The sequence below is a fragment of the Corvus moneduloides genome, chromosome 6, assembly GCF_009650955.1.
Source record: "Corvus moneduloides isolate bCorMon1 chromosome 6, bCorMon1.pri, whole genome shotgun sequence".
Taxonomy (NCBI): Eukaryota; Metazoa; Chordata; class Aves; order Passeriformes; family Corvidae; genus Corvus; species Corvus moneduloides.
The window spans coordinates 9,678,023-9,966,380 of NC_045481.1; the positions used below are offsets into that span (position 1 = coordinate 9,678,023).

At 41.1% G+C, this 288,358-nt stretch overlaps 8 protein-coding genes across 31 annotated transcripts; 4 read left to right on the forward strand and 4 right to left on the reverse strand.

Moving 5' to 3' along the window:
* Positions 1–9,330: 9,330 nt before the first annotated feature.
* On the forward strand, positions 9,331–78,260 carry PPP1R13B (protein phosphatase 1 regulatory subunit 13B). 10 transcript variants are annotated; one of them, XM_032113224.1, is made up of 18 exons: positions 9,331–9,483; positions 34,544–34,691; positions 41,224–41,343; positions 42,833–42,900; positions 59,921–60,022; positions 61,067–61,241; positions 61,615–61,811; positions 63,538–63,702; positions 64,511–64,691; positions 66,357–66,512; positions 69,248–69,417; positions 70,279–70,780; positions 71,295–72,061; positions 73,625–73,762; positions 73,842–73,975; positions 74,696–74,862; positions 75,631–75,830; positions 76,718–78,260. In XM_032113224.1, exons 1-18 carry the CDS (start codon positions 9,475–9,477, stop codon positions 76,757–76,759), a joined length of 3,441 nt encoding a protein of 1,146 aa, XP_031969115.1. In that variant the 5' UTR covers positions 9,331–9,474; the 3' UTR covers positions 76,760–78,260. The 10 variants fall into 10 exon arrangements, with proteins under 10 accessions (XP_031969115.1, XP_031969116.1, XP_031969113.1 ...); XM_032113225.1 differs by having other exon boundaries at positions 9,476–9,496; XM_032113222.1 differs by lacking the exon at positions 9,331–9,483 and adding an exon at positions 22,792–22,979.
* ZFYVE21 (zinc finger FYVE-type containing 21) lies at positions 77,918–92,273 on the reverse strand. Of its 2 annotated transcripts, XM_032113248.1 has the most exons (8): positions 92,092–92,273; positions 86,373–86,423; positions 84,887–85,055; positions 83,085–83,160; positions 82,633–82,724; positions 81,777–81,830; positions 80,158–80,300; positions 77,918–79,338 (listed from the first exon to the last, which is right to left on the reverse strand). In XM_032113248.1, the coding sequence occupies exons 1-8, from the start codon at positions 92,212–92,214 to the stop codon at positions 79,303–79,305; spliced, it is 744 nt and encodes a 247-aa protein (XP_031969139.1). In that variant the 5' UTR covers positions 92,215–92,273; the 3' UTR covers positions 77,918–79,302. The 2 variants fall into 2 exon arrangements, with proteins under 2 accessions (XP_031969139.1, XP_031969140.1); XM_032113249.1 differs by lacking the exon at positions 81,777–81,830 and having other exon boundaries at positions 92,092–92,260.
* Positions 92,274–92,467: 194 nt separating this feature from the next.
* Positions 92,468–103,994, forward strand: XRCC3 (X-ray repair cross complementing 3). 4 transcript variants are annotated; one of them, XM_032113244.1, is made up of 8 exons: positions 92,468–92,975; positions 93,807–93,904; positions 94,252–94,389; positions 95,302–95,514; positions 100,055–100,209; positions 101,059–101,271; positions 102,280–102,365; positions 103,424–103,994. In XM_032113244.1, exons 2-8 carry the CDS (start codon positions 93,850–93,852, stop codon positions 103,725–103,727), a joined length of 1,164 nt encoding a protein of 387 aa, XP_031969135.1. In that variant the 5' UTR covers positions 92,468–92,975; positions 93,807–93,849; the 3' UTR covers positions 103,728–103,994. The 4 variants fall into 4 exon arrangements, with proteins under 4 accessions (XP_031969135.1, XP_031969136.1, XP_031969134.1 ...); XM_032113245.1 differs by having other exon boundaries at positions 93,817–93,904; XM_032113243.1 differs by having other exon boundaries at positions 92,469–92,975; positions 93,792–93,904.
* Positions 103,995–105,273: 1,279 nt separating this feature from the next.
* On the reverse strand, positions 105,274–153,126 carry KLC1 (kinesin light chain 1). Of its 8 annotated transcripts, none has more exons than XM_032113234.1 (16): positions 152,804–153,126; positions 135,756–136,017; positions 132,352–132,582; positions 130,257–130,335; positions 128,187–128,412; positions 127,563–127,650; positions 126,794–126,895; positions 125,997–126,170; positions 125,756–125,855; positions 124,835–124,884; positions 124,678–124,745; positions 123,209–123,317; positions 121,023–121,160; positions 115,707–115,837; positions 111,114–111,180; positions 105,274–109,783 (listed from the first exon to the last, which is right to left on the reverse strand). In XM_032113234.1, the coding sequence occupies exons 2-16, from the start codon at positions 136,014–136,016 to the stop codon at positions 109,718–109,720; spliced, it is 1,890 nt and encodes a 629-aa protein (XP_031969125.1). In that variant the 5' UTR covers position 136,017; positions 152,804–153,126; the 3' UTR covers positions 105,274–109,717. The 8 variants fall into 8 exon arrangements, with proteins under 8 accessions (XP_031969125.1, XP_031969126.1, XP_031969123.1 ...); XM_032113235.1 differs by having other exon boundaries at positions 121,050–121,184; XM_032113232.1 differs by having other exon boundaries at positions 121,023–121,184; positions 152,804–153,125.
* A 15,430-nt stretch (positions 153,127–168,556) lies between these two features.
* On the reverse strand, positions 168,557–175,817 carry LOC116446034 (cytochrome c oxidase assembly factor 8). The gene is made up of 5 exons (XM_032113250.1): positions 175,668–175,817; positions 174,517–174,714; positions 173,406–173,469; positions 171,359–171,449; positions 168,557–168,808 (listed from the first exon to the last, which is right to left on the reverse strand). Exons 1-5 carry the CDS (start codon positions 175,785–175,787, stop codon positions 168,703–168,705), a joined length of 579 nt encoding a protein of 192 aa, XP_031969141.1. The 5' UTR covers positions 175,788–175,817; the 3' UTR covers positions 168,557–168,702.
* Positions 175,818–175,901: 84 nt separating this feature from the next.
* BAG5 (BAG cochaperone 5) lies at positions 175,902–180,458 on the forward strand. 2 transcript variants are annotated; one of them, XM_032113242.1, is made up of 2 exons: positions 175,902–175,988; positions 176,576–180,458. In XM_032113242.1, the coding sequence occupies exon 2, from the start codon at positions 176,605–176,607 to the stop codon at positions 177,955–177,957; it is 1,353 nt and encodes a 450-aa protein (XP_031969133.1). In that variant the 5' UTR covers positions 175,902–175,988; positions 176,576–176,604; the 3' UTR covers positions 177,958–180,458. The 2 variants fall into 2 exon arrangements, with proteins under 2 accessions (XP_031969133.1, XP_031969132.1); XM_032113241.1 differs by lacking the exon at positions 175,902–175,988 and adding an exon at positions 176,109–176,188.
* Positions 180,459–246,988: 66,530 nt separating this feature from the next.
* Positions 246,989–270,586, reverse strand: TRMT61A (tRNA methyltransferase 61A). Of its 2 annotated transcripts, none has more exons than XM_032113561.1 (4): positions 270,428–270,586; positions 267,371–267,735; positions 257,248–257,514; positions 246,989–248,399 (listed from the first exon to the last, which is right to left on the reverse strand). In XM_032113561.1, the coding sequence occupies exons 2-4, from the start codon at positions 267,699–267,701 to the stop codon at positions 248,071–248,073; spliced, it is 927 nt and encodes a 308-aa protein (XP_031969452.1). In that variant the 5' UTR covers positions 267,702–267,735; positions 270,428–270,586; the 3' UTR covers positions 246,989–248,070. The 2 variants fall into 2 exon arrangements, with proteins under 2 accessions (XP_031969452.1, XP_031969451.1); XM_032113560.1 differs by having other exon boundaries at positions 270,369–270,586.
* A 4,251-nt stretch (positions 270,587–274,837) lies between these two features.
* Positions 274,838–284,385, forward strand: CKB (creatine kinase B). Of its 2 annotated transcripts, none has more exons than XM_032113558.1 (8): positions 274,838–274,938; positions 275,789–276,001; positions 277,117–277,271; positions 278,172–278,304; positions 279,195–279,366; positions 280,828–280,951; positions 281,671–281,860; positions 282,436–284,385. In XM_032113558.1, the coding sequence occupies exons 2-8, from the start codon at positions 275,809–275,811 to the stop codon at positions 282,612–282,614; spliced, it is 1,146 nt and encodes a 381-aa protein (XP_031969449.1). In that variant the 5' UTR covers positions 274,838–274,938; positions 275,789–275,808; the 3' UTR covers positions 282,615–284,385. The 2 variants fall into 2 exon arrangements, with proteins under 2 accessions (XP_031969449.1, XP_031969450.1); XM_032113559.1 differs by lacking the exon at positions 275,789–276,001 and adding an exon at positions 276,449–276,636 and having other exon boundaries at positions 274,850–274,938; positions 282,436–282,802.
* Positions 284,386–288,358: the final 3,973 nt, after the last annotated feature.

Below are 288,358 nucleotides of genomic sequence, written 5' to 3' on the forward strand. Positions count from 1 at the left end.
TTAGCAGCTAATATTTTTAAGAACATAAAGCCACATGGCTGATTTGGTAATCTATTAAAAACTCATAAATAAGACTGGCTTGTGTAGTCTACTCCACTGCTGCAGGCAAAGTACTTGGAAACAATTACTCTTTCCTAACTCAAAATGAAGTGACCACCACAAGAATGGATGATTTGGACGTTTTAATTAAATTCTGCTAAGGGTGTTATGATGTGTTTAGTTGTGGTTTAACAGTATGAGTACTCTGGCAGCTACACCAGCTTGTAGAGTTTGCACTCTGACCACAGTGCCTTGCTCCTCACAGTTGTGCTGCTACAACTATTTGTGAATCAGATCAGGTGATTTTTCATAATTTTATGGGTTTTTCCCCCTCTAAAATAATAAAACAAGCACTCGTTGGGGGTTTTTTTTCCATTTGAATTTGGATCCATCTGATTCTGTTTACAGCAAAGCTGCTTTATAACTAGATTGTAGCACAACAGTTTGGGGGAGGGAGGGGGGTTTGCAGGAAAAGGACAGAAGAATCAGAATTTCTATCTTTGCATTCACTCAGCCAAGTTCCCCAAGTCGTTGTGTCCCTTGTAATAAGGCAATACTAGTTTCCTCCTCATCCGCAGCCACGCACATGATCAAAGCACTGTCTCCCCTGCAAGAACTGTCATCAGTGTCAACAGTCGGAGCAATAAAAAGAATGCAGAACTCCACCCTGTATACAAATCAGGAATGACAGCTTGTGCTCCTGCAAAGGCAGAGCCTTGCTTCCTTCCTCTGGGACAGCACATCGCTTTCTTGAGTTTGTACTATCGTTTAATTAATTGGGACAAATGAACAAACAAATAGGGAACAGGGAGAACCACTGGATAATGACATCCTAATGCTCAATACTAGCAGGAAGAATACTTTTACTTATAAAGGATAAATTTAGTAGTGGTTCATCAAATTATATTGTTGGTTGTCATCAAATGAAAACATGCTTAATTATTATGACCTTCTAAAGGATCCTAAAGAAACGGTTTTTAAGTGATATGACCTTTAACTTTTATATCCATATCATGACAGTACCTTCAGTGATCTGCTGGGAGAGACAACAGAGATTTCTTCAGAGCTAATGAAGTGTGTTTGCTAGGAAATAATGGGGATTATGTGGGTGGTAGAACTAAGAGCAGTATACTGAATGAATCCCATCTGTGGTGACTGCTGCCTACACAGATTTTTTCTGCAGTATTAGTTGTAGTCTTCATTTCTTGTTTTAACCTGTTGTGTTTAGCATGCTTTTGATAATATTAAGAATTGCTGCAATTAAGGGGGAATTCTTTAGGTATGAAGTAGAAATTGTGAGGTATTTCATATGGAATGCTATGTAAACAAGCAAAATGGCAACAACTGAACTGAAAAGAAGCAGAGTAGTAGGGGAGGAAAAAGGAGGGATTAATAAAGTGGACTAGAATGTGAACAGCCATTTGATAGAGGACCAAGAATACAGGGAGGGATACCTTTTTGGGGGGAGGTCTAACCAAAAGCACTTCCACTTTTATAATTAACTCTATTGTTTATTTTGTTTATATATATATGTTTCAAGCTATGCTTTTTTCAGCACTGTTACTGACTCTTCACTCTTGATGCTTCAGGTATACCCTTTAATTTAGGGCAGTTGTGCAAAGAAATAGCCTTGTTTAAATTCTCTTATACCGGACATTACAATTCTCTCCTTATACTCTGGATGTTGTATTCCACATATCATGTACAGCTTGAAAAGAAAATTCTTTTGGTCTCAGTTAGTATCTCTAGACACTTCCTTAAAATAATTAGCTAAAATTTAAATTGCATTTCTTTCAGTAAGCTAAGGATTTGAGTCATACTGATTTTAACAAAGGACCTGACTCTTGGTTTAAGTAAACACTGAGACATAACACTGTTCAGCATACTTTGATTTAGGTAATTCCTTTGGAATTAGAAAAGGCATCTTACAAAAAATATTTTTACTTTGCTTTCAAATTATGTATTCTTATTAATGCGAACTGTCACACCTCTTTTTAAATTAAGGCTAGTAAGTTAAACATGTACTCAGGCCTTTCTAGAAGGAAGAAAGACAGAAGGCAAGAAAAAAAAAGTTTCCCATAAGAATTGGAAGAAATAGAAAAAAGATTCCAGTACCTTGTGCTGTAGCTTGTCCATTTACAAAATAGAAATACTGGTTTTGAATTTGAGACATAAGCAGTAGTCAAACCTTTAAAGTAGCATCTAATCATCCCTCAGCAAGTAGGTTATTATTGGGTGTACTCCTCCGTGATGAACACACTCCTTTCCAGCCTTTTAAATATTCTCAGGTTCAGCTGCATATTATGGTATCTTCTTTGAATAAGTCAACCTAAAATAGATTCTAAACACATACCAGTGATACATTTTCTACTGTCGCTATTTCTAGAGCTTTTCACTGAATCATTTTCAGTAAGGTTCCATCAATGCCCTACACAATTCATCTGCCTCTACTGTTGGCATTCTTCTGTTTATGTAGCTAAGAATTATAGTAAATCTTGTTGTAGGATCACAGTAGTAAAAACAAAAATTATTAAGAAATGTATTTCTGGAAGATTACAAAGCAGGGCACTTGGAGACAGAATCAACTTGTCTCATTAATGTTCCCTGAACTAGAACATTGTTGCTTTATGTGGAAAAGGAATATTTACAGAAACAGAAGGGATGAACCTTAAGCATCAATAAGGTACAAACCCATTATTTTCATAATATGCAAAAAACATCATTGCAAATATTAGAGTACATCTCTCGGTCAGATCACCCGAGTGCAGATGCTCTTCTATTAAAATGCACTACTAAAATAGTGTTTGTGACTTAAAAACTCGGATTCACAATAAATTGTATACACCTGTATAGAAGAAGACAGCCATGCTCTGACAATTTTTGGTAATCAAAAAGCCCCAAAAGTGACAATTTAAGGTGGTTTTTATATATACACATATCTATATCTGTATCTCTGATTATATAAGTATATACATAAGAGAGTGCAGAAATGTTTTCCATAGGAGATGTATGTTAAATCAGAACCTGTTTCAAATCAGCAATGGTGTTTTATTTAAACAGAATCAATACTCTGTACTGTATTTTTGGAGGAGACTTACCTTGTGTATTCTAATCTGTAAAATCTGTGATGAGTACATACACCAAAAAAAAGGTAAATAATGTTATTTCCAGTAGTCTAGTCTTATTAATGTAGTTGTTTAAATACTAAGTATAAACAGATTAGGGTTTTTTTAAATACACATTTAATTTGGTTTATATTTTTTTCTCCTGCTCTACATGAGCATTCTTCTGCTCAGAGGCATGTTTTCCTGTCTAAGCCTCCTTTGCACATCACTTTGTCAGTAATTGCTAGAAAATACCTTTCAGTATATCCCAGATTTCAGAACTGAGCAGAAGACTTTCCCAATCTCCCCTTCCAAGCTGCAATCCTTCACCCATTACCAGGTACAACAGCAGGAAGCATGAACTTCATTACATGATACCCCTTCATGTTTGTTCTTACTAGATCTATTTATCTCAAGAAAGGTAATTAAGAAAAGGACAAATTCTTGTAGGAGATGTACATTTCAGATCAGGAATTACTCCATTTGAATACTGCAGTAATACAAATCTAATATGAAAACAAACCTGCATCTGATACAGCAGTAAACATAAGAAAGGAGACTGGTTTCAATTATATTAAATAAATAGTTGGCCATCTAAAACAAGGGAATTATGTGGTTAATAAAAAAGTTGAAGACTAACCACCCACCTTTTTTGCAACATGAGGGAAAAACTAATCATATATCACAGACTTCTGCATGAGGCTTTTACTGAAAGTATTTGAGATCACTTCATACAGAAATTGTTAAAAACACTTAAGTACTTAACTCACTAAATCATGGGTGAGATACATGAGAACAATTTTAGTCTTACAGTAACAAATTAAATAGCTGGACTCAAAACATGACCCATCCATCTTCCCCTCATATTAACCAAGTGGTACACTAAAAACACAGTAGCACATAAATAAAAGAGGAGTAACGAGTGAAGGATTGACTGTCCCCTTCCTAATTAATGTTTCAACTAATAACCCATCATCTGGCCCATCTCAGATACTTGCACTCATCATAGGCATACAGAAAATTTTAAAAAGGATTTTTATAAAGAGAGCCCAAATGGCTATAAGGACTAAGTACAAGCAGAGAGAACTTCTCCCAGGATATTCAAGGTTTTGTTTTCTCCACCTTTTTGCATATAGTTAATGGCTTCATTGTTACAGGGGAGCAGATCAAGACTTTCCATCTCTTAAGGTGATGGCATGTCATCTGTCTTACAGGATTGTATCTTCTGTAGCTACAATATAAAACAATACCTTTTAGTGTAATAATTTTACAAGAGTGGATAGCAACACAGTCCCAATGAGACCACAGCATTTTCCACTAAGTACGTGCTTTTGCATCATGTGTATTGGATTAAGTGTACAATTTCTGTTATTGTTTAAAGAAATTACCTCTAATCCACCAAATGCAGGGCTGGAACACATGACATACCAGGCACCCAAATCCCAGGAAGTGCACACAGCTATGCTACACACACATAATGCTTCACTCCTGCTTTAATTGTTACACTTCTCAGAATGATGCACCGAATGCTGGGCTATGGAAACTTCAGATCATGACTCGCCTAGTCCAGCATACATTACTTTAGAATATTACAAGGCATCTTTCTCCTGTTCACGTGTCTTAAATACTGTATACCAAACAGACATCAAAGTGTTTCCTTTAGGTTATTATTTGTAGTTTATTTATCTCTGAACAGGTTTGGTGGGGTTTGAAATGCATTGACTGTATGTGAATTCAAGCATGGCAGCGTATGACTATTGTTCAGTACAAATACTTTATTGCTTAGGAAGTCAGCTTGATTCTGGAATGAAAGGCTACTTAAGGCCACAGTAACAAATTAATATACCTTTCCTTTAAATATACACTCTTACTTTACACTGTATTTCACTAAAGATTTTAGGCTTCTGGTGTGAAACTCCCCTTCAAACTAGGTCTTTTTGTTTGTATCACCTGTCACATAGCACTGCACTGTAGCCACATTAACTTCCTGGCAAGTTAGAAGTCCTTCTGTCATTCAGCTTCTTAAATTGCTCACCTACTCAGAGCCAGTTCCTCCTGCATTGCAGCAAATGCAAAATACAATTTTTGAAAGGAGAGTTGTATTCTGTAATAAAGTAACCCACTCATTCATTTAACAGAGACATCATCTTCTTTTAATACACACATACAACCCCAGTGCTCCTACCCATACTCTTAGAAATTTTATTCTGCCAGTTGTAAGGGAACCCATCTGAACTGTAGCCATCCAAAAGTCTGCTCCCTAATCAGAGCTAGCCATCCAGGTTCCATCTTAAATCAATACAGAGATAGGCACCTTCAAAGACCAAGAGATTTAGATAGTGGGATGAATATCTCGACGTGAATGAATTACCTGCAGAACTGCCTCTCTCCCCTCCCCGTCCCTATTTATCTGTAGAAGCAGCCTCAATAACTGATTGAAATGACACACCTAACTCCTACATTAGTAAAGTTGGATAAGATGGATCCCACCCTAAATGTTTGACCTCTGACACTGTTGCTGGCTATAAATAGCAGTATCTGTTACTTAAAATAATACCACATGAAAAGAAAAAGTGTTAGATTAATTCAAAATTATTTTCTTGTGACACCTCCAAAGCATGAAACCATTTTCCTATGCTCTAGAAAATCAACAAGTGAATGCAAAACTGGAGAACACTTGAATATCAGAAGGTAGGAAAGCTGATTTTCTTCCTTTCATCTATGCATAGAAAAGAAGTAGGAGAGATACAGACATACTAGTTTTTAAAATTTTAAAAACACCTACATTTGAAAATCTCACTAGAAGATACTTAGAAAACACAAGTAGGATTTGGAATTTCAGCAGGAGTGCTCCTGAAAATTTCATTACTCTCCCATCTGTATCTTTGGGAATCTCTGCTTGTCCTAAGAATAATAATGATCAAATAAGAGGCCTGGCAATTTATTAACAGCAGTTAAAACCCCCTTTTCCAATAAACCTAGGTTAAATACACACCATGTTTTGGTCATTTTTCTCTATGTACACATAAAGTCCAAGTGTTTTAACAAAACACTAAATGACATGTATTTCAGTTTATGTATTTCAGTCAAATTTCAGTTTCTTGGTAAATAAGACTTCTTCACGTCTCAAAAACTCACCATACCATGACCAATAAGCACTAATTCGTTTTTTTGTATATATATTGTTAGTTGAATAAATGTCTATTAAGCTGTAGTGGTTTCATTTTGTAAAGTTAAATAGAATTGCTGGGGTTTTTTAAGAACCAAGAGGAGAATAAAAGACATTTGTATAACATATTTTAATACTTACACCAACAAATAAGCACAAACCCTTTCCTTTAGAAAGAGGTCAACAAAATTAGAACACCTTTCACAAAGGAAGTGGATTTGGAAGCACATAGTTTGGGTTTAGTACCTCAGGCTTTATCTGCTTCCATAACCAAATTCTCTTCCCTTATCTTCTTAGGCATTCCCCAAATCCTGGCTGCTTTCATGCAACCTCGGTTATCCAAGAAAGGCAACTAAAATGTAGATATCACTGGTCCCTTGGGCCAAGCACCATAATTTTGACAAAATTGGACCAGGCATTTGGTATGGAAATGCATGGGCAATGGGGAAAAAAAAATCTCCATTATGGTAAGTGACCATTTTTCTGCCCACAGTAGAGAGATTTCTGGTTTTAAGCTGGAATAAAAAAATGTTATAAAGGCTGCTTTGTCTCTTGACTGCTAAGAGAGTGGTTCCCAAAAAGATTTTTCTGTGGGAGAAGTGTTAAATAATTTCGCATGCTGCAGGTAGAATTTTAAGTCTTATACTTGGTAAATATTGGTGAATATTTTTTTTTTCCTCATTTCTATAGGAAAATGGAGATGGGAAGAGATGAGCCAAGTGGTGTTTTCAAAGGAAGCAGAAATAGGAGTAGGAGCAGACTTGCATATAAAGTACATACTCTACCTTTTGAAGACATTTCCTCCTGGCCTTCAGTATCCAGTCTGTCTGGTTGCTGCACTGGCTGAACCTTCATCTGCCAAAAGCAACACAGTGTCGACAAACTTTTATACTACAGGCCATTGTTCCAACAGAGGAGTTGCGTGGAGGAGTGTCTGCATCCCCAGCAATTGTCTACATCATATTCTCCCACATTTCATTTTGTAGGCATTCCTGCTGTTGCAGTGGAAAAGTAATAGTGGGATAATATTTACAGTATTTTGGTTTTTATTATTATTCACTGAATACAGGGGAAAGTTAGCTATTAAGTATACCTGGAAAAAAAAAAAAAAGAAAAAACCAGACCATCGTTCAATAATTGCTGGCAATGAAAATTAACCTGCTTAATGAGAAAGAGTAATTTTTATAGAACAAGTGTAACAAAAGGTGCACAATGCCCTTGTTAAAATTAGAATTTTAGAATTTCTATTTTGTTAAAGTTAGAATTACTGTAAGTAGTAAGAGGACAAGTAAGTTTCTACTCACTGTCACTATTTTTGTTGATTAAAGTTCAATGTGAATTTGATGAAGATAAATTACTCCCCCCTATTTTTTAAGGTAGATGACTATGAGCATTTTAGAGCCCATTTTCTTCAGGTCAGTCTAATTTCAGGGTTAATATTCTTCTGAGTAGATCTGGGAGTTCTCTATGGGGTTTGAAGTACCATAGTCTAACCTATTTCCAAAGCTCCATGTGTGAGCTGGAATCACAGTCTACAAGAACCTGAGGATGATACTATTGTGATTTACAAGTACTAATTTGAGTGCTACTTGCTGGCAAATAATGCTAAACTGACAAAGTACTATCTTGTGATGCTAATACATTTTCCTTGTACGACCACTTCAGTAAAAGAGGCAGAGGCTTTGACCTGTCACAAAGCTTACACCAGAGCCTGCAAATGCACTGAGAAGGATACACAGTGAAATCTCAAGCATGTATATATTAAGATAATTTACACAATTATCTGTTACAGAATCTTGCATGAATAGGTTATGCTTACCATACAGGCTCATACATTGAGATTATTATGCTATTATCACTTACCCTGAAAGACTTACACAAACATTATCTAAGCTCCTCAAAAACGTGCCAAGTTAACATTTTTTTCCACTCCTAGCTGAGATCTGTCACGGTGTTCAGCAAATAAAGTAACAAAGACTGGAAACCAGCCATTTTCAGAAACAGTTGGAGCACTGGGTAGGTCCATGTATGCTGTAGATTAGGATTTAAGACTCACAGCAATATGAAATTTGTCTACATTGCATGTGTTGCAGTACTAACATATGGTGATGTTTTGACTTCTAGATGAGCTTGGCTTCTTCCAAGCTGTTAACTTTCATCTTGCTGTTGTAACTCTACAGAATGAGAGACCAGAAAATGAAGGAAACTGAACCTTACTTTCAAACACGAGACCAGATCTCATGAGTCTGACATCAGGACAAAAATACCTTCCCCTCCTGCTGCTAAACAGAGTTGCGTACATCAGACAGATTTCACAAGGAAGGAACGGTGGAAGGAAGGTGACGCTAAACATGACGCTATCCAAGGTGTATTTCGTTACACCAGGACAAGCCGTTGGGACGCGACCTCAGCTCACAGGCACGGGAGACCACCGAGCTCCGTGCTTACCGCCCAGCTGCCCCCGCACGCCCACCGGGTCGCGGGCAGCTACAGCAGCGGGGCCGGGCCGGGCGGAGCCTCCCCGCATTCCCCGCATTCCGGGGGTTGACAGCGCCCGAGGCCGCTGCCCCTTCCTCCACCGCCCGGGCCCGGCGGCAATCGGCCCCGGGCAGCCCGCCCAGAGGAGGCGGCGCCCGCCGGAGACCCGGCCCGGGGGCAGAGCGCCGGGAGGAGGAGGAGGAGGAGGCCGCGATAGGGAAGAACTGGCGGGGCGAGCCTCACGCTCAGCACGGCGCTGGGGGAACGAGAGGGTCCCAGCGGGGACGGGAGGCGGGTGCGGGTCCCGTCCCGGCCCGGCCCGGCGGTCACGTGCGGCCCCGGAGCGCCTCCCCGCGCGGCCCCGCCCCGGCAAGGAGGCGGTGGCGGGGGTTAACCCGTGGCGGGGCGGCGCGGGCGGAGCGGAGCAGAGCAGGAAGCGCCCGAGGAGGGAGGCGGGAGAGGCGGCCGTGCTCCGGAGGAGGAGGAAGGGGGTTGGGAGCCCGGCCGCCGTCGCCGCCTTCGCCTCTTCCTTCCGCCCGCTGCGCGGAGCGAGGCGCGCGGGAGGCACCTGTCACAGCCGCCAGGGCGAGCGCGGCGTCCTCCGCGGTGAGAGGCGGCGGCGGCGGCGGCGGCAGGAGAGGCCCGGCACGGCTCGGCGGGCCCGGCGCGGGGAAGGCTGCGGAGATGATGCCGGTGAGTGAGAACGGTGGGAGTTCGCGTCGTCGGTCCCTGGCCTGGCGCCGCGCTGCCGGGCGCTGGGACGCCTCGCCTTTTCCTGCGGGGCTGCCGGCGGCGGATGGAGTGCGCGCCGTCATCCCTGGTGGAGACCCGGCCAGCCGGGGCAGAAAGCTGTGGAGCTGCGGAGACGCCGGCGAGCTCCGCGCCCGGGGGGTGGGGCAGCGGGTCACCGCCGTCCCTGGCTGGGGGGGAGCACGACCTGCCCCCGCCCCTCCACCCGCGGGGGCTGCACCGGCCGTGACAGGTTGGGGGCCGCGTCCCCCCCGGGTCGCTGCCGGCAGCCGAGGCCCGCCGTGAGGCGTGGGGGGTGCGCTGTGTTTGGGTGAGTGGGTGTGCGGGGGGTGTGTCTGTTTGTTTGGGGGTTTTCCACCCAAACCCCGATCGCTTGCCGCCCGGGTGCGGGGAAGGGCTGAACCGTCCCGGGGCAGGCAGCTCTGGCCCTCCTGCCGGGGTCAAACGAGCGCAGGCGGCAGCTCCGTGTCAGCCTGGCTCCCTCCTCGGTTCCTGTCACCGCTTTTGTGAAGCCGTCGCTTATTTATCAAAGACAAACCCTTTCATTTTCCCTCAAACAACCTTGATTGTCTTCTGTGACAGAATCCCTGTCCGTTTCCTGCCCCCCGCTTCCCTCCCCTGTCGCTGTGAGCTGATGCAGTGGTCAGAAGAGAGTTGTTCCTGATGACTGTTCGTTTTATGACAAGATCCTTTGGGACGGAGTAATAAACAATCACATTCCTTTTGTTGATTTCTTTCAAACTCTGTTTGATCTCAAATGTGGCTTTATGAGATAGTCCCTTATATGGAGTATCTCCCATGTTTTCTCTAATTCCAGTAGAAATTAGCTTTTTATTTCCAGTTCCTCTGCAGTGTTTGCAGCCAAAGCACTGCAGCAGAATGTTTCTCTGTGAGAACATTAAAGACATCTTTTACAAAATTTTATTGCTCCAAATTTGTTTAATGACTGAGAGGAGAATATAAATACCTTAAACTGTGTGTAAAATTTCAGATTGAAGAGTACAGGTAATGTTTTAAAGCCAGGTATTATGACAAGCTTTTTAACATCATGTGTGCTTTAACTTCCAGCTGCTGGGTGCTAAAATATTCTTATTGATACTGATGAGAATTGCAGTGCACTGGGTACATTAGAAACCAGCAACAAAGTTCATGGAGTTACCGACTTATGCCATGAACATATGAATGTTACCTTGTAGAAACAGGAACAAGGTGACAGCTTCATCTTCGATCTCAACCTGGGTTATGCTTTACATTCATAAAATTCCTGTTGAAAACCCAGCATGCCAATGACATGCTAAGTCACAACAAATGTATTTGCTTGCGATGTGTGGATTTCAGGTTAACGTCATAACTTGGGTAGTGCAGTGATTGACTTCTTAAAAAGTTTCTTTTTACCTACTTGAGTGTTTCTGCAGTGTCTTGTGTTACCTTCTTGTTCAAATGTGGTAGTTGTTTGTATTTATTGGCAGGTGGTTGAAGATTCAGACGTTTTTCTATGTTTTTGAAACACACTTCAAAGCATTTTTAAATGACAGATGCATTTTAATAAAAACAAATTACCTTGCTACAGGGGTAGTAATGTTGCAGATTAGAGCTTACTGAGTCCAAGTCCTGAAATAATAAATATTTTATTTTTCTAAGGACATTTTAGATGCTGTTATGGACAGTATGTCAGTCAAGAATATGTATATTTAAATAAATATGTATATTTAAATGGACTCATGACAGGGGCTTTAGTCTTTTAGTTTTTCACCCCAGCTGGACTACAAGGATGAAAATACCCAACACCATTTCCTGGACTCATCAATGTATAATATCAAAATAATGTGAACATACAGCTGTAGAACTGGACGAAGTGTTTTAGGTTTTTTACTCAATATTTTGTATTCTGAGAAGGGAAAAGTTAGTGATCTAACATTTTACTGTAGAGAATTCCTTGACTTCCTATTCATGGAAGCCTTTTTTTCCCCTAAACGTGTTGGGCTTTTGTTTGTGGGTATTTTAGGCTTTGAGTTTTTTAATATAATTAGCAAAAGCATAAAATAGCAAGAGGAGAGATTTTAATACTGCTAGACTTACCTACTTGTTAAACAGTTCATCACCATAGTTTTGCGTCAACAAATCAAAACTAAATGTCAACAAACTTTTGTAGTTTCTTAAAATTGACATTTATTAGACTTGAAGTAATTGATCTGGGCCATTTTTAGATTGGTAATTTTTTTGGCATTTTGTACAACCATTTTAAAGAGTGAAGTAGTATCTGAAGTCCCTGTTTTTCTCCTTTTGTGTGTTGTGGTTTTTTTTTTCCTCCCCTCACATGGGGAACAGTGTTCCTTCTCAGAGGTTTTTATCAATTACAGTTTCTTTTGTGAGTGGCATACCACTGTGTTCTTCGGCATCCTTTTCTTACAAGGATTTTATTCATTATCCTTTTTCGTATTGTTTGCTCTGTTCTGAAAAATACAGAATAACTATATTCTTGGTCCTGAACCCACGTGGTCTTGCAGAAGAATTAATGATTTAAACTACAGTTTTCTCACCTGGTTTTTTTTTTTTCCTTTGTTTTGCTGACAAGAGATGTCAATCGTAAACCCTTTCATCGCCTTCAGGACATAAGGGCTATGTGTACGATGAGCTTACGATGCTACGCTGAATATCACCTCTGCTAAGTATTCCTATAAATATGCCTTGAATATAGGGATATTTTTTCACTGAAAAATAAAGCTTAGTGTTTGTTGCATTCTTGAAATAAAGTGTGCAAACCTGGAACTATGTGGTATCCTTTCAAAGAGGAAATATTTTGGGTTAAAACAACCACAGTTGTATTTATTTGCAAAAATATTGTGGATATAGCTCCTTTTTCAGCCACATAATTTATAACCTGTTTGGAGGAGCCTAGTTATGTATATTTTTGTCTATTTGCCCCAGTAGAGATGCTTTTTTGCATTATACTTTAGAGTTTGTGTTTGAAAGAGTATTGGAAACTTCCGTAAATAATGCAATTAATGCTTTTTCTGCTAGGATGGTAATTCTGGAACTACATCTTCTGTCAAGTATTAGCATTTTCCTTGGGCACACAAGGGTGCACACAAGAAAAAAGTAACTTAAAAGGAGCACTGTTTTCCCACTTACAAAGAAATACAATGCAATAAGGAACTGATATGTTGGAGCAGTGTGTAACGCTTCCCTTTTTTTGCCTTAATTTTGGGTATAATTCTTTCACAGCGTGTGAGCTAACACCACATGAAAGGCATAGAACTGTGTAGAGCCTGTACACCGTCAGTAAAGTGGTAAGACAGGTGATGGTGGGTACTGTGTAAGAAATTGTGATGGATCAAATCTTTTAGGAGGAATAGTTGGTATTGCATGTTCTCCTAGCAGAGCTTTTCTGGTTTTGCCTTTAACTTAGAATATCAGGGAGGTTGCAGTTGTCATTCCTCCATCTAGGAGAAGCCTTACAGGACTTTGTGTGAGGCTTAGAGATGCTGGACACATCTGTGTGTGTAGGATCAGGTAGTTGGGATGGTTGTTTTCATAGAAGGGTGGAGTGAAAAGTTCAGAGAGTGTTTAGTGGGTTGTTGTTTTTTTTTTTTCTAGTTAATTTTGTGGGACACTGCAAGTCTTCTCTGAAGATGCCCATGACAGATGCATAATTTATGTTTGATTAGAGGATTTATATGTAAGCTCCGGACCTATGAAGATTAATAATATGACTGGTAAAATACAAAGCAGAGATGGATATTTGCAGGAGTTATTTTTCAATTAAGCTGGTGAATTAAGAAAAAGTGGGGGGTTTGGTGGGCTTTTTGTTGTTTGGTTGGGTAGTTGGGGTTTTTCTGTTTGTTTTAAAATGAGTATACACTTGTCCTGTGTTCAGTCTAAAACATTTCCCAAAAAGTCCAGAGTAGGCATTGTTTATTATATTGCTTATAATTTAAAACCAAAATATTCTTAAATCAGTGTCCCCTGTTCTCTTTCCCTCAGAAGGTTGCTATTCATATAATTATACACTGTAAAGGAAGATGTGTCACTATAATACACTTAAATCAACATTATGAATTTTCATTAAATTAATATGAGCAATTTCCAGTGACATGGAGATAAAATATATTGTGATTAATTCAGGACTGTATAGTTCTCAGCAATACTGATATCCTTGTTTGCTGAATAAATCTGACCTGACTGTAGAGAATAATTTGCAAGTTTACCAGCCATTATTAATGGAGTTATTTATTGCAACAAAGCTTAAAGGCCATTTCATGTTTTTTTGGATCATGTCACTGTTTTTTTAGGTTGACAGAATATGGCCTATTCTGTGGTAAAAATAAGTTCATCAGCTTCACCATGTCAACAAAAAGTACTATTCACGTGCTAGTCTGGTAATAGAATATTTAAATATATTTATTATATATATGTGAGTATGTTGAAATGAATGAGTGTTTTGAGGGAAAGGATACTCCCTCATATGTTAACATAGATCAGTTTGTTGTCCATTGTAGACTCCAGAGAAAATAAGTATTTGTTTGACAACAGAATTCCGTTCCACCAGACTGACTTATCTAACAAAGCCAAGTTTGATATGAAATACATTATTTAAAAAACCTTGCTTATTCACATACTTACATTTAGATGCATACAGCTGTGGAACAGCCCCCATTTTGCCAAGAGTTGCCCATAGATAGAATAAAGGCAGTGCTTTTTTGTAAAGAATTTGAAGTCTAATGCTTGGTATTAAAAACAGAGCTCATGTTTATTATCTTTTTAAATGTCCAGAGGGGGTTAGATAATTTTTTTTTTCTTTATGAACTATAGGCATCTTTAAAAATAAAAAAAATCATTGCTGAGTGTCATGGTGTGATGCCAAGACACTGAGACTAGAGGTTTGAAGAGGGAAACAAATTATTGCCTGATTAGGGGAGTGGGGGGAAGACATCTTGCTCCTTTTCCCTCATGACTCACTGTTGGAATTTACAAGTCTTATGTGTTTGTCTAAATTAAAAGCTTAGTATTACCATATATTAATTACTAGCACAAGATAGCTCAAAATACTTCACCTCTTAAATGAATGTGCTAGCCTGGGATATAGGAGGTTCATTCCTGGGTTTGTATCAGACCCCAGCAGAAGGAGATTTTAAAATTCTTTTCTTAAAGTGAAAAATGATAATCGGTGATCCCAAATATCTTTGAAATCTTTCTGCATTTATGAACAGTTTTTCTATCAGTCTTGAATCCCGTGTCTCATTTGTTCTTAAATTGTGGTAAGATTTTTAAGTAAACAAATACTCGAAGATACGAATTTTAACACTTCAGGCTGGTACATTTTTCTGGGAGTTGGGAAATCTGCCATTATAATCTATTAGACTTGAAAACATGTAATAATCTTAAATGTGTTAGGTAATTTATCAGTGGAGTGTGCTCAATGTTCTGAGGTTCTGGAAGCAATTTTTTTATGACAGACAATAATAGAATTCTATTGTGCAATAATAGACGCCATCCTTCAGAAGCAGATTTGTGTGTCAAAGGCAACAATAGTACCTGGAGGACAAAGCCTAAATTCTACAGTAACTCAAAGGACCAGCAAAAATATGAACTGCTTAGTGAAGGAACAAAAAATGTTTTGAACTTCAAATTTCAGTCACTCTACCTGGGGTTTAGGTCACCCTGTTATTTTTTTTTTAGATCATGCTTAGAAGCAAGTACATGTGCTGTATTGGAGAGCAGGTTTAGCATTGTGGTGCAGTAGGATGTCGGAGCAGCTGAATTCCTTTCAGGGCTGAGGTTTCACAATGATGAGCTGGGTTAACCATTTCCTGCAGCTCTGGAAGAGGCTGCTTCCTCTTCCTTGCTGCTCATTCCCATTGGCTGTGAATGGGCTGCACTGTTTGTCTGAGTAAGCTGATCCAGCTCACTAAAATCAAATGTAAAAATAGCTGTATCCAAAGAACACTGAAGAGATTTATGTACACATGTATATATGTGAGTATATACATGTACATGTGTGTGCATATTGCATTATGACTGTTGTCTTGTCCGTGTTGGTACAGGAGGGAGCAGACTGTTGGGCTAAGATTGATAACAGAGAAGGGGATGGGCAAGTGGAATCTCTCTCTTCAAGTATTTTTATTTATTCAGTTTATTGTGGAGCTCTACCCCAGGCAGTGTATTTTGAACAGGTGAGTAGAACAGCGAGGTGAAACTAAAGGTCTCTGCAGTGCGGTAATGTTGTTACTTCAGAGATAAGTTATGGTTTCACCAATTTCCACTCTTTATTGCATACCCTGTAACACTTTACATTTTCTCTGAAATGGGAAAAAGTAAGGGATATTGTTTTTTTGGTAAAATATGTGGTCTTTGAGGAAATCTTGAGAAACAAATATAAAATTGGGACACAAAAAAAATGGAAAACCAGTAAAACTTAACTGGTAGTTGCTAGTCTGCCATCATTTCCCACTCCTCACTTTGCAGTATTGCATTCCTTCTAATTTCTGCCCATTATTTCCTTATTCTCTAGATTCATAGTGTATTCTAGCCTAGTTCTTTGGTAGTGGAAGTACAATTAAGATTTTTGTTTTAGTTTCCATTCTGCTTAGCAGCAGAATTCTATTTATGCGTGAAGAGTCTGTAGCTATAAAATACTTTATTTAAGGAATTCCAACTCCAGCAGGAAGCAATCTCATCTAAACTTGCATATGTTGCAAACACTGTATTTAACCCATGTATCCTGATACCTAAGTTTGACGAAAGGACTTCTGCATTCGCAAGGTTAAACTTTTGTTTATAAATTGAGAATGGGGGAGGAAACTGAGGCTTCACTTTTGTGTAGGTGAAATGGATGTAACTGCAGGGGTTGCTGAAGTCCTGCATCCCTGCTGCCCCCTCTCTTGGCTCTCTCTGGTATTTGTCTGTTTCTGTGCTGAGCTGTTTGCAAACTCAGCAGGAAGTTGTTTGCCCTTACTTTTTTTTTATTCCTTTGTTTCTTTCCCCCGCCCCCCCGGGATACTTCTCTGCCAGCTGAGCACACTGAAACTGGCTCGGTGCAGGGTCAGATAAGCACTGGAACCAGCACAAGAAAGGGCAGAAGTGTGTAGATTGCAGGAAGGATGTAATCAGTTTTATCAGTTTGGGTTTGGATTTTGTAGCCTGAAACGACTCCATGGTGGTGAATGAATATGGGGAGATGGATTCATACCAAAAGCATCTAGATCTATGTCCAAAATGGCAAAGAAGCATAACTTCTCTGCTCTCTGAAGTCAGAGCAAGTAAACAGTGAGTTTCCAAGGTCTCTGCTAGGCTGATCTAGCAGAATCTTTCCAGTCCCAAATCCCATGCTCATAAGCAAGGGGCATTGACTAGCATCTGGATTAATTCTGTGTTCTAATCTCTTGGGAGCCAGTTGGACTCTGGGAGACCAGAAAGCCTTGTTTTCCTTAAATCAAGAATGTGTCTGTCCAGACCTACTAAGGTGAACAGCTGAGAATTGGTGAGAGTTCCCGTATTAGATGAAAAAAGCAGACAGAGCTGCATAAATGTGTGGAGAAAAGCCTTGCCTGCGTAGCTCTCTGGTATTGAAAGGGAAAGAAACAGAGTGGCTTGAGAATAGCAAGGTTTACCACAGCCATTAAGTACAGGCTTATCTGCATCAATTTTTTTTTTAGTTTCTCCATGAAGCTGCGTAAAGTCTTAGTTTATAGTAACATGTACAGTTGAAGTTGAGAAGACATACTTTGAATGCATTTTTGCATGAGAAAATACTTTTCTAATCCTGTTTCCTAATGCAATTTGTCTAATTTATGTTTCAAGACAGTGCTGCACCTGATGGTATTCTTACTGCTGCTCTGCAGGTGATACTTTCAACATACTAATGGTACTTTCAACATAATTCAACTTTTTTTTTTCTTACCTCCTCCTCCTCCCCCAATGCTTACTACTTTATAAACAAACAGACTTCAGAAAGACTGAACTATCTCACTGTCTTCTAAAATCTTAACCAGGGTGTTGGTCAAAATCTGTCCTGAATTTATTCTACTTAGCCAGAGGGGTTTCAAATTACTTAAATCCAGAATGTTGTCGTATTATGTTTTTAATAAATGTTACTGATAGCTCAATCACTTGCTTTGAAAAGATAAAATGTAAGGAGAGGATATTTTCACATTGTTATGGTATAATTGATGTCTGTAAAATGGTCATCAGGCTGTTAGTGTTTTGTAGAGAAAATAATGTGATAGAGCATAAACCGTGTGATGGCATGGACAGCATAGGAAACTAGTATGCCTAAAAAGTTTAAACAGTTCAACCAGTGGTTATTGGACTGAAACTGTTACCCATTGACAGCTTAACTAACTTGTTTGGGCATCTGAGAAAGCATCTGTGAAGCCACTGCTTACAAATCATAGAAGATAATTTTTATACTACATGGGTATGTTATATATCTCAACTTATTCAAATATATACATTGAAGTAGACAAACCGGGTTCTTAGTGTTAAAGTTGCTATTCAGATCCCTCCACAGAGAAGTGGTTAGGTTTTACTGCTGTGTATTTAAAATGCAAGTTCTTGGAATTGAAATTTTGAATGATTCTGCAGGCTAGTGAATGGGTTAATTACTGTCCAGGCACCAAACAGTTGGACTGTAGGTACACTTCGGGAGATGACAGTTCGTGAAACAGTGTCTTGTGAAAATAAACTATGAAACTCATCTCTGTGTACAGCTTTATCTCTGCATGCAGCTCTGAATGTCTCAGCATGCCTAATGCTTAATTTCCTAATATACTGTTTTATTGTCCCAAGTCATCTAAGTTTCAGTCAATTTTAGCTGCAAGTCTGAATCACATACTTCTGATTATGGAATAAAGATCTGTAATGGTTGACTTCCTTTACACTTCTAGATCATGTCATGATCAACGCAATTATTTTAAAATCATATCACATGGATTAGAGTCTATCCTAGCCCATGTCACCTGGAAATCTTTTCAGTCCTTTTTCTGAATAGCTTTTTTGGTGTGCTAATAGTACAGTGGAGCTGTCATTTTATTGTTATTTATTAACACTTCAGCAAGGGCTTGTTGGATATGGGAAGATGCTATACATGTCCAAGCTTTACATGCAAACAAATAAATTTCAAGTCTTGTTTGCAGTGCTCTCCCCCTGCCAAAATCCTGACTGCAGTACTTTATTTTTACCTTCCCCCCCCCCCCCCCCCCCCCAGATGGTGGAAAGCACTAGTATTTGTTTTTGTTAAACAGATAGGAGGTGAAGTGGTGAAGGAGGTTTAAATCAATATAAATTGTGAATTATAAACTGTTCTGTTTACCCCAGTGTGATTTTGAAATCCAATTCAATACTTACATTGGAATAATTTAATTTATATATCAACTATTTTAGTTTTGCTCATTTTTCGCTAACATAAAGTACTTTTGAATTGGATTCACTTTCATGTGTACCAACCATTAGAATATTTTGATAGAGGAATTTTTGTGTTTATGGTTCAAAATTATAACCTGAAAAAGCAGTTTAAGGGACATAAAAGACATACTAAATCAGAGGATTTACTGTACAGTGTTTCTAATATGGTATTTTTGTGTTTCTGGGCATTTATGACATTCAACCTGAATGATCTTTGGGATTTGAGTCTTCAAGGCATTACTGGATTACCCCCATTTGCTGCTGCTCCCTTCCCCCAGTCATCTGAAGCTACCAAATACTGCTCAGTTCCCTTTCTGAAGAACTGAGAAGCTTTGACACAAAATTACAAGTAAGCTTCATCTGGAGCGTGCGTGTAGTTGCCCTTATCTTTTCCATGCAGGAAAAGGCTTTTGGTCAGCTTTTTCTTATTATCTCTCCAATAATTTAGAAATTTTTTGAGCACTGGGGTTTCAACAGCCTCTTTTCTTCCAGTGCTCAGGGATGAGTGTTCTGATGTGTCTGAATTTGTCTTCCTCCCCCCTACCTGAGGTGGGGACCAAAGTCTTTCAGTGATCCTTCTTGTTAAGTAATGCAGTTTTCTTGTGAGACAAGTTGTGTTCAAATATGTGAAAGAAAGAAAAAATATGAATATTGTCATGTAGATATGTATGTTTTTATATATAAGTGTCTGTAGTCATACTGGAATAAACAGTTTGATTTCCTGGGGGCTTAGGGGTACCACTGTATTTCTTAACATCTTTTGGAGAGCAGATTGTAAAATCCCTTCCGTATACTCCAGCCTCATATGGGAAAAAGGAAACATGCTCCCCAAAAATGGCTCTCTCTGTAGGTTATTGAGTGTGCAGTTCTTAGTGTAGTGGAACATCATGTTTTTTACCTCAGTGAAACAGGTTTAAGAAATGCATAAACTTAGTTGTCCATTTACTGAAGTGGAAGTGATCCGTAAACCTAGATACCTGTCTCATTAAGTGTTATTAATTTATAATGATCTGTGAAAATATTGATTTTGTTGTTACTGTTGATGGGGTTTTGTTTTTATGGGTGCTTTGTTTGTTTTACTTTTCCCAGTATAGTCCATGGATTTTTGATTGATGCTACTGCAGAAACAGAACGATAATATATAGAAAAAATCCAAGGTGTTTTGGATGCAAGTTATAAGACGTTAATTTTCATCTGGACGTAATATTAAGGTGTCTGTTTAGATTCATTTTCCACAAATATGGAAGAACTTATCTTAGAGAGCGTCTGTGCAATCGTGTATTTGTAGTTAAGCGTGTCTAAATAAATTGTACATTTGCACATTAGGCATTTACAAAATGGCTTATATAGCAAGAGGAGAGAAGTGACAATAGTGAGAGAGTAAAATAGGGTGGCAAAGTGAAACAAAAGTTATTAAGACAAATTAGCTGTAATTTAAAGTTATTGCTACCCTGCATGCAGTATGGTGTTATATTCCTTCTGAACTCTTGCTTTTCTTCTTACTCTTTCATTACTTCTCTAAGTATTCTTAGCTGCTCACATCTATCAGTTTTCATCTCTAGCTTTATATTCAGTAGTTTTCCATTTTGTGTAGACATTTGATGTAAAGTTGTATACATTTTAGGGAATTATACTTTTGATTTTTCCTTTATATCCTTTTTTTCCTACGTCATTCCATGTAGTTTTCAGAGATCAGGAGTGTCTTCATATTAAAGTACTTTAGTGGGATCACAGGCTGCAATAACTTTCCTACTGAGTGTTTTGCATAATCTGCAGGTGTTTAGATTTGCTACATATGAGCTTTTTCACACAGGGCAAGACTCCTTGGATCTTACATGGGATTTGTTTGCATTTAATATAGGAGAACAACTTACGTCAGTATGTCAGTGAAATACTGCATGTACCTCACCTCCTTCATCTAAAACATTCAAAACTTCTTGAAATTTTAGTGAGGAAAATCCCCTTCTTGCTTTAATTTAGGATTGTGAGGCTGATATGTTAAGTAGCCAGAGACTGTGGTATTCTTATCTCTCTACATATATTCTAGATTTGTATTTACCTGACAGTAACAGTTCTAAAGCAGCCAAATATCTGCACTGGATCAGGTACTTAGTGTGGAGATGATCCTTTCATAGGGCATAAGGGGCTACCCTGTGTTTGTATTGGTTTTATTATTTATCTGATTTACAAATTACACACAGATGTTTTCAGTTATTTCAGGAGGCATGACAGGATGAAAGGGAAGTTCAGTGACACATGTTTATTTTAGTTCCTATTCTTCTTTTGAAAGATCCCAATTATCCAATAGGGATGACAGGCTTTAGTGTTTGACCCTCCCATATACTTCTGGTCTGCATGTCTGTATTGTCTTCCTAAGTAAGGATTTTATAAGTTTGGGGGTCAGTTTAAAAGAATTCGGACCATAACCATAGTTGAAAGAGTGGCGCAGTAAGTGTTAAAACAGGCCCAGCTTTTCCTCTCAAATATTTATTCGTGTGATAGTTTGTTTTTCTGGCAGATCAAGATACAATCTGGTTTTGGAGAACAACCAGATTAGACTTTTTCCATCCTTCCTAAAGCAAAACAACCCTTCCCTTTTAAGAAATAACCTTGAGTTTCTCATTTATTTAAAATGTTCTCAGTTGCTAACAGGTTAATTTTTTTGAGTTGCAGCGTTTTAAAAATTTGACACTGTTCTACCAATGTTATTCTCAATAAATCTCTCAACATGGTACAAGTCTGCAGAGGAGGAAGGAAGAATACTGCATGGGATCAGAATGTTTTTGTTGGTGACAAAATGCCTTATGGGAGGACAGTACTAATTCTGAATGTTGAAGCATTTTAAATACAGGATCTTGTTTGCTTTGTCTGCTCTGCTGCTGCTGGTAGGGGAGGGTAAAGTAAAAATGCTGTGGCTCACAAGCGAAGTTTAGAGCTCCATACTTTCCTCTTCTTGGGTAGCACTGTAAGGTGCTACACAAAATGTGGCTCATAGCTCTGAGAGAGATGGGTTATCTGGTTCTGCTGATCCTTCATAGCGTGGGTTGGTTGGTTTGGTTTTGGTTTGGTTTTGTTTTTACCTTTGGGTCTCCTCTCTCCATTTGCTCTAGGAAGGGAACGGATCAGGCTGGAGAATTATGCTTTGCTCCTGCAATTGTAGAGTAAGGACTAAATGCACTGTTGGTGCCATCGCTCTGCCTGTTCCCCACTCCTGATCCTGTATAGTGTTGACAGGAATGATGATAAACATTTGCTGTCCCTTGACATGACGAGACAGAAACATAGTTTACAGTTTATATTCTCTGCTGCTTGAATTATGTCCAACAAGAAGACAGACTTTGCCAAGAATGGAGTAGTGCTTGAACTATAATACTTTTAGGCGTAAATATATGGCGGAGTTGTTGTTTTTAAGCTGGTTGTTCGATTTAAAACATTTCTTTGATTTAAGAAAATGTGCAATGGAAATGTCTTTTGACAGCTCTTAGGATCATTTGCTCTTAGGACTTCTGCTCCTGTCATGGCCCTCTTCAACAGGAAAGTCATTTCTGTGTCTTTTGAGACAGAGCCTTACATGTAAATTTATTTAAGATAAATACTTACTGTTCATCATTATTATAATAGCAACAAAGACTACTATTGCACAATGAGAGGATAGCAGAACTCCCCTACTGCAACCTTGCCTAATTAGGTGAAACTTGATCTAGCCTATCTTGTTCCTGTCACAACTGTGGCCTGTCTTGTTTCTTTAGAACATCTTATCACTGCTCGTCATTACTGCCTGAATTCATGTGCCAGTAGACCAAAAATACTCCATTTAAGTAGTTTTTCACTGTAGTTGTTGCACAGAAACTGTTATTAGGTTTTAGCTTTACACAATATTTTTATATTCACTGCTATTTACAACTATCCACATGAAGAATATTTTAAGGATGGTTCTTCAGAATATTGTAAAAACATCAAAAGGGAAATCCTGGCTACCGAAAAAGACTGGACTTAAATCTAAACAGTGGACCAAGGACAGAATTATAAAAAAGAAGGTGGGATAACATTGGGTTTTGTTTATTTGCTGTAATATTAAGCATTTTTGGATTTATTTTTGTAAAAGCGAATAGTGAATCTTTATAATGGATTTGTGTGTGTGTGTGTATGTGAGATTTTTACTTGAAGGTCAGGGATTATTGCCTTATATGGTTTTCTTCTGTATATAAAATGTCTGAAATTTTAAATTTCACCTTGCATAGCTTGGTTTATTATTATTATTAGTAGTAGTAGTTTTGATTCAACCAAAGTGGACTTCTGAGTGTAAAACAATAGCTTTTAATTTTTAGATCTGCGACCTTAAAACTAAAGAAGTGTTTTGGAAAGAATTATTCCACTCTGATGAAAGGAAAATTCTGCTGGCTTGCCTGTTGAATCCCCAAGGATGTATTCATTTTTCACTTAAAATTTTTTACCAAGCCAGATAACGTCTTTACATCTAAGATTGAATGGCTAGTACTCCCTGAAAGCAATGCACTAAACAATCAGGATTTTGTTAATACTTCCTGCTTAGTGGGAGAAAGCTGTGGTAGTACTTTCTGCATTCACTCTATTGAAAATGAAGAAAGAATGGTGCTGGTTCCATTTGCAACACTACATATGGTTGTGTGTCTATAGATTTTGTAGAAATTGTTCCTTGTTTGTAAAATGAAAAAATGATGTTCGCTGCTGCAAATCATGTTTATTATTTGACAAAAAGCATGATCTTTAGTAAAAATGCCATGTTGGTTGGTTTTGTTCTGGTTGTGATTTACTCTTCTTTGTTTGATGGGGTGTTTTTTTCATATTTTGTTAAAAAGTTTGTAAAAGAAAAGATACAAATGCCTGTCTTTGTATCCTATGCTTTTTCAATGAGATGATTTTTTCTATGCAGTAGGTAGGTCAGGCTTTTCTGGAATTCAGTGGATTTTGGATGACTTTGCTGTAGTTGTTGACAAGGTCGAACACAAGACTGTAGAAACATCAGCACCTCCCTGTCCTTAACCTTAGCCAAAATATTTTTAATAATTTGAGAACATTCAGTTCCGTGATACAAATTTGATGGGACACTTTTGTTGCATGTGGATTTTGACGATTGTTTTCTTTCAGGAAAATTGACTCGTACCCTCATACTGAACTGTGCTCGTCAGCTTTGCCTGGTGTTGTCAGACTGAGCTTTCTTTCCAAGTAAATTGCAGTGTTGCTAATGCCAATATACAAAAAAGCTTGAATAGGACTTTGTTCCACATCCCCACCTAATAAAAGTAAAATACTAAATTTTTTGTCTGCTTATCTGTCATCTGGTTCTTGAGTCTTGATGGAGGGTGTCCTTTTTTGTAGAGTGTGGGGGTTCAGGTGTGTATGGATTTTTTTGGTGTCGGTTTGTGAGTGATTCTTTGGTTTAGGTGGGGGATTTTTTTTAAACCTTTCATTTTAGTGAATCCAACTTTTTTTTTTTCCTGACTGGAAAGCTGAGATTATTATGTAATAAAAGGACCTCTGAAGCTGAGTCATCTTGAATTCATTTAGTTTTGATTATAATTTATTGCCAGTTCACCCGCGTGTACTGTGAATTTTACAGCACTACAGTTGTGTTGTTCTTCAGCCACATCTTCCTTAATGATTTAGAGAGTAAAATATTTAAGAGTATTTTTTAACAGTTATTCATATCTCATCAGCTGATGAAATGGAATGGGCAGTTTATAATTTAGGACTGTTTTCTCAAGCTTGTCATGCATTTCAGGTGTGGCATACTGGTTACCCTGTCAGATATGAAAGATTTAGACCTCTGAACATTAGAACTAAGTTATGTGTGCGATTCTGTACAATGAGGCGCAGTTGTAGTGCCACAGTGATTCCTCTGTCCTTTTCTCTAGTGGCTGTGGGGCCACACCTGTACTGGGGGTCCCCACTTAACTCCGAACCATTCGGTTTGGAGGACCCTGACCTGAAGATGTGAAGAATAGTAGAACTGTGAGCATCATGTTCATATTTTATTAAACAGAGCTGTTGGAGTTTATGGACAAATGGAAAGATCACTGCACCACTGCAGCTTTGTTTTGATCTGGAATCTTGATGTCCTCTGACCTTCTGACTTTTCCTGTGTATTAGTAGTGTTTTGTGCATTTGCAAATGCATCAACTGCTGGAGTTTTCTGAGCATTTGATAGGAGTTCATTATTTAAGGAATTCTCATATTTATAGGCCTAAACAACTACTAAAATCCTTCATTATAGCTAGGCTATTTGCTAGTTTCTTAAATAGATCAGATTTTTTTAAAAGCTTTTTAATTAATCAGCACAAAATTTTGCCAGCTGATTTTTATTGGTTTGTTTCAAGGTGCTTTAGATAAATCTCATTGAAATTAGGCAGGCAGTACTAGATGAGGTTTGTCATTCTAAGATTCACAAGAAAAAATAAATTCCAGAAGATAAAAAAATGTCCTTAGTGAAGACAGCAAGTATCAAAAAAAACTTTGGAACTTCTTCAGAGCTGCTTGATTTGACTATCAGTCTTCTGCTCTTGGTTGATAGATGGTAATATCCATTTGCAATAACCCTATAACAAATCATATAATGCTAATTTCAAGGTGAGAACTTATGTACTGAGTTGTCATGAACATTGCTGGTTAGAGCAGAGAGTCTTTCAAGAAGTCTCCAGCTTTCACCCTTTAATAATAGTTGTGTATATCATGAAAGACAGCATATGGCCCACTGATTTTTAAACAGTGAAACCAAGCAAGATTTAAGAGCCTTGTTTTGGGAAGAATAAAAGTCTCTTCATTTTTAATCTATGTTGCCTGATGGAGAAATGTGCTCAGCAAGAACTTATCAGTGTACCTAGAATTATCCGTGTATTCCAGAGTCTCTTACGTGGTAACTGGTGTCTTGACAGTCCTTTGGTAGAATTATTTGCGTCAAGGAGCAACAACAAGATCTCTTGCTGGTTCTCCAGATGTAGCAATTTAGGAATCAAGCCAACAGATAATATGATGCAGGGATGTTGAACTCATTCTGTAGCAAGTGCCAAATTATATTTTCCGCTAGAGAACATCACAAGAGGCATGTTTTATAGATTTCTCTAACTTCAGGCGGTGTTGCTTTAGCTGATGAGGATAAATATTGCACTTGGACAGATATTCTTCTAAAATAATAGTTTTATATGTAATGCAATCTCTTTGTTGTTTTGGTTTGTCCCTTTTAAGCTATACTCATTTTTCCCTTCTGTAGCCACAAGTTAACTGCCCACCTTTTAAATTTTATCTAAATCTCAGCTCCTGTTTGATTTTAGCAGAACTGTCCAAATCTAAAAGAAGGCGTTTCAGTGTTTTAATGAATAACAAACGGCTTCCCTAAAGATAATGTCTGGAGATCTGGCAGTGGTTCACTCCCATGGATTGACTGTGACTTCTAATATAGTGAAATGTAGTCTAAAATCTGATATAGGATTATAGTGTCTAAATGATCATGTCACTCTTTTGTCCTAGGCAGATGCTAGAAACTCAGCATTTGTTAGATAAGTTGTTTTTTTAGCTCTGTTGATATCTTGGTTCTCATGGCCTGTAGTCTGTGGGTTGTTTTTGTTGTTTACACAAGTGAACTCTTAGTTGCTATTGTTTTCATTAGGTATTGTTTTCCTAGAGCTCTGGAAGTCTTTCAGTTAACTGCTGTGTACTTTTCATTTAATAGTTTGTGGATCTGTCTTGCTGAAGATAGTTGCTGTTTCCTCCCTTTAGCAAAAATATTAGCTTATTTCCCTGTGCTAGAGAAAGCCTGCCACTGCAGGAGTAAGGGGCTTCAGATTCCAGATATACAATGATGCTGTAGCAGTTTCTCTGTCAAAGAAAAGAAAGTGTCATAAGTATCCCCTCAGCAAATAAATATCAGGTAGTTGTAGGTTTTTGAAATAGCCTGAATCCTGTTGAACACCTGTGGTCACATATGACAGCTCGTGAAGGGAGCAAAGGCAACAATCCTGGAAGTCCTGAGAGGAAATCTCTGTGGTTCTGTCAATTCTTTAAGCCTTTGCAACTTGTATGCCTTAAACAAGATTTTACTACATTTTTATAATATTTCCTTTTAAATTTATACTTCTGCATTTCTGTAAGAGGAGTTAAACTCCTCTATAAGAAGAGTTAAAGAATTAAAATGATTTCTGTGCTTTAGCAAGAGAAGTAATTTTATGCACAATTATTGTCTGACAAGTTCCTGGTTGTGGTTTCTGTGGGTAAGTTGTCTGGTGCAGAGCATGGTGAAGGTGGAACTCAAGGTAGATCAGTGGTTTTTTTTTCAGTGATTGCAAAATAGCATGTTAATGTAACTAGCATATGGGCTGATGCAAAAAAATGCTTTTGTGAGATAAGTATATTGACGTACATTTAGGCAACATGAAAGTTTCAGATTTGATCAAAATCAAAAGTGTTGACCATAAATAATATGACCTTGTTCATATTTTTGAGTAACCTCATGAATGCTTGAGTTTACCGTAAAATTTAAGGTTTTAATGGTTGTTAGTAGCCCATAGCTGAATATTTTACATTTTTAGAGTCTGAGATTTACTCCCAGTTTTGTGGATTCTTTTGCAGGCCATATGGAGGCGGTTGGCTTCAAATTTGAAAGTGTAGTAAGAAATTATTGGTTTCACAAGTCTACATTTTGGCAGAAAACTTTGCTCATTTTTGTATTCCGTGCAAACTGAAGACTGTTGGTTGCACTGCCTTTGTGAATTTTACTAATGCATTCAAAAGCATCACTGGGCTTTAAATTTTGTCCTGAACTCAAAGTTTATACAGCTTGAATGTGAGTAGGATGTGAGGAAGACTGTTTAGAAATATGGAAATTGATTGCAGTTATTTTTCACCCCATATATGGGGAAGGGAAGCAAGATATTAGAGGAAAGAAATCTCCTGGTGAAAACCACAGTAATTGGTAATAAATTTGCTGTATGTCTTGATCCTTTATTCAAAATAAGACTCACAAGCATACTGCAAGAAACTCTTCAACAGATTCATTTTCAAAAATAACAGCTTCGATCTGAAGGTAAATAATTGTTGGCAAAAGCATGCTGCTGTGTAACTTGTTGCTTAGATGGATTTTAAGTGTTTCTTATTAATACAGAGAAGTGAAATTGTTTAATCTTACTGCTATTTGTCTGGGGTTTGCACATACTAACATGAGAGATTTATTTGGGATTTGTTTGTTCTGAAATTTCAGTAGTATAAAGAAATACTTGTGATTTGAGTCAAGACAGTATCTTTAGATGGCTTTAATTCAAACAGTTCTGTGGTTTTAATTTCATAGTCTCGTATTTTTTTTAATGTAATTGCTTAAAGCTTTACCTAATTAAGTCTATCATCATAAAGAGGGGCTGTGTTCATACTGCAACAAAAGTTAGAACTCTGATTTAATACTTGAAATGTACAACTACAGTTTCTACAGCTGTAGCTGATGGAAGTTTTATATAATGGCACGAATTCCAGGCAAGCAAGCTTGCATGAGACAATTAATAACTTGTCACTTTTTTCTGACCGTTCTACATGCAAAGTCATGCATATCGATGTATCTCATCACCGAAGGGATGATTTTTTACATTTTCACATTTTGCCTGCCTCTCATTCTGTAATTTTTCTAGGAGCTGAAATCCTTAGTCTTACTCAAAGTTCATGTTTGATTGATGGGGCTATGACATTTCAGTAAGAGAGGGCTTTGGAAATTTCAGTTAAAACTATCGTAGTAGCACCTTGAATATAGCAAACTCCTGGGACTCCCAAGTTAGCAAAATCAAAAGTTAAAATTCTTGGCAGATGTTGAGGTCTCTACTGTTCAAGAGAGATTCACTTTGAACAGGTCTTTTCTTCGCTGATTGTTCTCATCTTGTAGTTGTAGGCACCTCTAAAAGTTCTGAAATGGCAAAGCACAAGATCATGAATGAATGTTCTGGAATTCTTTGTTAGGGGAAAATGTATGGTGAGAAGATAATGCCTTCCAGTTCCTGTGAAACAGAAGGATTGAAGTTGGGATTTCTATTAGAAACAGTTTGGTACTTTAAGTTGATTGTGTATCAGCTTTGTATTTGAAATGTCTGTTCACTGATCTACTGGAAGAGAAGGGTTTTTTGTTTGTTTTTTTGTTGTTCATTTATACAGTGAAATTTCTAGGCTGGTTTAAAGACCAAAAAAGGCAAAGGGAGAGTCCAATATGACTAAACAGTAGTGTGTGAATTTAGCCGTATTAAATACCCAGTATATTTTTAACTTGCAATCATATGTTTGATAATTCTTAAATTGACAGAAGTTATTAAAAAAATTCTCTATTATCCACTCTAATATCATGTAGGCATTCTAAATTTGGATAATGAGAGTAATGGATAGCACAAAGAAAAATTCATGGTTTTCATTTTCTTGGGTTGCAGGGTTGTTTTTTTCCAAGTCTTTGGTCCTCTGCTTGAGTGATCTTGCTTTTAAACTTTCCTAGATGTGTCTTCTTTTTTTAAACTATGGACATAAAATTACATGCAGGAAAAGTAATGATTCTCAGATCAGTTTTTACCAGGAACTCTGGTTTTGATTGGAAACATGGGGTTTAGTTAAAAAATGGTTGTACATAAAATAAAAAGCCAACAAAGTAGTTCCCCATCTTCATCCACAGAACTCACTTTCATTTTTTATAGTTGAATATGTCAATATTACTATAAGAAAATAATCTTAAACTTGTTTTCAATTCTAATGTTTCAGCATGTCCTGAAATAGTACTTGTCTGGTTCCTTTCTGATAGATCAAGTAACTCAATTTGCTGTAAGTAGGGTATCAGGAAATACCTACTTATGTGGACTTTGTTGTTGTTTTTACAATAAATATTGTTATCAGCCATCTGACTTAGTAAATTAGCTTTGGCATAAAGCAATGGAGGTGTGGGTGTACAATTTATTTCTTCTCAAGCTGCAGAGTTTCAGGTCTTGGTAGCTTGAGGTAATAATTGAGTGAGATGTAGTTCTTGTCTCCACAAAAATTATTAAAGAGGATTTACTTAAGTGTAGACCTTTTTAATTCACTAGCTGTTTGGTTTTTTTCAGTAAGACTGTAGAAAAACGGTGAGGCAAAAACTTTGTTCAGCAGTTGGAATTTTGGCTTTCTAGACTATATCTTAACTAAGAATCAACATGCTACACCAGCTGTTTTGGTGGTGGTGGTCTGGTTTTATTCCAGTCATAAGTAATTGCACATTGTACTAGGGGAATGCTACTGAAGTAGCACAACACAAGTAGTGAGGTCAAGGTGGATTCTAGGACAGCCTGACCAAGCTCATTTAGAGCAAAGGCCATCAGACTCATTTGAAAGATGGTTTGTTTCTGTATAGTTGTGTGTAAGGCATTTGTGACCCTGTGGGATCTCTGCTGTGGTAGACAAGTTGAATGCATCTCTGTTGTGCAGCTCTTGGAATCTTGGTTAGGGATGAAGAAAGACTTCTGTAACCATCCAGTTCATCTCTAAGGAGACAAAACAATATTTCTCACCTCACTGGCAGCACTTTTCAGCATAATAATGACTTAGACTTGTGTCTGAAGTGTTTAGCCAGAACAGCAAAGGAGGGTCTCCAAGGGAAATAATGAGGTTGCTTTGCAGGTGCATATAAGGCATGGTGGACAACAGTGAGGAAACCATAAAACCACCTGTTAATATTAAGCACATGGAGAGTAGAAACAGGTGTAAAGGGCCAATTTGACATAAATTTCTTGATAGTGAAAAATGATAAGAAAGAAGATTGCACTTCCCAATGGGGAAGCAAAGACAAATAAATTGTGCTTATCAGGACTGACACAGAAAGGCAACTGGGTCAAGGCTGCAGGCATGAAGGGTGATTTTTGTTGTGGTAGTTGACACGAGTGAAAAAGGCACACCAGTGAAAAGCTGGGAAACCTTTATTTGCAAGTTTGCAAACTGAGAGCATTAGCTGGACCACTTTATGGAAAAAACACCTTTCTCTGTTTTACATATCGTACAGGAAAAGTAGAGATAGATCTGAGACACAAGACTGAGGTTTGTGTCAAAGATGTCTATACTACAGCTCAGGGTGATGGGTACCTGTGTGTTATGATGAATGAAATCTAGGGAATCATTGGTGAAACATGGCTAAGGACTGTGTTACAGCCTTGTGGAACTTGAATTGACAGCTAGGCATTCATAAGAGTCAATCGAAGTTGCCAACATTTCAGTTTCCTTAGCAGGAGATCAGGTCTAGATAGATAAAACTGACATCTCTCTGAACGATGTCTATTGAAATTTTTGCAGGTGACATTATTCAGCTGTAGAAAGAGGTGAGATAACAAGCAAGGAAAATGGTCTTGTAGATTTATCTCTACTTCCACCTCCTTGAGAACTGCAGGGATGATAAAATACGTCCTTTAAATAATACAGGAAGTATGCTTTGAAGAGGGAATGGATCAAGGGGAGACGCCATACTAAGAGGAGTATGTGCAACTATTAGGCAAGGACCTGTGGGACAGAGAAGTTTTGGGTAGAGTACTGTTTCCAAATCTGTCCTAGGAGGAGGTCATCTGTCAGCTGAGAAATGAGATGACAGTTTTGAAGGCAGGTTGGAAGGTTTGCTGTAGCTTATTTGGTACGGAAAAGACATGAAATTGTGAAAGTTGGAATCAAACCATTGGTTTTGTAGCAGGAGTCATAGAGGAGAGTAACAGGTAATACCTATGTGTGTGGTGAGAAGGATGAAGTGTAAGGTTTGGAGCTTGATGTTTATGGTGCAAAAAATACATGATTTAGAATCCCTGAGGTGATTTGCTCATGAATGTTAGGCTGATCCTGTTGTGTGACATTGTGTTCACATATTAAAAGCTGTGAATTGAGAGACGATCAAAGAAATGCTACAGTGGTTATGATCACATTTTTACAAGATTGGTTTTATTTAGTTGCTCCTATTTAGAAGTCAATTTAAAATGAGAAAGGATTTATCAGTTCCTTTGTGTCCTAATCTTTGGCTAGGAATGTTTTTTTCTTGTAACTTGTTTACTTCAGTGGGTATACTTGGGTATTTCACATGTATGCTTCACTTGTGTTTTTCAGCAGCAAATTTCCAGGCTCCATCAATGCTAATTTGTATTTTATCACTATGTAATACCTCTGATTCTTATCCATTTCCACCACAAAAATTAATAGCTATGATACTGCCTTGAAAATCTAATATTGCAATATATTAATAATGTGCAATATTTTGAGTCTTCCTGTGTATGTTTCAGGATATTTGTTTTGCAGCACAGTGTTTCAGTTCCTTTAGTATTGCTCAGACAACCTGTTAAAAATAAGTCCTTACTTAATCAAATTTCCTTGATGAGTGTTACAGCAATAGTTGGCTGTGGCACCTTGCTTCCTCATTAGTGAGATACCTTTCCCTGGGCTGAAACTGTGACACCCAGCTTTGTAGAAGACGATACTGATGCCCTCTGAGCTGAGGGAGTCAAGTGGTGTGGTTGAGGTACAGCAAACTTTATCCTGGTGTTGCCAAGGGGACTGTGAGTTTGTGTAGTGCTTGAGATTGGAATTTATGGAGAAGTGACTGAGATAAATAGGATAACTCACACCTACAAGGCTTTTCTTCCTCTTTTGGTCCGTCTGCAGAAGCAGATACATAATCTTGAAGACATGAAACAAGTTTTCTGGGCCAGTGTGACTTTTACAGCAATAAGGAAATAAAAACTTGGAAACTATGTAAAATCACATGATGTTAAGACATTTTATATATCCTTTCATACCAAGAATATAGGTCTTTAATGCAAATGTTGAGGCTGTAAAGCCAGGGTCTTTTTGTATTCTCAAAAAGTTTCAGGAGCTTGGGTTTTATTTTGAAACTACTATCAAGTGTTATGGGAAAACTGTTCAGAATACTGGCACTAATAACTTCATTAAACTGGTGTCGTTTAATTTAAGTTACTTAATTTACTTACATATTGCATGTTCTTTAAATTTAAGTGCAGAGGGAAAAAGAGGAAGAAATATGTTTTCTGTTACCCCTGTGGCTAGAAGAACTATGGGGTTTAAATGGTGGTAAGGCAAACTCTAGCTAGACTTCAAGAAACTTCCTCTTGCAACAGGAATCCTGGATTTCTGGGGTGGATGGCATAGGGAAGTGGTGGAATTTCCATCATGAAAGGCTTTTCAGAACAGGTTAGACAAGCATCTCTGCAGAATAATACAGGTATAGTTTATCCTGCCTGAGGCCAAGAGCCTGCATTAGATGACCTCTTAAGGTTTCTTCTAATCCTGTTGGTTTATGTTCATGTATGTGACCCTTTCTTCTTAAATATGAGGTCAAATTCCACTAGTAAATTCCACATCAGGTACTTGGTATATAACCACAGCCACTGAATACTGAGACTGTCTGAATCTTCTGTCGGGGGAACAATAATGTTTTGAGCTGCTTACAGTAGGTGGTTACAGGCACTTTCATTATTATCTGTTGGCTGTATCCTGTAGCTTCCTCCACCTTGTATTACAGCTTTTACTATGGCTTCCTTTATGCTGCTGTTGGAAAAACTCAGGCCTGAATTCTGGTATATTTTCAGTTCTGTTTGACTGCTTCTTGTGTTGATGTGTAGGTACTTGAATACTTCAGGACACAGCATGCAAACTTGGCAGGTTAAGGGAGAGTAGAAACCTGGACTGAAATAACCTGGAGGACTGCTGAGACTGAGAGCTTGAAGCCTGGGCTTTCTTGGAATTTGTCCTGTGTCTATTTCTAAAGCAGACTGCTCTCACTCATTATCTAGCTGTTATTAATGTCAGTCTCCAGTCTGGCTGATGTATGTGTCCCACAGATAAAAGTATTATGAATGTTCTTAAGAGTTGCCTATGCAAATTGAAGCACAACTTTTATTTACCTGAAGAGTGCTTATTTAATGAAGAGCTGTTATTAGGTTCAATATGTGACACCACATTTTATTTATGGGAAAGATCTGGAAGAACTTTAATTGCAAGCAAAGTTATTAATTTTATTATGTTATTTAGGGCCATTTATTGTTATGGTATTTTTTGCCTTCTAAAATACGATGTTCTCTCTTTTCCTTCCCCATGAGTTTACAGAACAGTGTTGTGACTACAGATGGGAATTAAGGTGCAGAGAGAATGGATAAAATAATTCATTTAATTTTAAGCAGGAGCTTAGGGTCAGGTGTCTTTCAGAGGATTTAGTGCATTTTAGGAATATTTGTCTTTGAGTACATCCTGAAGCTTGTGGTTACTCTGCCAAAGTGTGCATTTATTTTCAACATTTAAATGCTATGATTTCAAGCATCTAACATAGCTGAAACTTGTTCCTTTCCTCTCAGCCTTATTTTCAGACAGAACTAAAGCATTTCAACTCAAGCTTTTATAAAAAAAAAAATTGTCAATTCAATGTACTGTCAAAAAAAATGAACACAAAGGACTAAATCTTTTTTAAAGTTACAGGAGACTGAAAACTACTTTGGAACATAGTAGGCATACATTTCCATTTACAGAGGGGAAAAAAATTACCCGTAATCTTATTTTTGTCCTTTTTTTAATATTCTGCTATTTTTCTTTTTATTTCTTTCAGATGATATTAACTGTGTTTCTGAGCAACAATGAACAGATTCTGACAGAAGTTCCAATTACACCAGAAACAACCTGTCGCGATGTGGTGGAGTTTTGCAAAGAGCCTGGAGAAGGAAGCTGCCATCTGGCTGAAGTATGGCGTGGAAATGGTAAGTAAAATGTTAACTGGAAATGGATTTTAATATGTGCACCAATTATAAAAAAAGAGTGAATTCTCAATACTAATTATTTCAATTACATATTGTACTCTGATTTTTTTCTTCTAGTAGTCTAGTAATTCTTGACACTTTTTTCTTTTCTGTTTTATTCCTCAGTCTGAAGCATTTGATAAAATGCATATGTAAGGTCTGTTAGTGTTCTGTATTTCTGTTTTTCTAATAGGATGGGAGGGTATTTAAATGACAGTAGGGAATCTCAGGATGAGATCTCAGTCAGTGGGTGCAGATCACCACCTGCATTCTTTCCAGTCCTATTTCTTCACTGTTAGCATGTGAACACAAACTGAAATTTAAGAAAGGGTATAGACTTTTTTTTTCTTTCTGTGTCATGAACAGCAGATGCTCTGCAGACAGCATTATGCCAGAATGGAACATAGTTAGTATCTCTAGCCTATTCGTGAACATTTCCTCTCAAAGATTTGTCAGCCCCTCTTGGGGCAGGTAGCAGTGTCCATATCCTATTTGTGTTGCAATTATTATTTAACAGAATAGTGAGGCAGGTAGTTTTTTTCAGGAATGTGTCAAAGTGCATGCATGGTAGATTCTGTTTTTAAATGGATTCTTGCAATTGCATGTAGTACAAACCTTATTAAACAAAGTTTATCAGTGTATGGATCTAAGTAGAATTGGTGGATGGATGAGGATAACAGACATGTTCATAGAATCATAGAATAGGACCATGGAATGGTTTGGGTTGGGAGGGACCTGACAGATCATCTAGTTCCAATCCCCCCTTCTTATCTCTTAGTATTTAAAGTGACCCCTGTTTAATGTAATTTCTTCTGTATAAAGACTGATGAGGTCATAACTGGATACTGAATTCTTAAATTTTCCATTGAGGTGTTTTATTTTGATTGGGGCCTTTTTGCCAGGCAGACACAATGGGTATTATTCAGATGCCTTTGGAACTTTTACATATTGGCAATCTAGAATATTTTCCTCCTAGGAAAACTATGCCTCATCTTTTTCTAAACTGTTCTAAGACTTTGTAAAAGGAAAAGGTACCTCAAGAAGTTCTTTCCTACCTGGATGGAAACTCATAGTTTAGGCAAGAGTGAACAGGGGAAAGGTTAAGAATTGTACGCCTGCAATTCTAGGAATACAAAGTCAGTATATGCTTAGTTAGAAACTTGTCTTTAAGGATAGAACTTGAAGAAGGGTTAAAACTTTTTCAAATTGGAAATTTGGATTATGGAGTCTATGATGCCAAGTGCATCATAGACTTCTAAAATGGATCTGCAGACTTTAATGACACTCCAATCTTCCTAATATTTTCCAATCACTCATTTGTGAAAGTGTAACATACATGGTATTATTTATTCTTCTGCTTTCACAATACTTTTGAAGGTGTACTTCTGAAAAAGGTGTAGGAAAGAATGTTGTCAACTAGCTTCAAAGGGTGACTGGAAACTGGAAAAGTGATCTATGTCATCTTCCTGGAGCACTTACACCTTGCAAACCTTGGACCTTAGAAGCACAGGTTTTCTGTGATAAAATATTTTCTCAATCTTAAATGTTATCTGGGGGTATAATACTTTATTTCTCAAAGTGTAAGATATCTAAAGATAAAAGCTTCTATAAAGTGGGAAATCGAATTTATCCAGGAAGTTGCGATGCAGGCACTAAGACTAAATTTTGGGCATCTACCCTGAGAGTTACCTGTCTTTGATCCCAGTAAAGTCAGTGGAGATCTGGATATTACTGTGAATAGAAAAAAAGGAGATGACTGATTTCAGCTGGTTGTTTTCTTTTAATTTTGAGCACTGGAGCTCACCCAGTTTTCTGAAGTGGAGATCTTCATACAGACACTTAGGTGTAGGAGCAGAGGCCTGCCCAGAGCCCATTGTTAGCGCCGAGATTCTGGTAAAACTCGCATGAAGGTGTTTTCACAAAGGTGGCTTTGCTTTCTGAATTCCCAAGATGATAACTCTGTAGCTCTATTCCACTGAAAGTGTAGAATAGAAAATAGTGGAGAGAATGAAAGAAAAAATAGAACACTCACGTATATTTTTTGGTCTTTCAAAAAGGCCTGTAGTGTCAGCAAAAAAGGTATCCTGCACCCCAAACTCTGGTTTTAAGGTTCTCTGACAGGAATTTCAGCACAAACATTTATTTTGTTGTTCTTAAATACAGGATACAAAATCTGCAACCTCAGCTTCTTGACCCAAAGTCTAGGGCACGTAGATGTCTCAGTGGAACGACGTGGGCAAAATTTGATAATTTTTCCTTCTGCTGCTTCTGAGAGCTAAACTGAACTCTTTCCACTGAAGTTTTTAAAAATAATTTTGTCTGGAGTAGAGATCTGATGTAGAAAACAAGAGTCTGAACAGTTAAATGCGACAGTTAAAACAAAAAACTTTAAACTATGGTTCTGAGTGGGAAGTGTGAGGCAATTTGCAATAAAACTGCTGCATGTTGTGCCCGTGAAAAAGCATATTTTATCTGTTCTGTTACACTGTCTCTGATCCCTCACCCTTATCCTCAAGAGTTCCGCAAGTGTTCTTTCCGAGGACATTTTGGAAAGTAAAATTCAAAACAAAAGTTAATACAGAAAATCATGGGCTGAAAAAACACATTACATTTTGTCATACACCAGAAGTGGTCTATTTTCCTGACAGTCTCTCCATGTGGCACAGATGACAAATTGCACCTCTCTTCATAAGAGAGTGCTGTCTACCTGGCCTCTTGTGAATGTGCTTAACTCCTCTGCTCTACAGGTAGCCACAGTTTCTTTTAGGTAGCCCGACTGAATAATATATGTCCATTCAAATTCAAAGCATTGGGACTTGTGGACTGTAATCTTATTATCAGGTACAAATAACAGTTTGCATGCCTAAAAGCCTTTCTAATTTCTATTGCTCTAACAAAATACTGTCTCTTTTAATAGCGTTCCTGTTTTGAATGTGTACGTACAAGTAAATGAGAAACACTTCATTTTATTTTTAGAGGATGAGAGACCATTTTTCTTCCAGAAAAATGTTACTAAAATCCAAAAATTATGTAAGATTTCTACAGTGCAGAAGATGACAGTATCTTAGCTGTTGGAAAATACATTGGTTTATTTATTATTGTAGCTTTTATCTGTTTGCTTTTGTGTTTCTTGAGATGAGTAGTAGTTGAAAAAGTCAGTAGCATTTGTGCCTGATATATTGGACTTTGTACCACCTTGCGCTTTGTCAGTTTGAAGCTTCCTCTTTTTGCAAGGATTTCTCATGCCATAACAGGAGAAGAAACCAGAATGTTCTTCTTCATTCCGCTGTTACTGCAAATAGCAGTCAGTAAGGAGGGTAAAAGACAGGTCTGATGCCAGGAACTTGTAATATGTTTAAAGAGACAATTGATTCCAACCTTTAAATCCACCCAGTACGAATTATCCAGTTCATTTACACCTGGAATGCCCTTCAGCAATTGGTTATAACTGGTATTCTTCAATGTGATGGTAACACAGGAGGCAAGAGAGTGTGAAAGAAATGGTTTCTTACTTGGAGTGTACTTCTGCAAACCTGAGCAGGGAAAGACTCAGTCCAGATCTCACAGCGAACTCCCCTAAGGAGATAATCTATTACTTTTTATTCTGGGTTCATGTAGAGGAGGCATAAATACGTTTATTACACATAGCAGGATCCTTGAAGTCAGGAAAAAAATAGATTTTGAAGACTGAAACTTACTTTTAAGTCGTGGATTTGTAGCTCCACCAGAAGGATTTTTTAACTCTTTTCTGAAACATGGGTGCAGTATTTGTGTTTCAGATTCACAGGGTGTTTTGTTTTGGAATCCTTAAAAGTAGCCTATCCTCAAAACTTCTACTTAAAAGGAAAGGAGTATAGCTCATTTCTCAAAAATGTTTTAGAATCTTGAGCCAACTTAAAATCTAAGGCAGTTTTTTCAGATAAGTATGAATATATGCATTTATCATGGTTTTCTGCTTTATTACTCATGAAAACAAATGTTCTCTAGATCATGTTTGATGTGTTAAAGTATAAGGATCCAACCTTTTTATTATTACTCTACACCTATTCTCCTCGTAACCTTTTCTTCCTGCTCTCAGAATGCTCTGTCCTATTTAAACTCCTAAAAAAATTAAAATTGAAGTTTGAAATAGTTTTGAGAAACCAATTACTGACAAATATTTCTGAAGCTATAACAACTGGGAAAAATTTAACTGTAGCATTTCTCTTTGTTTTGTTTTCATTTTTGTTCTTAAAGAACAGGGATTTTCAGAAAATATCTCTTTGTACTATTATACTGCAAATATAAGATCATGCTTTCTTCTTGCAGTTCTTGTAGACTTAAAGGATTTAAACTGAGGGAAGCAATGGGAATTTCAATTCTCATCATGTCTTAAGTGTTAATGTCCATTTTTCTTCCTCTTTGTTTCTTGAATTTGTTTCATGTAGTACAGAATGGTTAGTGCTGCTCCATATTTCTTTTCTTTGTTTCAGTGATGTTGATGATGCTGTTACTACTTCAGCCTGTTTTCTGTCTACATTAGGATAACATCCCAAACTGGTTTTGTGAAAGAACTGCTAAACTAGTAGAAAATGTCTTTGCCATTTCTTTCCATTGTCATGTCTGAAAAATATTAGTCTTAATTATTGAAGGTGCATTATGTAAATGAAACCTCTTACTTTGACTAGCTCCTGGGATCAGGGCCTTACTTTTAATGGGAGACCAGCTTAACCAGGAGGGAAGCTGCAGCTACTCCTCACCATTCCAGAATTAGCCCTGCCCTGTTCTAGTGGGGCTTACCTGGCAATTTTTCTGTTCGAGAGAAATTCCTAAAGATTCATATCTTGTGTCCTAAAATTGCTGAACTAAACCACTTAAATATTTTTACATTCAGTGATCTTTAGAAGACTCATGCTGCAATTTTAGTGGATATGCTTCAAAGCACTTGAAACCTTACTTTACTTTAGGAGTTGAAAAACCTGAAAATCATGTTTTTAAAATACCTTTTCAAGAACTGAGTAGTAATAAGCCACTGACCTTATTCTTGTGTGCTTAAACATTATTGACAATGTTTCTGGGACACTACTTGAGGAACAGGAAGAAGTTAAGAAAATGATTTATTTTTCTAATGCAATTGTTGTGTTTTGGTTTAGGGGGGGTGGTTTGTTGGTTTGGTTTTTTTTGGAGTTTGTTTTGTGTCTTCTTTTTTTTTTTTTTTTTTTTTTTTTTTTTCTTTTTTTCTTTTTTTCTTCAGAAAGATAAGTAACCAGTCACCTGATGAATATGATTAGCTTGTGGTTTAAATGACCCTTCCCTACTGAAAGCAGCTAGATCTAACTGTGGCTAAATTATGTTAATCACATACCTATTTGACATGACATATTTTGACAAAACAGTTTATTGTATTAAATGCATTGTGAAACAATTGATAAAAATGTATTGTTTAAGCACTGCAGTTAAGTATCCCAAGAGTATCAAGACATGTACATCTATGTAGCTGGTAATGCATATAAATTTAGGTAAATTTTATTGCATAAAGGTATATTTGTGATTTGGTTTTCCCAAGCTTTCCCCAAGATTTCTCTTAAATCTTTGTATCATTTTGTCTTCTCATGTCAAATGGGTGAAGTATGAAATGGATAACAGATTGTTAGGGGTGCTTTTCCTGGTAGGAGATAATGTGGTTTGGGTTTTGAAGGCCAAAAGCATTTTGCTTTTAACAACAAAGTATAGTATATAATATAATTTTATTCTGGTTAGAAGATGTAATTTGGTACTTATTATTAAATCTTAAAATGGAAATTTTATTATCTTAGTAAAAACATCTGGTAATAAATGCAAGTGTAATTATGGAAACAGGGAAAAACTTGTCTTCTTAAATGTATTTCCATTTTGAAATAGTAAATATATAGTGTGCAGCCTCCTACTAATATTTTTTTTGATCAGTTTAGAAGAATTAATTACTCTATGAGAATGTCTTCTGTTTTCTTGGGGAAAAGCAAAGAGACTGACTGTTGCATAGAAGTTAGTCTTTATTTGTTCAAAGAGTTGCCAGTAATTTCACAGATACTGGAAGTTAGTGTCTAGCAAAGCGTATTAGAGTGGGAGTACCTGCTCAAATGCTTAGGAGATGAAATGTCAATAGAATGATAAGGCTTTTAGTCTGAGTGGAAATCCAGAGGCTCAAACTGAATGAATCGTTTCAATAATAGAACAGATTGCCCATCTGGTGGTGATGGGGAGCAAAGTTGCTATTTCCTAAGTTAGGGTTCCTGAACACTGGTATGGTTTTGCAAGCTGGTTCTGTAGTGCTGTGTTACAGTAACAGGCCAGCTTTTAATACCATCCATCCAATGTCTGCTGGTGCCTGTTTTTTAGACTTCATGTAAGACAAAATACATTGGATATATTGAATTGCTACCAAAAAGGACATTCTGATCATTAATAAAAGTTTTGTATAACCCTGCTTGATTTTAAGGAGTTGTGATGAGGTTTTTTGGTCTGGTACTTTCAGAGCGGCCCATACCCTTTGACCACATGATGTATGACCACCTACAGAAGTGGGGGCCCCGCAGGGAAGAGGTGAAATTTTTTCTTCGTCATGAAGAGTCACCAGCTGAAAACAATGAACAGAGTAAGTATATTTATCCTGTAGTGCTGTTACTGAAACAGATTTAAAAGATTTCTGAAATGAGTTTTGCTTTCAGTTCATTCAGTGAACTTCAGTGGTTATATGTAATACAACTTCCTTATACCTAAGCCATTTTGAACCTTCCTCAGGGGCACCTTTATTCTTGTTCTCCAATTCTCTTCTTTAGAATAATTTCTGCTGGTCTGTTGAGTAATAGCAAAATCCATTTGTATTTTGCTTAATTTGGATCCAAAAAAGTTGGTGGATATTAGAGACTTGTAGTTTTTTCTTATTGAGAGAAAGTCCCTACATTTTGAGTGGGTGAAATGGTTCTTTTTGACCTCCTGTTCTTTCAGTTGCACAGAGAAAGACTCGGTAAATTCCTTTGCCTCCTCTAAAAACTCAAATCTGCCAGACATCACTGGCAGAGGTTTCAGTGCCTTTACTTTCTCAGAACTTCATGAAGGTATATTTAATAGTGGTGATAATTTACATCCTGAAAAATTGCTGGTCTGCTTGGTTCTATAGGAGAAGCCTTTATATGAAACAGTGCCCTATGAAGTGGGCTTTCTTAAAAGTCTGTATTAAAAAAATAGAAGTGTTTTAGTTTTCTGAACTTACTGGTGTAGACTGTACTTAATCTATGAGAGAGTTTTGAGGCTGTGCATTATAGACTTAATGGCTGTCAGACTGTCTGAAGGACGGGAAAGGTGTCTCGGTGAGGTGTGTTTGCATGCCCAGATTATCCTGACTCATTCATCTAATCTGACTACTTTTAACAACAGGATTTCAAGTCTCTGCTGAGTCCTTCCTGCTTTCAGCTGAGGTTTCTTCTCTTATTTTTAAGTGGTTCCTGCTTGTTTTGAATGCAGAAGTAGCAGACCCAAAAATGTGTGAGGGAATTTTGTATTAATTAGATACTTTGTAAAATAGCCAGCTATCCTTTGGGCAATACAAATATAAAGTATGTTAAGAAATTTAAGATACACCTAAAGCCAAAGAATTTCAGTGTACAAGGAAAGCATTGTTTCTGAACCATGCATGCAATGCTTTTTAATTCGTCATTGATCTATGGATCAATTTGTAGATTAAAGTTGTTTATAAGTTAGAAATTAGAAAAGCTTCCCCTACTAATACTAATTTGTAGTATTCAGTTGAAGCTACTGCTTCTCATGGGCACAAATTACAAAACTTGAGTACATTGCCCTTCAGGACATCTTTGCCCAAAGAGAAGTTAGGAAAATAGAGCTGCATGTCTGTACTTTTAACTGAGGAAGTCTGTGAAGTAAAAGCTTTATTTCTGCTGATTCACTGCTTACAAAAAGTAACTTCAGTAAGAAAGAGTTGGAACTAGCAGAATAAAAACCCACAGGTAAAAGTTTCATACAAATTCTTGAACAGAATTCTCAGAACATTGAAGAACAGACTCAAGACTGAAAACTATTTGTTTTGAAAACTGAACTTTGCACTAAGAGTGATACTTTACTTTTAGGTGGACGTCAAGCCCAAAATCAAAGAAATGGCATAAATATACCTGTGGAGAAACGTACAGAGAATGGGGTATGTAATAAATCCTAAAGGTTTGGATCAACACCACTCAAATACTTCGTGTTTTAAAAATTATTACTTTTCAAGGTGTATAATGATGGGAACTGGGGAAAAGATACATTGATCTTGGCTTTGTTTTGATTTTGTTAGAAAGTGAATGGTACAACGTGTCTTTTTCATCAACTACTCTGAATTTTCTGTCTAGAAAGAAATTACGTCATACAAGAAGCCCCAGAGTCTTATTAATTCATGTTCTAATCTGTTTTATTCATTCTGTGTGAAGTAAAACCAAGCCACATTATTCTTTCACACTTGTATTGCCTGTCCACATGTCTTTTCTTTGATTTATCTCACTGGGACTGATTCATGACATTCCCTTATATGTTGAAACATGAGGATATATCTGTGGATCGGGATGTTTTCAGATGCTGGTAGAAGAGCTTACATACCCCTCAGAGCCATCTTTTTATACTGTTTTTATGCACTTGATTAATTTCTACCTGTGGAGTTTTTTAAACTAGTATATTACTAGGTTTCTAATTTAAAATACAAATTACATACCATAGGCCACCTGTGACTCCTGGCTTGAACATTTTCTCTTTTACACATAAAACATAGTATATCTCTTTCAAAACTGCCATGGCTTAAAAACCTCCTACTCCTGAGCTGAAACTCTCCTTGCTGTTTTCTCGTCTCATCCTCAACACTAATGAAGATTCTGCAAAGCATAGTCTGTTCTCATTTGCTCAGGACCATTCTGGTGCCTTTACCAGGATACTCTAGCTATAGTTGGCTATTTTTAAACATTTCAAATTTCAATAAAAACATTTGACCTCACCAATTCATAGTTATATTGTCTCTATGAAGCACTGTCACTTTACAAATGTGCATATGGCTCTTTCTCAGAGTAAAATAATACTTGAAGTTTAGAAGCAAACAAATCAGTTTTTTCAAGCCGAGAAGTCTTAAATAAGAAAAACCCCCTAAAATGTTAAAAGCAATTGTGCAGATTCAACAATTTTGTGCTTATGTACTGCCTGATAATTATCTAAAATTCACACACATTCCCATGTAGCAACAGAGTTGTTCAGTCAGTTTTCAGCTCCCTTTGCAGCTTGTTTTGTGTATGGCATGTGGACCTAGGGGAAGGAATTTTTTCCCCTATTCAAACCAGTTAATCATGTATTGCTTTCTACGTTCCTTTTCTGTAGAGAGCACTGGCTGATATCCTGTGCTGCATGGATCCGTTTATCCAGCTGCCATTGTCATATTGACAATGTAGTGAGATCATGGTGCTTAAAAGTGCTGGGGGAACATAACTCTTTCATGACCTCCCCTGATCTGCTCCTCCATGTGGGTTGTAGCTCATATACTACATTTGAGATATACTATATTTGGAAATTAGGACTGGCATGCCTTAAAATCTCACTTCTTGGCAGGGCTAAGCTTTATGATAGCATGGCTCTGTACTGATTTGAATTTGCTGTGATTTTTTTATAGGTAAAGCTTAGACTTGGTAACTTGAGTACCATTGTTATCTTCATGCCATTCAGTACACATTTTTTTTCTTTTTTTAAATCCCGAAAGTTGGCCACAAAATTAAAATTTGTTAGGGAACTGATCACTTTAAAAAGGACTTTTACCAGGTTTAGGAAAGTGTATTAAATAACAGGTTTATTAAAATAGACTAAAACCTGAAGGTGTTATAGTAATGTGAAACTGTAGTGGGTTTTATGCTAAAAATGGTACAAATTAGGTTTTGGAAGTGTTTAAAACTAAGATTTTCAATTGTGCTAAGTTTTAAATTAGAGGGGGAGGGGGGGAAAAAGAGGTGGCTTCAGGATCAAGGATTTAATCAGCTTACACTTACGTAATGCATTAGGCTTATTCATTGTTGCTGGCATGCTGAATGTTAGACTGGCCCTAAAATCAACACAAACCAATGGAACATTGAAGACAGCTCAAATCTTACCAAATACTCTGCATTCAGGTATATTTTTATTATGTGTGCTGCTTTAATGATGAAATAGTTGATTTTTTGCTTAATGTCGGGTAGAGCTGTAAGTTCGACATGCATAGAAAACTTTAAGATGAATGTTAGTTTTACTGATTGAACGAATAGTCTTGGAAAAATTCTGGACAATCTGTCCAATTAAATTTAGATAATTCTATTAACTGGCATTTTGTCATATGCAGTAAGATTTTTTTTTGGTTGTTGTTCTTTGAAACTATATGTGCTTGATCAGCAATTATTTAAATAATGGTTAGCTTAAAATCACATTATGTAAATGATTAAATTTAATTAGACTATCTTTCAAGTTAAAAATAGAATAGGCTAAGTCACTTTGAGCAGTGAAACACGCATTGTTGTAAAAAGAATACTTACCTGTAACTATTCATCTGGGAGCTTTGCATTCTGCATAACAAAGTCTAAAGGAAAACTCTGTGAGGTTTTGTGAATTGACAAGTGCTCTTATTCTGGAGGTGACCTTTTGGGGTTTGCTTTTGTTTACAACTTTTTTTCTTGGAAGTGGAATTATGCCGTAATCGGGACCTGATCCCTTTCAGTACACAAAGGTATAGATGCGTGAAGATCAGACTTACGTAACTAAACATTTCCTTTCGCCAGGGAGATTGGACAGTGTCTCAGGAGGGATTCTCTTCTCTGAGAACAGCTGCCTCTTCTTCCTCTTCCTTTTTTTTGCTTGTGTGACTGAGCCAGTGGATCTGAATGCAAGTTGTAACAAGGGGAATTCTAAATAAATACGGGGAAAACAATGTTTTATCATTGAGAGTAACAGACATTGGAACGGACTGTTCAGAGTCTGTGGAATTTTGATCTAGCTGAATAAAGTTCTGAGCAGTCTGAACTGCTCCAATCAGGGCATACTGAACCAGATGACTCCTAGAGACTCCTTTCTGCCTGAATCATTCTTCGATTCTGTGATTGGTGACTATGAAACAGTGGTCATCCAAGTGCTGGGTCTTGTTTGCTTCCAGATGTCCTAGCATGATCCAAGCATCATTCCATAGTAGCAGCAGCAGTCTGTGAACAGTGAGGCAGAGCAAATATAGGTGAAACCACTGGGGGTCAGTGGCAGACAGGGGAGGGACTGGGGAGCCCCATCCCGGTGCAGCTGCCAGCCCTAGATAGGAGACGTGGATCAGATGTTGCTCTCCCAGAAAGAGCACTGACTAGATGATGACAGTTGTCCAGATGAAATTTCTTGAAGATCAAGAAACAGGAAAACAGATGTAGCTCAGGGGGAAAAAACAATGTGGTACAGGAACATGCCAGAAGTCAAATGTATTGGACTGAATAAAAGTAGATTAGTGTAATGAAAACAGTGTGTATATGAAGAAATACTCATTTGCTGTAGTTGCTTATATATAAAATAATATTATTTAAATAAAAATTATTTTATTCACTATCATTTACTTGAGGAGCGTAAAATGTCAGTTTGTGGTCTCCTGTGCCATTTTCTTTTTAACTTATTTTTGCTGTTTCAAAAATTGCTCCTTCGATTTAGAGAGAGTAATATCAATAAGCTTTTTTCCTAATGGATGTTGACTGAAGTCTTTGCCAAGAAGTACAAAGTGGAACCTCATTTTATCTCACTACAGAATTTGTGTTAACATTAGTGTAAAAGAAATTTGTGTAGAGGAAAAGATCTTCACCATCATCCCAAACTGGAGACATGCACTCCTGCAAATTTTCTTAGTCTTGAAGCTGTGACCAGTAGATGAAGTTGAGTGTTAAAGTTTTGTGCTGATTCAATAACAGAACTCATCTTCACTATTTCTGTAAAAGTGTCTCAAATCAGGCTTTTAGCAAAAATTACAACAGGTAGTCCAGCTGTTTTAGTATCCCTTACACTGAGGGAATTCTTACGGAAGTTCCATTAACAGTCGCTTCTGCATACGTGTATACACAAGGCAGATTTTCATAGTACTGATTTAATTTCAGAGAGTGTACGCTTGCTGATAGAGGGTAGATACCCTCTGATGCAGTCTCTGTATTCCACTCCATCATGACAGCAGTAAAGCTACGCTGCTTTTGAGTGCCTGTGGTGTGACTTGTCCCATTCTGTGGTTAGCGATTAGATGGATTTACAAGTGGTGCCAAAATCCTTGAATAGAATTATATGTTGTTCATTAGTTTTAACCATTTGATTCATGTTAGTGTGACCAGATAAAAAGGCATTAAACATCTAATGTACATTTTGTCATGGGGGGGCATTTACAAGTATTCTTGCAACAGACAAAATAATTAAAAGGTTTCCTTAACCTGTCAGGCAAAGATACAACAAAATCTAATTGTGAGGAAAAAAGGCAAACAAGTCAGATGCTTAAAAGAAGTAATAAACTCAGATGAAAAATACATTATATGTACTTGCTTGAAGTTTCTCATTTAAACTATTGAAGGATAAAGAGCTTAGTCTGGATAGAAGTTGTTCTTCAAAGCTGAGCTGCAAATTCAATTTAATATAAGCCTGTAAGTATTAAGCACTCCGTTTATAACATTTAACGATGTGCTTGGAAAGGGCTGCCATTCATATAAGACAGGTTTTAGTCAAATTTGTTTGAAATGAACAAAAAACTACGTCACTCTTGAAATCTCGATTCAGGGGTCTCATAGCAAAGTCAAACCAAAGTAATTCCATTAAAAGATGATTTTAAACAATTTAGGCATAAAGAATTCTAACAGTTTGCAGGAAAGTATTTTTTTCTGAAGCAATATTCATACAAGCTTCTTGGAACATTTTGACCTTCTAGTAAAAGAGTCATTAAATCAGATTCAAATTTTCCCAGTTTTCTGCTGAAACTTTCTCTGTTGTTTTTGTTAGAGACAAAAAGTTATTTTATCTGCCACTCCTGCTGTCAGAGGTGTTCCCTCATGTAAGACATAGATTCTGGAAATTGTTTACCTGTCAGAGAGGGGAGCCTTGCTGTCCCTACAGCAGCCTTCTGCACCATCTCCTAGTTCAGTTCCTAGGTCAGAGTTAATAGAGTTTGGATTCTCCAGAGACTGATAACAGTTCTTAAAGTCTGTCTGAAGCATTTTCCAGACAGCTGGCAGTATGTTGCTCTTGAAAAAAATAGAAAAACTAATCCAACTAAAGGATTTAAGGGAAAAAAATTAAATTAGGAAGCAGAAAAAAATATTACAGTGTAAAGCTAATTTTAATACATACAAATAGCTTTTGAATTCTTGCTGGACTAGAAATCCAAGTCTTTTCACACCTCAGTAAAGGATAGTTATGTTGGGGACAATAGTTTGTAGTGTCTCTACAAGACTTTCTGTGATCCCACAGAAAGAATTTCTGTGAAACTGTAGGGAATTCAAATGCTCTTGACCTCTTATCTCCCTCTGAGGCCTCTTTTTATGAGAATAATTTCATCAGTTTCATTGCACTTACTTTGTGATTATTTTCCTGTTACAATTTTAGTTATGATAGCATTAGTTTATGACTAACACTCACTTTTAACATCTGACTTAATTTGGTTTGAGGAATCTAAGGATTGTTTGACTAGTTGGGACCAGGAAACATTCTTGGAACCTACTTGGAACATTGTCAAAGAACTGTTTTCCTCTGTCTTCTCCATATATTTACATAAATTTTAATCTCTGTCAGTCTAGATGCCAGATATCTATCTAGATGGCCATGGATATGAGAGTCACAGTATACAGACTTGTGTTATACAGACATTTACACATACTCACTCGGCAGTGTACAGATTTTGTAGTTCTGCTGTTCTTCTGGGCATCAGAGAGAGTTCTGTTCAACAAGTTATAGGCACTGAATATGTGGTTTCCTAGTCCATGACAACCACCAGATGGGTTCCCATTTTGCAAAGGAGAAAATACCTAAACTGCACCACTTACTGTATCTCTACCTCTAGTTCCTGTTTTTACAGGTCTAGCTTTGCTTTTCCTCACTCATGGCTTTGCAGTTTTACAGCAATACTTGGTTGCAGATATCCATGGGACAGGGAGGAGAAGTCTGTATGTTTGTTCAACCCCTAACTATGGTATTTATTTTCCTATGTTTGTGTTGTGGACATGGAGCAATACAACTCACTCTTTAACCTAGATTTCTAACTAAATGAAGCATGTGAAGAATTGCTTCCAGTTGTCACTGCACATAGAAATCCTGAGCTGCTTGGCCCTTATATAAAGTTAGAACAATTTAGAATGAGTGTTTCAGCTGACGTATAACATTACACACATTAACTCATAAAGTAAACATTACTGAAAGACTTGTTATTTTTCTGAAGTGTTGCTGTGCAGCCCTTACACCTGGACTGTAAACTTCAATGCCCTTTGTCACAGCTGTATCCTTTTGCAGTCACATTAGTATCATTTTTAGTTAAGCCAAATATTTTAATTTCCAGTTATTTTAAGGAAGATGGGACTTGTCCTTTCCTTTATTTCTGTAGATCTTTACAGGAGACAGGTTATGAAATTCACTGCATGGCTCCGAGAGGTTAAATGTGGAAGTTTGAGAGTTTGGACTGCTGCTCTGTCTCTGAGTGGCTTTCAGTTCAGAGCAGGACACACTACTGCTCCATGCAATGCCAGCTGTTCATTTTCAGTCCACCTTTCGAGCTCTGTCTTTTATGTAGCTGTGTCGTTTGCAGATCAGTGTTTTCTCTCATCTTTTCCATGGTCTCTGTGGTGTTTCTTATGCAGTGCTGCTGTGGCCTCCTTTCTCTGATGCACCTTTCCATGTTCACTGACTTGTTCATTCAGTTTCCTGTCCATCTCACCTCTGGACACCAGGCATACCTATTTCCCACCTGCATATTTTTCCCAGGCGAGTGAACCTTTCCATTTCTCTGTTGTTTCTGCAGCTGCCTCCAGATCTAATTGTTGTTAAGTTTGTTCCCCCTGCAGTCTTCCTCAGATCAAAGCTGAGAGAAATGAAAGTCCCTCTAGCTAATTTAGGAGCAAGGGAGTTGAGCTTGTTCTTCTTCTCGTATTCCTAGTGGACAATCTTACTCTACAGCTCATACCTTTACTCGCTTGCTAAAAATAAGCCTGTTCTTTATTCAGCTGGATTAGTCACTGTATTGTGCTTGGACATAGAGTTCTTCAGTGTCCTTATGGAGACCCATTTGGCTGGATCTCTTGTGTAAGTGCACTGAATCATGCTCAAATTATTTTCTTGAAAGAAGGAAGAGAGGGTGAACTTGCATATCATTCCTGAGTTTGACAAGGTAAATTACAGCTTTTTGTGTTTTGGGGTTTTATCTTCTACAATATCCTGATTTGTAGATACATAAGAAATTGTTAATGGGGTTTAGTATTTTCTGTAATGTTTAATATTTAAAAACCCTTAGGTCTAGGTTTTGGCTTGTTCCAGTCTTCTCTGGCTTGCAGATTCTTGATTTATGCTATTGCACACATGCTTTAGCTTTATTGGTGGCTCATGTATTCATCTTGTTGCATGCAAGATTTAAGAAAAAGCTGAATTATGTAGGAAAAGCAAATAGCACTGGAAAGGTTATTTGCATAAGATTGTGGTATCTATTCTGACTGTACTGTTTACCTTTTATTTTAGGCAGTCTCTGTTAATAAAGAAACTCTGTTAAGTTTCAGGTGGTATGGTTTGCTGTCACTTTAACCAGTAAAATTACATACAAAACCCAATGATTTTCCTGATCTCTTTGGTATTCAGTTTTGGCCCAGCATTGTTAATGCTACAGAAATACAAAGGAACAAATAATCCTTGTGTTTTTAAAGCTAAATTGTCTATATTCTTACATTTTCAGTTTAACCTGATAACTGCAAAAGAACTGTGTATTGCTCAACATTTTCCATTGAATATGAAAAGTGCAATGAATCAAGCTGATTATAGTTGACAGCTGGCTTGATCTTGCCGTGATTAGGTCTTTTACTGCTGGCAAAATCCACTCGCCTTTTCCGTTAGCTGATTGCTGATGAATGCAGAGAGACAGCTTTTCATATCGATAAAGAGTTCAGGGAAACTTTTATCCCATATAGAGTAGGATTAAAAGGCATCCTACCTACTATTGATTGCACTGAGCCAAAAAACCATGCAGGAACTTGTAAGATGTGCAGGGTTGTTGATTTGGCTTGTTCACAACAAGCTGTTAAACCAGTAGTGTAGACAGAAAATAGCGGAAAGATGGAGCTGAAGCGTGTTGAAGCATCGCAAAGGTTTACAGCTGACGGGCAGTGCTGCGAAATAAAGATGTGCTCTCTTGCAATTACATGGGAAAATAGTGAACAGGTAATTAATTACTTTTCAAAATTTGTTAGTTTTACACTTTGGTGGACATGTTATTTAAGTACTGTGTAGCTTTTGAACTCTTAATTTAAGTGATTGTGGGTTTAGTTGTCACATGACCGGAATGCATACCAGCTCAGGTTTTGTAACTCCTTATCTCTGAATTGAAATTCTTAGTTAATCAGATTTTCTTACATGCATTTGCTATCCTTCTTAGATTTTAAGACCTTATCAAAAGCTTGTTACTTCCTAATGTCATGGTCCACTTTTGCTTTTGACAGTTTGGTTTTGTGGGAAGTCTTACACTAAGGTCACAACATATCTTTCAGTTACAGGATACTTATTTTCAGTGCTTTTGTGTTTTAGAAATGTTTTATTATACTGTTCTCATATGAACAATATTACATCAGTACAGAAAAACTTCATATTGAAACAATTACTTAAGGGAAGAATAAACACAAAATTGGTGCTAAACATGTCATTCAGACTAATGATAAGTGCATCTTAATCACCTTTAGCAATCCTATCAGAATAAGCTGTTGCTTTTAGAAAAGACCCAGAAAAATATAGTTCTAAGGCTATTTCTAAAGGATCTAGACAGTGTATTTTCAACGTGTATTGTAACTTGTCTATTACTCAAAATCACTATGAGTGAAAGGATTGCGGTTGTGAAAAGGTCTGAGATTTTGTGCATAACTGATATTTCAACAAGAATGCGTTATCTCTTTTAAGATCCTTTTTTTAGGAGTATGAGGTTGATGTTTTAATTAAAATCAGCTACTGGGTATTTTAGCCAACACTAAAATTAATATAAACATGCTTAAGATTTTTGTGGCTGTTTAAAAGTGGCTGCAAGGACAAGGAAGAAAGTACTGCTTTAAATAAGCAAGTTTCAGATGCTACTTTCCTAGAAGTAATTTAGAAGCAGTCTATTTCAGATGTAGCAGATGTTCAATATATGCTTAAATCCATTTCTAATTTTGAAAACCTATTTTAGCATTGTTTTAATTTTTGTTAAGTTCTGCCTTTTCTTAGCTGTTCTGCTTAAAATAGCAGCCTTACTAAGAAAGTAATACGGGAAAACAAGAAATCTGGAGTCTGTAGCTTATACTGAGTAGACTTTAAACATTTTGTTTAAAGTGAGTGACTCAACCATCAGCAAGTTGGAGGAATTACTAACAAGATAGTATAGATTGAGAGAGGTTAAGATTTTTATCAACTGTAGATAATGTGACATTTTTCAGCAAGCTGTGATGCAGTTGAAGCAACTTTATTGTAAGAAACTGTTAGTGTATTTATTTGCATGATACCATAATATTTTATAATAGCATTTGGAAGTAAAATTACCTGATTCTGTTTGTGATGGTAATTTCAGGATTATTTTATCATCATGAGATAGCACACACTAGGTAGAGTTTTCTTTATTCCCACTATTCTGGGTATCTTTTCTGGGTATAATTAGCTTGTTCATTTCCATTAAGCTAAAAAAAGGCACGTGCTATTGTCATTGGATTCTTTAAAATGGATTTCTGCTATCGGCATGTTTCTGACCCAATTAAAAAAATGCAAGGCTGAGCTGTGGATAAAGCCACTAAACTGGAAATAATGTCATCCATGTCAAGATCAGCAAAAACTCTATTTCAGTTTAAATAAAAACAGATGCTTTCTTTTGTCTTTTTTATAGCATTACACATGAGTTTAGATGAAGGATTTTCAAGTTATCTTTGTTGAGCATGTCACTAAGATCAGGTTTTATGGAAAATGTGGTCAAAAATCTATTAAAATTCTTGAATTTGATGATACATAGGGTCAGTATATTTCAGAAATGTACAGAGGTCAGAATCACTAATCTTCAGCAGATGCTCCATCTCCTTTATAGACCTCAGAGAACATAAGGAGGTCACATACTTTTCACGTATCTGATGCAGGACTGGCATAATAAACTCAGATCATCTGTTTTCCTCATCACTACTGAGATGCCAAGGACAGGCACCAAAAGTGTGTGTAGGATATTCTCACTAGCAACCCTTAAAGCTTTGTTGCCACATGGGCTTTTCAGAGCATCCCCCAAACTTACGTTATTTTGAATGCAGCATAAGGCAAAGATGGTGCACGTCTGGGTTTCTGCTGCTCATGTCCACATTAGCATTGGAGAATTAGGAAGTCTTTTGGTAGGTTCAGCAGGAAAAGCAAGCTGTTCCTTTCTTTCCTGCCCTGGCAGTTTGGAGTTCTTCAGCCAGAGTTGCTGTTCCTTTGCTGTAAATGCTGCACAGGGGAGGAAATGTGCGGATGGCCCACAGTGGTGACAGCTCCATGGTTTGGGGAGGCTGAGAATTGTCAGAGCCCTGATCCCAGTCTGAATTCACTGGCTGGAGAGCACTCTAACTGACCCCTTTTCATTTTATGGTTGTCATTCTGCTTTGTTCTGGGAAAATGCTTGTTTATATAACACACTTCACTCCCTTTTTGCCCACATGCTTGTATACCTAGTTCCAGACCTGTCAGTTCTGTTTGTCATGTAGCTCTGTAGATTTCTGGGGTTTGACAGCTCTGCAAAGGTAAACCTCTAGTCTGGAGATGAGTTTTGTATTCCCTCCTGTGCCCTAGGAAGTACTAGCAACTTAAAACTGCTATGGATCATGGAAAGCTGAGTCTTTCACTATGTGTAGTAAAACCAAAGTATTTACTTTGCATTTCCATGTAGCCATTTTAAGCCTTCTCAGGAGCAACTTGCAGTATCTTTCTAGCCTCTGCTGTCCTCTCCTATTAGGGTAGTGAAGATGTTTTCTTTTTGCCATGGCAAAACTGTGTGTCTCTGTAATGAATCCCACGTGGGGGGGCATAAGTTCTTTAATGAGCTCAAAGTTGTTGCTTCTTGGATTTTTTTCTCTCTATTGGAGTTTCTGCCTCTAATAGTACTGTGGTGTTGGGGGGAGGTTGGGGTTTTGGTTTGGTGATGGGTGTGTGTACCCCCCCAGCCTTTGATATACTGGTGTTGTCCCCATTTGGATAAAGAGAGTTTCTTTCACATTTTTTCTCCTTGAGGATATGGTTACTTTTACCATCATAAGAAGGGAGGTTGGAGGACTTCAGAGAAAGTTTTGTTTTGGTTTTTATTTAGTTTGGCTATAAAGGTCATGTGGCCAAAATGTTCCTTATCTGTACAACAGTTTTAGAGTGGCAGCTTATATAAAGAATAAACAGTGTAGCTGGGCTGCAAGGTGGGGTATCTGCTGCATTATCTTCAGTAGCTGCTCTGTATTGACTTTTTAATAAATAGATGGTTGAAAGTAGTGGGATACAAGAAAAAACACTATGGGTTGCCCTTTCGATGGCCAAAGTCAGAACCAGCCCTTCTGGGCTCCACAGTAGAAGCTAAGGCACAGACTTTCTTGACTCTCTGCATCCTGGTTGTTCACATTTTAAGTTACATTGACCTTGGCAATTGGTGCTTTAACCTCAGATTCATTTCTGACTGTGACAAGAGAGGAACAAAGTGGTGGAACAAAGTACAAGAAGAGAAGTAAAATGAGGGAGTAAGGATAGAGGTGATAGGGGTGAATGACAGGAAGAAGAGTAGAAAATACGTGAGAGTTCATAGTACATGATTGAGTGGACCGGAATATGCACAGGAGAAGGTGGAGCTTGGCCAGTTTCAGGATGCTTGAGTGACTTGAACCTGTGGTTCCTCGTGCAGGGTTTTGGGAAGGGAACTTCAGAAGATTTGTATGGGAGATGGGTGTGAACTGAAAAGAAGGAAGAAATAGATAAGGGAAGTTAATGACATGGTGCTTCTTGCAAACCTAGAAAAAGATCCGAAGAGATAGTATGCAGGAAATTATTAGTAAGTTCTTGTACTACTCTGCTTTTCTTTTTCAATTAATTGGTTACGTTATGCTTTACACTGGCTGGCTGAGTGGCTGGGTGTTGCTGAACCAAAGCAGGAGACTGCCAATCCTTATGGTGGCCCATAAAGCTTTTGAATATTTGGTTTTTCCTTTAAAGCTTTTTTGAAATCATAACAGTCTCAGGTGTGTATTTAGTGTATGTTTCATTAACATTTTTAAAATAACTGTTCTTACTAGTGCAAACTTAGAAAATTATCAAAAATGAATATCTTCATGGGTTAAGCATGGAGGCAAAAAAATTCATAAAATCAGACCACATCCCAATTACCATCTTTTAAAAAATGATCTATTCAAAAGGTTGGTCTCATGGGGTTTTTATTTTAATATTGACATAATTAGATTCCTCTTAAAAGAGAGTTTTCTATTGGGAGTAAAGGCAAAAAACCACTGGAATCTGCCCTTATTGCTTCTATCCCTTGACTACAGTACATCGTGCTCGTCAAAGAAATATTTTGAATTCAGGTGCAATTTTTCATTTACCGTTGCGAGTTGTCAATGAGTAAGCCATTCATAATAGCCCAGAAGTATGTAGTCTGAGGAGCTCGTGATCTTCAACAGCATAGAAAGGAAGGAGGAATGAGAAAATAAATTTTCAGAGTGACAAGACTAATATGTAGAAATAAATATTAAAGGAAATTCATTTCCTTAATTAAATGCCTAAGGTATGATTTGTTTTGAGACTGCTTGTAAACTGGTTCCCAAACGATTTAATTACTACTGTACTATTCATCTCACCTGTCTCAAAAATATTAATCATCAAATGGTAAAATATTAGCTTGTAATAGGAGAGTGATGTCAGAAGCTGAAACTCAAGTTCATTACAAATTCTATCTTTCATCATGCCCTTTTAAAGTGCATGTTAAATAACATAAATACAATTTTTTTAAGATCCCTGTCAATATTAAGAAATTGGTGAATATAGGTGTAAATTATTCTTATCTATATGAGACATACATAATACTTCTTCAGTGCCTAATAATGCAGTGTTTGCTCTATGGCATTTCATTTAGGAGTTCATCCCTGTGTAAATGCTGCTGTGAATCAATGAAAAAAAATTTACAATTCAGCAAAACTGTCTGCTTTGATGTATCACCATGTAGCAAATGAATCTGTGGAATCTGGAGGAGTAGGTATTTGTAGTGGCTTTTTAGTACCTCCTTCAGAAGTCAGTTCTGTAGGGGAGGTCTGTTTCCCTTGCTGCAGGAGAAAGGAGGAGGTCTGGACCTTAAATGCGATAGGCTCGTGTTTGTTATGAGAGGTGAGTGTCTTGACTTCGTGGATGGAATTAAAGAACTGAAAACGCAGCGCTGTCTTTGCCTGGCATAGCCTGAGGTTTTGGAGAAGGGCTGAGATGGACTTTTTTTGGGGCGGTGTTTGCATATAGATTATTGCAAGCAGACTTAACTAATATGAAGTGCTCTAAACTAATTGATTTAACTAGATCTAGACAAGAGAAGGATTCAGTGTTTTTCATGCTGTTTCAAAAATGAAGCTGTGCTGATTTGGAGACCTGAAACCAGCAACGGTCTATCTGAAAAGAATTTATTTGCTGTTGAAGAGGAATTCTGCTTGCTCTGTTTACTGCTTTTGCCATGTGGATGAAAAGGAGAAAACGGAGAGTGAAGTTACAGGTTCAATGCTATGTTTCCTCAGCTGTCTTTTTTTTTTCCTAAGTGTAGTGTAGCTCTTGGAAGTGAAAGGGATAGTTATTGGTATTCAGTGAGGTGAACGTTAAAAGATTTCTCATAGGGTGTTTATATTTAAATTGTTAATTATCACTGTTTCCCATGTTATTGTGCTTTGCCATTTATAAAAGGTTTTTAGATATTACACTTTCTAAATGGAACATTTTGCAGTAGTTAATAGCTTCTTCAAGGAGATGCTAATATTTGCATTAATCTTGTAATTAATCTTCTATATTTCACATGATGCAAAATAGTACCGTACTTTTGCCAGGCATTATGAGAGAGACTTTCAAATATGCTTGTTTAAAGCAGTAAAAATTCTGAGCTCTTGGTTTAAACTGGGTTGGGGTTTTTTTGTTAGTTTCTGGTGCTTTTACAAACCAGTTTCTTATTGCCATTGTGCATTCCAGGTTACATTAGCCATTTAGAAAATCTTTAATTTTCACGTGGTGAAATGGCTTTTTTACCTTGAAGTTCTTGCAACCACTATACAGATACCACCTCTGAGTCTGGATGTATTTTTAACAAGATTACTTAATGGAATAAAAGATCTCTCTATTTCTTGGACAGTGTTATACTCAAAATTTTTACTGGAAATACTGGAGCTATGAATGTTTTTAACTTCAACTGGCAATCAAAGCAGAGAGAAAGGAAGCACTGGGAAAACTTCACGTAGTTTAATGCAAGTTACATATTTCTGAGAAAGCACATGTGTGTATTGTGAAAATACTTTCAAGTCACACACATTCCCCCTTTAAATTCTAAAATCAGCGATCCAGAGGGAAGCCTTCATGCCGTTCTGAGCCCCTTGTAAGAATTGCCTGCAGAGCCCAGCAGAAGCAGATGTAGAGGTTTATTTTCTTATGGCAATTGGGCATGCCAACTGAAGTCAGCAGAGCCTGAACATGTTCTGGGAGCAGCATCTGGTTTCTGTGTTGTTTTCTTGTCTCAAGTAAGCACATTTTGGTTTGTGGATGGCACTTGGAGAAGCTTCCTTACTTTCTTAGCCAATTAGTGCCTTTCAGTCTGTAATTAATAATAAATGTCTCTTTTGATGGCCACAAGTGGGTACAAGTTACTTGCCCTGAAAGAAGATTGGGAAGGACTCTTCTCTGCATAAGTCATGCTAATAAAAAAAGTGCACACTAGTAAGGTCTATTTTTTTCCCTGTGTTGAAATAGAAAATTAGTATCTTGAGTGGACTTCATCTCTTTTAATTACTTCTCTGCTATAAAATTTTTTCATTATTGTTGACTAGTAAGAGGAATTTCAGTTGTTGTTTCCAGTAAGAATTATAATTTCACTTCATAATTTATTCAGTGGGAAATGTTCAAACAGAGGCAATAACTTAATCTAAACATTTTAGCTGACATGTCTATATCATGTGTCCAAGATGCAGCAGCTTTAAAAGTTAGTGATCCAAGTCTGGCTCACTTTAGTGATTGACCTTGAGGTCTTTGTCTTAAAGAATTATATGCAGCAGCATAAAATTTTCATTCAGGTAGAAAAAAAAAATCAGTTACTTTAAAACAAATTGTATTTTCCTTTCCTAAATGATGCTTAAAGAAACAGTTCTGTATTGTGCACTGGTTGGAGAACTGATACTTATGTAGGAGTTTGGTGTAGAAATATGAAAAAAGCCATTCAAAGTGCTTGAGATACTGTGGTGTCAACAAGATGTTTCTGGGAGTGAAGTACAAGTACTTCAGGAGGTACATCACTGGACATTAGTAGGGTGGGCCCAGAAAAGCAGAGCAGCTAATTCAGTTTTCCTGTGGGATCAGATGTGTGATCAGATCTGTAATCTGATGTGGGATTGATTTTGGGCACTGGGGGGTTGTTTTGGTTGTTTGGGGTTTTTTTTCTGTATGTCTGTAAAATGTTCAAACCTCATTCCATTTTATAAGCATTTGAAACAGTTTTATTCATCAATATATCCAAAATATTTAATTATGTTTTCTTTTTCAGTGGTATTGATTATATTGGGGGTAGCAAGTGATGTAACTTTTATTTGGTTTACTAATAGTGTAGTCATGTAATTTGGTGAAAAATCTACGTTGTTTACTGAATTATTAGAGTGCAGTAGTCCAGCATTTACATTGATCCAATAAATTGACTGAATTATGTGTAAATACTTTGAAACAGATGTTGGGCTATTCTGAACTTCGCAGCATAATTTTTCAAAGACTGGTATTTTCTTTCAGTGGAAATTCTGAAGTTGTGGTTAAGCCCTGCAATTCTCAGGTTATGGGTTTTGGTTTTCTGAGTAGCAAGTGTCAGCTTCTGGAATTTTTATTGGTACATTGCACTATCTTGAGATTGCATACAAAAAAGTGTGCTTGAAGTAATTTAGTGTATAAATATAAATTGTATTTGTTGATAGAACTATGGATATACTGAAACAATGCATTCATGTTTTAAAACACATGAGATTTGGTCACACACATGGTATGAATTTTAAAGACTTTCCATCAATTGTGTCTCTATCCTCATTTTGTAGCTTGTGTTAGTTTTGAAATGCAAAAGAGTGAGAAAGCCTTGCTAATACTTTGCATTTCATTCAAAGTAATAGCCACTTACTTATCTAAAGGGGATCAGCTTTACTTTGCTTCACTTCTACAGACATCTGTTTTTACAGATTCGTACCCAGTTTATCAGAATTTTCACCATCTTTGGATGTGAGCTTAGTGACCCTTTATCTAAGAGTTCTCATGTGGTCTTGTCCTGTGCCAGGCAAATATGAATGAGCAGTTTAAGCTGCCAAGACAGTTATGCTGAAAATATTAGGAAAGGAAAGCAGCTTCAGATTCTCGTACTGCCTAAAATACCTGCTTGCATGTGTGTTCTCATGTGCTTTACCAGGACTGTATGCCAGTGCTACCAAACATCTGAACAGAGAGATGTTAAATGTCAGATAAGGGCTCTTTTCTCTCTTCTTGTTTGTTTTGTCTCTTAGTGTTTTCCTCTCCATCCACTTTTCCACTTTTTGCTTTTTCTGTCCCTCTGCATGGTCTGTGCCCCTCCTTTCTGCTCTGATGTTCCTCACTGTTTCACAGGTGCGCATCATTCCTCTGAGGACTTGGGAGGAGCCTTTAATCTTCCTCTGAGGAGTGGGGGTTTAGCTTGTCTGGTCAGAATGCCTGATACACATCAACACATTCATGTAACATTTTCTGTTCTGCAGGTTGGGAATCCACGTGTTGAGCTCACTCTTTCTGAACTGCAAGATATGGCTGCCCGACAACAGCAACAGATTGAAAATCAACAGCAAATGTTGGTTGCTAAGGTAATAATTATATACAGACCAATTTTTTTGAACATATGCAAGCATAAGTTTCATGGATAGAGAAAAACACATTAAGTTACTTCAGTTAAGCTCAAGAAATAGCTTGAGAAATCCATAATTTTACCAGAATAATCTTACCTTAGGCAATGCACAGTCTTTCAGCATAAATACTACTCGAACAACCTATGTGTCACTATAAAAATATTGCTAGGGCTTACTTGTCTCTCTTGTGTGGCCCCCTTCATGATCTGTGGCAGAACAAGCTCAACTCCATGCTCATCTTTAGTAGCTCATTCACTCCACTACAGTAATAGTGGTGTGAGATGAGGATATGCCCAATTCATAAGTATTCAAGTATTATATTTCCAAGTCTTGCATATGGAAGAATCTAAGTATGTTTGCAGAGTGGGGAGGGGGTTTAATGGTTTTGATGTTGTTGATGTTGTTCAAAGTATTATAGTATACAGTATGCCTTCAATGCTTGGAGTACCTAGGAGTCAACCTAGGTACTGATTCTGTTGCTCTTTCTTCATGGAAATAAGTTTTTTTAAAAAAATTTTCCTTGTGTGCCCAGCAGAAGAACTGTTATTTAGAACAGGACCATTATTTTACAGCAGGTCATCTTGTTCAAAATGTTCTGTTGGACATATTTTGTCATCTTTGGGAAGCTGGGTAACAGTGCTGGAAATCTATTTTGCCAACAGCAAGAAAACTCTTAATAGTGTCAGAAAACAAGTGCTAGAAGAAGCATCACAGATGTATTTGAATGAGTGTTCTAACTAGGGCTGTATTTGCGTATCTGTGTAAATATGATTTTTTTGTCTAAAAAAATTTTGATTCTGTGCTCTAAAACAGATTTGTTAACTTGATGTTTAAGAGTTTTTTCTAGGACTCATGCATATTTCAACGAAATATATAACCTTTTCTGATTTGTGGAAATAAAAAACCTGACCAAAGTGATATGTTTTTGTAAGTTAATATGGTGGGGGCTTTTTAAAATAAATGGGTAACAGGTGCCTCGTGTTTAAAACCTCCTTTTGTCAGGAACAACGTTTGCGTTACCTGAAGCAGCAAGAGCGTCGCCAGCAGCAGTCTGTTTCTGAGAGTGAAAAGCTTCAAAAACTTAAAGAACGTGTTGAAACCCAAGAGACAAAGCTGAAAAAAATCCGTGCCATGAGAGGACAAGTGGACTACAGCAAGATGATGAATGGCAATCTGTGTATGTGGAATTCTTAATTTATTGAATTTACTGTTCACCGCCTGACTAGTAAATAATAAGTCAGTATAGCATTGAAGCAGGTTTTCAGATAGAACCCCCTTAAGAAAAAAACATTCTGTGTTTCCTTGAAATTTGTATGGGACAGAACTTGCTGTTAGTTTTACATAGTCAAACAAAGTCAGAATAAGTCTATTCTCTAACTATTAGGAAATACTATGGCTGTTAGCAAATTTGCAGTGCAAGTATTTTATAGGTGCATACATATATTAAATGTAAAGCTAGTGTGGTGTGTTTGTTAATACTTGCAGAATTAAAAAAAATAACTTCTGCTTTATTTATTATTTTTTTGTTATTTTTATCTTGTTAATTTTAGCAACTGAAATTGAGCATATAAGTGCCATGTTCCAGGAAAAGCAGCAGGAGCTGCAGGCTGCAGTGTTAAAAGTGGATCAGCTCACTCAGCAGCTGGAGGATTTAAGGAAAGGGAAACTGAATGGGTTTCAGTCTTACAATGGACAAGTGACAGGGCCTGCAGCAGTAGAATTAAAAAAGCTGTATCAAGAGCTACAGGTAAGTAACAAAAAGATGCTATTTGAATTACAGCTGTGGATTTTAAAAGTTGTATTACTGCTCTTATGAGTGGCAATTTGTTGTGTTACACCTCAAAAGCAGTGTCTTAGAATGCTGTTAACATGTGAGGTTGTAGTTGGCATACAGCCTTTTTTCAGAAAGAACTTCATTAGCTTTAAAAACGATTTTGTTTCTTATACACGTAATGATACAAAGTGTGCAAGTGTTTTGAAGGACGCTTCTCAGCCCCTCAAATACTGAATGTCCACATAACCTATTATTTGTTTTAATCTCTCTCAAAAATTTTTTTCTAAAACTCATTTTGGTACTTTTCTAGTTTGCACTGAACTGGGTATAGCAAGCTCACTTAGATGCCCTCTTAACTTGGAGACATTACTGTAATTTTAAAAGTGTGTTGTGAAAATGTAGCTATATTGTCTGGTGTAAATAAAATACATAAAATAACATATTTTAATACAGTAATCAAAAATACAAGCTGCACTATATTCCCTGCATTATATAGTGCAATATAGCTGCAGTGTATTCACAGAGTATTCCCTGCATGAATACCTCCTCCAAGAAGATTGTTATGTCTAGAGTGTAGCTCTCACATGAGTAATTAAATATTCAGTTTACATTGGAATTTTGTCCAGTTATGTGCTAATGTATCAGGATTTTGAGGGCTTTTTTTATTTACTCATGTACTTGATTGTGATCAAGGTAACAGCTCTAATATATTTAATATTTTAAAATGAATTTAAATTTCAAAATTAGTCTCATTTATATAGATGAGCAAATACAACATACAAATCAATCAATCAATCGTGTTTTCATGCATTAGGAATAAGGGTCCCTTTCCCCCTTCCCCATTTATACAAGGCATGTCTATCTGCCTTTGAGTATTTCTCTAAGTATTTCTAAGTACTAAGATGCTCAATAGATGAAGATTTTTCTCTTGTGCTTCACAATGATCCCGTATGTGTTTATCAAGACTTAAATTTGCCTCAGGTGTTTTTTGCTTGTAACATTACCATGAAAATTGGAACACTGAGACAATGTTTGAGTTATTGAAGGTATGAAAAAATGCCAATGGCAAAGCAAGAGAAATAATTATAAAGAGTGTCATGGTTGATTTAAACCATAAAGGTAATCCACCTCATCATCTACTGGAAAACCGCTGTGAAGGTTTCAGTTTAGTCCCCATGCAGAGAGGAAAATCTGTGCCCAGTCCCTGCAGTAGCAGTTCAGTTACCCCTGCTTGACATCATGAAGTCTCATGAGGAACTGCAAACAGAATCAGAGTTTCTGTTACAAGTTTGGTGTCACTCAGTTTTCGTGACAGACAAGCTGTCTTGGGTGAGCATAACTTCTAACAAGCATTTTCTGTGATTTAGTTTTTCACAGTAGAATTCAGTTCTGAAATGTCTTTATGCCTAATTCCTCAATCCATTTTCTATAAATGGGAGGCAGTCTGTATGTATTTAATAGGCATCCACTAGGTTTTTTAGGATATTTTTTCACTGTTTTCCTCCAAGAGTTGTTCATGATTGCAAATGCTAACTTGACAGGATGTGTGTAAGCGTAAATTAGAGACACCAGAACAAGTTGTTGATCCAAGTTGCTTTGGGTTTTTTAACACTGTATTAAAAACCAACTTGCCAAGAGACAGAACAAGAACTGTCCCCTAACAAGTGGGGTTTTATTTTTAATTTTTTTGTTTTTGAAGATCCGTAACAGGCTTAACCAGGAGCAGAACTCCAAGCTCCAGCAGCAGAAAGAGCTCCTAAACAAACGCAATATGGAGGTGGCTATGATGGACAAGCGAATCAACGAGCTGCGCGAACGACTGTACAAGAAAAAAGTTGAGGCACGTCAAAAAGAAAACATTCCTGTAAGATAAACTGTTAAAAGGGCCACACTTCAGTTTATCAAGGGCCTATAAAAACTACATAGAATCTCACTTTTCCCCACTCAAGTAATACATTTACAGATAAAGAACGTATAATAAGAGTAGCAGGTTCTTTAAAGCTATTTTAAGGTTTCTCATAGTTATCCAAAAACTTCTGTAAGACAGAATATGTTTCCTTTCATTTTTCTTCATGGCACAGACAAGACTATATTAAAAATCTGAAAAGTTTATATTTCTAGGAAGGAAAGTATGACTGTGTGCTACGTGTTTAAAAGCATGGATGCATTAAAAATTGGATTTTATAAAATACTGATCTTCCAGTATGGAAAATGGATAAAAATATAAATGGTTTGATAAAGTTAGGCTTAATAGTTGTCTGGACCTTCGAAAAGATTTTAGAGATGAATTTTGGATTTCCATATGTATTAGTAGCTGGAGGTATTGCTTTAAAAAACCCCAACCCATACATATTGATCATTTAAGAACTCATTTTAGACCATTTGCTTGAGAAAGGCACAATGAAAGAGGCCTTATAGAGATAAAGGTGTCTATAAGAGATTTATATGCTGTGACTAAGAATTTTTGAGGTGTTAAGTTTAAGGAATAATATTTGTGCTTTCTACTACTTTTTTTTCTCTTTTTGTAGAAACGTAGAGCATGGTAACTTAATTATTAAGGTGCCTTAGCTACAGTGCATGGTTCTAGATAATTAAGTTTAGACCTCCCTGTTCATGCAGCAAGGTCTAGATTAAATGGACACTCACGTTTCAATTTGTCTGATCGTTTTCAGTTGAATCGTATTAATGGAACTTCATCACCCCAGTCATCCTTGAGTGCTTCAGGAAGGGTAGCAGCAGTAGGACCTTACATCCAAGTTCCAAGTGCTGGCACTTACGCTGTTCCAGTAGATCCAGTTAAGCCACAGTCTCTCACCATTGCTCCTAACTCAACACATGGAAGATCAAAATCTGGTAAGTACTTGTGTGATGTTTATTAATACATACGGTTTGAAAAGGGGCAATAAAGAAATGGAGCAATCTTAGTGTTGGCATAATTTCTGTAGTGGAAGAGGCAAGTTTCAGATGTGTTAATACTGTTGTGTGAATTGGACATAAGTCATTTGATACGTGGCATTTTTGCCTCTTTCCATGAATTTTACTTAGGCTATTGAGTGTTTTCTTTGAAATTTTACTGGCTGGTACATCCCTAAAAGGAGCACATTTTCTTCACAGATCCTATGTTGTGTCTTTAATAGCTTTCTCAATTAGTTCGTGTGTTTGAATACAATAATGAAATCAACTTTGTGGAAAACTGTATTATAAATAACTACTTACAGTATGTTGCTTTTTGTCAAGTAAAGCTAGTGAGTAAATAATAACAATATTACTTCTTAGAAGGAGACTAAACAGGAAAATAGAATAAAACTATGGGAGGTTTTTGCTCCGTCTAAGATATGGGAGTTTGTGGCCCTTGAAGCATTTCTGAAATGGAATAACCTTAACATTGATGCTGTTTACTTGTTTCTGCCCTGTTTAGTGAAGAAGCTGCCCTTCCAGAGTAGTCTCCAGAACTTTGTCTCTGAAATTGGCTCCCAAGTCTCCCATCAGTAATAATACCATCTACATTATAAAATAGAATTATTATTTAACTTGCATTGGAGACTAAATGAAGCAGGTCATATTCGTGCCTGAAATTCTCAATTCTAGCAAATCCCACCTCTCTGCTCATATCTTAGAAGATTCAGAATTCTTAAGAAATTATAAGCTAGGAAAATATGCATAATACAAATAAAATTGCATGATCCCATTCGTCTAACCACAGGACTTATTTTACCTGGTATCCTAGGAGAGATTAAAAATGGGATAAGGAAAATGAGTAGGAGACGAAAGCTGTTGCAATATTCACATACATTCAAGTACTTAAAACTGAATATTCCAGCAAAATTTGCAGCAGGCTTTCCAGATGGGGAGGAAGAGATGGAGGGAAGACAATCTGAACCTCTCTGAAGAAAAGAATGTCAGAAAGTAAAACTAGCCAAACAGAACTTAAAAAAAAAAGACCCCAATCTTTCCCATTGGTATTAGTGATTTAGCAATACCTTTATCATCTAAAAGTATTTAAAATCTCTACAAACCCCATCGCTGTGGATTTATGGAAAAGTCCCAAGAGTATGGAATGACTTAATTGTAGGGTGAAGGTACAGATTTGCAACAGTTTAGTTTTCAGATTTGTGGATCCTTCTTCCACATACGGAAAAGGACAGTTCCTAACTTTTAAGTTTACCAACCAAAAATCAAAATTTTTGTAATATCAACCTCCCAAAATATATATACCCACTTCTAGACCTACCTCAGGACTTTTAATATTACAGAAATAATTATACTGCCTTAGGACTGACTTTGTATTTATTATTTTGAAGGTACTTGTTCTGTAAAATAGATTTATGTAAGGAGAAGCTTATATGCTCCCAGGAAGGAAGAAAAGAAATTGAGAATTTTTTTCAACTGTCATGCTTTTATTTCTCATTATCTGAGTGTTCCTGTTCTAATTTTCTCCATTGTCATTGTTATAATTTTTCCACCACTTTTTTTCTTTCTTTTTCTGTGTAACTGGATCTGCCTTGGTGTGTCCGGTAGAGACAGACTGTGGGTGTGTGAAAAAATCTCCAGACACCTGGAAGGTTTCTGATTTAGACATAATAGTGGATCCTATTCTGTCACCTCCCACTTCTCTTCAGTCTGCTGTTCACAATGTCATCCGCCTGGCACCTACTCTGTTTGACACCCAGCACTGTGAGTCCGTAGAAGATCTCTGCCTAGCTAAGAACTCAGTTTTTAATATGGTCATCTGAGCTCTTGCACATAGATGCATATTAAACAGCATCTTTAGGATTTGTGTTGTGGTCTGGCATGTAGAAGATGCTGTTGAAATGTAAAATGGTTGAGAAGTTGCTTTTCATCTTTGAAGGAAACAGAGTTGCAGCAAATTCATCCCAGGAATACTAGAGTAGTGTACCTGGGATGAGTTTTCTTCACTGCAAAACCTCAAAATTTTCAAAATGTTAGAAATTTCTGGCAATCACTAAAGTGTGTTTTAGTATATCTTGGATTGGATAGATGTATAAAATACAGGCTTAGTTTGAGTTACTTTGTGGAAAACTTCAAGTTTCCACGTTGCACTGACCCCAGAGTTGGGATAAAAGCTCACACTGTCCAAGTTAATACCCAGAATCTTGCTGCCTTCCATTGGACTGGGAGTGTACTTCAGTTGCTATAGTAAGTATCCTGGATCCAGACCTACAGAAATTTTAGGTGAAGTCAGAGAAAATGCACAAAACCATTTGTGTCTGTGTGTCCCTGTCTTATTTATGTAAATGCACAATGGCCTGGTGAGAGCTGAAGTACACTGGGTGTTAGTTTACAGGTACAGGCAAGAGGGTGCATTTGGAGGGGAGGATGGAGCCAGTTGGCTGTGAGGTGGCTGAGAGCAGGAGCTGGCGTGGCCTTGTCAGGAGGGTGTTGGCATCAGATCCCCCTAGACCAGGTTGCTCAAAGCCTCATCTAGCCTGGCCTTGAACATCACCTCAGGGATGGGGCATCCACAACTTCCCTGGACAACCTGTGCCACTGACTCCTCACCCTCACAGTGTAAGTTAGAGAGAGGAGGGAGAATCTGAATTTACTTCCAGTCTGTTACCTCAAAATTTGGGCATAAACATGCTGATTGCAATAAGTTTTTGTGTATCTGTCTTTTTAATAGAAGAGTGTGGGTTGAATTTGCAGGTAAGATGTTTAAATTTGTCAAGTCTTTTGGTGTTGTTTCTGTAAGTGCTTTCCTCATAACTAAACTTACAGATCCAGATGCTTTCATGTTCAGCATGAATCAATTATAACACATTTTGATCTTCAAAACAAAGGTTTTACTGAACTGTAACCTTACTGGAGGTACAGAATGTCGTGTGTATTTTGTACAGTAAACATTTAATTCAGTGGCATAGTTGGAAAATTTGCCATTGTTTAGGGTCTAAGTGCTTAGACACTTTTTTGGTCTTGCTCCTGATAACAAGATGATGAAAACAATAACAAACAAAACCCACAGCATTTTCAGTTCTTGGATGTTGCCAGTATTAAAAGCTGGGCCTCATTACTTTGCTTCCCGACAGTTTGCAAGTGCGAAAAGTGATTTCTGGACTATATACTGTATTCTCAGTGTAAAAATATGCAAGTGTTAATCCTGTTTTGAGAGATACTCAACAAAGAGGGTAAGGCTCATGGATAGAAAGTAGAATGGTGATGGAAAAATCACTCTCGTTAGAATGTTCCTATGCAGCTTATTTTGAGACTATCTACTAACTAGACAGAGAATTCTAGAAATAGCTCTGCTGATTCTGTTTTCTAGAGGCTTAGAACTGAAATGGGAAACTTGGCCTCTAAATACCTGGTTTTCATTTGATATTGTATTACTGTGGGATCCAGAAATATCATTGAATCTCCACACGTGCACAATCCCCCTCCATTTTAGCTGCTATCCTGTAGTAAAGTTAATTGTTACACATCATCTTTGCTGATTTAAGTGCTGCACTACAACAATTACAAGCCATGGGGATGGAGAAATGATCTCCAGTCTCATTATAGGAAGAGATGCCTGAATTTTAATCTTTTAAAGGCAGATCAAATCCTTAGGCTCTAACATTGGATGTATTTAGTTATTATAAACCATATCTAATTATTAGGCTACTGAAACTCTTTTGCTTATGTAGAGAACTGAAACTAGTCTCACACGCTTTATAAAGTAACATATCAATGCATCTAGGACTTCTTTAAGGATTTTTTGCCTCAGTTTATGTGCAGCTATGTATGATTTTTTGCATATGATGAAGATAAAAGCCCATGACTTGTGTCTTCACGCTGAGTTAAAGTTGTCAGCTGACTTTATAAATGTATTTAATATTAAATCTCTGAGGCAATTCTAATCGGGTGAGTGTGTTGAGGAAAAACAAAAGGTGAGTTAACTACCACTTCCAGCAAAGGAATGTGTGCTTTTGTTCCACCCTGCTGTTCAAGGGAGTTTTTACATCCTGTTATGGGTGAATGAATCTGGTAACCATAGTTTAAATTTGGAGCAAGTCCACTCGGGGCTTACACAGACTTAACATTTAGTGTAATTTGACAGTGTCTCTGGATAGTACCCAAAGAATTCTGTTGATGAAGTGTTTCTGTAAGGATTTTTACTCTGAGTTTGTTTGCCTTCTAATAGCAGAATATGCAACACTCAAGCCAAAATTTTAATTACATTTTTTCCACAGAAATTTTCAGTGGAATTTGAGTGTTAAAGGGTAGTGAACAGCACATTGTATGCAGTGATTTGGCTTTCAGTATTGATTTCTGAATCAAACGTTAATTTATCTCACTTCTAGAATAAAACTAATCCCACTGTAATCGAAGTTGTTTTATTTCATGTGTAGTTTTGCTTGTTTGCAATGCTAGTATGGATTATCTTAAATCTAGTATTTTTGTCTGTTTTCAAGCTAATGATGGAAATTGGCCGATACTTAAACAGAGCTCAGCCCCTGTGGTAAAACCCCCTCAGATCTCCAACACAGACTGGAAAGAATCAAGCATGGATACTGCTTTAAAACAAGGAACTATATCCAGCCAGCCTTTGCCAACTTCAGTATTAGGAAGTACTGATAAAATGGTGGGTTTCATCTGCGATATATTTATAGATCTGCTTTGCTGAAATTATGAACCTTTAGTTTTCATAGCTGAACTCACTTCAGTTAGATATACATTCCATTTCCCTGCTGCTGTTTATTTAAAAAGTCATAAAGAAAATTACCTTTGTATTTCATCTGTTCCTTTCTGTTCTTATCACATTAAAATGTGTGGGGTTTTTTTACCTTTAGTAGTTTGTATTCCTTCCTGGTTTTTTACATATCTAGTCTCCTCTTTTCTCTCTTTGCTTCTCATAATCCTCTCCCCCCTCCTTCATGTTTCTCTAATTCATATCTTTGTTAGTCTTTTTCCTTGGTATAGATTATTACTTTTTCAATGTACTTTTTTTCTCATAAAAATCTCTCAAAAGAAGTTATTAAATCTGTCCTTAAGTGAGTCCACTAGTGGTGTCTGTCTGGACTGTTATGCTAGTACTGTATGAATTCTGTAAGATTATAATCTTTAGAGAATAAGGATTTAGTCTTTAAATTGTTTTGGTAAACTCTGACAGTATATGTTGTCAAGTATGTTATCAACTAGATACTGAGATCCAGAATCCAGAACAAGTTATTCAGGCTTTGCATGTATGCAAATAGTTTTGAATTGATATGAATGTGTTACAGCTGAAGGCGCCTTTAAACAGTGGCTTTTGTCTGAGGTATGATGGGATCCTGTGATAAACTCAGGTAGAATCATATCTAGTGATAAAGGAACACACATTGTTTACATTGAATCCTTTGCTGTCTCACAAGATAGCTAGTATGGTATGTTGAAAGAGGAATGTTCTTGCTCAGAAGTCCTTTATTTAATTAAATGGTATATACTATTTATTGTTCTTACACAGGGTCTTGACCTGGGGAAGGTGCCACCAACAGTTCCTGGTGTAAGCAAGCAGTTGCCTCAGAACTACGGGACCTATCCAAGCCCAGTTCCTTTAGGAACAGGTTCTACAAACTCTCTAGAAAGAAGGAAAGATGGCAGCCTTCCCAGACCTGGCACCAGTATAGCAAATCGGCAAAGGCCAGTTCCGCTCCCACCTCCCAGCAACATGCACCAGCCCAGCTCTTCACAGCAGATCCAGCAGAGAATTTCTGTCCCTCCCAGCCCCACGTATCAACCCTCCGGTCCCCCCTTGTTCCCAGGAGGAGAGGGCAGGCCAGAGCTGCCTTTGACTGTGGCAATCAGACCTTTTCTCGCTGATAAAGGATCCAGACCTCAGTCTCCCAGAAAAGGGCCACAGACAGTGAACTCCAGTTCCATCTACTCAGTGTATCTTCAGCAAGCAACACCACCAAAGAATTACCAACAAGCTGTGTACAATACCTTAAATAAGTCGGTAAAAGCAGGTAGAATATATTTTGCTTTTTTTTTTCTTTGGAATCCATTAAGATCTACTTGTTTGGCTTAGTTTGCTTCCCATATTGGTTTGGAAAACTTGTCTAAATCTGTGAGGAAAGTTTTTTTTGTGTATGCAGAATAAGAGCAAAATCATTTAATATATTTTTGAGGTTATGCATTGATTTACCTTTTTAAAACAAGATGCAATTGGAACAATATAGCCTGGATACTTTACCAGTACTTTGATAAATAAGTTGAAAAAACAGAGTCTCGATAGGAGAGTTTTTCTCCTCTTGTTGTTTCCTCTTGAAAGAGGAAAAACAGTCCAGATGCTACTTGTAGCTTATAATTGCAAGAAGCATCAGCATCACCAAGGTAAGTATTTATTTCTGTTTTGATAGTCCCCAGAACATTTTTTTTTTCTGTAGTAGTGTCAAACAAGTAGCAAGAGTTTATTTATAAATATTTTATTATGTAATTTGAGAACAGCTCTTCACTGTTTTCCATCTTTCTTTTCTTCAGTTTATGGAAAGCCTGTATTACAGTCTGGTTCAACCTCTCCCTCACCCTTGCCATTCCTTCATGGTTCTTTGCCTGCCCAGTCTCCCTCACAGCCACAATCTCAGCCTCAGACTGAGGTCACTGAAAAAGATCAAGAGCTGGAAAATGCTCCACCACCCACTGAAAACAGCAATGTGGAAAACATTCCCCGTCCTCTTAGTCCTACTAAGCTCACCCCTATTGTGCACTCGCCCCTACGGTATCAGAGCGATGCTGACCTCGAGGCTCTGAGGAGAAAACTGGCCAATGCTCCGAGGCCGTTAAAGAAACGCAGCTCCATCACTGAGCCAGAGGGCCCAAGTGGACCAAATATACAAAAATTATTGTACCAGCGCTTTAATACCCTGGCTGGAGGGATAGAAAGTGCTCCTTTTTATCAGCCAAGCAATCCACAGGACTTCATAGGCAACCTAGCTGACGTTGATAATGGGAACGCCAGCACCAATGGCAATATTGAAGAACCAATCCCCGTGCAACCTACAGTTCCTGTCCCTGATGAACCACCCCCTTCGTCAGATGCCAATGATAATGAATTACCTTCTCCCACTACCGAGGAGCTGATAAGCACTGAAACCACAAATCAAACACCTGAGACAACTGAAGACAACAACAACAATCTTGCTATAGTTCCTTCTACTGAGCAGTCACCCAGTCCCACGCCAGAGGTCAGTTCTCCAGTAGAAGATGAAGCTCCTTTGCCACCTGCTCTTCCTCCTCCACTTCCTCCAGTAAGTAACAAAGCAAAAGAACAACTTTGTGAACTACACAATTAGCTTTGTGTTTAAGTATAACTGGAATATGGTAAGTTTGTGCTCAGCAGTATCTTTGCACTTGAAATCTCCTGATATTAAAAGGAAAGAAAACCAGGGGAGTTCCAGGGAGAATTCTGATGGATTAGTTTCTTTACTACTCTAGCTGCTTAATAAGGAAAATATGCAAACAGGTAATGGGAGGTGTATGTATTTTTCAACTTTTTGGAGATTCTTGTAGAACTTATTCTGGAATTTGAGATTCCTTTTTTTTTTTTTTTAATTTGTCCAGGCCTCCAAAGATAACTATTTGTATAAAACTAAGGGTAAGCTGTGTCAGTGGGAAGCTTTTTAATTTGCAGGCAAGCTGAAATAGCTGTTCTGGGGAAAATGCACTCCTTTTGCCCTCTCAGCTTAGAGGAGAGATGGACCAGGGCTAACTCCAGCAGCAGCACAGCTGGCTTGTGATAGCAGAAATGTTCTTCTGATGGGCTTGTCACATACTCTGAATTGCTTCCAAAGTCCCTCCTCCAGCTGCACTAAAATCTTTTAAATACTTGCCATTACCAAAATCTACCACATTTGGAGAATTGAAAAATACAGAAAAAAACTGAATTTTATTCTTTGTTGTTGTGATATCACTCTTTGAAACCAAGGTTCATCTCCACTTTTTGATTCAGGTAGGAGCCTTGCATTCCTCTGACAATTTGACTGCAGTGTGCACAAGGGTTTTTATATGGTTTTCCATGAGCATAAGGGCCAGGGTACTTCTGGGAGAATGGGATATGCTAGCAACTAATATTATTCATAACATAAAGGGTTTATTTTCCAAACTGAAATAGCCATCCTATATAGGACCATAAGTGAAAACAGATCTTACAGAGCTAGAGACTAAAAGCATTCTATAAAAGCTGTAGTTAATAATAGATATTTTTTCCCCCAGAAAGTGACAAGGACACATATAAGGGATTCAGAATACTCTTGAAACACATTTAAATGTGCTTCAGATCTTAAAAAAAAAATGCTGCTTCTGATAACACCTGCTAGAATGTCACATAAAATAGCTTCATGTTCTGTTCTTTTTGTTTCTGCAACAAAACTCCCAACTTGCCAGGCCTGATCTACAACAGAGACTCCTGCTAATTCAAGGCGTTGATTCCTCTTAAGTACAGACTCTGGCTTAATTGTGTCGTGCTTTCCAGGCTAAGCAAAAGTTTTCACAGTGTCTCAGATAATCCACCAGTAATACACACAGCTTCTATTAGATACAATTAAGATGATGATGCTTAAAACATTCACTTAGATACTTCATTCCTTATACTCACTATCTTTAATTAGAAGCTTTGAAATTATATTGGCTTGCTTTTTCATATTTTAACTACATAAAATATAGTAATGTGTCAAGCCTTCTACTTAGAGACTTTTAAATAGAAATGATTACATAGTTCTGAATATCATCTAAGGAAGATGAGATTCTTAAATGAACAATTTTTATACTTGTACAACCTGAAATGATGCCTTCCAACCTTCATCTCTACTCAGACAAAACGTACCAACTTGAAGAAACCCAACTCAGAAAGAACAGGCCATGGTTTGAGAGTGAAGTTCAATCCCTTGGCTCTCCTCCTAGATGCTTCTTTGGAGGGGGAATTTGATCTGGTACAACGAATCATATATGAGGTAAGCTTTTAAACAATGGCAACCTCATTCAGTATTCAGGAAAAAGAAAGTGCTGAACTATTTTTTTTGTTTTCAACAGGTTGATGATCCGAGTAAACCAAATGATGAAGGCATTACACCTTTGCATAATGCAGTGTGTGCTGGTCATCACCACATTGTGAAGTTCCTACTCGATTTTGGTGTAAATGTAAATGCAGCAGATAGTGATGGGTGGTAAGTGTCAAGATTTTTAACCTAGTGTCTGGGAGAAACACCATTTAGATGCACATTCAAAATCTAGTTGAGACCTGTTTTGGAAACAATTTCCTTCCCCTTTATCCCCAGTAAATGAGCATTCTCTAAGCTCTAGGTGGAGATGAACTCAAATGCAAGGTTACAGTGTGTTCAGCTCCCAAGCAAGCACGCTTAAACCATAAACTAGATTACAGTTTGGCTTTAATTAGTGGTACAGTTGCATTTCTTGTTCAGATGCTGAAATAATTAAAGGCATAAATAACAAATGACAAAAGTTAATTTGTTTAAGTTTCATCATGGTAGAACCCACCACAGATGTTGGTGTTCTTGAAGAATCTCACCTCACAGGTAGCCATAGCATTCCTGAAGTCTTTGGTGGGGATGTGAATCCTCACCTTTGTTTGACCTTCCAGGTTTCCTTCTACTGGAAAACACCCTTTTACACCCAGCAGCTTTGTAAGCTGTGAAAATTACTAGTTTTCCTGTCATCTGTTTTATAATGCTTGGCTTTACTGGTATTTTTCAGGTAAATCCTGAAATCCACCCCAGCTGCTTGACAGGTTTTGGACAATGCGTACACATACTATAAACACAAAGAAAAATCTTCTTTTAATATAGACAGGCTCTACGTAGCAAGATGAAAGTTAGGATTCATGGAAGCTTATCTTTTCACATGCACTTTTTTTTGCTTTATTTCAGGACACCCTTGCATTGTGCAGCTTCTTGCAATAGTGTTCATCTCTGTAAACTACTGGTTGAATCTGGGGCAGCTATTTTTGCTTCAACTATAAGTGATATAGAAACTGCTGCAGACAAGTGTGAGGAGATGGAAGAAGGTTATATTCAGTGTTCCCAGTTTTTGTATGGTAAGCTGTGACACCTACCAACTCTTTTCTAAGATTCATCCTGATTTGTCCCTCTGATCTGTGTGTAACATCTGCTTAGGCCCCAGACTTCATGATATGGCCCATCATGTCCCTGTGCTTTCAAAGTGCTAAAACCAGAATCATCTTTTCACTGTGATGTTGGTCTTAGTCCTCCTGGGTTCTGAATTACTTCACAGGCTCCTTCAAATGTTAAGATTTTTAAAGTTTTAATTTGGCTGTATTTCAAGGAAATGCTTCTACAGGGAGGTTTTGACAGTGAGTTGTCAAGTATTTTGACAGAGAGACTCCCAACTTCCAGATGCACAAATTTCTAGCAGATCACACAAAGAAAGAAGTACACTTTATGAATACTTAACTTACAGAAGGTGCTTAGTTACTAAAATGTATTTTGCAAGAAAAGCACTTGGATGGAGCAGACAACTTTTTAGTTTTCATCAGAGAATTTAAGCTTCATTAAGGCTCTGTTATATCTGACATTGTGTGAATTCCGAAAGCCTCGGGTGTCCCTACAAGACCTGCTGTACGAAGCAGTTTCCATTGCATGTATAATAAAAAAGAAAAACCTCGTTCTCTGAATTATTCTTAAGACTTGGTTTTATCATGCAGTTAAATTTCTGACAGGATTTCATAATGGAAAACTGTTCATGAAATGTTATTAACAGGAGACTAATACTTGGGCCACTGTGTCAATAGTAAAAATCTCAGAGGGGAAAAAGAGGCTATTTTACCATCTGGTGTTGTTAACAGGCGTGCAGGAGAAGCTGGGAGTGATGAATAAAGGGGTGGTGTATGCTCTGTGGGATTATGAAGCCCAGAACAATGATGAGCTGTCATTCCACGAGGGCGATGCCATCACTATTCTGAGGCGCAAGGATGACAACGAAACGGAGTGGTGGTGGGCCCGCCTCAATGACAAGGAAGGCTATGTGCCTAAAAACCTCCTCGGGGTAAGTTCTTTCACCCTCTCCCTTCTATTTTTCACATGCACCTGAAGTAGGAGCACAAGATGGATCTTTGGTCAGAATCCCTCTGTACACCATCCAGACACAGCACTATGAAGTGGTGTAAAGGAGGCTATCCTTATGCTCTCTCTGGCCTCTGTGCCATTGTAAACAAAAAGGAGAGGCTACTATTAGGAGATTAGTGCTGGTTCTCATTGGGCAAGTTAGTATATTTAGTATAGCAATATATTTAATATTGTTTATGCTTTATTAAGACTTTTTCCTCCCCCTTGTCTAAAATATAGAGCCCTTACAGAAAGCATGGTGGCTCTATTAGGCAGCTTGAAGCCTTGGCCCAGAAAGTTCTTTGGGAATGTTTTTAATACCTGGTACAAGATAAGAACACAGGTGTGTGTGAGTTTAAAACAGGAAAGAGCCTTGAACATGACAACTGTGGCACATCATTTATGCTGCTCTGACAGATGAACACTGTTGTCAGGAGAGGCCAGAGATGTAAGATGACTAAGTAGAGCTACTGAGGACAAAATGCGTAAGAGAACCTTGCAGAGCAGGAAAGAAGCGCTCTTGAGTACTCAACAGGGAATTTTTGTACTTATGTAAAAGCATCCTTTGTCTGTTCTGGATCTTGAGCTAAAAGCACCATGTCATTTTCTGAGCAGCCATGTTGCTGCTATTGGCAGGAGTAAATCAGCCCTCTTCCTCCTGCTCTTGTGTTGTTCAGAAGTTGCCTAAGAACATGCTGTGGCTTAAAAAAACCTCTCCCCCCAAAACACTTCATCACCCAGTTCTGCCTAATAAGTATCCCTTAGTTATAAATTATTTAAGTTGGTATTAACCATGCAAAACCTAATACTGTTATTCTGTTTTTTTAGTTATATCCACGAATAAAACCTCGACAGCGAACCCTCGCTTGAATTCAGTTGAACAACAGTGCAGTACCATGCTGGTAACTGGAAACTTAGAACATCCACTGGAGCCATCATTTTTCATCATTTCACACAGAGAAATAAAACTATGATATTTAGTTTTAATGGTGCTTTCTCTTGTTAAATGGACAGCATCCACGAGTCCCAAGATTTGCAGTTTGTAAATGAGGATCGTTTGTGTGTGACCCAGCACTGATGAGGAGAGCGATACCTCCAGTACCGACAGTGTTGCGCCAACTCTCGTCTAACGCAATGTTTTGAGTCAAAGTTCCATGGTAGGAGCTTCCTTGTGTTCCATGTTCAGAGGTGTCATTTGCAGATTGCAGATGCGCTGTCCAGTTTGCTCCAGCCCCCCACAGCAACTGTCCCATGTCGGGATTTTGGGTATTTTTGTTTGATACCAGTGAATGTTGAGTTCTCATTACCGATCAACATCAACTCTTTGGGTTCTAGGACAGGAGATCTTCACCTGTTACATGCGTAATTAAGTAGTTACCAAAGCTTGGTGAAGGCTAGGATTTTAGGTGACCACATGCTAAACACTTAAATCCTAGTCTGGACAACCCCAACAAAAGCTTTACCTAGTCTAGCATCTTGCATTATTTGCATTTAGAATCAAGCTAGAGAACTAACAAAACCAACAGTATTTGTACACTTCTCAAAGTCCCTACACAGTATTTCACTTGGTGTTTTATTTTCTTATTATTCAGCCTACAGCACTGGTGTTACCTCTACGAATGTAAAGGTTCCCCTACTAACCCCCTGAGCTCGTCCAGCCTGGACACAACAGTTAGTACTGAAGTTGCAGCAGCCTAAGGGATTTGTATGTCTGCAGGGATGAAAGTGCAATAGTTGAAAAGGGTAAGAGTCTGGTAAAGGTTATACTGTGTCACCTGAAGTCTGCCTGAGTCAGTCTAGAAGAAAAGATGAAGGACTGGATAGAAGTAGAAAGAGGGTCGTGTAGATGCCAAGTCGAGGAGAAGAAAGAAACAAGGTTTAGAGAAGGATTTAAGAAAGGCAATAGCTTATTTGAGGACAGTTTCTGTGGTTCTTGGCAGCCTATACCTGCTGCCAAGGCAAGTTATGCAATAACCTGTTCCACTACGTTGTAGTTTCAAGCAAAAAAAAAAAAACCCCACAACCAGGCACTTCACTGGAATTTTAATTGTACATGATTTTATATACCAAAAGTATATTTTGAATTTCCCATTATAAGTTTTAGCCATATTTCTTGTAATTTTCTCCCATTTAACAGTATGCAATTTGATTAACTCTTCATGTACAAGTTCTGTGTATAATTTATATATCCATTTCTGCAGTGCTGTAACTTGCTTTTACCACAGGTCAGCATTAACTGTATATATTGTGGTGAAAAGTGAAAGGGTATTATTGTTGAAGAATTTGCTACATGAATGTGATGATTTCAAGAGCCTATGATACACAAATTCAGAGAACATGTAAATGTGCACAATAAAGTACTGCTAAGGCATGGCTGCATTTTCCACTCTCTTTATAGAGGTCTCAATAGCAGATGTGGCTTTGGTCAGTCTGCAGGAAAACACTAATTGTAGCTTGCCGAAGTTCCAGCTGTCAACCCACCTTTCTTCCTTATCAGCTTCACTGAAAATGTGCTGCTTTTGGAACCTCCTTACACTAGTATCCGAGTATTCCAACTGGGATATGTAACTTAGAACTAAAATTCAGGTGCTCTTTAGAAAAAACTAAAATTTTCAGAGTTCAGAGACCATGGTGTCCATCACTTAAGAAGTTGTGTATTAAAAAATTAAACAGCACCTAATTTTTTTAAATAAGTGAATTAATTTATTTGTATTTGTACATTAAATTGTATACAATTTCAGATAGCATTACAGTTAAGAGTAACAAAAGCTAGTTACCAAAAAAGAAAATACAAAACTAAAAATTATTCTGGAAGCTTATTACAGAAGTGAAGTTTCAAGGTCAAGTTCATGTAAGTCAAATTTGGTGGTATTTGGTGAAATATTTAGATGTTTAAAATGAAATGTTTAAAAAACCCCACATGATTTCTATAAAATCATATCTAAGGCAGATTTTTTTTTTTGTACATTGATTTTAAACATTTGGATAGAGGGAAAAACCTGAGATCTATACCCAAAAGCTATTCTCTGCAGAAGAGACATACACCTTTGTTTGCTTCCTGTAGCAAACTATATATATATATAATGGTTACTATAAAAGTTGTGCTGTACATTAGCTGTAGTGCAGGTCACTTTCATATTAAGTGCCAATAAAGGCTTAACAAAATATACAAAGTCTTAAAAGGTGAGGCTGTTTAAAGCATTAACTGTATACATATTGCACACTACTGTGAATACTCATGGTTCAAAGAAATACTCACATTGCATTTGCCAGTTCTTACATAATGAACCACACTGGAATGGGAGAGTCAAGAACAGCAAATATTTCCAGGTGTCAAATCAGCACAAAGTGAGAGGCAGGTCTGTGGAGGCTGGTGTCCTGTGTGTGCCCTCAGGAGGCCACATCTGCAGTTCTCACTGGTCCCGAGACTCATAGAGAAGTTTTGTTGCCTAACAGAAAGGCAAAAGGGCAGTATTAACTGAATTTTCACTTGCAGCCACCTTATCTGCTTCCTACCCCTCCAAAAACCTCCTTTAAAGCCAGGGCTTTAAATTCTTCCTCTATTTTCCTCCATCTGAGGCAGGTACTAGCATTCAGGAAGTGCTGAATGCACTTGCATGGTGATAGAAACTTTGAGCACACTGTGCTGAACAGAGTTAAAAGCTGGGGTAGGGGCCCCTGGGGAGCTCCAGAATGGCAATAAAACAGCAAAGAGCCACAAACCTGCCCATGCAGGCACATTATAAATTACAGTTCTGATCAGCAGTTGATCAGGTGAATGATTTGAGTGTGGCTTTTGGCTTTTTCCACCTTAACTTTGACTTGGGAAATACGAACCTTCAGTTTCATTACCCATACAGGGCCTAGCACCAAAAGATTAAAGTCTTTCTGTTCCCAAAACTCAACAACTTTGAACCTTTGTGAAGTAGTAAAAGCAACTAGCTGAATTTAGGTTCAAAAGCATATTTCATAATGCACATTTTTTCAGTCAGTAACAAAAACCCAAGGAACGTTAAAGTCATCTACTACCATAGGTAAGATCTTGGGACACCCTTCAGAGTGCATAAATTCTTCAGCTCTCTGAGCATAAAGCTAAAGTCATGTTCACTACAGCCAGGCACAGCTTCTGTTTTCTAAGCAACAAGGCCCTAAAGACCTTAATAAAAAAATAATATAAATACTAAGGCTGAATGCTCTCTTTGGTGCTACTAAACACGCCATGTAAAGATTTTCTTCAGCCTTGTCTAAGTTTTGGCTGCTTTGCTTACCTTATGCATAGCTGCCAGCCAGCTTGCTGACAGCTTCTTGTTACAACTGAAGTCTTCACCAGCAGTAAACTTCATCTGCATCACCTCCTCCGACCCTGGTACCTTGTACTGCAGGATCATACCTATGGCACGAGTGTTGCCTCCTGAAAAGAGAAATAACATGTGGACCAGCAGCAGGTTTTACCAACCTTTTCCAGCTCATGAGCATGTTTGAAGAAGTGTGCTCATTGCCCAGTGCAGAGCACGAGCAGCTGCTGGATCCAATGAGCTCATGACCATGGCTCATAGTGCCAGGGCAGTGGAACCTGCAGCCTCAGTATTGTTTCATCCTCTCTGCCAAGCACCAAGGCAGAACCTGCATCAGCCCTCAGGTAAAGCCACACGCATCTAGAACACCCTCGTTATTTACTATCACCATGTTAAGACATTGATACCACACTTTCATACTGTAGCCTCGGTCTGTAGGCTTAGTGTCCAATTAGACTGATGGCAAAGCAAGATCCTGCTGGATACGGAGTCTGGCACAGCAGGCAGCAGTCCCTCCAAACCTGGCAAAGGTTGGGAATGATGCTTAAGTAAGACTAGAGAACAGCTGACAACATCATTTACTTACTGAAGGAAATTGCTACAAAAGATGCTGCTCTGACAGTGCAATAGCAAGGTGTTTGTATGTCTCTTACTGAGGCTGCAGACAAAGATAAACCAAAGCAAAAATACAGACCTTAAATAAGAACTTGTAGAATGACACGTTATTGTCATTACTTCCTGCAGCAGTGGAGCATGAACTAAGGAACAGCACTAGCCCTAGGAACAGCACAAGCATACACAGGACACTTTTTGCAAAGCTCTTTTTAAAAAGTGTCTGCATGAGAGGGCTCCTGGAGGCTGTTACTGCAATATCTGAGGAGCCAAAACAAACCACAATCTAAGCCAAACTCAATCTAGTTAGTGCTGGTAGTGCACCTAACCCGGTCAGAAGCCCACAGTAGGGTTTATAAAAGAGCTATTTTCTACTCTCCTAGGATAAATGGAAATTCATCAATTGCTTCCCTGCACCTACTGGTCAGAGTAATGGATTAAGAGTCTACTGAAAGATAAACCAGTGGAAATCAAACACCTACAGCCTTGACCAAACGTTGCCCATGTCTGGCATTACTAAGGCAGAACACACCTTGCATAACAAAGAGGCCTTTCATTTAAAGTTGTATAAAAGCAAGCCATTAATTAACAGTTTCAGTGCAAAGCCTTTCCACACAGCACACAGGGAGTATATTCATTTCTAGTATGCCCAATTCAGCAACCTGCTGAAGCAGGTGATCTGTAACCCTGTGTAGCACTGCAGATACCATTTCTCATCTCCCCTTCTCCCAGCATGGACGACAGCACATTGGTCTAAAAAAGGCCTTGAGTGTCTCAATTCTCCTCCAGAGTGTTATAAAACATTCACTCTTGGTTTATTAAACAGACATATGGGAAGGAACAGATACATGTCAGACTTGAACATAACTCAGGTTGAGCAGCAATTATGGATCAAGCAAATAATCAACACTGCAGAGAAGAAAGATGTGAGGGGGTCATGACATGCTTGGGTGAGTCATGCTGAAAGGCATTGGTGATACCTTCAGTAACAGGCTGGCTCTCCAGAAGGCTGGTGTAAGTGTGAATATCTTTTCCTACCATCAAGAAGGAAGGCAGGCAGAAAAGAGATAAAGCAGTCAGAAGAGTGGTGAACAAGAAATTACAGGAGCATTAAGTGACCCAGCAATACACCTGGTTGATTTGAATACCAAGGTAAGTTTATTCAAGTTAACATGCTATACTGACTGAATATTGCACAGATAGGCTGTACAATTAGAAAAACCCAGCAGTGACAGAAGTGTTGATAAAGAACAATTATTGAAATTCCTGACCTTGTTTGTTCTCATTTCAGTCAAATCATATTCAGGTTCATCCTGAAATACTCTAAAATCTGGTAAGAGATGGGGCAGTAAGTAGCTGCACGCCAGTTTAGGTGTTACCAGTTTCATTTGGCCACCCCTTAAATCTTGAATGAAATTAAGAAAGCACAGTTTAATTATTTATTTCCCCCTCCCCCATTTCATTCTGTTAATGTTTGCACCACTGATGGCAAAATCCCAGCTGGATTCTGGAATGGAAGCTACCAAAGACTAACAGTTCCCTCCTATAAGCTCTTAAATCAGTAAACATCTTGTGTTTACCCAAGAGAACAGATGACAACCACCCATACTCAGGTTTATCTAGAGGCTCTCCAACATTAAGGCTGTAGGGGAACTTCTCAATCTTCAGGTGTTTCCCCAAATCCCAGTAGCCACATGGACAGGGTATCACAGACTGTGCTCTATTCTGAGAGCAGTTGTAACTAGCACAGTTACACTGAATGCACTGTCTACCTCAGTAACTGCAGCTTCACATTTTTTTTCTTAATACTTCATTTATAGTAAAAGAAAAATTTACCTCCAGGAGTAAATCCCTCTGTAAGTATCTGAACAGTTGAAATCTGTGTAATTTCAATTTCATAATGGCTGTCTCCATCCAAAACCAGGTATCTACATAATAGAAGGAAAACTTTTTTTCAGTTTTTTAATCTAAATATCAAGTCCAAATCAAAGGAAAAAAAATAAAACAATCTCTCAGTGACACTGTTTATGTGTTCTTTGGGGTGAGGAGGGATAGAAATCAATCAGAAAATACTACTTTTCATTGAAATTTCACCCTTCCAAGACATTCTGATCCACATTGCTAGTAAATTCAAACATTCCAGTATTGTTGGATCTATCAGTCTGATTACTCTCTCCAGTATCCTTAGGGCATGTTCGTCACATTTTTTTAGGTTATTATGTAATAATAGAGCTGTAAGGGCAACAATTCTATAGTTTACAAGTGCAATTTCTATCAATCTTTCTCACCTCTGGTTGGTGGAAAGTCGACAGACCATGAGCTCAGATTTATCAGATGTTCCCAGAGTTACAAAGAATGCAGCACCTGGAAAGAAATGTTTTAGCATACTAATACAGAATTCAGTAAGCAATTTTCAAGTATCAGGAAGCATAACTAACCTTTACTTACTAATACTATTACTGAATTGAGTGCAGTAAGAGAATAACTGAAATGCTAAACTGATTAACATCAGCAAAACACTCAAGTATAAAATGCTGATCTTTAATTATCATGTTCTGAATCACAGGACCTTATCACATGTGCTATGTGATTTCTCCCACATGTAAAAATGCAGATGATATCCAAGAGGAATCTTACAAAAATGAGAAGAGATTTGGAGGTGGCAAAGACAGGCAATTAAAGACCTCTGCGGTCACTGTAACACAAACAACTGTTTCAGCATTAAAAAAAGAGAACAATTTTAATAGCAGGACGTGACCTTCAGTTCTATGCTTAATAAACAGTAAAGACATCTCTTTTTCATTACTGAAGACTGGCTCAGTCTTATTGTGAGGCCAATGAACTTCAGCCTTCATGTTATATTTCTTCCTCCTCAAAACTGCTTTGGCATGGGGAAAGTCACTATTGCTACATTAGACAAGTGACTCAGAACTCCAAGCAGCCCTACACACCCTACCCCTTTACTTCCTCCATGCCTCATGCTCCCTGTATTACCTAATCCCAATACTGCTGGCCTGGGAAAGGAAGAAAGTAACATCCAGCCCTGCCAAACAGTCTGCAATCCATCTCCATGAGCTCAACCTCACAGCAGCCCCAGAATTTCACCTCGTTACTTCCCAGTTTAGCCGGGTGCACTGACCCCCAGCACAGACCCTGTGCTGCTGCTGAACTGAGACGCAGACAGAGACAGCAGCACCAAGGCTGGACAAGGACATCACAGCCACCATCCCGTCTCTCTGGCCACAGTCTGTGGCTCTACAGAGCAAGTCAGGAACAACTTCAGAACATGAATGCAAACAGGACAAGCTTTAAAAAAAGTCTTCAGTTTAGAAGATGCGATTTAAAAACTCCTCTACACCCTCACGGCAAAGCAGAGTGATGAATGATTTATATGCTCCAGGAATTAACACACTCCCTTCTGAACCCAGGATCTCCCCAGGAACATCCATGCCCATGACATGTGGGGCTTAGCGGACCCATATGCACACCAGCATCATGCTGAGAGACCATCAAAAGGCACTGAAGGATCACAGAATATTTTAAAAACTGAAGTTTCAGCTTTCTTAACGTAATTGGAACATGAATTACTGTATTGCATGTAGGTTTAATCCTATGGAAAATTGAGTACTCATGATGATCTACCATAAACCACAGCTGTAGGCCACAGACAAGATCAAAGCTCTCAGATGAAGCTTGAAACAAGCACTGTATCTTGTATGAAAATACTAAAATAGTCTCTATTTTTCATCTTTATTTAATGTAACAGGAATATGGCTAAAAGATGCATTATTTCAAGGAAAATGCCAACTGCATGCACATCTGTTCTCACAGGCATTAAAAATTTGTCTTTAATTAAATCACTCTTTGTAAAGACCAAGGAATACAAACTGAGAGGTGTAAACATTAACTAAGAAGGGTGAACCTCTCTAAATAAACCAGTAACACAGAATTATTAACTGAAAAACAAGAGGCATGACAAAGAGGAGACAACTGCAGCTTGTTGGACACGAGGCATCACTCTTGCTGTTCTTCAGAATTTGAATAAATACAAATGAGAGAGAAACAGCCCATCTGTGCATTCAGTGCTTACCATTCATGAGCACTTTGAGCTGTTTGTCGTAGAACTCTGTCTCTTTCTGTGAGACCAGGGCACACTCCGCACACTGGCGCACAGGGTCCACGAAGCACATGCGAGGCAGAGGCACTTTTTTACTGCAGCACTTGTCACAGAAACACTTCCCACACCTTCGGCAGTGATGCTAAGCACAAGAGAACATTTCCTTTATTTATTTACAAAGGAAACTGGTAGAGAATGATTTGATAAGGTTGCTACAACAGTTTCTCAGGTGTGAAATGTGCAAGTTGAGGGACAGGTAAAGGAAATTAACTGCTACAGCGGCAGACAGGAATCTCTGAAGGTTGGATACAAAGGACTGAGTACAGTATGAACAGCAGCAATCTAAGCCTTTGCTGGCACTCTGTAAAGATGCTTCTGAAGCAGAAGAGACAGGAAAGGCCTTATCTGGTGTCCAGTAAATCCTTCACCTCATTGTCAATAAAAACGCAAGAGAAGAGTGGTTTCCAGGTCCCTTCCCATTTCTGAAAAAAGATCTTGGGGAACTTCAACTGAAGTTTCTAATTGTCAGCTGAAAATACTTCTCTTTGAAAACATATTCTCAAGTTTCTCCCAAGGAAAAAATATAAAAATTTTCATCCTTATAACAGAGATATCGCTCTTATCAGAAATATCAGGCAGCGCAGCACAAATCCAGTGAAGTTGCGAAACCAGAACAAGTATTGCAGTGTGTTTCACAGCCCCTAAATCTGCAACCAGTGGCCTGTGCTCCAGATCACTGCTGGGGCGTGACAGTGCCAGATCTTCCTGATGCAAGTTCTCATGACAGAACAAGTACTCACAAGCAAGCAGGAACTAATTTGTGGCTCAAAGCAAGCCTGCAAATTTGATACAAGTAACTGACAACACTGCAGCTTTGGTCAGTGTTCCGCTTTCCTCCCAAATGTTCTGCAAAATTCTCTGGAGTACCTATTTCCCAGGGCTACCTCCAATTGCTTTCCAAAGCTAACACAAGGGAAACAAAGAAACCTCTTTTCTGGTATAAGACATGAGTGTGTCTGGTTTAAATTTCTCCTTCCTTCTCCCTCCAAACAGTTAAATTAAAAAACATGAACTATGTCACTGCACTACAAGACACACTTCCACATCTTTCTTCACTTTCACAAGCCTGTGCTAACAAATCGTCAGTGGAATTATATGAAGTAATGATATTCCCTCCTAAAAATCATTGTTGGCCTTCTTTGGGAGGGTGCTTTGCAGAATTCTCCATGTCATATTCTGCACACCACCATGCATTCCACAGTGACCTCTTACCATTAATAAACATAATTTAGTGTTTTCTCTTCATCCAGTGAGCCTAATTATGTAGTTGTACACTTTCTACTTCAAACCAGAATTTCTCTCTTCCAAACTCAAGACAAATCCTTATTTACTTTTCAAAAGATGTCCATTTTAGTATTTTGCGACAGTTACTAGTTTATATCTCATTGATTTCTCTTACCTTTCTAGTTATGAAGTCAAATTTTGTATCACACTGCATACATCTTGGGCACTAGAAAACAGCAGAAATTAAGATTAGTCTATGAATTTTTTACACCTTTAATTCTACCACCATATACAAAGAACAAGCTTTATATTACGCCGTATAAAGTAACACCTCCAACAAATTTCCATCCATTATCTTTTCACCTGGATGGCTTTCATTTAATACTGATGTAGCAAAATAATGTCAACTCCATTTGCAAGGCAAAAAAAAGCTGAAAAAAGCTGCCAAACTTCCCCCTAATGAATAATGCATCTTGCCAGCAGGCAAAACTACATCTCGGAAGTATCCACCGTTCTTGATAATGTTTGGCTATGCAGACAGTCCTATATGCCAGTCAACTGTTTTTCTGTAAGTTGTCCTCGCTGTATTCTGCCACGATGCTCTGCTGACTGTCTAAAACATTGTTTACACAATTTAATGCTCTCAATACTCACACATTTTTGAAACATGCTATGAAATACTTGGTTTTCTTCCAAGGCACCAAGACCTAATGTTTATTCCAGCTACAAAAAGTCACTTCCTGAAATATCTCTTTCCTAAAACAAACTTGCACCCACACTCCTTTCAAAAAATGCCAGAAAAAAATTGAAGGAGTTTCTCCCTTGCAACTAAGTAGAGTTTAAGGGGTGACAGTTTGGATTGTGTTAACAACCAGAAGTGGTGTTGGACAACGAAAATGTTCTGTATAAAAAGTCACCTACCAAAGGGCTGATACTTAGCACTTAGATCACTGGGTTTTCAACAAAGCTTTACCTATCTTTATCCACCATATCAAACCCCAGTGTCTGAGGCTTATAATGCAATTTTTTCTATATTTACTTGCAAATATTAATGCAAAATTATGCCTGACATCTTACTCAGGAGAACATGGTCAGATCCTGTAGTAAGCTTTGTAACTCTAGAAACCGAAACTCCTCAAACCAGACTAACTCAGACTACAGCAGAATGTCCTCTTGAACACATACCCTAAGATGAGCAGGTGTTATTTGCTAAGCACACAGTAATCATCCTTTGCCTTTAATTAACATAGTTCAATACTTAACCCTTTTTCTTCTATAAATCTCCTCAGGTTACAACAGCTTCTGTTCAGGGACTTTTGCTCCAGCAGATACTCAATCACTGTCACAAGTTCAACAACTGCAGCCAAGAAAATATTACAGCACCTAAATGAAAAATTCCCCAGAAACTTTTCATGTCCTTTTGAAGTGTAAGCTTGTTAATAACTGGCAATAGTTTATATGAAAGGTTCTGCTGTCTAAACAGACGTTTAACACATTAGAGGGCAATGGCAGTCATTGTAGTGAAACGTAAACACCTACTTGCAGAATTTGTTACAACAAACTGTTTCTAAATCCCACACAAAAGAGCACTAGAAGTGCTCCTGAATTGTTTTAAATAACACTGAACTAAGGTATCCAAACACATCTTTTCACAATGGCTGCAGAAAAGCTTATTTCAACGCTCACTGACAAATAACCTTCAGCATGAAGCAATTTCAGCATTCACCAGGTTTCACCTCTGTAACAAGTAGTACTCTACAGCTAATATCATGCCCTACTCTAATGTTTTATTTTTTGGACATGTAGTTAAATAGCTTGCCTGAGAGCTGCACCTGGCAGTAATTTTGGTATGCCCAGGATTTACTTGGGTTCTAATTCATTTTCTTAATGAAAACACATGGGAATTTTTTTGTTGAGTTCTGGTGGTGGGGTTTTATTTTAGCTGGCCTGGGCTGGGTTTTTAGGAAGACTGGGGTTTGGGTTTTTTTGTTTATTTGGTTTTTGCCAAAAAGCAGAAAGCATAAGTCACAAGCTAGAGGGAAAAAACAAATCAAACCCCAAACTCTTCTAAATACCCTCCTACATAGACTTCATACAGAATGCTATGCTAAACATAAAAGTGGTTTTTAGGAAGGAACAAAATTATCCATCCTCTTATTTAACACAAACTATAGAAAAATATTTCTGAATTCCAGACCCGAGATGATAGCCCTGCCTGATAAAAAGAGCAGTCCTAAATAAATCACAAGTCAAGCTGCACATGGTAGCTGGCACTGCAAGATGGGATTTTTCTTCATCTAGCAAGAGGAAAATGGAAAAACATCCATCAGCTGATGGATCTTGCATTAATTTTAAAATACCAACAGCTGGCTCATTGCAAACTTCTCATGGATTTGCTCAAGTATGATAATTTATTCCCATAATCCCATGGATCCAGCCAGAGGTGAGAACTCCATTGATGGACAGGAATCTATAGTTACACTCCACATGCTTTATTTGCATAAATAATAACAGAGTGATTCAAGAAGTGATGAATGGGAACACCTGGCTAAGCTCCTTAACACAGTGAACCTTTGCTAACCAGAAAGTTCAGGAAATCCCACCCTGGAACACACCTGGCCAAAGCAGCTGAGGCCAGAGGGGGAAAGGGCAGGATGCAAAAGGGCAGACACAGCTCACGGTGCTGACACTGCAGCTGCCCAGGCCAGTTCACTGCCTGAGCCTGGATTTTGCCAGGAGTCCAAGGGCAGCGCTGCCACACAATCAATGCCCCTCCAAGAGCCTGAGCCAGAAGAGGAGCCAGCTAAGGAAAGCTCAGTTCCCTCCTGCAGCCACGGAAGAGCCCCAGGGAACCCCTTCCACCACATCTGTCAGCTCCTCTGCAGCACACAGTGTTCCTCAGCCACGGAAACATCTGGTACACAGCTGGGTATCACGAGGTTTGGCCACCTCTGCAGGAAAACTGACACATTTTACTCAATTTCTACTCCAATATTTCCTTAACAGAAATCTCATCAATTAAGCTCTGCTGGTGATTAACAAAGAAATTCTGAGTCAGACAAGGCACATGCAGAGACCAACATTTTAAGGTCTGTCTTGAGTTTAATGATGCTCAGCACAGACTTTCACAAATACACCTCAACTCATTATCTGTATTACAAATAAGACTACCAAAAGTAAAGTTTTCAGTAGTCCTGCTTCAGCCTTGCACTTCAAATTCCTCATAGTAACTGATATTTTAAGACTGTATAATCCTGTGAACTAAAAATTAAAAACCGAATTATATATCAATGCTGCATAAGCATCACAAAACTACTAACTGCTGTAATTCTTAGGTGGCCTTAATTTTAAAAAATAAGCCAGTAGACTCTTCTTGCATAAGAAAAATAAAGCCATTGGATTTGTGAGTGTTTCTGGCTGCACAGCAAAAGCCAATGGAATTGAAAAGCCAGATCAGCATTTGCTAATACCATTCAAGGTCTCGTCTTGGACACAGACACTTCATTTTTAATTATGTCTGACATGGTAACAAGAGCACACATTCTCAACTAATTCACTGTCAGGTAACACCGTCTCTTTAAATTTAATTTCTTAACAAAACATGGAGTTTATAAGCTTCCCTGTGTATCACATGCCTGCTTTATTTAAGGAAAAAGTTTGTAACATATTTGGCAGTTGTTAACCAAAGAGATGGCAGAACTCTAAAATACTTCCAGAAATTTAGTAAAATAACTAGCCACAAAATAAGAATTCATATTCTTAATTTTGCATTAACAAATGCATTCAAAATATTTGCCTCTATCACACTTTCTCTCAACAGCAAATGTCACTGAGCACATGCAGTCACAACTCAACACCCTCAGCCTACTGACCAGAAGACTACAGGTGAAAAGTTGAACTTTAAGAAGAATAAATACCTGCAATACAACTGTAATATAAAATTCAAACTAACAACACACATCAGCCCGATGTATCTAAAATATACAGACATAATTATCTAAATATATCTAACTAGTTTAAATAAATCCTACCACAACCCCCAAACAATCTTTAGTTGAATTAAGATGGTTGTATATATTAGAACTGAGTTAAAGGTACTTTGTTTTCCTTAATGAAACCAGTCTTCTATAATCAAGGACTACTGACACGCTAAACTGCACTTCAGAAGGTCAGGGAGAAAACGAATTTCAATTGAACTGTTACACAAACAATATCCCCCGATGAGATGATGTCAGGAATCAGGTTTCCAGGTGAGTGCACGGGATGCTGCAACTCCGCCGGGCAGCAGAAGCAGCACAAAGGGAAACCACTTGCAAAAGAACTGCTCAGACTTGGCTCACAGATAAACACACACCCCACAAGCGCCACACCCAGACGGCAGAGCACACGCGGTGCCAGCTGGGGGGGACAGGGGCTCAGTCCTTCAAAGGACACTCCACCGAAAATTTACCTTACCCACACTTCACGTAAGACATGCAAGAAACAGCTGCTGATGATGGCTGGGAGGTTTTTCTGTGTACGGAAAAGAACAACTTGAGAAAACTCTCACAAGATACAGCAGCAGACGGCTTGTTCAGAATGAGTTAAAAACTCACTTTCCAAAAAAGAATTGTTCTGAACAAAGCCAGCAAGTGACTTACGACTCCCACCCTTTATAGCAGGACAGGCTGGCCGGAGCTGCAGGAGCTGTGCTGGCAGAGCGAGCCTCCAGAATTATTATTACTTTTACACAGAACTTTCAGCATCAAGAGATACCAGGTAGAGGAAAAAATTTTCTTCCTCCTTCCTAACCAAGGGAGGACTCAGTGTTCCCACACAAACAAGCAACCACGTCCGTATCTGCCAAAGAACGGCTTTGTTGGATGAGTCCCGGCTTAAATTCACATTGGCTCATCTAAAAGAAATCCTCATTCCGGTCACATTTAAATGCACTGGCGTGTGTCCACACCACAGAACGCTGGCAATAAATAAATAAACAATGGATTCTATGTTGTATGAGCATCTGGCTGCAGGGACTGGCAACAAATAGCTCTCATTACATGAAATTAAAAATATCACCATTACGTTGTTTACTTGATAAGTACTGAAAGCAAAGTTGACTGAAATAGACGGAGTTGTTCAATGATTGTTAAACACTACGAACACTCACACCAGGAGCCAGGAGGGCTGCTCTAACTCAGCCTTATTGCCTCAATAATGTGTGCAATTAGTTTTAAACTTGCACGGCTTTCAGAACCACCTTAATAAGCACTTAAAGCAACGCTGCACAGCTCGCTACACTTCTAAATCAGCAAATCGCTCCCCAACTTTCGCGACGGGGTCGTACACCCGTAAAAAACGAGTGACAGACCTATCCTTGCGCCCTTTAATCCATTAAGGTATGGGAAATAAAAAAGCGAAGGGAAAGGGAAGAGAGAAAGGGAAGGGGGAAAGGGAAGGGGGAAAGGGAAGGGGGGAAAGGGAAGGGGGAAAGGGAAGGGGGAAAGGGAAGGGGGAAAGGGAAGGGGGAAAGGGAAGGGGGAAAGGGAAGGGGGAAAGGGAAGGGGGAAAGGGAAGGGGGAAAGGGAAGGGGGAAAGGGAAGGGGGAAAGGGAAGGGGGAAAGGGAAGGGGGAAAGGGAAGGGGGAAAGGGAAGGGGGAAAGGGAAGGGGGAAAGGGAAGGGGGAAAGGGAAGGGGGAAAGGGAAGGGGGAAAGGGAAGGGGGAAAGGGAAGGGGGAAAGGGAAGGGGGAAAGGGAAGGGGGAAAGGGAAGGGGGAAAGGGAAGGGGGAAAGGGAAGGGGGAAAGGGAAGGGGGAAAGGGAAGGGGGAAAGGGAAGGGGGAAAGGGAAGGGGGAAAGGGAAGGGGGAAAGGGAAGGGGGAAAGGGAAGTGCGGCGCCCCTGCCCTCGGCGGTACCTCCTTGTCGGGCACCCAGGGCGGCTCGTCGAGGCCGAAAGGGCTGCGAGCGCCGCGGTGTTCGGGCACCATGCGCAGCCCGCTGGGGGAGCGCACCAGCTTCTTCGCGTCGCCGCCCGACATCTTCCCCCGCGCGCCGCCGCCGCCGCGGGATGAGCGCCGCCGCCGCCCAATGGCCGCGCGGCCCTGCGGGACGGACACGGCACGCAACCAATGGGAAGCAGCAACTCGCCAGCCCCGCCCACCCGCTCGGGGCGTTTCAGCCAATCCCGTGCCCCTTGGCGTGTTATTCCCGCCCTCCTTCGTGCCCCGCAACCCGGAAACGAAGGGCGCAGGCGCCACAGCCGCGTCCCCGAGCTCCGGGAAGCGCCACAACCGAGCCGCGGGCGGGCTCAGCCCCCGCTGCCCCGAGGGGCGGCTCCGCAGAGGGCCCACGGCGGCTGCCGCGGCGCCCATCCGGCACTCGAACCCAACTCGGCCCCGCCGCCCGCGGGCAGCCCCCGGGAGGGGAGTGAGCGGCGCCCCGCCCGCGCGGCGAACGCCGCCCTGCCATTGGCTGTACCGCCGGGGTAGTCGCTCAGGGGAGTTTTGATTGGCTTGCGGCGGGCTAGCTGCCCGCTGATTGGCTGCGGTGGCGGCGGGGGATTCGTGACGGTGTGAGGGCACTGTGGCGGCCCTGCGCTCTGCCCGTCCGTGTGTCCGTCCGCGCCTCGCTCCCCCCGGCCGGTGCCGAGTCCGTGGGACACCCCTGGCTGCCCCGTGACCCTCTCCCGGTGTTTCGCTCTCCCCTGTGCCTCATCAGTGGAGCGGCTTCCTGTGAGCGGAGGGTGCGCAATGGTTTGGAGCCCTTCAGTCAAGGGTCGTCGTAATCATGATTGATTTCAGTAAGTTTCGGCTTCTAAACTTTTTCAGAATGTTGCTTTAAGTGGGTGTTGCTCAAAAGTAACTGTTGCCTCTCTTAGATGTACCCTTTCTTTAGCACCCATGACAAGCTCTCGTCCCCATGTTGGAAAAAGGATTGTTCCTAAAGTCATGTAATCTCGTGTAACTCCTGGGTCTCTGCAGCAATCCTTCATGAAGTTTGTCAGACTAATGCTAAGAACCTCACAATACTCTTCTAGGCAGCCATAGTACTGAACTATTGTGTTTTGGACCAAAGCGTTAAAAGAGCTGTTTAATGTTGCTACAATAATCAAACAGATCGTAACGATTTAATACTAAATTTGCTTTTAGCTAGTAATTGTATATTTGACTGTCCAATGCGTGAGTAATTCTGGGTCATCCCAAATTGCTCGTATGTGAGATTTTTTTCTGTTTGAAAATGAAAGCCTCGTGTGAAGACTGACAGGTTAGAAATGACTGTCCAGCTTGTGAGCTGCAGTCCAGAGCAAAAGCACTATGCAGAGTTACAGCCCATTAAAATTACCTGTAGTTCTTCCCTACTAGAGGGGGAGGGTCCCCTCCCTCATCCTGCTGGCCACACTCTTCCCATAATAAAATAATATCAATATATAAAATATTACTACTAGTAGTGAAAACAACAACAACGATAATAGTAATAATAATATAATCCCAGAATAATTATTACTTCTCTAAGATAACTGATAAATATATTGTTAAAAATAGAAAAAAAAAAAGTCCTGGAAACTTTTGACACTGATTTATGCCTATTTTCTTCTTGCCTGTGTCTGTCATAAAAGCCACTTTAATCACAGATAATTACAGGATGTGCTGCTTGTTGCTGTGCTGTGTTAGGAGATGGATTGGGACCAGTTTGATTTGAACCCTAAAACAATTGCTGCCCTGAAAAAAGGTAACTTAATTTGCCAGTGTCTCACTAACAGATCTGTCACCACAGTGAAATTATGTGTTTGTGGGTATAAGCATGCAGATGGACACTAACATTTTAGAACTGCAATTAAATATTTCATAAAGAAGATTTTTGAGTAATTAGAAGTGTTGGGTTTTGCCCATGCTTCAATAACCATTTTCCAATTTTATAGCTTGTGTTGGTACATTCAAGGTGAATGTTGCCTTCCCACCTTACAAGAATGCAGCATAGATAAACCTCAAGTAAATGAGAGTTAGAAATTGGGAAAACTTTTCTGTGTAAGACTGTAATCCAGCTAAAAGTATTTTTAAAAATTCTTCTTATTCCAGCTGATATAAAATCAGTAAAAGAGATTTTAAACCTCTCTGGAGCAGACTTGCAGAGACTGATGAAGCTCTCCAGTGCAGACATCCAGTGCCTGCTGAAAACAGTCTCTCGCACGCTGAGGGAGAACAGCATGCTCACAGGTAATGCAGTGAGGGCATAAAAAGTCTTCTATCTAAAACTCAAAATTACTGTCACTGGGAGAAAATACAGTTCTGGCTCCTCAATGACACGGTAACATGGGTTTAAAATGAAAATGCAAGTGTTTTTATTACACTGCAGTGTATTATTTAACTATACTGAGGACAGCTTCCCTGACACCTGGGGGTAAACGGAAGGGGATGGGTGTCATTTTTCAGGATCAAGCCTACTTGAAACGGGACAAAATGATTCTCCAGTCTGAAGAACTTAATTTCAGGAACAAAATATTTCCTTTTTCTTTCACGCTTTCTTCCTCTCTCTCTATTTTCCTTTTGTACTAAGACTAGTTGAAAATTTTGTGTCATATATTAAAAGCCTTATAAATGGATTTGTCATAAACGCCTCATTCCAAACCAAGCAGCACCTAACAGCTCCTCCTGTACAAATTCTTAATGACAACTCTGTACTTAAAATCTATTTTCTTGTGATTGCGTGTGTCTTCAGGCTTTGACCAGATGCCTGCTATGCTGTTTTATACTCAGCTATAGCTTTCCATTTCCATAATTGCTGTGCTTGAACCTTGCTGTCAAAGTTTTCTCAGAGTTAACTTTCCACAGGGACACCTTAGAGGCAGAGAAACGAAAAAAGTTTGAGAGGAGGAAAGAAATCAGTGTAAATTGTCAATCTTTGAACAGACATTCAGCAGTAGGTCTTGTGGGGAGAGGGAGGTGGGGAAGATCAGGCTGAATCAGGGAATTTTTCCATCAACAAAGCAAGCATCCTTGTATAAACCTTGTATACAGCATCTATTTTGTATCATTGTGTGTTAGAAAAATAATAAATGAAACTATTTTTTTCTTTTTTCTTTTTTCTTTTCCTTTTTAATCATTAAAAAACACTCCCAAACCCTGCAGCACTTCAGCTCTACCAAGATAAAGATCATCTCACCTCCCAACACCAGAAGCTGAGCCTGGGATGTTCAGTGCTAGACAACTTATTAAGAGGTGGCATTCCTTTGGTGGGAATCACAGAGCTTTCTGGGGAAAGTTCTGCTGGGAAGACTCAGATCAGTTTACAGCTGTGCCTGTGTGTGCAGTATCCTTACAAGTACGGTGGATTAGAGTCCGGTAAGTGCTGAACTGTAACTGTGGATTCATTTCCCATTTGGGGGAGTGTACTGTCTTTAGGAACATCCTTAAAGCAGGTGCACATGTTCAGTGCCTGTCTAACTTCAGTTGGAAGCCAGTTACTGAGAAATGTGTCTTTACAGAGACAAAAGCTTGCTGTGCACGTCCTGCAGCACAGCATAACTTAATTCAGAATTCCTGTTGGCTGTTGTTTGTCTGCTTGCCACTCTGGGTTAAGCACACTCAAACAATGTAAGAAAAGTGTTGCTGTCATAAGAGCTCATTGACTCCTCAGGTAACCACCTCAGCAAAACAGCTCCCCAGATAACTTTCCACGAACATCTTGGGTATATGGTATATATTCCCTACCTGGGGATTTCAAATTTCAAAGATTATTTGTTTTGATAACAATAATTGTATTGATTTACAGAGTAAAATTGATGGAAATGTAATTGAAGAAAGGTGACATTGGGTTTTTTTTATCCTGTGATTTTCCAGGGTTTGCCAAAGTATACAGGTTTATTCTTTGCTTGGAGTATTCTTTTTTTACCCTTCTATCACATTAATCTAACTCCTAATATTTTTTTTTTTTTTTGACTATTCTATGCTGCTGTAGAAAGGGAGGAAACCTGTGTCACTTCTGAATTCTGGAAGTCTGCCTTAGGTGTGTTTTGCCTGTGAGCTTGCTGTTCCTTCCACACAGCACTGACTTTATCTGGAAGCTCAGTGGTTCGTTGTGGGGAAATGTACTAATTTCTTGACCTATATCCACCCATGTGGAAAAATCGTGGACTGCACAAATTAAGATCTTGCTTAAAGGGCTGTGTGAGTAGCCTGTGGCTTACATTATGTCATTAATCAGAGCAGAAGCAATTACATTATTTTCTATTCTATTGTGTGTTGCTGCTAACTGCTGCACGTAGTTTGAATGCAAATACATTTTTATCCATCCTCCAGCACTTCTCCCTGTTTATGTTGAAATCAAGGAACAAACCAGAACAAGGTACAGAAGAAGGTGCCCAGCACCCTAATGGCACTCTCATGTTGAGCCTCTGATAAGAAATACAGCAATTAAAGCTTAGGTTAACTGTGAGGAGTTTTATCCTTTAGGAAACTTGAGGAGAACAGCAATGCTCAGAAACTCTCACAGAACTCTGGGACTACCAGTGGAAGATTAATCTCACTGCTAAGACTTTGCTACTGATATAAAATTATGGTGCATTGTATTTTTTTACTGCTTAGAAACTTCCCTTCTCATAAGTGGTGATGTTGAAATACATTTCTTTAAACATTTACTTCATTAAATTTAGTGCTAGTCTTGTTTGTAACTGTCAGTGCAAGGAGGTTGGCAGCAAAGCAATCCTGAAATTAATCAAAGACCTCCTTTGCCTCCAGGATATCTTTCTGCTGTTCTAGGGATGTCAGTTGTGTTCAGTTGTGTGTTGGCTGAATTTATTTTATATGCCCATATTCATAAGCAATACATGAATATAATGTGACAAATTAATATCCATATTAGAATTCTAAGTTAGGAAACAATGTTTGCTACTGATTCTTGGTAACAAACTGGTTTGGTGCATGACAGATTATGATCATAGGAATCAAAATTTGTCCTTTTTGAGGTTGAGGGGTTTTAGTGGGTTTTATTCTTGTTTGGTTGATTTTTTGGTGGTATTTTTTTGTCAACAACCAGCATAACACATTTATTGGCCTGAAAGACAGATTTGAGGAAATGCTGATTTTTTTTTTTTTTTTTTGGACCTGTGACTGTTTTCAGCATCTTGAATGTTGCAATAACTCTGGATCAAAATACAATTATTTAATCCATGGAGCATTGATCTATCTAGAAATGCAAATCTGCTTCTGAAAGAACCCCAGTGACTATGAAATATGAAGTAGCAGACATTCCATCCTTTTTAAGTAAGCCAAGGAGAAGACAAGGGATGTCCTGCTTAAGGCAGGTCTGGTTTTTAGAAAGCAGATGATTTCTCTGGGAGCCCAAAATTCATGGTCAAGAAATCCCTCGCTATTAGCATTAAAGCAACATGTGCAAAAGGCAGTCAGCTTGAATAAGAATGGTAGCTGAGAAGGCCAGAGTGTTTTACTTTAGGAACTGTTGTCTCAACACAAGTTAGCACAGCTTTTTTTAGCAGGAAATTCAGAAACCATGTGGGCTTAAGGGAGCAGCGTATCTTAGTGGGTTGACTTTATTTTCTGTTTGTTTACTTGGGTTTGAATTTGCACCATTATGATTTTCGGTTTTGTGGTGTAACTGTTGTACTGTGTGACTGCCTTGTTTCAGTGAGTGTTTGTGCTGGGTATACCTCATGTCAAATTTGTGCTTAGAAGTTTTTCTTGACTTACTGGCATTTGAGAAATCATGAAACTGAATGTTTGATAGGACTGCCCTTAGTAAAGATGCTCACCTGCCTGTCTGATACTCAGCTGTCACTGTTGAGTTGGAAAGTGATATGAAAATTAGTCCAATTAGGAGAAATGAACCTAGGGAAATAGTCAAGAAAATTAAGGTTCACCTAATTACCTGTTTGGTAATTAGCTATTTTTAAAACCTTAAACAATTAAGCAATTTAATTAATAGTTTACTGTGTTTTCCTTGCCTGAGCTTCATACAGGTTCAGATAGTATTCCACAAGTTGCTGATGTCATTGTAAACTTAATGGATTTGGAAACCTGTGGAGTCATTTTCTCTTTTCTTTTTTTTTTTTTTTTATTTTCTTCCTTTGCTGATGGAAATTTCTTTATGTGCTCATTTATGTCTACAAGTATTGTGTATGACTTAAGTAATTGCAATTACCAGAGACAGCATTTATGCCCATAGTTTAAAATTCACAATTCTATCCACTCATTCTAGGAAGAATGTGGGATAAGAATAGAAAACATCTGTGGTTCAAATTTGTGGTTTCTTGTATGTTGTAGTTCAGTATTCATGGTCAGATCATGACTGCTCTGATCACTAGCGCTTTATTGTAGTCCTTTTTCTGTGTCAAATGAAAACTGCAAACAGCCCTCACTCAGATCCCTCTTACAGCAGTATATACATAATGCAGTTGGGGAATTAAGAATGGACACCAAATTCTAGTGTTAAATGCTATTGGCTGCCAAGGCCAAGGAAAGTGAAAAGGAGCCAGAGTATAATTTGTACCTGTTATTAGGGTACAATGGAAATAGAAATTCTAGAAACATTTCAGTACCTCCTATGAATGATGATGTATTTTTCCAATCTGTTAATAATTGGGGAAAGTCTTTAATTTTCACCTGTCAAAGACCATTGTTTTAATTAGTGGGCACAGGTACGGTTTTTTGCATTACCTGATAGGTATGAAGGGTGTTCACAGGTGAATTTACAGTGTGTTGGGGAGAGCTAAAATGAAGATGCAATTTCAGTCCTAAAATACATTGGGCTTAGACCCCTCTTTGTCTCATATGGAAGATTTTCAGGATTCAATACCCTGTCTTATACAGGTGTCCATCAAGCAAAATATTTTTATTAATATAATAACCATTAATTTTTACTTGATCTAGTTCTGCGATATTTCCATTTCCACTTGGATATAGTTTCATATTTTTTTCAGTGGAGTGTGTAGAGGATTTGGAAGTTGTAGCTAGAAATGGGATTCCCTGGAGAGCTAATTCTGGGATGGATCAATGGGGTGGAAATGTTCAGGGAGTCTCGTATTGCCAAACACAACATCTGCCAAGCTGTGTTAGCAGCCTCAGCCACTTTGTGAGTGGGCTCAATCCTTAGATGCAGCCCTGTATGTCTTAGCTGTTAATTCTGGTCAGTTGTGCAATAACAGTAACACTTTTTTAATAAAGAAAATATTGCTTGTATTTGTGCTTTTTTTTCCCAACATCTTTGATGCTTATGGGTAATTTTCTCTGTAGGAACTTGTTAACCAGGAACCACAGTGAAAATCTACAGACATCACTCACAGTAATATGATTGAAATATAATGTTTTTTATCTAATTACCATTTTCAGGAAGAGTTAGTTGGAATGAGGTTGGATGAGTGATCCTCTTAAAACTGGTGTAGAAATTGTGGTGATCAGTATCCTTCCATATGTAAATTTAAAACCAAGAAGCTTGAAAACACTGAGTGACATGAATCAAATACTAGCACTGGTTTTGGCTGGCATAGCTAATATATTTCATTGTGCTGTGTTTTGGATTTCAGTGCAGGGTCACTGTATTTGTGGGTTGGATAAACTGGGATACTTCTGATCCCCAAGGGCAGGTTGTTGGGTGTTCCACAGCTGTGCACAGTGAGTGTCACCCAGTGGAGAGTACAAAATCCAGTTTTCCCAGCTGGTGCTGAAAAAGGGACCAGGCAACTGCAGGAAAGTCACAGGAGTGGAGTTTTTGTTCATCATTGATTCAATGTGGTTGCAAAAAAAAAAAAACCAAACCAACATCAATTTCCAGGCCCATATGTGTAGCTTTTGATGCAGTTTGTGTGCTGTTAAGAAAACTGTGTGTGTAAGAACCCTGTTGTAACCACAGTGGTTTCCTTGGCTGCAGGAGCTGTCTACATTTGTACAGAAGATGTGTTCCCAAGCAAACGCTTGCAGCAGCTCATAGATCAACAGCATAAGTTGCGTGCAGATGTTCCAGCTGAAGTCATACAGAAGATCAGATTTGGAAACAGTATTTTTGTTGAGCGGGCAGCAGACCTGGTAAGTAGCAGCACAAAGTAAGAATGTTTCTAAGACTCTTGATCAATATGGATTTGAGGCAGTATTTTACTGTTAAGGGGTCATTAGTGGAAGAGCAACACAGCAACACAGCAAACAGCAACACTTGTTTGGAATACTTAATGATAGTCTTGTGTCCTGAGCATTTCAGTGAGAACCACTCCTTCCCCAGGCAGGCTGAGAAAGTTGGGGCTGCTCAGCCTGGAGAAGAAAAGGTTGTGTGGGGACCTCATAGGAGCCTTCCAGTGTCTGAAGAGGCTACAGGGAAGCTGGAAAGGGACTCTCTGTCCGGAACTGTAGACAGGGCAAGGGTACAAACTGAAAGAGGGAAATTTAGATTAGATATTAGAAATTCTTTACTGGGACTGTGCTGAGATACTGGAACAGGTTGCTCAGAGAAGCTGTGGCTGCCCCATCCCTGGCGTTGTTCAAGGCCAGGCTGGATGTGGCTCTGAGCCACGTGGTCTGGTGGGAGGTGTCCCTGCCCATGGCAGGGGGGTTGGGACTGGATGATTTTTGAGGTCCATTCCAACCCCTTAACATTCTATCACTCTACAAAAACAGGAACAGTTTAGAAGTACTACACCCTTGAGATTTTGAAGTATCAGTAAGGTCAGAGCTGCAGGTAAATGCAGGTTGCAGTTTGGTCTCTTCAGTTTTCTCCACAATAAAACCACCAGACGTGGTTACTGGCGAGACTTAGAGATCCACGAGCTGCCTTCACGACTGGAAACTCCTTGAGCTCGTGTTGCAGTGGTGATTGCTGTAGTTCGCTCTGCTGATGTCCCAGCAGGGCTCTTTGCCCTGTGTCACTGTGTGTGTGTGTGGCAGGACACCTTCCAGCAGTGCATCACGAGGAAGCTGTCCCTGCTGCTGGCTCGGGGCATGGTGCGGCTCGTGGTCATCGACTCCCTGGCCGCCCTGTTCCGCTGCGAGTTCGGCCCTTCCGAGTCTGCACTGAAGGCTCGGTATTTGCAGACCTTTGGGGCACAGCTTCACAGCTTGAGCACTAGGTTCAGGACTCCCATCATGTGCATTAATCAGGTATGATATCAAATTGCTCCTTATTCTCTAGGGACTGTTTAATGAATGGCTGGAGGGTGATGGTGCAATCTGTGTAAATGCAGATTTCATGGTGGTCTGTTTACCACTGTCAGCTGACTATTAATGACTGATGGAAATTGAAGCTTCCTTAAACTGATGTACTTTAGTAAATGTTAACTACTCAAAATTTATTATTTAAAATTTTATAGTTTGTTAATGTTCTCAAAATTGTCCACTAAAGCTAACAAAAATAGGTATGTATAGCAACTGCCCAAAGCATCAAACCAAAATAAGAGTTCTTTCTTATCACTGGCTTCAAATGCCATTGCCAGCAGGAATGCTCTGGGAACTCTGCAGGCACAGTTCCAGGAGACCGTGAAGCACCAGGGACTTTGCTGCATTTCTGTGGAGCTCAGCATTTTTGTGTAACTGCTGAGATTGCTGAGGCACTAAAGCACATGTACTGACTTGAGCTGGACCAAAACAGAGCCAGTGATACTGGTCAAAAAGAGTGTTCTTTTGAGGAAACAAGGCAAGACACTGCTCTTAGTCCACTCACAAATTGAAGGAGCATATAAGTGCCAGAGTTGAGGCATTCACACTCCCAAATGTGGCCTTGGGAAGGGCTAAGTCAATGTGCAGGCAGGCCACTGGGAAACTTCAAAGGTAATGAAGTCGTTGAGAACAGGGCACCTTTGGGAGATCTGGGCTTTTGTACTTTTTATCTCCAGATACAGCACTGAAACAGTTTTGTGGTTGTGGGGGTTTTATTTGTTTTCTTTTTTTTCTTAACAAATTAAGCATCTAGAAGTAGTTTAATTAATGTAAGCTGTAGCTTGCTGAATAGTTCTAACACTGTAAACATCAGCTTGTAATTCGCAACTCCATTTTAGTTTGCCTTGAAAGAATAAGTGTTTTCTAACTTGGCTTAATATATGATCTGATAACTTGGATTTTCTTGCCTTGGTTGCTTTCCCTGCCCCCCCTGTTTGCTAAATACAAACACAGAACCCCAGGTCAGCTGCAAACCTTGTTTTTGTGCTTCAGGTGACGGATGCAGTGAGTGAGTTGGAAGCTGCTCAGTGCAGTTGCAGGTGAGTCATCCACACACAGTGTGACAGTGTCAAACACAGCAGCACTGAACCACTCTGTCCTTTCTCACTCCAGTGTAAGCTACGAGATCATGTGAGAAGCAGTGGGGCATTTACCCAGCAGTGCTGGATTTGCTGGAGATCAGCACTAACTCGTGCTGTGAAGGGGAAGAAACTGTCATATACACTTACATCGTAATTCCTAATCACAAATTAGCAGGGAAATTTCCCTGGAGTTAATGGCTTGAGTACCTGCTTACACAAGAGTATTTTTCCATCTAATCTTTTCTCTGATATAACTGAGTGCACCTTCTGTCTGCTTAAAAAATACAGCAACCAAACCTTAGCAGGTGGCTTTGTTAATGAGCTAAGAAAAAACCCAAAAAAGTATGTTTTGACACCAATATATTAACAGGATTCAAATATATGTATTTGTTGTTTGAATCCTAACTATAACCTTGATTTACTACATAAGCTGGGTGCTACGTAAATGGGAGTTTGTGAGAAGTTCACTGCGTCCTTCAGATTCTGAAACTGACACAGAACAAGGATAAGGTTCAATTATTATTTTTTGCCTGGTTATCTTGTAGTTCTTTTACTGGAGAAATTGCACTTTTTCCAGGAAAAAAAAATTGTTTAAACATTGGGTTGAAAGTCACACATACAGTGTTCTTTTTACCCAACACTTCTAAATATACCTGCAAATGGAATCCAAGGCCAGCAGTTACACACTTCAAATATTAAAAGTTCAACCATTTTTCTCTTGTGGTTTTCCTGTTGCAAGAGGGGCCTGTCCAGATGGAAGTAGGTATTCCCCATGGCTGTAGTTGAAAGAATGACACTTACTCTGTATAGAAGCACTTCTCCTCCAGCTGTTTCCTCGCCACAGGGAGAACCCAAGTTTTGTGAGTAAATCCTGTCACCTCTGTCTTCAAAGACCTGTAGTTTTCAATACATGTTAGAGAAATGGTAAATTATGTCTTCTAGTGCCATTTTGTTACAACAGAAGGTATTTCATATGAAATCCAGGCATGCAGAAATGCGTAATACTTTCTTTATAGGGCAGTGGGTAACAGAGTCACTCCAGCACTTGGAATAACCTGGTCCAATCAGCTGCTGATGAGACTGATGGTCAGCCGGGTCTCCCTGCCTGGACACTCATCTGGAGTAGCATCACACTGCACTGGAAGCATGAGGACTTTAAGTGTAGTTTTTGCTCCTCATCTCCCTCCATCCTTTTGCTACTATACAGTACAGCTGGAAGGTGTAAAAGGAATAAATAACTCTCTTGCATTAATAAAGCATCTTGCTCCACAATTGTATCAGAACTTGGCAGAAGATTTCTCAAGGGACAACAGAGTATGACTCAAGGAAAAGAGACCCTGTGTGACTGCCTTGGGAGGTTCCAGAGGAGAAGAGGCACAGCTTGAAGCTGAAGGAAGGAGACTAAACAAGCAGAAAGGATGAGTTGCTCTCCATGCCTTCTGCAACCCCTTCAGATGTCGTAAGGGACCTTGTGCAAATAGCACAAGTTGTGTTTAAACAAAAATAAATTTCCCTAAAATGTCTTAATTCCCTGTATTTGGAAATGACTGCACAGTGTTTTTTAATTAAATCCAAACAAGAAGCTTAGAAGCCTTTGTGTACTCTAAGTAAGTGCCCCAGCTCAGAGGCAGGGCCACCTCCTTCTTCAAACCCTGACCTTCCATCCCTCCTCCCTAATGCCGAATGGTAACACTCCAGTTCTTCTCTTCTGTTCCTGGCCTGTGTATCTGAGCTGGAAAAGCAGCCAAGATAATGTTCATCCTATTGTGCTAATTGGGGAAAAAAGCAGCCATGGAGAGATGTAGCTGACGAATGGGAGTCATCAACCCCTACCTGGATATTCATTTACAGAAGAGCCTCATCCAATCCTGGGCTCCAATCCCAGGAGTTTGCCTCACTGTGCCCCATGTTCAGAACAGTGTGAAACATCTCCAGGCTCAGTCTGTAATATTTTGATCACTTTTTTGCAACTTGACTGCTTGCAGGAACAGCCCTAAATAGGTGTTAAAAGTCACAGATGGGTCTGTAATCAAAGTTCCAGTTTACCTGTTGAAAAACGCTTTTACCAACACATAGAAGTAACATTTTACCTGCTCAAGTGTTCTGTCTTTGCCCCTGCTGGTTTGTTGGTTATTTCTCTCTCCAGCTGTGTCAGAGTACATTAGTTTGTCTCCTGGCTCATCAGCACACACAAACCTTAAAATCTCAAATCCAGCTGAGCCCCACTAGGCTCACAGCCAACACTCACTCCAGTTGCTGCCCTGTCCCTCAGTCCCATCCTCAGACAGCAGCCCAGGATGTCCATCTGACCCAAGTGCAGCTTTGGGGGCTGCAAACCCTCACAGGAACCCAACACGGCACCTGTCTTTTGAAGCCTTGTGTCAAAAGTGTTGAACCATGGTTAAGTTTTAAAAAATGCAATTTTAGAACCTTCCCTTTATACAGTTTTATTGATCTTTGGGTTTCACAACTGAGATTTTTTTTCTATACAAGAAAAAAATTAAACCAGTTTTTACAAAGAAGATTTACAGTCTAGAATGTATTAAGTCTTTAACCTGCAAGACTACTTAAATATTTTTCTACACTTTGAAATGTTAAATGACACTTGAGAAACTTCAAACATTTTCAAATTAAACTACAAATCTGTGATTTGAAGAGGCCTTTTTCAGCAGAAAGCTCAAAATAGGATTCTGGGATCGTTGCTTTGAAAAGAACCAAATTAATTTCTACTGAGTAAAGCATTTATACAACTGACCTATTAACAAAACGTAGTAACACACGCTGAACAACTTCATTAATTTCTTTCTCAAATCACAGTGCTTTGCTACTGTTACAGGTAACATTTCTGGAAGTTTATTTTCTGCAGTTTTATGAGTAAGATGGGTGAACTCAACGGGGTTTCAGACATAGCTGTGAGGAGCAGCTACAACTCATGGAAACCAAATGCAGCATCTGAAAGCCAATCTTGGAAGGGTTTTTTTTTTCTTTTAATCAAACATTGAAGTCATGATTCAGGGGCTGGGGGGGGGGGGGGGGATGTGTGCTGTGTGTTCTCCTCAAATAAACACTGACATTACAAATGATTTTCTGGTTTTGCTGTTGAGTTTTGGGTTTGTTTTTTAAACCAAGTCCTAGAAAACAGAAAATACCATTTCCAGTTGCATGGAACTGACCTGACTGAATGATCCTGTAACCCACTGCCACTAGAGTAAGATACTCCTACTACTCAGATTACAACTAAAGACTCAGTAGCTTTCCATGCTTGAACTGGGACAACAGTGTAAATACAGGCAGCCCAAGGATAGATCTGGTGTTAAAAACACTTCACTGTGCTTGTTCCATGCCATACCCACATTTTCGTCTCTTCTCTCCATTGTGTGTGCCAGCACAATGTAAGAGCAGCTTCAACCTGTTGGATGGAGCTGGAACATTAGATGAACTTCCAGCTGTGGTTCCCTAAATATTTCTCATTTTCAAGCAGCTGTAACTAAGGAAGGTTTGCAACTTCTCTGAGCATAAGCACCCTCCCAGCTTGGGCCTTCTGACCTCTACCAGACCCCCACACTCCCTTTGGCTTCTTGCTTTGTTGATTCAGGCTTTTTTTTTTTTTTTTAACTACTGACCTTAACTATTCAATGTACTGGCACAACTGCAAATGGTTTTAGGGGAAAAAATAATCCAGTGTAGATGTTTGAGATTTTCCTCAATTCTAAACATTTACACCCCCCCCCATGTATTTCTGTAAATCGATGACAATGAAACTAAACTTCTCAGCATCACATCTGTTAACATTTATTCTCAGTACACACTTACATGACCAAAAATGCCATTCTCTTAGCAGCCCTCACACACAACACGTGACCTGCGTAACGAGAACCAAAGGAACTTCAACTCAGCAACTCCTGTAAACACACTGTCAATGCAGCACTGCACACCCCTTTTAATAGATATTTACAACAGAACCACACCATTTCCAAGATCTCTGGATTCAAATGATACAATTTAAGTACAATTACTTCTCAAGCTCAAAACCATTTTAATTTACTACGATTCAGGAATGCTTGGGGGACGAGGGTGTCATTTACTGTAAGAAAAAGTACAAATTGTAGGTAACTGACACTTTCTGCATTGTGTAAGTGCAGACACACCACAGCAATAGGTCAGTTACTCCTCTAGGAGAGGAGCAAATCATGAAACAACTACATTTTACAAGACTATTTAGTAAGATCTAAACTCAAGACCAAATATTGCCAATAGAGCACACAACCAGAGACAGAAGGGCAACAGGCACCTTCTATCAGTAACATTTCCATGTACAATTCATCCCACATCCTGCTGTACACCCACTCACCACTGTTTGCAGGAGAATCTGAGGCCTAACGTGGAGTCCTCATTATGTTTTTATTCAAGTTCACCCTTCAAATTTTAGTCAAGGACAAAAAAGCCAGATTAAAAACAACCTGCACTACCAAGGCTGCAGTTTTCCTAACAAGATATCTGTCAATTCTGAAGGTCTTTTCCAGTTTTCTGTTTCATCAGAGCTGTTTAGTTTGGTGCTGAAAACATCCCAGAAAGATAAAATTGGATATTTTGGATATATTCTTTATGCAGACTCTTAGCTACAACTGGAACCTTACAAGGGGAAACCCAGAAAGCAAATCTTGCATAAAGTGAATTGAGAAGCCTGTCTGAAATATAAATGTATACAAACCATGTCCTGACAGTAACTCATTCATGATTCAAACACAGGGAATGTTGACTTTAATTTGGTTTTTCTTTTTTTACAAGTTCTCAAACTGCAAGCAGCTCACTGGCTCCTAACAGTAAGGACCTGGCTACTATTCTCAGGGTTTTATGGATTAAAGAAGTCTTGAATTTTGTTTCTTCTCAGGAAAAAAAAATTAACCTCTTAAATATAAGAATTGTTTAATAAGCATTAGCTCAACAACTTAAGCTTCCATCACACTTTAAAATACTATATAAAGGATTAAAACATTTAAAAGCACAGTATTAGTAATGCCACCCACAGCAAGATCCTGACCAATAAAGTTCCCTAACTATCACCATCAACATACCACAGTCTTGCACTTTGAAACTTACTGTACACTGTCATTTGGCATGGTTACATAATTTATTGCTATTTACACAGGGTTGGGGTCTTTTCTGAAAGGTTGCAAAAAATAATTTTCCTTCAAAGTTGAAAGACGAATGTGGGAATCACATCTTTCAGTTTAAGTAATTCCTTATTACCAAACCAGTTCTGTGTCTGAATAGTTCTGTGGGGTTTTTTGGAAGCCAGACTTTTGTGGGTGTCTCCAGCACCGGGAGCAACTGGTGCGGAACAGGGACTGCTCAGGGCATCTGCAGGGAGCAGCTCCTGGCCGGAGCAGGGGCTGGACATGGGCACCCCCGGCCTGGCAGCCTGACGCGGTCCTTTAGCAAAGCCAGCTCAGTCTGCCTTTGTGCAGAGAGCCCAATTCACCAGTGGGGGCATACAACACATTTTACTTTAGGGGGGAAAAAAAGAAGTATATATATTACATATTTTTTTAATATAAAAAGCTCTTAATAAAAAGATTAAAACTCAAGAGTCAACATTATATGAGTATCTATTGTTAGGATAACCGAGCAACAACCTGTTCCTGCTCAAGTTCATTAATGAATTGCACTATGTGCTAAAACTTCTACATAATTATTAGCAGCATTGTCTCTCACCATTCCTACACTGTCTCTAAAGCAGGTGCACCATGCGCAGCTTCCTCTGCAGAGATGCTCAGATGGTACCTCCTGGTAAACATTGTTAAGTGCATTACACAGACAACTTTTTGCATCAGTTACTGTAACCAACTTAAAACCAGGTGCAAACCCAGTCAAATACTCCTATTAAGTACTAATTCTAATGACTTTTCACAGCCTGTTCAAATACTAAAACTTGCATATGTTCCTATATTTTACCTCCTTCAGCTGGTGCTGACCTTGAATGAATTTTCCAGCTTTTCCCAAAGTTAATTTTGTTCGACATTTTCCAACTCGCAACTATGACCACAAATACATTTGTACACACACTGCTTGGTTTTACTTTCTCATCCAACTTCACACAAATAAGAATTTTTACAAAAGATGAACAAAATTACAAGCTTTACAGAAAAGCAAAAGGAAATCCTAATGTCTATAAAATCCTTAAAACATACATAGTTCCAGCAGCAGTCCTGTATACAGACAGCATATATATATTAACTAAGTGGATTTAACATGGATATGTGGTCACACAGGTCACTTGCCACTTACGGCCACTGAGCGCTTCCACGAGGGCCCTTAGCACGGAGTGGTCCTTGCAGAGCAGCCACTCCGCAGTGTGACATCCCGACGTGCAGGTGCCTGCTTCTGCTGTCACCAGCTGGTATGGAGAAAGGCAGGATTTGGGATCAGCACAAGGAAACATTGGGCACTTTCAGCAAAGAGAGAATGGGATTGTGAATTCCAGTGGACAAGCGAGAAAGTCAACCTGAGGCTCGATGTTTCCCTGAGAGCAGCAGCAGCTGCTCTGGGACAGTTGCAGTCCGAAACTTGAGTATTCTTCAATCACACAAAGTAAAGGGTTTTTCCATTTCTCCTGATGTACACAAACCATCCTATATCCATTGATTATTGTGCCCTAAGACTTACATTATCAAAAGCTATGGTCACAGGTGTTGCTATTCATTCTATCTAAATGTAACTTACCCCCAACCATCACTTCTGTAAGATTTAATAGCTCAGTCTAGTGGTTAAGTCAGTCGTGTCTAAGTGCTGTTTTGCCAGCCAAGGCTTCTACCATTACAAGGATCAGTGGTGCAAGGGCAAACCCCACCACTACTGAATGCTCAACTGGAATTTCTACAGTAATGCACATAAATTTATCCATTTCTCATTCCAGCACTGTATGTATTTACTGCCATACATTTAATTTTGCTTGCATTTGCCAACACTGTTGCATTTTGGTATGCTTTGAATGTGTCTGCATTTTTACTTTTTTTTTTTTTTGGCTGCTGTAATAGTCAGATCTATTAAAGAAATTTATGTAAGTAGCATGAACAGGAGCAGTGCAATGAGCAATATGTTTCTATAGTTTTCCCTTAGAAGAAAACACCCACTAATGCTGTGTTTAAAACTGTCCCTATTTAAAAAGTAAAAACAGCAGTCCATTGGGAAAAAACCAACATCATCTATAAACTAGGTGTCCCTATACACAAGGATGAAGAACCAAAGCTTTGAAGGTCTCAGTGCTTCTTTATTCACACAGGAATATTAGCTAGCTTCTGTCCCAAATCTCAGTGCGCCAGATCAGAATGACTGACACTCAGAGCTCGCGAATCTGTCAGACAATTATTTCGTTCCTGCGTGAAGGGGAAAAAAAACAAACAAAGAAATTAAGTAGATGTCCAGATAGTTCAAGCAAACAAACTAAAGTACTAGTTTTAACAAATGGGAACAAACATGAACTACTGAGAACCATTCGTGCTGGACTGGGGATGCTTTCTGGAGTCCAAGAAACATCTTTCCCCCCAATTTTTAACTAGCAATACTGTAAAGAACACACACTCTTAAAATCCAGCCCAAGCCTTCCCAGAAATGCAAGAGCCCATTTATGGGCATTGCCATGGGTGTCTATAATGGAGGAACTACAAAAGTTCGCAAGAAGTGAGAACCAATTTTGCTACTGCGTTGTACACACCAACAAAAAACCCCTCTTCTGGAAGTCACACCAATTAAAAGCACACGGAGGATCCATCCAGTCAGGGGCACCTTGGACATGGCTCTTTGAAACCCTGGCACTGTTGCTGCAGAGAATTGTGCTTTACCCTGCATTCGTTTTGGCTGAAGCTCACCCTGAGCAAAGTTTTGCTTACACTTCCGACCACAGAGAACTCTGCAGCACATTCATTAGGGATCATACAGTTACAATCCCTGTACACTACTGGGAGGACAGGAGAGCCACAGTTGGGGCTTTCCTGCTACTTTAGGACACATGGTGGTGAAGATCCTCACCTACAGTTTTGTTAGTAGAGAAGCAATTTTATCTTCCTAAAATTAGTAGCAGTTACTGTGTTAGTAAAACACACAGCAGTGTTTAGAAGAACATTGCTCGCTCATTTGACGATTTAAACAGTGATTTGTTAGGTAAAAACAGGCAATGAGGAGTAGCACTTGGGCACACCATGAACAGTTAAGCGAAATAAGGTTTTATATTAGCAGAAGCACAACACAGATCAGACAAACTTTTGAGACTGCTCCCGTGCCACCTCAGAAACAACTTAAGGGTTTAAGGGAACCTGGAACGTACAGCAATTACAATGATAGGGCTCTTTGCAATAAAGGGGCTGAAATAAAAAAAACAATGAACTGGGCTTTAACAGTTCTTGCATTTTTAAGTTGTTTTTACAAGAATGCAATTCCGTAAGTTTTATATCCAACAGAAGTCCAAAGCCAGAGACTGCCTGGTATCAAAAAAGCCAATGCTCTTTACTGGCTGAACTTGAACCCTTTTTAAAATTAATAATAATTCACAAAAGTGTCACAGAATGATGCCTTAAGCACACGCTTCAAACACCTTAGTGAAGAAGGATCTTACAATCACTGAGTTGGCTTATTATTTATCACACTCTTTTTATCCCAAACCCTACTAAACAGTATTTATTTTTGTAAGAGTATTGTAGGGCTTCTTACTTGAAAATGATCTTCAGTAGCCTTGCCACCCATGTTAAGAACATTCAGAGAACTGGCACGCTTCATGCTGCAACCAGGACAGTGAACATGCAAGGATAAACCAATCAGAATGGCTGAAAACTACAGCTCTAAAAACACAAGTACAACAACGAGCAATGCACAGTGAAGGGAGGGGGAGCAATGTCCCAAAACTGATCTGAGGGACAGCCTTTAATGTAACAAGTACAGAAGTTCAAATATGTTTGTACTCAGTTCTAATTACATTTAAACCCCCCAAAATTACAAGCTCCTTAGAGCTTAAACATTTCAGGCAACTGATTTAACTCAAAATCTCAATTTTTAAAGCGCATCAAATTAATACAGTGACTTACACTGAGTTTTAATTAATCAATTATCAGTTTCAATTTTGTGTGGCTTCTTACAAAAGCATCAAAACATGCAGACAGTTTAGGAAAAAAACATCTGAAACACAAGTTTGTTGTGCAGGCAGCATTTACCTTGAAAAAGCTACAACAAAAAGTTAGTTTGGTACTTTCTGCCTCATTGAGATAAGTCTTATCAATCAATTCTTAAAAGCATTTTAGAATGTTTTATTTTAAATATTTCAAAGTGAAAAGAAACAAGATGGTTGCTGCTGTTAACTTTGGTTGTGCTTTTGGCTTTACAACACCCCAGGCAGTAGTAACAAGCACCCTGGAATATGGTATGGAAAGCAATGGAAGAGGGGAAAAAATTAATCACCTATCCAGGAGATACTGACAGTCAAAATATCACTGCATTAACTGCAATATCTGCTGCTGTTTGAAATGAGGATTAATAATTTACCTCCATTTCTCAAATATATACAAAATTTAACAAAAAATATTTTCAAGTGTGTGTAATGAAATTCAGGATCAGCCCTAACACTTCTATCATGGAATGTCTGATGTCCTTTACACCAGTGTCTGTCCATTCCTCAGAATATTCTGCATTTGCTCTGATTTTTCATGAGCTCTTTAACTATTTCAGAACTAAATGAGGGCTTTGAATACATATTTGTTGAACTGGTCACAAGAGAATGAGCCCTAACCTGCAGCTTGAGACAACTGGCTGATGCAAACTTCCCAATGCCTCCCAGTAACATGGAAAGGTTTATCCATACAGATCACGTTAGATATTAACCAGCTTTTCTTTCTACTGAAGCAACACTAACAGTCAAAGCACAAGTTTTAAATGCTTTGGTAAAGCAAAAGCTTAGCAGGACAATGAACCAAAACACAGGGCAACAGCTGCCACACAACACAGGCTGGCTGGTTCTCCCCAGCACTAAATCTGGGTGTTTCGAAAGCCAGAAGCACACAATTGAAAATATTTGACATGAGTGTTAGCAACAACAAAGCAAGGACTCATGCATGGTGTACACCTCTCATTTATTCAAGGAAACAGGTACAACAAGGGTTATATATGGAAGTCAAAGGAAGTTAATCTGTAAAACAAACAAAATGTTACAGAAAACTCTCCAAAAAAGCATAAAGGTTTATGGAAAACATTCCAGGGAAACAGAAATTCCACCAGTAAAAATTCACACGCACATTTTAGGTTCTTGCTAAAGTGCCAATTAAAAAAAAATTATTCATACCTAAGATACTACTTTGTTTGTGGGTTGGTCTTTTATTTGTTTGGGTTTGTTTAAATCAACATTTTTAATAATTTTAGTCTGGCAAATGCACTTTTAGTTCCCTCTGTGTTACAAACACAACTGGACAAAGAACATACAGGTTTTTTTCTGATGTGTAAGTAACAGCAATAATTAAAGATTGTTTTTTCCCTTTTAGATTAGAAATCTTAACTGTTCTGCTGTATGGTCAAAATTTTTTAAGTGAAAAAATAAAGAACACTAATTAATCAAAGTTAAATTATTACAGAACTGAATTCTGAAAAATGATAAAGAACTGATAACTTGCTTCAGGTATAGCATGTTTCAAAGATGAGTTTTAAGATACTTGTTTGTCTAAAAGGCTTTTGCAAGATTGTAAAGAAACAATTTCCCTGATGAGTTTTCCGTTTTAATCTCTTCAACCTTCTGTATCAAGCAACAACATGAACACTAAGTCCTTCCTTCATCCCGTGATGTGACTGTATTGCTATTCGAGTATTTCTCACTCAGTGCTCACACCAGCACCATCAATTCCTATTTACAGAAGCAGAGTATAAACAAGAGGTGTAAATCAAGTTCAAAGTAAGGTCTTCCTAGAGACACAGGCAGGGAATGCACTAGTAAGGACGGAGGCTCAGAAATGTTCTACCTAAAGAGGCTGCCTTCACAGCAAGGAAGATTTATATGTGTGCTGTATTGTAATATTCAGCTATCAAAGAAAGGTCTGCATGGTAACCACTGAATATCCCTTTTGTCGCACTCAGAAGCGGAAAAAAAAAATTAATTCCATTTACTGGAGTTTCTTTGGAAAATGAAATCAAAATGATTTCTTGAAATATCAATATGTACAGCTATGCTTTATGACCTACAAAGCTGGTGTTTAATACCAGAAATCTCTGTATTTGTTATTAAAACAAGCTAATATAAATTAGGATTTAAAAACTCTATTACAAGAACAGAAATTATAGTATTTATTGTCCTATACACTGAAAGTGCCTATCTACATAAAAGCCTGTCAATGCAATACACTTATTGCAAGCTTTAAGAATAAATTATTCCTTGAGAGCTATGGTGACATCTAAAAACAAGACCATTTTGTCAGAAAGGGAGAGCAAGGAAGATATTGCTTTGCTTTCAATTTTGTTTCACATTTATGCCTTCATCTGAGGAAACCTCATCTGGTGCTACAGACCCCACAGTGTTACTCATGTTAATGTGGGTAGATGACTTCAGGTAACACAACTCAGGTGCAGACAGTAACAAGGCAGGTGAGTTCTCACAGGCATTGCAAAGCCAAATATCTTCAGTTATATGTAAGCATAATTTTCTACACTTATAAACACGGGGTTACTTTACCTGCAAAAAGAGTTAGTTATAAATACTGCAGAAAATAAGAAATAAACCTCCTTTGTGAAACTGAAAACCTTTCCACATCTTGCAAGAATGAGGAGAAAATTCAAAATTAGCTATGGATATATGCATCTATTCATACAACAATATACCTGAACTATGATGTATGAACTCTGGACAGAATTGAATAGACACAGAAAACCAATGTATAAAAATGCTAATACTGAAGAAAAAGAAGGAAATCTCCCTTTTATTCTACTTCGGCTTGCCTTTGTTTGTTTTCCCTAAAGCATTTTACATTTACACATTTCCTTCTTCTGATCCCATGCTTTCCATGTTTTTTTCCCAACCTCTTACCTCAGAGGTAGTTCTTAATGATGGACCAATAAATGCAAAGGAATTTTGACCTTGAATTCTATTCAGTGCCTTCAACATCAAGTGTCTGGCAGTGAAATTTTCAGTAACAACTCTAAAATTCAGATCAGGCTGAATTTGAAACAGATATGCGAGGAAGCTAATTCTACATGTACTGCAGCTGTACTTAATGTTTTACAGCCATAAAAACAGTCAGAAAAACTTCACTAGAGCATTTCCAGAAACAGAGTGAGACCCTGCCTCCAGGTCACTCTCTCAAGTAATACCATCATCATCATCACCAACTACATTACTCAGATTCAGTTTCTCCATCAGAAGTCACCCCAAGTTCTCCAAAATGACTGTTTCAGAGCACAAGTTCACACTGTCACACGGTTTCCTGTCAACTAAATGAGTTCCAGTTTTCCACAGCAAGGGAAAAAAACCCTGAAAAAATTACTGCAATCATGAGAGGGAACACTCAGAAGTGCCACTATGAAAAACAGTAGGTGCACTTTAACACTTCCATTTCTCTGCAGCAGCCAATAAATGGTCAATGATTTTAGGGATTTATGAGAAATATTACATACATTCAAATCCATAATACCGTGGTAGATTGGGAAGAGTGAGCAGTCAGACTCATTAAATGTGAATTTTTACCACTGAAGCCAAATTTTTTCACTGAAGCCAAAATGTTAGTAAGATGCACAACTAGGTCTAAGTTTTTCAACATTCTCCTCTGCTCTCTGACATCTGAGCTTTCCAAAAACAGAAACCAAGAGGGGCTTCATTTGGTAATTCTCTTTATGCTCACAACAATATATAAAGCTATATCAAGAATATATCAAGATACTAAGCTGTATCAAGAATGTTAGTTGTGGGTTTACTGTACTCAGGCTTTTACTGTAAAAATCAGTAACATTTATTATTCTCCACTGCTGTGTGAAAAGGACAGTTTTGCAGATGACTAACATTTATCAATAGTTGTATCTTCAAGTAGGTAAAGCACCAAAAGGAAAAAAAATATTGTTTAAGTAGAGTTAATTCTTACAAGCATATATAAATCCTCAGCTCTTACAGAACTTACAATGGAAGTTTAAGAAGTTATTTCCTATTTTACTCCTCTTTAAGATATAGCTGTGTATGATATGCAGTTAGCTAAGCAGGGAAGGGAACACTGCCCTAGGAACTACCCTGGGCCACACTGGGGCACAGACCAAGGGACACCAGCACAGCTAAGAACAGATAATTACCCTGGGTTCTTTGGTTCACTGTCCCGGGAATTTCCTCCCTTCAGCTTCCTAACCAGCTTCTCACTGCTGCGTCTAAGGGAGGCTCGGAGCTTGCTAAAGGAACCACTGCGCTTTAGAGATCCAGTGCCATCCTGAAAAAAATTGAATACATGTGATACTGCAACAGCTTGCTGCCCACCCCCAAGCCTGGCTTGAAAACATTTCAGTGATGAATTATTACTTTTTAATTGCTATTAATATATACTTATACTATATACATTTACCTAGACATGTAATACCATATAGCTACAACCTTACCAAAGCAAAAGGGTTCCTTCCAACGTGTAACAAAGATTTCTAAACGTGAAGACATGCCCAAGCCACAATTCATCATTAATAAAAACCCACCACAGGAGTCCAACAATTCACCACCACCATTTCATATGAGCATACCGTGGTTAACAGAGTACAAGCCCCAAGCAAAAGCATTCCATCAGTCTAAGAAAAAAACATGTTTTGTTTTTTCTAAATATCTACATTACTTGCAAACATGTTTAATTAACCCTAAAATCCCTAAACAAAAATAGTTCTATTCAGGAATACTTATGGTCAAATTCCTGTGCTTAGTTTTTAACTTTTACCAAAGAAAATGCAAACCACAATGAAATTAATTTTTCATATATTGCATTCATGTTTTACACTGCTGTGCTGACCCAGAGAAACTTGCAAGGGACCACAATTCTATTTTTAAATGTTTTACTCTTACAAAAACCACAGTTTAGTAAGATTAGAAGTGACCACTTCCCAGTCCATAGAAAACCTACGTGATTATGAAAGAAGAGTTGAAAAAGAAAAAAGCACTACTAAGCAAAGACAGACACCTGAGTTGGAGTGAGTTTATTAGAAGTTAGAAAGACAAATACACAAATCACTGAACACCAAGATTAGTAGAGAAAAGCATAATTGCCAAAATCTCACACAAAGACTAAACAGCAATGCTACTTTAGAATAATTGTAAGTGAAGACATCCAGAGTTCCATATTGATGTTAACCATATAATAGGTCTCTAAATACATTTTAAAGCACTTGGAGAACATGCTTTACTTTACGGGTTTGGTTTTTCTCCTGTAAAGATCACCATCATGCCATTTCAATAATACCTTGTGTGATACTTTTAACTACCTTTATTCCATAGTGAACAGCTACTTATAAAGGTCATTGTTACTTGTTTGGTTTTTTTACTAATGTATTACACAGCAAATGGTTGTAATAACATTTGGTATGACTAGGTACATATCTGGCAAAGCTACACAGGTACAGAAATAGAAAACCAAAAACGACACCAGCACTGAAGGAATGGCCAGTTTACAGGGAAGTGTAGCTCTGACAGGAATCTTAAGGGGTTTGCTAAAACACAGCAGTCAGTACTGAAGAGAGAAGTTAAAGCTTGAAGATGGTGCACGCCCGTCATGCAGGAGACAGTATAAGAATCACAAAAGGCATCTAGGCCTGTCAGAAATGGAGAGAGAAAAACTGAATGAAACTGTTGGGAAAAATTCAACAGTTTTCAATTTTGAACAGTTAGTTTACAGTATTTCTAGGTCATGTTCAAAACTTTTTTTTTCCAAAGTAACTATTTGGACAGCCCTTAAGTACAAAGTGCAGGCCTTTGCAATTACCAGAACCTACATCTTCATGCAGTTTCACCTACATCACTGAGATGGGACTGACAACTGAGCATGACTGATGCTGTGCATTCAAGTTAGAATTTGTATAAAATACGAAACACCTTTAACAAGAAATAGCTTTGCTGTTACATTTCATAAACAAAAAAAAGGGATTTTTTTTCAGATGATGTTAGCTCAAAATAATAATAAATAAATAAATAAATAAATAAGGAGGAATAGAGCAAAGTGCATTCATTTCAGCTTTAACTTCTGTCAGGAATTTTCCTTGAAACAAAAGTGCAAGAAGAAAGAGGTCTTCACCTAACCTCCAGACAAAATTCTCTTCATTCCCTTAAGGAACTAGAATCCAACTGGCCTGGGTCAATTCACTTTCACAAGTATTTTTAGAACATATCTCTGTTTGTGTCCATATATACAATCCAAGTGGAATTTTCTCTACTGTCCCTAATGCAGTGAGGCAGCTGAAACAATCCACCTTTAAAATAAACTGTGGTTCAATTTGCACACTTTCCATTCTTTGTGCAAGTACAGAGACCACTATTGATAGGTTCATGATACCTGGAAATGGCAAAATGCCTTGCTACAAGTGATTAGAAGATCTAATTCTAACTGAGTATTTATGTTTCAAACTAAATTGCATATGTTGTTCACACTTAAAGACAGACTTCAGCTTTGCAGGATTAAATAAACTGAAGTCTAAATTCCAGCTAGAAGTATTAGATCAGTGAAAAGGCTAATTATTCCTGTGGTCTGAAATCAGCAATACTAGAGTAATGAAAATGATCCAAAGGCAAGACAAATTTGGTAGGTATAGAGTATAACTGTTCAGTAAACCTAACCAGAACTGTAGGAATAAGCAGACAAGCTTTGGGTACTTCAAATCTAAAATAAAAATATCAAACTCCTAAGTTAAACGCTGACTGCTTCATTAACAAAACACTTCTAAAACATGAGCTGAGGATAAAAAAAAAAAGTTCCTGAGTTCAGAGTAATCAAAAACCAAAATCACAAGATGTTTTTATGGCAAAGTTTAATTGCCAATTTTTATGTCATTCAGAATGAGAATCACCTCATTGCTGCTGCTTACACCTTCCCACCATCACCACCTCCTGTCCTTTGTCTGCTACAATGTCCCCCTGTCTGGCACCTACTAAACAAGAGTAACTCTCGTCTGTGGTAGTGAAATCCACAGTTTTCCTTTCCCACCTGAAAGTGGACTTACATGCCCAAAAGCCTGTCTGTTTGAAGCATATGGCTTAGAGTATGAAAAGATACTTCCTCACACTACAAACATTATAATAAGTAGCACAAAGGTTTTCATCTGTCCTGCAGCATTCACAAAAATGCCAGGGACAGGTACTCACTGCTTTTTTTTATAGAAAAAGTGTAATAAGGGATCCAAATCTAGACCTTTCCACCTTATATTTCAAAGACCAAGTATTTCCTTGCATTTTCAATTATCTTCTGTTCACTTTAAGGCACAAACTTTACAAGTGACATGTAAACATGCACTGTAACACCTCACTTAACATGTCTAATAGTTACTGGCAGATTTACTTCAATAGATATTTCAGTTCTTTTGTAAGAGTGTAAGACATTACATCAAAGCCTACAATGCTTAATATGGATTACATGTGGAAGGCCCTTAATTACATCTTCCAACAAAATTTTTTTGTTGAGTACCATTGTCCCTTTGCATACTCCACCTTTCTCTCTGACAGACAGTCAGCTTGACCACTTCCGAAGAATTTAAATGGAAAAAGGCAGGCCTCTCTGCAGGCTCTGCAGACACAAATGAAAGATTCTACTACGCTTTATGAATCTGAGTATTTTGTCTGGAGGGAACACACAAGGGTAAAAAAAACTACACCATATAAAGTAGAGGGAAGAACATCACTGAGATAGAAACACTCGCAGAGGGGAGGGAGAGTTGCCCACTTCACGTAGAACATGTAATATAAAATACCTTCTCTTAAGAGGGGGAAAAAAAGAAATAAGGAAGATGAGAATGAAGCAATGCCACTTTAGCACACTAAAAATGAAGTTTGCTTATCCTTAGAGGTCAAAATTTAATTTTTCAGACCAGAAAATTTATCACTGAGTTTGATTCAAATATTGACCTAGAAATACTGTCTATTGCTTTTCCCCAGAAGGCCCTTTCCATCCAAAACCTGCATGCATTAATGTCAATAACAGAAAAAATGTAATCCATTTAGAACATACAGTCATGCAAAGTATAGTGAAAATTAAGGGAGGAGTACAGTACACAGTTCTAATGCTGAATGGGCAAAATGAGAATTAAAAAGAGAGTTATCCAATCTGACTTTGGCTTTATTAATGATGCAGTATTAATTCACAATAGATGCTGATTGACTGTCTTGGCACTGAGAACACCAATGCCAAGAAAACAGTAATAAAAAGACAAAAGCAAAGATGGAAAGAACATTCTCCTTTAAGACTAAAGCACTACGTGTTTTCTCAAGGTTTCTTTGGAATGCTAAGCTTTGTCTCATGTGGCTTACAAAAAGATGGGGGGAAAAAAGATTGCTATTGTAAGAGAAATGAAGCTTCAGAACACCCAGTATTGCAAAGTAGGCTACTTCCCCTCCCATACAGCAAAACCAACACCACTTTTATAATCTAAGAGAGTATTTTCAGCAGAACTGCAGCTGGGAGTTAGTTAACAGTGCAATATGTATCCCATTGCCAGCAATGGGATAAGGAATGGGAAAGCTGGTGACAGAAGCAAACTACATAATCCAGATAATAACTGAAAGCTTGCACTGTCCTTCAAATTAAAGGAAAACAACGGTTAGAAAAATGCATATGTCATCACATTATATATATATATATATATATATATGTATGTATATATATGTTTTTACTTTATGACAATCAGTGTAATATAGTGAAGCCAATATATGGGAAACTAATAGGAACAAGCCATGTCTCCAGACAAATTTTAATATGGGAAAGTCATATTAATTTCAATTAGGAAACATGAAGTCACCATCACATTGTTATGTGATGGTACTGCCTCTTGAAATGGACTGTACAGCAGTTTGAAAAGCTCTGTTCCTTCCTCTAGCAAGCTGGGTAAGGAGGAGATTAGAATTATTTTAGTGTTAGACTGGTCATTTTAATTTACTCCAAAACTGCTAACACTCAGTATACCTCCATAGCAAATGTTCTTTGTGATTCCAACCGACGGAGTATTTTTAAAGAAACATTTACATCAAGCAAATATGGCACCAAAAGGAAAAAAGCAAAAGTGAGTTAATTGCCAGAATATTTCTACCAGTAAAAACAAACCACTGACAAGCAATTGTACACCAGACCACAACCAGGACACTCAATCAGCATTACACAACTTAGCCTTAAATACCACTCCTTGGGATTCTTGCAGAAATGTCACCATTCAAGACAACAACAGAAAGGATGCCTTAAAATTTTAAAATATTACTAGGTTTTTAGCATGATGATAGACAAAATGTTATTCCTAATTTCTTAATTGGTTCTGCAAAATTATAAAATACAATGTAGATCAACCAGGAAACTCCTGAAAGCACAGCAGGCTGGTGGGTGGACAGCCCTAGTTGTTAGGTGATGATTTCCTAGGCTACCTTCTCCAACTGTGTACTGTACTTACCCCGTTCCACTCTACGCTCATACTCACTTCCTCGCCGCCATCAGGGCCACTCTCGTACTTTACCACATCCACGTTGAGGCTTTCTCTGCTCCGCCGCTTCTCTATGCTCTCAGGGTCATTCAGCACCTCAGCCACTCTCTGTTTGTGAACATTGTCAAGACCCTGAGAATTTGATAAAATGGGAAGAGGCTTTACCTTGTTACAAGCTCTATTAATCTACAACTTACACACAATAACTGCACCAAGCAAGAAGTAAAACCAACCCACAATTCCATCAGCCCAATTCTGCTTTCAGAGAGTAGCTGAGTTGCTCTTTATAAATTGCAAGAATCAACACAGCATGAAGTGGACAGTTTGGCAGTTCGAGAATTCACTGACTTGCCATTCTTTTCCTCTTTTCTTATCGCTTATCTAAGCCTTGTGGTGTCTGTGTCACTTACCCGAAGCAATCTGGCAACCAGCTAAATATTTAAGCAATTTACAGATCATGAACCATCAATGTAATTCTCAAGTTTTCCACCCACCAAATGGTGCAGTGTTCACCTGCCTTTGGAGAGGTGTCTGAATATCTGATACCTCAGAAGCAGGTTGTGTTATTTAAAATGTTATTTAAATATACTGACTTATTTATTATTTATTTATATTATATATATATTATATATACGTGTTATTTAAAAATACTGACTTACAACACTTGGCATTAATGCAATTTTCCCTCAGAAAGAAATGAAATAGAATATAAGCTTATAATAAGCATACTAAATATATGGTGAATATGTTCACTTTGTTAAAGAATGCCTATCAACTATCAAATAATCGTTTAAATATCTTAAAAGTGCTAAAGTACCTTCTATGAAAACCCTGCACTAAAGGCAAAATCTTTAATTTATAAACTAGAAAATATCAAAACTCAAATCATAATTATTTTCAGTTTTGTCTTCTTTATAATAAACCTACTCCACATCATAACCAGTACTTGCTGACAGGAAGAGATCCCAGATGAATGCTTTATACTTCATAAAATATTCTGCAGCTTCTACAGTACAGCACTAGCAACAAATACAGCAGGGATGTGTGTGGCAAATCCATAAATTTAACCACAATACAGAAAGTGAAAAGGATGCCAAAGTTCTTAAAAGTACATGAATAAGAACGTTGTCTTAGTGGCATGGAGATACCAGGTTCTTGGTTCCCACATAGATGTTCTCCCCTAAGTGAAGAGCATGACTTGAACGACCCAGAATGAAAAGGTAGTGTTAAATGCTGCTTTAACACAGCATTGTCTCCTACACATCTAAATCTAGGGGTGTGTATACTGCTACATATTACAGATTAATGGTATATAGGTGGTATACGATGCACAGTGAAAATCTGAAGCATCCTTAAAAATAGTCGGCAGCAAGCGTCTAGAAAAAATACAAGCTTTATTCACTCATATAAAAAATGAAATTGAAATTGAACTTTCATGTTGTTTACTTGTATTTTCTTACTTTGCTTTCCATTTTAACACTGACAACCCACGTTTTCTTGTCCAGTCTTACAAGCTTATTTATAAAAGACATTGTATCAAACCATCCAAAAGGGAAAGAAAAAACAAAAGTCAATAAACCCCAACAAACCCAAACTCCCTTCTACCTTCTAAGAGAAGGGAGAAAGGGTTACTTGAACAGTAGATCTGAGAGCACAAAGAGACCACATGAAAAGAAAGCCCCCACTGACACTGTAATATCTATCCCATTAGTTTACAAAAGTAACAGGAACCAAAAGGTTTCTGTTAGTCAGTCAGTTGCATGCAGAAACTGAACATTTTTGACAGCTCCTTATTGAAAATAGAACGGCATGACTGGCAAAGATTTCCAGCAGAACCTCTCCATTTTCCCCCAGCTACAGTCTCTCTCCCAGGACAAGCAGCCAGTTGAGGACTACTGGCCACCACAATGTTTTCTGCTCTTTCATTTTCCATATAATTTCACCCCCAGTTTGAATCATGTCCCCAGTATATGGTGCCACTGCCCTAACAATTAACCAGACTGCAAGTGTTAAGATGGTATCAGTTTTTATCACCAGTTCAGTCTGAAATTAGAAGGTGACCAGGCACTGAAAGTTTCTATATTCTGCATGCACAAAGTTGAAAATCTGCACGACCACAATGTAGAAATATCATTAAGGTGAATTTTCATACTTGCCTGTTTACGAGATCTCATTGCTGCCTCTTCTAATGTTTCAGCAGCTTCAAATTTGCCCTGTCGTCTGTAAAGTGCCCCAAGGTTCTTTAAAGTAGTTGTTACTGTTGGACTATTGAAAGAAAAGAAAAATAACTCTATGTAATGCATATACTCACACAGTGAACTCTTCTCAATTCACTAAAAAAAGCTTAAATGAATATAGTACTTAAAATCTTTTTGCAGTAATTTATTCTCTCTTGAAATACACTATACTGTACTTCATGTACACCTGCTGACCCCTTTCAAAGTATATCAACGTCTCATCCTGTGACCAGCCAACATCCCTGAAACTGGAATGCTATAACCTTGTACTCAGCTGCATCTAAAGGTGAAAATTTAGCTCTAGATGAGTCTAACCAACTGAATAATTGTGAAGCTTCCAAAAAATACGCTTATTCGTGCATAGAGAGACCATTACTGTAGTATGCGTTAGTCACAAAAGTAATTAACAGTTTCTTTCATCAGCTTTTACTTAACACCTATTTGCAGTTTCTATGCATTCAAACCATGGTTGAACAAAAGAAAAAAAATTGCCCATTTCATTAACAAGTCTCACACGCCAACAAGACATTTTTGTTTCAATGGCACAAAATCAGCTCAGTCACAGTATTGTTGAGTGAAGTTTTGCTCCAGTAACAACAGAGAAAAGATTTTCTCATGCATTAGAATGAACAAGTACATGAAAAACAAACCAACAAAAAGTATTGCACACAAAACTCAGGACGGAGAAGAAAAGAGATTTCAACAGTACAAAGGCTCTGATGCTTGTTTAACACGAGAATTCAAATACTCAGTGAATGAAAAAACCTCACTGACTATCAGTACTAGTTGCAGGTTTATTAATACATTGTACCACCAACATGTTAAAGAAGTTGCATTAATAACAAAATTAGAACAAACAAAAATATTTCACCAACTATAATCCAAGCTGAAATCCTTGTTTCTCTTATTTCACTTTAAAGTATACATTGTCATTTACACAAGTATATTCTTCAGACTTCAGAAATTCAAATAATGCTTTGTTATGACAGTTTAACTTTGTTTTCTTGTGCCAGCTAGGTAACTAAAAGTGTAGTTGCTTGCAGTGTCATTTTTGGCCCTCTCCAGAGGCCCTGCAGGGGCAGGGAGGGCACATGTGCCAAGTAGTGGTACAGAAGGAAGGGTGACCTACACTGCCACCTGAAGGACTGCCAAGAACACAACTGGTGCAATTTTATGTCATTTACTGGATCTAACCAGACCAGATTAAAAGCAGCCTCAGGACTTGAAAACTGCTGTTGTATTCCTGAAAACCAGTCCTGGGTCTGGAATTTTTATTATTATCGTTTTTATAGCTCTAACCAAGGTTGCTTTGGTTTCGTTCTTAAAAATGCTTTAATCTGAGATGCTGAGCATTGCTGAGTTGTTTGTCCTGTAAAGAAATTACTCACCTGTCAACTTTGCAAGCTTTGTACCAGCCACCATACTCTCCAAAAGATGTGCCATCTTTTTGCTTTCCCTAGAACAAAGGTATTGTTGAAAAAAAGTACCTGATTTGCAACTTAAACAAGTAAAAGCATCAAAAAATATTTACAACAATGGTCTTACTTTGCATTCTTCCCTCTCTTCTGCATGCATCCAGATAGGCTTATTTTCATCTGGTGAAACAAGAAAGTATTTTATAGAAGAACAAAACTACAAGGTATTTATTGTTTGATTTTCACCACTCTGAAATGAAGTTGTGAACCAGGGAATTATACTATTACCACCACAAAAAAACCTTACTGTCCATACTACAAGCAGCAGATAAATAAAACATGCACCTCTTTTACAGTTTTACAATTCTGCCTCCTTTTCTTATCTGAACTTAGAAACAGTTACTTCTGAGAAGCTTTGAAGTCAGTATATACTGCCACCCATTTGTCATGTGTCTAGTCCTGCGCTAGAAAACATGAATTTATTTCTTTTATCGTAACAACTACTTTGACATCTACTAAGTGGTGCATATGCTACTGTCATGGAATGAAAAAAAGAATGAAAACTCTTTACTGGATTTTTAGTTTATAAAATGCACATGACTTCAATGTACAGTGTAATTCCCAATTTAAAGGTATTTTCCCCATTCTTTAAATGTGTTAATGGAGGGCTTGCATAAACAATGTCTCTATTCATGTCACTAAAAATCCTGCATTGACTTTTTTCTGTGACTGGACAGTGACGTACATTTTTCTGCCTCTATTAAAATACCAAAATTTGATTTAGTTGGGCTTAAGATAAATTATACCAGAAATAAAATCTATAAAACATAAACCCACTAAGTCTACCTCATGTTTTTGAATCAAATGTTTACTGCTGTATCTAAAAGCTTTCTTATGATGAACGTACTTCCAACACATCTATCAGCTCACCTTTTAAGTCCACCTAAAGCAGAAAACAATTTTAATCAGGACACTATTGACTTCCTGCAAATTTTATTTCATAGCTACAAAAATAAAACATAAATTCAAATCTAGGGACTCAGTTTCTTACCATCTACAGAGCCAAACTCCCGTTCATGAGCGCGAGTAAGAATCTCTTTGTATAAGGTTTCCGCTTGCTTAAACTTGCCCTGTTTTAGATAGCAGGATGCCTAAAAACAAAATACCCCCCAAAAGTTATCAGCATAGTGATTTATTTATCTTTATAAATAAGAAATACAATACATGGCGGATAAAAGTGCATTTCAATTAATGAGAAATCTTGTCTCAGATCTACTTTGGGAAAGGCTTACCAGATTGTTCTTTGTTTTTGCAACATTTGGATCATCTGGTCCCAGCTTAGTTTGGTAGATTTCAAGTGCCCTCTGATAGTAATATTCAACCTCCTCATATTTACCCTGGTTCTGGCATAGCAAAGCCAAGTTATTTAATTGCTTGGCAACATCAGGGTGATCTTTCCCCAGGACCTGAAAATGAAATACACTGTATTAAAACATTCTGTAATCATCAAGTCAGGGTTTAGAAATAAATATTTTAGAAACATCCTGTTAGTTTTATTCCTCCTCAATTCAACATGGGGATGACAAAAGCAAAAGATGCATTTGAAAGATATGAAAATGATTCAATTCTATTGCAAACTGAGAATGATTAAGAACAATCCATAAGAGGAACAAAGTAGTAAAACAACATTATATGGAGAGTATTATATAAACCTGAAGATGCAGTCTCATGGACTAAAATATTCACATAGAGAATAATCAACTTAAATTTTTTAACTAAGTTTCGTTTTTTAATTCCAATGCTCTTGTCAAACCAAAGACTATTTAGCTATCTCAGGGGAAGGCAAAAGGTAAAGAAGGTTACTCACAAAATACAGAATTTAGCATATATCCAGAGTGCTCCAGCAATTCTGTAGCACTACTGGAATTTCCCACTGTTTTGAATTTCAGACACTCCTAACTACTAGGCACAGTTAACTCTGAGGTTTATCTGGCAGATCTACCCAACCACAACATAAAAAAAGGAAGTGTTTAACTTTGCCTTCTCCTTGAAAAAGTCCCTTCAGAGCCACTGTATTTGTCACTCATACCTTTTCTCTGATTTCCAGAGCTCGCTTACACAACGGTTCCGCTTCTTTGTACTTCCCCCGTTTACCATAGAGTACTGCAAGATTGTTAAGAGTTGCTGCCACCTGTCAACAGCAGAGAAACATTAATTACACTGAAAACTGCTAATACAAAGACTTGACCAATGAACACATCTGCAAGGCATTGATGTTTTCAAATTTTCCATGCAGGGTAGACCTCTTGAAATTTGCAAGTGAAGAAATTATTATTATTATTATTAAATGCATACATACACAACAGAGGAAAGAAAAACCTAAATCATGAAATAATTTTGCTTCATTCGTGGAAATGTCATTTAGTGCACACATCTTCACATGTTCTTCTCTTACAAAGGTACCTCTCAGATCTATACTTTGAGCTGTCCTGCGTCCCACAAGGCTACAAAAGTATCACATGAATTTTACGAAAGCTTGATTTACGTTTCATTTACAAGCAGCAGTAAATCAAATCAGAAGTGCCCCTTCAATCTGAGTATAATAAAGTGATTTGAGTAAGCAAAACAAAATCTTTCTTCACAAACTGATTTCCCGTAGAAAATCCAGGCAATCCAAAATCAAGTAAAGGCAAATTATTTATGGTGAAACAGCACTGAATATAATGTGGCCTCCTACCTGTACTGTTTAAAGACAAGCCAGGTCTTAAAACCTTTCCTGTTGAGTTTGATATTAGAATTAGTTGAAAAAAAGCTCAGTGAAAAACAAACTAAAATTATGATACTGCATGTATACAAACCGCTGGATGATCTTTGCCCAAAGTCTTTTCACGGATGGCCAAGGCATCATTCAGGAGATTTGCTGCATCTTTGTATTTGTTCTGGTCTCTGAATTGTAAAGAGATATAATTAATAATGGGGATTCAGGAACAAAAAATCATAAAAATTAGGCTGACTTCACTACTGACATGAAGATGCTACTACAAAAGAATAATAATTGAGAATATATTCATAAATTAGGAAGTAAAACCCTGAAGCCTCTAACTGTAAATAGTTTGCTAGTTGAGGACTGTACTGAGCATGTTCTATTTCTACATTAATGTCCAATTTCTACCTCTGGATTATCTTGAAGTGGGTAATCAAGACATGGCCCTTCAGTACACAAAAAAACCTCTATCAAAATCAGCTCCATTCCCAAAGCAAAGGCATAGGCTTTTGGGACAGCAACTTGTTTGACTTCTACCTACAGGCAGACACACAAGTATTTTAGGACCCTCTTGAGAGTTTTAATAATAATTTAAGAAGGAAAATAAATTTAATGGAAAATAGAACAGGGAAAAAAATTCTAATCTTGAACATTATAAGGTTGTAGCCAAATACTAAGTATTTATTTCACGGGTATTTATCTATGCCAGTATACAAACCTGTACACCAAAGCAAGTATGTTCAACATAGTGGCAACATCAGGATGGTCATGACCTGAAGTCTTCTCCAGATCTTCAAGAGCTTGTTTACAGAGAGGTACAGCAACCTCATATCTACCTTGGGAAGCATACTGGATAACAAGATTATGTAGGGTCCGTAATCTTGCTGGAATTTCATAGCCACCTTGTTGGGCAGCAGCTGCTGCACTGCTATGCTGCTGTTGAACTGAAAGAAATGCGCAAAATTTCAACTTGTATGAAAGATGACTGTACATAAAACATCTCATGTGAGTGCTCAGTGGCACAGAATGAGACTCACTGAATTTTATTTCTTCTATACACAGAATTAGCATTAGAACTTCACAGCAGTCAGGCTGTCTTGAACAGAGACAGTGGAAATATGACTGTTTTATTCCTCATATCCTGTCCAGTATTGTATTACTATTATTTTTACAATTCTAGTAGCTCAAAGGGCCAAATGTAATAAACTAATGAAGAAGGTAGGAAAATATTTCAGCTCAGCAAACCATTAACATTCTCAAGATTGTATCATAGTTTTGCACTTACAAATATCCCTGTTTCCATACGGAAAGGAACACCAACATAGACAAGCTGAACACTTGCAGGAAAACTTTTTCCTTTATTCCCCCTCTCTAAACATACTTTTTTTTTGTTTTGTTTCCTATACCCAGGAGCACTTAAGGTTAGCACATAAAGGATCGAAACACCTTGGATGCCAGAAATAACAGCTGCAAGACAAAAGGCTGAGTCAAAGCCAACCTTTGAGTTTTACTAACTAACCCTTAGGCTTAGCCACTTATTTTACAGTAGCTCTTTAACTTTTGGCTATTGCAACCCTCACTCTCTCTCTCCTCAAAACAATTTACTACCCCTTTTCTCTCCACCTGGTCAATTTCTGAGATTTAGAAAATTCCCTCTAACTCATTTTCATTAAACTCTGGAGAACACAAGGTAAGGGCTCCAGCCAAGAGCCCGACTTTATTCTCTCCTTCCTATTAAGCAAAAACCACAGAAGGTGGAGCATTTTTATGTCACTGGAATCACACAAGTCCAAGCCTATACCCAGAGTCACTGTCTGCCAAAGCACTGAAGCATTTCAGCATTATTTTAGAAGGTCAGAGAAATCACTGACATGTCAACTTTGTCTTTTGCAAAGCAAAGTAAGGGAGCTTGGCCTCTCAACCTTCCTACTACAAAATTCTAGGGAAGCAAGGATGAGCTAGGAAGGAATTCATAATCAACACTGACCTACTGTAAACTCTTCAAGTCTTCCTTACAGTGCTGGCTATGGATAGCTTTACTATGCTGCCAAGACTGTAGTGTACCTTATGTGCAAGCCCATAAAGGAAATTTGAAACTGCTAGTTGCAAAGGTGGGTCCCTTCAGACATTTGCCCTGAAGTCATTTGCCTGGTAAGAACCATTCTGCTCCCAGCACACTGCACTGACTCTACAACATCAGTATGTTCTATGTTTACACACGTAAAAAAAGCACATTTCACTTAGCAAGGCTTATCTATTAATCGCTTTTTTCAATCACACTACGAAACCTCTACCTCAAGCTTCACTGCATATTCCTCAGTCCTTCTCACCTGAAGAGAAATAATACTTCCACAACTATTATTAAAACTAATGTAGACAACCTTAGCAAAGGACAAAAGACCATATGAAAAAGATTTCATATTGAAACCTACCACAAAAATCCTAGATCATTAAAAAGGTCATTAACAGAATTCACCATCTGGTCAGAATCTGCCTCAGTTACTTGCAACTAACCATTCTGAGGCTCAAAAGAAGGATAATGGCAAATTCTGAATTTAAGTCAGTCTGAAGAACTTTCCAGCAGCTAGTACACTCTCTTTAAAAACCTAGGCCCCAGTTCTGTACATACCAATGTATAGAATGTATATCAATGACTGGATTCCTTAATCTAGCAGAGGCATTCATCACTCCAGCCGTGTCCCAGAGGACCCCAAGCATTTTTGTAAAGAATATCTTTATATTCTGCACTGCAGAAACACCCCAACCGTGTAATCTGAAGTACACTTACTTCCTTGTCCTTGGTCATCTTCATCATTGGGAAACAGATCATCCAAGGGCTCTTTGGTGGAATCCGTATCTTTATCCTCCTACAGAACAACCCCAAACCCAACAAATTAAATCTAAAGCATAGAGGACAGTCCAGTTAATCAGCAATGTTAAAGAAAAACTACACATTCAAAATTCAGAATTGAGAAGAATAACATTTCTCACTGAAGTTTTATAAAGGTCTTATATTTAAACGTATTTACACACTCTGCCCCAAAACAATACAGGACACCTTCAGAAGGGCCAGGAATAGAAATGAGGTCCCCTAGATTTCAGTCTCAATTTAAGCACTCAAGAACACATCTGCTATTCTCGCAGAGGCATCAGATCTGATGAAAGTACCTAGTGAAGAGTAAGCACTATTCAGTACAGAATTGTCCATGGTACTTTCTTTTAGTCATAAATGCAGTTACAGTTGGGCAAGGGAGAAGAATAACTGAGGAGACCTAAATTTCTGAGTACTCAGCTTCTGTACAAATAGTAAGATTTTGCAATTATAATCTGTAAGGTTCAAAAATTAAAAAATAAAACAAAACAAAAAAAGAACACTTGAAAGGAAGTTCATTTCCAATAGTCCCATCTGGAACCGTATTAATTACTGCACAATCCATCAGTGTACATTGATTTTAAGCATCCAAAGATCATTTCAAATGTAAAACAAAGAGACAGATCATCCCTCAGTCCTGTTTCCTAAATGTTGAGCCTAAACAATATAAATAGTTGAAGTTCTCAGAAATTATGAGCTCAGTAAGGAGAAAACCCAGAGGCAGAGCACATTTTTCTGGCTCTTCATCCAACACCTTTTTCCAGATGAGAAAAAACCAACTGCTGCTGCTGGCATTCAAATTTAATGATGGCAGAGCAGGGGCACTGCAAAACCAACAAACTGATGGGACTAGATCTCAGATGGGAAGCTCATAATTTTAAGTGTTGATTCCAACCTCATACTGAGTCTATACAACTGACTATTTCAAAGGCTAGAAACAGAGACTGTCCATATGGTTAGTAAAATTATAGACATGCTTAGCTTACTTGGACTCTATTTGTTAATTAAACTTCAAATAATGGAGATATTTAATCCATCTGCAGATTACAGATTGACAATATTGACAAAATCCCAATACTCCCTCCTTCTGCCCCTTTTCTGAACAGGCTTCACTGGCAAATTCATCTACAAATACCAAATCATGGAACAGCATTGAAAAATTCCGGGTGTAATTGACCAAAATAACTCTCACTATGTACAATATGCTAAAAAGGATTAGTCAAGCAGTCAGTTAAGCATGACTAAATCACAGTCATTTTCAACCATTAGAATTGCTGAAATAAGTAGTTATGAAAAACTTCTCTTTCCAAGACACCACTGAGAAGGTCTGAACACACAAAATGAGATGCTTCTCTATAGTGCCACCTAACCTGAGGAAGCAATTATAAAAAGAAGGGCAAATAAATCAGAAGGCTTTTAAAGTAATAACCTCCTTCTGTAAAGTTGTGCCCATTTTCTCTCTGAATCCAAGAATACGTAACACAATGGGCTTGTAAACATGCAGATCATCACAATGTCTGGCAGATAGTCCTGAAAGAGGAATCAATAACATCCTTGTGTAAACTCTCAACAGATTCAAAAGCTATACACTGATTTCACTAGAGAAAAATTAAGTATTTTTCCTGCAGTCAAAATAAGCCAAGTCCTCTGGGTACTTAAAATCTCTCACAGCTTAGATTTCTCACTTAACAGCTGAGTTTATAGAACTGAGATTTTTGCTTTGGTCCAGTTCTTCACACTTTTAAGTTTACAGGATACTAAATGAGTATTTATCAGTTTTGTTCCTCATGTATCTTATTATCTGCAGACAGTAAAATATATACTCTCTTAAAATAAGAATGAGCTCCCAGAATCATTCTGCAAACTATGTGACACTAGTACAAGGCAGTATTTTAAGGACAAATATATGTTAGGGACAAATAAAATGTATCTTTTATTTCTTGTTAAATAGGCAGATTACAACACATGTAAATGTAGGGTGCTTTTACTGTTTTACAATACAGGTACTTACTGATGGTGAAATATCATCATCATATTTTTTTAATTGATTCATGAATTCTAGATGTTTCTTTTCTTCCTCCAGCTGAGCTACAGACTGCTCACTTTTCTGTAGTTTCTGCTGTGTATTGGCCAGTTCATCCCGTAGCCACTGATTTTCCTGGCATAGCCGGCGAACCTGAGCCCGCAATTTCTGCTTCTCTGATTCCACTGCATTTAAGTGATTTGACAAGGCCATCATTACCTGAAAAGCAAAATGTGTCACATGACATACTTCCCTGAGAATGCAGGCTGTACATAACATACAAGGTTTTCATTTTTTAAACCTATGTCAGCTGTGAAATCTGGTAAACATTCACATTTCTCTTCCTTTTAGATCTGGTTCTCACTTTTCCTCTAAACCTTTTTACCATTTAGAATCACAGAATGGTTTGGGTTGGAAGGGGCCTCTAAGATCATCTCTTTCCAGCACACTGCCATGGGTAGGGACACCTTCCACTAGATCAGGTTGCACAAAGCCCCATCCAACCTGGCCTTGAACACTTCCAGGGACAGGGTACCTGTTCCACTACTTCACCACCCTCATAGGGAAGAATTTCTTCCCAAATCCAATCTAAAACTACTGTCTTTCAGTTTGAAGCCATTCTGCCTTGTTTTATCACTACATGATCTTTGAAAAGTCCCTCTCCAGCTCTCTTGTAACCCCTTTTAGCCCTGGAAGGGGCTCTAAGCTCTCCCCGGAGCCTTCTCCTCTTCTCCACCTCTCTCAGCCTCTCTCTCCAGAGCAGAGGTGCTTCAGTCCCCTGATCATCTTCATGTGCCTCCTTGAGACCTGCTCCAACAGGTCCTTCCTTTGCTGGGGTCCCAGCCTAGAGGAACTCCTTACGAATGATTGTTTTCCATGATGCTATCAGAAGTTAAAATTGTTTCAGAATTCCCTGAAGATTAAATATAATCTTAAAATACATTAAAAATTTGAACTAGATTACTGAACTGGAAATCTTTGTTCCACTAACATGAAATGGAGCAGTAATACTTTTAACTTGCAGGATCACAAAAATAACCTAAGAACTAACAAGGAGTTCTAATTTAGCACCTTCAAGACAAAAAAAGGATTTGTATACATGCTTATAGTTCCCAAAGATGAACACCTCAGCATAATGATAATACTTCAAAGGGACACTTATATGACTGAGATCTGAATGTGCAACTGAACAAACAATTTATAGATGCACTTCATATTATTAATCATAAGCCTGGGTGTGCAGACATTCAAACACAGTCACATTAAGGACAAAAAATAGAACACACATAAAAGCAGCTTGCTTGGACTAGGGCTATTTTTGCTGAGCAGAGTCAAATGAAAAAGGAGCTTATTAAGTGAAAGCCAAACACTACCAGCAGAAGATATTCTCCCTTCACTGTTTATGCAATCTCCCACTGACATATGTAGAACCACGCAGCAGTCCCAGGAAGCACACCTTGCAATAATGGACCACTGGTGAAAATACATAGCTTTTAGATCAGTTAGACATCCCCAAGTCACTCGTATTTCATCTCCTCAATTTCATACTTTTTTTTAAATCAAAGTTATCTTTAAGTGGTTTTAAATTAAGTATTTCATGTGAAACAGATGGTGTCCTTAGCTGAAATTTCAGGCATCAAAATATTCATTAAGCCTTTAGAATTTTTCCTATAAAGGTAAGGAAAACTCCAGGCGTAATTTCCTAATACCAGTCCAAAGCTACACATTTCAGCACCTACCTATTTACGTATTAAAAATTGTTTTAATATTTTTAATTACTTGGTTGATTCAAACAGTGGCGTTTATATAATGAGAAAGCATATTTAAGAAAATTGTGATAATAGGGTCAACGTATTCAAACACTGAACAAGCTACAATGGCAAACTAAAATTTTTTGTCATCTTACTTGCTGGAATTAACTGAAAGAAAAGTCTGATTACTTCTTCAGCAAAGCTAGTTTCATTTTCATGGAAATAACACATCTCCAGCCCTACATGCATGCCACAAAAACCATCTATTTCCGTATCTTAAATTTAAAAAATTTTTTTAAATTACTACATTGTTACAACTCAAAGCATGGAGGAAGATTAACCTTATCAGGTCTGAGAGCAGCAGTCTGAAGTGTAATTGGCTTCCTAACAAAGGCAGCAAATGCAGACTTCTTGGCTCCTCACCACCCCAGTTCAAAAAGTACCATGTGAGGCAAACAAGGCAGGAACATCTGCAGCTGAGGCTCCTGATAGAGCCAAGAATCAGAACTAGCTTTTCAGAGTCCTAATACTACATAGAAGTTACTTGTTCACTCGCACATCCTCTACGAACAACAATTAAAGGTTGTTTAATCACTCAACTATTGCAATTTCATTCCATGTATCTTCTAGCCTTTTCCCCCTGTACAAGGCATCAAAGTTTGTACAACATACACACTAAGGCCTGACAGTCAGTCCAGGGCTTCTACATTCCCCTGTCTGATAACCCACATTTCATTCTCTCAGTCTCAATTCACCATGATCCAATGCACACAACTTCCAGATCACCACACAATAATAGCTTGATCCAGAGGAGAAGTCTGAGCACAGTTACAGACCAACAGAAAGCCTATTAATGTAGAACTAACTCACTGGTGTTTTCAACTCATTTGCAAATACTCGGCCATTTTACCGTGATGACTGTCACATCACATTGTTCCAGGTTTTTGACTTAGTACAAAATACCATAAAGTTGTACTATAAATATAGTCCTGACGACCTAATAAACATGCAACTTTTCACTCATCTTCTGCAGATGGGATCTTCATTGACTAAGAGTCCACAGAAATTAGCTCAGAGTCCTCTCTTTAATGCACCAGTGAAAGTTGTTCAGATTCTGTACTCAGTTCTTAACCTTTAAAATGCCTTTAGTTTCAGTTTTGGTTTAGTAAAATGTTCAATAAACATTAGAGACTCTTAAGCTCTAAGAGCATCATGAGCTACTATAAAAAATCTGAGTCAAGGGAATATAAACATGAATTTAAGGCTACACCAGAGCTCAAAGGCTGGAGCAAATTCATTTATATGTGTGTTTGTGTGAGACCTTCCTATGCAATCATTTAGAGCTAAAATACCACTGCTCAGCTCTTGAGCTGCTTGAACATTACCTGCCTAATGCTGTGGAAAAGTCTAAACAGAAAATGTTACTGTCTCACTGATGTTAAGTGGAGTCCAGTTAAGAGCTTCAGTACTTTAACACTGAATGCATAATTAGTTCTGTAACACAGCAAGATGGACAGTAACTACCTCTATTAATTACAGTTCCTTTTGTCCTTACTACACAAGAAAAATGCAAATGTCCCAGCATATTACTAATATCTGGAGGGAAATGTCCAAAATGCTTAATTTTTACCACAACTTTACCTGTGCTTCACTAAGGCCAAGCTCCAGCATTTCCAGTGACTTTCGAATCATGTTTGATTTTTCTTCAACCAGATTAGTTTCATCATCTTTCTTCAAACATTTCAGCGTTTCAAGTAAGCTCTGTAAAATTGAATTGTGTTCATTCTTCAGTGCCTCTAGTCCATTAATCACTTGCTTAGTTTTGGCAATGATTTCATCTTGAGTAAGCTTCTCCAACTTCTCTTCTTTTAAATACACCATTGTGGACATGTTTTCATACATTCTGAAATGGAAGAATATGCTAGTTAATACAAAAGGAAAACTTAAATAAGCATATAGCTCTATAACTGAATTTTGTTTGAAAGTTTGAAATGTATATTCAGAATGCAATTATATTTGTGCACAACTTTTACAATGTTTAATCATCTGAGTTTGAACGGTTTCAAGTTTTCCAGTTTCTATTTCCAGATTTAATATTAACACTGACTGATAAACCAAAAAACATCACATAATGAAAAACAGACTACAATGTAGCATTAGAATTTGTAGCAAGTGCTGAACAACAGGGCTGCATCTCCACGATTCTGGTTTGTGCAAAAGCAAAGTAGCTGGTGTATAAAATACATACTATAATAAATACAGCTATTTGCAGATGCCACTGATCTGTAACTGTTAGAAAAACCCCACAAAATAGAGCTTGAAGAATTTGAAGAAATACCATCCAGCCTTCTAAAAGAGTTGTCAGTCAGTCATGAGAAAAGTTACCTGTTTCCTGTAAAAAGGAAACACCTTTCCTGTAAAAAAGAAACATCCTCATTCTTTCCCAAGGGCTACAAAAGCTCTTCTCATGAAGTATTTTGAACATCACAACTACCCCCTCGGACAACTTTAATTCATTATTTTAACTCTACAGTTAAAACATAGACATTCAATTGCCTGCAGGTCTAGATGCAGCTGTTTTGATGAAGATGCAACACGTGTCTCATGCTGGAAAAAAAAGTTTGTATAGCACAACCCTTGCAGCAAGAAACATTTCACTGTGCTATTTTGTCAGTACCTAAAGCATTACATTAAGGATAGTAAATTTCTGGATGCCTTTCACCACCTCTACCAAATGCAAATGAAGACCCAAAAAAGTTTAGAAACTCACATACTCCAATTATCACACATGCTGTTACTGAAGTCTCAAACAAGTTTAACAATGTAAATATGGAAAGAGAAGACACACAAATCTTTTATATGTCACCAGAAAAATGTTCTATAATGAAAATAAAGACTTGAGGAATTACTCCTCTATACCTCAGGTATTTAAATCTTTGAGTGAACAAGGAAGTATAAGTTAGAATAAAATAGGAAAGATTTTTCAGAAGTAATAAATTACGACATCTATGTCAAGACACCTGGGTAAGCACCGATAAACTAACATTTTAAATTAATTAAAATAGTATTAAAACTTTGTACTACAGAAGCAAGTCTAATTTTAGAAGAAAGCAAAAAAAATTAGAACCACTTAAATCTTGAATCAGAACTGCTATAAGAACGTGCATATATGCACATCATGACAACAGCCAAAGGATGTGCTCTTATGCTTTTGTATTACATTAAAAATAAAAGGTTGCTCTTTCTTCCTATATGTACTCAAATTACTCTCTCTGTTATGATCTCCTGCAGTGCTATACCCAAAAGGCATATCCACGTTACCACAAAAAAGCTGTATGACACTGGTTTATTTTGTAATAATTGTCTGAAAACAGATAATTTGGGGAAGTGTGAACTTGGTTTTACCCAGATTTAATATAATAACTTCATAGTCACAAAAAAATTAATATGGAACATATAAATCTGTATAAAGCCATTCATCTAGCATGGCATAAGAAATCAACCCATGAAAACCTGATGACGAGAATGGTATTTACACATTTCCCCTTTATAACCTGAGAACTACTACCCAGAATGCTTGAAAAAACAGTTTTGAAGTACAGACTCTCTGAAGTCGTGTGGAAAAATGATCTGCAATTTAATGTGGGCCAAATTTGTAAATGAATGCTTCTAACACACAGTCATAAAAGAAATTGTTATGGATTATGCTAACTTCAGCACACAACTCAACCCTAATTACCCACGGCACACTTTCACAGCCTCAATTAACAATTTCCATCCTGAATGCAAAGAACTGAACCTTTGATTATAAGGAAATAAAACCAGCAGAGATATCTAATGAAGTGACCATCTGTGTATGTTATGGAAATTCCTCCTGCATGCCTCAGTATTCTGCCATTCTAGAGCAAAGATGAAAAGCAGGTGTTTGCAAACATGTATGTAATGCACGGATAGATGATAGTTTTAAAAAAATTACACACCTGAAACACCTCAGTAGAAATAAAGTTATTCTAAGTGATGAATACAGATAAATTAACACCCATAAATTAACAGCTAAATTAGATAAACAGGCCCATAGCTCTGGCTGAATACAATGAAGCTCCAACTAATGATGGCTTAAGATAGCACAGCAGCTTTTGAAGAGAGGAAAAGCAGGTTTAAACATGATGGGGCAAAAACATATTTAAAACCATCCCAGCAGCAAACCTGTTTTATGAATACATGCCTCCTGTCTCAATCCAGTGTGCCATATTTTTTAGCTGCCTCATTCCAGCCCAAATGTAGCTAAAAGCTTCCACTGCCTCTACACTACCAGTGCAAGGAACCTACCGGAGCTGGAGCCAAGCCAAAAGCTGCATCAACACACAGACTGACCTGAAGGTCCTTGCAGCCTGGGAGAGGGATTCTCAAGTCTCCTCTAGTGAACACTTTTAGAATCCCAATTTCTCCCACTGACAGGAAAGGAATAAATCTTTTGGGATAAGTTTTGTGGGGTGTCTGTTGGTGTTCAACGTTTTATAGATTGTGCTTGGGAGAATAATTTAGAAAACAGGAGGATAACAAACATAATTTGTCCTGCTATCAGATCTGACTCTTTGTAGGAGCAAAATTAATGAATAAATATCTATTAGCCTTTAAGAGTAGTGTGGAGGTGCAGTGCTATTTCCATGATTTTTTAAAGATGTATTTTACAAAAGATCATTACCTGTTCATCACACAAGCCCATATTAGAATACATAATCATTTAATTGGGGATGGTTTTGAAAAGGGAAAGGACTCTGATTCAATCATCCTTGTGGGTCCCTTCCAACTCAGCATATTCTGTGATTCTGTAAATTAGATTTGAATGCCCTGAGGCAGCAAACCCCACACAGGATGCAAAAATAAAGTTTGTATGCAGGATGTATACAGGGGAAAGGAGACAAAACCTACCCAACCTTTCTACTGTCACTTTTCAAAAAATGTTAACTCTTTCTTCCTATACATCTTCCCTACAGAAAAAAAGGGTGTAGGCAAGGGTGTCTTAAACTTCTTAAGTTTTGTCCTGCACTTCCCACTGCACTGCAAATTTTACCTGTTGTAGAGCAGGAATTCTAGATTCAAATACTAGTTTTTAACTTGGGTGTACAACTGAAAACAAAAGAAAGAATTAAGATGCACAAAGGTTTGTATGTTAAACAGAATTTTGGATGAGGAAAAAAAAAATGCAATGCAGACAGAGTTACAGACTCACCAGCTGGCTTAAAAAAATTACCTGTTTTATTAAGCATTTGTCTGTGTAGATCTTGAGTATTACCTTCCTTGTTTGTTTTCAACAATATAGACTATGCTAAAGTACAAAAGTCACTTAATGCTTTCAAACTTTTAGAAAAATCAGGTCACTGTCTTAAAACACACAAAAACTAGTTAACTTTGACAGCTCAACATAAAAAGCCCAGCAATATTTTCTACTCAAGAGGTTTCCAAAACATTTTATGACATAAACTCAAAACAGAAAAATGGACTGAGAATAGCAAGAGTCTGAACCAAAGAAAACACAAAGAAAGCAAAGCCGAGTCTTTCAGTCGTGTAACCACTGGGATAATCTGATCATATACAAACAACTTAAGTGGCTGTTATCTTTAATCACTTTAAGTATTTTGTTATACATAAAACTTTCAAACCAGCTACACTAGTAATGCTGACATCACAAATTTGTGCCTAAATTCTCCCACAGACATACATGCATCACTGCCAGCTACCTAAGCTCTCCAGCTCATATTTAAAGATCTCTTCAAGAGCTTTTCCTACTCAGCTGCTGTTAAAGAAGAGTCATTTTCCTGCAGATCACCTCAAAATATTCTTGAGCCAAAACATATATGAATCCCTCTCTGCATAGGAAAACTAACAGAGGAAGAGTTTTATTCTAAAAAAACCCAGGAGATTTTTTTTTCCTTGACTAAAGATTAGCGTGGATCCTAAAAACAAATAAATAAAATCATTCTAACTTTTCTTCCTTGTTAGGAATCCCTAAGGACTCCCCCTCTCTGTACTGGTATTTTTATTATTTAATGGGTTTCAAGTACTAAAAGCTTGGAAGATAAATGTTTAATGTATCTAGGGTCTGATCATTACTGTTTCAAAATACAATTTTAAATAAATAAATTTTAAAAACCACGAAGTCTAAACTGCTTTGTCAAGCCAAATTCTCCCTAAACTTTTCTCTCTGAATATACAGCTAACAGGCAGCAGAGCTGAAAATTAAGGAAAAATATGTTTGCATATAAAAAAGAGTAAATCATCTTCCCAACAGTAAAAGCTGCTACAAGGCTGGCTCAAGCCATACCAAGCCATACGTCTGTCACCTAAATGCATGGCAAATTCCAGAGTTACGGTGGAAAGTTATACTAATTTGAGCTTTTTGTATCTCTAATAGGGACCTATCAGTTCACTGTTTCCTAACAATAATCAGTCTATTCAGGGCTTTTAACCCTAATTTCACTCTTAGTTCCTCCTTAATTAAATGGCAAGGCTCAGCATCCTACATCTGCCATGTACTTGTTTCAGTTTTGTGTGAGCTGCAAATTACAAGTCATTAATTCCCTGCTCAGAGCAAGAACAGGTCTCATTACATCATGTAAGGCACCATCTTCAAATACTACAAGCTGCTTTAACTGCTAATCTTCATAATGTGGAAAACTGCCTTCTCAAACAATCCTCAAAACATCACAGGCTGTCCAAGCACGAAAAGAAACTCAGCAACAAAGGCAGGAGATGAAAAACAGTTTGGGAAGGACTGAGTAGTGTGTCAAACACTGCATTAGCCGCACCCCTCCCGCAGACAGCTCAGCGACAGCAGAAATTACAAGGATGAATCACTCACGGATGCCTTTCATACGCTGAGAAAGGTATTTGTAAAAGCACTCAGATAACAAACACTCTAGTTTAACTGTATTACTGTTATGGTTTACAGTCAGAAATTTCAAAGTCTGAAAGAACAATGATTACCTGTTTTTTTAATTTAATATGTTAAATTTCTCTTTAGCTGTGAGACTATTTCTGCTGTCACAAGTCATACTCCGAAAAGGAATATTTATAATCTTTACCTTTTTGTTTGATTTGCCTTCCTTTTAGTTAAAATGATTCCTTATACTCAGGAATTTTATTCCATTACATGATCTCTGAACTCCCAAAGGAAAGTAGCTTTTCCCTCTTGACATATTCAGGACTGCAGCTTTCCCGTCAGTGCCAGTCATCACTCTTCTCATCATCTATATTTGAATCCGCACAGAATAGAAAATCTGGAACTGCACCTGCAAACAGCGTCCTGGTGGAGGTCAGACTTAAAGCACACTCGCTGACCCAGTTCTATAAACAGAACACTGCTGCACTTCTGCACTGCCTCGGGTTTCCAAATGCGTGAGCTCACAAAGCATCTTCATCATGCAGCACACAGGTACAGAGCTACCTTAAAAATAACTCGGTGAGGACATTAGCAGCACATACTGGAGGCTGTAAATCACTGACCAGAAGCAGGTAAGAGGATGGAGTTGCACATGACCTAACGACCAATATTAAGCTACAGAGAAACTCCCCCTCTCCAAGGGGAGTCACTTTTCTACCAACTTCCAGGTAGTAAACATCTGAATTTAAGAAAAATCTTACTGTGCTTCTCCTGCCAGCCTTCAACTAGGAGCTAGCCCTAAATGTAGAAGTCTGCCCTACCACATGGTTTAAAGTGAAGGTATGCTAGGTAAATACTGTAAAAAGGACATCTGTAGTCCTCTAATGTCAAGGGCACATATTCCAAGAAAAGCTCAGAATCACATTCATAATTTGACCTACAGCCTTAACATCACAAAATGTCTGTGTTGGTAAGTAAACTGGACAAACACTCAACCTTTGCCAAGTTTTAGCATTTCTAAAGGCAAGCCCAGAGGTTTCTGAAGAAATGCACAATAAGCAAAGGACAGATTGACTAAAAGGAGTAAAACACAAACACCCCTTGAATACTGGCAGAAATTTCTGCGTTTCCAACAAGGCTGTTGCTTTTCTCCTATGACTGCCAGAAGCAGCCTACTCTCCACATGGCAGCAGTGGGAAGAGGCTGTATGGCCTCACATTCTACCCCTGCACCACAGCAGCATCCATCTCTGAAAAACAGCACGTCAGGCTCTAGGAAACCCCAATGGCTACCAATAAGCCCATGCACTGCATTGATCATGCATCACTATGTTTAAGTGAAGAGGATTATGTACTTGTTTAGCCGAAGAACACAGCTGCTGTACATCTATCTTGATAAATCTTGGAATCTTTTAATGTTTGGGCCTGCTATTAAAAAAAATAAAAATCATACCTTTCAGGGGAAATCTTCAGATTCTTTGAAAGATGAAAAAATTATTATGGAGAAATGCAGGCTAACAAACCATATTTGCTAAAAAAAGAGATGATAGCAAAAATAGCTCCTATAAAACCCTTAGCAGGGGTGATGCTGACAATTCTCTTTGAGAAAGCACAAGCTAAGATGATTTGCACTGCTGAGAAAGTACAAGCTATGAAGATTTGCTCAGCTGCAGAGTCCTTTGATTTAGTTTTCTGTAGCATGCTACTTCAACACTAATGAACACTGATTCTTAGCAATCATACCTGGATACTTAAAGGTAACAAACTTAGTACAATTTGGAAATAAATACTTCTGCACATTTTAAAGACAACTGGCAAAAATGCCTTGAAATTTATTTCAACTCTCAGCCTTCCTTCTGTAGCAAGCAAACTGTTTTCATTAAAATTATTACTTCCTGCTGAAATAGTTAATTGAGTTAAAAATCTGTATACAGCATAAAAATATTCCATGACATAAAAGCGTTCTTTAACTACACAGATTACTCTTCCTCTTAAAGAAAAGATTATGGTGTCAATCCCTTGACCGTACTGCATTGAACAAACACTAGCTACTAGCTAGCATTTCAATTATCATGATACAGCAAATCTGTATCCTTTTAATTGCAGACATTCCAGATGACCTGCCCCTCTAATTCCAAAATCTCTTTTAGACTCAAACATATCTGGAATTCCATATTGCTGCAGGCCAAATCCCATCTTGCTCTTCCTGTTCACATATTGCAGAAGACAGAAACCCTCAGATGATGTGACTGCTCCATACACATTATTATGCCTATCCCAATTATTTGTGTGAAAGGAATCAAGGCTAAGTTCCTTTCTTGTATATCTCACCAACTGCATTTTACCTTTCCCAAGGTCTAAAAGTATAGTAATTAAAACACAGAATAGCAACATGTCCTAAAATCATTGCAGATTTTCTGAGAAGTGTTAGATCCTACAGTCTGGATGTATTGTAAGCATGTAAGAGAAAAATTCATTCTCTGTATACATTCTCAAGCCCCTCTAATATCTCAGATTTCAAATGAAACTGGATGGATATTAAGATCCTTCTATGCATTTGTTACCACATCAGTGACTACTCATTGTCAAAGCTGAAGCATGTGCAAAAGAAATCTGACCGCCATGTGTGTGTCTAAGGCAGTTCCATAGACTCAGTAAGGAGTCCAGAGGAGCTACACTAAACGCCAGACTTTCAAGAAGGTACAGCTTATAAATGCTTTGTTAATCGAGGCTGCTATCATCTGTTACAAGCTGGTGGTACATAACTTCCTTCCTCAACATCTGAAACAGCCCTGTGGCAAGATCCAAATCCCACTCTTTTCCAGAATAATAAAACTGAACACAACCCCCTTCTCTTGTTTAGTAGTGTTGGGCCAAATCTAATGCTGATTTTTTTAATGTTAGTTACGTCCATGGAATCTCTGAAGGCAGACAGACTGCAAATCTCCAAGTCTCCCACCCCTTGGAGCAAGGGAGTTGTCTCCCTTCTGTACCTCTGTTGTGTCAACAGAAACAGCGTCTGTTGGTCTCCTTCAAAGCAGACGCTTCCTTAGTTTCTGTGAGCACTAATAAACACTTCCAAGCAGCCACTAGTGGATTTTGAGAAAGGAGAGCTTTTTGCCTTCCCTAAAACACTGACACAACATGCCAACTCAGGCCACAGGGATCTGCCTTTTGCATATGACAACAAAGGCCCACCTCACTGGATCAATTTAACAAAATGATCATGACTCTATTAAGAGCAGTTACACAAAGACAGAATAAACTTACTTAAATGCATCAGAAGGCAGAGGTGTAATGACTTAAAAAGTAGTTATAATTATCCTTAGTTATTAAAAAGTCTTGTCACAAGAATCAAAGATACATCAAGAAAAATCTAGGCTAACTGTTCAAAACGGTATTGTGGTTTAGTATTTTGTAGTTACAAAGACATGCTTCATAAATTATCTACTTTAAGTGGATTGAAAGGAAATTTTGACTGTATTTTTAAATAAATACTGTCAAGAAAGTTTGAGTAACAGATCCATCATCACTATCAAATTCCACAGTTTTTACCCTCACTATTCCAAGCATCTACATTTATTTCTGTGTGAAAATGGCACTTGGCTCTTCATGGACTGGCCACCTTATGCAACCATGTCTTCAATGAACTTTGATAAATGTCTTGATAAGGCTGGTTCTTGCTGGTGTGACAGCCTTTGAGACTGGAATAGGGTTAGGGTACACAGAGTGATAGACGAAATACAGAAACATCAAAAGCTACCAAGTCTTGCAATTTGAAGTTGTCAATAGTGTAGACAAAACATTTTTCAGCTTAACTCTAGATCTTTCATTTTGAATTGTTATTTTTGGACAAGAACTGCTTTATTGACTAATCAAAGTAAGCATCCATTTATGTTATCTATTTATCTAATCTCTAAATAGCACTTAGGTAGAAGCACAGGAATGTTCCCATCAAATCAGTCTTCCAAAATACATTAAAAACTCCATCAGCTTCCACTTACTAACATCAGATCTATTAACTTAACCAAATCTACTTTTTATAGCATACCCATAAACATCTAGAAAATGCATTCAGGAAGGGCAGAGAAGGCCACAGCTTGCCTCATACCATTGGACCTATGTGGGAAGCTCTGCTGACAATTTACTGTGAGTACTGACTACAACACTCTTACATGCTTGATGACATTGAAGAGAAGGGCTATTCGGACTGCAACAAGAAAAAAACACTCTTTCTTCTGCAGACATAAAAGGAACATCCACTAACATTGTTTCAACACACAGCAGCCTTTAGGTTTAACAAATCCTTACATCTGGTTTTGAAGCTATTTAATAGTTTACATTAAGATGCACAAACTGTGCAGAGTCTCCCTTCAAGCTTTAGGAAAAATATCTTCCTCCTACTTATCTAGTAATTTAAAAAAAAAAAAAAAAAAAAAAAAAAAAAAAGCAGCAAACCCACTAACCCAATTACCCAATTCTTGCAAAACATTTCACAAGTAAACTGTTCAGCCATAATCCTTAATATTGAGAAAGAATTAATGCTAACCCATTACATCAAAATCGGTACTTTCAATGGCAACTACCATTATGAGAATACCATTATGAGAATAATTCTTTTTTTATACCTTACACATTTAAGTTTATACAAAGCACAGCAAATGATGCAGCCATCTAGAAACAGCTGCATATCACTCACCGTTTCTTACCCATGACTGCAGAAAGCTGATTTAGCTGTAAGGTTGGAAATAATTTCCTTGTTAAGTACTCCATAATCTGGAGCCCTTACTCTGATGTTCTGAACTCTTCTGGGTCAGGAGGTGCTGAGCAGTACAGCAGACCATAACCCAACGCTTCACAAAGGCACCTTTACATTCTGTGCACTCACACCTGAGGACCAAACCATAGTTCCAGTCCCTGCTCCAGTGATCTTTCACATTTCTGATTTATCTTAGCTAGTGCTGGGCATGGGGTATCCCTTTGGGACTCCTGAAATCCTCACTGTGGTAACACCTCTCGCATGACAGTTCCCACCACCCTGCTGCAGGACACCACTCGTCTGGTGGACTAACACAGAACAAGAGCACCGGAAAATAAACACAGAAGCTAAAAGTTTCATCTGAATATTATTTTTTAAACCATCTTGCTTGGATAATCTGTTTTGAAAGCACTCCCCTCCCGAGGATGGCAGAACAGTGGCCTCCTAAAACAACCATGCCATTAAAAGCACCGTATCGTGTGCTTGCAAGCATTGTTCCATGTGCAGCCAGACTACAGGCTGCAAGACAAAAAAGGAAAAGAAAAAAAAGAAGTCAGCAAGCATATTTTCAGGCTATTTGTTATCCTAACAAACGGGTGTGGATCAAGATTCAATGGCCACACAAAGTACAAGCAGTCACTGTAATTCAAACCCCATTGACTGCTGCTTTCAAAAATAAGCTGTGCATCTTTGCTCTCCACCTGCATTCAGCACAAATTCCAAACCCAAGAACTTTTTTCTTCAGGTAAACAATGTATTCCAACAGCAGTATTTTAAGTGTGTGCTACAATCAACATGCAGGATATGATTTTTACTTAAACTCCTGGGAGAGAAATCGATACTAACTGAATAAAAAGTGCTTAAAAGCAAAGTAATCGATTCATTAATCTGCCTTTATCTGTTTTCTAAACAATGGAAAGAAGATAAGTAACAGCAAATTACTGTGACTAAGACAAAGACACCCTGTGGTGCCTCTTGTCTTTTCAAAAGGTATAGAATGGATAACTAATTCTTTAAAAACTAGGACGTCTGGCTATGACACCCATAAGTACCATAAGAAAACATTACATATCATCTCTGCACGATTTCTTAAGCCCTTGGGAGTGCCAACCAAGGACCAGTATCATGTGTTCCAGAATGCTACCAGACCAGAATCTTACGAAGTAGTTTTATTACATCCTCTCTGTTAAGCATAATTCTGCCTTACCACAGACATAGTCCTCAGGTTCACACACCAAATCTTCCCAAAATACATCATTCCCCAAAATTAACATGTCTTTCTGAGGATTCATTCCCTCATACCTCTAGTAAGACCTCTAGGTCACTATCATGCAAGCTAACACACTGCCAAACATCATCATGACTTCTACATCCCTCCATGTTTCAGTACAGTAATATTCATCATACTGAATGCTACGATACTGAATTGGGCTACTTACACCCAGGGAAATGGTAAATATAAACAATAGCACATTCTTTTATTTTCCACACAGTATTGCCTTCTACGTTCAGAGGAATTTAGAGATAGAAACAGCCACTGAATCATCTGGCCTGGCTTCCTGCAAACACCAGACCATGAGCATTCATTCATTCACCAAGGCTATGGCTAGACATAGCAACCTGGCAATGCTCCACACCCAGCCATACATTTCATTCCCATTCCTGTCCATAATAAATCAAAATAAAGATATGTGCCTTTTACTGGATTATTTTTCCACTGGAGGTGAGGGGACAGAAAAGAAAAAAGGTTCAGGCCATAAACACAACCAAAATTCACGTATTTCCCCAGGCTGCCATGCAGCAAGCTGTGTTGATAGAACGAGGACAGGCAACAAGCAGCAGGACTCTGGAACTACATAAACCAGCACGGAGATGGAAGAACATTTTATCTACATCCATAGAGATCAATTATATATTCCTATTCTATCAACAGAAGCATTGTAGGAGGTTGTAGCCCCCCTCCTAGCTCAAAACTATAACCTCCCCTGTGTCCTCACAGACTACCATCCCACTAGTTGCATTAATTAATTACACACTGCCACCCTCTACACTATTGGGGAGAGATGAATCCCACTTCTTTAATCAACCCTTCTCCCTCTAAACACACACAAAATGTGATTGGGAACTGGGGGTGAACAGGGTGGAACATGCAGTTTAAGCACATGAACAAATGGAACATTAAAAATGAGGACATACTAAAATCCACTCATGGCAAAGACAGGAGGGATGACAGAGTAACAGCAGCCTCTCTGAAATGGAAGCTGCTCAAGCCAGAAGAGAAGGACAGAACTGTGACTTCCCCACACTATTCAGGCTGACATTGTTTCATAAAGGAACATCCATAAAAGCACTTAAAACAATATTCTATTCAGAAGAACAAAAAAAGGCAGCAGAACCACACCAACACACACCCTGCTCCTCCCTGCCAGTCCCTAATCTGTATGACATGGCTTGCAAATCATTCAGCTGCTGTCAGCTGGAAGGAGCAAACGCAAGATATAGTGCAGGAATAGTTACTGCAATCCCTTACAAAGCTCAAAACCACCACCCTCTGCACTGTGGAATGGCACACACACTTGAATCATAGCACACTGCCAGTAATCTTAATTTTTTGTTAACATTAACTACTTAACTACTACATACAAACACAGATAAGAATGAAGGTAATAATTTATCTATCTGGTAATTCTGAAAAATATATGTATTGTCCTTTAAAAAGACTAACTTGTAGATATAACTTTTTAAGAAGTATCAAAAAGCTGGTTTATGTCAGACTTTTCTTGAACCTCTGAACATTAATAAGTGTAATGTTAACTTTTCAAATGGTTTGCTGGGGTAAATCACATAGTAAATGTAACATAATTAGCCACCATCCCAACCCTACAGATACGTAAGGAAGCCAGTACTACCCACTAGATTGGTTACATCCTTTGTTTAGTCACTTTAAAATTAAATAAAATCAGCTATGTTTCTGACATAATCCCCAAAACAGAATCTAAACATGATGAACGGGGTTTATGGCAGGGATTTACAAAAGAATCAAAATATGAAACTGCTCACTTTTAAGTCTACCAACAAAAGATATCTTACCGCTTTTACTTGTAAGGAAGACTTGATATTGAGAAACCATGTACAAAATATGCCCGTTTCAGCAGACAACAGAAGGAAGGCATATTGGAAATATAAGGTGGCATGATCCCATGCTTCCTCATTTTGAGCCAGAATCATGCCCAACAATAATTATTTGACAAACTAAATTAATTTTAATTCTACATACATGCCAAAGGCCTAAACATAGCTTCCAAAGTAAAGATTGTTTCTGACTGCAGTTAAATAGCAGCATCCCTGGGAGATAAACTGGATTCAAAGAAACAAACAGTTATTAAATCAACACACAGATACTATTACTTGCATCTGTTTTCTTAGCCGATGGAATCTGAAGAAACTGTTAACTATCAGAGAGTGTCTTTATACATTTTAAGAAATTAGCATCTCTAATGTTAACTTTGCTTTAGTGTTCATCCTTTGTTCACATTCCCAAATATATTATGGTTACCAGAAGCATACATACACCCTCAGTCCTCATGCTTGCCCTTTCAGTATGACCTCTTAAGTATGTTAACTGTCTAGCACAAAAAAACCCTGAGTACAGTGTCATCTTGTGCCTGATGACTACAAAACATAAGTTTTGTACTTTATACACCTCACATAAAACCCTCTGGAAGTAATTCCTGTATCACTGAAAGCAGCTGCAATTCTGGCTCTAATCCTCGTAACAAAGTGCCCAATTTAAATCCCTGAAGATGACAGCAACAAGTATCTCAGCAAATCTAAGTCAGAAAAAGTGCACTTTTTTCTGGTCAGGCATTTATTTAGTAATTTTTCAAAGGAATGACGCTTTCTTCTACATCCTACTTTCAGAAAGGAAAACGTTTAATTAAATAAAATACTGGGAAGACTTTAATACCTCAGAAACACCTGAAGCTGACTGTGACTCAGGATAACTACTACAATCAGTTCTATTTTGTAGTCAAATAGGATTCTTTTTAGAGTGAGCAAGGTGTCTCTGACTGCTACTTGGTTACAACAAATATGTATTAGACATTATGTTTGTCATGCTTCTGCTTGAAGGAAAATGAGGGTTAACATGGAAAAGAAATGTTTTTCTAAATTTTGGTCAAGGTAAATACTGTGTTCTTGTAAAACAATTAGAAATACTCTGGAAACATGAAGTATTATGAAGGCTGAATTAAGAGAAAAGCCTGTGGCTACCCACTTTATTGCAGTGATAATGGAACTGGTCCATTTTTACAACATTTGTGTCATGCTGAACACCCTGGAGGGACACTGACTACAAAGGATGTTTATTTGACTAGACCTCACATGCCTGTCCCCATCACTATCTGCTACTCTGCTCTATAACATTAAATAGAGAAGTACACTTTGCTTATTTATAAGTTTACCCAAATTTCTGTATTTTTCACTCCTCTTATAAAAACTTTATTTTACAAGTATTTGTACACTGAATTGAGTTTTAAAATAATCATGAGCTATGCATCTGGAAAGATGCTATTAATCCCAGAGTAAATCCAACTGCACGTCTGCCACAGAAGTCAAACAGAAGAAGAGATGAAAGAGTAACTGCACAAGTCCACATTTCAAGAGAAACAGAAGCTGCATTAAATGGACTCAGAACTGAATATGAGGCTACAATATTTCCCCAAATTCCCAATTAAATAAGACACAAATGTAGGTATGTGTGTGTAAACAAAAAGATACAGAGAGAAAGAGATGTGTACTGTATGAGTAGCACATGAGTGAGGGGTTTCTGACATTAGCACAGCAAGCTCTCCATAAACACAGGAAGCAATTGTTCTTATATGCCTTAAATGTTTGTACAGTATATTTTGTTTTGTCAAAAACATTCAGATTGTGCTCAGGACTCCTGCATATTTAATTGCATATTATGTGATTCCTCTTTTGTCATACACAGACATTTTAAAAGAATCCATTTCCATTCATAAAGCACTATTAACTCTATCATAGGAATTTGACAAACAATTCATGAGGCTATTTCACAGGGCCTTTGGGGGATAACTTTATTTACTCTTTTTAAATATATATGGTAGCAAGTAAAGGGAATCTATGCTCGAATTGCTGCTAGAATTTCTGATTACTGGAAATGTCCAGCTCCATCATCAGCCTTCAGAAACATGAAGGTTGCCAAACTTTAACTGCAACATGATGCAGAAGTGATACTGCATTAATGAGTGAGTCAGGAATGGACAATTTAAATTCCCTGCATTTATCCACATGCTTCTGCATTATGTGAAATGCCTACCTAAATGGAACTGCTAGAGTTTTCCATAGCTGCTGTAATTTCATTGAAAAGGTCCTCCTAAACCATGTGGTCACAAAAATAATCGTGCAAGTAACTTACAAGGTCTTCTGCTCAGCCTCACCAGATGGATCAGCTTTCTCTCTGCTGCCAGTAAATGCTGAATGTGTAACTCTCAATTGTATCTGTAATCCTAGGGTTATAACATTCTCTATCATGTTTCGCTGAAGCTTTGGAATTCATACTCAATTAAAATAAAGATATTTTCCAAAAGAGTTTTAAATCAATTGTGCCTTCAAAAAGGTGTTGCTTTCAGTTTTGTTGGTCTTTTTTTTTTATTAAAATGCTAAGCTGTCTAAAATCTCGAAGGTTCCTCTTTTGCTTCCAATGGACACCCTTTGCGCATAAGTTTCCTATTTAAGTGATGAGCAAATGCAAAAGTGGAAGTGAAAGACAATTATTCTGCAGAGTAACTGTTGCTAAATCTTCTGCCAATCACAAAACTGCTAAAAATTAATTTTAACTGGTTTCGTTTTTTGCATTTTTATGTGTAAACATGAAAGCATGCTATATGATTCACAGTGGCTCACAATTTTGCTGTTCAAAGCAAACTATAAAAAATGACTTTTGTTTTTTCCCAGCTGGTTTTGTTTTCTTAATCTGTATTCTGAGTTCAGGACCAGTATTTTGAGTACTGATAGTACATTTACATCATATCCACTAATGGAAATCACTAACATGGGGAAAAAAAAGAAAAGAAAAAAAGGAGTAAGCGCACCATCATTGATTTAGCAGCCTTCGAAAAGCGAGGCAAGAGCATTACACTACGTGATGCCACCTTGGTCATTAAAACCGGTTTCAATATGCTTAGAACACAGAATTCAATAAGGTGTCAAGAAGTTTCCTTCTGATTACACACAAGTGCTATGCAGATCTACAAATCTGACATCTCGTTACTTAAAATATCAGACAGACGACAGCAAAATGAGTAAGGTTTTAAAATGTCTTTCTAATAAATCTCTTCTCTAAAGATAAGTTATCAATTAAATCAATTCCGTATTTTTGCTAGAATAACGTGTTTCTAACCAATGCTTTCCTTATTTTGAAGGTGTAGAAATCCGGGCAAGTCCTAAGTCTATGAACCGTCTCCGACTACAGCACGGCAGGTGACCTACGATGTACAAATCCGGTCACTATGTACAAAGCCCAAAGAAGACCTCTCCTCGCCTCGCCTTCCACCAATTCCGAACTGGCAGCAGCACAGCCCCAAAGCCGAGGGGAGCGCAGACAAAGCGCCGCACGCCCGGAGCCGCAGGCCGGCGCCTCCTCAGCCCGCTCTGCCCGCACCCTCCCAGGGCGGCGCCCGCCGCAGCACCGAGGGGAGCCGAGAGAGGAAACGGGGACAAAGCCGAGCCGATCCCCATCCCGAGGGACGCACCCCTGCCCGCACCCGAGCGCTGAGCACAACTGACAAAACGCCCAAAAACAGCCTCCCCAAAAACCCACCCCGCCCTGGACGCGGGAAAGGACGGGGCCGGCTGTCAGCGGCGGCGCTGCGGGGGGACCGGGCGGCCCGCGCAGCCTTTTGTTGTTCGCGCAGCGGCGGATAAAAAGGGAGAGGAATTAAACACCCCATGCATCCACACCCAAATACACACGCCCCGGGTCCCGGCCCGCCGGCCCCCGGCCCGGGCGGCTTCCCCCGCTCACCGCTCGGTGCTGCAGCTCGGGTGATGTGCGCAGCGCTCGCTGGGGCGGCAGGGGCCGCGCAGCCCGGGGCGGGGAGGCGGCCGGAGGAGGATGTCAGCGATGGGCGGGCGGAAGGGAGGAAGGAAAAGGGTTTTTTGGGGGGGAGAGAGGACCGGAGAGAGGGAGGGAAGGTGAGAAAGAAGCGAATCAGCACCACGGCGCACTCAGTGCCTCCCGCAAGGCGCTGGCAGGGCCGCGGTGGTCGGCGCCGGCAGAGCGGGCGCTGACAGCTGCCGGCAGCCGCCACCACCGCCCCGGCTGCTGCTGCTGCGGCTGCGGCCGCCGCCCCTGTCCCGCCCCGCGCTCCCCTCCCTCCTTCCCTCCCGCCCCGCCTGACATGGCGGCGCCCCCCCTTCTCCCACAAACGCCCGCGCGCCCTTCTCTCCCACCGCCTGCCCCCCCCATGGCGTCATCCGCCCCTGGGAGCGGGGCAGCGCCGGGCTGGATGCTCTGGGCGAGGGCAGGCGTTCAGCTGCATCCCCGAGGCTGCCAGTGCGGGCCGCGCTGAACCTTGCTAAGATTTGCCTCGTCTCCTTCAAGTGGGTGTCAGTGGAGAGCAGAACCCGGCGTTTCCTCAGGGCCTCTCGGTGACACTGGGGTGGCTTTGCTCCAGGGGGGGCACCACTGCTGATGCTCTTGGCGCTGGTTTGACCTACTGTAGTGGAAAGAAGTTCAGCGTTATGGTGACTGTACGACTCGTGAAACTCATGTCTCCGTCTCACTTGAATGCCTCTGGGAAAATCTTCCCCTCGCTTTAAAAAGGACATTGAAGTGCTGGAGTGTGTCCAGCGAAGGGCAACAAAGTTCGTGAAAGGTGTAGAAAATGTGTCTTGTAAGGAATGCCTGAAGGACCTGGGTTGGTTTCGTTTCAAGAAGAGGAGGCTCAGGAGGAACCTCATTGCTCTCTACAACTACGTGACAGGAGGGTGTAGTGAGGTGGGGGCTGGTCTTTTCTACCGTGCCTGCAGTGAGAAGGACAAGAGAAAATGCCCTCAAGTAGGACAGGGGCGATTCAGATTGCATATTAGACCCCAAAAAATTTCCCTGTTAGGTGGCCAGGCATTGGAATAGGTTGCCCAGGGAGGTGGTGGAGCCACCACCCCTGGAGGTGTTCGAGAGGCATCTTGATGTGGCGCTGGGCAATGTGGTTTAGTGGTTATGGGGTTACAGGGGCAGTGCTGGGTAGATGGTTGTACTGGATGATCTTGAAGGTCTCTTCCAACCATGATGATTCCACGGTTCTGTGAAATGTGCGTGAAAATCTCCACAGTGTGCAGCGGCTCATGGAACAAGTCACACAGAGAAATGGGCTGAAGGGTGAGTTTCGTGGTGAAGGTCGAGCCCCCCTTAGGGCTCAGTGTGTGTTGCTAATATATTTTAATGCCCTTGTCTTTGTTCCCCATGGAAGTAAATGAAAGATCCCTGCTCTTACACAGGTTTACACATGAAAAGTAAGACTTCCATGAGATCTCAGTGACACTTGTCGCAAGAACTATTTCTTTGCAGATTCCAATTTCATTCCCACTCTCACTAGAGAGGAAGGAACAGCCACAGTATTTTCTTCATGTTATTTTCCACTAGGTAGAAGTTAAGCCCAGAAAGGAAAGATGGAAGGAATTGAGGTCTAAGATAGAAAAACAAATTAAAAAGAAGAATTAAAGAAAAAAAAGAAAGGAAAAAAAGAAAAATAAACCCCTCAAACATTAAATATAGCAAAGCAATAAAATGTACATTGTAAATCATCAGGGATTAGTGACAACCTAACTTTATGAAAGAGTTATATTGTGCATTATCACCTGAGCTCCACATAGGATAGAAGAGCATCATTCAGTTGGAGGGAACCTGCAATGACCATCTAGTCCCTGCAGTATGTACAGGGTAGGAATCATAACCTAATAGAAACACACAGAGGTATAGTGGCAAATCCAAATATGCAGCCTTACCTAAGTGGTAACATTTAAAATATTCAAGGAAAGTAGAGCTTATGTATGTTTGCCCTCACGTACAACACTGAGCAAGTCTACAGACTGACAGATGTGAGAACAAGAGTTGGGTGAGAAAGCAAGACTCCTAAGAATAAGCAGGAAGTTGGAAGAGGAATCGAAGCTAATGCTGCTGTCAAAGAAGCAGAGGAACAGGAAGAGTCACAGAAGCCCACAAGAAACAAAACAGAGTTAGGGGAACATGGATAGTCTGCAGACTGCAAATACAGAGAATCAACTGTTGGATGTGAAAAGCTGAGGGAATTAAAGTATACTTACTGAATTCCACTCTGATTGATATCTTACACAGACCAAGCTGTCCAGCAAAACCCAGTTTTGATACTAGTATTTCAGAGCAGCAGTTTCTTGCATTCTTCATCTCCATTTAAAACTTTTCCCTAGCAATTTTATATTAATGGTTTAATTAACCGCATTTTACTTTTGACAGGCAATACAGCCTAACTATAACAATGTGAAATATGTGTTTGCACAGTAATATGAAAGGGAGAAAAAAGATTGAAGGGCATTCCTTTATACAAACTACGTTTTAAAGAGTTATGCCAATTGGTCCACAGGTTCAGAGTATTCTCATGAATATGCAAGAGATTTAATTAAAAATAGAACATGCCCTAATTACATAGTTATGCAAGAGAATTGATTCAAAGGAACCACTCCTGCCTTTTGAATAAACAATATTCATTGCTTACTTCCTATCACAGATTTGCTTTAAAAGATTTCCTGCAATTAGCTTCTTACCTCAGGGATGTGAGCATCTCTGAACAAAGCAACTACTCCAGCTATGATCCTGATTCATAATATGCTGGCTAATCAAGTATATGCATCCTGGCAATTTCCCACATAAACAGCACACACTATAAGCTCCCTCCTGCAGCAAAGTTGATTAGCTCAGTGGAGCTAAAGTGCAGTGTTACTCCTCTCTGTTTATGGCACACAGCAGAAGATAGACACAGGAGAGACTTGGTGAACGTGATTTTTCCTGAAGCTACTGCCTGACCTGAAATATCCGAAGAGTTCTTCTTCATTTGGATCTTGTTTTTCCTGTCTCATCTACATGAGAATTATCCAGGTTTATCTAGCAGTAAAAACTATTCACTACCCACATTTCCATTTTCTCTTAAGGAACTAGTTATGCTGCATGCCCTGATTTTTGGATTAAATTATCGAGACATGCTGTCTCTAGTATATTACAGAATCAAAGAATCAATTAGGTTGGAAAAGACCTCTGAGATCATCAAGTCCAACCTATGACTGAACAGCACCATGTCAACTAGACCATGGCACTAAGTGCCATGTCCAGTCTTGGTACCTTCCAGTCTCTCCACCTTTATGGATGGCGACTCCTGCAATCCTTTGTCTATCACCAGCAAGGTCACCATGGTTTTCTGCAGACATCTGAATGCATACCAAAACAAAACCCCAAAACACCTTATGTACAATGCTGGATTCTTCAGTCTCAATATAACGATTTCCCTCTTCTCCTGGAAGAGAGAGGGAGGTTTGTAATTCACAGTGAGAGAGCAAAAAGCAAACAATTCAACTAATGCAGCACAAAGCTCTTAGATTTTTGAAGTGCAACAGTGTGAGAAATACATACAGCAAACTGAGGTCAGCTAAACTGACATCCACAAACGGGGCAAGCCTCTAAAGAAATTCAGGTTCACTTCATTTAAGAAATGTGGGTCATTTTATTTTACCATTGTACTAAAAATATATATATCCTTCTGTCTTAGAGGATCTTCCCACCAAAAGAGAATTTTATTTTCTTCAATCTAATATTATAGTCTATAAAATCTATGACTTCATTTTAGAAATATGGGCCACAATAAAGTACTACATTGGAATAATTTCAGCTGCTGCTAAAGTGCTGTTTAAAAGCATCCTGGCAATAATAAATATTGAAAGGCCAGATTCAGCAACCTGTCTGGCTTTTCATCACAACCACTTGACAGCTGCATATGTTTTTAGTTTGTAATTCCTACAAGAATGTCCTTTATGGAAAAGAGGAAACATAAAAACCAGTGCTCAGGACTCAGAAGTGTCTAGTACACACTCCTAGGCACAATTTTAGCTCAACTCTTTTGTTCATTTGTGCAATTACTGCATGCAGAGCTACCTTTTTATCAGGGAGTTCAGGCACTTCGAGGTAACAGGACTCTGTTTTGCTTTGCTTGACTCATTGTCAAATGCCTGAACTTACCATTGGGAACTCACTGTCAGGCAAGGCATTAATTCCGAGTAAAATAAACACTGATCTTGAGCCTGCTTCCCAAGTCAATAAGTTTTATTTACATGCAAGTGAATTCTCCTTTTTCAGAGTCACAAGGATTTCTAGGATGCTGTAACAAATGAGAGCCAGTTTGCTTTTCCCTGCTGTTTTCTATCCACAGAGAAATAACAAGGAAATAAAGCATGCAGAGTTAATTCAACTCTTAACAGTTAATTTCTGTTATATTTTTCAAAACAGAGCAGGATGCTTGCACTGGACATTAACATTTTGTTAACAAGATTTTTTTTCTCTCTGTTATTACAGAGCTATGCTGCTGCTAAAGAACAAAACGTACTGACTGAAAGGTTTAAGCAGCACATTCAATTAGCTTTAAAACAGTTCTGTAAGGAAAAACAGACTTCTAAGCCTCAGGTAATACAGTTAAAATAACCACTGGAAAGTTAGAGAATTTGCATGTCAATATTAATGTGAACATAGAGAAAAATACTAGACAATTTCAGCAACACAGCTATATTTATATATCCCAATTTCCACTGTTATCTTCAACGTAGTAAGTGATCAAGGAGCTAAGGATTGCACCCTTTGACAAGTTCTGATACTCTATACTATATGAGTTTACAGACACTGTCAATATTTTCCAAAATCCTATTTCTAAACATCAAAATTCTGAACAGCTAAAGGGTTCACAGAGGAGAGCTTGTGATGATAATTAGACTTGTATTTTTACTCATTGCATTCAAGGAGTAGGTTCCCACCTCTACGAGGGAATGTTTACACCACTACATACTCGCTATGCTCCACCAGCAATTTCTGTTCTGTCTTTACTTCTGTCATACCTCTCATTTCATTGAAAGATGAAGCAACTTTCTTCCTCACTTGTTTCCGTGTTCCGTAGTCAGCTGATGGTTGACTACCAGCACCTTTCTAGCTTAGGAATACTCTCTTCTCCATATTCACTCTGCATGACTTTTAGTGCTTATGCATGAAGAAAGATAACATTCCATTTATGCTCCTCCTTTCCTTCCTCCATACTCTCACTTCTCAGTGAGTTTATTTTCTCTTGGGGTTTCAGTTGGTCATTCAAGGTTATGAGGATTATTATGCTGCATATGAGTCACAGGAAGTTACATTTATTTCTGTATTCACCTACCTCAGCCACTGAACCATTGCAGAAGTGTATTAGATCCTCCAGAGGAAATAAAAACCATGCTGTTGGTGGAATATCAGCCTTGGCCACTACTGGAATAATAACATTCAGTCTGTGGTACAGTACTCTGTTCACCCTCCCACATCCTTACTTCCCAACTATGACTCAGCTCTGTTTTTTACCTTTATATTGGAATAATGCCTAGTATTGATAGGAAAAAAGTTTGTTCCACAAACACAACAAACAAACTCTTCCAAACACAAAATCATGTGTCTTTGTTCAAACCCAGGAACACGTAGGTAAAAGCAGAGGGAAAAAAGGGTCGCCTTTTCTGATTTCTAAGTGCCTGCTTTCCTACTGCTTCCATTATCCCCTTCCCTTTCTGAGAACACCAGCTCTTTATTACTTACATGGTTTGTCAGCATTCCTTTAGAGATCTGCTAATTCATCAGGCTTGGCTGTCAGATTACTTGCAATTAGATTAGGTGAGACTCTTTCCTTGGTAATCTCGGTAGTCATTGTAGGATCCTTGAGGATCCTACAATTCCTCCTCCTGGCAAGGGAGACATTTAGATAACCTTTTCTCATTAAATCCTCCCAAGTTGCATTATGAAAAATGCTTTTTCCTAAAAAAAAGCCCCAAAACAAAACAAACAACCTGTGAGGGCTGTGACTGTAATTTCAGTCACACACCAGTGTAAATCTGGGATAATTTCATTAACCAGTATGAGATTTTTCTTATTTTGAGAAGTGAATCTTTGAAAATGTAGGAAAAGCACTGATTTTTTTTCCAATCAACATGAGGCAGAAGCACAGACTAGAACATAAACTTGCCTCAGCACCAGGAAAACTGGTGCTTCCTCACACAGATATAGGAGATCTATTATCTTTATTCTCACTGAGGTTCCTACATAAAGCTGTGGTTTTTCAGATGCTGCCTTTTATTAAAGTTCATGCATAAGCTAATCACAAGAAATGCTAATGCCAGTGTATGCCTGTGTGACCTTTTCTAAGCAGAAATTTGCACCTACTGATGAAAGACAACCAAGTCTCCGAAGTCTAAAAGCCATTAAAGATAACCACCTAATCTGGTCTTTTTCTAAATGTAATTATCAAAGTCTATTGGAAACCAAGCAGGTATCTTGCCCTTCCTGCCCAAGAACATCACTCCTCCAGAGCGCAGTCTCAAGGGTAATATATACATAAAGATATTGTGCCAAATCAGGTTATTTTTTTCCTGGCTCTTTCCCCTGGCTAGTGATTGGCCCCATTTCTCCATGTGTTGGTTTTTCTAAGGAAGTCCTCACAGGTAACACTTCTCTTTTATATGTTTAATTAAATTATTGTAGAAAAAGAAGATTCTTCCCTGGGCAACTCTCTTGGCTTGTTCTTCCTCCACTCTCCTGTGTAGCAGATTCTGCACACCATTCTCCCCTCATGACCATCAATTTACTTGGCTAAACAAACTGAACTCTTAATCTCTTTAAAAGAGATTCTACATCTCCCTGATTATTCAATTTGCCCTTCTCTGCTCCTATTTGCTTCATCTTTCTTGAGCCTAAAGAGCTGCAATTGTTTGTGCCATGGTCACTACCCAAAATGCTTGCTCCCAAGATAGATTTATCAGTAACCTCCCTTTCACTTGATGTATTCCTTTTCTGCACGTGGCACAGTAACTGCCAAAATTTTATACTTCTTTCTTCCGTTAAATGCTTCTCCCTCCTCCTTAGCTAATACTCTATATGGAATTATACCAAATACACTTGGCATCCAAGGTTGATTGGAATTTCTCATTTTTTATGGGAGGCCATTTTAATCCACTTTTCATTGTTGGAGCTTGCCTTGGTTAAGAGGGTATTTCAGGGGCAGTACCCAACTGCACTGGACTGGGGACTTCACAGTAATACAGTTTGCCCCAAGGGAAAGTAAAATGGAAATATTTCTGCTGTGTGACAATAGTTTCTGTCGTTCCTGTGCCAATGACCAATTATGTCTGTACAGAAAATGGCTTCTCTGAATATGCCTGTGGCTAGATGGATGGTAGACAGGACGTGGGGCTTAGAAGGGCAGAGTCACTCTAAAAATCAATAGCAAACAGAACTGCCTGTGCTAGATATTTTGTTCCTCATCCTGTCTCCTGGGAAACAGAGCAGATGCAGGATAAGGACAGATGATCTTATTCCCAAGGGTTTGGATATGAGTCCTCTCTCCTCTCTGCCTCCTTCTTCCTACAGCAAGTATGTACTGTGGAGCTTTTGCTTAATTTTCAGATGCTGTAATTACTATATTTTGTATTGGAATTCTATGTTTTTAAATCTGTTTTAACAAGACATTTTCTTACTTGTTCACAGGTAAGTCCACTGAAAAGTATTAGGCTTAAAGACATTCTATGGACATACTCTTCATTTCTTCTGTATCTTCACAATGATAGAGAAGAAAGCAAGATATGAACATCACTGGTATCAAGGCTTACACTTAAAACACCAGTGAGATGATTGCATAATTCACTCCTACCGGATGGACGGTGTGTCTTAGCTCTGCAGGCTTTTCTGTCACTTACCTGAGAGCAAATATTCTTATGAACTCGACCTGTGGACAGCCTCCAAAAGCTCTAGAACTGAGACTGATAGCCCAGATGAGAAGAGTTTGAGAGAATGGTTTAAAATCAACTCTGTGCCTTCTCAATCCTATACTACTCCCTGCTCCCTGTGTGATTTGGACAACCTCAAGTACCTGTCTTTCATGTCATAGTTCTGCCCAAGACCTCCATGGGGCCCATCTCTAACCTAGCCTACCCACACTCAGTGTACCCCTTATATTCAGGGGATGTGAAAGGAGGCCTTAGAAAGCAGTCTTGTAGGTGTCTATTTCTGAGGAAAGCAATTCCTCCTAATTCCACCTATATTCCTAATAGGTGTTTTATTGACCAGTATAGGTATAAAAAAAAGTGAGGGGATGCTATTAGTTTGACAAGTTTGGCAGACACTGCTGCATCATATCATGTTCTGAAGGTTTTCCTCATGCCAAAAAGACTAGATTCAATTTAGGTAATTTAGGTAATTTATGCAGCAACTGGCTAAAAAGGCAGTTACCTCATTGGTATGTAGGTCATTACAGACATTCTGAGGGTACAATTTTGCTTTAGAGGGCAATTATAAATAGGAATTTAAAGCAGGACTCCTTGGCCTTTGACTTTAGCAGCCAGCTTGGCATAGGAAAATTCAGAGTAGAGATTGTAGTAATTTTTTTGAAGGAAGAAATCCATGCTGCCATGGTTCTCTACGACACCATTCTCACCTAAAACAGCTGGACTGTTTGAGGTGTTTTGATTACACAGAGCAGCTCACTCTGCCACACCAATTAACTACAGTCTCCTGGGGAAGTTCAGAGAAATTGCTGAAACATGCCATATGCAATACTTTAGATTTTGAATCTGTGTGTTTTAACATAAGGTTATTCCTTAATATCTAAAAGAATAATTATTTTTAATGAAAGCTGAAATTCAAATATACTGAAATTGTTGAATCTATTGAAATTGTTTCAAAGACATATATAGTGCAGTTTTGTATCAAACTCTACCTATTGAAGATAATGTAGCTGTAAACAGGAACTGACACATGCCTCAGTAAACACTAAGGGAAAGCTGGGAACAACTGATAAATAAAAATTAGCCATGAAAGTGAAATGTACTGCCTACACAGTGTTACACTTCATATTACATGATGAAGGGCCACAAAGTACACCATCACCATATGTTTGAAAGCTGCCATGACTCAGAGAGAATAGGCTGATGAATAACAGTATCTTCCTTCCTCAGTGTATAACACTGACCAGAAATCTACCCTGTAAATGGTTCCATTGTGGGCAGCAGTTTAACGTGCCCCACATCCTTGTAATTAACTACATAACTGTAAAATGCTGCTGCCAGGTTTATTGTGCACCAATGCAGAAAACACTCTAAATTCCTTTAAAGGGTGATTTACACATTTGTCATTTCCCATCCCACTCATTTTGCAGTCAAAGGAGGCTGGAATGCTGTTTTAACCATCTTTCTCATTAATTTCATTTCTTTTCTATCTCTTTGAATTTTTGGTTATCAACTCCGTTGGGTAGTGCCCAAAACCAAAGTTCATATTGTAAACAAGTGAGATTGCTTTTCTAATTTACGTGTAAACATATAGTAGCACTAAAAGCTGAAATGACATTGTTAATTACATATGAAATTGAACATTGAGTGCTAAGTGACTGTTTGATAATACCTATAAATTATAGACTCAAGATAGTAAAGTAATAAGCTGCTTTGCTGCTTTTAGAGAAACTGTGAACCTCATGATTTAAAAGCCTGAGAAAAATCTTCATGTGATGGAAACGTGCTCTGCCCAGTGGCAGCTCTTCAGCCACATTGTCCCAGCACCAGCCTGTTTGACTCAGTCCTGTGGTACTCAGATTTATGGCTGAGATACCGTGGTAACTTAGACATGCCCAGCAAGCCCTCCAGTGTCACACTGAATAGACTCCCTTTTTCCCAGCAGCAGAAGCAGCACCAGGGGAGAGACAGCAAACGAATTAATTTTGAGCATCTCTTGTCAATTCAAGTTGCTCTGTAATTTCCTATGGCAGAACTGATTTTTTCTTTGAAGTGAGCTGGAATTCTTCCTTGGCACAAATTGGCACCTGTGGCTATTTACTCATATGTCAGCTTAGTATTTTGTTCTGTTTTCCAGGGTGGAATTTTTCATGAGGCCTTAAGAAACTGGAGGTTTTCCAGACATAACAGTAAAAGTGAAATGCTATTTTGGTAAATGTGAAAAGAAGATTGATAAATTCAGAAGACATTTTCTTACATATTCATTGGAACTGAGTTTTCATTTTGTTTTCCATTATTATACAATTTTGAACAAATAAGTGTTTTCTATCTAAGTATTTATTGTAGAGCTACTAAGGTCAGAACTGACTTGACTTGGTTTGTTGCAGAATATTTATGCTGTGTCATACCAGCTATTCTCTATATGACACGACAGGATAATACAATCACTTGGAAAGCAGTCAAGGCAGTCAGTCTCTTCTGAAATTTGAAATTCATGGATTTTGTCTTCTTAAATAGCCTTAACTACAAAGTCTGTTTTGCAAAACAACACATACCCCCTCTGCTCTCTCCCAAGAATTTAGACTTCTAGTTATTCGAGTTATTCCAGAAATTAAAGTCTGTAGCTTTTCTGAAACCCTTTAAAAAGAGCCAATGTATGCTACACCCCAATCATCATACGAGAATTTTTCCATGGCAAGGATTTCTTACAATTTGTCAACAGGAAGTTCTTTTACAATGAGATATGAATAGTGACCTGAATTTCTTATGATTCTGAAACTTGTGTTTTGCCTGTTAATGCGTTTTGGCTCAGCTGATGAAATTATCACAGCCAAGTCTGCAGCTGAATCATATCAGTGGGTTCTTTGGAGGCAGTGGTGTGAACAGAGCACTGCTGAATGCCAGAAAGCCTTGACTGGCAGGGGGGCTGCTGGAAACTCATGCCAGACATGGTCCATCACAGTAGCTTCAGGGCTGCTCTGGCTTAGGCTGATGCTAATTGCCTCTGGGCAGCCTCAGGAGATGCATACAGTCATTTTTGCTGCCTCCTGGTGTCTCAGGCCCTGGTCACAACACACCTGGGACCACCCTAAGGTAGGTAAGTCACTACACAATAATACTTCTTCTGAGTAAGATCATACTTGAAAAGGGATTGTGTATTTTTTTGCCTTTACTGTTTCTAGCCAAATGTACTGCTTTTGCACTTCCACAGCATCTGCTGTTTGAATATATCAGTCAAGTAAATCTCACAATACTTGGGTAAATCTTAATCCATTAATGAATGCAAAGCTAAGGCACAAAGAAGTGATTTATATAATTATGAATACTAATGAGTATATACTTCAAGATGATTACATTCCATGCACTTATAAACTCTTCTGAAGACATAAACTGTTAAGAAATAAAGTGAGCTGTGCTTCCCTTACTAATTTTTTTTGAGAAATGAACTTGAATATTCAATTATGGGTTTATTATTCTGTGAATCAGTTTACAGTGATCAGTGGATATAATTTTTAGTATGAAAATGTTACTCATGCATATTACAGTTCCAGGCATATATTATCCTTTCATGAAAACATTTCAATCTTCCAGTCTTTATGCAAAAGATTGGCCTGTGGGCTCTGCACAGGATGTAAATTAAGTTCTTGTTTGGCTAAATCTGGTTACCCTTGTAGGGTACCAATCTTGTTTAGTGACAGTGGAACCTAAAAATTGCAAGCAGGACAGTCCACTTGAAATGGGGCCAGGAAGGGTAAGCTTCTAAATAGCAAATCTGAGGTTTGAACTAGATTTTAATATTATCCCCAAGAATGTTCAGTTAAACACAGAAGTTGTCTCCTCCATAGCTGCTATCATTGCTTTTAAATCTCATCTCATGAAATTGAGAAAAGCTCTTCTTTCTTTAAGAAGTACTGGTCTTTATTAATCATATATAAAGATGCTGCAATCACTTTAACCCAGCCTTTAGTCAGTCTGTGGCTCAATCCCCATTTGACACTTCCTCTTACTCCTCTCATATTCTATCAAAATTAATGCTCCAATAGAGAAATTCAGTGAATAGCAAAACTCCACACATATTATCTGAACAAAACCACCCCAAGTCAATACAAACTAAAACAACTTAAATATTACCACAATACTGTTGCTTTGTTATGGACTTACTGAGTGCATGAGAGACTAAAAAGGCACATGCTGACACTACTAAATATGAAATACTGCTGTTCCTTTTGACAGGATTAGCTAAATACTTAAATGATAGGTCTCCCCTGTATTTTTCCTATACTCAGAAAATGTGCACAGAAAAGTCACTCTTTGATCTATTTCACTAGCTTCAGTTACTGTAGCAGGCTTTTGTATTCATAAAAATTTTATTTTTAGTAGTCTTTAGCATCTCCTTGGCTTTCCTTTGATGCATAAAGGTTTTATGATCAATATTATCTGAAAGCAGCTGGTGTTATTGCAATTGCTCTCAGTCAAGAAAAAAACCCAACAAAAGTAATGCAACACTGGTGAAAATGATACGGCTTTTGGCTGTTCAGAAAATGTAATTATCTCAGTAAATGCATGTGATTTTTAGTAATGAGATTCAAAATTTTGGATGGATTATTTTAACAACATCTTTTCACAGTGGTTCTATTAGGTATTTTAAATCAGACCTCAACACTTACCTAACAGATAAATACCTCACTCCCTCAATAGGTTTTAGATGAAGGGACTCAGCACTCCACACAGAATCCTAATGAATCTGAAGGGGGAAAAAGGATAAAACCAGGCCTGGAGATAGCCTGGGGGCAACACGCCAGTGTTTGAGGGATGGTGTGCTGGGGAGGTCCTTTCATCTGCTGTCTCGATGAAGGTGGGGGATGGAGATCCATGTGGCAGCAGTGACACAAAGGATATTGATGTGTTAGAAACCATGGAAGTGCTGGAGAATGATCACATGGGAGGTCCTGCTTGGCTGATCCAATCTCCTTCTGTGACAAGAGGACCTGCGAAGAGGATGAGGGAAAGCCTTTGACACTGTTTCCCACAGTAACCTCCTGGAGAAACTGGCTGCTCATGGCTTGGATGGGTGCACTCTTCACTGTTAAAAACTGTCTGGATTGCTGAGCCCAGAGCGCTGGTCAATGGTGCTGCTTCCAGCTGGCATCCAGTCACTAATGGTGTTCCCCAGGGATCAGTGCTGGGGCCAGTTCTATTTAGTATTTTTATCAATGATCAGGATGAGGGGATTGAGGGCACTCTCACTCTGCACCTGACACCAAGCTGGGCAGGAGTGTGATCTGCTGGAGGGCAGGAGGGCTCTGGACAGGCTGGATTCATGGGCCAAGGCCAATGGGGTGAGGGTCAACAAGGACAAGGAGAGGTCCTGTCAACAGTATCTGAACACGAGGCAACAGCGTGCCCAGGTGGCCAAAGCCAGTGGCATCCCAGCCTGTATCAGCAATAGTGTGGCCAGCAGGATCAGGGCAGTGACCACTCCCCTGTACTCAGCACTGGTGAGGCCACACCTCAGGTGCTGTGTCCAGTTACGGGCCCCTCATTTCAGAAAGGACAGGGAGGTGCTGGAGTGTTACTGCTCTCTACAGCTACCCAAAAGGAGGTTGTGGAGAGGTGAGAGTCAGTCTCTTCTCCCAAATAACAACACCAGGATGAGAGGAACCGGCTGCAAGTTGCGCCAGGGGAAGTTTAGATGAGATACTAGGAAAAATTTCTTCACCAGAAGGGTTGTCAGGCAGCAGAACAGGCTGCTCAGGGAAGTGGTTGAGTCACCGTCCCTGGAGATATTTAAAAGACAAAGCAGCTTGCAGCTTAATCCTAGCATGATCCATTGTATGCTGATACTGTTTTTGTGTGACCAACACTAAAATTACATGTTCAGAAAACAGTTTTAACTGTGAATTTACTGAAGCACAATCCAAACCTTCTATTTGAATTCCCACAGCTCCCCCATGCCAAACAACACGTATCTGCATCATGAGGCACATAAACGCATCTGACATCGAACAGTTTTTTCCTTGGGTTAGTTCTAGTAGTGAATCAATTTCCTGATCTGGTTCAGCAGGCAGACACAAAAATGTCTGTGTTAATGGAAGTGAGCAGCTCAGAAAATGAAAATGCTTTTGATTGACCTCTACCCATTTAAAGTACATGTGAAACTACCTTAGGGATGTTATACACAGGCTGTCAGAACATATGGCCATTAACCACCAGTCCACTGGTGCTCTGGTCTCTCCCTTTCTGGGATATTTTCTGGTATTATCTAATTATTGTTTTACATAAGAACTATCTATTAATGTGTGCATTCACATTGTGGTCAAAGCTTACAAACTGTATTATATGATTTACTGTAAATCCTTGAAGAATTACATTATATACCCACAGTAGTCTATTTCAAAAATTAATTTTCCTAAACATGTCATTTAAAAAATTTTTAATAAATATATACCCTTTACAGTACTGATGCAGTGTAACATTCACAAATATTTTCAAAGTGTTGGTTATTATCTCAGCAAACACTAATAATGACTGTTTTCATTTACTAAGAACACTTAAAATCACAATTCAGTGGCCACTTTAGCCCCAATAATATCATAGTTGTATGAAACACTATGATCTGCTACTGTATCAGTAACATCTATTTCATTTTGCAGAGGAATTATTATAGCTGATGCGGACAAAGCTCTTTTTGCTCCAGTTGAAAAAGTCTGCGAATAAATCATGTCATGTTTAGATATCAAAAATAGGTCAATGGCTACTGAGATGATGTTTCCAAAAGCAGAACCATCCCTACAGCACAGCTTTAGGAAAACACTTCATCTGACAGCATAAATTCTTTTTAACAGAATCCTCTTAGTAGGTACTGGATAAAAAAAATCACTTAGCTGTATAAATGGACAGAGAGAACATTCTGAGGAATGAGACCTCTTTTAAATTACAAATACATGGCATAATATTTTAGGACTTCACTTGAACCAACCTCGTTCCAATTGATGTTACCTACCTGGAGGCCACAAAAATCACCCTCAGGCAAGTAGTTTTCAGTGCCTTGGAGAAACTGGTGAGAACAGCATATTTTTTTGAAAGAAATGAACCGGAGAAAGCAGTGCATACTGGTAGTAGTGTTGTTCTCCATACAGCAGTTACCAGCTTTGTCTTCTACCAAGATTAAATGACTGGCAGCACATTCATTTTATTGCTCAGCAACTAAAATCTTTATCAATCATGGGTCAGAGGAGCTTTTGTCCAAGGGAGGCATATTTCTCTTAATTAAAAAAAAAAAAACCAACCTAGGAAGATCCTATTGCATTAGCACTTTGATGAAATCATCTCGTAAATATTTATTCAAAAGACCATCTAATCACACTGCAGAGAGGATTATTCTAAATTGATGGTATATATACTCACAACTGGTATATACACTCACAAATCAAACTTGTTCCTTCACCCATTTTGTATTACTTATGGATAGCTACTGCCCCAGACAGGCAGCTGCTGCAAAATGAGGCATTTTTGTCTTTATATACTAATACAGTTGGTGGAGACATCATTCTGAGACCAGAGTTCAGGTACAGCACACTGAATCCCATGTTATTTAGCAGCCATAACTCTATAGCAGAAACAGGACAGTCATTACCCATTCCATCTGACATGAACAAGGAACAGTTTTAAAAGTTTTCTTGGTTGTGTTTTGGTGGAGAAATATTTTAGATATTCTTGGAATAAAGGATAAAGGAAATCTACACACTGATTATAAATTAAGACCAGTGTTCACTTTTATTTACATAGTTTAACAAACAAATTCAAGTAATTATTGCATCAACCATTCAGACTTTGAACATTACTATAAACCACAAGTTTATAGCATATAGTGTTGCATTCTTCATGGAGCTGTGATTACTGTTCTACATTTTTCTTTCTCCGACGAAGCCACCTCAGAGCTCTCACCAGTGCTACTTGTCCCATGAGGAATGTGATCCTAAAGTTACGTTTATACCAATCTCTAGGATTCCAAAGCCAAGAAGATCATCAGCACACAGAACAAGAACAGAAAAAAAGATACACAATTATATTAAAATACCCTTTGGCGTTGACAAATGACATTTCAGTGATGACTTGCATTTTCTGTTCTTTGTGGTAACACTTTTCCTGTCTAATAAGAGTTAAATAACCTATGAAAAAGTCTATGTGTATATCCACATCCATGAACAGATTATATATGTGGATTACAGGGTTGTAACTGTATTTGAGATCAGGTGAGATAAAATAGTTAAAACCATGTCTCGTGTTTCAGAAGGAAAGCTGATCACCAAGCTATCTGGACTGACTTCCTGCCAGTGTTGTGCTTCAGGTACGATATTTGTGTGTGGATGAAGATGCATGTGTTGAAAAGGGCAGAGTTGGTCTCATAGAAGGGTAGGAAAAAGTAAAATCAAATCACACTTCAAAGACTAATTGTGTAACCCAATACGGGAAACATTATCTTTCTACTGCAGTATCTTTTAAGGATAATGCCTTTAATATTGCCAAAGTTAGTCTTTATATCTTTAAATAATTTAATTTTTATGAATCATGCACAGCTTCTGGAACCAATTCAAATTATACACAGTATAGACTGCATCAGCCCTTTTTAGCCTCTGAGAACTTGCTTCAAGTTCTTGCCCCTGTTACATATTAAAACAATATCAAATTTTTTTTCTAGTTTCTAACAAGGATCTCATTCCCATGTTGTAAAATGCTCACAAGAAGCAATAGGATACGTAGAATTCTAGAACTAGAAAACTGGGATTTAGGTCTTCTCTTGAGATGTCTGGGGCAAACCTTGCATGCACAGATCTAACATAAGCCTGAGATACCAACCTCTCAGTAAGGATAGTAGCCAAATTCACACTGACAGGCAGCACTGAGCTACCCCTTCAAATGTCATGTTAAATAAAAATATCATGCTAACATTGCAACTGTTTCTTTTCTCCTTTCATGTTTAATTTCCTATATCCTTCCTGAATTTTTTTCCTAAACTAAATTGTATTTCCAGTCTAAGTACCCGGAACTAAATATTCAAGGCATCTATGCACAGTCATTGCTTCAATTTTAACTGAATTTTAGACATTGCAACGCTTTAGCTGCCAGTTTTCAGGCCAGCTGGCAATACTGCAAAAGAACACACAGCTAAATGCATAAACAGATTTTTATAAATATGACCCCTCAGAATGCCTGTAAAAAGCTCTACTGTTTTCAGGGCTGTGCAGTTCCACTTTGAAACTACAACATTGCAGCTGACACAACCTGATTTTACAAGTCAGCAGCAAGGAAGGTCATGTTTAAGCACAAAGCCTGAATTATCTTACTGTGAAGATGCGACACTTTCCTAAGGTCGCTACAACAAAGGCAACTGGTGACCAGTTCTAAGATAAACCCTCTGCATTCCCACTTATCAGTTATAGGCAATTTAATGACAATCCTTTCACTAAAACCAGTTTCTTACTTTCCATCTTTTCATGCTGTTGCTTTGGATTATGATGAGGTTCCCCCCTACCCCTTTGTGGGCAAGACAAGATGTGCATATTTAAATATTTATTACAGTTAAATTGTTCTTACAGGATAGTATTTTATAGTTTATACACAATACATATGAAGAAATTTAAGCCATCATTTGTTATAGATCAGTTGCAGTGATGGCAGAATTCTCACTAGCATTACACCATTAGGAACCCAGTCACACTTGACACTTTTTTGCCCAATAACCCCTCAAACCAATACAGAGAGGAAACTGGAGTTGTGCTTTCATATTCAGTGGTCAGTATGCCTGGATTAACTGCTGTCTTCCTCCACCTTCCCATTCCTCCCTCATTTCTAGCCCTTTTTCAAGTGTGCACAGCTACTTGCAGGGGTATGTGTGTTTGCATTTTTCATTTTTCAGCCCTTTCAGATCCCCAATCCAGTTTATAGAGTTGTTGTACAAACAGTAACACTGAAACCATGCAGATGTTCTGAAGGGTTGGATGTGGGTTTACCAAGCTGTAGCTGAGTTTCTACCAGGACAAGCTCAGGTGATCAATTTACTAATGCCTCGCCAAACTCAAAGCTGATCACTTTTACTATACACATGCAAAATAACAGACCCGAGATTATTAAATATTACTCCCATTAAACAATTTTCCTTTGAGATAAATCACATTTACTAGTTCTTCTTTAACAGTCAGCTAGAATCTCTTATACAGAACTTTCAACTTATTTGCATATTTATCAGTTTCAATTAGCAGCATGAAAGGACCCATGCCCTAGGATAATAAAATGTGCCTGATCTTGTCTCTTTAAATCTCAGACTTGAGCTTATCTTTCCACTAAAACAACAAAAAGCAGCAGCAGAACTTAAATGATAATGCAAATTTCTGTCAAATGCTAGTAACAGCATGAAAAAAAAATTCAAGAATTACAGGGGTTTGTGCTGTTTTACCAATTACAGAAAAAAATGTTCAAATTTTAAACTTGATCTTATACCTTTCACTTAGACTGTAATGTATAATAGTCAACATAAATACCTTCTACATACCTGTTATACTGCAAATGCTTTTTAAAATTTTTACTTAGAAAGTCCTTGTAAAAGTCAGCCATTTCCTCTGCATTCAGTGTTGCTTTTTGACCTGAAAATAGGTTTTGGTGTAACAAAGTCAAGGCAATTCTCTGGATTAAAACACTGGGTTCAGATGCTAGGTCTGACTCCTTGCTCCTACAAGCTTTCTGTGTAGCCCTGAACAAGTTATTATGCCTTTATCTTTCAACTTTTTAAAACTTATCGAGGGAGCACAGCAGATTAAAAAGACTGATCATCTTGAAGCTGGTATAGTCCTTAAACCCCTATTACTTGTAGAAGTGATAAAGTTTATGAGCTCTTAGACAATTTAGGAAACTAGTGAACCTCTATGAAAAAGTGCATAGATCTAGGAGTATCTATCCTTTGAATAAAATAGTTTCTCACAGGGCTGAAGCCTTAGGAGTACCAATAAGAGCATTTAGTAACTTAATTTCCTCCCCTAAAGCAAGTCCATAAATATCAAAAGAACACTATCCAAAACTGACATGGTATTTTCAGATGTACTTTTTTTTCTGTTACTATTGATAAATTTCAAGTAACTTCAGGCAAAAAGTTTATGTTCAGTCAGATTTCTGAACAATCTAGTAGGCAATTATTTTGAGAAGCAAATACAAAAGATGATTTTGAATATGTCACTCATAACTACAATATAAAGGAAGAATAAGACCTGTGGCTACAGCACAGATGTCTAACCCTGAGAACCAGCAAATATTCTCAACTCTACCAAACAATTCCTACACAAACCTTCTGGCACAAAGTGTCCTTAAAATGACAGTCAAATTTGAATGCCCCATAATGAAGAAGATGGAATTGCAATATTCAACTTGTTACTGTTCCAAAATGCATTTTAAGGCTCTTGAGACTGATCACAGGAATGTAAATTATTGATTGGTTCTATTTGTCATTATTTACAAAACTAACATACTACAATGGATTAACATAATATGGGATAAATTAACTCTAAAACCATTTGAAGGTTGCTAGCTTAACACCTATAGTTAATTTGTTTCTTCATACTGGTATTAGCAAAACAGATACATTCTGTAGAAGTTAGTTTTGTTCCAACTGTTCATGTGTATTTTTATTTTTATATACACTCACAGCTCTGTTATAGAACAGTTAACCAAAGCATGCAGTTGATATAATTTTATTTTTAATGGAAGTATATGGTCATTCTCTTTTACTTCTAGGGTATAAAAACAAAACAAAAAAATCAAAATAGCAATATAGAAGAAGTGGTTTTGAAACAACATAGAACTTAATTTAAATTATTTCTCAACCACACACTGATCACCAGGATACAAACAGAAAAGAAAAATAATGGTCTGTGACATACAGACCCTCAGAGCAGATGCTTCACTAAACTCAAGCAGATCATTATTCTGCGAACAAAGTGTTCAACCTCATACTACAATGCCCAATTCACTATTATTATGAAGGCATTTTGTTTTCATTTTCACATAATGAATTAGAGAGACAACTATTTAACAGCAACTGTGCTCAGGCAGAGACAGGCAGATAGCAGTTGCCATCTCTCTGGAAGCTTTCTTACTCTCCCTCAAGGAAAAATATTGTACTCATTGCATACACCATGGACCTGAAGCCAAAGACTCTGAATTTATCCACCCAACCATAACAGGCACTTGAGGCAAATGCTCTGTATGTTTATCTCGGCTAGCTCACTGGGTTAGGAGGTGTGAAAGTAAAAAGCCCCTTCCTCCTTAGGCTACACAATTATTATATTACTGGGCTAGGATTTCAGCACATTCCCTCTGGCTGCAGGGAAGGAATTAGAGGGGGAACAGTGCAACAGATGATCTGACCCCCCACAGGCACATCTCTGAAAAGCTCCTCCTCTCTTTTGTTATCATACTCCGGAAAACACTTCTAAATCCTACCTCTATGAATTTACTTGTAACAGAATGCAAAGAGCATAAACTAACAAAATTCAAAGTTAAACAGAATTCAGAATGCATCCTAAACTATTAACAAAGATCTCACTAACCTGATTCATCTCTCATTTCCAGACCCTTGGCTTTCAGTCTTGAATAAATAAATTCTTCTTTTTCCTAAAACATTTTTCCACATTAGAATTGGAAGTAGTCAGTCCTTGAAGTTCACCATTGTTTTTAATTACATAGCAATGTGGTGTCTAACACCCTCTGAAATAACCAGCGATACTCCTTATAGCTGGAAGTGTCAACTAAACACTTTTCTTAATCCAGTGACTTAGTTAAACTGGTAACATTGTCACTTAGATCCTGCTACCTGCACACATCAATTAATTCATGCAAGTGTCCCTACTGACACTTAAAAAAACTGATTTGTGGAGTAAAGCTACAGCCAAACTTCAGTGTTGTTTGACAGGATTCAAACTTTTCAGCTTTTAAGACAAACAATAGGAATGTGCTATACTGTATAACTGAGATTTTGAGCATAGAGAAAAACATGCAGCCTAAAAAAGTTACAATTATTTAGATGGAAGCACAATAATCATTTGTGTGTAAGTTTTACAGATGTAAAAAGCAGTTCTGTGGAATTAAAAAAACAAGCTTCATTTTTTCTGGGATCTTTGCAAGTTTTGAGAGGATATGATGTTCAACATCATAAATGATGGTGAATTACTGAACTATTACTGTTCTTCCAAAAAACGCCACACTGGTTGAAGATGCCAAAATCAGGAAAGAAGACAGACTCACTTTAGCCCTTCTGGGATACACTGCGAGTGAAATGGGACATATCATTTAATCTCATTCCGTCTTGGTAATTACACCAAATTTCTCTCACTTATGACAAGAGAAAAGCCAGCCATGGAATCATTTTCAACAGCTGCTCTAGTCACAGACAGGTCTTGCATGTAGGGCAGCTACAACTTTATACTATCAGTGCAAGACAGGAAAAAGGCAAATATTCCATGCCACTAAACAGCAATAAAATGTGTGGGATTTTTAGTTGAGTGATCATTTAAAGAAATAACGACAAAAACATCATTTCCTCCGTGACCCCGAGCGCATTAACAGCAGGCAGAACTGAGCCCCACCTGAGAGAGGCCAAGCCCCCCAGCTTCAGGCAGGCAGGAGGGCGCTGAGCAGCAGCGGGTGCGAGGCCGGGCTCACCTGGTGGAAGGCGCGGTTGTGCCGTGCCCAGAAGCGCTGGTTGCTGGCCTGGGCCTCCTGCCGCGCCTCCCGCAGCCGCCGCTCCAGCGCCGACTCCTCCGGGGGCACGTAGAAGATGATGGGGCGCAGGTTGGAGTGCTTGTCCGGGGGCCCGATCCAGTCGCTGTGCGAGTGCGCCGGGGGGCGGAAACCCAGGCCCTAGGAAACACAGACACCACACGTTATCAGCACTGCAGGAGAATTTCTGAAGAACGTCTCCATTTGGAATAAATTCCCAAACGCCATGGAACCTTAAAGCATACAAGCATAGCAAGTTCAGAAATAAAGCGCATTTATTTACTGTGACCAAAACCAACACTGTACATTAACAAGTACTTTTAATTACAAATGCACTACAGAGAAGATACCTTTAATTCTTTTACCACAGGCGTGAATCACAGGGATATTTTTTTAAATCAACTTTTTTTTTTTTTTTCTATTACTGATACTCTGTTAAAATATTTCATGGAGAGAACTAGCAAGTATGCAAGTTTTTTATGGCGCTGATCTCTGCCCTCTGGTGACCAGTGACAGGACCCGAGGGAACAGCATGAAGCTGTGTCAGGGGAGGTTGAGGTTGGATATTAAAGGCTCTCCACCCAGAGGGCTGATGGTCACTGAAACAGGCTCCCCAGGGAAAGGGTCACGGCCCCAAGCCTGACAAGCTCAAGGAGCTTTTGGACAACCCTCTCAGGCACACAGTGCGATTCTTGGGGCTGTTCTCTGCAGGGCCAGGAACTGGACTGTGAGTCCCTTGAAACTCGGCATATTTTATGATTCTACGATTCTGAGTTTTGCTAAGACCGTCGTTCTTCCTGCATCCATGTGCCCACACACAGGCGTGTGCCTGCCCCAGCCGGGTTCGGGAACACCTGGCGTTACCCGACAGCTCGAAACTCAGCACCCCTCCAACACCGAACACCGGGGCCTTCAACAAACACATCAAAAACCAGAGGCCGCAGGGAACGCGGTTTGCTACCGGCCGCCCCCACCCCGCCGGCGTTACCGGGGGGCAGCGGGGACGTTCGCCGCTCCGGGCTCAGCGAGGGCGGCGGCCCCCGAGGCTTTCCCCGCGGCCCCCGCAGAAGCTGCCACCCCCCGCCCGGGTTTACCGCGCTGTCCGGCCGCTCCCCGCGTTCAGCCGCGCGGCCGCCGGCGGAGGAGGAGGCGGAGGAGGCGAGGAGGCGGCCGCGGCAGCCGCCACCGACCCGCAGCGCCCGGGCGGCCGCCATGTCCCGGCGCTTTACGACGCTGCCGCGCGGGCGCTGCGGGCGGGGCGGGGCCGGGCCGGGGCCGGGCCGGGCCCGCCTCCGCCTCCGCCTCCGCCTCCGCCTCCCTCCGCGCGGCTGGGCCGGGCGGGGCTCGGGCGGTTCGCGGCGCTCGGCCCGTGGCGCAGCGCCGGGCCGGGCAGCGGGTCCTGGGCAGGGCGGCCGGTGAGTGACTGACCAAGTGAGGCGGGGCGGGGGCGCCGCGCGGGTTCGCTGCGGGGCCTGTGGGGACGAACCTCTCGCAGGTGCCTCGGCGGTGGCCCGGTGTCATTTCCTCTTCGTGCTGCGCTGGGCCCCACCGCGGGGGAGGCGGGAGGTTGTGGCCATGGAGGGGCCTGGGGCGGCGAGTGATGACGGGGAGCGAGGTATGTGCGGGGAAGGCAGCGCTGCCCTGGGGTTGACGCACCCGGGGGCGGTCGGGTTCGGCCGCTGTTCTCGCCCCGCTCCGGGTTCTCCCCTGGGCTGCGGGTGCCCTGTTTGTTCTGCGGCGGCTTCAGCCGCAGAGCAGGTGGGGAAGGCTTTGGGTGAACAGCCGAGAGAGCTGGGCGTGTGGCAACTAAAGCATCACCCCTGCGGCCCGACCGGGAGAAAGGTGTAAAAAATTAAAGGCCTGTGAAATATCAGCCAAGTGGTTTATTCGTATTGGTGAAGGTACTTAAAATAGCTGTAATGCTGAAATGTTTCAGAATGTAAAAGTTGCAACGCGTGCTCATGTAGCACTTAAGCAAGTCTTGTTCTCATTTTCCTTGTAGTTCATCTGGAGCTGGACGAGAGAAGAGGAATGGATATGGGTAACCAACACCCATCCATAAAACGGTTACATGAAATACAGAAAGAAGTCAAAGAGATCGAACAGCAAGTGGCTGTCTTCAGTGGTCTGTCTACCGACCGAGATTACAAGAAATTGGAAAGGAGCCTTACTAAACAGCTTTTTGAAATAGATTCTGTAGACACCGAAGGGAAGGGGGATATTCAGCAAGCCAGAAAGCGAGCTGCCCAGGAAACCGAGAGGCTGCTGAAGGAACTGGAACAAAATGCAAACCATCCCCGCAGACTGGAAATAGAGGCTTTATTCAAGGAGGCACAGTCACTTGTGCAACGCGAGATCACACCTTTTTACAAAGGAGGAAACTGTAAAAGTGATGAATTTGAAGAAGGAATTCAGGACATTGTATTGAGGCTTACCCAGGTGAAAACTGGAGGGAAAGTTTCTCTACGCAAAGCAAGATACCGCACTCTGACAAAGGTATGTGCTGTTCAGGAGATTATAGAGAGTGGTGTAAAGCAACAGCTGTCCCTGCCACTCTCTAATGATGCACATCCTTCTGTCTCCAAAATTAACTCTGTAATGTGTGATGTGAACAAAGCCAGAGGAACCCTTATTGCGCTTCTAATGGGAGTGAGTAGTAATGATACCTGCAGGCATCTGTCCTGTGTGCTCACAGGCCTCATTGCTGATTTGGATGCTTTAGATGTCTGCGGTCACACGGAAATAAGAAATTACAGAAAGGAAGTAATAGAAGAGATCAATAAATTGCAGAAATACCTGGACTTGGATGAAGAAGCAAATTCTACTCACGCTTACGATTTGGCACAAAATCAGTCTATTCTAAAAATAGAAGAGATCCGCAAGAAGATGAAGGAAGTTAATTCTTTACTTTTAAAAACAGAGAATGCTTCTGATTTGTATCTGGGATCCAAAGCAGAATTGCAGGGATTAATTGCCCAGCTAGATGAAGTGAGTCCAGGAAAAAATCCATGTATTAGAGAGGCCAGGAGAAGAGCAGTAATTGAAGTTCAGACTCTTATAACATATATTGATTTGAAGGAAGCGCTGGAAAAAAGGGAAATGTATCCAGAGCAAACTGCTGCTGAACATCAGTCTCATAAAGCAGTTTGGACTGTTCTTGGAAACTTGTCTCAAATTCAGCAAGAGGTGATTTCATTTGATGGAAACAGAACGGATAAAAATTACATGAGACTGGAAGAACTTCTTACAAAACAACTTCTAGCCCTGGACGCTGTTGATCCGCAAGGTGACGAGCGGTGTAAGGCTGCCAGGAAGCAGGCAGTAAAGCTTGCACAGAATATTCTTTACTATCTGGACATGAAAACAGATGAATGGGAATACTGAAACAGCCATGGCCTGACACAGAAGAACATTTTTCCCTTTGGCACTTTATGAAGATCATTGGCAGCACATAATAAAGTGTTCTGTGCTTGCAGAAATAATGGAGATTGCATAAGCAGTTGACTTGGCTATATGTCTGCTATCCCACGCAGTCACCCACTTGCCATGGCAACTGTCAGTACACCATCAGCAATTCTGGTCACTGCTATAAGCAAAGAAGTGCAATTCTCTGAAGGAATAGCTTAATACTTGATCAAATAGCTTGTTTTTTTTTTTTCTTCTTCCTTGTTTTTCTTTCAGTAGCCTTGTGCAATGTTCAGTGAATGCAGGTTTTTCAAAGACACAGAAACTTCCTTGTGGTATAGTACTGGCAAAACTATTTAAGGAGACTGGACATGAAAATTACTATTCAGGCATTAAGCTCCATCCAGCAACTTCACAGCAGTCTGGATGTACTCTTAATGTGCTGTTATGACTTAAAGTACTAAGGGCAAAAAGCCTGCTGGCTTTTGGATTTACTTGATTTATTCCATCCGTCATACCATCTAGATTTCTCTGTTAACAGACCTATAATGCCAGCTGCAAATTAGCATTTACATAGGCAAAACCAATTATGTCAATTTTTGTAATACCTGAGCCCTTTGATTTGCAAAACCAGGTCTTTTGTTGGTGGAAATTCTTTCAAGTTACTGCTTTAAGGTACTGAGACTTGGAGAGGAAAATCTGTACGTTTATACCGAACAGATAAAGGGGATTTCGAGGATTCCAAGCTGCCATCCATAAACCCTTGAAAACTGCACTGAACTTTATGTAGTGGCTGCTTAGGTGTCTTTTTAAGCTCTGCTGTTGCATCTGGTTTTCACATTTGACGAAAACAGAAACAGAGTTCACTTTGAAGTGAAATGTGCATTTTGGAATTATTTTTGTAAAATTAGGTAGCCAGCTATAAAGATGTCCCTAACGATGTAAGTGTGTGCTACATGGTCAGGTGTGGCTTCAAGCATGTCTTGGAAAGACTTGTGGGAAATGTCTCTCTTTGCAACTCATTCACTTAATTGTTTTAGTAGCATCATAAATAAGCTTGCTTGTATACTGTTGTATGCACATACCTTTTTATTTGTGGCTGCTAGTGCCAATCACATTTCTACTATAGCATGTTTTTTGACTTTTTTTGAGAGCATGGCATTAAAATGAATTAAGTGTAAAGATATATTCAATCACGGATAATTTGCACTCAGCTCTTTCAGGAGGAACTAATGAATTATTGTTCTGTAGATGATGATTTGCACCTCTTTAAGGAGTAAAAACCATTTCGGATGTTACAATAAATATTTTTAAGATCTATTTTTGACTGATGGAGAAGACAGTACTGTCTGTGAGAGACAAGTGCCTTTATGACACTGCTAACTTGCACCGTCATATGTAGATATAGGAACTGTTTACTGGCAGCTTGATACATTTGTAATCTTTGCAAACTGGATTTTTCACGTATATATCTAATTCTGCTGTAGTATATGTCAAGTTAACATAATACAATAGGTGATAGTTGCCCTATGGAGTCCTGAGAATGAGTATCAAATTTGGGAAATACGGATTCTGCTTTAAAAACTAAAGCATTGGTGTGGAGATGGGGGACTTTGGACAGGTCTTCTGTGCCTATTGCTACAGGAATAATATATGTGTTCCATAACACAGTATGAGATGTTGATTGAAGGCTGCATACCTTCAGAGTGTGAATAGATTTTGTTTGTGATTGTACAGGTGATTGCTTTGCAAATCTACTTGCCTAAACTGACCTAATTGAGTACAGTGCCTAAGGCACAATTTGGCAATGACAGAATGTTTGTTGGAGGATTCTTCGTGCTCCTTCAGAGACAACACCATTGGCTTTATCTCTCCTTCACTAAAAAATATTTCCCCTAACTGAAATTCCAATCTCTATTTGAATATTATGTGGCTAACACAGAATATTAGTAGTGTTATACACCTAAATTATTTTACTCATTTCAAGCTCTCTACACATTTGAATTGCAACTTGTGATTTGCACTTGAATTTTTAGGAAAGATAAGGATTTGATATTGTAATAATATTATTAATTTTTCTTTAGTATTACTGTCGGGTCTGCAGTGGTTACTTGTAGTTTGTTTAAACAATGTAGTGTCTGTGTTCTGTCGAGGATACATGTAGTTTTATAAATGTTTGAGCCTCTAATGTAAAAATGAGTAAGTATAGTTATCATATCTGTTCTATTTTAAACACGTCTTTTAGTTTTTCCGAATGAATTGTTATGCCTGCATCTCTAAGAATGCAAATGTATAAGGTTAGTGTAATTTGACTAACTGAATAGAGTTCAGTAGCAAGATATTATGTGGATTAAGCTTTTTTCCTTTGTTCTGTAGTCTGATAAATTGACTATTTAAATTTTATGGTAAAATTCTCATCTGGAATGGGATTAATTCACAGTTTCTGCATGACTGAAAGTAATAAAATAAATGTGCTTAACAAAAAAAAAAAAAAAAAAAACAAACCAAACAAAAAAAACAAACAAAAAACCAGAAAAACCCCCCAAAAAAGAAGAAATGCACAAGTTTCTCAAAAATTTGCTTTTATGCTGAAGAATGTAATTTCTCTGTTTTTTGTATCCAAAGATTCAGAGACACACAACTTTTCTTTCCAATACAGCAGGCTAAAATAATCAACAAAATGTAAATGGACCAAATGGCAAAAGCCTGCATTTTAGTACTATACTAAAATAGAATAACTCTTCTGTGTGCTGTGTTATGTACCTTGGAGCAAAATAATCAAGTGGATATTTGGAGGAGAGGTAATCCTGCATCGTGATTCCTATTTGTTAACTGAATTTCTTTTTTAAATATTTTTCTTTAGCTATTTCAGTGTTTATTTTTGTTGTTTGCCACTCAGAGTGGTGCCAGTTTGGAGATGATTTTTAAGTACAGTTCCTACTTTTTTAATGTAACAGAAATCAGTGTCTGTGCTCCTAATGGTGTATCTGTCTTCAGTTATTGCTGTGTAGGAGATGACGTTTGGATACACAGATCCAAGATTAAATATTGCAGTGTTACATTCTTGATTTTTAATACAAATACATTACTGCTTTTACTAGGTATTCATTTGAATGTTATGCCCTGATGCCTTTCTCTGTTTTTGAATGTGAGTTATCAGAATGTAAATTATTTTTGTCTTAGAGCAAGTGTTTTTATTAAACATACAGACATAAAGCTCTCTTTTTTCCCCCCCTCCTTCTTTAAAAGTTTGCTTTTTCACTGCTGTATTGATTAAAATAAAGTTCTTTGTGTGGATACCACTCCTACTTGCTAAATCTGGTGCCTATTGGTTTTCTCTGCAATCCTCAGCAGTAGCTTTGCACCCTCCAGGGTTCCACTTGGATGATCACTGCAGCAGCGCTTGTGGCAGCGTTCAGATCTTGCCACTTTGCTGTTGAAGGATGGTGCCTGAGCAGATGAGCTGGCGAAACTGATGGTGTGAGTCTTCGTGCAAAGTCAGCGTGGATTGCAGAGCCTTTAGCAGGAGCTCAGCTAACCTGGTTTTACGCTGTGCACATGAGGCAGGTTCCCTGACTGCTCTGTTGGCTCCGTGTGTTTTTTCGAGATGCAGTGAGCCATGTTATTGGCTCAGTGCTGATGGAAATTGGGAATTCTGTTTCTGCCCAGAAAGCTGCTGTCTTTGTGCAGTTTCTGCTGCTTGGCTAACTACAGTGAGCTGATTTAACCCAATAAAATGGGAGAAAACAAACAACAAAAATGGAGGAGGGGATTTAATGAGCCAAACTGGCTTTTAGAAAGGTATGTGGGCCAGAGCTACTGCAAAATGAAGGGGTGGGTGGTGCAGCCATGGGCTAGGGAGCGAATGGTGAGATTTTTGGTAGCAGCAAGTCATTAGATCAACTTGCATAGTTAAATAACTGGAGGAGGAAGAGGGAAAGGTGTCAACTATCGACTCCTACAGAGAAGTAGGAATTTTTTGCTTTACTAATGGGATATGATGAAGGGAATACAAATGAATCTTGTATGGAAAAGAAACCAGTAGCTTTCAACTGCACTTCCATGATCATGTCACAAGTGATCATAGAACCCTTATAGAATCATTAAGGTTGGAAAAGACCACCAAAGTCTTTTTTTGTACCTTTCTACCAAGTACAATCATGCCAAAGTGCTACAGGGTCTGGAAAAGTCTTACCCAGAAGATAGTGGATAAGGCTAAGGTTTATAAAGGTTGAGTGTTCCTGTAGGTAACAACTTCACTGTATCTTCTTTCCCTTTTAACAATAGAGCTTATTTGAAGGAAATATATTCTTCAAAGACAAGTAAATCCTCTGGGCCATGGCTCTAGACGTTGCCCAGCCAGCTGCTGACCTGTTTGTCTTGATTGCCTGTTTACTTGTCAAAGGAGAGAATTTACCTTGTAAGAATAATTTGTGTTTGGGACAGGCAGATTTTGGTGCCTGAAATGGTTTAACTGGAAGAACTCCGTATTTTATTATATTTGTATAGTCTTGTATTTATTTTAGGTGTATCCTCTCCTTTGGAGAATTCTCAGCTGAGAACTTTAAGGAGTGGAAGGACATTAGCACTGAGCTCATGGATTGAAGGCCGGAGGGTTCAAACTGGCTGCCAGCAGGAGACATTTAAATGGCAGGATCCAGCAAACCATTCCTGCTAGGGGAAACTGCTAGAAGAGACATGACCAAATGTTTTTCAGAGCTGATGTTTTGAGTGAGCTCTGTGTCTGTTCCTCTGTTGCTTATGAGCTTTCATTGAGGAAGCGGATTCTTAGGGGAATAGTCCCTGAAACACTCTCGGGCTTTCTGTTTTAGATGAAGCTGAGAAATTACGTTTAAAGCTTTTGCTGAGCTGTGGTGGGGCTGACCTGGGTATCATTCTGGTTTGCTACATGAAACAATGGTGTCCATAATGCTTTCAGTTACATGGGTAGGCATGCACATGTCAGCTGAAAGCTGGTCATTAACTGAAGAAGCTGAGAATGAGCTGTGCTTTTGTTGAAGGCTTTGCACAACTCTTACCCTTTCTCTCTTCAGCATTTGGTTCTGGGGACTGCCAAACAGGCGATTGCATGCATTGCACTGCTTGTCAGCTCAAAAAATAATGAGGATCTTTTCTAAGTCTGCAAACTATTCCTACAGGACATAAATTGTTGCAGAGTTTGCCATTAGAAATGGAAAAGTACAATGAGTTTCTTAATTGGGCCATTTCTCCTCAATTAGTTTTGCCAGACAAACTTCTGTGCCACAGGAGTTCCTTGTGAAACCTGTATTTCAGGCAGCTAATCAAAAGCATCTCACGAGGGAGGAAACACAATGATGCAGTGCAACGTCCTTACTGGGGTCCAGAACACATACCCCAAACCAATGTGTGATCATGGCCACCAAGAGTCCGTGAGCCAAATCAAACCCCAAAGAAGCAGAGAGACAAGAAAGGAAAACAAAACGAAAAACTAGCGCAGTTGTCAGGTTTGATCAATTTAATCTGGTTTTATGACAAGAAAAGCAAGCAAAGCAAAGCTCCCTTTTGGCTTGCTGCAGTTGTACCTTGTCTACACCCTGCAGTTCCACATTGTTTTCCACACTATGTCACCCTAAGTGCTCCTCCTGGGCACGATGTAGCTGATAGGGGTTAACCTTGGAGTGCCCTTGGGCAAGAGGGTGCCACCCATCTCCTGGGATACCATAATTACCTTCATTCTCTCTGAAATGTGTGGTCGTGGCAACTCCTAGCACACTCTTGGAATATCAGCACGGCTTGCATAAGGCAGTGTGCAGCATGAAGGTTATACCCTATAATAAACTGGTAATTGGAAGGGGTTGTATCATAACTGCTAGCAAGTCTGAGTAAGATAACTTTTGTGTGTTTATGCTGAATTTATTAGGTTTTTAAAGAAAATTCTTCATAACGTTTTATTCAAATAAACCTGGAGCCTGTGATCAAGTGTCTCTTACCTTCCAGATGCCTCATGTTAATACCACATGAAAAGGAGGTTTGAAGAGCTCCACCATCATGGATATTTATGAATGGCCTCTGTTCACTTTCAGACATTTAGTAAAAGCCAGATTTTCCAAAACACTCAGCATCCAAAGTTGCCACCGTGACAAGTAAGGGCATGTTTTGAAAAGGAGCCCATCCAGAGACCCAAACACTGTCATTTCTTGTCACAGACAACCACAGGATCATCCCTGCAGCTAATCAAGATGCCACTTAAAATGGCTTTGCCTCATTTCTCCAGTGAAAGGTTGTTCCTAAGCATCATTGCTGTGAGGACTGAGTAACCTTCTAATTTCCAGCATAAACATATTCATGAGAAGCTTTTCTTCTCCCCTAGCATGTAGTCTGCAATATATTTATAGGCCACCGCTGAATTGCCTCTCAGCTCCGGATTTGCTTGGCTACCAAGCAAATACACCCAAACAGGCTGAGCTCCTTTGAAAATCTCTATTCTCTGAATCCAAAGCAAATTATGAGCAGTATTTTGCAATTTTTCAGGAGTTTTTCCAGTTCTGACAAAAACTTCCAACTTGGAGTCCATACATGTACACTGTTTGATGTATTGTTTCAAAGGAAATTGAAAAATAATATTAATATTAGTTCTGTAGAACTGTAATTGTAAAACTGAATTACTTATTTTCAGTACTTTCTTCATGGCATCATCTTCACGCCCAGCTTGCTTTGCCGTTTGGATATTCTAGCAATCAATAATTTTGAGTGCAGAGGGGGATTAGAAACATTTTCAACCTCTGCTACGTTGGAGTGGTTTTGCATCAATAGTAGGTGTGTTGTTTGAAGGAACTATGTGTGAGTGGTTTTCAGATCAGAACTTCTCGCTGATGCTTTCACTCAACTGGAATTATGAGTTTGCTTAGGCAAATGCAATAGGAGCCAAACTAGATAAAAAGGTTCTTCAGGGAGAGTCCACTCCAGTTCATGGCAAAGGTCTTTGAAATCATCAGTTAAAACGGGAGACTGCTTAGCAAGTGTGTCCATAGTGTAGAAGAATGATTTACATTGCTGTCATATATAGATGTGTTTTCAAATTTTCATTATTAAGAGTACTAAACTCTAAAGAAAAAATATATAATAAACTCAAAAACATCTTGCTGCACATATATACACAAGTGGACATTCATATGGGTTGTCCACTGTGGTTTTCAACCTTCTTCAAGTTATAAACTCCAAAAATGCCTGTGGCTAATTAAAATCTGCTGACCACAGTTGCCTTTTGGGAGCTTCTAAAAGTGCCAGGGATCACTGAAAGTCTGCAGAACATTAGCTGGAAAGATTACTGACATGCAGTAAACCCAGTGGCTGTTTTAGAAAAACCTCAGAATAGCCTCATTTCAACTCAGTGTTTTGGAACATTTCTCAGCATCCCTGTTTTCAAAGCAGAAGCCAGTTTATTGTCTCCTTTGTTTCTACAGAGCTATTGTGTTTCTGCTGTATTTTGTCTCTCTCTTTACATTAATAACCATTAATTCAGTTTTGTGGCAGATTTCATCATATCTGGTTCATCTTGTTCTTCCCAAGCACAAGTTTCTTCCCAAGTTACTAATTCTTTTGTGGGCATTGTTTCCACCGCTTCACTGAAGGCTGAGTTATTTCTCTGTCCTGGTGCAAACCTAGCAGCTGACATTTAGGGTGTATTTCTCTGGCAAAGATAGATTTTTCTCACTTGGTCAGACCTGGAGACACTGAAAAAATACATGTTCTCCACATGAGTTACTGTGTTATGGATCTCTGGGACCAAGGCCCTGGTAGTTGTGAAGAAGCTGTTTGAGATACAAGACAGCTGGGAGGACTTTTATGAGCTTCAATCCTGGTACAGAAAAAGAGAGTGTTAGGAGGTTGCAGCAACAAATAAGAAACCATGAGGAGGTAGAAGAACAGCAAACAAGGTGACTAAAACCACAAATATTGCTGATATACTCAGCGGATGGAAGGTGGGAGGCAAAGTGGAGAATGGGAGGGGGCTCCAGGAGGCAGCCTGACAGCAGGGCAGGGCAGGGCAAGTCCTGAGACAAAACCCAGGCTCTGCCAGGAGTCCAGATCACCAGACAAGGCTGGTGCTAAAGCAGGTCTGAGGGTAGGCCAGGAACTCAGTCAGAGGGTTAGGGTCAGGTCCAAATAATCAAGGATAACAGTCAAAGATGCCAGTGTTTTAGACAGACTCTGCTAAGCATTTAGGGGGTCACAGGATAAGGTTAAACCATAGGAAATTTGTTTTTGGTCTTAGGTCACAAGGCTGTATTCCTATAAATCCAGAGAGCAAAGTCAGCTGCTGAATATCTCAAGGACCTGAGTGTGGAAAAGATCTGGACCTTCAGCAACTGTGCAATTTCTGATCATGTGATACAAAGTCAGCCACACACCTACACATCGAAAGTTCATTATACAATTGCATACTGACTTGCTTACTATGGGATGGTGCTATATGGGGTGATGATTTATAGGATGACGCTGTATGACTGAAGACTAGCAGATGCAGTATTTGTATTTAATGCAAGGCCAATTGATCTTGACTCACTGAAGCTGTATAGAGCTTCACGTGGAAGTTTGAGTGGTCACTTCCAGTATCCTTCTCAGTTTTGACATTACCTCACAGAGAGCTTTCTGGAGTATTTCTAGCTATCCCTGTGTGGTATGGACATAAAGATAATGAAGATGTTCCTAGAATGCACCAGAGACAATATCTCCATGACAGAAAGGGAAACATTACTGTCATTGCACAGGGGAGTAAGGAACCCCCTTTGAGATATCATATGCACTTTTGGTCATTCCCACTCAGAGAAGCTTAATGACCACAAGAGGTGCAATAAAGCCCAGGAGTGTGAAAGGCCTGCTTTAGTGGAAGGCAGTAAAAGAGCTGGTTTTGTAGCCCAGAAAAATGAAAACTGAGGAAAAAAAATGTAAGATTGTTCTCTCTAAATAAGGTAAGTATCAAAGCTGAAAGAACAATTACTTAAGTTAATGGATGGTGTGGGCAAAGATACAAATAGATGGAAATGAGCCGGGCTGGAAATGAGAAAAAAATGCAATTTCTTAAGGAAGCTCTATGAGATGTTGCCTTAACTTGATTACCTCGAAGATGCCTTTGAGTCCTTGAGTATCTGCCTTCTTAAGTCTTCTGTGGATATGCTAGTACACGTCACATATTTCTCTTTAGCTTACCCTGGTTTGGAAATGTCCATTTCAGAGTAGCTGTAAGGTTCTGTTAAATTCTTATGGACAAGAAGCCATCCTATGATGGTAATGTGGCTAAGTAACAATGCTTAAAAAGTTATTCAGTATTTCTTTTGAAACTCCTTATTCTGCATCTGGCTTCACATTTAGATAATTTCCTGCAAATAATATAAATCCTACTCTGAGTATACCATTACTAGTTTTGTCACAGCCTCAGCAGATTTCACTGACATTGATGAGTTTGATTTCAGAGCGCCTCTGGGGAGCTCAGGCTGTTATTGTTCCTTGTTCCTAATTGGCTTTGGAGACCAGTCTGTGGGATAGGCTGCACCATACCCAGTATGCAGGGTGTTAAAATTTAGATGATCATCTCTAACATGCCTTCACTGTCTGTGTGGGAGTACACTTTTCAGGAGCCCACAGCCACCAAATGAAGGCATTTTTTCATAGGAAGCTGGGAAGCAGAAGTCTGGCAGACATTAAGTCACAGAATTAGTGACTTAGACCACAGAAGAATTAGTAACTTGGAAGGGATGTAAGGAGAGCATTTAATGAAAACCTTTGCATTAAGAGAGGGGATTAATATCAACAGATCATGAGTGACAAATATTTGTGTAACCTTCTCAGAGAATCCACATCCTCTGCTGGCAGCCTGTTCTAGCTCTTTACTTCTATAATTAGCAAGTTTTTTCCTAACAGCTTGACTCTTCTTTTCATCTAAAGATTTAAATAATACTGGTTTTTTTCTTCTTACTCTATCTTGATGAGTCTGGAGGGTAAGCAATGATTAGTAATAAATAACTAATCCTTTATTATTCACAGAAAGTAGCTGTTTCCTCAGCTCCCCTTTTAGCAGTTGCTTTTATAGACTAAGCGCCCAAACAGCTTCAGTATTCCATCACAGAATAACCCCACGTTATTTACATTTCTCTTGCTCAGGTATCTCTCCCATATATGCTCACCATGGGTCTATTTCTTGAAGTACTATTCCCAAAAATGGACACAGGACTACAGCTAGGGAGTCATTGGCAATTAGTAGCACGGCATAATTGCCTTTTATATTTTAGCTATTACAGTCCTATAAATACAGCCAGGAACACCTTCCTTGCAGGAGCATCACAGAGGTGACTCACGTTCAGCATAGGATCCTGCATAAGCCCCGACCTGTCTGATCTCACCTATCAAGTGCAGGACTCCTGGCACTGGTTCCTGCCCCTGGCCTGCCCGCAGCAAGGGTGAGAGCTGTGCTGGGCAGAGGCTCCTGCCTGCACCACAGCTCCGTGTGCCAGCCGTGGCTGGCTCCCACCATCTGGGATCCACTGCCCCAGGCTGTGCCCACTGCCAGCCAGCCCCCCAAGAAGGTCACTGCTCCAGTTGCATCCCGTGAATATGAGGTGCCAGATGGCTCCTGCCGTGCCAGGCATCCTATGTGCCATTAACTCATGCGGATGCTTGAAAACCTGCAACCCCCACGTCCCTTCCTGTTCCACATCTGATTCTGTGATCTTCTGGAAGTTCAAAAGGCAGAAAGGATTCAGATGGAAACTTCTCTTCCCTGAGTTATCAAGGTGGGCAACTGAAGGGAAGGTCTCTAACCAGAAAATGAGGCATATTTCAGCTATTTGATCTGAAACCTCCAAAAGAGGCCTCATTCAGAGATAGTTCCCAAACATCTGAAGAAAACTGCTCAGAGAGCTCTAAAAGGGCACTTAAAGAGATGTCCATACTCACTAGAAACTTGTCATTTTGCTAAGCCGCCTCCTTATTCCCACACCCTTCCTTAGTGTTACATGTTCAGCTGCTGAAAATAGGAGTGCCTTCTGCTTTCTGGCATGCTCATCTGCTCATGCAATCAAGGGCACTCTCTCTCTGGGGTTTTAGAGGCTTGTGTAGCTCTTTGGCAATGAACACATTCTCTTCCACATAGTCTGGATTAAGGCAGACAGTGCCTTGTATCACTTGCATTAGTGATTGCCAGGCTGTTTTAAGGTGAAGCTTTCTCTGTGTACTCTGTATTTCAAGGGAACGATATTTAAAAGGAAGAACATAGATGTGGGTGGCAATCGTTAGCACAGGCCTGGGAAAGTCTTTTGATATCTGGCCCTTGAGTTGATGGTTCCTGAGTTACGGATTAGATCTTTCTATTTGTTCAATACCCAGCACAGTGAGGAATTAGACAGGTGACCCTGGGGAGAAGGGTAGATGTCTGTGCATGGCTTCAGTACCTGCCTCAGTCTGAAGCCATGGGCTGAACTGGAGTTTCCAGCCTGACTTCAGTGTCCCGCCACAGCTCCAACCCTGGCTGTGTCTGCATGGAGGCACTGCAAAGATAAGCCACCACTGCAGAGATAAGCCACCACAACTGGCAGCAGAGCAACCCTTCCCAGGGGTCAAGCAGTTCACAGATCACTGAACCTGTTTCAAATATAATTTTTGAATGTAAATATTGGGATGTCAGCTTTGGTCTCTCCAAGACCTTTCCATGAAATTCTCACCTTCCTGCACAAACACCTGTACTGCTATTCCTGCTTGTGATTGCCAGTTTTAATCCCGGCCTCTCCCTCACATGAATTCACCTTGTAGGAAGAAGCTCCTTCCCTCCTCCCATTGTGGATGCAAAGGGCATCAGCCCACCTGGAGAAACACAAGACTGCAAAAGGCAACCCCAACTCTTTTTGTGACTCAATCTGCAGAGCCTCGGTGCAGACAGGAGCCTCTGACTATGGATGAAAGAAACCCCTTCCCTCACATCAAAGGGTTAAAACACTTCTTTTCTTTGCAACAGGCACTTGGATGCTTCCAGGCATTGTATGAACTGCTGGGTGTGTTGGGAGTGTCTGCTGTCTGCCTGGACCATTGTTCTTTTCTTCATGGCAGCACATCACTCTCTGCTGTAGGATATCTCATCTCTCCTCCTCAGTGTGGGTGGAAAACCCACCCTTGACAACACCTTGCAGTGTCTTGGGCCGCTCCTTGATTTTCCTTCTGATTTGTTATTTGCTGTGACCTTTTAATCTCACCAGGATGGTTCTACTTTGAAGCACGAAGCCACATGGTCCCTCGGCTAAGGTGTCACTGCAGTTTGGTGCAAATAGGTTTCGTTTGGGAAGGAAGGGGGAGGCACAGCACCAGCTTTCTCTTTCTGTACACTGCTCCAGATCCTTGCTCTCTACTGTGCACAGCTGCTGCCTTTCAGGGTGTGAGAAATTCCATTTCTTTACCTACCCATTTTGTCTTGGGCATCAGACTCGTGCCTGGTCCCCTAAATCTCATGAGAGTCTTGAAAGAAACAGGGCACAACCTAATCTGCTGCTTTCTGTCTATAACTGGAGTGCATGACACACTTCTCAAAATAAGCTGCAGTACTTATTGGCTGCTGTACTGTCACAGGGTGCAGAACAGGAAAAGCAGTTCCTCAGCTTTCATCAGGGCTTTTATTGCCAACCTGACTTGTCACTTTTCTAACTGAAAGCAGCAGGGCTTTTACGTCTTTGTTGGCTTTACCTTTTTGCAAAATAACTAGTAGAACAAATAAAACAAACATGGCATTTTGGCCGTGCAGGAAGTCAGAGGGATTATTGCATGTGGATTTGTAGGGAACAGGATTCAGCTCCTTCACTTGTTTAAAGAACCCAGCTCTGACTTTCATCCCTAAACACATGGTTCTCCAAAGTTATCTGGAATGCAGTCTTGCAAAGTCCTCAGCCTCTTCTCATTTCAAGTGCCTGGCCTGTGGAGAGGGAGAGGAGAACCTGTCTGCTCACAGTGCCAAGAAAGCACTGGCAGATGTTTAGATGGTGCTGATATGTCTTCAGCCACTGGTGTTAAATTCCTGAAGACTTGAGGCTCTGAGGGGTCTGATAAATGGCTCAGACAGGGCACTGCAGCTGCTCTCATCGTGTGCCCAGTCAAGAAAAGATTGTGATTTTCGGAAAATTAAACACTAAAGTGGAAGAAGATGAATGTGTCTGCATTTTTCAGACTGAGTATATTTCTTAAATACAACTCATCAACATAAATGCTGTCATGAAGGAGTTTTTAAAAAGCCCTTCACAAATGTAAATGGTAGGAGAAGCACTAAGCAACTCAGTGAGCAGAAGGAGGTTTAGGTTAATGGAGCTCCTTTCTGAAAATACCATGACACCAGTGCTTAGCCAGCTTTTTTTTTTTTTGTCTCTCAGTTGTTTCTGGCTTATAAATGCAAACTCTATTACTTCATCCAGCAAAGTCATTTGTATGTGCAAACCCATGCACAGGAGGTGGCATGAAAGGCCAGATGGTAACAGCATTATGACCTGCTTAGCAGAGCAAACACTGCCTGGGACTGTGAGCTTTTACCTCAGGGTCAATATGAACTGAAGACCCAACTTAAGCTGGCTCTTCCTGGTCAAGAACCCCCTAGATCGATGATATAATGATAGAAGATTTGCCTTACAACAACAACAAAATAAATACAAGCATGGCCAGAACAGAAATGGGCCATAGGAAGTCCTGGTCAAAAATCTGATCCCAAGTTCTGCTTCGTGTGTACTTGTGAATCCCAACGTGCTGACCTAGGGGCTTTGTTCTTCCACTCCTGCTGGTTTAGCATATGGAGAAGGGCAGCACTTCCAAGAATTGCTGTCCATCTTGTTTGCATAGCAGGGCAAGCAAATGAAGGCAATAGAAGGCCCTTGGTGGTGAGATAGGCAGTGGGACACACCCAGGGCACCCTTCCAGCTCCTGGGCTCTATCGCCAGCAAACAGCTCCAGGGCTGCTTGGCGTGAGCACAGCCCCTTCACATGGAATCAGCCAGAGTGGGGCATGGGCTCGTGCCTGGGCACACAGCTCAGCCCTGGCCAGGCACCGCTGGGTGCCCTTCCAGGGACCAGAGCCAACCCACACCTGCTGGCTGGCACTGTGGGGATTGCTGCCTGCTGACCTTGGCTGTGGCAAGCACCACTTCCTACACATCCCCTCTCTAACTCATCAAACCTCTTCCCAAAATACTGCCATCGCCCTGGTCTCAAGCCTCCCTGCCAGCTGCAGTCTGGCAGTGTCCCACCTAAGATTGCTGACAATCAACCATTTGTCCTTGTGCTGGCTTTGTCCTTTAGATTCAAAATCACATCCTCCCCTGGGCTGGCTTGTGTTTGTGGCAGCCTGTCCCAGCATAGTCTGTGTAGGGTTTCCTTGGGGTCTTCGTCTTCAGGCATGTGGGCACATTTCACCAGCCTATATGTTCCTCAATAAACAACTTTCTCACTGTTTCTCCAAAAGTCTCTCATGTTTCCTCAGAAAGAGCTTTATCTGTGCGCTAATTCATTCCTGGCTTCTTTGCCTGCTGTGATCTCTGGTCTGTCTGTGAGTTCGGGCTGTGTCACAGTGGCCACCCGAGGTATATTAGATAACACTCACACAGAGGTATCCCTGCCCTCCACTGCATCCGACTGCCCTGGGAGAGCCCCAGCCTTGCTTCTGTGACACCAACCTGGCTGCGCACAGCTACTAATGGCCAGGGCACCGAGAAAAGTCAACCCTCTTGCTCCTCCACAGGAGGCTGGAAAACTGCCCACTTTCTCTGGAGATGCTGAATATAAGGGGGTAGGTGTGAGAGGTGCAGATGCTTTAACAGGAATGTTTTTTCAAGAACCAGCCTTACTGTCTGGAGACGGCGCCGGAGTGTTGTGTTTGCTGCTTCTGACTCAAAGAAGAGGGATAAAAATAGGCTTGTACAGGGCTTACCGCAAAGGGTGCACTGCTGTCATACTGGTACCTGCACACAGCGCTGCTTAATGTTCATTTACCTTTGTTGATATAGCATTCCCTAATTTTTTACTGCACCAGTGTCCACCCTCTCTAGCCCAGAATTTAATGCATGAGGTATGGATTTTTCTTCTGACCTTGTTCACAGCACAGAGTGCACATATCTGGTACCCTCCTGATGAGGTGAATCCAAATTTAGAAGCATTTCCTTATGAAGCAAATGACTTTTCCTTTGATGAGAAGCACCTGGCTGAATAGCTGAGTGATGGTTTCCTTCTAGACCTTTCTCAGAAGCAAAAAGCAGCTGTTATCCTTGTGCTGAGTAGTCTCAAACAATATAAAAATCTAGCAGTTATTGATCTCCTGTAGTTAACTCCACAAATTTTGCCAGTAAGCAGTAGAATTTTTTTAACAAATAAAAGCTAAGAAGGGAGGCAGCGATTTTCCATCTCTCTGCTAACACTGATCTGCCTCAGGGACTTGGCAGGACAAGTGACAGCCAGGCCTGACAGGCTGTTTGCCTGTCTGCAAACAACATGAGATGGTAGAAGGTCATTTAACACATTAGCTCCACCTGTGAGGAGAGAGGGCTGCACTCATGCTCCTGCTGTGGGCACCAAGTGGTTGTGGCTCTGGGCTCAAGAGGGAAATCCACATTCCCTGCATAGCCACGGAGCTTCTTAGAGCTCTGGTGTGAGATATTCAGAGCAGTCTGGAAGTGGGCAGGCATGGCCTGGCAGATAACCACTGGTTCACTTGTTTCCAGGAGTGTCTTCTGTGATGTCATGGGTCTTTCTGCCCTGGGTTTTAATTCTCTGAGTGATGGGTCTGTTCACTGTGCAAGCTGTGGCTCCATCTGTAGTCACACAGCCAGCTGATTATTTGTACTTCTGAGTGCCAGGTAAGGGAGACTGGATGAATGGAGAGAGAGCAGAGCATTGTTTGTGTAGTTGGGATGGATATGAAGAAGAGAAGATGTGGCAAATGTCAGGGGAGAATGGTGAGGATGAGCAACCAGGTAAGGCTGGAAAGGAAAAACACACTCTTCCTGGATTTTTCCCCATGACTAAAATCTGAAAGCATTCACATTTTTTAATGTACTTTTGAGGAATAAACTAAAGGAATTGGGTGCCTGTCCTCTGCTTTACTGTGGGGTATGCCCAGCCTCTTGCCCTGGAGAGAGGCCTGCTGAGATAAGGAGACTGCACAACCTCCCAGCAGAACTCCCCTGGAAAGACAGCCACCTTTCAGTTATGCTGAGAAGAAGACAGACCCAGAATCCTCTAGGAGACCCTATGCAGATCCATTGTAACCCATTGGCCTTTACCCCCTGACACCCACCCCTGTATCCCTATAAGATAGGGGATCAGAGAGAGCTTGTCCCTGGCCTCCCCTTTGCAGGGTGCGGACTAACAAAGCTACCCCATGCGGAACTGCTATATGGGTCTCTCGTCTCTCTCCTCCTGGTCTGGCTTGGAGATTGCCCTGCAGAGCAAAGAGCTGAAATCACGAGTTGACAATCTCTAAAGAGCTGAGAGCCTCTCTGCAAAGGCACTCCGGCTACGGCTGAGGGAAGAAGCTGGGCCCCGGGAAGACGGTTCTTCACGGGATCATCTCTCTGGACCGGTCACAGCTTCCTGGGTCTGAGCTACAGACCCCACTCCAGCCACATCACTTTACATGTATTTAATTACTTTTTGCACATTCAGCTGCTAACAAACCAGCAGGCTCAGCCTGGTGGCCCTGCTTGCCTTCCTGAGGACAGCAGCAGTGGCAGCCACAGCAGCAAGAAGCTGCCTGTTCCCCTTTGCACTTCTGCATTCAAGGATCTCAAAGCATTTTTGTAGACAGGGCACAGCTATCACTTCTCTTTTCTGAGGAGGAAACCACAATAAAAGGAGAGGAAGTGATGGGTGCAAGCTGATGTGGTGTGGCTCCATGACCCTTCAGCCCAAAGAGGGTGAGGGATGTCTGAGGGGCTTCCAGTGACCTGGGACACCCAGGCCCCAGCTCTCCTGGGGTGTGCTGTCTGCTGCAGATGGCCTTTTCTGTTGTTCTCTGCAATGAGAAAGGGACTCAGGAACACCAGCTCTGTATAAAACCAAACTTAACCCCACACCCTGAGCTGCACCAATAAATTTGTGTTTCCTTCAATCCCACTACCGGCATTTTCTGCACTGTGCTTCCCATGAGGCAGCTCACACTTATGTCCTTGAGGTTCACTTTTTATCCACTGTATTTTCCAGCCTAAGAGCCTTCTCACTCCAAAGCCCCAAAGGAAATGATTCACAGCAATTCCTTAGTACTTCAAGCAACAAATGTAAGGTCTCCTCTGGTTTTGAGACAATGCCCTGAAACTCTTCAAGAGTCTGGCATTAAGCAGCCAAATGAGTGGCAGACATGACAGATGCCTTTCAGCAGTGTTTAATTAAGGTATTTAGGCCCATTAGACTCACAGCCAAGCAAGCCAGCACCCTACTGCAACCCTGGCCCCTCATCCACCTGTCTCTGTCCCCTCCAGTATTTCCACCTCCTCCCAAAGCCCTTTTGGCCAGCATGGGGCTGGGCAAGAAGAGCTGCTCCAGGAGTTACATGTGCCCTAGCAACCCCAAATGGAGGGACTGAGTCCCAGGTGAATTCACCCCTGCCTTGGTGGCGTGGTGGCCAGTAGGGTCCATGGGGCCATTGGGATGCTTGAAGAAGGAGCACAAACTGTCCATGCCTCAGTCCATGTACACTTTGTACAGGTTATCAGCTCTTCCACAGATTTTTCAGAATTAAAGATTAGCAGGGAGCTTGCTGAAATAGTTTATGAACATGTTCTGTGGGTGCATTAATACTCCTGCAGCTAGGGATTGCCTTTGCAGGCTGCCTCTGCCACCAGCAGCTCCTGAAGGCATCTCCCTCATTTCTGTTTCACCTCCATGGAAGTCAGGGTTGTGACTTTCAGAGATGGCTTGCAGCTGTTTGCGTGAGCTCATGGAAAGAAGTGAAGTCAGTTATAAAGTCAGAGCTTTCAGGGCTGGTACTGGTTTTGGCTTGCATGAAGGACACAGTGTTCAGCTGGCAGGTTTGTTTCCAGTGATGCATTGATGAGGAGCAGACACAAGCCCTCAGCCAGTCTGTGTCCAAGTGAACAGAAATGTCAGGGCACACGGGCTCATCCCCTCCCTTTCTTTCCCTATTAAAACCTCAAGATTTTTGAAAAAGAACAAGGTGTCAGCTGGTGGCTCTGCTAGTCACACTCTTCTCAGAGGGGGTAGGAAGCTCTGGTGCATTGCCAAATGCTCTGGTGACCTTGGTGAGGGAGGATGGTGACCAATGATACCATGACACGTTACTGGAGGTTGATGTGTCCCAGTACCTCCCGAAGATTTCTGCTGGCTGAGGAAGCTGGGCTGCTTGACACTCATTTAATGAAACCCTGAGCATGACACACAGCCCATTTATTTTCCTTATTGGTAACTCTACATGAAGCAGCATGTCATGAGCTTGAGTCCCAGCAGATACCTGTCCACATCATAAGTTAAAAATAATTCTTTGCTGCTGGGGTTAGAGGCAGAGACTTTGGTTTGGGCTACTCAGGAGTCACACCAAAGTGCTGCAACACTCCCTCTGGTTTTCACAGTCTGTGAATCATATCTGGCATCTTGAGAGTAATTTAAATAGCGTCATGAGGGCAGGCAGTGGATGCTGTTAGCCCAGATCTACTCTGATTCTGGGGGATCCTGGTGGCAGCAGAGTTAGGGAGAGGTCCAGCCTTCCCTGCTTTGGGCATGTGCCCAGCCATGTGCTTCATGCTGTGGGGTGCTTGCTCACTCCTTGCATCATCAGGCTGAAATCTGTGAGGTCAACCATCATCCATAAGGAACACTGAGTGCCTTTTCAGGAATGTCCCTCTGCCCCTTCTCAGGCCGTCTCCGAGGTTTTCAGACCTTGAAGGGCTTGGCAGTGCACAGCAGTTAACTCTGAGTAGCTGTAAAATCAGGCAACTATATAGTGAAAATTGAGCAGAAAAAGGTGTTAGGTCAGGAATTTTCCAATCCAAATCCAAAGTCAAAACACACAGCAAAGATCCACTGTGCAAAAGTAATTGTGTTCATAGGGTCATGTGTTCACTGGCTGCAGTGACAAAGCAGAAATAACTTAGATAATAAATGTAAAATTGACATGAAGAGAAACTTGGGAGTGTTTTCTGTAAGAGAATGGAGGGAAGGCGTCTCTTGGAAATTCGTATTTTGTCCATCTCAGAGGGACTTTAGGGCAGCAATCAAAACCATCTGAGCAGAGGAAAGGTCCACACAGGCCTAGCAGGAGCTGCATTTTGGCCCATCTGAATGAGCTGACAGTTACAGTTAATGAAAAAGCTTTGCTTTTGGACGCTGAAAAGGGATAATTTCTGATGTATGAACTGGAGGAAGGTTTCGTGGGAAAGCTAGTGCGATGAGTAAGAAATGTGCCTACATTTAATGGGGATTTTCAAAAGCAAAGGGTGTGCTATATGGTCCCTGAACTTTGTTTTGTCAGCTGGATTTGAAACACTGTGTTTGCTTAATGGTAATGACCTCTGTGAGTTTACTGTAGTGTGGGACGACACACAGGCATGTGGTCAGCCTCAGCTAGAAGAGCTTCCCAAAGGGTGATGCTGCAGGACTTGACATGACTGCTGGGTGAATCAGCGACTCAGTGGCTGCAACCTTCCCATGGACAGAGAGGCAATGCTAAATTCATGGGCTGCTGATCAGAGTGAGAGGGTGTCTCCTTGTCCGCATCATAGGAACAGGGAATGATCTAAGTTGCAAGGGACCCCAGGAGGTCATCTGCCCCAACCTCCTGCCCAAAACAGGACTGACTGAACTCAGATGAAGGTGCACAACGCATTTTTCAGCTGAGTTTTCTCCAGGAATAAAGAGTCTACCTGTTTCCAGTCCTATGCTCTAGTGTCCCACTATTGTCATAGTGAAATATTGTTTTGTTATCAGCTTGGATCGATATCTTCATCCATTATAAAGAATGATGCCTCTTCTGTTTTTCTGTAGAAAGTGTGAGATTTTAGAGGGATCTGTGTTTTACCCCCCCAAGGATTAAAATAAAGTAAGATTGTCCTTGATGGTGGTTTCCTGCAAACAGTACCATAATGAATGCTTATTCTGAAATCTTATCAGATCGTGCCCTAGGAGAGGAATGAGAGACACTCTTTTAAAGACTAAATATAGTTATTTAAAAAACAATGATGAGCTTCTTTCTTGCTTCCTTCTGGGAAAGATAAAACCATGGCTTGCTGTGTGTAAGCTTTGCCTGCAGTTTCTCCCAAGAACCAGCGATATGTAAGAACACAAAGCAATATTTCAGTCATTTTTATTTTGTATTCTGGAAGCAGCCTCTGCAGCTGTTCTGCTACAAAGTCAAACCTCGGGCTGCGTTATGACTTGGCAGGTACTGGCAAAGTGGAGTCCCTCTACATTAAAACTGTGTATCAAACAGAATGAGATAATTTTTTGTAGAAATCAGTCAGAATTGTGGCTCTCTCTGGAAGAGGATCTGGACATCCCCTCCCCAGAAAGCAAGTTGATGCCTGCTGTCCCCAGTGGGAAGAGCAAATGCTCTCCTTCCCTCTCTCAAAACCTGCAGATGAGTGCAAGGGAAGGTGGGAGCATGGCCCTGTTTCCACCAGGCATTCAAGGACAGGATCATGTCTCGCTTCTATGTGGAGTGCTGAAGGAACAAAGAGGCTGCTCTTGCTGACTTGGCAGAGGTTAGGCCATGTCTTCTCTCCAGTGTCAGTAGAAAGGAATCAGATCCAGGCTGCAGCTTAGTAGATGTGACCTGGCTCACCCAGTATATGCTCCCAGAAGAAGTCATCCTCAACTGCAAATCTGGGGGAATTTTAGAAGGCAGAATGGAGTGTTACCTAAGGCTGTCTTTATTTAATCCACAAATGTGGATTTTGAAGTGTCTTTTGAAATCCATAGGCCTCTGGTTCTCTGAAGCTTGGAGCTGTCTCCGTCCCATCTGGAGGTGACCTGGAGCTGTGAATGATCTCCCAGGCCAATCATCCCTGGATGGTAGGGTGTCCCCCACCTCAGTTCAATCCCTGGCCCACTGAGCCCCACTGAGTGCTGCAGTGTGTTCCCCAAATGCACCCCCTGAAGTGACGATCCAGAGTGGACCGGTCTACTTTATCAGACTGGCACTAGCAGGTGGGAATGTAACACCAAGGATACCCCTTCCAGAGCAAGGGAGCATTTGCAAATTAAGCAGAATATTTCTCTTGTTACTTAGGAAAACAGTGATGAGCCGAGGGATGAAGGCAGCTGGATGAGGAAAAAGCAGGGCTTAGCCATCAGGTGGCACTCTGAGCATGCTGTTCAGCAGAGATGTCACTCACAACGTTCCTGGGATGGAGGAAATTCCTTCAATTCAAGAATATGACATAAACTTCATGAGCTGTGATTCATTTCAGGTTAACTCCCTTTCTTTATTCCTGCAAAATTAATCATCCAGCTACTGCACTGTTTTAATGCACAGGAGTCCTAGGAAGAGAAGTACAGAAACTACATATTTTCCTAATATTTCTTTATCTAAATATTTATTATGTGGCTTAATATTTTTGCCAAAGTAGAATAATTCCACTACTTGTTCTCCTGTAGTAAAGTAGCATATCTTGGCATCTGTTCTGAATTTGTGCCTGCCTTTGTCTTAATCTCCTATCATCAAGCTGATCTCAAAATAGGACCCTGAATTAATGATCTCCATTTTTTTTCACATAAATCCCTTCTTAACCTTTTCATCCATTTAACGGTATTTGCAGTATCTGCTATTGTTCTGCATGAGGTTTCACTTAGGAAGAATTTCACTTGAGAGCTTTTTTTTCCTAGAATTATACATCTAGATAAAAACATCGTATTTCAAATGCCTTCCTGGTTTGTTCCTTGATAATTTTTTAGCAGTAGAGCATTTTCAACTTTGATATACCAGCAGTAGTTTATTGTTAGTACGTTGGTTCTACATTAGTGCTTCTACAGGAACAATTGTAGTGACAGCAATTGAAGGGTGAAATGAAAGGGCTCGTGGTTAGCACTGCAGAGCAGCACTGCAGACTATAAAATCTCTGTTCTGCTGCTTGAAGCCAGGATTTTGTAACTGGCATCCACGGGAGAGAGATCAGGCTCTGTAGCAGATGGCAAATACTACTCACATGCAGAAGACAGCAGGGCTGAATGGTTTTTGCACAATATTCTCCCCTTCTGCCCAGCATATTTGTAAAACATATTTTTTAACTTTTCTGACCTACTCACCACAGAAAACAATTTAATTCCTTACTCCTGAGTCATCTGACCCTGATATTTGGTGTATTCCCTGCCATTCATGGCTCCCATCCCCAGAACCGTGAACAAAGCCATGCTTGTTACAGGGAAAAGCATGAGCTCATCCATTGTAATCACTCGGCTGCTTTAGCTGCTGCTCCAAAGGAGGTTTTGTGGCAATTTCTGAATGCCTTCAGACAAGCCAGCACTGGATAAACTTTGGTTGAATCTTCAGGGAGCAAAACTGAGTGGATTAAGTGCTCGTAGCTGCCGTAAGAATAGGTTTTCTGAACGCAGGGAAGCCCCGGTTACTCAGATAATGCAGTGAGGCTTCGCCTCCAAACACAGTACCTCCTGGAGGCTCAGGGAAACAAGGTCCCAGTGCGGGCTTCAGGCACCCCCGCAGCCGGTAACCCAGATAATCCTTTGATCCTCTGACATTCAGGGCTTCAGGGAAACAAAGGTGAGAAAATGAGAAATGCAAATAAGTAATTTGAAAGTGTGAAGATTAAGGACTTGTTGAAGCTTAATCTTGCCAAAAATAGCACCGAAACAACTGCATTTTATGCAGATGAGTTATAATCACATGTAAATTGCTTTTTTTTTTTTTTCAATTGGATTCACTGTAGCTTTCAATTTAGAGACCTGATGGAGGTCCCTGAAGGTCTTTAATCTCTCCTCCAGCTTTGGCTTCAAGGCAGAAGACTTTGCTAAAATTATTAATGTGCTGCCTGGCTCCTGAAAAATCGATCAGCCCATACCTTTTGTGCATTAACTACCTGAAAGGGCTTGAAAGATAAACAGAGGCACTGTCCTGTAGTCATTCACTACGAAGAAGAGACAATTAGCTTGTAAGAGTTTTCCCGCTGCACACCTGGGCACAGTGAAGCAGCTCTGCCTCCATACCGTCTTTTCATTATCTCATAGGTTAAAGAATAGACCAAGTTCCGAATTTTTACTAATACATAATCTAATGGATTTATATAATCAAGTTAAGAGAGAAGTTCGATGTTCAACCTGTTGAACCCAAGAAACCTTTACAGGTTGTGGGACCTTGAGGAATTGCTTTGCTCCTCTAGACATAATCTTCCCCAGCCATTACAAATTAATGTGTTGTTACATTCTTGGCCTCACAGTCTGCTAGTGACGGATGAAGGGCTGCTATAGCTTGTTTGGGATTTCCTACATCTGACTTGTCTCAGTTCATCGAGAGAAGTAAAAGGCATGCACACCATTTTTTCGTTGTAATAAGTTGTTAAACTTCCCTATAACTGAGGTGAACCTACAAAAAAATGTCACAGATGCCAAAGTCTTCACCCTTTTCTGATTTCCGTTTCATTACATGAGCCAGACTTTGAATCTAAAAATTAGGAGCTCAGACTCTCCTCTTAATGTTGCGAGGGCAGTAATCCCTTTACATAACATGGGGAAATCGTATAATTCTGCCAGACGGCTGCAAACTCAGTGGGGAGCAAAGCATTCAGACTCTTATCTATTGTTTTCCTATCCTGACTCATCCCAAGTAATTTTTTCTATGGTTGCTTCTGATTTTCAAATATAATGTAATTCCCGTTTAATTTTTTTTCTCCTGACCACACATCTGTTTTTTATAGTAAGTGCAGGTTTTTATTCAGCTAATGCACTATCAGTGTCCTGAGAGAGATCCACACTGGGATTGCAGATGAAATGGGAAATAGAGCTACAGCAAAAAGTACAGCAGCTTAAACCTAACTCATGACCTTTTAAGATTTGTGGGTTAGCTCTGTGCAACACATTGTGATAACGTGGAATTTCCTGGCTTTAGCAAAGAGATACTCGGCTCTCTTTGCTCCAAAGCGCAATGCATTTACTGCCAAAGAAAAGGGAAAATCTTCCTTGCCATATGCCAGGCTGCTGAGCCATTTGTATTTTCCCCAGCAAGATGGACACATAGATATTTGATGGTAATTTCTTTATTTTAAATTATATATTATATAACATCCAGTCAAGAACACCAAAATAATGAAATCTTGTAGTACCCAGAAAAGTAAATAACTGCTTGTAATATTACCAGCTTACAGGTGGTAGGGAGGGGCAGAAGCATGGAGGGATTTATGTGACTCGCCAGACGTCATGAAATGCAGTTCTGCCAGAGCCAGAGATATCCTCTCTCACAGTCTCATGTTTTAATCCTCAGTCTTGCTTTCTTTCCATTAAGATAAAATATGTTTCCCTAATCCACAATATTTAAGGGCTTTTCAGGTAAGCCCTGAATCACTGGAATTCTCTGAAGCTTCCTCTGAAAAAAGCAGTGTATGCAACTAGCATTCATGAATATTTTAGCTGATGCCATTATTTTTTTAATATGATAAATATTACGGGGGGAGTGGAGAGGCAGCGAAACTTTACATTGGGGATAACATGGAATGGAGACAGAGCATTCAGGACAACCAGCTTGTTGGTCCTGCCTGTTTACTAAAGCATCTCTCGGTGTGCCAGGGCGGATCACCATCGTCTGTGTTTTTAAGTCGCTCACAACGCCTGTGCTGTGCAGAGAGATTTGCCAGTCCCTGTGCACTGCCGCGGGTCCCTCTGCAGTGTCCCTCATGTCACCAGCCACCGCTAGGTGATCTTCCACCACCTTCCTCATCGCCCTGCTTCCGAAGGGAGAGTGCAAACAGCCAACAAAATTTTCCACAGAGATTCTATTCATGAAAATATTTTTGCACGCGCCGCTTTGCAGCCTGTGAGCTGCAGTTTTGAGTTTCCTGGGAAGAAAGCCTATTAAGCTGCCTTTCTGCGGGATTGCCATAGCAACCCTCGCACAATGCCAATGGCCCAGATTCCCTTCAGCCCCTTCTTTCTCAACTGACAGCAGTGATTTTAATGCTCCTTGAACCAAATCTTTGCATGCGGAGACCGCTTTGGAGAAAAAAAAAAAAAAAGCTTTTAATCAGGGCTAGTTGTTCTCTTTTCTCTTTCCTTTCTTCCTTGGAAGCGAGTGGGAAGACCTTTAGCATGGCGTCCCTCTCGGCCCCTTAAAGTCGCAGCTGCATAGTGACCACAAAGCAGTCCCATGTTCAGGATTATTCAGAGTTGTGGGACACACTGGAGATGATGCCTGCACAGGGGTTGCTTTTTACAGATATTTACATCTTCAGGCAGGGATGCTGGAAGCACGGCAGGGAAATAGAAACAAAGCAACCACAGGAGCAAGGCAAATTCCCAGTTAAGCATGAGAGCAGGACTGAGACTCGGAGCAGCAGCTCTCTGTAAAACAGGGGAGGCTGCTCTGCTCATTTCAAGCATCCCAAAGAGGCCAATATGTGATTACTGCCAGGTCTGGAAGCTGTAGTAGAGTCCCCCAGTGACACTTGGTAGGGCATAATGCCATAGTCAGGGCTGGCTTGTGGTGAAAGCTGGTGACATGGGAGATGGGAAAGCAGACCCAACACCTGAGGATGGAGCTGAGAGCCAGCTCCCCGCAGGGGTAAAGCCACTCGCCATCTGACCACAGGCACACCGCGCCCCAGGTGCCCAGAGCTGCCAGCGAGCCAACATATGGGCAGGCACTGAGACACAGCTCAGGCAGGAAAAGAAATAAATGTCACCCGTGTCTGACTAATGTAACCCAAGCTTTATGGGAAGCTTTCCCTGACTAGAGCTGGTGCTGGGGTGCAAGGCTGCCACAGCCCTCAGGCACCCTCTTTCTCTTGCCACTGTCCCAGGCATCTCTCCTTTTCTCCTGCCTGCCCTCAGAGGGGCCCCATGGTTCATTGCCCACGGCAATATCACGGAGAGGGTGGCAAGGTGTGGGTAGCCTGGGGAAGGTCCCTGGAGTTGAGACACCAGGTCAAATGCCTGGTGCACTGAGCTGCAGCATCCCAGGGTGCTGCACCCACAGCTGCAGAGGGAGCCTGGGGTGCAAACCCCACCACATGCACCTTCTGCAAGGGGAAATAAATCAAAACTGTACATGTAATGCCATTCCTGCTAACAGACAGACTCCAACCCCTTCCTCTCAATGGCTCATCGTAACCATTGGCAGAATCCCCCAGTTGCTGTTTGCTGTAAGCATCTGGCCCTCAGCAAACACAGTTTGCTGCACATTTACGTACAGTGCTTAGTGCTTCTGGCTTAAAAGTCTGTGCAAACGTTAGAAACAGAGGGAGCTCCTCAGCCACTGAATCCAGCCCTGGGCTATCTCAGGTAACCATGTCATGTATGCTAACTAATCCTCCCAGCAGTGCCCAGATGGAGGGATGAGCTGCCTGAGTCTGCCTGGGGAAGGGAACCAAAGTGCACAGTGAGCAGCAGAGATCTGCAGGGATTCGTCCCCTCCCCATCTGAGCCTGTCCTGGTCAGTAAATGTGAGTGGTTACCTCTCAGACACGGTTCATGTCATCGGTCCAAGCAAATGGAGCATGGACACAGAAGTGATGACGAGTGGAAACATGCTTTAGGGGAGAAATAGAGGCCAAGTTCTTGTCTGCACGAAACCAAAGAAGCTTTGGGAGCTGCCCCAGACTGAGGGAGCTAAGCCCTCCCTGAATCCAGTGTCTCCCTGTGGATGCTGGATTGGCCTGCTTCAACCCTGCTGTGCTTCTGCTGTGTAGTGCTGGTATCCCACTGTCCTGTCTCCCCCCTGATGCCTTTTTGGGGTGAGGATGCCAGGCTGCCCCAAAGCTGACCTCTCTCTGCAGCCACATCCTCACATAAATCCTACTTTGGCAAGGGCAACCTCCCTTTTTGGGACCTGAGAGAAATAATCTCCCTAAAACTGGAGCCTGCAGAAAGGCTTGCAGCAGTGGAGGTGATGCAGCAAATTCCCTGAGCTGTAAATGTATTTATATCCCATCCCATCCGCTTGTGGTGAAAAACCCCTTACCAGTGCTGTGGACAGGAAGGAAACCGTGTTTACATTTATCTGCACTTTTTCCAGCTGGCGGTTTGATGGTTTGTGGGATCTTCTTTCCCAGCAATCCTCTGAGAGGTGCTTCAGTGCTGGGAGGGTGGGAGAAGGAAAGAAATGCTCCCTTGCTGGTTTCCCCCTGAGGGGCAGAGGGGACGGGCATCCTCCCCATTGCCGCTCTGCCTGGGCAGCCCATTGAGCAACACTGAGGGCAACAGTGGAGGTGGGAGAAGGATGGGATGGATTGGACAGTTTGGGGAAAATGTTCATAGTCTTACATAGACTTAGAGACTTACAAGCTTTTCATTAAATTTCCCTCATATATCTGCCACTAATTCTGCCTGGATGAACTATAAACTCTTTCTTATTGTTTCTTAGCAAAAAAAAAAAAAAAAAAGGAAAATATAACCTTCCTCCCATTTGGAAAGATAACAGCCTGTACAAAATGAATTTTTACAGGATGGTTTGCCACTGTGGGAGCCAGGCTGGGTCCCAGTTTGACCACTTGCATTATCTCTGTGCCCATATGGGGCTGGAGGTGCCGTGTACAGGCAGAGCTCCTGGCTCAGCCGTCTGGAGAGGCTGCTTCACTGCTCTCACTCAGAAGCTCTCAAAGACAGAACAGCACAAATATTTGTGTGTGAAGTAGAAAATAAATCGTGCATTTTGCTGGAGGACTGGTGGCATTTGTTTTATCATGCTATGCCTGCAAATGCTTGTAAACACTGCGTCAATTTGCCATACTACAGCAAAGATTAGGATTCAGCACTTTAAAGCCTGTGTTGAGGCTTAAGATAAGTGTCTTTTTAATGAGGTATTTGAGGATCACTCATACTCCAAAAAGTATGGTTTGGAGTATGCCTGTGTTTTTGCTCTGAGCATGCCACAGCTAAGGGCAGTGTGGGACATGCACAGCCTCCTGAACATCTCTTTCCATCCAGGGACACACAAATGCCATCTCACCAGAAAACACAAATTTCTGCCATCGCTCTTCATGTGGCTCATGCCACAGACCAGGCCAAGTTCATGGCCCCACACTGAAATCAAGGCTTTTAAGCAAGAACTAGGTTAGAAATCCAAGAAGCTGGAGAAAGGCCATACTAAGTCCTTGCCCAGAAGGAGACACACAAAGCACTGCAATTTTCCCCCTGCAACAGATTATAAACCTTGAGATTTATAACTCAGGCTGCAGAAAACAACCCTTGAAATCCCATTTTTCCAGGCTGTCTGTCCCACTGGTGAGGTGGAGTCTCCAGCACATGCCCTGCTCTTTCATATGATGCTACTCCCCTTCCTACTCCCCATGCTCCCATATGTGCTCCACAAGGTGCACCCCTCAGCTGCTGCTGGGGTTTAGTAAAGATGGAAAACTGCCAGGAAGACAGGGAGTCAGCTCCATGAATGTGTGAAAAAACTAACTACTGCATGTGTCTAACCATTTGCACATGGAAGAGGAGATGATGGCCCTTCCTTGGGTAACCCTTCCACAGGGTGTGGTGTTTCATAGCTTGGAGCAGGCATGCCTGAGGGAGGAAGGAATCTCCTTCCCAAACCTCTCCTGAACTGATGTTTGGCCAGCATCCTGTTGGAAAAGGTGCTGAGCTCATCCTCTGCTGGGAATACTCCTGGCAACTTGCTGGCTCATGCCATGTCTCCTCTGCCAGGCCCTCGCCCTCTCACAGAAGCAGCAGAGGAACCACAGGGCTTATTACGGCAAAGTCCCCCAGACTCATTGAGCATCTCCTTTTTGTGTGTCCAGCCATCCCATCTGGCATTCCAAGAACTAGTGCAAAGATGTCAGTCGGCTGCTGGACTGGCACTACAACCTGCAGGGTGATAGGCCCTCATAAATACTGTTGGTCTAAGCTTGAGGGCCTATCTGTGTTTCTTTTTATTGTGGAATAAAGCTGAAGAAGCTGAGAGCTTGAGTCATATGGGCGTGTAATGCTACCAACAGTTTTTATGAGACTGAGCCTTTTGGCAAGAACCTCACTTCAACTGCTTGCTTAACCCAGCTGAACTGTACCTGGCATGCGGATTGCCAGAAAATCCTGGTTCTCCATGTTGAAGTCAGCACTTTAGATACAGCTACCCACCTCTCATCTCCCTGATTTATGACACACAGAAACCATGAGATTATTAATTTTGTCTAATTTACTTACATCTTTAAAAGGTGCCATGTATTTGAAATCTGATTGTCGTGTGGGCCCTGGCTTCACTTATAGGCTGAGGGTCTCACCCCTCTGCCTCACCTGGGAATTTTCTATGACTGCCAAGTCTGTCCCTATGTATTTTATCTTCCCTTTTAAAACTGGCAAAACCTAACTAACTCCACTGTTTGTTTGGGGTTTTGTTTTGCTTTTTTTTTGTTGTGAGTACTGGAAAACAGGCAGGAGGTCTGTTTATGACTTCTTGTTGGCCTTTAATTAAATACTTCACATTTTATGCCCCATTTTTTTCTACTAACACTAACTAGTGAAGCTTGCTTTAGTACTCCCAGCTGTTGGTTAATCTGTGAATGCTTCTAGAAGAGCAATGGAAGATGAGAGATAAATATATATATTCCCTTACTGGGACCTGCAGCATTTTGCCTGATTTCTCTGGTAGGAACCTCTCCTTTGTATATAGCTCTCATGTCTTGCCTGCATCCAGGACAGTACCCAATCCAAGCATACACTATAATTTGTGTCCTGTTGGAGCATGTTCCCAGAAAAAGCCCTACATGAGTCATATCACTCTTCCAAACTCCCTGCATGCTGCCAAGACATCCAGCTGCATGAGGAGGAAGCACAAACTGTCACATGGGGATCTTTTTGACGGTGGTGTCCTGTCAGCCTTGTGCTCGTCAGAGCCTCCTCAGGCAGTGCTCACCAGGCTGTGCTGCCTGATTTGCAGCAAGGCTTGTTTTGCCGTAGGAGAAGTGTGGTAACGAATTCCCTCTGGGTCACCTTCATCTGCAGCAGAAAACCAGACAGATGGGGCCTGAGGGAAGCATTTCCATAAGGAAACAGAGAGGCAGAGTACCTCCAAGAATGGCAGGAGTTCCCTTGTATTAATAATGTTCTTAAATAACAAGCATTTTGATAATTTTCTCTCACTAGCTAGTCTGCTCAGAAGTCCCTTCATTCAGTTTTAGCGCATCCCCTTCGATGCACTTGAGTTTTCTCACAGCCTCATTCAGAAATTTTTATTGTATTTCAGTTCCTTTATGGACTAATTCATTGTTTGCTGCAGCTCCAACACGGCTGTTAATGGTGCAGGTGCGTTGCCATCACATGTAGCAGTGGCTCCTGCTGCAGATGTTGAGTTTAGCCTCAGTTACACTCAGACTGTTGTTTTCCCCATGAGAGGAACTGAAACAAACGAGACACATTTTAGGTGCAGGGCAAGAAGCTGGAAAAAGGCAAGAGTGAGAGGAAACAAGTGGTTTACATGGAAATATCTTTCAAATGGCTCATTTTCTGTCATTTAAGCTACAAAGAGTAATGCACAACAGGAAATGCCTTTATTCCAGCAATATTTCTTGACCACCCACTGTCAGAAGTCTTCAGTGTGTCATGTCCTTCCATGTATGTGCATGTTTTCCATGGAATGGTATTGTTCTACTACTTCGTTTTCCAGTGATAAACCACATGCTAGGGGCAAAACACTTGGTTTCTGGTTCTTTTAAGAGTTAAGGGGATAATGTCCACCTGTGTAAATCACTTTGTTTCCTATGGCTGGAGTTGGCCTGTGTTAATCTCCACCCCAAAGTAACCCAGAGGAGGAGGCTGAGGAGGCTGATGCCATCTCATTAATTTGCCTTGTTTTGTGTTTTTGTGCATTTTTCTGCCGCAGATTCTTTGGAGAGTCATGAAACTTTTACAGAACACAAGAATGACAGTGAAGACTATAAAGGTTTGTTCATTGTGCTGCCGGCTGCACAGGGCTAGAAGTGAGGAGACTGACTTGAAAATCACAAGTCCTGAAATAATATGTATTTTTTCACGTTTTGCTCTGCTACTTGGAGCCTCCAACTACAGCCAGTGCCACATATTCATTTTTTTTTCAGCAAAAAGGGTGCAATTAAAAAGGAAAAAAGAGGGACAGGATAATTTTCAAGAGGTGAAACATGTAGGAAACCAGCAACTACTGTGAGCATTGATAAACCCAAAGAAGGTGGTAATACTGCTTTAAAAACAGTGTAGGAATTTAATTTAATTTTAAACTCTGTTTCACTTCTTGTCTTCTGCCTTTACCTAATTTTTAGTCCAAGCTAACTCTGCTGTTGCTAAGACTTCCAGGAGAGAAATTCATGTTTCTAAGGGCCATTACAGTTGGCACAGCAGGACTTCAGCTGACAACTAATCTGAAGTGAAGGTTAGGTCTAGAGGACACCCTGGTGCTTATTGCCGTGCCCCTGGCTACTGGGTCACAGAGTATTCGGTGGAGCTCAGCTCGGAGTATAAGGGCTGCAATTGTGCGGGTGTGGTGGGTGGCGAGAGACAGCCTGTTCCTATGGGCAGGGGGGAGGGATGGGGGCGGAGGGGGCCGGGGGAGGAGAACTTCATTTGCCACTGCTCCCAGGGCTCTTAATTGCAGCAGCGTACATGGTGATAAGCTGCTGAATTGCCTTTCATCGGCCGGGAAACCCAGCATGTGAAAAAATTCGGTCTGTCATTGTCTGCTTGCACAGCTCGCTGCCTGACCCGCCAGTCTGCACACAGGACGGGAAAATAAAGGCAAATATTATTGCCACTCCAAGAGCCACCGGCCGAGGCATCGCCACCTCGGGCCGAGGGAGGTGGAAGGATCAAGGTGGTGGAAATCAGCTCACATTGGCCACGTTGCACGCGTCATTCGTGCTCCCTTAGGGCCGCCAGCTCCGAGGCAAAGCTGTTTCCCCAGCTGCAGGTGAACAGCTGGGCCGTGCGGCGCTCAGAGCGAGGGGTGGCACACGCGTGAGCCACTGCGGGTGGGGACAACTTCCCTCGCATTTTACAGTTCCCGGGCCCAACTCTTGTACACCGATTATTTGCAGGGAACCTGTAGTTTGCTTGTTTATTGATCTAGCTCATCCTGTGACTTCCAAGGAACGGTTTCCTTGTCATTATGCTAATTCAAGCCCTGCTGAATAAAGAGGCTTTTTCCCCCTCATCCCGTCCTGCGAGAGGTCATCTTTATTCAAGAGCCATGAATGATGTGCGCGGGTACTAATCGCGCACAAAGAGCCCCGTCCCGAGCCAAGCCAAGCGTACAGCTGTCCTTTTGTTCACAGGGGTGAAGAGGGAACCTAAAAAAGTGCTCCTGCCCCAGGGACAATAGCAGCAGCTCGAGAGACGCCTGAGATTTGGCAGGGCCCCTCTTTCTTGCGCTAAAGGGCCTTTATTAAACATAAACTCATGTCAGCTGCTACCGCAGCCCTTTCTCAGCTTATAAAAGATTCCCCTTTACTGCTTAATGACACGATGGAAAGGAATTGCTCTGAAATACCCAAAGACCAAAGCAATGGAGCGGGTTGGGGACAAATGACACTTCTGATGGTTTAATAGTAATGCTGATCTGTCGCTGTTACACTGATGCTTGCAGCTGGGTTACTTTTTTAACCTGGCTGATGATTCAGTGTGCTTTATTGATTTTGTGTTGGCTTGAAGTGTCATGAGGTCACAAGGACAAATTTTATACCTGTGAGTTATGAAGGATAACATGGAGCCCTACAAGCCCTGGGATAAATACACTGCCATATGTCATCCCTGGAAAAGTGTGATGCCTCAGGCATAATAACTAAGTGTAGAGCATCTCTGCAAAGAGTGTCACACCTCTGTCAGGGGAATAATTATTTGACTTTCTTACACGGTGATGTATGACCTGACTGCAGCATTTCCCTGGGCTGGGGAGCAAATGCTCTTTCTTCTTCTCCTTGTAAATAAAAGGGCATTCTGAGTATAAGGAACCAAATTGCTCATGGAAAACGTGTAGCTTCAAGTACTGCTGTTGGCAATTCCTGTCCCTCACTAGGCAGCGGGTGCTTCTGGGCAAGGAGATGTCACTGGGAGTACAAGACATGGCAACTACTAAAGCTTTGGGCAAGATGAGGATGTGTCAGGAGGAGTTTGATGTCCCTCTGGAATTTCAGGCAACTGGATGCTGGTTGTGACTGGAATTAAGTAGTGAATAACTTAAAAGTCTTACCTGGAGGGCTCCCTTCAAGGTGTAATTGTCCAGACTCATCTTCTGCTTCTCATACAGAGATGTACCAGCCAAATCCAGGCACTTACCAGCTATGCACTCTGTCTATAAATATGCATATCCACCTGTTGTTTAAATTTGCACTTTAATAACAGTGATAGCTGATTCAGACCATGCCCCGCACATCCCTCCTCCCCTCCCGCTTCACCTTTGTTTCCTTTGAGTTGACACATCTGGCTGTGCAGCTCTCTTGCTTGCCACAGACAGCTGTCACAAGGACGGCATTTCTGTCCCATAGGCTCCCCTGCCCCTGCTGTGCTTGCTCTCATTCAGGCCAGGCATGGCAGGGCTGCACAGCCATGGAATCAGTCCATGCATCTGCACTGCACGCTGGAACAGGTGATTCCATAGGTGGCACCAGTCCCCTGGTTCAGTGTCAGTGCAAGGCTCCAATCATCACCTCGTGGAGTCAGGGAAAGCATATTAGAGGCTTTCACAGGTGAGGTCCTGTTGGTACTGGGTAACAAGCAGAGCTCCTTATTTGTATAATGAGATCCTTTTTCATGTTTTCAACACATTCTGGGGTTTTGACAAGGATCCCCCCCCAACCTCCCAAGGATTCATAAATAACAGGGCCTACAGCTCTGTGCATCATGTCACAGCTCCTCTCTGCAGAACAAGACATTGTTCTGACCACCCCAATCACCAAGTTTGCAAAAAACTGTGTTGACTGTTCCATATTTTCCAGGCTGGATTTAGGTCTGATTTGGTCCTGCCATATTTTATTGCAAGTTATTCAAGTCAGTGAAGAGTTGCTTAGCTGCTTAGTTGCAAAGTTAGCAATAACTTTGGCCCTGAATCTGCAACAATTTATTCCCATTTAAAAAAGGAAAATGTATTGTCTGCACACCACTGGGACATTCACAGAGAATATAAAGTCCATTATCCAGTGGCTGTTGCTCCTTGCATTTGATAATAGCCTCGTGAAGATCTGGGTGACATGGCACTCAAAAGAAGATTATTCAGAAAGACACATTTTTCCTGACATGAGTAATAGGCTGGAAAAAGAGATAATGGAGTGTTAGTAACTCAGAGACCATTCCTCATCACATTGCTGTCTTCACAAAACTCATCTGTATGAAATGCTCATCTTTTTTACAGGTGCCATGAAACTTCAGTTTTCTCCTAAAGAATATATCTCAGAATTTACATATATTAATATTTATTTATTATTATGATTTTATACACTTATTTATACATTATTTATCTCAGAATTTATATATATATAAATATATTGAGATTATATCTATTTGTATCTCAGTGCATATCTCTTATGCAAAATATGTAAAGCTGAAGTATCAAAGCTTAATTAACCCAAGTAAAGTTTAATGGAGTTGATGGCAAGGAAGAGCAGAGAGAAAACAGTGTGTTAATTGCTTTGGATCTTCAGATTTATTATATTCTACTTTCTGCAGACCAGAATAAAATTCATAATAGCACAGGTGAATCATTCTATTTGCTTTCTTTACTCTGAGAAGCCTTAACCAGTTTTTAAATGTATTTCTTTTCTTTAGAATACTTTTTCAATTGCTAGGATGCCCTGAGTTGAGTTTCAAATATCTTTCACTCGCTCATTAAACAGAAGAAGGACAACAAATGTCAAAGTGAAAATGTGCAGAGGATGGGGAGATGACGCAGCCTCACTGATCACTATTTGCCATGGCAATTTGCTTTATAAGTTGCAGATGTAAGTTTTAGCAAGGCAGGATCATATTGGACTGTTTCTCCTCTGTGTCTTAGTGTCTCCATCAGTTAAAAAACTTTGCTAGGGCTGAATACATAACTTGTGGTTAGCCACACAAACACAAAGGCAGATTCTCACAGTTGGTGTGCACCAAATTCAGCCTAAACGTGGCCACTCACTCCCCCCACCCCAGGGTCTTCTACATTCAGCACTCACCCTGGAAACATCTGAGTTGTTGGAAGGATGGGGGATTTGGCAGATTTTCCATGTTTGGGTCCCATCTGAGACTGCAGATGTCTGCACGTGTTGAGTTGTGTTCCTTTGCACCCACGCAGGACCACTGCGCTCTCTTCACATGAGTCACAGCCTCAGGAGCTGGCATGAAGCACTGACACTGGTGGCTTGCCACTGTGCTTCCCCAGCAAGTTCTTGGGAATTTAGTACCATGTCTCATTTCCAATGGTATCCACAGCTTTTTGCACGTGAAAATATGAGACATGCTTTCAGAGATTGCTTGAGCCAGTAGAGCACTCCCAGAAAACACATGGGGTGTGGATGGACTGGGCTCACTGCTTTCTGGACAAGAGCTGCCCTTGGCTTATGTGCAGTGCTGAAATAGCAGAGCATCAGAGACTTTTCTGAGACACAGTCATCCAGTTATTGGTTAATAAAAGCTTAATATTGCAAAAAGGTGATCGCAGATCAGTAAGTGGTCTGTGCCTTGTGAGGTCCTGATGAACAGGGGTGTATCTGAGAGGGTGCCTAAGTTCTGACAGTGGCCTAAAAAGTAACAGGAAACAGTACAGGATTCACTACTTTTTTTTTCCCACCCCCCCTCCTATTTTACCATAAGATGTAAGTTCAGATCCCTGAAATTTATAAATGTATAAATTTATGCCACCAGTACCTCATCCTACTGAAAAGGAGAACTAATTCTTGTCTGGTACCAGAGCACATCCCTTTCTCTAGATGGAAGATAGAAACTCACTACCCAAAGGTGTACTTTGATCTGCACTTAGGTGCACTGTATTCTTCTGCTGTCTCTGAAATGCTCCTGATAATTGGGGTCTTTCTACACCTTTAGCCCCAGAATAATTGAATTATGGACACAAAATTACCTGGACTGGCAGGGAAATGTGCTCCTATTGATTTTCTTTCCACTTAACTGATATGAAGCTCCATTAATCCTGGCAAACTTCTTAAACCATTTTCCCAGTCCAAGTAGCACATGCTTGATTGGCACTTCTGCAAAAAAAGGGATCTGAATGTGAAATCCTCGTTTTTTTAGCAGCATCATTCACACATTGGAGCTGCCAGATGGCCGTGCTCTCCTAGGCCAGCCCATTGAGGGAGCAGGGAAAGCGGCACACGACATTCTGGCGACTGTGGGCTCTCCAGTGCGTGGGCCAAAGGAGGCAAATCCCACCTCCTCCCCGCTTCAGGAGGCAAATCCCACCTCCTCCCCACTTCAGGAGGCAAATCCCACCTCCTCCCCACTTCAGGACACGCCATCAGCAAATGCCTCCTGCCTCTGCATGTCAGCCCTGCCTCTGGGCTACAGGCACCAGTGAGTTTGTCAGCGAGGTCTGGCGAGAGAGCTGCCACAGTGCATCGATGATACCAATGGGCATGGTGGAAAAGGGATCTCAGAGCCTGGATTAGGAGTGGAGCAGCTGGAAGGGGGTTGGCAGGGGCTGGGGGTTCATCAGTGCAGTGCAGGAGGGTGCTCCACTTGTTTAACAGCTGCAGAAATTCCAAGGAGCTGTTTTCCCCCCCGTCAGAGCCCAGGAGCTCATTGTCCCCTCTGAAAGGCTGGGGTGTGCAAGCTTTGCGCAGCGCTGGCACTGAAAGGGGAAGCAGGGTTGTCTTCTGGAGCCAACTGAAGAAGCAGGCAGGGTTTTTGAGCTGGTGACTGGGAGTTTTCAGGGTACTGCAGGGAAATTTTCAGTATCCTGTGGCTTGTTCCCTGCCTAACAGATCAAAGCCATCAGCATTAATTTAGACACCACCGTTTATATTTCAGTCTATTACAGAAACTAGATCAATTTTTACCAATCCCTGCTGTCTGCAGGTGAAGGCACCAACTTCAGTCACAGAAGTGCTGCCTCCATTCGCCTCAGCCCTCCCCACTGCCCTTGCCTGCGATGGTTGCTATTTTTATCCTCTGTAAAGACAGTACAATCAACTCCCTTTGCTACCAAAGGAGCTCTGATGGATAATTTATACCAAACACTGAGATGATTAGGGGTGCAGAGAGGCTTTATTACAGTCAGAGAGAAGCTGAACAGGCAAAGGTTATGCTGCAAGTCTGAAATCTCCCAAAAATAGCAATATGGAAAGCCCACGGAGGGGGAAAAGCTCTACGTAAGTGTCAAATTCTGAAAGAACCTGGTGGCTCAGGGAAACAGAGAGGCTCCTTAGAATGGGGGCTGTTCACCCATTAAACCCCAGCCTGCAAAATGGGCTGGCTTCTGGTGTGGTCAAACAAAACATGAGGTGGCTGTTCACGTTGTCAATGAGTCAAACAAATCAGGGCATGCCTTTAATTACACCCACTGCTGTTGGACCAAAAGAGGAGTAAACAACTCTACTTTCCCCACTGGAGGAAAGACATGATTTCTTTGAAGCTCTCTTGATGTCAGAGGTCATCTGGTTCTTTTTCCAGCATTGGCTCTACTTGTTGTTCACCTCCCCGTGTTCTTGGAGGAAAGGGACTCACCGTGTCTTGCAGAGGAACACGTGTTATAGCAGACTGTATTTTCTCTGACAGCTTCTGCTGACTAGAACTGTGCACACAGTTAACATGGCAAAAGTCCTTTTGAGTGGGGTAGATCTGCTCTCTTGCAGATGTGCTGGTATAAATACATCTGTATTGGGATAGCTACTCATGCAGATAAATTAAATGACTTTTCTTGTCTAAAATAGATATACTCGTTATACCAGAACAATTTATGCACTAAGGGAATTAGTCATATAACTATATACAGTAGTTGAAATGGGATTTACCAGCTAGTGGGATGAATATTTATTCTTATCCATACAGAAGTAAGTACAGGTTTATTATTAATCTGTCCTATGTAGCAGACACAGTATGGACCCATATGGCTAGCAGCATGAATCCTATAACAGTGAACTTCCTATATAGTTTGTTTCCAGGATACATCAAGTAAAAAAAAAACCAACACCTTGCAAAAATAATTATGGCAGGACAAAGAGTGCCCATGCCCTGTCTGAACAGCTGTGTTAAAATAATTATGGCCAGAGATGGGTTAAAATCCTTCCTTCTGTCCAAACCCCTTCTGGCTTTGAGATTTCAGTCATACCTGTATGATAAAGGAAAAACCTTTCTCTTCTTTGGTGACATTTCAATAAGCTCCTCAGCTCATGTGAAGTCCACCTACACCACCTAACAGAGTGGCTTCTTAATGGGAAACCCTGTTTAAGCTTGAGAGAGATTATCATGGCACTGTGGGGAGAAGACCCATAATGAGTCTCCTGGTTCATGTTCCTGATGCACTGGGCACAGTTCCTTGCCCCTGGTCCCTTGCAAGGGGTTGGCACAAGGGAGACACCTGAGATTGCCCTCAGCATCGATGGGTGCCAGTCCTAGGGCCATGGCAAACTCGGTTCTTTTCACTTGGGTGTGATGAGGAGCAGAGACCAGTGAGACGTGAGCATTAATACTGAGTTGGAGCATTCCCATTCCACCCACTCCTACCACTTTTATCTTACACTGATATATCCCAGCCTTGAGGCTTACAGGATCTGGCCTTTGCTAGCATTTTGCTAGAGCCCAGCAACAATACTTCTATTTTGTCTGTTAGGGCTCATTTCAAAGAGGCCTGGTCCCTGGAGAGGCAGCTGACATTCTCTTTCTTCATTTCATCCTGCCAGCTGTCTTCTCAGTTCTGTCTTTTAGACCTGTTTTTGTTCCTGGGCAGAAATACTTGCGCAGGTCAGCACTGAGCTTTCATTCAGTAGCAAGCTAAGGAATTTTTTCAACGGCATAATGTTAGCCTATTTTAATCCCTGAATAAATTCACTCTCCTATAACCTGGATACATTTAATTTAATGACAACATTGAGCCACATCAAGAAAACAAGTGGAAGAGGTAAAAAAAAGGTCCCAAACCTTTTCTTTTGGCTGTCTCAGACAGACTGCAAAGTGGATGAAGAATGCAGAAATACACCTTACACTGCACCACCTTGGTGGCTTTTCCAGGCCACCAGAGCAGTTACTCAGTATCTGCTATTTCAGTTCCTAGCTCAGCCACAGATTTTACAGAGATAAATTTTCTACCTTTTGCTGGAAGTTGCTGACGTAAGGAATAAGAAGCCAGGTTGCAGAATCAAACCTTGTGTCTCCCAAGCCAAGAGGGAATGATGCAATGGTTCTAAGAGTGTTTGGCAGTTCACCAACACCAACATTTCCCAAGTATGAATGTCAACCAAAAAAGCCCTCTTCCTAGCTAAAAAAAAAAAATCTAAGAGCCATCTCCATGTCTGCTTCCCCAAGGTCCCAATTACAGCCATGTAAGAAACTCTCCTCTCCCTTTCCTTTGCTTGCAGCCGTGTCTTTGTGGTGTGGGTGGAATTGCTCTTTGTAGGTAGCAGTGCCCCGGGGCTTCGTTCTGTGAATTTCGCTACAGCAGCCACTTCTTCTTATCTGCCAATCAAGGTATTCTCCCACTAGTCATTTTATAATCTACCATGTAATACTTTACAATCTACTGTAGGGTAGACTTTTGACAAGATATTTCATGGTTTATTCAGAGTAAATGCACACTAAGCTCATTTAATCGAAAATCCATGTGGTTTCCAAAATTTCCTGTGCTCTCTGCATCCTCTTTATAAAAATACCAGCTTTTCCTCCTGCAGCTTGGATTCTAACAGGACTTTATTTCATTCCTCTACCTTTTGTCTTTCTTCTTTAACTGAAAGTTGCTACCAGCTTCTCCTGAAGACAAGGGCAAAGCTGTGATGGACTTCAGCAGGTGAAAGGCTGGGTCTTCAGCTATCACGCTCATCTACCAGAAATGAGAAGACCAGCATCACCTCCATGGGACGTGAGGGCACCTTTGAAACACATTATCCACCGTAAAAAGGAGGCCGTCCAGCAGCACAGCTGCAGGCAGACCACTCACTCAACACCAGATTGAGTTACCAGAAATCAGAGTTTTGAGTTACCACAATTACCCTGAGCTTTACACATTAGTCCTAGCAAATGCTAAGAAAAGAATCACGGTGTGAAAATCACGTTGTTGTTCCAAATGGATGTGCTCTGCACCAGCAAGAGGTTTGGTGGCTGCAAATATAATGTCTTTGGGGGGCATTCTTATGTCCTGACTGGTTGGGAGAGTTTTGGTGACAGCACGATTTCGCTGGACACAGCTCCTACAGAGTGGATCCCTGTGAGCAGCCTGAACATTCCCGGGGTGCCTCTCCCAGTGCTGTGCAGGGCTGTAACTCCCCGAGCTGGGGGTTCAACTTGGTGCCAGCACCTCTCTGTGACCAGGGCGAGTGATGTTATAGAGGTGTGTATTTTCTCCATCCCTGTTGAGCAGTAAAATCAAGCCCTTCACATAGATGTGGGCTTGCCCCAGGGTTTCTGCAACTGGGCTCAACTGGTCCCATCTGTCACCACCAGCTGTTAGACACACAATGTGCCTCGCTGCAGGGTAAGTCCTGGTGTCAAGGGCCTGGGCTGCAGCTGCTGCACACCCAGATGCCCCCAGATCTCAGGTATCAGTTGGGGATTTTGTGGAGGTAAAGGGATACATTGACTGAATTCCTTGCCTCTCATTCCTCCTTTTGTTTTTGCAGAATATGCTGAATTGGAAGGGACTCCTCAGGATGAGTCCAGCTCCTGACCCTGAGCAGGACACCCCAAGAATCTCATTATGTGCCTGAGAGTATTGTCCAAATGCTTCTTGAACTCTGACAGGGTTGGTGCTGTGACCACTTCCCTTGGGGGTTTATTCCAGTGCCCAGCTACCCTTTGCATGAACAACCTTTTCTTGATATCCAACAGAAACCCACCCAACTCAGCTTCATGCTGTTTCCTTCTCTCCTCTTCTGCAAGCTGAACAGACCAAGTGACCTCAGCTTGACCTCAGCTACTCCTCATACAGATTCCCCTCCGGACCTGTCATCATCCTCATGGCCTCCTTTGGAAGCTCTGTAATAGCTTTATGTCTTTCTTATAATGTGGCACCCAAAACTGCCCCCAGCATTTGAGGTGAGGCTGCCCCAGAGCAGAGCAGAGCAGAGCAGGACAATCCCCTCCCTTGCCTGGCTGGCGATGCTGTGCCTGATGCCCCCCAGGACAGGGTTGACCCTCCTGGCTGCCAGGGCACTGCTGACTCATGTTCAACTTGCCATCGACCAGGACCCCCAGGTCCCTTTCCACAGCGCTGCTCTCCAGCCTCTCATGCCCCAGTCCATACACACAGCCAGGGTTGCCCTGCCTCAGGTGCAGAATCCAGCACTTGCCCTTGTCAAACTTCATGCAGTTGGTGATTGCCCATCTCTAACTTGTTGAGGTCTCTCTGCAGGGCCTCTCTCCCCTCGAGGGAGTCGATGGCTCCTCCCAGTTTAGTGTTGGCAAACTTACTCAGCATTCTTTCCAGTCCTGCATCCAAGTTGTTAATGAACATTCTGAGTAATTCTGCTCCAGTCCTGCATCCAAGTTGTTAATGAACATTCTGAGTAATTCTGCTGGAATTACTTCTTCCTCACATTTTGAGGAAGCCTCTGGTCTGTGGTAGATCTTCAGGACATCAAGCAGACACATAGGAAGCGAATGGCCCAGAATTTTGTGAGGCCACCATGATTTTGCAGATGTTTTTTCTACAAGAAGGTTTTGTGAGGAGTGACACGTGTGGGAATGATGAGCACACAGCAGGGGGCAGTGCTCTATGGAAAATCCATCCACCGTCCTTCAGCCATTTTGAGCATGGAAACTCTGACATTACAGGGCCTGACGTAGCAGCCTGGAGCTTCTTTAACATCCCTTTTACTCCCTGTCCGGGAAGAATGATTGCAATGGAGAGAGGCTTGTGCACAACTCTCTCTGCACATCGTAGGCTTTGGTTCTGTCTCAGACACACACTTGGTTTTGAGATTGAAGAAAATTATCTAATGTTTCAGTGTTTAAACCCAGGCGTGTATTTCCCCAGATATATCTGGTGTCTCCTTGGGCCATTCCTAGAAAGAAAACCCAAAATGCCAAGCACCTCCAGAGCACCCTGAAAAGGGAGCCCTCGGCAGCTGGCCTGCCTTTATCAGCCATCAGGAATCACATGCTACCCCAAGAGGGGCCATTTTAATTAAACTTGAGACTATTGCCAGCCTTTCCACTTGACTCCAGCGTCAGCCCTTTTCCTGTGTTTACTGCAGACACATCCTGCCTGGAACTCTATCCAAACACAACAGCATCTTGCAAATAAACACTCAGCAGCGAAGTCCAAGCCTTCTCTCCTCCCTGTTTGCACTGCCCCGTGCTCAGGAGGCAGTGGCTGTGCTGTGGGATGACAGACCACTGTTTGGGAGGGAGCAGGGACGGGTGGCCCTGGTGAGCCGAGCTGCAGCTCACTTCTGCAATTAAACCGACTCAAAGCTTTGCTGAAGGTTTGCTGCTGCAATTTAGGGTAGAAAGTGGTTGTTTTCTCATTGTTTTGGACCATGTTGCCACTGGGGAGCTCAGCTGGAGGTAGTAAGGAGCTCTCTGTTCCCCTCTCCAGCTCCTCTTGCCATTCTCCAGCGCTCACAGGTCTCAAGGGGATACCTTGTGTGAACCTCCACAGTACTTCCTGCAAGTGTCAGGGCAGTGAGAAGATTTTCCTATCTAATCTGTATCTAAGTACTTGCTTAGACTTGTAATAGGTGCAAGAGAGTGAGACTGCTCTTGCTGGTCCTGCCCTTCCCACCCAGGACGCAGGACCTCTGCTCGCTCTCCCGCTGGTGACATTTCCATGGAAACCACAGAAGTGGCATTCAGGGTAGAAGGAGTTTGGAAAGGATTGCAGGTCCTTGAAGAATCCTTTCACACCACAGGCTTTGTCTCCTACATCTTCAGAGGCCCCACAGGTTCCCAAAGCCACCAGAAGAGGCACGATGGAGCTGCCCAAGCTTTCAAGGGCCTCACAATGTTGGTCCTGTGCTTTGCTTTTTGTTTTTGTGATCTCTGCTCTCTGGCTTATCCCCTGATCCCTTTCTCCTCCCCTCTCTGACGTGCTGCTCTGGCTTTCCCAAGCACTATGCCAAAACACTAATTACATTCCTCGTGCTCCTGTTATTCCATTAATGGCTGAGGACTTGGACCCATTCCTTTTTCCTTCTCTCCTCCCAGCATACCTGCCCCTGGCCCAGAGATGGTCCTGTTCCAGGCAAAGAGCCGGTGCTGAGGGTGCCACATGGGATGGGGCAGGACTCCGAAATCCAAGCAAGCAGAGAGGAAACAGTCTGCACATTCCCCAAACACAAGTGTAAAGGTGGGACATGTCACCCCAAGGTTACACAGGCTCAAGAAACAATTAGACAAACTCACTGAAGGTAAGTATGCCCAGGGCTACTAAACACACAGACATGACCCCTAAATGAGAACGCCCCTGAGCTGTGGGTTGCAGGGAGCCAGGTGAGTGTTCTGGGAAAGGAACACATATTTTTGCTCTATTTGTAGCTCTTTTCAGTGTTGCACCAGCAAGTGCTCTGCAAAGTCAGAAAAATCATATGAGACCATAAATTCTCTTCCACAGGAATCTCTCTCAAAATATCCCCTGCCATATTCCCACTTGCTTGCTTGCAAGTTTTCAAAATATGGAGCTAATCGTCCAGCCCAGGGAGCAGGGAACTGGCTTCACCTTGTGAATGGTGTACCAAGGTGGCAATGGTCTATCTGGCAAGAGAGAGCTCATGCAGATGGCTGCCTGTCCCCCTGATGGCGCAGGGTGCATCATTTTAGCACCAGCAATCCTCCTGGTTCACTGGCTGTATGCAAATAGAATTTTTTGGTATCCAAAACCAAGTTTTTGAGCCTTTTCAGTGATGTGCTGGAAGCCACACAGGACTTGATGGGAAGCTCCCCCAGTCAATCTCAGAGCTCAGCATTGCTGCTCAGCCTGTTGCTGTTCATCCAGGCGCTGCTGCTGCTGCCCATCTTGCCTGCACACAGCCTGTCCCCTCTGCGGGCTGGGACCCTGCCCCATATTCATGATCACTATCAGGTCCCAGCCTTGGGGTGCTGTGGGGTTCCTGTGCCTCCCCTGCACCGTGCACCCTCCGAGGGGCAGATCTGGGTCCCAAATTGTTTCTATATAGAGGAGGGGGCAGCCCTGGGAGAGCTGTCACTGCATCACATCAGTCCCCCAAGACAAGCTGCACCAGATCTGCTTAAAGCAATAGTCACCCGAAGGCTGTGCAGTGTCGCTCCCAGAAAAGGCTCGAGAAGCTGTTGTGCAAAGCTGACCTAATTTACAGCTTTTGGTGCTATTCTAGTAGTTTGGGATGTAGTGAAAAGGAACCTGGCATCTATCCTCATTTAATACCCATCTCAGCCTGACTTTGAAATGTCCTACTGAAAGTGCAGCCAAGGGAAACTTTTTTTTAAACAGACCAACAGCCAAGGGGGGAGTAAAAAGCAGGGAAGAGGGAGTGAGAAAGAAAGAAAGAAACAGCAACCAAGGATTTGGGGACTGCAAATAGCTTCATGAATAATATTATCCCCTGGAAATCAAGTGGCTAGAAACACTTGCTTGACCCAATATGCAAATCTGTCCTGGGAAGGGATGGGGCAGACGGGATTTCTTGTATCCAGCACTGGGCTGTTGTGGAGGGAGGCAATCCATGAAGGCTGGGCGCAGCCAGAGGTCTCCACCATGTGTGCCATCTTTGGGGATGCTACTGTGAATGAGGTCAGGTCATTTTGGTGAAAACTGGGGGAATGCTTTGAGGAGGAAGGGAATGCATGTGGTGGGTGGGGGGGCAGCACTTGCCCAGAGGAGCTCAGAGCACCTTGTGGTGGGAGCCCCTCTGCACCCACAGATAAATGTGAATGTGCATTCAAGAACAGACAGGGATCCCTTGCAACCCCCCTGGGGAATGTGGATCTTTTCTGAGGAACAGCAAAGAGTCTCCAACCCCATGGCATGGCTGTCACTGGCACCGTGCCACCAGCACCTGTCTTGCAGCACACGAAGGGCGGATGCTCCACTCTCTGCCCTGCCAAGGCAGCTCCAACCGGCCCAGTCGGGAACACACTGCAGCAAACACACCTCTGTTTACAAAGTATTCATGGATAATGGCCCTGAGAGCGCACCAAGGCAGGCAACAGATCCTGACCAAGGCAAAGGGCGTTTGCTCGCCCTTGCCCTTGTCAGCCCGTGGTGTGGAGGAGCCTTTGCTGCTGTGTCCCTATTGCAGAGGAAGGGCCATCCCTCCTGCTGGCCTGCATGGTGCTTACTGTGGGATGTGGCTGCTGGATCCAGGTCCCTCTGTTCCCAGGAGCCCAGCGCAAGACTGAGACAAGGACTGTGTTTTTTACCTGGCAGTTTCTCAGGACATTTTCATGCATGATAGACTTGGCTTTCCAAGGCTGAGAGGTCCAAAATCAGAGTGACTTTTGTGAGTAGAGGTTATTAGGTTCCAATGACACATAATGTATCACTAGACATTTCCTCATCCCCAGTGCACACATGTGTACAGCATTCCCAGGACACAGTGTTTCACAGGGGCTGGCTGCTCTCAGTGACACCCAGGGACTGGCATGCTGGCCTGGCACAGTAGGTAGAAACCACAATAAATGTGTCCTGGCAGAGGTGTTTGCACAAAACTGGCATTTTTGCCCTCAGAGTCCAGACACATGTGGTCATACTGTAGTGTAGCAACGCTCTCGCTGTGCCATTTCAGATCCCTTCCAGGGGTGTGTCTGCTCCCAATGGCTCATCTCACTCTGAAGACTTTTTCTTCATTTCTAACAGGAACATTCTTCTCTTTTTCTCATGACTCTGTTTTGACTCCCTACCCTTTCCCCTCCCTGGATAACCTTGTAACTGTTTTAATATGGAGTTACTGCCTCTGTTTATGGCATGGAGCTTGGGGATCACAGCAGTGCGTGCTTTTTGTTTTCATGTGACACATCATTCCATGTTTTGCACTTTTTATGTTTATTTGGGGAGTTGTCCCCATGGATGTGGCTCAATCCAGCTGCCTCTGGTGCAAATAACTTTGAGCATCCCTTTAGCATCAACACCCCTTTAAAGTATTTGGCACTGGAGAGTTAAGAGAACTCCCAGAACCACGATACATCTTGTCAGTCTCACATGAGAGGCCAGGACATTAAACTTGAGCACAAGGTGCCAGGACTTGAATTAAAATTAATTTGTGTAGCACGTTGTTGCCTGCAGTGCACTTGATAAAAACTGGAGCCAGCAGAGACCACCAGCAATTTGCTGGGGTGCAACTTGCTGACCTCTCTCCTAACAAACCCACAGTGGGCTCATTCCTGCTTTGGTACAAGGAGCAATTGCAAAACTTTTAAAGACTGAGTTCTGATTGCTGTAGTTTGGTTCATCCTTTCATATGCCCAGGCAATTTGCATAGATTATGAAGGGTGAATCCTGCAATGGCTGCCTTGGATATCGAGGTACTGATGGGACTAAGCCTGTGTCAGTTGTGCTGTCTGGCACACAGCTGCAGTGGTTCCATGCTCTTACCAGGGTCTCTGTGCTTTGGCCTGCAAATTCACATGTGGCAGAAACCCACCCTTAAGCTACAAAGTGCTGTACTTGAGCTCCTTTCTCAACCAATTCTGTAGCGTTGTTCTTCATTTGTCTAGGATGGACTTTTTAATTTTAATCACTGGTCATGCAGCAGAGCCTGAAGGCATTAAATGGAAAAGGTTCTCCATAATTACAGTGAAATTGCTAATTTGAGGGTCAGTTTTAACACAAGCTTCAATTTTAACCACAGTTGCTTTGAAGACTGACAGACACAAAAGGGATCCAGGCCCGTTTGAGTTCAGATGTAAATTCTGCTCTGTAGTAGGACAAACAAATGGCAGAGCTCAACATCTCCAGGTGTAATGAAGTTTGATTTTCTTGATACCACAGCTGAAAATCTGACTCTGGGCTTTGCAGCACAGGTGTTGCTGACCCTGGGAATGTTTGCCGGGGTGTAGCTGTGTGGAATGGGTCTGGGTGAGGCTTGCAGCATAGTCTGAGTGTGGTTTGCAGCATTGCATAAGGTTTGCAGCACAGGCTACAAAGCCAGGAGCAACTGACCTCATGTATGGCTCCCTTCTCAGCCACTTCTATAGTGTTTTTCTCCATTTGTCTAGGATGGACTTTAATTTAATCACTGCTGTATGATTCCACATGTCTCCTCTGAGTTTGGGGCAGATTTTTGACTTCATCAAAATAAATACCCCCGGATAAAGATCTCCAAACCCAAACATACTGCTAGGGATGCATGGGATAGCTGTTTTCTTCCACCATCTTCTCCCCTTGCTGCTTCCACTTTTCCTCTTGTGCCAGTAGAGTGAGGAGGTTTAAGGAGATGGACAATCTGAAAAACTAATCCCACAAGGAAAAGGAGGATATCTGTTTGGTTCCTCCACATACTTGGAGAAACCCCAGTGCTTCATTGTAGGTGAGGGGAGGTAGGACCACCATTTTCAGCTCTGCAACCAGCTTAGCTGTATTGTCCTCATGCTTTCCTTTAATTTTCATTGCTTTTCCCCCCTCCCAGAGACATTCTTGTCATTTTCTACATGCCACCAAAATATAAAGAGGCAGTTTCCAGAAGGCAAAAGACAGGTAGCATCAAATGACTCCAGAAAACAGATTAGGAGTTTTAGAGCATGTGCTATGATAGGAATCTTCTTCACCTGCTATTGGGAAGAAGATACTTCAGCAGCTGTGGATATAAATAGCACTTATCAGGCAGTGAAAGGGAAACAAAGGTTTGGGTAATTACAAGAAGAAATGTCTATGGGAAGATGATTTTTTTAAAGAGCGATTAATTCAGCTCCCATGAAGCTGGTGAAGGAAGGAGATGTTTGGCAGCATGGTACAGAACAGCCAGGTCTAAGAAAGGTCGTTCATTAAAGGTCAGATAAAAGCAGGGGCTGGGAGCTTGTGCATATATTGGACAAAAAAAAATCAGAAGTAAAGAAAGATGATTGTGACTTTAATAACTAAGCTGGAATTTCTCTGACTGAGGAACAAGAGCCTGAACCTCTTTCAGCTAAGGGCTGTTTTTTTCACAAACAGCATTTTTCTTGTATCTTCACCTTCCAAAGATGGGCAGCACATAATAGAAAAGCATAATTTCTCTGATGATTGTACTTCCTCTTGATTTCTTAATTTAAAAGAAAGATCTTGGGAATGACTTGAATGCCAGCAGGCCTCTGCAGTGTGCACAGATCCTTGGCATCAGCAGACTTGTGGTCAGGATGAGGTTGGGAATAGGGCAGGGGGCAGGTGCAGTGGTGATAGAGAGGTGTGCTGCTGCATCCTTTCAACAAAGTGGTCTTGAGTGGGCCAAAAAGAAAGTTCACATTAACTTTCATTTCACATGAAAGTTCACAGGCAGAGGGCGTTGAAACCAGTGGAGCTACAACCACGAAATCAATAGAGGCCCAGGTTATTAATTCAGCATAAACCACATGACCAGTGATTTGTTTGACTGTGTTCAGATTGACTGCACTTACCTCAGTTCTACCCAACCTGCCAGTTTTGCCCCTACTGGAAAAGGGGCCAGGAAATATTTTACTAGAAAAAGGAAAACCTGCAAACACACAGCCCTCACTCAGGCAGCTGAGGCTCAGTTTATATATGTGGGATTACATTTGACTCATACAGTGCTCAGATAAATGGTGTGTGCTGCTTGAAATGTCAGCAAGGTTGCCCAAGGTGCTGGATGTGACAGGAAGGAGAGCTGATACTGCAAAGCCAGGCTGTTACCTCTGCTGTTTCTGCTGCCTGGAGCAATGAATTTCTGTATTTTGGCTGTGCCAGTGATTTGTTGCAGTGCACATGCTGCTCTTCAGAGAACAAAATGGTAATATGGCTACATAGATTACTTATCTGCTAATAAACCTCTTGCAATGAAAATTGGGGGAGTGAAACACTGCTGATCATGTGAGAGTGAGCAAGCAAATGCAAATACCTCAGCCTGTATCAATCTTTGGAAAAAAAAAATACATTCAGGGCCAACATAGTAGCAGGATTGTTGGTCACTTAGCTCTGCCCTGGAACAGTTTACTCCCAGCTTTTTTTGGTTTTAGTGACAATGAAGGACAAATTGCAGCTGCATCACGTGAGAAGGAATTACTTAACTGTGCTACAGTGTGTTTTTCATTAACTGTTGGGAGGCTGGTGCTTAGTGACTTAGTGACTTAGTGGCTAAGACTCTGGTGCATTTTGAAGTCTCACAGTATGAGAAACATGAGGGAAATAAAGTTTCCCTGAGATCCAGTGTGAAGGCTTAAGTCCTTAACAAAACTTTGCAAACCCTCCTCTCTGGCCCTGCCACGCTTACACATAACAGGGTCAAGACAAAACCAGCAAATAACAGTGAAACTTTTCTCAATTCTTAAGAACTGGATTTTTCAGAAGTGATGCTGGTATCTGGCTCTGGTCTTTGCTTGCCCATTTGGAAAGCCAACCCAAATAATCCTGCTCTCCCTAGACAAAGGGTCCTGCCTGTTTTTTGTTGCCCAGAGAAATGGACTTTTCTTGAGTTGGGGATTCTTCTGTCCACAATGCCGAGCCCTCAGCCTCAGCTCCCTGCCATTGTTCTGATGTGCACTGTGGAAAATGATGGGGATCTCAGGGTTAAAACAAGTTAGGATCACTTTTTTTTAGTAAGGCAAACAATCCCAGGGCTGCAGTGCCTAGGAGAAGCTCTGCCTCTTTCCATTCTGAGTGCTCAGACAGCACTCAGGCGTGCCAGGCATTTTTTCCCTTTCTGAACTAGACACTACTCTGTGGAAGAAAACTTAAAGAGCAGAAGGAAACTCTGCATTTCTTGGTATAAAATACTATGGTAAAATTTCTTACTGGTCTCACTGCATCTTGGGGTCTGCTATGAACTGGGCTTTCAAGGCCTCAATTCTCCTTGCAGGAGGTTGGACCCTCAGTGGTGTAGAGGCTTCAAGTCAGAGAGCTCGGTCACTCACTCTAGCCTTCTGCTAACAGCCAGAGGCAGCTGATGCTAGAGACATCCTGGTTTCCTTCTTTGGTTCCTGACCCCCAGGCCTGTGGGGAGGGGTCAAATGTTGCTATGTTTAGTGACATTTTTATGTGTGTTTGATTTTGATCAGTACTGGTCCTTTTGGAGTACCTAACAGCTTCCACAAGCCCAATCTGCAGCCATGGTGCTCGTTGGTACCAGGCTGGTCCTAACAAATCAGCTGCCAAATGGACTGCAAAGGTCACAGTCCACCTCCATCCCAGCTAATTTTTTCTGCAGACTAGCTGTGAGATACAAATCTTTCTGCAGGGAGGGCTCTTCTTGCTTCTCTTCTCTTCTCTTCTCTTCTCTTCTCTTCTCTTCTCTTCTCTTCTCTTCTCTTCTCTTCTCCTCTCCTCTCCTCTCCTCTCCCCCTCCCCTCCCCTCCCCTCCCCTCCTCTCTTCTTTCTTTTTTCCTTTTTCTTTCTTTCCTCTTCTTTGTGAGTGGTTTGCACATCTGAGATACCAAAGGAAGGCTGGTCCAACCCCATCTAAGCACATAGCAATGGACCGTGTATCTCTGTTCCTGGAGAGAGCATTGGGATGCAATGGGATGTGTTGATGTCTTGAGGCCCCTGAAAGCTGACCTGTTCAGGCCTAATGCAAGGAGGGTGCTTACCAAGAGCACCAGGAGAAATCTCTTGCTCACAAGGTAACATTATGGATTGTGCCCTGGATTCTTTAAAGCCCTTGACTTCTCTTCTCACTGCTCATCAATGATGTCAGTGAAGATTTTGTAAAACTTCAGCCTCCTCCATGTACACGTGCCCACACACCTGCCCTGAAGATGTGGGGCCAGTCAACACCCACCACTACTGAGACCACATCAGCACTTTGCATCCTGCGGCCCACCCCAACCCCTGTTCTGAATGCAAGTGGAAATAAGGAAGGCAAAAAAAGAAAGTATATCAAGGGAAATCAGAAATACCAGGAAAGCCTCAGGGGCTTTATCAAGGAGTTCAGTTCCAAATTAGTTTAAAATTCACAGGGCTGGATTGCAGTAACAATGATTGCAGTAACAGTGATGGACTGTGATTTTCCTGGGTCTGTGCGTCTGCCACCTCCTCTGGGCACAACCGAGTGAGAGGAGCTAATGAGGTCCAGGCTGATCCAAGTTGGAAGGAACACACAGTCTGCTTCTCAGAAGGATTAAGAATTAAAGAGCCACTGTCAGGTCCCATAAGTGTAAGCACGAGGTACAAAACCCAGCAGCCCTGAGCTGCTGAAGCCGAAAAAACTCATTGAATTCTTCACGGCAGGACGCAAAGGGCATCAGTCCAGCAGCGTCTGCAGAACAAGACCTGGCACTGTGTCAGGAGGAGGGGCTCTGCCAGGCAGGTTCTTGCAACAGGTTGAAAATGCAGTGATCGACAGAGGCAGATTAGCACCTATTTACTCAGGGGACAACTTCAGCCTGCATGTCCTGGTGCCATACTCTTCTCTGAACATACAGCTTTGTTGTACTGACCTGGTCCAAAGTGCATCTTGGAACAGCTCATCCCAAGTGCCCAGGCAGTAGCATGTCCCCCAATAGGTAGCAGAGGAGCAGAGGTGTTTTTGGAGAAGTTGTCCCAGCTGTGGTCCATGTGGATCCTGAGTCACCCTGCTCTGAACCTGGAAATCTGAGTCTTGGTCCCATTTCCCTGCTGGGCCAGGAGGGTTTGAATCAGATCACAACAGTGTGAATCAGGACTGGAACGCGCTCTTCTCCTGAGTGTCAGGAGGCTCTGAATCAGGTTGTGAATGAGTCCTTTCCTTCCAGACATGGAGAACTTGAGTCAGGGTCTAAGCTGATGCTCCTGCTCAAGAGCAGAGGGTGTTTACAGAGCATGATGGCGAGAATCCCTGGCTGGCAGAAGAAGAAGGGGAATCATTGCGTGGTTTGGTTAAAAACTGCCTGAATGCTCTCGTTCTCTGTCAATTTGCTATAATATCACAGGACCTCCGAAGTGGAGACAAGAGAGAGGAATACCAAGAGGAGTATTCTGGACCAGTAATGATGATTGTGTTGGAGAAAGGGCACTAAATAGGATACTTGCACTAAATAGGATCCTTACAGGGCTGTCCTGATTCCAGAGAGGACATCTAGTAGTCTTCAGCCCACTACAGAGCCTATTGCCTCACTGCCTCTGCATGTAATGCAGCCAAGCACAGTCTGTGCAGACTGTTACCAAGGTTTTGAGGGTTCCTGCCTAAATGTGGGGGTTCCTGTGTGCTGGGCAGAGGATGGTCACCTACCAGGGGAACTTGGAAAAACACCAAATCCAGACGATTAACAGTGCAGGAAAGGAGGCACCATCCATATTTTGTAGAATGAACATTGACATTATCCAAAGTCACCCAAAGGCACAGTGTTGCCAGCACAACTTCAGGCTCAACTTTTCCTACTGCTTTTGAAGCTTTGTTTTGCTGACACAGGCGTTCTCCCTCTCTGTCAGGGACTAAGGGATGCTTTCTTCAGCTTTATGCATTTTTGCACGCATTCACTTGCATGCTTTGGTTCATTGACTTGTTAGTGATGGGAGTAATTAGAGTGGGCTGCACGTGCTCTTCTGCACTCCTTGCTTTCTTTATTATTGCCCTTGACACTAATAGTGCTCTTGGGCTGGGATGGGGATGATTCATGTGACACATTTTATCATCTGGGAATGGAGTTTACAAGGTGTTTTTTCTTCTAAGCAGCACCATGGTAGCATCTCTCAAACCTTGGTTGTACCTAAGAGCTGCTGCAGTGGAGTACTGCTGTTGTGTGACCCATCCAGGGAGATGGTTTGTTACAAGAGAAGATGGAGGCAGAAGGAAAAATTTATTAAAGATGTGGGCCAGTTCCATTTGTGCATGCAGCTCTCTGGTTTCAGAGAATGTATGGGACAGGACAACATGGACAGCCAGTCACTGCTGACAGCTGATCACTGGCAGACATGAGTGGATCAGGCAGGATTGCCCGAATGTTTTCTCTCCATCTTAGCAGCTGCAAATGTGACAGCTGGGTGCCTGCTCCCTGCTTCCAGTGTCAAGGCAGAAGATGCTGGATCACATTTGGAAAAGGAGGATAGAGAGTGGTGCTTCTTTAGTAGAAGACATGTTGTGGTTGGAGACAAGACTGACTAATATCTGGCAGGAATGAAAGGATATTTTGAGCAATCTGTGTAACCTTCTGTTTCCTTTACCCTTTTCCTACAATATTCTCCCTTTCTATTACTTGCAGCTGCTGCATGTTGTATCTACTTCTGACCTGCTTTAGCACCCCTGGGAATCCCTCTGCTGAATTGAAAGGGACTTCTCATCTAACTGTCTCTGTGGTTTGTAGGAGAATTGTCATGCTACGTTTGGGTCAACAGTGATGATCAGAGCTTAAGTATTGAATTAAAAATAAAATAATAACTAAGTGGCATCTGCCCCTGGAGTGGTTTCCTAGCTCCCATCACTGAGCACAGAAACAAGTTTGGTCTTGTAGTTAAGTCTGTACACCCAGGGACAAAGTGGCTGTGCCACTGCTTTCTAATGCCATGCTTGGCATGTCCCAGATCATGCTGCTCCTCCAGCCCTGAGGAGTCAGTCTGGCACTTCAAAAGCCCCAGAAGGTGTAGCTCATGTCCCTGTTGCTCACCTAATGCCAGGTCTATGCCTTATGATGTGCATCACAGTAGCATTAAATGGCATGGAAACATCTGCTCAGGAGCTGAGGCCAGACCGGAGCATGGTGACCCAGACACTGACTGGTGGGAGCTTCAGCAGTGACTGAGAGCACCCAGGGACTGAGCTACCTATAAGAGTTCCATCACTGGCAGAATAAAAAAAACCTGATTTCTACCATTTTTTTCACCCATCAACCCTTTATCAAGCAGTTCCTGTTTGTGCCAGAAGTGGAATTAACAGCTCTTATTTAGGTTGCCCTTTAAAGACTCACTTGGTGCCTCTACTTAATTGCCAAGTTACAACAGGAGGCAACTTCGCAGTCTGGAACATGACTTTGAATTTAACTGCAGTCGGCAACACTCAGGACGGATTTTTGCTTTTGTTTTGTTGTAGTCTTGTGGTATTGCCCAAGTGTAAAATGCTGGTAAGAAGAATAATCCCTCTAGTTTCCAAAGGGATGGCTGGCAGGAGTGTAACAACATTAGTTTGCATCCAAAGAATCCTGACACAGGAGGCTGGGAGGCCAGGAGAAAGGGGATATTGCTTGCATCTGAGCAGTGTTTGCAGCTCTGACAATAGCTATGGGTCTGGAGGCTTGGGGTGCTGCTCAAGGCCAGAAAGAAATCCCTGGCTCCTGCTGATGAGCTGCACAGCAGGCAACAGGTGGGAAGGATGGAGCAACTTGGCACAAGCAGTCATGATGGAGAGGAGACCGGCTCCTCACTGCTTCTGAAAGGGCAGCAGTGACATGCCAGCCGGTGCCAGACCTTCCCAGGTGTTGGGAATGGGGACAGGCTGCAGGCACCCAACCCTCCCTACAGAGAGGTGTCCTGGAGGTGTGAGTCCAGCGGGAGAGGAGACAGCTCAGCCACGGGAGCAGTGGTTGTTCCTGTGTGTGGTTTGCTCTCTCTCCTCTCACAACCCCTTTGCTTTGGGAACCAGAGCGTGTCTGCTAATGGCAAGCTGACAAGTGAATCAGTGCATATGTGCAATCAGCAGTGCTGGGGAAAGGAAACAGGGATTTATCCTCCCCCCGTTGCTTTAGACAATGCTTCCGCTTGCAGCCTGAGCTCTGGTTAAGGACATTTATTGATTGCTTCTCTGGTTTACTACTGGCTGCCCAGGGAGCAAATAACAACATTTTAAATGAACAGGCTGAAATATGGCAAGGCGGGAGCTGACAGGCAGTGATTAAGCAGCTCTCTGATCTGGAGGAGGGTGAGAAACAAATGACAGTATATATAGATGTATGACAGCTAATATAGCAGGGGAGAGAATTAACTCATTGTAGGAAGGTGGAAGATCTTTCAGCTACTCTTATTCCTGTCTGATGATTAAGCTGCTAAACAAGAGGTTGCCAGAGGAAGAAATTACCCCAAATACATTTTTAAAAGGCTACTGCCAGAGCACTGTGTATCCCTGTTCCCACAGCACCCACAGGAAAGGGGCTGAGTCAAAGGCTGCTGAAGTCAATGGGAGGGTTTCCAGTGATGTCTGTGGATGTAGGACTGACCCCCACATTCTGAGAATGGTTTCATTGAGAATTACACTTACTACATGGCACCCTTGAAAACTGGTCCCCAAATTACTGTCATGAGAAGAAAGGAAGCATTGCTGGTGACCTTCTGGGTGCCACAGTAGCAAGCACCCTGGATCACAGACATGCAATTTGTATTACACACATTTATATTATTTTGCTAATCTCAAGAGTTTAAGGGATTAAAGCCATATTTTCCCCTCCCCCCCAGTTCTGAACTGGCACGTATAGGCTACGTTAGAGGGTCCACTCAGTGGTGGTCTGTAAAGCCTTTTGCTCAATGGGTCACTTGTGCTTAATGGTTCATTCCTTTTAGTTAGAACAAATAACTTTTTAGGTGGAAGGAATCCAGCTGCTGTTCTGCATGGTACCATGTGCTACCACTGTGTCACCTCGAGCCCAGGTTCCCTAATCACATATGTCTGGTGCTGCAAGTGCATTATCTGCTGATAAGAAATATTTGCGTAAGGCAGATCGATTTTTTTTTTTAATATATCTATAACTTATATAAGAGGAAGTAAGTTCTTGGAAAATACTGGCAGAGAACTGGAGAGATACCAGAGTTCCTCTGACATCCGCCATCAGCCTTTAATCTCCCTCTATCACCAGTATTGCCATTTGCAGTGGGGCTAAAAGGCATTTCAAAGGGCTCAGGTGGTAAAAGAGCTGACTACAAGCTCCAAATCCACGGCTGAAGGTTACAGGCTGAGGTGGGGCCAGCAGTGGCAGGTCTGACAAATGGGTTGAAAGTCAGGTGCTCACTGTGCCATTGCTCTGTTAGACATGAACTCAAAAGCCCTTGAAGGTCACTGGGTGAGTTTTATAGCAGGCTGAGGGGAAAGGACTGTCTGCAAATCAGGTTTTCACCAAATGCAATGTTACTGTAGAATGAAAGTCCTCTTTGTTTAACTAGGACAACAGGTTTATAAAGATCTTATCATTGTGAGATATTACTGTCGCTCTGCAAAAGCACACAGCAGGGTGCCTGAGAACACAGGAGGGACATCATATCATCTTAAAACTTGTAATTAAAAAAAGAGTTCTTGTTTGGAAAAAAATTAACAGAGAATGCCAATTCTTCAATTTTTTGAAGGCAGGCAGAATTGAGAGAGACATCATGCAAGATGCCCATGTTACATTGCGTCAGGCTGGACTCCACTGACTGTGCTTTCTGGGTGTCCCACAGAACCAAGTGGTTTCCACTGACAACATAAGCTGGCTTTGACTTTTGTCTCTGGGCATTTTCTTTTCTTGTCATTAAAATTAACTTTCCCCACTGGCGCTTTCTCCTGGTTGCCGTTTCTGAGTTGTTGGACTTTCCTCGGGGAGAAGCAGCTGCAAGACCATATCACGTATACTCCATAACATGGACTTTGGAGGAAAGTGGGAGGAAAAGAAGTTGCAGATTTGGAGAGATGCAAAAGACACATTTAAAGCTGTTAAGGAAATGGCAAGCTTTCAAAAACAAGGCATTTTTATGAATAAGGAAAGCTCATTAAGACTTTTTAAACATCGCCAGCTCTAAGAAAGGGGCATTTTCATTTACCTTTGCGTGCGAGGGAGAACTTTTTGAGATTCTTGATATTTACATTGAGAACAGGCTATATCTTGTGAAGATCTGGAGAAAAATGACAGAACACTTTCTTTACTAAAGGGAAACGTTGCTCGTGTGTAACCCAGGCCTATGGGATGCAGGTGAGAGGAGATGCCCCAGGGCTCCATCACATTAATCCCTTCATGATATGTGCTACCACAGGCTCATCGGGCTCCCTGATAGTGTGTGTTAAAGCTGAACTTGGCTACTGCAACTCTATTCCAGAGACCTCCAAACACTTTGCTTTCTTATTAGATGACGAGTAGAGTCCTTATTTTGTGCAGAGATGGGGCTGAATTATATTGGAACTTTCCCTGGCTTTCAGAAATATAAACTGTAGACCTGAATGATGTAATTATGAGAGATCTTTGCTTCTGTGTACATAAGAATTCTAAAAGACATTAATTTACTGAATAAACCCCTGATAAGCTGACTTTATAAAGCACCCTTCACTTTGCTTTTAGCATATAATCGATCATCATGTCCATATGGCCTTCGTAGAGTAGAAAGTAATATTATAAACAAGCATGTTAGAAGGCTTTATACGAATAATAAAAAACCAGTAGAACATTAAGGGCAGAGCCAGCAGCAGTGCCTGGCCCCATGCAGGCTGACTGCAGAGCTCTTGCCTGTGACAGTGCTGTGCTGGACCCAAATGAGCCATCCAAGGTCGGACACAGAGACCAGTCTGGCAGCACTGGCCCTACTCCATCAGCTGAACCTTTCCTGTAGGTAATCACATTTTCCTTGATTTCTTTGTTTTGAATTCGCAAGAAACTGCCCTGCCAATGGAGAGATTCATTCCCCAGAGAGGGGCAGGGGCAGTCTCCCTGCCTGTGCCCACCCTAAATCCGCAGTGGTGTTCCTGGAGTTTAGCATTTCTTCAGTGACAGGCCTGACTGGGAGGAGGAGGACTGGCAGAGAAGTGAAAAGACTAATTTCAGCAAGGAACATGGAAAAAGCCTTCCCAGTTCTGGGGTGTGAGTTTCTGAAATTGCCTCCTCCCTCCTCGTGAGCTCCTGGTGAGAGATGTGGAGGCAGCATGGTTCCTCCAGAGGGATAACATCCGTTCCCTGCAGTGTCCCACAAGGTGACAGGGACATATGGGCACAGTGCACATGTGATCCTCCTGCTCTTGCAGCTCACAGCAGCATTGCCCCTGGGGAACATCCACCTCAGGGGGGAGCTTTCTGTTGCTTTGCAAGTGCGGACTGATGGCTGAGTGGGATTGTTTGTGGTGGAGGTACAACTGATTCATTTTCCCCAAATAAAACCTTTAATGCAAGAAAACCCCATCCATAACTAATGTCTGAATTTGCAGCACATCACGCAGGCAGGTGAAGCTATACAGGTGATTCTGGAGATAAAGCAAAGGATGCTGACTGCATGGCCTTGGCACATGCTGAAGTGCCAATGTGCCTTTTGGGGCATAAAACAGCCTTTCTTGTGCCTACCATGATGTGCAGTGCCATGAAATGAGGATGTGCTGCTGCTGTGAGAGCACTGTGCACTGTTTCTGCTCTCAGGCATCAGCCCCAACGCCACCGCACACCCTGAGAGCTGCCTGAGGAAGGGGAAGAGATTTAAACTGACACGTTAAAGAGACCAAAATGAAAAGTTGTGGGTGCAATTGGGAATAAACGCTTCAGAGCTGCTAGAGCTTGTGCTCGAAAATAGCACAGAGGAGGGGGGTTTAAGCCCTGCACAGTATTTCCAAGTAGCCCTTTGGATAAATTAACACAAATTCCAGAGGGATTTTAACTATTCGGACAAGGATCGAGAGCCTCTGCTCTGCCTGTGCACAGGCTTTAACCATGTAATGGAAAAAGCCTGATTTCAGTTCCATGGGGCAGGGACAGGAATTTGGGAAGGATTATTTTTAGGTGTATGTATTGTACCTGGCCAAAAGAGTATGAGCAACACAAGCTCCCTTCAAATACAAGACTATATAGTTTTGTGAGAAATGACAAAATAAACATGTACCTAGTGAAAGGCTCAGGAATAGGGTTATTTTTTATTTTGGCTTCAGCTTGATTTTCCTGTTAAATAAATAATACTGCTGTTAAAGCTTCATTTGCAGAGAAGTGTGGTCTTCTTTTGAAACCAACTTTAAGCTGCATCATGGGGAAAACATCTCTTGGAATTCCCAAATGCTTCTCTTTTTGTGAGGTGGTGGTGGGGGACGAGCTAGGAAAGTGAAGCAGATGTTACTAGGATTCAGTTTATTCCTGCTGACTTTCCCCAGCTCCTGTGCTGCAGTGCAAAGCTGCTCTGCTCTGAACTGCGCGAAGGCACAAAGCTTCGCTGAGCAGGTTTACTCCAAGGTCCTCAAGAGGTGAAAGAGGAATTTGTCCTTTCGCTGGCAAAACCCACTGCTTACTCTGTTGCCCCTATAGTTCCTTATCTGTAGTTAAATACAGCAAAATTCCTTACAAGGCTGTTCAATCACCCACAGTCTGTGCCCCTCAGCCCAGTGCAGTGCAGTGCCAGAATTCAGACTCCAGCACTGGTACATTTGTCATATGGTTTTGAGGCTGCCTTGTCTCTTTCATCTGTATCTCAAAGATAATGAGCCAAACACATTTCTGATGTCATTGGTTTAAATTTCCTCATTAATTCTAATTGCATTGGGTATGGCATCAGGCTCTAATTGCACTGAGCATGGGGACAGGGGCTCTGGGCAGAGACATGGCAGCTTCCTGCTCTTGGAAGGCAAGGAAGGATGGCTTTAGGTGGTGATGACAAGGGGAAATCATTAGAGCCATCTTATATACAGGTATCCCCCAAGTAAGCATAGAAGGTAACACAGTCTGGGGTGTTTATCAGATCAGAGCAAAGAGCAGAGCCTGCCCAGCCCATTCAGCCCCCATGAGCAGCTTGATAAGCCCAGTGCCAAGAAATGCAGATGAGAGACCTCCCATAAAACTGTACCAATGAGATCAGGAGGTCATCCTGATTGTGTGTGATTAACCAAGGAGGCAGGTAAAAACACCTCCTTAAGGCACGTAGGAATTAACAAGGTCAATTTATGCATGACAGGTTTAATCCCAGAGAGACCTTTCTGAGTTTGTCCATGTTATCCCATCAAGCCTGGGAAGGGAGTATCCTTCTTCCAGACCAGCGCTGAACCCACTTTTCCAGTGCCTGTTTTTAGGCTCCTGCCTGTCAGTGGCAGTTTTTGGACAGGGCTTGAATTACGGGGCCATTCCCATCCCCTCATTGCGTGAAACCTGCTGTTGCAGGCAGACAGCTGCTTTTACCTCTTCTGTGAAATTCTGTGAATTTTGGACCCTGTTCAAGACTGAACAAATCAACGGGGACTTTCCATTGTTTGCCGTGAGCTTTGGAGCAGCTGTTACTGTTCTTCATCATCTGCTGGAACATTTCTAATCGAGTTATTGTTGTCTCCTGAGGAAACTTTTAGAAGACTTTCAGAAACCTTCACATATTGGCAAAGCAAGTTTTTGGTTTCATTCCCAGGGCGATAGTCAGGCTTTTTCCTTTTTACTGACGTCATGGTTTTTGGATGTGCTCAGACTAACTCGTGGGTGAATTCAATATTCATCTTCGCGGCTTCTGCTACTTTTTCCTTTTTATCCCACGGTGGTTTACGGCCTCTAGTTCTTACAGAACCATGTTTAATTTCCACAAAAGAGTGAACTAAAGGCAGAAAAAGCCTTTATTCTTGAAATATTTCGGAAAAAAAACCCAAATGCTGTTGCTTATTATCCCAATGTCTTGTTGTTGTTGTTTTTGGGTTTGTTTTTTAATCCTTTTCCTTTACAAAGATTTCTCACACATATGTCCATCTGTAGCCATTTTTCTTGTATGTCTGGGTTTTGTCTCTCTCTTGTTGTGTGAAGACTGATGGGCATTGTCAGCTTTTTCCAAAGCTGTGGATTTAGAGATCCAGAAATCTACTAATTAGTTCATATTTAATCTGCATGATCTGCAAGAGCAGTTCTGGAGTCTTGTAGATTTGTTCCAGCACAGTCAAATTATGCTGATTAGATTGGTAAAAAGCCAAAAAAAGGGCATAAATAGCAATTATTTTAAATAAATTCCAAGCACATAAAGACTGATTTTAGCCTGGGCTGTTGAAAAATTTTGTGTAAATTGTAGTGTGTGTTTATTGCCTTTTTTTTTTCCAAAAGAAGTGGAAGAGTTGGACCTATAGTTGTCATAAATAAGCTGAAATATGATGGGCAGCTGTGATCAGGAGCAGTGAAACAGATCAACCCCACAGCTGTGTGGTGCCTTGCAGGGGAGAGCACCGTCACCAGTGTTTGCTGCATTGCCTGTTCCCAAGGCAGAGCTGCCTCTTAAAAATCCTTGTAACATCCCACTGCCTGAAAACAAGCCGCTGCTATTGAACTGTGCTACCTCCCAAGGACACTGGAGCTGCCAGGCGGGGAAACAGGGCTGCTTCCTGCTGCAGCCACGGAGCCCAGCCCCTGGAGCAGGCAATGGGCTGGGAGGGGCGGTCGCAGTACAGGGAGGGGTGCCCAGCTCTCCACCAGTCACTGCAAACAAAGGTGCTACGTGGCAGTGCCATTCCTGGCGCTCCAGTAGCTGCTGCCCTCGTTTTTGGGGTGTAATGGTGTTTAAATAAGTAATATAAAAGTCTTACTCTCTGGTTCATCACAAAGTCAAGCATGGGAGCCAGGAGGTTTAGCTCCCCAGGCTGCACTGCAGGTAGGAGGTTTCTTCTGTCTGTCTCTGAGGACTGCTGCACTTGCTAAACAGCAACACGCACACACAGAGGATAAATACAGGGTAGAAAACAAGTCAAGTATAATTTGAATGTTTATGGACACAGCTGAGCAAGCCCTCTGTTTTTCAAAGGCTTTCAAATGTTTAGGAAACAAAGTCATAACGAAAACCTCCCATCTTACAAGGGGGCAAATGTACTGTTAAGAACTACTAAAGTTGTGCAAGATAAATCTTATTATGTGATTGAAAACACAACTGGAACTTGACTCTGACTTGCAGCAAGCAGCCATTACATGTTTGGGAAGTGTCACAGAGCTTTAGACCATCACTGGCAGGAAAGTACAGAGGGACACTGGAGTAAATGGGAATGATCTCCTAGATTAGCTCCACTTAGTCACACTCTGCAAGGAGGTTTAAAACAGCTCCTGTGAAAAGGAACAAGCTTGTACTTCCCTCAGAGCATGACAGTGCTCCTCTCATGGTGTTTCTCAGCCTGGAGCAGCCAGCTGAGTACCGAGCTTCTCTGCCCTAGTGCTGCGGCCCCGGCAACCATCAACTCCCAATTCCCAACAGGGTTGTCCCCTGGTAATTCTTTGCATTTATCTGCAGGAGTTTCACCTGCCCTTTATTGCCCAGTCAGTCATTAGGCAGGAGTGACCTGTAAAGTCTTTCCATAGTTCCTTACAATCTGTCCCTATCCTAGTGCCATAAATAACTGTGCACTGTCAGCAGACTCCCCGACAAAGTGCTCAGCCCTTTTTCCAGGTCATTTATAACAACGTTGAGCTGCACAAGTACCAGCACAGACGCCAGGACGCCACTCGTGACCTCCAGACTCCTGTGAGACCCAGCTGGGACCTCAACCCTCTGTCCCTTATCCCTGAACTCATTACTCAGCCTTATTTATCCTACAACTAATGGCTTCAGAAAGTGCCTTAATTCTATTAGAATCCCTAGCTTTTTGCATGGGTGGCTCTGCAGCCTTACTCATGATCTTTTAATATTATTTTGGGGTGTATAATTGAATTCAACCACTCTTAGGTATTCTACAACAAAGTGGGGCAGGCATGGAGGAAAACACTGTGTTTTGAGCAATTAGCAGCCTTTGTGGTGTTGCTGCTTTGTTGATTTTTACTTGAGAAAGTATTCTGTAAAAGTGAAACAAAATGTGACTTGTTTCCTGCTAGTGTGACTGCTTTGGATCCAGACTATCCAAAACCAGTGCCATGTTTCAGCTGGTGGGGGAAGAGCACAGGATCTATCTATAGTCACTGATCCTTCTAATTCACAGGGAATTTGGGAGGTTTTTTTCAGCTCTGATAAAACTAATGCAGCACATAAGCCTCTTTGAGTCACCCTCTCTGCTATAAGAACTACCATAAACAGCTGATTTCTATGAGGCAGATGTATTTATAGGCTTGGGATAGAATGTAGATAGATTTTAAAATGCCACTTTTCTACTTCAAAGAGATTGACTTACATTTTTAATCTGTATAAAATTAATGCAGCTAATTAATGAAAATGGCTACAGAGTAAAATGAATTAAAGTTTCAGAAGATCATTAAGCATTGATATGGCTGCCTGCTCTGATTTGGTAATGAGTTGTGACACGAATCAAGACATTATCTGACTGTATTTGCATCCAGATACTGTAAGAACTTGTGGGCACTGAGGTGCTGCCATGTGAGAGCTTTGCTCTGGAGGAGATTCTTGCTGAGCATTAGGAGAGCACTGTTATTTAGGAAGGAGTTGTGAGAAGATCTGGGATGTCAGGTCCTGTTTTATATTCTGCCACTGCCTTGCACAGTCCCCATCTGCATCAGCCTTTGAAAGGAGCACAGTGCTGTGTGATTTCCAAAGAGCCTACACAACCAGAGCCCAGGTGATCAAGGAAGTTGTGCTGAAATCCTACTGAAATAAGTAAGTAAGAGAAGTCAGTAGGAGCTGGGGCATGAAATCCCTTTACCTTCTTTGAGAAGCCTTGCTCTTTCTTCAGGCAGCCAGCCGCTCCCTAACGCGGAGGTACCACCATGCTTCTCACAACAGCCGCAGGTACTTCCATCTCCTGCCACAGCCATTTTGCAAATCCCTTCCCCTCTCTGAGTAAATGTTTGCAGGATCAAAGTCAAACTGCATGAGAAATGAGGATCTGTTTCCTTACGAAGCAGAAGTCCTGCCTCACACAGAGTTACCATGAGGAAGAACTGCATTTTCTTCTCCTAGGGAAGCACACTGCACCCTGACTCTTAGACTACAGCTCTGTCAGAAGTGGCACAGAAGGAGCTGGCAGGTGCAAAGGCACTTAGTCTGAGGGGAACAGTGAGCCCTCCTATTCCCTTGGAGGCAGAAGATGCTCCAAGGGATAATGCTCAAGACTCAGCACTGTCCCCGAGGCAGGAGGAAGCCCCGGGCTCGCTGCGGTGCCATGCAGTCGTGCACAGGTCACATTTTGCCAGTGGCTTTCTCAGTTGTGACAGGCCCCAGGTTTATGTGTTCAGCCCACCTGGGCCTCTTGGTGCTGTTCTAATGCCAGCAGTGCACAGGGCTGGGTGTGATGCCTTCAGAGGGAATACAGTCCCATTTATAGTCCATGTAAAAACCTAAAGGAGTCCAGCGCTGCCATCCTTGCTCTGACGTGTGTCTGCAGGCTGGTAATCAGCTGTAACCATGAGAGTATCTGCACATCCTGCTGAAAAAGGGCACTTTCCTCTCTCTTTAAAGGGCTGTTAAGATCAGTGAGGAAATGTTGACAATGAAGGATTCTCCTGGGAGCACTGGGTGGTAAAATCTGGAAGTCAATCTCCTGTCTGGGAAGATTGATGTGCTGTGGGTTTTGTATTCCACTCAAGTATTATCCATTTTCTTACATGTTTCCACCTTATCTGACAGAGGACACAGAAACACAAGAGAACATGCAGAAACTGCAGCTAGTTTCTTAGTTAAAGAAGAATTTCTTCCTGTTTTTTCAATGTAAGTAATCAAATCTCTCTCTTATTCAATGCTCTTGCCCAGTAATGTCTTGAAATGGGTGATTCTTTATTGTATAATATATAACCATACTGTCTATTTTGCTAATGTAATTTAGACCATACTGAACTCCTCTAACAGTGTGACATGATGTACCTGTAATCCAACAGGCTGAGCTGACTGCAGACTTTTCCTCTCCCTCCCTCCTTTCCACTCCATCAGCTGTAGATCCCACCCTACTTCCTTTGTTAAAACAGCCTGATTGAACCAACATCCTCACTAATGAGCATTTCTGATCCACAGCTTTCAAGAGGAGAATCTGGAACTTCCTGGGAAATTGCCTGTTTACTGCAAAAGGCCAGGAAAGGAAGAGCTTTCTCCTAGAAATCATTCTCTACCTTCCTACTGCTCCTTCCCCTTCTTCCTCTAAGCAGATTTGGTTCTCAAATCCAGCTGATTCCTACAAATCGGTGGCTCCTGATTATTTTAATTATTTAATTATTATTTAATTATTTAATTATTTAATTTAATTATTTTAATTATTCCTAATTATTTTAATTTAATTATTTTATGGACAATCTCTAAGGGGATCGGGGACCAGTGTAAAAAGTATCAGAGCCTACAACTTCATCACCTTCCTCACCCCTCAAGTGGAATAGACTTCTGGGTCAGAATATTTTGACATCACAAACCCAGAATATTTTGGCATCACAAACTTTCATTCCACGTGCCCAGGGACCAGCCACGCTGAATTGCAGACACGTGGTAGGCGAAACTACTGCAAATGTATTTTTGACTCAGGTTAGGAGGGGGGACTACAGCTCTCCCAAAGCAACATGAGGGAGAGGAAAATCCCACTGCAGACTTCCCCTTCCTGCACAGTGCCTAATACAAAGGGAGGTTGCTAAAGCAACAGTTTCTCTGAGCTGACTAGACCTAGTCATGCACATGGGCTTCATGCTGAATCAAGATCAGCTTTCAGAAAGAGATGGAAAAGGCTCCTTCTTCTCCTTACGGAGCTTTGACTACTCAGCTTGTACCTCTGGGAACAGCAGCTCTGAATTCACTTGGCCCTGGTCTCTGACATATCCTGCAGCTATCTGGACCCCTGGGGAGAGCTCCACAGCTCCACTGGAACCACTCATGCAAATTGGCCTCTTAACAACTATAAAGGAGTACGATATTTAGCATCAACCCACTCAGCCCCCACCGAAATAACTTCAGGCTGAGGTCTTCAGCAGCTCAAATGCTGCTGTGCTGCTCTGCTGTCTGCAGGGTGCCTGGTCAGGAGCACTCAGCTGTACCTGCAGGTCCTGATGGGGTGGCAAAACACAGCCCTTGTCCTGCACTCCAGTAAAGAGGAGAGGAAAATGCTCTGCCCCAAAGCCTGGCTGTGCAATCTCAGCGGGCTCAGAGTGGCACGAAGAGCTGGTGCATGCTGTTGGTATGGCTGTCGGCTTTGGGTCTGAGGGCAGGAGCAGGGAGACGATGGGAAGGGACCACTCACAGCAAGGGAAGCCCAGCTGTGGGCAATCGACCTTAGCAGCCAGGGGGAAACACGAGGTACAATGAGATGCCCAAAGGATAGTGCTCCCAGCTGGCCTTTGTGGTTATTCCTGTCAGCATATCAGCCAGTTTACCTCAGAGTTCAAAGCTGTTGCCCTGCAGCAGAAGAGAGCCTGCAAGAGGACACAGATCTCCTGGGTCAGATATGCAGGTAAAGGGCTGGATACCAGTGAGGAGAATTATCTTTATTTCACTGTTTAATTCAAGGTTTCTCTCTTCCCCGTGTTGATGCTGATGCAGATTCATTCCAGTTCAGAAGCTGTCACGTAGGGAGAAAGGAAATAACACAGTCTGGCTCCCTTCTTTTGGCATCTAAACAACATTGTTCCTCAGGAGCACTCGAGAGTCCAAGCAGCATGTAAATGCTTTCCCTCATGGTGACACAGACAGAACTTTCTGGTACTACAGCAACCCCCTTCCTTCCTTTGACTGGTCACAGCTGCACGTACCTTTGGTGTAACATCATGGTTATGAAATGCTGACTCTCCTGCTTGCTCTTATCGTGCCTCTCTCCTATTTGTGCAAGCAGAAGCCAAGACGGAGCCCAGCAACAGCCTCAAAGAGCTCAGCCATTTCTCAACCTTCCCTTTCTGAGCCTGCACTGCTCCCACTGGCAGAGAGATGAGCTGGGAGCACCAAACACTCCTGAGCTGCAGCCCAGGAGGGCACAGTTCTTCACTCTCTGACCAGAAGGAACCTGGGAAGGCATGAACACACAGGCTGTCCAGCGCACTCCTGCTCCCAAGTGATGCAGACCCTGCTGGGATGAGCACTCATGTTCCCAAATACATCACTGCATCTCTGGGCCCCCCTCATTTCTAGGTCACCATGATTTCCGCAATCATCCCATTCACCACGACTAATGGAGCACAGATGTACTCTCAAGGGAGTGAGTGTGAAGCAGAACCCTCATCTCTGGAACACTTCCCAGGAAGAACCATCTCCTGACCATCACATATCCCAAAGTACCTAAGGAGAAGGCAGAGCAGGAAGCCGAGCAGAAGAGCGAGTTCCTAGAATTTTTGCCACTTTATCCCTTTAAGGTTCTCAAGCAGGATTTATGAGCATCTCTTCTTCAGAGAAGAGTGTTGTGCTAACAGGTAGGCAGGAAACAACCACATGAGATGCAGATCTGTGATGCTTTAATTAAAGCACAGGTAAACTGTGAACAGCAGCAGAGCTCAGAGTGTTTCTTAGTCACTCATCTTAGTCACTGCCGTTTGCCTTGTAGGCTGCCAGGTGTCACAGCCTGCTCTCCACGCCAGTCTTCAGGGCACAGGGCATAACCGGACCTGGCTGTGGTACAGAGCTGTGTCCCAGAGCTCGTCTATGACTGAGGGATCCCAGTGCATGGCAGGAGTGAAAAGGTGCAGCCTGAACAAGTGAGTGAACTGGACCAGGGCAGGAAGAAGTATTTTATTCCATACTGGAGACTAAAATGTATTCAAAGGAGAAATGAGTCTCTAAATATATGGCCCAGGCAGATTCCCCCAGTGGGGAGGGAAAGACCCATCTTTCTGATCTACCCTTTTTGGCAGGGAGTGCAGCCAGAATGTAGAACGCAGGTGACCATAAGCAGCATTAAACAGTGGGGGGTCTGGCAGCACAGTACTGTCCACGCTGGACAGTGTGGGATCCTCCCTGTGACCCTGACAACAAAGCAATAGCAGGAAGTGGTGCAGTGCTGCTGGCCATGGCTGCCATCGGCAACAAAAACACAGAAGCCTTTTTAATATTGCAAAGACAGAAATGAAATCCTTCTCTTCTTATGCAATGCTTGCCCTTCCTCAGCAGAGATCAAATCAATATGGGACCAAGCAAAGTCAATGGTTTATTTCAAGGGGTTTTGAATTGGGCTTTGTAGGCAAAAAGGCATCAGCCTTGTTTCTAACTCCAGGAAGACTCCTTTGGTATCTACATTCCACATCTATTTGTAGCACAGAAACGTGACTTTGTTCCTTTTTAGTCCTGTTTAAATGTTACATTAGTTTAAAATAAGGTCTGTCAGGAAAAAACAATCAAGTTTAGGGCTGGAATTATCCCTGGAGAACCTTGGGGATCCTCCTTGCTAGTGAATGAGGATCACCTTGAAGGAAGTTAAGAAGAACCTTGTGGTTGAAATTCCCCCTGCTTTCTTCTGGAGTCTCTCAGCAGCGGAGCCATGCTGCTTGGTGGTGATCCCAGCACACACAAACATGTGCGCACACACACACACACGCACACACATTCTAACACAGCCACCAAACCCACACACAGCGTCGGCAGTTTACTGCATGGCCTGGAGAACATGAGCAGCAGCAGAAAGGGAACTTTCCCATAATTTCTGGGGAAATGCTGCAGTTGCAGGCCAACTTACATAACTGATTTAGCTGAACAGAATTGCTTTCTGCCTTTAATCTGCTCAACAGTTTATCTCTGCTGTCGTGATCGGTTGAGCTCTCTTTAAACCGTTATGGATTAGCGTTCTGCTATAACACGTTAAAAGCTTAGCTTTGTTTATTTTTGTCAAGAATGGGGGAGGGATATCAGGTTAAATGTTCAGGCAGCAGTTTGTGAATGGCTGTTTTTCTTGCACAGCAATCGATATGCTCAGGTACCGAATGCAAGGCACAGCTAAATGCTTTGAGTGGCAGCACTAGTGGCTGGAAGAGAAATATTTGTGAACTTACTAAATAAGGAAAAAGAAAAAAAGGAGGAACTTAATAAATTTGCATAATTATTTTAATCTATAAATACAAAATGTAATCCAGCATTCAAACAGTTCATCACACCCCCCACCTCTGTATAGAAGACCAAAGAGTAAATGATCTGAAAACTTAATTAATAAGGCTGGTTGAGGATTTTACTAAGTTTGCATTATTGATGTAATTTGGAGACAGAAATCCTGCCAAAAGCAATCTTTCTGTCATTCAGCTGCAGGAAAACAATACACCATAATGGAAATAAACCACCAAATAACTGGAACCTCATCCACACCACTTACAAAGAGGTGTTCAGATAATATTAGCCAGCTGTTCAGTTAATTTTCACAGTGGATTCATCAACTATGCAAGTGGTTGTTCCATTAGAACATGACTGTATGGATCCAGGTTCAAATTTTGCTACAAACTGATGAGCACAATATACCAATGTAAATTAAATTCAACGATTACCACACTTCTTTGACCTCTGTGTAGTCAAAATGATTTGCAGATGCCAGCCTGGAATGAGTAAGAGGTTGCGTTCCTGAGCGCTGCCAATAATCCACTGGAACACTATTCCAAGAAAACACTGATTCTGTGAACAGTTGTGCTGGGAACCCTATAATCTTGGAACTTTCTTATCTAAAATGGAGGAAGTAGGCACTTTCACATTCTTAAGAGCAACATAGACACTAGAGAAATTTTAAAAATAGTGTCCAGTGGTGCTAGGAAAAAATAAAAACATAAACCCGGGAAAGTAATTCAGAAAAAAAAGGAGGGGAAAATCCAACTCTTTGTAAATTGTCTGTTGTTTGTTTTGCTCTCTTGTGAGAAATCTTAATTCTGCGCATTCCAGTGAGTGGCCATTCGCTATTAATTTATCTTCTTTCTGACAGCAAGTGGAGCACCATTCCAGAGTTTCAACATTCCCTTGATGCTGCTCTGCTTAATGCTTGTGTGCTATTTAAACAAAGCATATTCCAACCAAATCTGACTATATATGGAATTCCCTGACAAGTAAAACTTTGGATGCCATACAAAAAAGAGCCATGAAAACAGAATGCACACAAAAACCCACTCCAGACTGCACAAACTGGGCATGCACTACACCAGGCTCTTGGTGGCGAAGGTCAGGTACCCAGTGTGCCCAACCACCTCCCTCAGTGGCACGCCACTCTTGAACTGCACAGTCCCTTGCTGCAGATTAGCACACGGGCTACCTTGGTGTGATGGGTTGCTGCTGTCAAAGCCTGTGCTAGAATTATCCTCAGCTGCTTTTCCAAGGTCAGGGATTTGCAAGCTAATTGTCCTTACATTGTACACTCGGAGCAGAATTTCCAAGGTGTTAATTTCTGTAAAACCATATTCTTCCATTGCTAGGCAGGTTCTTTGAACTTGTTCAATGCAGGGGGAGAAAGAGCAGATGCGGCCACCTGCAAAATAAGACAGGTAGTGGAAAAGAGGGCAAAAGCCGAAATGAAGCAATTTTCATCTTTTTTTCAAATTCTCCCAGATGCCCATACAATTATTATTATACAAAGTGAAAACATTCTTCAAGAAAATCTTCATAAGGCAACTTTGTTGGTTTAAAGCGTCAGCACAAAATCAAACACGGACAACTCTACAGGATGCTTCAGACCCTTTAAAAACAACAACAGCAACTTCATTCATCTTCCACATCCAATGCTGCCCTCGACATTTGTTCACAGTTAAACTGTTAAAGTTGATCCCTTTAGAGCAGTGGCTCTTTTGGAATCATTCTCCAGTGTTCTGGACTGAGGCACCAAACTGCAGTTGGCACGTACACAAAGCCAGAAGTCATTCTTTACACACTGCACAGGGCTAGAGCCCCAGCGTGCCTGCACACGCCCCTGACAAAAGGGGCTGTGTTTAGCTGAGGATGATGGTATGCATGGACAGAATAAAGGGATCTCTCCAGGCCATAGATGGAGTGCTGTTAAGGCTTTACCCTTTTAATCAAGCTGACTAGCATGTCTCCTGAGCATTGAAGTTTACTGGCTATCACATCATGCAGGCTTACTGTAAATGCTGTAAAACTCTAGGACAGGACTTTTAAGTGATAAACTAACACTTGTCTCCTTGTCTGTGCACAGTTCTGATTTTTGATTCTGAATACGGAGTATTAATAGGCCCCCTACACCTTTCTAAGTGATGCAATGTCACCTTAACAGCTGAGAATAGAATGATTCAGATTTACTCTGAAAAGCCACAGCCAAATCAGATCAAAGAATTATAAGGACACTGTCTGCCATAAAGCCAGGGCATGTGCTTTCACCCAGGACACAGTGTCCCCCAAGGCAACTGCCCTTCCTGAAAAGCTTTTGTGCAGGAGGAAGAAACACTGGGCAATGCAGCTTCAGCTATTGTTTCACTTATTACAATTAGATGAAAATGCCTGCTGACCTGATTTACATTCCTTCTCAGTCCTCTCCTGGGCTCATCCAGTCAAACCCTCCAACACCAGTTCATCTAAGTAGTTAAAGAACCCGTACAAGTCAGAGCAAAGCATCCTGCTAAAAACAGAGGCAATGCTGGGACTACACGAAGCCTGCTTTATCTCAAACTCCCCTTTCTTTCCTTTTTCGTTTCTAAAGTCAGATCTCTAAAAAAAGAAAGCATCAGGTCTGAACGCGTCACTGTAGCACTCTAGTTACTGTGCAGCAATGATGTGCTGGGTACTGCCTCGGGAAGAACACTTTCCACAACTATTAATCTACCATACACTAAGTGGGATTTAATTTTAGTCCTCAAATAAAGTCTCTGCACCAAGGGGTTCTTATCATGAATCTTCAGAACAAAGTACCCTGGACAAGTAATTCCCTGGAGTGACAATTAAAGCCCAAATCTAATAATCACCTGCAAAATTAATGCTGGTATGTGTCTTTATGAACCAAGTGTGTTGATGCTGATTTAATTGCACAGCCAGTCTATTAACTCCCATGAAATTAGATTTGTATGTTCATCAGGATGGCCAGCACTACCAAAATGTTCCGGAATCAGACAGCTAATCTTTTCTGGCCAAAGCACTACACACTTCTACCATGCTTGTAGATGTAAAACAGAAGAGCTCAGGAAAAAAAATCTGTTACATAATTAGAAAGCTACTATGATGCACACATGTTATAAAGAAAGAATTTATATTCTTATTGTGTAGGATACTGAACAAATGTCTGACTTAACTAAATGTCAGTTTACAATAACTCTTTGTCTGCAAAGCAAGAATCTGCCGAGAGACCAGAGACTTACTACTACTTCATTCAGGCTTTTTGGTTTTGATGTTTTATATTGCCATAAAAAAGCAATATATATTTACATTTACAGTACGTCTGTTCTTATTTATTCTGACTCTAAGGGTTTGAAGATATGTTTAGGCTTTTGAATTCACATGCTCTGGATTTACAGTCAGAAACTCAAAGCCTGCACACAGCTGTTGCCATACAAGCTGCAAAGCCACCTACGGTTCTCGTCAAGCCTTCAATTAAAGGCAGAGCACCCTCCCTCTTGCCTCGGGCTGGTCAGCTGAGCACAGCACGTCAACACCAAACTTGGTGAAGATTTATCAGGCTGCCTCCTCACAACTGCTGGGGGAAGTAGGGTTACAGAAAACAGGCTTTCAAGTCATTTGGTAGGAAGAAAGCTCTTGCTTGCAGTAGCAAATATCCAGAGGGGAAGCACAAAAAATAATGTTACTTTACTTCCTGTACTGCTGGAAGCTTCTCAGCTGTGAAAGAAGAGAAAACAGTGAACTGCTGGTATTACATCTAAGTGAGACCATCCAATGGGTTTTAGTAGATCTGCCAATTTTGTTTTTTCCCCCTTTCATGCCTATTGTTCTCATTATTTTTATACATCCCTCCCAAATAAATATACCTACGAAGGGCTTAGAAGCAAATCCATCAAGCATCTGTTCTTAGAGATCCTAACAAGTGGGAGAGGGGTCCCCTCTGCTTCTTTCTGTACACACCATCAGGCAGGCAGATCTGACTTGCATTACAGGCTGGAATTATTTGATTAAGCAGATATTAGGAGAGAAGATTGGAAAGCTACAATTAGCAAAACGTTGGAAGGCAAAAATGAAATTGCAGTTCCAGACTGTAAGAGGCTGTCTAAAATAGAAACATTTGGGAAGTTTCAATTCCTATGGTGTGTTTAGACCAGCAAAAAAAAGAGTAGAAAACCAGCACTCAGAAGGACACGCTCATCTGTCCTAGGAGCAGAGACACTGTCATCTTTAACAGAGCAGATGCTTCTGAATTCTGCACACTGTGGACTGCCCTCTGTACCCAGCTGGACTACCAGCTAGGCAACACCCCTTCTGTCACAATCACCAAACAGATATAAATCTAAATTTCAGCATTCACAGTTCTCAAATTCTTTGAGAGCCCTCTTGTCCTTTAGACACCAAGAGGCTTTTAGGGCTTAAAGGACTTGAATATGCATTACTTTGTCTTGCCATGCCAAGGATTCCTTAGTGAATGAAGAAAAGACCTGAACTCCCTCCCTCTCCTCTCCTTGCTAGGGCACGTTGCTCTGTTTGTGGATCACAAAGGGGTGGACTAGACTAGAGAGCAGTGAAAACATCTGAATGGAAACTTTTTTGTACAAATTGGGTTTGTGATTTCTCAGAGCTCTCCTTTTAGGAAAGCTACCGTTCCTATATTTGGTTAATGAGATCTGTGTGTCATCATAAATTGATATAGTAATTATGAGAGATTAATCCTGTTCACATTGGGAAGCTGTGTGAGCTTTTTGATCTGAAGAGCTGTCTAAAAATGTGTTTATTCATGTATAATGCATCTGACAAGTGCTACAGTTGAGGAGAAGAGAATAATGAGACTCTATGAAAGACTTAAGCTTCTTGCTACCTTCAATTTTACAGGGAGTTAGTTTGAAGCATTCAATGGAGGTTAAATATCCTGAATCCATAGCCTGGAACAAGCCCACATAGTCCTGGCAGTCATTGTAACCAGCAACAGAGTCGAGAGGATATGAAAATGGAAGTACAATTCAGACTGGAATGATTAGAAAAGCGAGCTTAAGGGAAGGAGGAAATAGAAGATTTTCATCCATATAGCACTGCACATTTCAACAGCCTGTATCTAATTGGTAATTGAGGGACACACCATTGCATCTCTACAAGAGGCCAGTGCCTCCGAAATTGCCAGAAAGTTCCTGTGCAACTCCAACAAACAATTTTGTTTCTGGTTTGTCTGAGCAAGGACTAACATCTCTACCAGCTCTATTTAGCCAGTAAGAGCATTAGCTTTCAAGTGTGGAAAATCTCAGTGCCACCAAATTGACAAGAACTCCAATGATATAGAAAACATGTCCAAGAAATGTGCTCTCACTTGTGTAGGTTATTGTACGTGTCACAAGTGCTCTGACAGGTTCTTTCATCATCCCAGTATTATTCAGAAGATGCAAAAAGAACACATGTAGCGCAGCACCATTAAGTTTTAAGGAAAAGGGCCAGTAATTTTAGAATGATTCTGTGACAAAAAGAATACAGAACAGCATTTTTACCTCTGGCAAAAGAACACAGCTTAGGTTTTGTGCCTTCACTGCATTGTCGTAACTGGAAGATTACGTTACAAAGATCTCAAGGAAGAAAAAAAAAAACCACACAGGCATTATCTTTGTGTAGGGGTGAGGCAGGAGAGTCACTGAGCAGCATCACTGTGGCATTTACTCTGTGCTAGTAGGACACTAAAAATACTGTCTCTGCAAAAGGGGACAGAATGTCCTTTAAGTGTGTGTGCTCGTGGGCGATTTGATGTAGCTTCCCTGACAAGTGAAATTAGAGGATTTGGCTGTTGGAAGAAATTAAAGGATGTTTCTTGATTCAGAAAAGAGAATTTTCTCCAAATCACTTGCCAGCTCATTAATAGGAGCTTGATGTGATCTTCTGCAAATGTGACCTTAACCTCTGCCCTTGTAGGTGCATCATTCAAAAGGAATTTATTCCTGCTCATTATTATAGGCTGGTAAAAGCATGTAACAAGGAAATTAAAAAATCAGTTGGCTCCATACCGGGGAACAAAACCTAACAACTTTAAGGATCCTTTCTTTAAGGATCCTTTCATCTCGAACGACTTCCTTCAAACTCTGTAAAACCCAGTAGCTTTGGCTGGCATTCCACAGCAAGGATTTTGATACAGGAATCCTTCTGCTTGACTCTCTAAAAGTGAAAGAATCACTTGTACTTCAGGCCAGGCCCATTGTGTGCACCTGACAGACCCAAGCCAGGGCAATGCCCTCACACGAGATTCAACAACTGGGGCTGGCTCAGCAAACAGCCACTGCTTGGCAAACAGATGAAGCTACTTTGTGCGTTAGCACCTGGTCCTAGATCCCAGGGGGACAGCTCTGCACTAGACCAGATGGCCTCTCAATGTTGAGGGGATATGCTTCAATTTTTAGTTTGTGGATCTTTAACCTCACTTTGAGTTAATTCTCCTTCAAATCAAAGCATGTGCTACACTAGCAAAGGCTGGTGCTGACATTTTAGGAAGCATTTATTGCTTCATCCATTTATTCCAAAACAATATCTTGGGGACACAAGAAATGTTCCCACCAACTGGAGTACCACTCTCACGGGTGGAGAATGACAGCATGCTAGACTGTCAGGCTCCCCTTCCTGCCCCAACACATTCCCTGTGTGTTCCTGAGGCAGCCCAAGCCTGAAAAACATCAGCCTCGATGTCACTCTAGGTGCTCTCAGTGGGATTAAACCCTACCCAGATACCACACGGGTGAGAGCTGTGGCCAGGGATTTGCTCCTCAAAGCCACACCTCAGTGGTTTAAAAATAGGACCATGAATAACCTCTGAAGCTCAAGAAAAATAGCCAGTGGGACTTCCTACATGGACATGGAATTGCAGAAGCCCAAAGAGGGAGATGTTCAAAGCGAACTTTACCTGCAGAGTTTTGGGGGGAGAAGTGACAGCACCGTATTACCTGACTCAGGTGTTATTTAAAGGATCAAAATTCGACAAACTCATTATCTAGGGGCTTTATAATGCTCAAGAGGGAATGGAAAATCTGAATTTAAGAGTAAAATCTTTAAAGAAAGAAAGGAAGTAAAAGAGAGGTGGTTTTAATAATTTTGTGACTCAGAGTGTTAAACACCACAAGGAGCAACTTAAAATGCAAGAGGCTAATCCAACCTAATATATGGCTGTAATTTTCCATCCCCCTACCTGAAAATTTAAAATCTATATGAAAATTATTGTACCAGTGGGTTTCTCCCTCATCTTCCACAGCTTTGGAAGAAATAGACAGTATTTATGAGAGTAGAGTAGGTGGGTGCAGAATTATATTCAAAGCACTACAGTATTCAGCTGTGAGATGACTGTGAGTCAAAAGTTTCAGGGCATTTAAGAATGGTAGAATATTGAGGATATTTTTGTTACCTCACAATTTTTTCATTTTCTTAATGTTTAAAAATTTAGCCAGAAGGGGTTAATATCAACTTTGCAAAAACTACCAAGGTCAGATATTGGGAACAGCAGCTATGACTACAGAAAAGCATTAATCAGCAGATGCTGCAGAAGAAAAACAGTGCAGGTCTGGAAATGAAAGGAAGTTCTGCAGTGCAGCAGTGCCTCAGAGATCCTTCAAGCAGCGTTTCTGCTGGAACTGTGACTGGTGACATCAGCACAAAAGGATGCAGCTGAGATGCAAACCTGAACGTAGGCAGAGAGCATCACCAGAGAACAAGAACCTTTTAGTCACAAACCTACTGTGCCATTTTATTCTTTCAGCTCTTCAGAGGTTGGCAGTGCTTTAAATGGGAGGCCAAGCTGCTGTAAGTAGTGTATTTACAGCATACTGCAAGGCATAACTTGAGTGATAATTGTACTCTGTAAAGAGGATCATTAACACTCAGCCTACCAGGAGCTGCAACTATTCAGGACCTTGAGCTAAAGCAGGAGAGAAAACACTGATCTGATAAGGTTTTGTTAAGGTTGAAAACTCTCCCATACTGTCTCAGCTGAACTCTCTATCACTAGTATTGTGGTTTAAAGGAAGAGAGCACCTAACACTATGTATTGAATTTGCTTAGTTCGGATTTAATTCAAAATACCTTAAGACTTCAGGGACTAAATTACCACTATGTGGCATTATATTTGCTGGCTGTGATATTTGCAGGGCACATCACAACAAAACCCACAGTGTGAACGGTTCACATGTGACCCTATCCAGATCTGAGAGGGTGTGGACAGAAAAGAGTGGAACGACTCATGTCCTGCAGTGATGCTTTTTCACTACAGGAACCCTCAACCCTCGGAAAGGGGTTGAATAACAGCAGAATGTACACAAGCTGTACTGCAGAAGAGCTTTAACTCTGTCAAAACAAAACAAAGCAGCACTGTTAAATTATCTGCCTGTGGTAGGGAAAGGCAAGCAGTTACAGATAACCTTCTGTCATATTTTAGATTTAACAGCTGTAAAAAAACCGTAACAAAACTACCCACATGAATAAAACAGGAAAGTGTGTAAGTTTGTACATATTACTACTACAATCAATTATATTTTATATGAAAAACAGTTTTTGTTTAAATGCAAAATAGCAAAACTTAAAAAAATGCCCCCAGTTAGTCAGGTACCAAGTTGGCCAAGAGAGGAGCCTTAGACCCGGACTAGACCTCAGACATGGGAGGCTGTTTGCAGCAAAAACTGCAGCAAGGATCAGCAACTTTGCCTTTTGAGTGGTTCATAAAGTGAATGACGCCACTTCACAAACACAGAAATGTGGGATTTTGAAGTCTTATTTATACTGCCTAAGCAGATGTAACCTTGTAGCATAGCACAGAAAAGTATAGCCAGATGGTATGGCCAGTTTGGGACTATAATACATTTTCTAGGATTTCAAATGCTCGAGTGAGACGAGGATTCAAAACTTGGAACTGTTCAAGCAGCCCTGCTTAGTATTCTAAGCATGCACCACTTAAATAATTCAAATTGGACTGCGCAATGCAGCGCCTTCTAAGCTGGGAAGTCAGCTGAGTGTTGTGCTCGCTAGATTAGATAATTTGAGCATGGGAAGGGCATCGTACAGTGCAGTGATTTTTTTTCCCCCCTTAGGACACACTGGAAAGCTGCTACAAATTGAGCTGTAACCACTGCAGGTACAGAGTGCTAACAAGGCTCACTCTATTTATTCACTTTTTAAAGAAAGTGTGTTATATGGGTATCACAAAGCTTTCTAGAAAATTTTCAGTAGTAGCTGAGGTAGCCTAACAGCGGGGCTGGTCCTGACTCAGCAAGGCAGTGCACATTCAGTGACCTTAAAGAACAAGCTTAAATCCTGTGATTTCAAGAAGACTTAGTGATTCACTTGAAGTCCAGCCTGTGATTATATATTTTAACAAAGAACTGGGCCTTAGCATGTAATTGAGTTTCTTTAAACTCATGTCCCTGCATGGGCACTGTTCAGCACACCATGCTTTCTTGATTAGAAAAGTCACTTTTGTAGATGGAAGCAATTTGGCAAAAGTTATTTCAGATCCATACTATTATGACATTAATTAGAGGAAAACTTATTCCAGGATAAAAGAATTATTTATTCACTGAAGCTTATTTTCCAATGGGGAAAAGATGTATAATAAAGTGATGAAATCTGTGCAAAACCTCAACAGCAGTTCTCACTTGCTGTCACAATCCCAGAGTAACTGGCATAAAATAGAATATCCTTTATGTTCCATTCCCACTGCATCCAATGGCAAACTTCTCACTAGCTCCAACCACAAAGATTTAGGACATAAACTAGCAAGCATATTTAAGTGTAACCACATTTTTTTAACATTACCACTGGGGTGCTCTGTTAAATAGGTACAAATCTGCAATGATGGATATGAACTGAGGCTGAACACCTTTTATACAAACACCTTTCCACTGAATTGCCAAAGAAATTTGCTTTCAGCATTTATTGTTACTTCTGCTTCCCACACACCTCAGATCTACCAAAATGCAGTGGTATTGACCACTATGGAACTTGACAAAGGTTCAAAGGAGTTTTTATAAACTGCCCATGCTAATTGTAGCAGCTCACATGGGCCTGTAGGAAAAAATTGTTCTTCTCCTTTCAAATCTTCCACTGTAAATTGAAGATGCCTTTTGAAGGTTTTACAGCCTTAGAAATGCCTAGAGACTGACATTTGAGAACAGTGATCACACAAAAGAAGGGAGCACATCTAGCGTATGGCTCAGAGATGTGTGCACAGTGCTTCCTGAACAGAAAGAGAAAAACGCAGTTACCTTCAGCTTTTAATGCTGACTTTGCATGTCCTATGGCTTCCCATGGAGATGGAATATCTAGGAACACAGCATCTGCAACGTTTGAGACACCAAAGCCATTTTTGCAGACATCCTGGTTGGTCACGGTGACCAGGTGCTCCACCCCATGCTCCCGAAACTCCTCCCGCGCCTTCTCGGCCCTTTGTTGGTGGAACTCCACTGTGTACAGGTGCCCAGTGGGAGCCACTGTCCGGATGAGAGCATGGGAGAGGGACCCACTGCCTGTACCTAGAAAAGACAAACAGCTCATGAAATTGAGTTTGTCAGTGCCAAACACCAGAACAAAAGTCTTCTCCATTAGTCTTCCTGCTTGGAACACTTGTTCAAAATTCAAATGAGCACAAACCACTGGTTCAGCTCCTGAAAGAGAACAGTCCCTCCTTCACAAGGAGAGAGGGACTAGGTGACCTAGGAAACAGTCTTCTGAGTCCTCAAAGCATTCATGAAAAAATCTGGCAAACCCAGGATCTGTCCTATCTCCCCGGAGTAGGAAACTAATGCCAAGGGTCAGCTATAGCTGTAACAACTGCCTCTAGAGAACACGAGGAAGTAAATGCAACAGGAAAAATTCAGGGAAATTAACTGGAGAGGTTTTTTTCGAAGTGTCAGACTCTTCTGGGGTGAAAAGAGATTAAGGCAAATTTTAACGGATTTTCAAAACCTTGTACTTCACTAAACAAAGAAAAGATGTTGGCAAGGGTCCGTACTTGAAAATCCTATTAATATCCATGCAAATAAATGGCTGTCAGTATACAGTTTGCTTTGCACAGATCTCTTAAGAGACATCCTCAACTCCCACTGGAATTACCCAAAACTAAGGCCTCTTGGCTCCTTGCAGCCACACTGATCAAGCACCTGCTTTCACAGGTCACTTACACACATACACACCTACACAAGCTTAACTTAGTCTAACAAAATATACCACAAAATTGTAAGTAACTACAATTACCACATACAAACAGGGACTAACAAGACAAAGATTTTTTTTCCTTGTTTTAGTTTGATAATTTAGGAAACTTACTTTAAATGATCTGCTGGCATATTAAATAGATGAATGACTAATAATGAACATTTTCACTGAAGAAAACACCCATATACCAATTCCCATTGCAAATTACTCACTCAAGTGGCATTTAACAGAGTAACCCCCCAAATTCAAAATTCCACAGCAACCCCAAATTATCTGTTTATTGATTCATAATTCTGTGCTTGGAACACATTTCTCCTGTAGAAATAAAATCAATTTCTAGCTATTTTCAATAACTGTTCAGCCTGAGGCAAGTTCTTTCAGCTAACATAAATATTGAAGAACTTACAAAGGACAGAATCTGAAGTACAGCAGCTCAGAAACAAGTAGCAAGGAAATTAATTAGGGGGCACAGGGGCTGTCACAGCTGCTTAATTGGCACAGTCCTTTCCATAATCATACAGGAAGTCCAAGTTCACTGGCAGATCCCAGGTTCTTGCCCTCTAGTCACATTAATGGGAGGAACACTGTTATGGCACTGTATTTAATCTGACATCTCTGAAAGGGGAGACATTCAGACTGTAAACAGAGCTCAGGCCCATGTTTGCCACCGGATCAAGCGGCTGTACCGTGGAATCAGCACTGCTCCTCTGCTTCCCTCTGAGAGGGCTCTGACCCAGCGGGCAACCTGGCACCCCCCTGCAGCTTCAGCAGGGCAGATTAGAGGTGGGGGGGGGACCTACAGATTTTAGCACTGGCTTCAGAGAGGTCCAAGAGAAGAGAGAAACTTTTACACATATGTATTTAGTAAAGTGAAAATACAGGTATTCAAGGTAGTATTAAAATAAAACAAAGAAAAAGCAAAACACACCTACATGTGCATACATCAAAAATTACCCTGTCATGGCACTTGTAGGACTGAAGTGTCAACATGAACTTTTCCCTGGTCAAAGGACTAATGGTAGCACAGCAGCCATGTGGTTGTGAAAATTCAATGATATATCTGCATAGCAAAGAATTAGTCCATTCATATGTTTTTAATGACAAAAAGCAGGGAGCTATTACTCACAGGATGCTAAAGACTGAAACTCTGCTTTTACATTTCATGCCAAAAGAGAGGATTACACAACTGAGAACTATTGTAAAATGAGAGAATTTAATTGTTTTAACCTCTCAAATGCGTAGTGCTGCACATCTCTCTCTGCTGATCTAAAGGAGTGAACAGGAGGCCTGTCAGCACAGCTGGGCTGTAAGCAGAAGAGGAAGGCAGCTTGCACATGTATCCAGTTTCCTTGTTCATATTCTTTTACATTTTTAATCACTTTCCTTTTAATTCTGCTCTTGAAAATACCACAGAAGATACCATTTGTCTCCTCCATAGGAAAACCCATTAAGTTTTTTGGCTTCTTTTCTGATACTCTTCTTTTATTCACAAACACTCCAAGCCAAACCCTGAACTAAAACCAGGATGTTGGGAGTCACCACTTGCAGGCGTATTACAGACAGAGCTTTTGTTAAACAAGGTTGCCAGGAAGTATTTATTGTTGACTGACTACCACAAACATGAGAACAATACACATGTATCACATTTTAACATATCAAATTCTATCACATTATTATTATTAATGGGAGTATTTCTGAAGATGCTGCCTCTGTAACAACACTCTCAAAACTGCAGGAAACAAGGAACAAGATGGTTATGAATCACCCACCATTGTAAAGTCTCTCTTTAAAAACATATTCTGAACCTGTGACATGATGATGACCCTTAACTTTCATGTGCCCAATAGATCAGCACATTCGATGTGATCCATTAATTTGAGAGTCTGGCATGAGTCCATACCTGCCACAAGCCCTAAAGCCCAATCAGCACTGTCTACCCAAGGCAGGGGGTTCAACCCTATGTTTTTGTGATATTGTAAAAGGGGAAATTAATGTTTTTATTCACCTTCTTCCCTGCAAATCTGCAACATTCAACATTTCTGTCCTCCTGCCACCTTCTCAATTTCTCTTTGTCCTTATTTCAAAATCACTACTGAAAAAAAGCAAAATAGGACTCAAAGAGTCTTAGGCACCAGTTTGGACTAAGTTCTAGTCAGGTACAGGTTTCCTTGGGAATTGAAAGGTATCCTTAGCATGATACAGAATCAGTCAGGACAGCAGCAAAACATGAGGAATACCACTGCAGACATGTACTAGAATGCTACCAAAGCAGAAATAGCACACCTGAATAACCTGTATACAAACGAAACAAAAAACTGGATACTCAAAAATTACTGTTTTGCATCAGAAGAGCCAAGACAAGAACTGGAAGAACATAAGCAGATTTTCATTCTCATAGAGGTGCAGTGAAATGCCTGTGTTCCTGATATGACCTAGAAAGCAGAAGGTAAGACAACTAGAACAACCAATTTATAATTTTTACACCAGGATGCTCCCTTTATGACAACCTGCACTATAAATAGCCTTAGAAACTGTTTGCTCTCTACCACAGGATAATGCCCACTTACCTATTGCACATTAATCATGAATGGACTCTGCAGAAGAGAGGTAAAACAACAACAATTCAAACTGAAGACAACAGCACAGCTGCTCCTATAGAGCTCACCTAGGTGAGCACTTACGTCATTGCTAATTTTCACTTGGAAAATGTGATGCTCTTTCACATTGACTGTTCTGTGATCTCAAACATCTTAGTCAAAAAGCAGACATCTGCATTGCAGACATTTAATGAGACACCGCAGGGGCCCCAATATGCCACACAAAGCTCAACATCTGAGGAGGCAGCACTGTGCAGGGGCAGCCCAGAGTAAACTAGGAATGGGCTCCACTTCAGTCCAAAGGCAGGAATTAAGCTCCTGTGTTAAACCCACAGGATTTACGTAGCTAATGGCCCTGCACAGATGCAGTATCCTTTCCTTCTTCTTGGGCTCAAGCACATGACATTCTCCTTCTCAATAGGAGAGTGTTTCTGCTCCTCTCCCAAAACAAAGAGAATACTGCAGTTTTAGGATTTCAGTCCTAACAAGTGGACACCTATTGAAACACTCTAGATCAGCACCTACTGATATTTCCTTCTGATTTGCAGACAAGAAAGTATTGATCAGACAAACTTCTCGACTGCCCTGACCTCCAACAGATCTGTTCTTCTCACCCTCTGCTTATTCAAGTGACAGGTTTTCCACAGAGAAGCCTCCACATACTTCAGCCATCCTGAGGCAATGTCCACGTTAAAATAATTTCTCACCTTCTCAAAGTAGCAGTGGACAACATCTGAGCTGTTCAAAAATAAAGCATGTTCTTTCAGCATAGAATACTGCCAAGACTGAGCATCACCACAGCATCGTGCACAGCACTTAACTGATACAGAATACATGGCACATTTTACACTGTTTTCTGTTTAGTCTGGTTTCCTTATTGCTAAGGATATTTGTCTAATCTCCTGGAATCCTACCCATGCCATAAATATAAGTGACCTGATTCTGTGTTCCACTACGTTTTCTCTTTGCAGGCTATCGCTTAGCTTGTCTTCCCTAGAAATTTCTCATCACAGTGCTTCTTTTTAAAAAAAGAGCTAAAAATCGTCATTTAGGATCTATAGATGTTTACAACTGTATGTAAGCAAAAGCATTTTGGAAAAAAGCTGAATAAGCTCTTAAGGGCATAAAAAGGCTCATATTGCTTGCAAACGGGAAAAAAGAAAAGTATGCAAAGTGTTATTTAATACTGGGTTTCTAAAATATCTAGTAACATTTTAGTAGAACTTAAGCTTCTGATGCAAAATTTGGCTACCTAAGATATTCTGAAATGAGTAAATACAACAAAACAATCACAGTGTTGCTCTATTTGTCTCCTAGCTACGCCACTTAGCCCTAGCAAATAGTAAGATAGGTCATGAGTCAGCCATGAGAACGGAAGGAGCCTCAAAACCAAGGGAAAATTAATCTTGAGAAAGAGCTAACAACTCCACAGCTAAAATCTGTCAGGAAACACTGAACAGATGAAGACTGCTCGCTGTACATGACAAGTTTGTATAATGAATTGTAATGAATATATGAAAAGATATTAAGAATTTGATGGAAATTAACCCAAATATCTTACTGGGAAGATAGTCAAGGGCACGAATCATGGTGGCAGAGGTAAAACACGGGAAGAGCATGGACAGAGAAGGAAGAAGAGAGGGGGGAGAGAATTTCAAGGAGATGAGGTGATGGTTGAAAGAGAAAACAGCTAATCAAGAAGTTCACTTTACAGTCAAGAAGTTCCCTTTACAGAAGATTAGCTTCTCTCCTGCCTATCTGTCAATGACACCATGCTGAAGCAGGCATTTTAAGCAACAGGCTGGAGATCAGAGAGGGCCTCTGCTCACTGACCAGACAGAGGACTTGAGGCAAGGATAGTAGGGAGGTTTTCAAGGCTAGCACTGCCTACAAAAGAATGTGAAGAATTAACTTTTTCTTAGAGATTCAAATTTTTCTTATAGATTCAAAAGTCTGAATTTTTTAGGGAGGAATATTCTACAAAATGGACATAATAGTGTTAAGAACATAGTTAGGTTCAGAGCTGCGTGAAAAGTGTGCTTCGTGGTCAGGTGAAATTACAGGATGAAAGTTGAGTCCAGAAAGTCTGGAAACAAAGGCTTTAGGGTATGAACGGCATTCCTCACCAGCTGCATGACAGCCACAACTCTGAATACATTACAGTGATGCCTCATGTGGTCAGAAGTTTGGTTCATAGAATCATCAGAGACTCATAGAATGGTTTGGGTTGAAGGACACCTTAAAGAGTTTCTAGTTCCAAACCATCTGCCTGGGGCAGGGACATCTTTCCAGTAGACCAGGTTGCTCAAAACCCTATCCAGCCTGGGCTACACCACCTCCAGGGATGTGGCATTCACAGCTTCTCTGGGCAACCTGTGCCAGGGCCTCAGCACCCTCACAGTAATGGGCTTCTTTCTAGTATCTAATCTAAATCTACTCTCTTTCAGTTTAAAGCTATTACCCCTTGTCCTATCACTCCATGCCCTTGTAAAATTTCCCCTCCCCAGCTCTCTTGCAGCCCCTTTAGGTACTAGAAGGTGCTATATGAGCTCACTGGAGCCTTCTCTTGTCCAGGCTGAACAACCCCAGCTCTCTCAGCCTGTCTCCATAGGGAAGGTGCTCCAGCCCTCCAATCATCTTCATGGCCTCCTCTGGACTTGCTCCAATAGATCCCCATCTTTCTTACTGGCCCCTCTGTTGGGGGCCCCAACACCAGTTCAGTGCTTTGGTATGGCAAGAGGATACTGTGGTTTATGACATTTGTACTGATGAGGCCGGCCTTTCTAATACTTCAAGAGGTGCTATACAAGGAACGGGTTTTCTAATTCTTCTCTCACTCTAACCTGAACAGCTGCGAAGAGGTAGATAAGGGAGACATTAAAAAACACAGACATAATTAGTTTGGGCACATTCCAGAATCAAATTAATACTTCCAAACTTTGGTCTGTAGTGTACACTAAAAACAAAGCTGCCAACAATTTACATGTCCTTATGACACAAAAACTGTAAAGACACGAGCAGTATTTGTCAAAAAGTCTATAAGCACTTTAGAAGAGTCGTAAGCATAAGGCTGACTTGCTGGGACTCCACAATAAACTCTGAAACATTTATTAAGTATCCATTAATCATTAAGTCCTCATTACTTTTTTATGAGTGTACTCTTTAACAAAATCTATACCCAGGCTGTGAGTTTGAAAATTTCGTAATTGTTTTTGAGAAGCTCTAGTGTAAGGCTGGGTGGGAGCTCCTGTTACTCCTTCTCTGAGAAACCATGAGGAGCCAGAACACTGCTCTCAGCCTTCAGAAATCCAGTCCCTGAGCTCAGAAACCCATTGCTGTGTGGCAATGAATAGGGTTTAGCAATTTTTAATTTGGGATTTAGCTGAAGGGAAACAAAAAAATCCAATTAACATTTTTGCTCATGTGAGTCCGATTTTGTGAATGCTGAAGGATCACTGGGATGGTGGTTAAAGTACTTTTGACTAAATTACGTTTTGTCTAAATACTCTGCTCCATCAAAGCCAAAATATTTTTGAGATTTATCAGATTAAATGAGGTTTCACATGCTGTACTATTAGGACAGTCACTCTTATGTCTCACCATGGAGAGAGGACAGTAAAAAAGCTTTGATGTGTGGGGACTGGAAAGAAGGGACTTTTTTTTTGAAAAAATATTTGAAAGGTTTCATATTGGTTCCCAGGTAGTATCAAAAATAAATGTAAACTCCTCAAAATCAGCTGTCAAATGGAAATATTATCCTACAGGGAGCCTAGCCTGGGAAGTTGACATCAAGACTAGATTTGGAGAGTGGGGTGACACAAAAGTGAAAGATTTAGCCTTTTCCATTATCTAGGCATTGCTGCACATGCAATAAACACAAATGGGATTATTAGAGTTACCTGACAAGAATGAAATTTTCATACTATTGGGCCACTCATAGCAGGAATTTAAGCAGCTATTTTGAGTCTCATAGTTCTGGAAAGATGGGGCAGTTAAAAACTGTATCCAAGTGGGGAATTCCTCAGAGCAGGGACCAGTATTTCAAAAAGATCTTAGCTCTAGTAACAGTGCTAACAGTTTTAAAACTCAACATACCTTTATAAATTAGAAATTAGCAGAAGACAGAAAAAGGATCATATTCCTACACCTCCATGTCATCAGGCAGATGCAGAGTCTCCTTATAGCCTCCTCAACAGAGTATGCCTGGGTCATTTTAATTATGCATGTACTGCTGACAAACTTGTTCTTTATGTGTTTATTAGAGAGGATTAAAAATAGTAAAAATTGTATTAATATGTTTGTATCTTCTAGGACAAATCATGACTAATCAATTTAAACTGTATGATTAAAGTGATATAAAATCAAGCCCTCTGGTTACTCTACTCCATTTTTATTATCACATGCAGAGTATCATTTATATTCACAACATTTTCACATGACACAGAGGGTATTTCATCTTACTTTTTCAATCATTTCTTCTCACAGTTGTGGAGACTAATTCAAAATTCTGCTTGCTTACAAAGGCTAATACAGGACACACTTCCACAGTCGAGTTAGTAAGACAAGAGGAAAAGAGCCCAGCTTTTTTTACAGAGCCTGCTTTGCCAGTCAGTACAGCAACTGTGTATGTAAGTCCAAATAATAAAAAGGACAGACCTCTGTGCTAATTAATGCTCAAAATACACCTAAACCCAGCACCAGCAGGAAGCAGACTCAAGAGTCTTACTAGACCAGATTTCCTGTCGTGATTCTACTCATCATCACTGGGCTGGCTCTGTCTAGCCCACAAAAGGTTAATTTAGAGCTAATGATTTTGGATCACCAAATACCACCGAATTTAGGATGGCACCAAAGCAGGCTACATCACCACACCGGAGGCTCCAGTCAACACCTGTCAAGTTTTTAATTCAAAGTAGATCTGCAGTAAGCTCTCTTGCTTCAAGGTTAGCCAGACGGATTTGTTGCAGTACTCTTTCTTCTTTCCTTTCTTTGTGGACAGTGAACCTTGCAAGTAATACAAGCATAAATACAGCAGTAAAACTGTTCACTTTGCCTAGAAAGCTGAAGTTGCAATACATTGATAGTACAGGCATTAAAATGAACCTGGTGACAGTTTCCCATTAGGCAAAAAGGATTGTTTGTGGCTACGACTTTTGACTCACAACATTTTTGGAAATGGAGTGTTTCCATTTCTTAGCTGTTTAGATAAGCAAGAGATTAAACATTTTCATCCTCTCTAGGCACCTTTGACATTATTGAAAATATTTTATGTACAGCTCTGTATGTTTGACTACTCCAAGTGAGACAGGACATGGAGCAATTAAAATTCCCCCCCCCCCGCCCCAATAATTTGTTATTTATTTTTCCCATCCTGTCTAAACATAGCAGGAGGGGAAGAGCTGATGAATACAGCAACTTGCCATGACAAAACTAAAAATGTCTAATCATCCTACAAACCAAACTACAAACTCATAGGACCCAACCATTTTCAGAGTATCAGAGGCTTCTGCACAGGGCTTTGCCTGCTTCAAGTGCTGCTGTACAGCAGGCAGCTCAACGCACTGCCTGGTTCTTAATGGGTGAAACTGGATGCAGATATAAGTGGTGTTTCAGTTGTGCTGGAAAGTGGTCATTATGCCTGAAAAGCTGCCCAAAATTATGCATGAGTGGGAACAGTAAATGGTAAGCGCAAGAAAGAACAGTGCATCACAGTCCTGTCATACTGATCCTTTGCCATATCTAGGCTTGAGAAGTGTATGAAACTGCTTCATAAAAATGCTCAGCCAGAAGAAACAAGGGCAAACTACCTCAGTTCCTATTTCTCCAAACCACCGAGATTCACTCAAATCAAGCAAGCCTCACAGTGCCTGTAGTAATAGTTATGAAGACATTATTATAAACTTTATGTAACCAAGAAATCATTTGTATTGAATTTCACTCCTTACTTCCGTATCAAGCAAAATCACAAAAGGTGTAATAAATTAAACCAAGTTTAGAAACAAAACACAGCCCTGTGGTGAACACATCATCCATTGTATTATATCAGGGATTTTGCATAAGGTTGTGGTGCTACAAGTAGATTACACTTGGGAAGAGAAGAATGAAATTCATGTACTTACATGGCAAATATATATAAATACTGCCAATTTATTTCTCTTATTAGTTCAGCACCCTATCACCAGAGTCTCTTTCACCAGATTATCTCAACTATGTTCTCTGAAACTGCAAATTCAAAGCTGGAATCTTGATTCAAATCATGTATTTAAAAATACTTTTTAAGTACTTAACAACAGTTTTAGACAAGCGAAATGAAAATGTTTACGTATTTCTTCTAAGAAGATGAATTAACCAAACACATGCTCAGAGGTATAGCCATACATGACAACATCAATTTTTGAAGAAACAGCAGCTGATAACATGTGCACACGAAACAGAATTCTTCAACATGTGGGCAGGGAGAATTGTATCACAGTTGAAAAAAAGTGCAACTTTTTGCAAAATACAAAGAAAATCCTGTTTTTTCATGAAAGTATTGGTGTTAGTTCCTAATAAAGGATTTCAACATAGTAATTGTTACCTGATTCACATACTATGGAGCCTGGCTTCAGTTCCAACATCATGGTGATTAGAGAGATGTCAGTGGAATACAGAATCTGCGTCCTGTGCGGGAGATTCATGGTCCACAGTTCTGGAGTTGGATGAAGAATGAACACCCATCCTCCTTTACTGCAGGTCACTTTGGAGCCATACTTCTTGCCTATGAGGTCTGTGGAATGCCTGATGACCCCATACTTAGTCTGTGTTACAGTTCCATGCTGGACTTTCACAGGAAACATGGACTCGTGGCCCAAGAACACAATAGCTGTGTCACCATCCTTTATCGTATCTCTGTATTCAACAAAACTCATTGTGACAGTCTTGTTGCTGACTGATGATTGTCACCTAGAGAAGAATAAATATGTCAGGATAATTTCACAGGACCACAATGGAGCTGAACCTACAGACATAAACCCAAGTAATTTTATTTTCTCCAATACAGAACAAAACCCCACTGTGCAAATAAGACGTTAGCAAGAGAGCTCCAGGAAGTTCAGAGACCTGCATCCACTGTACTCTTGATCCAATTACAATCAATGGAAATATCCCACAGATTTGAACATAACAAGTATTTTTCCTGGTTTATGGCACATTTTAAAGAAAAACCGAGAAATACATCATTATTTACTCAGCCTGCTCCACAATGCTACTGCAGGTTACCACCAATTTCAGCATCCTGCTCAATTACAGTTCATGAGCACTCAGAGCATGTTATTAAGTAGTAACTTCTATTCCCATCTTCTTGCTTATTTCTTGGTGATTTACAACACAAAGACATTCTGCTACTTGCCTGGACCTCAATCACCAGCTATTAGGAACACTAACAAAAGTATACTTGAAAGTTTTCCAAATGAACGTTTAGAGATAGGCTAAAGGCATTAATTTATGCATACACTTGACTAACTACATGGAAAAAAAAAATTGTGGCCTTTAATTTGCTATTGGGGGTGCCAAGTAATTGTCTGGGAAGTGATCTCCGCTACAGCTAAATGTAAACAACCATTTGCAAGCTAACGCAAACAGCTGAATCACTTCAGCCCCGTGGTCTCAGGGCTGTTTTAGAGAATTACAATTAAATTTTGATGGCTTTGAGAAGACAATCTAGAAATCAGAAGGCAGCTTATAATGAAACCTGAAGTTGCCTTTCAGATAACGCAGCTAACTATCTAAGCTACAGGTTGATCAGTTCATGCAAGAATTGTTTAATGAAGTAATAGGGATCCCAAAGTTAGAAATTAAAGCCTATGCCAGAAGGCTTTGAAAGTCAGATTTTTGGTACATCATCCCTGGCAGAATTAAAAGCAGCGTTACTTTTCGTTTCAGAATAATTACTGAATTGCAGTACTTTTGTACTGAATATTTAACAATTTGGTCCTGCTTCACCATTTTAATTAAAAACGTTCAGTTCTCAAATTGTAGTCTGGTTTTGCTGACCAGAACTCCATGTACCTCAATTTGCTGTTAAGAAGCTAGATTTGTAATTTTTCCACTTCACTCACTGAGGTTGATAAAACAGATGTGCTTGTGGCCGAAACTTCCAAAGTTTATGACATGCTTATTACGTAAGGTGTTCAGATGCCAAGGCAGAAGAGGCTTGTCTGGACATATGGTGAAATAGCAAAAAAGGCATCCCATGAATTCAGAAATGTATACATAAAGGACTTTGTGAGACAGAACAAATGCTGTGTTTTATAGCTTACACCTTATGATTATGTTCACGTCTTAATCTTTCGTAAATGATACTTATAGTTCTCATTCCAGATACTATTAATGCAGTGCAGTTTTCAGCTCTCATAAGTGTCATTTGAAGGGACCTCAAATGGAAGCCATTTCTTTCACAGTATTTACTGCACTTACACCCATGTGCAAAAGAACATTCCTGCAGAAGGCCTGCAGGAACACTGAGTGAACTCCTCTCCCTATGATTACACCAACTGGCTCCCAGCTTCCTTGCCTTCCTTTGAGCCACTACACTTACCATAGCTAATTGTCACAGAAGTGAATCACAGAATCATCAAGGCTGGAAGGGACCTTTAAGATCACCAAGTCCAGCAAGTCCATCCATGTCAATGCACACTGACATCCCAAGTGACACATCTCTCAGGCTCAGACCTCACCTGGCACATTATATTCATACACTTGGGGTAAAATTGGCATCTGTGAGGAATTTTGGAAGTTTCTTTGCCTCACCCCTTGTCAAGGAGCAAAGTGAGCTACAACCACTTGAAATACTTCCCATTCCGTGGCAGTGCAGAGGCTCCCGCACTGTTACATTTCTGCCGGAGCAGCACACGCAGGGGATTGGTGCAGCACCGCTGTTGCCACACGCTGTGGGGGGAATTGGCGATGGGGGGGATGGCAGTGGCGGGAAACTGAGGCGGTGCCCCCCTGCCACGGGGTCAGGACTTTCCTGTGGGATTGCCACGGCTGCAGCGACCTAAACCCAACGCCCCAGGCCATCCCTCGCAGCCTCACAAACTAAACAACTAACACGATTCTGTGTTCCCACGCACACACCTCTCTCCCCTGACCAGATCCCACAGGGAGCTCCCGCAGGCTACCCCCTTCCCCCTCCTGAAGCCTGGCTGCAGCCGAGGTAGGCACAGCCGGGGTAGGCACAGCCCCCTCACCGCCCAGGCACACGCACACTGGGGAGTCGCTCCCTGCCCCCGCTCAGAGCTGACCCCGATGCCGGGGCCCCCCTCAGCCCCCTTCCGTAGCCCGAGGACGGTAACGCGCCTCCTGCACCCTAGCAGCTCCTCAGCCCGTCCCAGCGGACCCGGGAACCTCAGCTGCGGGAGAGTGAGAAGCACGGACTGGACAGGGAAGGGGTGAGAGGTGGGGGATTCGTCTGCGAGAGAGCAGCGTTAACCCGTGACGGCCGCGGGCGCCGGCTCCGCGGGGGAGGAACGCCATCGCCCCAGCGCCCCGTGTCCCCCCGGCTGCCACCGGCTCTCCCCGTGCCCCCGAGCCGTTACCTCCCCAGGCCCGGCCCGACCCGGCCCGGCTCTCCTCACACGCGGAGCCCGCCCAGCACCTTCTTCCGCCCCGGTCGCAGGTTGCTGACGCTCCCGCCGCCTCCGCCCCCGTCAGCCGTGCCTGGAGCCGGGGACTCGCCGCCGCCTGTACCCGGCGCGTTCAGACCAAGTTCCTCCAGCCCCATCGAGGCGCCCGTTTCCCTCAGCCTGTCATGCCCACAGTCCCATCGAAGCATCCATCCCCCTCAGCACACCCGCCCCCTCAGCCCCATCGAGGCGCCTGTCCCCCGCAGCCCTATGGTGACTGCCCCCGCCCCATCCTCTCAGCGCTCCTTGCTGGGTCCTGAGGAGTGCGGACGGTCACTGACAACCTTCAGCAGCCCCCCCGCCCCCGGCACCCCGGCGGGGTGTTCCTGGCAGTGAAACTTGAGGGGGCCCAGTGGGTCACTGTGAAAAGCCATCATGGGGACTGATAGCCCCAGGGGGAACTTGGTGTTTATCACCCATTAAACGTGTGGGATGTTTCGAGGGCCACCGCCAGCAGGGCTGAAGCCCCTTCCCCTGGTAATGATTCTGCCTTTGCCATTGGCAGACCTGGGTCTTGCCTCCAGGGCCCAGGCAGGCAGCTTCCAGAAAGATCCACATGCCCTTCCCCCAAGGCACCCTCAAGGAAAGGCAGCTTGAGGCCAAGCAAGCTCTTCACAGGGGTTTCATAAGGCTGGTGGAGAAACCACATTGCACTGAAACTCAGAAGCAGCAGAATTGTTATCTAACCCCCTAACAGCATGGTACTAACTCCTACTTCTGTCTCGTGTTTAGGATTGAAGTGATGTGGAGAGCCCTGCCTGCCCTGGTGGTACGGGGGCTGTAGTCAGGAGGCAAGGAGGAGCAAAGGAGGAGAATATCTCCTCATCTTCTGTTCACAACAAGCCCAGGCCACCTGGCATGGGAGCGGTATGGGCATAGCAGGGAGCATGTGAATCACCCTGGACGTGCAGGTAGTGTTCCCGGCTAAATCAGATAACACTTTGTACTGTGCTGCATTCACCAGTAACCTGCAATACACAGTAATGGAGAAAAAGTCATCCTTTCACAATCACAAACACAGTAACGGAGAGCTGTTTAGATGATGATCTGTGATTTTTTAAGTTAATGTGGTTCCACCAAGTATAAGAGGTTTTTTTCCCATTACCTTCAGTGAGAACATATTTTTTGTTATGGTGTTGACCTGCCCATAGCATAATTGCAGTAGTCTTTGTTAGTTATGAAACTCTCCTCCATCTAATCTAAACATAATGTATGCAGTTTCAGAGGTTTCTTAAACTGCAAACTCCTACTCAGCTGTTTTTCTGACTGGCAATCATGGCTCTACTGTGCCTTTATATTTGCACCCACTTCGTTTAATTTTCTGTCATTTTTAGTGTCATTGGTTATATTTGTCATTGTTTATGTTCTCATGTCCTTTCTTTCCCATGATGGGCTGCTGTTCAGATCACTGTGGGCCTGACGGTATGCAAGACTGAGACACTCAGCAACTCCTCATGTCCACAGGCACTCAGCTCACTGGAAACAATCAGTAATTTTCAACAGACTGCCTACAGTGAGAAAAAATACACCAAGGATAATAACTAAGCAAATATATTTTAAGTGATAAATGGGAAGAGAAGTTTCATTTGACAAGTTAAGCAGATGCAGCTATGGCCAATTTCTTTAATCTACCAGTACATGAGTGTTATGTTTAATTTTCAAGTGGTGTTTAGTTGTAGATTAGGAATTGGAAACAATTCAGTTGTTCACAGCAAACCACCTACTCTTGCTGTTTCCTAATTTGGAATATTCTTCTGTGTTTTCAAGACGATGTTTATCCCCTAATTCTTCAGGTTCATATTACGTTCATGCAAGTAATTTCAGAAGACACATTCACTAACTAACACTCATCTCCTCTTGCACTTGTACACCACACAACATTTATAATTAAGCCTCTTAGGAAGTTAGCTGCATGGCCCATGATTAATTTCCCTTAATTCTTCATTGTTAAAGCTCAGTTCAAAGATCTCTGGAGTAATCAGCCCACCTTTCCATCCGGAAATGTAGCATATAAATCAGTATTCACTAAGATTCCATCCCAGCATGGAAAGCGAGTATTCGTGCCTTTATCACAGTCTAACAGGCCATACAGGCTTATCCAAAGGGAGTGTTTCCCAGCAGATGAGGCAGATAAAGCGGGTGATCAGAGGCTGTTGACACAGGGCACAGCATCTGTAATTAAGTCACTAGGGAAGCTGGCACTGAATGCTGTGACCAAGATAGCATCCAATTTACACACAGCTTTCAGCAAATCTTAAAATGCTGTCTGAGTAAAACCCAGCCACTTCTGACTTCCTGCATGCTAGAAATTTGTCAAATAGTGGTGAGAAAAGGGGGGTAGAGGGCGCATTGTTTATCAAACATGTAAATTGGATATATTTTAGTGGTTTTACGTTCGTGACTCTCTTTCCATGTCACCCAAGTTCTGTGAAGAAGAGGTGTGTGTTTGTGTTGGAAGTTTAATGTATGGCACACTGAGACTACTTACTACCTGCTTACCATGACTGGTATTCCCTGTTCTGCAAGACTGGGAGAGAAAGAGCATATCCAATGAATAGAAATGGATCCTTGGGTTTTGGATCTTGAGGTGACCTTGACTCCACAAATCTCCTGAACAATTAAATTACAGAACAGTTGATTGCTTTTTTGTTTGTATGGCAATAGATTACAAAATAAGATAAAAGGAGCCTTCAGAACCTACCCTGATAGGTTTTTTTTGTCTTTTTGTGGAGAACACCACCACAAAAATATGGTGTAAGAAAATGTTTTTAATATATTTCTGTTTCAAATTAAAAATAAAAACCACGTGTTTTACATTTTAAAAAATCCACAATCAGAATTGTGTTTTCAACTGAGGTAATCCAGTAATATTACATTTATATTGTAATTTATTGAGGACTCTAGGTACAATTTTACACTTATAATTAATTAATACTTATTTGGCCATGCATTATTTGCAATTTACACTATTCGAAAGCGTGAGCATTGTGTAAAACTAGTAGTGTGTAGGGGAAGATTTTGCGAGGTTAAAAGTGCAGAGGAGACCTAGAGAGAGGATTTGTTCTTTGATCCGGAAGCTAAGAGACTGGACTTGCACAGATGCCGAGCCCTTGGCTTCTCCTGGAGATCTGTATACTCAGCATCTCAGTCTACCAGACCTGGAATAACTCGGAAATCTGGATGGCAGCCAAACACCGCACATTTTTATTTGAAGCAGTCTAGGTTTTTTATTTTGCAATGATTTCCTCTATATGTATATTATTACTTTTAAGTCCTAAGCAGTTCTGTAAAGTGCACATGCTTCTTGTTGTTAGGGTGAGGGTACTGGTCATGGTGCTGAAAGGATTGTGGTGAGGAAAGAGTTCCAGGTGATGTCACCTGACATTCATAGCTCATGTCAAGGAAAGCAACTCTGGGACTCAGCTCCGCATTCTCACGGATAAGTACGCTCTGTTTGGACAGGAGGATCAACATGGGTTCTGCTGTGAGACACACGTCAGAGAAAGATAAAGATACTATTATGTAAACGTGAAAGTCAAGTCAAGATACTCATTCACATTGTTAACATGTATTATTTCTGCATACAGCAGGACTCTCAGCTGCATTTTAGCTTTGGGACAAACCTGCTCATTTCTACAAAAAGAGCAGTGGAAGTCCCTATTTTCGTGAATTTCAGGTGAGCTTTAGATGGGTCAGATCCCAGAGTTCCTGTGCCTGTCTTCAGCAGGAAATCACCCACTCTCCAATAAAAGCTGAAGACTTTTTTTTTTTTTTGGCACATGACAAGAGCAGAGGATTCACTGTGATTTACACAACCACCCTACTTCCTTTCAAATTAAACTGTAAAACGAGCCCACGGCTTTGCAGGTGCTGGAGGCGAGGTGCAGGTCCTCCCTCTGCAGAACCAGGCTGCCGGGGGCTGGGCGCCACATCCGCAGCCACCTCAGGGGCTTCTGCCAGCTCGGGGGCAGTTGCCACTCACAAGGCTCACGGCACGGCCAGTCTGCACACTACATAACCCTTATTTTGTGATGGTGCATTGTCACACCCGCGTTTGAACCTTCGACCAAGGCGTTGACAAAGGTGTGAAGCCTGCAACCGGCTATGTTGGTGTGCAATCGATGGCAGCCGCGGGCCCGTGGCACACGGCATGGACTCCATCCCTCCCGCTCGCAGTAACGGATGGCGCCGGGGCCGCCTCAGCGCCGCGAGAGCGCCCCGGGGGGTCCCTCCACCCCCACTCGGCCTCCCCGACGCCGAGCAAAATGGCGGCAAGCGCGGGCCCGGCCAGCGGCACAACGCCCGCCCCACCCGCCGACGCGCGGCCCAATGGAATGAATGGGCTATAAATAGCAGCCAATGGGGTGCCGGCTTGCGCTCTATATAAAAGAGGCGCGGCGGCGGTGCCGGAGCTTCACTCGGATTCGGGCGGTGCGGTCCGCGGAGCGGCGGGGAGGTTCTTGCTGTAGCTGCGAAGCCCGCGGTAAGTCCCGGGGCAGCCGAGCCATTCTGCAGCTTTAAAACGAAGGACTTTGGTTTTTTTCCTTTTTTTTTTTTTTTTTTTTTTTCTTCCTGCTGCGTGGGGTGGAGCCGGTCCAGCTGAGGAGGGGCGGCGCGGGGCAGGGGCGCAGCCGGGGCGGGGAGCGGCGCAGGTGCTCGCCGGGCTGGTTAGGCTCTAAAACCAGATTAACCCGGTATTTAGCAGGGTAGTTACATACGTTTGCCCCGTCCAGGTTCCCTGAGAGAGCCGTTTGTTGTGCAAGGGCTTGTTGGATGCTGCCCTCTCCTCCCCTTCCCGGTCGGGGAGCAGCTGGGGCTCCGCGGACGCGGAGGGTGCCGGCACTGTCGGTCCTCGGGATCCCCTCCCCCGGCAGCGGCGGGAGGAGGCGCGGCCGCGCACTGAGGGCGCAGCGGTGCCGCCCCGCTCACCTGTCGGCCGGCCCGGGGTCCGGCAGGGCCAAGCACCCCCCGGCCCGCGGCGGCCCGGCAGCTCCCCCCGCCCCGGAGCCGCGCGCGGGGTCTGCCCGGTGCCGCAGCGGCTGCTCCGCGCGACCTTGGGCGCGTCCCCTCACCCGGGCGGCGCCTCGGGAGGCAGGAGAACCTTTGCCCCTGCGGCCGGGGATGGTGAGCACGGGGCAGGGGTGGTGGAGGTGAAGAACTTTACATGTATCTTCCTCCTTGGCGCAGGTGGAAGGTGGTGTAGCAGCAAAGGTGTGAAAGACGCGGGTGGAATGTGAGCCAAGGTGACCTTCTGGGTGCCTGGCGTTCCCTCGGGCGGTCCGGAGGCTGCCAAACAAACCCCCAGTGATAGGCTTCCCATCTTTCTCCCCTAGTGACTGCGGTAGGGTCAGCCATGCCCTTCTCAAACAGCCACAACCTCCTGAAGATGAAGTACAATCCTGAGGAGGAGTACCCTGACCTGAAAGCTCACAACAATCACATGGCTAAAGTGCTGACCCCGGACCTGTACAAGAAATTGAGAGATAAACAGACTCCCAGTGGATTTACCCTGGATGATTGCATCCAGACTGGGGTTGACAACCCAGGTAATGGGATCATTAGGTCTGCATAATGATCTGTTCTCCCTCCTGACTGGAAGTGCTTCTTGACAATGGTATCCAAAGTTCTCAAGCTACTGAGGGACAAATCTTCTAAAACATTGAGAGACTGCTCTAAAGGCATGGCTGTGTTAGGAAGCCATGTTTCCATCACGCTATGTTCTATGCTGTGATCTGACATAACAATTCCCAGACACTTCAATTATGTAACTGCTCTGCTAAATACTTTCAATCTGAAGAGAAAAAAAAAAGCCAAACCAAATGCATTCTAATTATAACTCAGCTGGGGGGGGGGGGGGGAAAGTAAGTTTACTTGGCTGTTCTGGTCTATTCCTATTCCAGACTGTGGTTATGTGATGTTCTCTAGCACTTCTATGAAAAAGGGGGAGCAGATGTGTTTACATGTTAACATTACAGTATTTATTTTTACTCTAGCAATATCAAAATGGCCCAACTAAATAATCAGAGACTGCCTCCTGATGAGGAGTACCCGGACCTGAGCACCCACAACAACCACATGGCCAAAGTTCTAACCCTGGATTTATACAAGAAACTGAGAGACAGAGTCACACCCAGTGGCTTCACCCTGGATGATGTCATTCAGACTGGGGTTGATAATCCTGGTAAACTGCATTGAGAATATTCCATGTGAACCAGCTGAAGTAACTGGTGCTTTTGAATATGGTGACTTAAAACTTATCTTGTGGAGGTGGTATTTATAAGCAGACTACAGAAATGTAGCTCTGTAGCAGAAGGAGCAAAAGCAAAGCATGCTTGCTTGCAGCAAAGCATGATTGTTTAGACATGAAGTTCTATGCAGTGATCTAAATTAGCTAGTGAAATTAGATGTGCTGTGTAAATTTGTCCTAAACCAAGCTTGGCACATGAGCATGGTTTAATGACAACAGCTATGGGTTTCCACAGCACTGCACTTGACTAACTGGATGAAATGTAAAATGTAGGGTCTCTCCAAATGTTTTCATGTAAGAACAAATTTCTAAGTGACTAGTCTTGCCACTAAAGAACTTGCCTGGTTAGTGCTGCACTGGAGTACAGCCAAATGTCACCCAAACTTAGCTTTTCTGACTTTATTACCACTCTAGGCCATCCCTTCATAATGACAGTAGGATGCGTGGCTGGTGATGAAGAGTCCTATGAAGTGTTCAAGGAGCTCTTTGATCCAGTTATTGAAGACAGGCATGGTGGCTACAAACCAAGTGATCAGCACAAGACCGACCTGAATGCTGATAACCTGCAGGTATGAACTTCTGATCAGTTACAGATTATTGGTCTGAGGACTGTGAAGTTGTTGGCAGCTGCCTAAACTGGTTGCTCAGGCTCTATTCCCTCGTTTCCATTGAGCATGGACACTTGGGCTGTGAGTCTGGTGCGATTAGCCTGAAGAGCTTGCTGCTGTGGGATGTCAGTGGCTGGGTAAAGCCAGGCAGCTGGTGTGCAGCAGGAGCTTTATTCAGGTGCTGCTGCAGTGTGGGTTGTGCCACACACCTTCAGTGTGTATTTCCATAAGCTGTGGGCTGTAATAGTCAAGCTGAACAGTACTGTCCTGGGAGTCAAGGACTACCATGAAACTTAAAACACTTTTTGGATCTTAATTACCAACTGATGGTGTCATACTATTGAGTAAGTATTTTTACAGCTAGGACTAAGGATTCCTAATAACTTTATGGATTTTAAATGTTACTGTAAACTCTGGGAGTTCCTAACTCCATGTTGATTTGCTATCCATAGATCATATTGAAAGTAAGAGGCTTGGGAGAACAGAAATGAATAATTTTCATTTACAAGAGTAAACACCTAAAGAATGTTTTGCCTCATGTTGATATCGCTAGATTGCAAATCTGAAGGGGTAACTGAAGCCCAGACCACAGTCTGAAATGGACATAAAACTGTTGTTCTGGTGATGTCTCTGTCTTCTAGGACTGCTTAGTATCTGTAGCCTTGGCCTCAAAACAAGAGTCGTTACACAGATACTTGATGTAATGCTGAAGAAAATAGTCCTGAAGTGAGGCACTGGCTTACAGCCCAAGCAGTCAATACCTCAGGTGGAAAGTGCATTCTTAAATGCATGGGAGCTACACGTGTTTAGGGGAGGTATCTTGGTATTAGGGTTGTACTCACTGGTTTCCTAATCTTGTAGGGAGGTGATGACCTGGATCCCAATTATGTACTAAGTTCCCGTGTCAGAACTGGCAGAAGCATCCGTGGATTCTGTCTTCCCCCGCACTGCAGTCGAGGAGAGAGGCGGGCTATTGAGAAGCTCTCTGTTGAAGGTAAAGTGAGAACTGGGTGCATCAGGGGAGCACTTCTGTCCTTTGCTCAAGAGGTGTCCTTTGCAGTTTGAAAATAGAGGCACTTGGCAAAAGCCACCTCCCTGGAGGCTTAGTCTGAACATGGAGCTTTCCCCTGGAAAAGGCTCACTTCATGAGAGCTGCCTCAGCATTGGCAGCTTGTAGGTTGAGAGCAAGAGCACATGGCAGAGGGAAGTTGCACTGCATTAAGTTGACCTCGGCTGATCTCTCAAAAGCCCTTCTGTCTGTGTGGGGAAAGAGGTTGGTTCATCAGGGCTCAAACCTGAAATGTAACAGGTATGTAGCAACTACAGGTTTTGAGTCATGGGGTGCAGTATTTTGTGGCTGCTTTTAATTGACTTTCATTAATGCTTAGCTTGCTTAGAGACATAGTCCTGCTCCAAATCTGCAGCTGACTAGAATAAGACTTGGTTTTCAGTGAGACTCCTCAGCTGTTTCTTTTTTCTATTGCTTCCCTGTGCTCAAGGTACAGTTCTAGAGACTGAGAGTGTAGTTGTTTCAAAACCTCTCAAGGGCAGGGTAACAGTCCTTGACTAGCATAATACTGCTTGTTACATTCATAACCTTTGTTCTCATTGGAAGAAAAGCAGTCTCCGTTTTTACAGTTCAGCAGCAGTAATGATTCTATACTGCATGTAAGGGAACAAAGGCTACTTGTATAAGCCTGGAAGGTGCAGACAAATCATCTGACACTGCCTCAAGTTCTTTAATGCCACAAGGGCATTGCCATTACAGATGAAAGCAAGGGAGGAACCAGACCCAGCAGATCAGATGTTGCTGTGTGTGGTCTCCAGAGTGCTAGGAAAGTCTAGCACCCTTAGTCCCATTCTAAAAAAGCCTCTCTTTTTCAGCTCTGGGTAGTCTGGATGGTGATCTCAAGGGGAAGTACTATGCTCTGAGGAACATGACTGATGCCGAGCAGCAGCAGCTGATTGATGACCACTTCTTGTTTGACAAGCCAGTTTCTCCTCTGCTGTTGGCCTCTGGGATGGCACGAGACTGGCCTGATGCCAGGGGTATCTGGTGAGTATGTGTGTGAGGAAGCAGTCATAGAAGTCAAAAAAGTCTAGCAGTTTCAGTGGTGACTTGTACTGTTGGGCAAAATAGCAGCTTGTATTGCTGAATCTGATGAGAACTTTCCATGGGGGAAGTTGCAGCTTAACCAGCAGAATTTGGACAAGTGTTCTTCTGCTGGTAAGAGAAAGCTAGCTTGGCTAGCCCAGAACCAGAGCCTGCCCATCCAACACAGGTTAGTGAAGTACCAAGCAAAAACTGAATGAGTTTATAGAACCTACATCACCTGTAAAGGAGCAGATGTACCACTGCAGTTGGCTCTTCCCACAAGAGTTGAGAGTAACTTGTGGTACAAACCACAGCATTGTCTTAGCTCAGAGTTGATCCTGAATGCATAGTTACTTCCTTGTAGTCTTTTCACTTCTGCTTGCAGAAACTCTTGGTGTTGAACTAGTATGGCTTTACCTGTACTAATGATGAGATTTCCCCCCTTGTCCCCAGAGACTTCGTGACAGGAATTGACTGATGCAGGGGTGTGGAATGGAAGGATTCTGCTTGTTTTAGATGTAGGTCACCTACATAAAACTCCACATCTCAGGAGCTTCTGCAGCATAATTAACTTGCTCCCTTGTAAGCTAAGGGCTAGGTTTTTATCAACAGGAATGCTCCGATCTTATTACTGCAGCTGTTTCAGTACAACCCAGAGGAAGCATGCTTTGTTTCTGTAGGTCACCTTTAAGATTGCATCATCTACCTGCAGATTGCCAGCACCAGATAGTGCTGTCATCTGAGCATGACTAATCTACAGGCTTGAAGTGTAATGTCTTAGTGTTGTCTGCATAAATAACTTTCCTCGGGTACTAGCTAATTTCTGATCCTAATCAAGTTCAGAAATTACCAGCATGATAAACACTGATAGTACTTGCTGTCAGCTGCAAGCTGGGACAAGAGGAGCCATTGTTCAGAGGAATTTTATATAGCTTCTCTGAAGAGCCCTGATCTAAAATTAATAGTGAAACTAAGGTACAAAGTGCAGTTTGACAGAATCTGACAAAATTCTGCTGAAAAGGCTTGTTAAACCTGGTGTCATTATGAACATTATTGTACAGGACTCCCTCAAAGTCTACTGATCACCTTCCTGCAAATTGCTGAGCAGAAATACCTTAATTTGTCAACTGTGGTTGCAAGTGAACCAGGGAGATGAGGGGGTTTTAGGTTTTGATACTGTTAGACGAGGTAATGCCATGTTACTACTCACTCTGTAAAGGCCAATTCAAACTACCTCTTAAAAAGAGCAGGGTAACAACTATCAGCTTAACTCAGGTCCTGTGTGGGCAAAAGCAGGAAGATCAATCTTGTTGAAGCAGCTGAGTGATCCTCTTGAACTAAAAACTACAGTGATGAGCAATTTGGTGCCATCTTCAAAATGTGAGGTGGGAAAGACAGCAGATTGATTGCTTTGTCTCCTAGGCACAATGACAACAAGACCTTCCTTGTTTGGATCAATGAAGAGGACCACCTTAGAGTTATTTCCATGCAGAAAGGTGGCAACATGAAGGAAGTATTTAACCGCTTCTGTACTGGGCTAACAAAGGTAAATCACTATTGTCTGAGCTGTGGGTTCAAATGGCACATGGTTCTCTGGTTAGATCTGAGAACACAATTTTCAAGCCCCCTCTGGAGTCCTGTGTGGTGGTGTTTCATAGCCTGGACCTCTGGGAACACCCTGATGAGATCCAGAGCTGTGAGGGCTCCAAAATACCTGTTCTGGCAAAAAAGCCTTGTGGCTGTGAAATCTAGAATATGTTTGCTTGATGTGGTGGCATCCTTATCCAAATGTCTCAACTGTATTTTAAAGACATTCTACATGATTGTCTAAAGCTTTGAGACACATTGGGGGGGGGAGGAGAAGTTGCTTGAAAGTGGATGGGCAAAGCTGGACTCAGCTGAACAGCTGGATGCTGTTCTCTACTTCTAGTTGTGATATGAGCTTGAGCTTTACCAGCCCTTTTCCTGATCCTAAGAGATGTGCCAGCTTGAGATGTATTGAGTCCAGCTTCCCAACACATAGTGACATATGATGATAGCTTTTAAACTTAGCCTGTCTCACTGCTAGGAGCAAGATGAAGGTCTTAAAAGCCCCTTGTTGGTGGCTGGTTTTTTCCATAGGGGAGGGGGCTTATGTGGCTGAAATAGATATTCTGAGTGTTGTGGCTGTTGCTGGGTGAGTAAAGCTGCAAGTGAGCACTAATGGATGTCTTACAGTCTTAAGGCAGAGAACAAACTCTAAACATTCATTTTTTCTATTTATAGATAGAAAGTCTCTTCAAGGCCAAAAACTATGAGTTCATGTGGAATCCACACTTGGGCTACATCCTGACCTGCCCATCCAACCTTGGAACAGGGCTCCGTGCTGGTGTGCACATCAAGATCCCACACCTTGGGAAACATGAGAAATTTGGAGAAGTCCTCAAGAGGCTTCGGCTGCAGAAACGAGGCACAGGTGAGAGTTGGTTACACTGATGGCTGAGTCAGTCTGCCCTAAGACACCAGCAAAAGCCTGGTTAGGGCCAGAGCCATCTCTTGGTTCGCACTGTCAGTGCCTGTCACACCATCCAAGAAGGTGCCTTTGTAAAGGAGAGAAAAGTTTTCTAATTGTATATTGAAGGAGTTGAAGATGCCAGTGCTTTATATGTTCTGTGTCTGGTGATCTAGTTAGTGTCCTGTGTGTCATTCTGAGCACCAGATAAGGTGGACCTGGTGGCAGCTGTTCCTGTTCTAAGCAAGGATGGGAATCCTGGTTTAACCTATGGTTGGGAGATGGCTCCAGCAGGTACTTGTGACCTCAGGTTAGATTGCTCATGGGTCAGAAGAATAAAGAGCTGGCCTAGTGGCATGTTCTGTGGTTCATGTTGGCAGTCACACATGGCTTCATCCTCCTGCATGTAGGAGGAGGCACCAGTAGCAGCTTGTAGAGAATGATCCTGCTGTGTCCTTGCCTTAAGCTAGGTGAGGGAAGAAAGGCAGACTCACCTGCTCTAGCTGAGGTCAATGTTGTAACTGAATCTCTTGCTGCAGGTGGTGTGGACACAGCTGCTGTGGGAGGAGTGTTTGATGTCTCCAATGCTGATCGTCTTGGTTTCTCTGAGGTGGAGCTGGTGCAGATGGTGGTGGATGGTGTGAAGCTTCTCATTGAAATGGAGAAACGCCTTGAAAAAGGCCAGTCCATTGATGACCTCATGCCAGCTCAGAAATAAAGCACTTTATTCTCATGCTTCCTAACTTATTGGATGAATAATAAAAATGTCACTCCAATTCAAACCCTTGGGGTCAGAGCCCACTTAGTTACACTGTAGAGAAGTCTTCCATCCATCTGTGTTAGAGTTTATTTTTTTGATGGTTGAGATGTTGCTGAAAATGAAATAAACTATTGTTTGGCCTGAGATGTCTTAGATATGTTAACTGAATGTCTTTGAGATTTAAGTGGCTTGGTTTTCATAGTTATGCTAGGTGGTCTGGTTTTGTCTGTAAGCACATCTTCCTGGATGTGTTGCTGCAGACCAGCTGCGTTGAAATGTTAAAGCAGTTTCAGAAGTTGAACCTTTTAACTTGATTGTAGTTGCTGTACATTTGAGAACTAGTGTTAAACATGAATCACTGCAAACATGCCCTACCTCCAAGGCTTTGACTTGTGCATCTGCTCATGCCAACTGTAAACTGTCATTATCCTGAGTACTGCAAGCCAGGCTGGCTCCTGTAAGGGGGGCTGGGGACAACGACAGGGCTGGCTCCTCTCAGATGGGCCCTCTGGTGCTGCAGGGCAAGGCTCTGCAGTCAGACTACAGCCCATGGTACCACTGACTGGTTTGAGGGGAGTTGTCTTCAATCTAGGGTGGTGCAGAGAGCTGGTGTGAACAACCAGTTGCCCTTTTGAGGGTAAAGGGGGGAGGTGAAACCTAGATTCTCTCAGCTCATGCTTGTTTCTTAAGTGATTTCAGCTCAGCCAGGGCAGAGATAGGGGCTGGAAGCTGCCACTTACAGGAAAATAGCAGCTAATTAGCTTTAGTCAGCTGACTCTTGGCCCATGTACCAGTTGCCCCATGAACCTAAAAATGAACAGTATAGTCAATTAAAACATGACAAACAGTTTTTTTTCCCAAATTGGGCCTGGCTTGCAAGCTCAGGTACTTCTCTGGGTGTGAGCTCAAGATTGCATCAAGTAGGTCTGTTCTCCAGAATGGCTGTACATGTGTGCTTGCTGTATGGAAGCATCACATTATTAACATAAAGAGCAGCATTTTCCACAAGTATTGCTAACTGGGACCATCAGACCCTTGGAATGAACAGCCTTTGCAGCTCATGCAGATGCACCTGTTCAACAGCTCTAAGCACTGCTAAAGCCCAGCTTTGATGGAGGGAAGATGATGAGAGGTTGATGCAGAGCTCTGTGGCGTGCAGCTTTATATAGGTTTGCGTAGATTACTGAAGCTTTCTTTTGTAAAGGCTGTGATTGCAGGCTGTCACTTAGCTGAAGAGATGATTCCAGCTGGGGTAAGCTAATTTAATTTTTGTGAGAAAAGGCTGAGTGAACATCTCAGATAAGATTTTTTTTTTTTTCTTTTAATACAGCTTTCTATGTGTTTCAAAGTTAACTGGGTGGGGGAGAGGAGATCACATGTAAGAGTTTTGTTCTGTGCTGGGTGTTCCTGTATTTGAGTTAATCAGCACAGGAGTTTTCTGTATGAAGCTTGTGAGAGCAGGGAAGGGAAAATGGTGCAAGAGACAACTGGTTGGTTCTGTATATTCTTTAGATCCCCCATGCTGTGCTTCGTGTCACTATTCACAGATGCTTGGCAAATAGCTGGTTTTGCTTCTTGTAATCAGAGAGTGTTCATTTAGTGGTGCCTCTCCTCAACACAGCGTTGTTACTGCGCTCACAGCAATTACCTAATGGAAGGAGTTGCCTGAAAACTTGTCTATTTTTTTCTAGCTATATCAGCTGGACTAATAAAAACATTTCTCTCTCTATGCATCTTGTTTCTCCTATGTTCTTAACCCACCAGAGCTGTTATATGTGTCTGCTTTCAGCCCCTGAGTCCCCACAGTCTGAGGCAGCACCTGTAGCTGGCTAAACAGTTGTGCTCAAAGCAGCAAGCCAGTCTTTAGTGCCTGCATCCGACTAGAAAATATTTGTTTTTAATTGGTTTTCTTTTCCACTACCTTTGCTGTGTTCCCTCCTGTTGCTGCCACGCAACTGTGCTTTTGTACAAAGTGATTGCAAATATTCCAAAGAAAGAATGTGTCCTGGCAAAGGCTGGACACCATGACTGTTGCAGTGGGGATACTGCAACACGCATATATCAAACCAGGAGTCCCGTGGAAAGGAAATATATATGGACGGACAGATTCTTGCTAGCTGTTTCAGAGATGTTTATTTCTCCAGCCGCATGGCCGGGGCTCTGCCGAGGAACTGTTCCAGTCACGGGACCAAGGGTCCTTCTGCCCGCGCAGGGAACACAAACCAACCCATGGGAACGAGGCTGAGCAGGGGCAGGGAAGCCCCGTGTCTGTGCCCTCAGGGCCCCTCTCCCAGGGCTACACGGCGGGGGAGGGACCCCAACACATGACCAAGGTTTTTAGCACGTCCCCAGGTGGGATGTGCTAAAAACCTCTGATCAAGAGAGAAATTAAACCTCCTCCTCCTTCACCTTAAAGCTTTGGTTTAGTTTTTGGCATTACTCACCATTGTGCCCTGGGTGCCCATCCTGGATTCTATGGAGCAGCCATGTGCTCGTGCCCTGGGCATCCAAAATGGTGCCAGGTGCTGGCAGGCTGCTTCGGGACCAGGGTGCTTGGCCTTAAACCCAGGGGAGGAGAGGGAGGTTATGGGTCAGTGCTGTGCTTTATCCAGGGAACCTGCCATTAGCCACCTGTGTCCAGTAGTTTTTGGAAAGGAGCCATGTGGCTCCTACTCTCATCACACCCCACAGTGATGGCAGTGTTCCTCACCAGGCCTGGAGTGGGGACTCCTCCATGGTCCCACCAGTGCTGGAGGTGTGGGCAGGGGGAGGAGAGGGGCCAGGAGCCCTTTGGGCCACCTCTGGGCTTTCCTGTGACATTTCAGCTGAGATTTTCTCCCCCACAGATGGGGGAGCAGGGGTGGTTGCTGCTATCCTGCTGCTGCGAGGCAGCCCCTTGTGTTGTCCTCTTTCACTACCCCTGCTCCTACAGGCTGGCATGCTGTTCCTGGGGTGCTGTGAGACATGCACCACTTTTACAATGTTTTAAAGGGAAATTTTTGTTTGTCATTATCTTTTCCTCCTGACTTTCTGTTTCCCCTCAGGGAGCAGCTGCCCAGCCCTGGTTGGTGTGGTGCCAAGCCTTGCCTCTGGACACGCGTGGCACAGGCAGCACGCTGCCTGCTGGCACCCCAGGGTCCTTGCTCAAGAAATGAAGCTGCTTGGGAAACCATTTGCCTCTCGTGTTACACTCACAGGCAGCAGACTGCCCATAAATGCTCCTTATCCCACTTCTGTGCTATCTACTGGAAAATGATTCATGGTGTCTCACCCTCTTGTGGACTCAGCACCATGGCACCTGCCCTGGGCTCTCAGCCCTGGCTTGGGAGGCTCCCAGCCCTCAGCGAAGTGGTCAAGCTCCCCACACGCTCCCTTGTGCCTCTGGCCAGGCGAGGGGACAGAATGACTGCTTCCCAAGCAGCTCCAGGTGCTGCAGGGAGGCTCCTGCTTCCTGGGATGAGGTGGCCAAACCGTGTGCCTCCTCTTTCACAAAAACAGGGGATGGAGCAAGGTGGTTTTACCTGCTGGATGCCTGGGGCACAGGAGGCTCCTGCTCGAGTCCTGCTCTCTGCAGAGGATTCTTGCTCAGCTCCAACCACAGCTTAGGGCAGGGCAGTGCTTTCTTCAGCTTTCCATTTTGCTCAGCATCCATTGCTAGGCCAAGAAGGAAAAGGAAGGTGCTATTGCCTAATGTTTCCTAAACCTGGGAGGGTTTAGGCTCCAGCCTGTCCTCAGATGAGCATTACCATATTTTTACACAACATGGAATAACTTGAGCAGAAGACTTTGAGTGATCTTTATTCTTTTCTCCACCCACCCACCCACACACAGAAAATGTGGTAGTGTGGTAGGCAGGGCACTCTTCTGAGGATGGAGATGGCATCACAGGCTTTTCATCTCCTGTTTGCTTTGCTTTTTCCCTGGGGAAGCAGCCGGCCAGCAGGCTCCTTTGGCTGCTCCGCATTCCTCTGGCTAGTCTGCCTTCCCACCTCCTAAAAAAACATAGTTACAAAGCTGGAAATAGCCTGGGTGACATTTTCTCCAGCTCTCCACCAGTGGGACAGGGCACTTCCCCACCATCATGGGGCTTTGTTGGGTTTTATTTGTCCACAGTGGAGGGGGAGCCCAGCCCAGCAATGGAGAGCACCCCACAGCAAGAGATGAGAAGCTAATCACAACTGGCCTCTTGCATTGCTTGACCCTCCTCCCCGGTTATAACATGTTAGGATTTATTTTCTCACACAGAAATCACACAAGCCCCTGACCAGCTGCATTCCCTGGCCAGTTTGATGCACAGGCCACTTGCCCTGGACTCCCAGTCCCCCATGACCTCACTGGCCACGAGCCGCTGGCCAGTGGCGATGGCTGCCTGAGGTGTCAGTACTGAAACACTGGGCTTCCCCCAGCTTTTGAAACACCATCTAGATTTTTTTTTTGTCCAAATGTTGCACAGAGCCAGGCTGAATGTGCCAGGTGAGAAGTAGTACCTGCTACACCCACAGCGTGGGTCTAGTGATTAAATTGGCAGTGTGAGCTCAGCCTGGGATTGACGATTGGGAAAGTCTGCAGTATCAGACAGGGTAAAAATAAACTCAGATGCATCCAAACCTACCAAAGATTTTTGTTTTTCTCCTCCAGCTAGTGAGTAAGACTCTTGAGAAACTGTTTATATATATATATATATATATATATATATACACACACACACATATATATATATATATATATATGAATTAAAGTTTCAAAAGGGCAAAATGCCTCATGCTCAACACCCAGGAAAATGTGTAGAAAAATGTTAACGTTGAAGTTTTAATGAATGTGAAAAGTTCAGCTAAAAATATACAAGAATGGGCAACCCTGAGCTTTCTTCAATGCAATTTCAGAATAAAACCAAAATTGAAGTTTAATTTATAGAACGCATGCAACTCCAGATCTTTGCAAAGACCTCAGCTTTTCCCTGTGTTTCGTGCAGGTGGGTGTGAGGTTTGGCTGACAGCTGCAGTCTGGTTGCTTTTTCCACATCCATTATTGATGACCCGAGAGTGAAACTGAGAATAACCTGGAAGACCTTGGAAGTGTCAGCTTTTATTTTTGCAGTGACTTAACTGTGATGGTGTTTGATGGTAGCACTCGAGCGCAGCAAAGCTTTCCTGGATTACTTGGGAAAGAGTGAGACTGAAAAATTACTGAATTAACTCACCTGAAACCCCATGCCTGGTCCAGCAGAACAGTGGGCACATACACCAAGGAGAGCTTTGCTGGGGTGTAAATAGTGTCTGTTTGCAGTTCAAATGCTGCTGCACATCCAAACTGCAGTGAAGCTGGAGGGAAAACCAATGGAAGGTTCAACTCTAGTGCCAGCTCTGCCCATGGGAGCTGATGGAGGTTGGGCACTGTCTTCGGCACAGAGGTGACTTCTGCTTTGCTGTCCCAGCTGGCCAGGGACAGGCTGGAGGCAGTGAGATGCAAACGAGGTGGCTTTGGGGCACGATTGGTGAAGTCATTTTGGGCAGGGAGGCTGGTGTTTCACTGAGTCCTTGTGGTTTGCCCATAGAAACTGGCCGGTCTCCCTCCAGGCTGTGGTGAAATCCCCTGAATCATCACTAATCCCTGCCTGGGCTGCCGGCGTTCCTGAGCTGCCGGGCACAGAGTGCCTGTGATTACCGGCACAGCCATCCCGTGCTGGCAGTGCCGATCCAGAG

Excerpts from the sequence above, each read along its gene's own strand:
- TRMT61A (XM_032113561.1), bottom strand. The coding sequence starts at position 267,701 with ATGAGTTTTGTTGAATACAGAGATACGATAAAGGATGGTGACACAGCT. Across the intron at positions 257,515-267,370 it reads CTCCATAGTATGTGAATCAG|GTACAGGCAGTGGGTCCCTC; the intron begins GTAACAATTACT and ends TGTCTTTTCTAG. Across the intron at positions 248,400-257,247 it reads GTCAGCATTAAAAGCTGAAG|GTGGCCGCATCTGCTCTTTC; the intron begins GTAACTGCGTTT and ends CTTATTTTGCAG.
- XRCC3 (XM_032113244.1), top strand. The coding sequence starts at position 93,850 with ATGGATTGGGACCAGTTTGATTTGAACCCTAAAACAATTGCTGCCCTG. Across the intron at positions 93,905-94,251 it reads AATTGCTGCCCTGAAAAAAG|CTGATATAAAATCAGTAAAA; the intron begins GTAACTTAATTT and ends TTCTTATTCCAG. Across the intron at positions 94,390-95,301 it reads GGAGAACAGCATGCTCACAG|CACTTCAGCTCTACCAAGAT; the intron begins GTAATGCAGTGA and ends CAAACCCTGCAG.
- CKB (XM_032113558.1), top strand. The coding sequence starts at position 275,809 with ATGCCCTTCTCAAACAGCCACAACCTCCTGAAGATGAAGTACAATCCT. Across the intron at positions 277,272-278,171 it reads TGAATGCTGATAACCTGCAG|GGAGGTGATGACCTGGATCC; the intron begins GTATGAACTTCT and ends CTAATCTTGTAG. Across the intron at positions 278,305-279,194 it reads TGAGAAGCTCTCTGTTGAAG|CTCTGGGTAGTCTGGATGGT; the intron begins GTAAAGTGAGAA and ends TCTCTTTTTCAG.
- PPP1R13B (XM_032113222.1), top strand. The coding sequence starts at position 22,854 with ATGAAGAATATTTTAAGGATGGTTCTTCAGAATATTGTAAAAACATCA. Across the intron at positions 72,062-73,624 it reads TTCCTCCTCCACTTCCTCCA|ACAAAACGTACCAACTTGAA; the intron begins GTAAGTAACAAA and ends ATCTCTACTCAG. Across the intron at positions 73,763-73,841 it reads TACAACGAATCATATATGAG|GTTGATGATCCGAGTAAACC; the intron begins GTAAGCTTTTAA and ends TGTTTTCAACAG.
- BAG5 (XM_032113241.1), top strand. The coding sequence starts at position 176,149 with ATGGAGGGGCCTGGGGCGGCGAGTGATGACGGGGAGCGAG. Across the intron at positions 176,189-176,575 it reads GAGTGATGACGGGGAGCGAG|TTCATCTGGAGCTGGACGAG; the intron begins GTATGTGCGGGG and ends TTTTCCTTGTAG.
- ZFYVE21 (XM_032113248.1), bottom strand. The coding sequence starts at position 92,214 with ATGTCGGGCGGCGACGCGAAGAAGCTGGTGCGCTCCCCCAGCGGGCTG. Across the intron at positions 85,056-86,372 it reads TTGACTTCATAACTAGAAAG|CATCACTGCCGAAGGTGTGG; the intron begins GTAAGAGAAATC and ends TCTTGTGCTTAG. Across the intron at positions 79,339-80,157 it reads GGCTGGCAGCTATGCATAAG|GCAACAAAACTTCTCTATGA; the intron begins GTAAGCAAAGCA and ends CCTTTCTGTTAG.
- KLC1 (XM_032113232.1), bottom strand. The coding sequence starts at position 136,016 with ATGTATGAAAACATGTCCACAATGGTGTATTTAAAAGAAGAGAAGTTG. Across the intron at positions 124,885-125,755 it reads GGAGTTTGGCTCTGTAGATG|ATGAAAATAAGCCTATCTGG; the intron begins GTAAGAAACTGA and ends TTGTTTCACCAG. Across the intron at positions 121,185-123,208 it reads CAATGAGATCTCGTAAACAG|GGTCTTGACAATGTTCACAA; the intron begins GCAAGTATGAAA and ends TCAAATTCTCAG.
- LOC116446034 (XM_032113250.1), bottom strand. The coding sequence starts at position 175,787 with ATGGCGGCCGCCCGGGCGCTGCGGGTCGGTGGCGGCTGCCGCGGCCGC. Across the intron at positions 173,470-174,516 it reads ACAACCGCGCCTTCCACCAG|GAAAAAGAAGAATTTATTTA; the intron begins GTGAGCCCGGCC and ends AAAATGTTTTAG. Across the intron at positions 168,809-171,358 it reads AAGCATTTGCAGTATAACAG|AGATTGGTATAAACGTAACT; the intron begins GTATGTAGAAGG and ends TTGGAATCCTAG.